At 41.2% G+C, this 288,358-nt stretch overlaps 17 protein-coding genes, 2 long non-coding RNA genes, 1 other non-coding gene and 3 pseudogenes across 25 annotated transcripts in view; 8 read left to right on the top strand and 15 right to left on the bottom strand.

Moving 5' to 3' along the window:
* LOC147862388 (pentatricopeptide repeat-containing protein At5g27110-like) overlaps positions 1 to 235 on the bottom strand; it is a 3,223-nt gene extending 2,988 nt beyond the window's left edge. Inside the window, exon 1 of the mRNA XM_087321206.1 lies at positions 1 to 235. This exon is cut by the window's left edge and continues 2,988 nt beyond it. Within this exon, the coding sequence (XP_087177332.1) occupies positions 1 to 10 (10 nt within the window). The 5' untranslated portion in view covers positions 11 to 235.
* A 481-nt stretch (positions 236 to 716) lies between these two features.
* On the top strand, positions 717 to 1,477 carry LOC147862389 (pentatricopeptide repeat-containing protein At2g34400-like). The gene is made up of 2 exons (XM_087321097.1): positions 717 to 807; positions 894 to 1,477. Exons 1-2 carry the CDS (start codon positions 717 to 719, stop codon positions 1,475 to 1,477), a joined length of 675 nt encoding a protein of 224 aa, XP_087177223.1.
* Positions 1,478 to 3,007: 1,530 nt separating this feature from the next.
* LOC147862390 (pentatricopeptide repeat-containing protein At4g13650-like) lies at positions 3,008 to 5,521 on the bottom strand. The gene has a single exon (XM_087321098.1). The coding sequence runs from the start codon at positions 5,519 to 5,521 to the stop codon at positions 3,008 to 3,010; it is 2,514 nt and encodes an 837-aa protein (XP_087177224.1).
* A 746-nt stretch (positions 5,522 to 6,267) lies between these two features.
* Positions 6,268 to 9,795, bottom strand: LOC147862391 (pentatricopeptide repeat-containing protein At4g13650-like). Its single transcript, XM_087321683.1, has one exon. It carries the CDS (start codon positions 9,560 to 9,562, stop codon positions 7,118 to 7,120), a length of 2,445 nt encoding a protein of 814 aa, XP_087177809.1. The 5' UTR covers positions 9,563 to 9,795; the 3' UTR covers positions 6,268 to 7,117.
* Positions 9,796 to 28,912: 19,117 nt separating this feature from the next.
* On the top strand, positions 28,913 to 30,450 carry LOC147862392 (glucan endo-1,3-beta-glucosidase 8 pseudogene; annotated as a pseudogene).
* A 1,909-nt stretch (positions 30,451 to 32,359) lies between these two features.
* LOC147862393 (protein DMP7-like) lies at positions 32,360 to 33,443 on the top strand. Its single transcript, XM_087320809.1, has one exon. The coding sequence runs from the start codon at positions 32,407 to 32,409 to the stop codon at positions 33,037 to 33,039; it is 633 nt and encodes a 210-aa protein (XP_087176935.1). The 5' UTR covers positions 32,360 to 32,406; the 3' UTR covers positions 33,040 to 33,443.
* A 2,435-nt stretch (positions 33,444 to 35,878) lies between these two features.
* LOC147862394 (glutaredoxin-C5-like) lies at positions 35,879 to 36,882 on the bottom strand. The gene has a single exon (XM_087320810.1). The coding sequence runs from the start codon at positions 36,694 to 36,696 to the stop codon at positions 36,091 to 36,093; it is 606 nt and encodes a 201-aa protein (XP_087176936.1). The 5' UTR covers positions 36,697 to 36,882; the 3' UTR covers positions 35,879 to 36,090.
* Positions 36,883 to 72,294: 35,412 nt separating this feature from the next.
* On the top strand, positions 72,295 to 91,159 carry LOC147862395 (isocitrate dehydrogenase [NADP]-like). The gene is made up of 15 exons (XM_087320849.1): positions 72,295 to 72,598; positions 73,355 to 73,398; positions 78,934 to 79,043; positions 83,057 to 83,094; positions 83,173 to 83,250; positions 83,343 to 83,396; positions 83,473 to 83,574; positions 83,902 to 83,993; positions 89,193 to 89,296; positions 89,373 to 89,441; positions 89,516 to 89,631; positions 89,805 to 89,839; positions 90,447 to 90,589; positions 90,664 to 90,786; positions 90,869 to 91,159. The coding sequence occupies exons 1-15, from the start codon at positions 72,382 to 72,384 to the stop codon at positions 90,960 to 90,962; spliced, it is 1,419 nt and encodes a 472-aa protein (XP_087176975.1). The 5' UTR covers positions 72,295 to 72,381; the 3' UTR covers positions 90,963 to 91,159.
* An 11,428-nt stretch (positions 91,160 to 102,587) lies between these two features.
* On the bottom strand, positions 102,588 to 109,770 carry LOC147862396 (vesicle-associated membrane protein 721-like). Its single transcript, XM_087320807.1, has 5 exons — positions 109,362 to 109,770; positions 106,494 to 106,635; positions 106,288 to 106,408; positions 102,987 to 103,049; positions 102,588 to 102,904 (listed from the first exon to the last, which is right to left on the bottom strand). Exons 1-5 carry the CDS (start codon positions 109,549 to 109,551, stop codon positions 102,758 to 102,760), a joined length of 663 nt encoding a protein of 220 aa, XP_087176933.1. The 5' UTR covers positions 109,552 to 109,770; the 3' UTR covers positions 102,588 to 102,757.
* LOC147862397 (uncharacterized) lies at positions 104,820 to 106,281 on the bottom strand. Its single transcript, XR_015529906.1, has 3 exons — positions 105,443 to 106,281; positions 105,293 to 105,318; positions 104,820 to 105,063 (listed from the first exon to the last, which is right to left on the bottom strand). It is a non-coding gene; the product is annotated as an uncharacterized LOC147862397 (long non-coding RNA).
* A 10,863-nt stretch (positions 109,771 to 120,633) lies between the features above and the next one.
* On the bottom strand, positions 120,634 to 120,714 carry TRNAS-CGA (transfer RNA serine (anticodon CGA)). The gene has a single exon. It is a non-coding gene; the product is annotated as a tRNA-Ser (tRNA).
* A 298-nt stretch (positions 120,715 to 121,012) lies between these two features.
* Positions 121,013 to 124,781, bottom strand: LOC147862399 (beta-fructofuranosidase, cell wall isozyme-like). Of its 2 annotated transcripts, none has more exons than XM_087320796.1 (6): positions 124,567 to 124,781; positions 122,934 to 123,820; positions 122,649 to 122,810; positions 122,131 to 122,372; positions 121,771 to 121,861; positions 121,013 to 121,413 (listed from the first exon to the last, which is right to left on the bottom strand). In XM_087320796.1, exons 1-6 carry the CDS (start codon positions 124,739 to 124,741, stop codon positions 121,225 to 121,227), a joined length of 1,746 nt encoding a protein of 581 aa, XP_087176922.1. In that variant the 5' UTR covers positions 124,742 to 124,781; the 3' UTR covers positions 121,013 to 121,224. The 2 variants fall into 2 exon arrangements, with proteins under 2 accessions (XP_087176922.1, XP_087176921.1); XM_087320795.1 differs by lacking the exon at positions 124,567 to 124,781 and adding an exon at positions 124,393 to 124,497.
* Positions 124,782 to 135,366: 10,585 nt separating this feature from the next.
* On the bottom strand, positions 135,367 to 137,303 carry LOC147862400 (zinc-finger homeodomain protein 2-like). The gene is made up of 4 exons (XM_087321452.1): positions 137,281 to 137,303; positions 136,982 to 137,059; positions 135,857 to 136,899; positions 135,367 to 135,690 (listed from the first exon to the last, which is right to left on the bottom strand). Exons 3-4 carry the CDS (start codon positions 136,768 to 136,770, stop codon positions 135,597 to 135,599), a joined length of 1,008 nt encoding a protein of 335 aa, XP_087177578.1. The 5' UTR covers positions 136,771 to 136,899; positions 136,982 to 137,059; positions 137,281 to 137,303; the 3' UTR covers positions 135,367 to 135,596.
* A 9,927-nt stretch (positions 137,304 to 147,230) lies between these two features.
* Positions 147,231 to 149,825, bottom strand: LOC147862401 (uncharacterized). Its single transcript, XR_015529893.1, has 2 exons — positions 149,547 to 149,825; positions 147,231 to 147,456 (listed from the first exon to the last, which is right to left on the bottom strand). It is a non-coding gene; the product is annotated as an uncharacterized LOC147862401 (long non-coding RNA).
* Positions 149,826 to 151,197: 1,372 nt separating this feature from the next.
* On the bottom strand, positions 151,198 to 153,681 carry LOC147862402 (U-box domain-containing protein 40-like). Its single transcript, XM_087321330.1, has one exon. It carries the CDS (start codon positions 153,508 to 153,510, stop codon positions 151,693 to 151,695), a length of 1,818 nt encoding a protein of 605 aa, XP_087177456.1. The 5' UTR covers positions 153,511 to 153,681; the 3' UTR covers positions 151,198 to 151,692.
* A 4,492-nt stretch (positions 153,682 to 158,173) lies between these two features.
* LOC147862403 (uncharacterized) lies at positions 158,174 to 161,274 on the bottom strand. The gene is made up of 3 exons (XM_087321732.1): positions 161,069 to 161,274; positions 160,320 to 160,988; positions 158,174 to 159,407 (listed from the first exon to the last, which is right to left on the bottom strand). The coding sequence occupies exons 2-3, from the start codon at positions 160,821 to 160,823 to the stop codon at positions 158,439 to 158,441; spliced, it is 1,473 nt and encodes a 490-aa protein (XP_087177858.1). The 5' UTR covers positions 160,824 to 160,988; positions 161,069 to 161,274; the 3' UTR covers positions 158,174 to 158,438.
* A 1,712-nt stretch (positions 161,275 to 162,986) lies between these two features.
* On the top strand, positions 162,987 to 174,254 carry LOC147862404 (uncharacterized). Of its 4 annotated transcripts, none has more exons than XM_087321337.1 (11): positions 162,987 to 163,207; positions 164,747 to 165,434; positions 165,789 to 165,864; positions 167,218 to 167,275; positions 167,382 to 167,551; positions 168,852 to 168,984; positions 171,140 to 171,279; positions 171,791 to 171,865; positions 171,952 to 172,038; positions 173,529 to 173,631; positions 173,993 to 174,254. In XM_087321337.1, the coding sequence occupies exons 1-10, from the start codon at positions 163,048 to 163,050 to the stop codon at positions 173,589 to 173,591; spliced, it is 1,650 nt and encodes a 549-aa protein (XP_087177463.1). In that variant the 5' UTR covers positions 162,987 to 163,047; the 3' UTR covers positions 173,592 to 173,631; positions 173,993 to 174,254. The 4 variants fall into 4 exon arrangements, 3 of the variants coding, with proteins under 3 accessions (XP_087177463.1, XP_087177462.1, XP_087177464.1); XM_087321336.1 differs by having other exon boundaries at positions 173,529 to 173,614; positions 173,969 to 174,254; XR_015529947.1 differs by lacking the exon at positions 173,993 to 174,254 and having other exon boundaries at positions 171,754 to 171,865; positions 173,529 to 173,577.
* Positions 174,255 to 175,366: 1,112 nt separating this feature from the next.
* On the bottom strand, positions 175,367 to 177,402 carry SEF (HIT-type Zinc finger family protein). Its single transcript, XM_087320641.1, has 4 exons — positions 177,264 to 177,402; positions 176,063 to 176,165; positions 175,800 to 175,921; positions 175,367 to 175,715 (listed from the first exon to the last, which is right to left on the bottom strand). The coding sequence occupies exons 1-4, from the start codon at positions 177,363 to 177,365 to the stop codon at positions 175,512 to 175,514; spliced, it is 531 nt and encodes a 176-aa protein (XP_087176767.1). The 5' UTR covers positions 177,366 to 177,402; the 3' UTR covers positions 175,367 to 175,511.
* A 4,055-nt stretch (positions 177,403 to 181,457) lies between these two features.
* On the top strand, positions 181,458 to 183,683 carry LOC147862406 (thioredoxin H-type-like). 2 transcript variants are annotated; one of them, XM_087321860.1, is made up of 4 exons: positions 181,458 to 181,583; positions 182,280 to 182,369; positions 183,033 to 183,155; positions 183,274 to 183,683. In XM_087321860.1, the coding sequence occupies exons 2-4, from the start codon at positions 182,286 to 182,288 to the stop codon at positions 183,424 to 183,426; spliced, it is 360 nt and encodes a 119-aa protein (XP_087177986.1). In that variant the 5' UTR covers positions 181,458 to 181,583; positions 182,280 to 182,285; the 3' UTR covers positions 183,427 to 183,683. The 2 variants fall into 2 exon arrangements, with proteins under 2 accessions (XP_087177986.1, XP_087177987.1); XM_087321861.1 differs by having other exon boundaries at positions 181,510 to 181,604.
* Positions 183,684 to 221,156: 37,473 nt separating this feature from the next.
* LOC147862407 (3-ketoacyl-CoA synthase 4 pseudogene) lies at positions 221,157 to 222,505 on the bottom strand (annotated as a pseudogene).
* Positions 222,506 to 249,882: 27,377 nt separating this feature from the next.
* Positions 249,883 to 255,933, top strand: LOC147862408 (methylsterol monooxygenase 1-1-like). Its single transcript, XM_087320637.1, has 5 exons — positions 249,883 to 250,350; positions 251,548 to 251,870; positions 254,728 to 254,875; positions 255,534 to 255,567; positions 255,649 to 255,933. Exons 1-5 carry the CDS (start codon positions 249,901 to 249,903, stop codon positions 255,666 to 255,668), a joined length of 975 nt encoding a protein of 324 aa, XP_087176763.1. The 5' UTR covers positions 249,883 to 249,900; the 3' UTR covers positions 255,669 to 255,933.
* A 659-nt stretch (positions 255,934 to 256,592) lies between these two features.
* LOC147862409 (putative polyamine transporter At3g19553 pseudogene) lies at positions 256,593 to 258,361 on the bottom strand (annotated as a pseudogene).
* A 7,635-nt stretch (positions 258,362 to 265,996) lies between these two features.
* LOC147862410 (uncharacterized protein At1g76660-like) lies at positions 265,997 to 268,384 on the top strand. The gene is made up of 2 exons (XM_087321370.1): positions 265,997 to 266,475; positions 267,263 to 268,384. The coding sequence occupies exons 1-2, from the start codon at positions 266,371 to 266,373 to the stop codon at positions 268,277 to 268,279; spliced, it is 1,122 nt and encodes a 373-aa protein (XP_087177496.1). The 5' UTR covers positions 265,997 to 266,370; the 3' UTR covers positions 268,280 to 268,384.
* The last annotated feature ends 19,974 nt before the right edge of the window (positions 268,385 to 288,358 follow it).

A 288,358-nucleotide genomic window follows, 5' to 3' on the forward strand; every position in this document is an offset into this window, starting at 1 on the left:
AGGCCAGCATCCCGGGGCAGAGAGGTTCAAAAAATTTAGTAATGCAAAAGTAACCTTGCGTTTATTTGGATCTCAAAAAAATTAATGTACGGCCACTATGTTTCGTAAATTTACAGGACTTGGCCTTGGAGCAGCCTCCTCTCTGCCTTCCTTCCCATTTAGACAGGGATATGCAGGCAGAGGCGTAGAAATAGACGGGGATAAAAGCGAGAAGTAGGCCATCTCTGCATAGATTATGGATATGCGTATGTAGCCTACCCAACTACTACTTTGTTATGTCTGAACTATACTTACCCATTCAGGGTGTGTTGATCATTAGTTGTAAACTTCAAAGCTGCGGGAGAGAGAGGGAGAGGGTCTAGGATTTGGTCGACATCAAAATCTTTGAATTCTTCTCCTGTCAAAAAAAAGAACCATGTGGTATCCCTTGGCGATGACAAGAGAACACCATAGTCGTCAAATATCCCAGATTTTCATCCAGGAGAGGAGGTGGGCGTACACAGGCCAAGAAATGGCATTCTTCATGAAGCGTTCTCCATGGGATCCTTGAACAAGCAGATTCATCTCTGTATCCATGACACTGTCAAGAAGAGGGGCACGATCCCCGACACTGAGATCTACCATGTTAAGGATTCTGTAACCGGAATTTTGAAGAGGATACCAATGTCGTGAGCATGCTGAAGTATTGTGCGAACGGTAAAGGTCTATGTAAAGGCATGACTATACATTTAGAAATTCTTAAAACAAGGCTTCTTGAAAGGAATGTCTTCATCAGTAGCAGTTTAGTGAACATGTATGCCAAATGTGGTGCATTAGTGAAAGCACAAGAAGTCTTCACCCAGTTGTCATTTAAGAATGTAGTTTCGTGGACTGTGGGACCACGTTAATTGCAGGATATGTCCAGCATGGGTATGCTCAAGAAGCTCTAAACAAATTCGAACGTATGCAACAGGAGGGGTTTTCCCTTAATTGGGTTACCTTGGCTTGCATCTTGAAAGCATGTGGTGCTACTGGAGCTATTGACAAGCGGAAATGTATGCATAATGAGATTGTTCAGAGGAACTTGTTGAAACATGATACTGTGCTTGGAAATGCACTGGTGGATATGTATGACAAATGTGCTTCCCTTGTCATGGCAGAACAAGTGTTTGAAGAGCTTTTGGTTCGAGATGTGGTTGGTTGGACTTCATTAATATCAGAATATGTTCAACACAGGCTTAGTGAGATGGCAATCAAGTGCTTTGATCAAATGCATTATGAGGGTCTATCTCCTAATGCAGTGACCTATGCTTGTATTTTGCAAGCTTGTGGGAGCACTGGATCACAGGAGAAAAGGAAGGAAATATATGTGGAGACGATCAAGGAGGGTTTGCTAGGAGGAACTGGTCTTCTTGATAATGCATCGGTAGACATATATGCAAAACGTGGTGCCCTTGTGAAAGCTCAAGAAGTCTTTGATGTATTTCTTGTTCTTTAATGTGAAATTCCAATTGATGTGGTCCAAGAGACTACATCTTTAATGTATGCCAAATGTGGTGCACTTGCAAAGGCTTAAGAAGTATTTGATGAACTTTACATTAAAGATGTAGTCTCTTGGACCACATTAATTACTGGGTATTCTCAAATTAGGAAGCATGACATTGCATTTCATTTATTCAACAAAATGAGAAGCATGGGTATAGCACCAAATCCAATCACATTCCTTGTCATTCTTAATGCGTGTAGTTGCTCAGGGTTGGTGAATCAGGGGGAAACGTAATATGGGAGTATGAGAGCAAGCTATGGTATAATACCAGCATTGCAGCATCAAAGTTGCATGGTGGATCTTTTTCCCCGATCAGGGCATCTTGACAAGGCCATAAAGGAAATTAAGCAAATGTCATCTTCTTGCTATCTCCCAGTATGGTTTGCTTTGTTGGGTGCTTGTGAAAAATGGGGAAATAAGGAACTTGGGAGAAGTGTGTTTGAACATCTTACGTGTTTTGATAATAAGCTTGAGACTGTCTCGTAGTTGTTCAGGCACTTGCCCTGTACACCACCAGTCATGTTGCCATCACAAATGGCACCCAACCCTATGTCTTATGGTGCCAAGACTAATAACTTTGCAACCGCTGGGTAGTGGGGTATCTAGATATGGACCAACTCAGTTGTTTCACTATTGGAAGTCTGTACATGTCTGGTTCCAACTTCCTATACTTGCAATTTAGCTCCAACGATTATAAACATATGGCAAAATCCTGTCCACGTGATTGATTATACATTCATTATTTCTTTCCAAGTAAATATGATAATGTTCACTTCTTTATAATATTCTAGATTTCATATCATGTGAGATGCTAGTGTAGAGGAAACTATTGGCCACTACGACAGAACAAACAATTTGTTTTTTTGTCATATCAACTAAACACAAGAGTGATTATTCACAGCTCAAGCCCTCCATGATATATCTTAGATGGTAGATATTCCATTGATTATTGGTATGCCGGTTGGAGAGCCTAATCCTTGTGTAAAGCTATCACATGGGCATCCCTATCCCTCAACAATCAAGATTATTTCGAACAGTAATGAGATCCCCAAGAAACGCCTCAGAAACAAGAAATATAGACAGTAATGACCATTCCAGTGAAACTCATCTTCCTTTGTACACCTTGAATATACACACAAATTCTGCAAAACATGCACAATCATTAGTATTCAGCTGAATCATAATGACTCGCCAAGAATCTGAGTTGCATCAAGATACATTTATGCCAGCTGTAATTCATATATGAGAGGCTGAGTAGCATATTATGCTAATTAAATCAATTCAACCCCCTGAATATTTACATAGTATGCAATACTAGCTAGCTGTCCATAGTGAGGAACCATGGATTGGATTTTCATGTTTATAAATCATGTCAAAGTAAATGACAATAATTACCACTGAAGAAACACCCTATGGTCACCGTGCTTTTCACTCAAATTTGATACATACACATACATAGAATATATAGCTCACGTGAAATTATCAGAAGGTGCATAATATATGATTCATATAGGTGTATGCCAAACCAGACCTATTGCCTGATTTGTCAAGTTGAACCACATGTTTGAAAACTAATCTTCCAAGCTGCACATTTCCCCATTTTTCAGAAGCACCCAGTAAAGCAAACCACATTGGAAGATGGTCACAACTTGGCATCCCTTGAATGGCTTTCATTGCACTCTCAAAGTACCCTATTCGTCCAAGAAGATCCACAATGCAAGAATGATGCTCTAACGTTGGACAAATACCATAGCTCATGCTCATGGTTTCAAAGTACATCCTGCATTTATCTAACAAGCCTAAGAAACTACAAGCATTAAGAATAACAATAAAGGTAACTAAATTTGGCTTTATACCTTCTCCTACCATTTTGTTAAACAACTTAAAAACTATTTCATGCTCTCCATTCTGGGCATATCCTGCAATTAGTGCAGTCCAAGAAACTACATCCTGAATAGGTAGCATGTTAAAGACTTGTTCCGCTTTCGAAAGGGCATTGCATCTAGCATACATATGTACCAATCCAACTCCAAGTACACTATCTTTCTCTAGAATGCCGTCTCTAACAATATTAGCATGAATTTCTTCACCTTTTTCAAGTGCTCCAATGCTACTACAAACCTTCAAGATTGAGGAAAATGCCACGGCATCCGGAGATAAACCTCCAAATTGCATCCGGTTGAAACAGTCTAGTGCTTCCATACTATGCCCATGTTGAGAATATGCTGAAATTACAGCAGTCCACAAAACTTTATCTGGAATTGGAAGTTCATTAAAGACTTGTTGTGCTATCTCAAGTAAGCCACATCTTATATACATATCAACCACAGCAGTACCAAGCACAATGTCTTTTTCCAGCCATCCCTCAATGACAACTAGGGAATGTATTTCTCGGCCCGTTTGAGATGCTCTTAAAATACCACAAGCTTTCAATACACAAGCGAAGGTAATCACATCCCAATAGAAACCTTCAACTACCATACGTCTGAAACAATCCAGAGCTTGTTCACCATATTCAAGGTCGCAGTATCCTACAATCAGTGCATTCCAACCTGCATCTCGAGCAATAAGCTCATCAAACACTGCTTTGGCACTCACGACTGTGCCACATTTCACATACATATTCATTAATGCAATCCCAAGGACACCAAGGAAACCCCCTCCAAGGATCTGTACATGTAACTCTTTACCCTTCATCCTCGCTCCAATGTCACTACAGACTTGCAAAACACAGCGAAATGTCACTTCATCAGGAAACTGACCTTCCATTTGCATCTGTCTATAAAAATCAAGTGCTTCTTTACAATGCCCATGTAGGCAATGGCCTGAGATTAATATATTCCACGAGACTACATTCTGAACTAAAAGTTCATTGAACAATTCATGTGCTATTGTAAGTGCATTACATTTCATATACATTTCTATGAGAGAATTGTCAAGCACACAATCAACCTCCCATAGCCCTCTCCTGGCAATCTCAGCATGTATTTCTCTACCCTTCCTAGTTTCTCTTATACTGCCACAGGCTTTCAAGATGGAAGCTAGAGTCACTGCATTTGGAAAGATGCCTTCTTCTTGCATCTTTTCAAAGCGATGAAGTGCTTCTTCACCATACCCATTCAGGCAATATCCTGTGATTAGCACAGAATATGAAACAATATTGTGGACTGGAAGGTTGTCAAAAACATCTTGTGCCTTCACAAGTTGACCACATTTTGCATACATATCTACCAATGCTGTACCAAGAACATTATCTTTTCCTAATAGGTTTTCTCTAAGGATTTCGAGATGTATTTCTTCACCTTTCTCATTCGCTCCTATACTTCCACAGGCTTGCAAGATGCAAGCAAAGGTCATAGCATTAGGGGAAATACCCTTCTGCTGCATCTGTTCGAAACATTTCAATGCTTCCTTGCTATGCCCATGCTGTACATACCCTGTCATAAGCGCTGTCCATGAGACAACATCCTTTTCGAGAAGCTCATCAAATACTTGTCGAGCATCCACAAGCTCACCACATTTTGCATACATATCAACTAATGCAGTGCCAAGTATAACGTTCCCAGTGAGTAACTTAACATGAGCAATCTCAGCATGTATTTCCTTGCCCTTATGAGAAGCTCTTATGATGCCACAAGCTTTTAGGATGCAACAAAAGGTCACTGCATTTGGGAACATTCCTTCACATTGCATCCTTTTGAAACAGTCCAGTGCTTCATTACCGCACCCATATTGAGCATATCCTCCAATCAGGGCAGTCCAGGAGACCACGTCCTGAACCAAGAGCTTATCGAACAATTCTTGGGCCATTGTGAGGGCAGCACACTTGGCATACATGTTCACTAATGCACTGCCTATGAAAATGTTCTTCTCAAGAAAACCCATTTCAACAACATGACCATGTATTTTGCATCCCTCAACCAGATTCTTTTTTCGAGCACAAGCCTTCAAGCTGGTAACTACATCAATTTCCTCTTTGTTTAATCCTTTATGCATTTCTATTGTATTAGCTATGTTCCACTCATACATTTTACCATGTCTTTCTTTCAATAGTGCCTGCCGCACTTGTTTTCTCCTTCTTCTTCTCATAAGTTAAGTACTTAATTAATATATGCAACCCACTTTAATCAGATTATTCGTGAGGCAGAAGAAGATACTCTGGGCAGTTCATTCGCTTTATGTTTCCAATTTCCATAGAGTAAGCTTTTATTGCACGTTATTCGTCTCTGTCAAAAAACTCATGGATAGAATTAAATTAGCCTCAGTCTTGTCATTATTGCTGAGTCTGCCCCATTTTTGCTGTCATCTCCTCTTCTTTTGATGGAGATCCTCCTACAAATTCTTCTAACGCTACATATTCTCTCTCTCTCTCTCTCTCTCTCTCTTACCGTTAAAGAACGAACTATAATCTGTTTTCTCTGACCTCACTATAATCAGGGCTTAGCGCTATCAGCTTCAACCCCTCATCCTCCACTTCAGGCAAAGGCCGCACTCACATCAATCAGCTTTCTGGCCAACTGTCATCTCAACTTTAACCATCAATAATTGCAAGTTGAAAGCTATAACGGAGGAGTTCCATGCCATGCTACGTGGACTAGTTATCAAAATTCATTTGACGTTTTTGAATGTTATATTACATCAGCTAATTTCAGGGATATTAGAGAGATTACGAAAATGTTTAATATATAAAGAAATAAAACTCTATTAATATTAGTGTTGAATCAAGTTCCCCACAGCAGCTCTAATTATAATAGCATTTTCTCGTACATGGATTATATATGTGAATTAATTAATAATGAAGATTGGCAGGAATACATTTGTGATTTCTTATTCCCACTTTCAAAAGCTCAAATTAAGAACATCATTACAGTAAGATTGAATTACCTTAAAAATACAGAATTTTATACATACAGTTTATTAGGCAAGATCCATACACTATAGCTTGGAAAGAAATCCTCCCATGCTAGCACAACATCATTCTAAATAGAACTCTGCATATGAAAGCAGTAATTGCTAAAAAATAGTTCCATTTGAGTGCATGCTTTCACCAACCATAAACCATGAGAATGTCTTGACATATTCACATGCAAATTCCAAGATTCATCCCAATGTTTCTTTCCTAAAATGTATTCAATTCAATTTTCATTGTCCAAATTTCTTGATTCACGTCCTTTTGCAAGTGGCTGCTCAATAATCTTTTGCTAATCATCCATCTTCCCAAAGTCCACCAACTCATATCAAACCAACCCTTCATTGCTAAGCCCAAGGTCTTCTCCCTGGGATTCTGGCAGCAGTTCCATTCTCCATTTCCACATTGAGTAGGTTTCCACAATGAAATTCTTAAGGCTCCAGTTGTTTACTTGATGTGTTGGCATTGTCTTTGTTGATGGAAGTTGAATAAGATAGTGACATAGAACCAAGTGACTTGTACCTTTAAGTTTTTTCAGAGAAATCCATCATTTGGTCTCGTTAGGAAGAAAAGAAGTTCCCTACTTCAGAAGAGACTTTGTCATTGATTAGATTTGCATACCCCTTCAGAAGTTCACTTAAAGTTCCTTGAGGAGTGTAAAAATTCGCTACTTTACATTCAACTCAGACACATATACAGCCATTTACATTGTTACCATCATTTTCCATTCTTATTTCTGCAATCCTGTGTACTTTCTCTCTCATGCCAGCAGTTGCATAAATGTTGCACATGCAGACATAAGCAATGGAAGACTTTTTGTCCAATTTCACAGCGTGATCAAAAGCTAACTTCCCTAGCCTCACATTCCCCCATCTTTGACAAGCAACTAGAAGTGCATGCCATATTCGTCCATGCTCTGAAGATGGTATCTCCTCAATCATTTTCAACGCTTTGTCCAAATGTCCTGCATGGGCAAAAAGATCCACTATACATGTATGATGGTCTATGTTTGGGTGTATTGCATAGCTTGCACTCATAGACTCCAAGTATGATCGGCCCTCAACAACTAAACACGAGTAAGTGCACGCATTAAGCACAAGAATGAATGTGACCAAGTCTGGCTGAATGCCTTCTCCTATCATTTTGCTAAAGAGATTGAAAACAATCTCATGTTTTCCCAGTTGGGAATATCCCATAATTAATACAGTCCATGATACTACATCACGTACAGCAAGTTTGTCGAAAATCTCTTTCACCTTACAAAGGTCACCACATTTTGTATACATGCTCAACAGTGCATTCCTGATTGTGATATCTTTTTCCAGAAAACCCTTGCTCATGATATCTTTGTGTATTTCTTCCCCCCTTACACCTGCTCCGATGTCACCACAGGCTTGTAAGATGCAAGCATATATTGCTGCATTAGCCGATTGACCCTTTTTATGCATCCTATCAAAGCAGTGGAGTGCTTCAATGGCATATCCAAGTCTAGCATACCCTGCTATTAGGACAGCCCATGACACTACATCAAGAACTGGAAGACAATCAAATACTTCTTGTGCCTTCGTAAGGCAACCACACTTGGCATACATATCGACCACAGCATTCCCTAGCACACTATCATTTTTTAGTAAGTCCTCCCTGACAATCTCAGCATGGATTTTCTCACCTGTTTCAGCAGCTCCAATGTTGCCACAAGCTTGCAACACTCGAGTCAACATCACTGCATCAGTAGAGAGGCCTTTGCAATTTAATTGCTCAAAAAAGTCGATTGCTTTCTCAGAACTCCCATGATAGACATAACCAGATAGCAATGCAGTTATGGACACCACATCTTGAACAGGAATCCTGTTGAATATTTCTTCTGCATTTGCAAGTTCACCACATTTGGCATACATGTCAACTAATCCATTTTCAAGCATGTTCGTTTTCCCCAAAAACAGTTCTTCCACAACTGCAGCATGGATTTCTTTACCTTCCTTACTGGTTCTTAATGACCCATGTATATTGAGAATGCAAGAAAAGGTAGATGAATCTGGGCAAATACCCTCAGACTGCATCTGTTTGAAACAATGCAATGCACCCTCAGAATTACCTTGTCCATAGTATCCTCTTATCAGTGCATTCCAGGATATTACATTACGACTAGGAAGCTCATCAAATATTTCTTGGGCATTTGCACATTCATCACATTTGGTATACATATCCATCAAAGTGGTTCCTATAACAAGGTCTGTTTTCAACAATCCTTCGGTAACAATCCCAGCATGCATCTGTTTCCCTTTTTGAACTGTTCTTAAGCTGCTGTAGGCCTTCAATATGCTCACGAATGTCAATTGATTGGGAAAGAGACCCTCCAATTGCATTTGATGGAAACAGTTCACCACTTCCTCAGCACGCCCATGTTGTGCATAGCCACTCATCAAAGAAGTCCAGCATATTACATTCCGCATAGGTAACTCATTGAATACCTTACGTGCATTCTCCAATTCACCACATTTTGCATACATATCTACCAATGCATTTCCGAGCACAGTATCATTTTCCAGCAAACCATTTTGAACAATTTCTACATGCACTTCTCTGCCCTTTTGCGTTGCTTCTACACTTTGGAAGGCTTTTAAAATGCATGACAGTGTCACCGCATTGGGAGAAACCCCCTCACAGTTCATCTGCTGGAAACATTGGAGAGCTTCTTCACCAAGACCATGTTGGGTATATCCTGCAACTAGTGCAGTCCAAGACACCACATCTCGAACTGGAAGCGCATCAAAAACTCGATGTGCCTTAGAAACCATGCCACATTTAGCGTACATATCCACCAATGCGGTTCCAAGTATATTGTTTTTCTCTAAAACAATCTCTTTAGCGATTCTTGCATGGAGTTCTTTACCTTTTGTGGCTCCTCCAATCATACCACAAGCTTTCAAGATGCCCACAAAGGTTACAACATTTGGTGCGACGCCCTCGAGCTGCATTCGGCCAAGATGGATGAGTGCCTCTTGCCCGTGTCCATGTTGAACATAGGCTGCAATGAGCGCTGTCCACGAGACTACGTCTCGAAGATACAGAGACTCGTCAAATACGTGTTGAGACATTGCCAGCGGACTAATACATCTGGCATACATGTGGATTAATGGTTGCAGAATAAATTCTGGTTGATCAAGTACCTTTGCCTGTGTATATTACAACGCAGTCTAACGACTCTGAAAAGAGACGCCATAACCCTTCCTTCCTCCGGTAATTTCTGATCCGCAGCATTCTGCCACGAATATCTAGTCTTAGACTCGAATTTCTTCATGCTGTTCTTCTACCACCAGCGCGCGAACTTTGTTTAGAGGTTGAGAGATTCCTTCATTCGCGAAGTGTGTGTACATACGTAAAATCGATCGTCTCTAACTCTTCTTCTTCCACAGGTTTTGAGACTTTGGGTCGTCCGTCCCCAATTTTTAACTTTCGGATGGATGCAACAACATATGATGTACATAATGCTTTGGAATCATCTAATCCAGCGGTGCCTTGCTTGGACTTGCTTGCTTGCTTCACTATGCATCATCAAATTCATTCCTTGCGATTAAGCTTGGTTATTTCTATTATTAATGAATGTATCATCATGATTTGAGAAAGATGTTATCTTCTTCGACACAAACACCAGTCGGGTGTTGTAGCACAAGCAAATAAGTCCATCAGATTATGCATGCACGCGTGCTTTGCTCCGAACAAGTTTGAGTGTTTGGGTATCACACTTTAATACAATGCTCTACATTCAATCTCATTTGAGTTTGCTTTCCGCACATTGTCAGTATGGTTCAATCCATACACACATTTGTCTCACAATCACAACATCCGCCCCTGAATTTAATGTCAATTAGTAAACATCTTGAGCATCAAGAGTCAAAATTTAATCTCTATTAGTAAACTTGTTGAACATACATTATTAGTAGTAATCCACCCAGAGAATTTAAATTTTGTCCATAGAAGAAATATCATGAAACAGAAGATAAATCATATAATGATTGCTTCTAAGAGTGTTGGACGAAACTAAAGTAATGAAAAATTGAGAGTCAAAATTTAATGTCTATTAGTAAACTTCTTGAACATACATTATTAGTGGTAATCCACCTAGAGAATTTAAATTTTGTCAATAGAAATATCATGAAACAGAAGATAAATCATATAATGATTGCTTCTGAGAGTGTTGGACAAAACTAAAGTAATGAAAAACGGAGAACCATAGACTCACTACTTAATTCTATACACACTACGTGAAAATGATTGCCTCATGCTATGCCTAAAGAAGTTGAATTCATGAAAAACGGGTCGTTGAAACCCTAAACCCCTACACCAAGTGTCACTACTTAATTCTACATGTATCATGTGAAAATGATTCATTTTTGTCCATATGTCATATTTGATGAGCAAGAACGATAATAAAATTGAGAGGACGCAAGTTCTATCCTCATCATTGGCTAGGCCCGTCCATAGATCGCAATGAATCTCTCATGGACATTAAATCTCTCTCTCTCTCTCTCTTTGAGAGGTGTTCGACCCAAAGAAATATCAGCACTCCAAAGAGTATATAGATACATTACAAGAGTCAAGAATATGTCGAATCATTGATTACTACATCTTGCTTGGAATGTTGGACGTAAGCTACAAAAGAATCATAAGAGTAAGATTCTCTCATCTGATTGGGTTGTTGACATAAGGAAATGGTTTAGAAGATGGGGTGTGGATGATCTTTTAGAGCTTTCGGGCGATGATATGCATTATGTAATGATTGAGGAAAGGTTGGTGGAATCATTAAGGATGAAGTGGGAAGATGCTAACAGGACAAAGCTATAATACTACTTTGCAAATGTCAACCTTGAATGTTGGTCTTAATATAAAGCAAGATTGCCTATTGATTGCATCCAACCTTCTGTCATTACCAATATGAGTAGTAATGCTTGTACAACCCTTACACTACTTCGCACTCGATTTCACAATCTAGCTATTGAAGTTGCATCATGGTATCAAAATGTAATGAATTTGAAGGCATGTAAAGTATGCAATGAAGGCATGGTAGAAGATGAATATCACTTGCTCTTCACATGCTCGACATGTATTTGTTCAAGATATGTTGACATACTAAGAGGGAGTGATAACTTAAGTGTCATACTTAAAGACACCACCTAGAAAGTTGTGCGCATATTATGTGTATGCTTTATTCACGCATAGAAGACTTCGTGGTTCAATGTATGAATACCCCTTCTTAGGGAGGAGACACATATCAAGAAGACATGTATACTCTAGTCCCCTAGGTCAAATTTGGTCTCTTTATGGACAATAAAAATTCTAATTCTCTCTCTCTCTCTCTCTTGGTGAAAACACACAATTATATTAATAAATGTGTGTAAAAAACACTACTTACAATGGGTGTGACAATGGAATATGGTCACCCACTAACTACACTACATGGGTAGTGGAACATGTTGAATTGCCAATAGGCAAGACGAACACTCCACGGAGGAAATAATTTCCACTTGCTCCAATAAAGAAAATTGTCACATCAGTACTCCCTTCAACTTTCATAGATATGCTGTCACTCCATGTCTACCGTCGAATACAAAAGCGTTGCGTATATTCCAGTTATGACGCAATCCCCAATATCTCAGAAATAGAAAAACGATCTCCATCTCTGATTTTGGGTCAACCTGTGTAAATTGTGCAAACACCCATGATCTAGGTGTCAAATAACATCGCGATAAAACTTGCCAAATTTGAGAAATGTAAAGTCTCCAAATCTGACAAGCAATTGGACATTGTATAAATCTAAGAGTACTATCTTCCATTTGAACAGTGCAAAAGAAACAATTACCCGTTGCTAATCCACGATGCTTTAGAGCTAATCCCAAAGGCAATCCTCCAATCAAAACTCTCCAAATAAAGACCTTTGCTACAAGTGGTAATTTAGAATGCCAACTACATTGTAATATTTGCCACCACCCATGATCAGATTTGTGTAATTTCCTAGTCCAAAACCCTAGTGGTTCCCACCCGACTCACACAACAATCCGGCGTCGAAAGGCATGATAACGCTAGGGATCGGCAACAGCTCCGCTCAAGCCTAAACCGTTTGGCTTAGTCGGCTTAGCAGCTTAATGGCTCGACTCGACTTGGTTTAGGCTTGAACTTGCCTTAACGGTTTGATCTCGGCTTGGCTTGGCTTGAGCCTCGCCAAACTAGCTCAAGCCGGTTAAGCCGGCTAAGACATTTAGAAACTTTAGAGCGAGAGGGAGAGAGAGAGAAAGAGAGGCAGGGAGGGAGGGAGGGAGAACTACACAGACGAGGAGAGAGAGAGAGAGAGAGACTACACGGGACCTGACAAAGGGGAGAGAGGGAGGGAGAGGGAGGGAGAGGGAGAGTCAAAGACCACACAGACGTGAGAGAGAGAGTGTCAGGAACAGTACTAAGACAGAGAAGGAATTAGTACTAAAAGAAGTATTAGTACTAAGAGAGGTGAAGAACTCTCGAGAGAAGGAAAGAGTGAGTGAGAGGGAGGGAGAGAGAGATCGAGAGATCGAGAGAGTGATGATAAGAAAAGATATATATTATGTGAAGAAAATGTACAGTAGCTAGGAGGCTTAAGACTGGCGTTGAACAGATTTGGTTCGAAATAATGCCTTGTGCCTCCTTTTATAGTGTTCTAAGGAATATTCCTGAAGTTTCTAGAATGTTCCAGAGAAATCTGGAATATACATCAATTTTCTATAATCAAACATAAATGAAAATAATATTCTATGTATTACAATGTATAGTCTAATGATCAAGAGCTCGACCCATGTAGCATAAGTCATGGGTTCGAGTCTTGCCATATCATGACACTATCCCCCCTTTAAAACGACGAGTGTAACGAGTCGTTTTGGATTGAGGACCCGGTTTGTCTGGATATTGACAATGGAAGTCTTCAAGAAGAGCACGAGCATTGGTGACATTCTCTATCGGTTCCCAAGTACGCTCGCTGGGACTATATCCTAGCCAATCGACTAGATAGTAGAGCTTGTTGCGAACAAGCTTGGAATCAAGGATGGCGGCAACCTCGTACTCAGGTCCATCTTCAAGCTCGATCGGGGGTGGAGGCTGTGTAATACGTCCTGGGATGGTGCTCTCTTGATAGGGTTCAAGGAGAGAACTATGAAACACCGGATGTATCCGAAGTTGTGGAGGTAGATCAAGACGAAAAGCGACATCATTAATCTTTCCTATAATATGGAAAGGACCTAATCGCCGATAATCCAACTTCTCACATGGGCGAGTGGTCTTGATGTGTTGTCGGAGTAGCCATACCCGATCTCCAATGTTAAAACTAGATGGGAGTCGATGATGATCCGCATAAACCTTGTGTGTTTGTTGAGCTTGTTGGAGGTGAGTAGATACATCCGCTTGTATCTTGCGTAACTTCTCCAAACGATCTTCTGCGCAAGGATTTGTGGACACCTCTGGGGTTTCAAGTACACACCACCGGGGGTGACATCCCGTATAAGCATAAAATGGGGTAACTTTAGTGGATGCATGGATAGAGTTGTTATAGGCAAATTCGGCGAAGTGGAGAATATCTGCCCAGTCATCCTGATGATAGCTGAGAAAGCACCGCAGATCCTGCTCCAGCGTTTGATTGGTTCGTTCGACTTGGCCATCGGTTTGGGGGTGGTCGCCGGAGGAGAGGTTACAAGTGACCTTGAGCATGTTAAAAAGGTGCTTCCAGAATTTTGACACGAAACTGGGGTCCACGATCGCTGATGATACTATCGGGAAGTCCATGATGCCGACATACTTCACGCATGACAATTTCGGCAGTGTCTTCACTGGAGATCTCCTTAGTACATGGCAAGAAATGAGCCATCTTCGTATATCGATCGACCACCGTTAGAATCGCATTGAACCCCTTAGAGACTGGAAGATCTGTGATGAAGTCTAGAGCAATGGATTGCCACGTCTTGCTTGGAATTGGTAATGGTTCTAATAAACCATATGGATGATGCCTTGGCATTTTCGCTCTGCAGCATGTATCACAAGTCCGAACAAAATCCTCGACAAATTGTCGCATACAGGGCCACCAGAATGATCGTTGTATTAAATGTAATGTTTTAGTACTACCAAAATGCCCAGATGTATATGTGTCATGACAGTTTTGTACTACTTGAAGGCGGCAAGAACCATTAGGAACATACAAAAGTTCTTTAAAGAAGAGTAATCCATCATGGTATTTGAATTGCCGATAGTCCGTACCTAGTGGTTGCGACTGTGAACACGACGCGCGAGAGGGATAAATTTGTGCTAGTATAGCTTGGGCGAACGCATCTGTCTTCAAGTCTTCGCGTATGGTATCGATAACGCGGGAATCCATGGGCATGTCAAAGATCTGTGTTGCTTGTAGTCGTGCCGGTCCCAAGATGACTTGTTCTTGGTTATCGAAAGCTGGCTCGTCGGGACGGGGTGCTAGATACGAACGTCGTGATAATGCATCTGCCTTCCCTTGGTGCTTCCCCGAACGATATGTAATTTTGAAGTCGAAACACGTGAGGAAGTGGGCCCACCGAGCTTGACGTCGATTCAACACACGAGCATCCTGAAAGTAGGCAAGGTTCTTGTGGTCACTAAATACAGTGACCGGATGAGAGGATCCCTCCAGAAAATGCCTCCATTGCATAAAAGAATCCACTATTGCCAATAGCTCCTTATCATGAATTTCGTAGTTGATTTCGGCGGCGTCAAACTTGCGTGAGTGAAAAGCCACAGGATGTAGCTTCTCATCATTCCCCTATTGTGACAGAATGCTCCCCAATGCAAAATCCGATGTGTCAACTTCGATAATGAATGGTTTTTCCGGATCGACATGAGCTAGAATTGGAGCCGATGTAAATGCCTTTTTAAGACTCTCGAAAGCCATGTCCGTTTCTTCAGACCAGATGAACGGTTGTCCCTTCCTGGTAAGTTGTGTGAGGTAGAACGATCTTTGAGTAATCTTGTATGAACTTCCGGTAAAAATTGGCAAAGCCTAGGAAGCATTGCACATCCCGCACCGAACGCGGAGTTTGCCATTCTACCACCGTTTTGTCCTGGTTCACCGCAGTAAAGACATAGTCGATTTGTACGGCGTCGTTGCTTTTCTTCTTCGGATAATGGCCCTCGACGACGTGTAGTGTCAATCTCCATCGGAGTCGGAGTATTCGCTGGAGGCGCATTATATGACTCCCTCGGAAAAGCTCTTGATACCACTGAGGCGTAGGTGGGCTCTGATCTTGCCCTCGGCATTTGTAGCTGTCGTTCCGAACGTCGCTCAAAGAGGCGGTTGTCACATCTCACTGCGCGACTGATTGCTTCTGTTAAGGACTTTGGCTCTTCGAGGAAGGTCAAGACTAAATCCTTGACGTCGTTGCGTAAACCATAACGGAATTGCTCCATCAACGCTTGATCATCCCAAGGGATATCGGCGGCGAGTAGGCGAAAATCTACAGCGTATGCGGAGGCTGGACTGTCACCTTGGCGTAATCGCCGAATTTTGTTGATTGCGGTCCTGATGCTGTCAGTATCTCCGAAACATGCTTTAAACTCACCTAGAAACTCTTCAAAATTGTTGAGTAACGAAGATTCCTTTTCTAATAGTGGAGCGAACCATGCCAACGTTGAGCCACTTAACAAAGTGCCTACTAAACCCACTCGTGATGCATCGGTGGGATATCGGGAAGGATGCATTTGAATAACTAATCGTACCTGGTTAAGGAACCCTCTAAACTGCGATCGCGTTCCATCGAACTTTGTGGGAAGGCCAATCTTGGGTGCTTTATGAATCCCTTGTGTTCCGGGCCCTTGTTGTTGCATCGCTACGATGGTGGTTTCGAGTTGTTGCACGCGTAACGCAAGTTCCCCATGCTGTTGTTGCGTTTGCTGCTTTTCTAAGGAGATTTGCTGAAGATCCCCCAGCAACCGTTGGTTTTGTTGTTCCAAAGCATGGAACTTCTCTTTCAAGCATTGAAATTCTGAAAAAACAGATTGATATTCTTCAGCGCTAACAGTGGCCATGGGATGAAAGAAAAGAGGAATAAGAGATTAGTAGGAAATGAGAGAGACAGAAGGTAGGAAAATCGGTTCAAACTGTCAGGAACAGTACTAAGACAGAGAAGGAATTAGTACTAAAAGAAGTATTAGTACTAAGAGAGGTGAAGAACTCTCGAGAGAAGGAAAGAGTGAGTGAGAGGGAGGGAGAGAGAGAGAGAGAGAGAGAGAGAGTGATGATAAGAAAAGATATATATTATGTGAAGAAAATGTACAGTAGCTAGGAGGCTTAAGACTGGCGTTGAACCGATTTGGTTCGAAATAATGCCTTGTGCCTCCTTTTATAGTGTTCTAAGGAATACTCCTGAAGTTTCTAGAATGTTCCAGAGAAATTTGGAATATACATCAATTTTCTATAATAAAATATAAATGAAAATAATATTCTACGTATTACAATGTATAGTCTAATGGTCAAGAGCTCGACCCATGTAGCATAAGGTCATGGGTTCGAGTCTTGCCATATCATGACAGAGAGTGGGAGGGAGAGCTTGTAGAATGTATACTATATAGTGGATCATCTAAAACAGAGAGTGAGGGAGGGAGAGAGAGAGAGAGGGAGGTTTCCAAACTAGTTTCCAAGCCTAAACCTGTGTCGTGAAAATTTCATCACTACGTGCGGATCGTGAGGCGGAACCGCCGGGGTTCTGGACCAGAAGGATTCGAAGTTTGCACTAGCTTTAGCGAGAAAGTATTTAAGATAGATTGAAAGAGAGAGATTGAGATAAGATAGAACGCTTGACTTTAGATGGAGATTAAGATAAGATCCCTTGACTTTAGATTTGAGGAACAAGATATATCATCAATTGGATAATGAATTTTCTTCTTATTAAATTCTTGATTAATACATCGCTCCCTTTTGATCTTTTTCATCAACTCTTTTATAGATGTCCCCATGCATATTATACATGTGAGGGTACAAGATATGCATACAATGCATGGAATGCATGTGATGCATGTTTGCCATTAGGCGCTCATGCATTACATGTGACGCATGATAACCATGTCACTCATTCAAGCTCTAATATGAGAATTTACATGAAACCACATTTGAAAACCAAGGTACAAAAAAAATTCAGCAATCTTTTAAAGTATGTATATAAAAAAAAAAACCTTGTTTTTGCCAGATTTGGTAGACTGTTACAAAGGTTGTTTCGTTCCAAATAGTCATGATTCGCATAGATAGAAATATACTTAAGATTGAGATTTTTTCTAGCTGTACGACTCAATCACCCCCACCAAAGCTGAGCCTTGTAAATCCTCTAAAAAAAAGGACAAATTTTTTGTTGGTAATTCCCCGAACTAATCCAAACTTTCCGTATATATATATATATAGAAAAAACATTTCTAGAGAAATGACTTGGCTTAGTGGTAAGTTTATTGCCTCCTATCTTGGAGGTGTAAGGTTCAAGCCTTGCTTGCATCCCTTTGTATACAAAATTTCACTAGGTTTTTTAGTCTAGATGATTTTGTTCGTTTCACACCGAAATTGTTGCAATCAACTTATCTGATCAATTCATCTATCCGGTATGGTTTCGGTTTCGGTTCTGGTTCAACGTTGTCGCGTTATTACGCGCGTGCGTGTAGAATGAGGCGGGACCACGGGGGTCTTGGACCGAGGAACAAGAGAGCAAGAGGGGAGCAAGAAAGACAACGACCGTGCTTCACGTACACACAAATACACAGAAACCGCAACCGATTGAAACAAGATGAATGTGTGTGTATATATATATATATATCAGATGAAAAGGGGTTACAACCGGCGGGCCGATGAGCAACAAGCTCTGACGCCTACACACACACACACACACACACAGATGCGAGATGGAGACTTTGCCGGAAGCACTCGGGCGTTCCACGGAGCAGAGTCAGCCTCCCGAAAACTTGCACAACGCAAATACAGAGAAAGACGGAGGAGAAGAGCTCGGTCCCAGTGAGACAGCATTTCGTCCTCGACAAAAGCGATCCCCTTTATGATTCCTCTCCCTCTCTTTTATAGCCCAAGGAGGGAGGCCGTTCCAACTTGTTACATCATCTTTATTCTCTGTCCTTTCGGACAAAGATATGCCTCGATTTCCTACCTATCAAATCCGTGCGACCTAGGATATTCACATAAGCCGACTTGTACCTAAATATGTACATTACAACAAAACTTGTGCCCGCGTGTAAGGGCCTATTCGCGCACATTATTCTCTGATTCCACCTAGGGACGGTTTTCTCCACGACAACGCCGTCTTCGTTCGTTCCGGTTACAGCTCCGTCGTGGTCCGGTCCTCCAAAACCATTACAAGTAGTTAAGCCACAGTTTAGCCCAAGAACATTATGTGCTCCACACATAGACAAAGAGTAATAAGTCTGGCTTTGCTTATATACTGTGGGATCCTGATTTGTCCTATCTATGTGGGATATCTCATAGTTTTGTTTTTCTCTTCTTCTTCACAAACTTCACATTCACATAACTTGACATTTAGTTGTTTGTTTCAAATGTAGTAAACTACATTCGGAAGCTCTTGAAGACATCCATCTTTTCATACCAAGTTATTAAACTAATCTAAAATAGTATATTTACTATTATTGTTTCATATCGTGTATGAAGAACCACACTTGATTTTGTATGTTCCTCGCAATTTTCACACCATTGCCGAAAATCTTCACGACACTGGTTCGGTTCAGGTTTGAGATCCCCAAAATGGTTTAGGCTTAGCCAGTTTGGCTTGGATCAGGCCAAACCGGCTAAGCCTAAACTGAACCGTTGTCAATCCCTAGAAAACGCTTTGATACCATGTAAAGAATCGAGAGAGATTTAGTGCAACGAAAGATGATTGTGTGTGTGTGTGTGCACGTAAGACTGGCATAGAGAGAGAGAGAGAGAGAGAGAGAGAGAGAGAGAGAGAGAGAGAGAGAGAGAGAGAGAGAGAGAGAGAGAGATCAAACAAGAAACTGTATATTACTTCCAACAACAACTAAGTTACAAAGGGTTGGTTTAAATACCAACTAGGCTAGCACAAGTGCCCTTTCAACTATTTACAAAACTAGCATGGCGTGTCCATGAGCTAGTGTGAACCCTATCTCTATGGGAAGTTGAGTTCAACTCTCAACAAAGGCGTTATAGTCAACACTCATAACTAGATTCTATCTAGGTAACTACGAAGTTACATGGTTGACTAAATCACTAAACTAAGTTTAGCTTGATCTCTCAACATGCCCCCTCAAGCTCAAGTGTGATGCGCCCGACATTCGCTTTGGCTTTCGTCAGCTTCATGTGCTTCCATCCAGCCTTCGGCTTTCTTCACCATGGCAATCTCAGTTCCTCCCCCTCAAGCCGACGACAAAGGCTTGTAGTGTGTAGGCGAAGGTCAACTACATCCACCCATCGTGGGTTATGAGCTCTCAAGCTCTTGGGCTCTTATTGGGTAGCACCTTCATCGTGAAGGCATAATGATGGGCCATGTACTCTTTGTAGCCGAGCTGAGTGACATGATTCTTCTCTCTAGAAGAGCATCAAAGTTTTTCGTTTGCCGATGTGAGCGCCTTCTTTACTCCAGGTGTCCATATGATGGGTACACCAAACTCACTGTCTAGTGAGGGCGCCGACAGATTCGAATCACTGTCGTCGGGATGATCGACTTCGTATTAGGGCATCTTACCTTTGCCTTTGTCCAAGGTCGTACTTGGTCGCGACGTGCTTGAAAGGCTTGAAGGCTCGTGTGGTTCACTTACCTCGGTAGAGCTTGGATGGTCCTTTGGTGAAGGGCTTGGCCGAATATCATCATCTGAGTTGATGTTCAACTCTTCCTCAATCGAGTCGGGTGGAGTCGAATCGGGCTTATACCATGAGGCCAATTAGTTGAAGACTACGTCTCGACTCACCCGAACCGCTTGGGTCGAAGGGTTATAGCACTTGTATGCCTTCTTCTCGGATGAGTATCCTATGAGGACGTTGAAACCAGCTTTATGGCTCGATAGCGCAAACGTTTGGACAAGTCAACTCCAACTCGGCCACATTTGTCTATAGTGATAGTCAGGGTGTTGCTCTATCAAAAAATTTGGTTCAACACAACGCCTCGAAACACATCGATGTTTGGTATCACTTAGTTCGGGACAATGTCATTTAGGAAAAATGAGCCTTGAGAATTGTTGGGAAATCAATCCCTTCAGATGGGATCCGATGTTGAATGAAGGAGACCCGGTGAGAACCGGAAGAGAAGACCTATTTGTGAATATGTTTTGAATAAGTCTATTGAGGCTATATTTGTAAATAGCCCTAAGTTCATATAAGTATAAATATGACTTAGGGCAAACACTTTGTGTATGTTGTTATATTGTTGTAACTGTTGTATAGAGAGCTACAGAGAGGGAGAGAGTGTGAGATACAGAGAAATACTCTATTGTAACCGCATGGTGGCAAAGAAACAGAGCTCGAGGTTGTCGCCTCCGAGCCTCTGATTGTACCCTTCTCATATAGTGATAGTTTGGAGTCTGTGGGCTCCCGTGGTTGTTTTCGCTATTAGGGTTTTCCACACAAACATCCTATGTACTCTCCATCGAATCGTGTGTGTACATGCGTTCACTCCCTATTTCCCATTTTTGTGTTTCATTCTCATCGAAGTGATTCATTTCTCGATTGTGGCCGAGCAATATTCCGCGCTTTTCTTGTCAATCTAGTATCAGAGCGAACAACACAGGAAATGGAAGAATCGTTCAGCGGCATGTTCAAGCTCACCGGCTCCAACTACTCTACTTAGTGTGGAAGTCAAAGATGAGAGATATGATGGTGGTTAAATATCTTTGGTTGCCGGTTCAGTTCGGGGACAAGAGACCGAATAAGATCGATGCCATAGTATGGGAGGTGATGCACATGAAGACTGCGGCTTACATATGGTGCTTCATTGACATAAGCCTATACAACAACGTCAATGAAGAGAGCAAGGCTCATGAACTCTAGGAGAAGATCAGCATCATGTTCCAGAACAAGAATGTTGTTAATCAGGTTTCGGTATTCTGGAAGCTAGTGAGGCTCTAGTACCAAGACGACTCCAATATGGCGGAGCACATGAATGCCTTCCAGGGATTGATCCACCAAGAAAACTTGTTGGAAGTACCTCTCCCTAATGAGGTACTCGCATTGCTCCTGCTCGGTTCCCTCCCTGATAGCTGGGAGACATTAGTTGTCACGTTGGGCAATGCCAAGCCAGAAGGAAAACAAGGGTAAAATCAAGCTTGCTAGATGAAGAAGCTCGCCGGAAGGACCGGGAGTCCGGAACTGATCCGAAGGCCTTGGTCACGGAAGATGACCACAATCGAGGAAGAGGCCGGTATCAGAGTCCCCAAAACCGGGACAAATTGGGGACGAGGTTGAAGTCAAGGGGGAGGCCTACTTGCTTCTACTATAGGAAGTCGGGGCACTTCCAGAAGAATTGTTGGCATTTCCAGAAAGAGAAAGAAACTGGCACCACTGATTCGAAGAAGAGTTTAGACCAAAACGGTTCGGACCAGAGAGGGCTGGATCGGAAAGGAACATAGCAATCGTGACAAGTGAAGAGGAACTGATGCTCATTACCGAAGAAAATGAGTTAAACCTTGTCGGCGACGAGACAACGTGGGTTGTTGATTCCGGAGCGTCGTTCCACCTGACACCGGATCGAAAATGCTTCTCATCCTACACAACCGGTGATCATGGTTGTGTCTAGATGGGGAATGAAGATACATGCCGAATTATCGGCATAGGAGATGTGTTGTTGACGACATCAATCGGATGCAAGTTGCTTCGGAAGGATGTCCGACACGTTCTGGAGGTTCGATTGAACCTGATATCAGCCGGTCGGCTAGATGATGAAGGCTACATGGGTAGCATCTAGAACGGAGTCATGAAGTTTTGCAAAGGGAGCCTAATAGTGGATCGAGCCCAGAAGGTCAACACATTGTACTTGATGAATGCCCGGATATGCCGGGAAGAAGTGAACGTAGCATCCGACATTGCCGGTGAGTTGTGGCACAAGAGGATGTGTCACATTAGGGAGAAGGGGATGAAGAGGCTTGCCGAAGACAACCTCATTCCGGTGAAGGAAGTGCAACTTGAGAAGTGCATTGATTGCTTGACCGGCAAGCAAAACCGAACGTCCTTTCGGTCAAGACCACCGGTGAGATGGAATGCACCACTAGAGCTGGTGCATACCAATGTGTGTCAAGTTTACACGAAATCACCTGTCGGATCACAGTACTTCGTGACGTTCATAGATGACCACAACTGGAAGCTGTGGGTCTCACCGTTGAAGACGAAGGATCAGGTGTTATCCGACTTCAAGGAACTCCACGCGAGAGTGGAAAGAGAAACCAGCCGGAAGCTAAAGGCGGTTCAAGTAGACAATGGAGGAGAATACCGGGGGTAGTTTGAGGAGTACTGCCGATCGAAGGGAATCCAACTCGAATTTACCGTGCCGAAGACGTCGGAACTAAACAAGTTGGCTGAATGGATGAAACGAACCATAATGGAGAGAGTCTGGAGCATGCTGGCACATGCAAAGTTACCCAACACATTCAGGGCTGAGGCGCTGATGACAACGACCTATGTGATAAACAGATCACCCTTAGCAGCCTTGGAAGGAGACTCACTGTAGAAAGTATGGACTGGTAAAGATGTATCTTATCGGCATTTGAAGGTGTTCGGGTGTCTCGCTTACGTGCATGTGGTGAAGGACAAGAGAGCAAAGCTGGATACGAAGTCCCGGCCATGCATAGGAGTTGGAGAAGAAGGTGATGAACTCCAGATCATCCAATGAAAACCGGCTCGAGGACACAAAGACCTACCCGGTTGAAAACCGGATGTTAGCCGGTAACCGGATGACACTCGATGAACCGGCTGGATATGGACAAGAAACCGAACCGACTGAAGAAGAAAAAGAAGAAGATACAAGAATCAGATTCGAACGAGGAACAAACGGAGGAACCGGTAATCAGAAACCAAGGACGGAGATATCCTCTCCGAGAGAGAAGAGCCCCCCGGAGATTTCCAGATGCAGATCATGTGTTGCTAACCGATGAGGGGGACACGGAAAGCTTCGAAGAAGCAAAGAGAGACACCCACATCCACAAGTGGTTGAGTGCCATGCAGGATGAGATGGATTCCCTACATGAGAACAACACATATGAACTGACAGAGTTGCCAAAAGGGAAGAGAGCACTCCAGAACAAGTGGGTGTAAAAGTTGAAACTAGGAGATGCCGGAAATCCACCAAGGTATAAGGCCCAAATCTTGGTGAATGGCTTCTAGTAGAAGAAAGGAGTGGACTTCGATGAGATCTTTGCCCTGGTAGTAAAGATGGCATCCATCCGAACGGTATTGGGCATAACGGCAAGCATGGACCTCGAGGTAGAGCAACTGGACGTGAAGACGACATTCCTCCTTGGTGACCTCGACGAAGAGATCTACACGCATCAACCGAAAGGATTTGAGAAGAAAGGGAAGGAGCACCTGGTGTGCCGGCTGAAGAAGAGCTTATATGGCCTGAAGCTCCCCGGCAATGGTACTGGAAGTTCGACTCCTTCATGACCGACCAAGGGTACCACAAGACGCAGGCCGATCACTACGTGTTTGTGAAGAAATTTGACGGAGGAGATTTCCTAATACTCCTATATGTGGATGATATGTTGATCGTCGGACGAGACCAAGGCGAGATCCGGATGTTGAAGAAGGCTCTGAACCGGACCTTCTCAATGAAAAACTTGGGTCCGACAAGACAGATATTGGGAATGCACATAATCCAGGACCAGTTGAAGAAGCTATTGTGGTTGTCACAAGAGAACTACATGATAAAGGTGCTTTAAAGGTTCAACATGTCAGAGGCGAAACCGGTCGGATCGACACTTCCGACAAACTGCAAGCTATCCGGAAAACAAAGTCTGAGGACATAGGCAGAGAAGATGGATATGGCGAAGATACCATATGCCTCTGCCATCGGAAGCTTGATGTTACATGCGATGATATGTACCCGGCCGGATATCGAATATGCGGTCAGAGTGGTAAGCCAGTTCATGAGCAATCCCGGAAGAGAGCACTGGAACGCGGTCAAGTGGATACTCTGGTATCTGAAAGGCACCTCAAGTATGTGCCTCTAGTTCGGCTCCAATAATCCCCAACTTGATGGATTCACGGATTCGGATATGTCGGCTGATGCGGATACTAGCGGATCTACATCCGGATATTTCATGACTTATGCAAGGGAAGTTGTTTCCTGGCAGTTGAGGTTGCAGAAGACGGTTGCGTTGTCAACCACGAAGGCGGAGTACATGGCAGTTGTAGAAACCGGCAAGGAGATAATCTGGATGAAGGACTTCATCGGAGATCTAGGAATCCAACAGGAGGAATAACGGCTCTACTGCGACAGTCAAAGTGTCATCCACCTTGCAAAGAACACGGCCTACCATTCCCGAACGAAACATATCCAGCGGAGGTACCACTGGATCCGAGAGAGAGTAGAAGATCAAGAGTTCATGCTGACGAAGATCCATACGGAGGAGAACGGGTCGAATATTCTAACCAAGGTGTTGACAACCGACAAGTTGGACGCGTGCCGAAAACGGATCGGGCTTGCGAGACATCCCATGCTAGAGTGAAGGGGGAGATTGTTGGGAAATCGCTCCCTCCAGATGGGATCCGGTGTTGAATGAAGGAGACCCGGTGAGAACCTGAAGAGAAGACATATTTTTGAATATGTTTTGAGTAAGCCTATTGAGGCAATATTTGTAAATAGCCCTAAGTTCATATAAGTATAAATATGACTTAGGGCAAACACGTTGTGTATGTTGTTATATTGTTGTAACTGCTGTATAGAGAGCTATAGAGAGGGAGAGAGTGTGAGATACAAAGAAATACTCTGTTGTAATTGCTTGGTGGCGAAGAAACGGAGCTTGAGGTCGTTGCCTCCGAGTCTCTAATTGTACCCTCCTCATATAGTGATAGTTCGGAGTCTGTGGGCTCTCATGGTTTTTTTCCCTGTTAGGGTTTTCCACGTAAACATCCTGTGTTCTCTCTATTGAATCGTGTGTATACGTGCGTTCACTCCCTATTTCCCATTTCTATGTTTCATTCTCATCGTGTGATTCATTACTTGGTTGTGGCCGAGCAATATTCCGCGCTTTTCATGTCAAGAAGATACCTATAGCCAATAATGTCACAAATGGATTGACCAAGAGTCTCTCGTCGGATCGATTTCGATCCCTTTGGCACCAAATTGGCATAATGAAGAATTAGTCAAATTGAGTCGAACACTCAGGATGTTTTTCGAGCAGTCATCATCGACAGTTCGAAGCTTGGTCTTAGCTCCCTCGATCTTGGCCAGTTCGGCCTTTTGTTTTTCGGAGCTCACTAACTCGAACAGAAATCCAATGTGTTCGAAAACTTTGTATCAATCTATATTGTACACTAATTTCGATTTACAGATTTTTTAATAATTAGGTAAGTAATTAAGCAAGGGTTAATTAGTACCTAATTATGTGATTAGTTGATAAGCGGAAGATTAAGTGATATGTGTGTATATGTGTGTGAGAGGAAGAGAGAGAGAGAGAGAGAGAGAGAGAGAGAGAGAGGAAGTTAACACTTATGAACAACACGAGATGGGGGATGATTAACTCTATACTAAATTAGCATTATCATCATCAAATACAAAAATACCCACAATGAGGTATATATAGATCTCATGTGCAAGGGTGCACATGTGCGAGGAGAATATAGGTACAAGGGTGTAAGTTCTATATTAAACGTACTTAGGAGTGGAGGATCTAGAATATCCCACTTAAGTACAACGTCCTATTTAAGGTGTTATAGTCAACACTTCTAAGTAGATTCTATCTAGGTAACTACGAAGTTACATGGTTGACTAACTAACTAAACTAAGTTGAGGTTGATCTCTCAACAAGATTTATGTTGAATGCGGGTCTCTAATGTACGTATTCACATTATCTCCTTTGTATACACTAGGTTTAAGCCATTTATGTAAATAGTGAGAAGGGTTGTTGCCCAAAGTTAGTGAGTATATAAACTGACTCCGTAACCTAGTTTGTGTGTGGTTCATTCTATACATTGTGCCATTGAGCTTGAGTCATAAAGTACATCTTGTGCCAAACCATTTTCCCCACTTGCGTTTCTCGTTGATCTTGTTTCCTCTTGAATCTGTTTCTAGTTGTCATTAATCTTCAATGCTGAATTTGGTAATAATCCTCTCTGAGAGTGTTGAGATTGCTCCGCACTAGACGACCGAGTTTCCAACACATGGAACCCTGTGTTCCACGTGCGGGCTAAGCATATCAAAGTGCACTATCACTTCATTCGAGAGCGCGTTCAAGCTTGAGATGTCGATTTACAACACGTCACAATGAATCTTCAAGTGGCCGACATCTTCACAAAAGTCCTCGGTATTGAAAAGTTGTGGTAGTTTGTGGTGAACCTTGGTCTCTTGATCACCGACCAGTCGGGCTTGAGGGGGAGCACTGAGAAACAACAAATCGAAAAACAACATTAGTCAAATAGCAGCCAATCAACCGATTGATGGCGACCAAAGGAGTCGAAGTACGATGATAATCGAGCTGAACAAGGAGCACGAAGCACACGAACAGTCAAAGCCGTGTCGACTAACCTTTCGAAAGACGATTTAGCAGAATCGAAGATTTTCAAGGATCGAACCAAACCAACTTTTTGACATCTAGAAGTTCTATTCGAAGGGGCGTGTTGAGAACCCAACTCAACTTCCCATAGAGATAGTGTTCACACTAGCCAGTGGACATCATACTAGGCTAGTTTTGTAGTTAGTATAAAAAAGGCAATTGCCATAGACCTAACTCTTTGTAACTTAGTTACTGTTGGATGAAATCATATTTTTTCTAATACAACTTCTTGTTCTAAGCTCTCAAGCTCTCTCTCTCTCTCTCTCTCTCTCTCTCTCTCTCTCTCTCTTTGCCTTACGCGCGCACACACACACACACACACACACACACAGAGCTCACTTCCGTTGCAGAGAACCACATCTGTCTCTCATTCCTTTCAATTCCAAATGGAATTCCTCTCTTGTACATACACTACATTGAACCTCATTATACAAGTGTACGCCATCATAGATTTGATGGTTGTCCATGTTTTAATGGTTGTCCATGATGAAATAACACTCCTAAAGGTTTTATTTCCTAGAAAATGTTTATCACACATCACCAAACAATTGATTGGTTATTGACTCAAAACTCAAATTGGTTACTTCATAATTGTTCCGAATTTCTTTGAAGGCCATTTTTTCTCACAACTATTTTAGGACTTCGAAGTTGCATAGTAAACTTGGGGACTTTTGAGTCTACCTTCATTAAATTCTTAGTTAGTATGTATGTATATGATTAGGATTAATAGAGAGAGAGAGAGAGAGACATAACGCGTGATCCAAATCGTCCATCTCACCATTTACCTTACAGAAGATTGATTGATACTTAGTTAGTTAGTATGTACTGTGTATGTACATATGTGCAGTTGGCCGTAGGGAAGTAAAAAAAGAGAGTCAGCAACGGCACTTTGATTGCAGAGTTGGGGATTATATTTAAGATAGAGAGGACATAGGCGGCGGGCGCGTAATTTTTGGAACCGCCCTGGCCCCTGCCCTGCGCTGCCCTCGCCTCTCATTTTTACTGCTGTATTCAAAGTCAACGTTTCCATAGGCATTTCATCGGGAGTGGTGACAGCGTGTATGTTCATATTTACGATTCAAAAACAAATTTCTAAGATCCCAAATTTCTCCTCCTCCTCCACCTCCTCCTCCTAAACACCGACACCAACACCAACACCGCCAACATGAACATTACGAATTAAAGACTCTCTCTCTCTCTCTCTCTCTCTCTCTCTCTCTCTCTCTCTCTCTCTCTCTCTCTACCTACATTAATGCACACCGCATTACATAGATATACATATATATTTAGGTAGGTAGGCGTGCTGCAGCGAAGGGAGGAGTTACATACTAGGTGTGCTGCAATCTCGATGATTCATTCCATCACCAACGTGGGCAGGAAAAGGATTCTTCTTATATGCACGGGCCTCTGGTAGGTAGTTGTATTATTCACTGGCCACATAATTATCTATCTATCTATAATAATAATAATAATAATAATATAATATATATGCGCAGCACGCATTGACGTGGAAACAACAACATCAGAGAGAGAGAGAGGGAGGGAGGAAGGGGGACACTTCTTAATCCATAGTCTGGGAACTCTTCTACATTCATCTGGCCCCTCAGCAAGTAACTTTGATATACGCACCATTCGATCTTCTGCCAGAGGTACTGGATCAAAAAAAGAGCAGCAACATCAGAAGGATGAGATCTAGGCTTGGCAATTATAATTATTTTTACGACAGCTGCGTGGATGGGATGAGGCTAATAACAGGTGGATCAGTAGAGTCGTGTAGAGGAGGAGGGGTGAACCTATTATTAGCAACTGTAACAAGTCTTCTTGTGCTGGTTAGCTTGAATGGTAGCATCCAGGCGTATGAGGTAGGCGTAAACTGGGGGACGCAGGCATCACACCCGCTGCCTCCGAAGACGGTGGTGCAGCTACTGCAGAAGAACAACGTGACGCGTGTGAAGCTCTTCGACTCTGACTCCACCACTCTGCAAGCGCTGGCCGGTAGCAACATCCAGGTCATGGTGGCCATCCCCAATAACAAGCTGCAGGCCATCAGCAGCAGCGCGGATTCTGCCACAACCTGGGTAACGCAGAACGTGGCACCCTACATCTTCAAGGGCGGCGTCAACATCTCGTATGTGGCGGTGGGCAACGAGCCTTTCTTGTCTGCCTACAATGGAAGCTTCGTAAATCTCACTTTCCCGGCCCTGCAGAACATCCAGAACGCCCTCAATAGTGCTGGCTTCGGCAACTCCATCAAGACTACGGTGCCCATGAATGCCGATGTGCTCACCGATGCACCAGTGCCATCAGAGGGTACCTTCAAGAACGTGACCGCACAGGCGATGGGGCAGATCTTAGACCTTCTGCACCGAAATGGGTGCCCTTTCACTGTCAACATTTACCCGTTCATCAGCCTCTATGCTAACCCTAACTTCCCGCAGAATTACCTCTACTTTGATAGCAATATAATTCAGATCCAGGACGGTACTTATGCCTACACCAATGCCTTTGATGGTACCTTTGATACACTGGTTGCTGCCCTCACTGCTGCAGGTTACCCGGACATGCCCATCATATTAGGGGAGATCGGGTGGCCTACAGACGGCCATGGCTCTGCCACACCCGCAAACGCCCAGCGTTTCGTGCAGGGATTTCTAAAGCACGTGCAGAGTGATGCTGGCACCCCACGCCGCCCTAAAGTCTCCATTTTTTTCTACCTCTTCGGCCTGCTGGATGAAGACCAGAAAAGCATTGACCCGGGTAACTTTGAGAGGCATTGGGGCGTGTTTGCCTATGATGGCAGCGCGAAATACCCTCTCAGCCTGCGGGAATCCAGTGGCACCTCTCAGTTGGCGTTGGTGAATGCGAGTGGAGTCCAGTATCTGCCCCGCCGATGGTGCGTTGTCGCAGACAGCGCCAACCTCAGCGCATTGGCCGAGTCCGTGTCATATGCATGCACCTATGCTGACTGCACCCAGCTCGCCGATGGCGCCTCCTGCAATGCTGTCCTTGACTCCAAAGGGATTGCTTCCTATGCCTTCAATCAGTATTTTCAGCTCAACAATCAGGCCTCTACAGCCTGCTCCTTCAACGGTGCTGCGTCCATCACCACCACCGACCCCTCCGTGGGGACATGTAAATTCATCGTGCAGCTCGCTGTCAACAGTGCAGGATCAACAGCTTCCGTATCTCCATCTCTCATCATCACGATGGTTGCTGTAGCAGTAGCCCTTCTCCTATCCTCGTCGGACTCTACAGCGTGAAAATAAATATATGTAATGTGAAAATCATTGAACTTTCTTTTTGCACTCAGGAGAGGGTTGCCCTACCGTTATTTTACGTACTTAGCTAATATCATCAGCATCGACTTTACTTTTCTTCTCATTTGAAAGAATGGAAGGATCTTCCTTTTGCAAATAAGCATTCTTTCTTCCATGCCCATTTGATTAAAGAAGGATCTTCATCTATCTTATCATCATGTATGTATGAACATTCTATGAAGTACACTTATTATATGTATATATATATATATATTATCTGTCTCCTGGTCTTTAATGCGCTTCTTCCGCCCTCTCTCTTTCTCTCTCTCTCTCTCTCTCTCTCTCCCCGATGTTGTACTGCTCAAGTCTTGGGATGAATTTTAATGAATTCTGGTAAATGCTTTTAGCTGGCCACATCACAATGCCTGAAGATCAAGAGGAGAGTTACTATTGTGTGTGGAGGTGATGTGGTGGATTCCAGGACAACTGAGTTTTGAGGATACTCACGCATCACACCGTCTGAGCTGTGCTGTGCGGCTGCATTAAGTGCCAAGGTACCACCACTCCACGAATGACCGTCTGGATGACAATGACCAAGACCCAAATGAAAACTACAATGACAATGCCACGGATGAAAGTAATAGCACAAATCATCATACATGACCCCCACATCAAAACCTTGGTTCCATATGCAGTCAATTTTGTTAAGGGCAACGGTTTATTAATCTCCCCCAGCTGAAGCCCCTGATCATCTATCTACCCAACCCCTGTTCCCCTGACAGAAACTAAAATCCATTGCCATTGCCGGATGCGAGACCCGGACCTCGCTCTAAGTGTCTGGGATTCTTTTGCATCGTATCAAGCACATCTCCCCCTAATGTGTCAACCGTCACAGGACGGGAAAAACTGCTCTTACTGTAGCCCGTAGAATCCCACCATACTAGATATACACCCCTGAGCTTCCTTGTCGATTTCCATTTCCATGTTCTTGCAGCCTTGACAAATGCATATCCATTCAACTACTATAACATCATAGACCTTCCTCATCCTATATTCGCGCCAGCATTCCACCATCAGCCATCAGCTGCATTGAAATTTGACACAACCTTTCTCTCCACGTTCCCCTACCCTAACAAGCCAGGCCATTACCCTCGGGCCCCAGCTTTGCTTCCACACGCGTGCACTACCCCAAAAGTCACCAACTTCAACTCACCCACACATGCTTTCAAATCATTAAGGGACATTTTTGTCAGTGTTTTTGGGCCACATACTTTTATATAATACAGTATGAAAAGGCACACACTTATATGTATTTCTTTCATATAGATACTCACGGTCCGGTACCAAACGTCAACGGTTCGGTTTTGGTTTAACCAGTTTGGGGGTTCCAAAGTTGAACCGAACTGGATCCTAATCCGGTTAAGGCTAAACCGCCAAGCCAATTAAGCCTTAACTGATTTGGCCCAAAACGGTTCGCTTCAGCTAGAGCCATCTCAAACCGGTTAAGGATGCTCAAGCCTAAACCGAAGCTCAAACCTGTTAAGAATGCAAATTGATTTCTATGACATGTAACTCATCTTGATCCACTTATTTGGGTATTACCCACAAATTGATGCTAGAAAAGTGAGTTAATTATTACGGAAGCCATCTTCCAATCGTTTGTCAGCTTTCAGGGAAGACGAAAAATTTAAACATCGGCAACAGATGGGTGGAGAAGCTTGGAGAGAGTAGAAGCAAGGTTAACGAATTAATATTAATATTACTATTGGTGGTCGGTAGTCTTGGCTTGCAATACAAGGACAGCTCTCCTTCTTCTGTTGTTGTTGTTGAGGACACACACACACACACACACAACGACCATTTTTATTTACAAGATAAAATGAGATGAATGAAGACGTAGATAGATAAAGATAGATAGAGGGACTTCACTTCTAATATATGACTCAAAATCATCGTGGACCATGAAGGTGGCTGATGATGGGCCTGGGCCTGGGCCAGAGCAGCCAACATCCAGATTAGCAGCGGCAATGCAGAGTGCCATGAGAGGCATGGGGCAGCTGAACAGCACTCTGCCCACCGGCACAGCCCTGGTCTTCCAGTTCTTACTTCCCATTATCACCACCAATGGCAAGTGCCCCGCTGGGGTCGCTGACAAGTGGGTAACTGGCGGGGTGTTGGTGCTGTGCGCGCTGGCCTGCTTCTTTATCTCCTTCACAGACACCTATTCTGATAGCAGCAGTGGCAAGAGCTACTACGGTTTGGTGACGAGCCGCGGGCTGTGGCTGCTGCCAGAGGGAGCGGCGCCAGCCGGAGTGGCCGCCACGGCTGCGTGTGCCTCTGAATACGCTCTTCGATTCTCCGACTGGATTCATGCGCTGCTGTCAATGTGGGTTTTTGCTGCATCTGCGCTCTTCCAGCAGGACGTCAAGGCCTGCCTATACCCATCCTTGCCTCCTGAGCTGCAGTCTGCACTGCCCATCTGTATCGGCTTTGCGTGCAGCTCCCTCCTCCTCATCTTCCCCTCCCGCCGCCGAGGCTTCGATGTACCACCACCACTACCTCCTCTCCGCTGCTCAAACTCTTCCTCCACGTAATTCTTTCCCTCCTTCGCTTATATCACACCGTTCGGATTTTAGAGAGACTTATTTAGTTGGACAGGAAACTCACAACATGATGATGATTTGATTGTACTATGCTGACACACTACTATTTTGTTTGTACCTATATGTACTATATATATATATATTATGTATGGTAAAATCAGCTTCGCAGCAATAAAACTTTATGCTTTCATTCATAGTGAAATTAGCCATGCCTTGGACTTAGCTATGGCTAGACAAGGTAGAAATTCTCATCACCCTATGCATATTGGAAAACACCGGGCTCATATTCATTGTTGTAAAGTTGTGTTGAAGAGAGGGTGAAACTAAATATTTGCTCAAAAGAACTAAGTATGTGTTGAAGGTCTCCTCAGAAGAACTATAGAAGTTTTTTTTTATTTGAATTTCTTCACTTCTAAGACAATTTATTTCAATAATTCCTCCTAGAGAATAATCAAAACTCCATTTCCTTAGGTTTTCATGAACTTGATGTTAAGTACATGCCATTTGGGCCAAGAACCAAGAAGACAACGACAATGTAATGCATAAGAAGCTCTAAAGGAGCACTCGAAAAAGGGGGATAGAGTAAAATCTCACCCAAAACTAAAAGGCAAATCGTCATTCTAATGTGAAAGAGGCCCAACTCATTGTAAAAAGCTCATCTCTTTGGTGACTTTGGTAGCTCTTCCTTAAATTTGGGTTTTTTCACAATATTATTTAGAGCATTAACTTTTTTCTTTTCCGACAATGGGTTATATGATGTCTAAAGCGATATACATGATACTACAGCATATATTTTTATCTTATTTAGAGCTCTAACTTTATCTCTTTAATCTTTCACTTGAGCTTAATAAGAGTAATTAAGATTAATTGTTGATTAGTGTAAACCTAATCACAAAGAAGACTTATCTTTAAATAAGGAATCAACAACATTTCAATTTAAACTGAATTGAACCACTTGGTTTGAGCTTGAACCATTTGGTTTTGCTTGACAGGTTTCAATTTCGATGCGTTTGGTTTAAAGATTTTCAAGATTTGGTTTGATGAAGATTAAGTTTCAACGTTTTAAAACATGCGGATTTGAAATGGTTTTGAGTTTGAGAGTCCCAAACTGTTGTTGATTAATACTACTTTCAATTGTGAATGTGGACAATTCATTTATCTTGCCACCGATGATTTCTTTCTTTTTAGAGAGTGTAGTATACATGTTGGGGAAACTTATATGTATCGATTTATTGAATTATGCGAAGAAACAAATTTAGTGATAATGACATACTTTGAGCTTTAGATGTTGTTTGTTTATTTGCCAAGAACCATCAATATACTACATTTCTAGAATCATTTAATCCACCCGACAAGAAAAACATCAAATTTTGATTGCATGATATACAACAAGACAAGCTAGCTAGATGTGAGGTCATAGGTATGGTATGAGGTCATCTAGTTGAATCTAATATCGATTTCAATGGAGATAAACTGTGAATAACTCAACATTGAACAACAAGATTTCAAAAATCTAGAACTTTATGCCATGTTGTTGTAGACTTCAACATCGAGAAATCCAAATACCTTGAAAACGAGGATTAATTGTGCCATATCTAGAGTGGACAAAGAACCTTAAAGGTAATATAGTTGGAATAACCAAAGAAAGAGCAATTTGACACGTGCCCATGTTATGGGTGAGGGGTCATAGATATGGCACAATCAAGTGTCATCAATGATATGATACCACATCTTAAAAAGGGAAAAGCTCAACATTGAGAGAGTGTATATGGAAAAGTTACGTCTTTATAACTTGTACTCAAAACCACATAGATTATAACTGAAATATATTGACAAAACATTGACAAGTGTTTATGTTAGAGATGAAGTCGTATTTATGAAATACTCGTGGGGATAATGATTTGTCGATATTGATGGTGAAATGGGAATAGAACATGCCGAAAGGTTAATATTAACTAAATATATTTCAGAATCAAGAGGTTTGATTTAATTAAGATCTCATATCTATGAATTCTATGACATTGAATGAAATGTTTTTTGGAAACCAATTAGAACCATCTATAATATAATAAATTAGATTTGGGCAAGTCTGAAATCCATGATATCTCCGAGAAAGGTAAAACATCGTAACACAACTAGCATGTCTTACGCTTGGCATTAGATTAGGGTACATATAGCTATGATGTAATCATAAAGGTAGACAAATATGCTTGTAGAAACCTAAAGGAATATTCATGGAAAGTAGAGTAGAGCATAGAAAATGAAGGCGCGGTTGAAGTGATACACTATTTTTGACACCTTGAAGGGACAAGGTCATGGATGACAACATGGTTTGCATTGTGCTATAACAATCCAAAAGTTGGGCCCAATTATATGATTTTGTTTCTTGCTTTGTCCCCAACCAAGTCACATCAATAATAAAATATCTAAGGCCTATCTACATGTCTTAAACCATGTTCATCTAAAAATGGAAAGGTGTGTGGATCTTTGGTAATAGAATTTGGATAGATTTAAGTCATGGTGTTTTTAGTTTCAATATGCAAATTTTGTTCACAACTTTGGCATGATTTTGTTTAGCTTGTCTAATGGAGAGGTCATCTACGCTAAGTCAAACATGATCACACATATAGCTGATTTTGTCCTTCACTGCTTCTGGATCAAATTTTCACTTAATATGAGTGAGAGGTACATAGAAACAGAGATTTTGTTTGTGTTGCTTTGATCACATTTTGACTCCTATGAGAGGGAGGGAGATATAAAGATCATATGCACGCGCGCGCAGAGACGCAGCACCCCATATACATATATACGCACCATAACTATATATCTATGTAAAATGTATACCTTCGTAGATTATTCAAGCATATACAAGAACAAGAAAGGAAAGGACTTATGGATTTATACTCGCGAGTGACGTTAACTAGTGGCGCCATACATACATAGTACGTCGTACGTGCAGTGGAATAATAGCATGTAATGGCGGGGGTGGGGGGGGGGGGGGGGGGGTTCCTCTTGTTCGGTTATATATACCGACTTTACTAATTAAAGCCAGAGTGCACCCGCAGCTTTAAGCTGAGGGATGAGGGCGCCGCTGATGTGGCAGGCCATGAGACGGTCGAGGCCACCGATGAGCTTGCCCCCCACGAATACCGCTGGGACAGCTGGGCGCTCGCCCATGATGTGTACAAGCACTCGGTCCACCTCAGCAGCACGAGCGCCCTCCAGCTCATCAATCTCCACCACCGTCGGGCTAACGCCCATCCCGCAGAAGAGCTTCTTGACCACGTGGCACAGGCAGCATGACGAGACGCTGAACACAACCACCGGGTTGTCAGCTACCGTGTTCTCCAAACTCACCGCTCCTCCTCCTCCTCCTCCTCCTTCTTCATCGTCTGTGGGCGGCGCACAACTCAGCGCCAGCTGGAGCTGCTGCTGCTGTTGTTGACTGGATGCCTTGCTTGCAGCATGCACCTTGGCGATTGGCATCATGTTTATAGCACCCCCACCCCCACTCCCTGTCACGTGGAGCGCGGAGAGGTGACGATATTGGGCCGGATGATCAGAGGCGCAGGAGGTGTGCCCGCTGTGGAAGAGCAGCCGTGCCGCCCGATTGTGTTGCATCATTTGGGCACCCCCGCCTCTCTGCATACTATATTAATTTTTATTTATTTAATATTATTACTTATACTTAATTGCTATTACTATGTATATGTTCTATGGACACACACTTCACTTTTGCTTCTTAATGTTATTTATTAGGTTAATAATTTAACCCCCCACCTGAGTTTGCTAGGAAACCTTAAAATAACCGAAACCTCAGTAAGTTACTGTTATAAACGTAAGCGCCTTATATGAAACCAAATTTATGCCTAATTACAATAACCCCGACCTTATAATTATATCCACTAGATCTCCATTCATTGTTTCTCTGATGTGTGTCCACTCACTACAGTGTGTGTGTGTGTGTGTGTGTGTATTGATATATGTAATACATATAGATCTGTAACTGTTGTAGTTGTTGTATGGGTTAGCTCGATCTTATATCCCTTTCTTTGCTTCTTGGAAGTCTCAAATCTTTATCTTTGCAGACGCATGCCTTACATCCATCCATATAGTCTGGTCGAACATCATGTATGTATGTGGTGGTGTACGCACCCCCATCATCATTATCATTATCATCATCATCATCATCATCATCATATCATCATCATCGTCGTCGTCGCCTTCGTCATCATCATAATCCAACTTTTGTTCTCCCTTCTCTGTTACTTCTTTTTTACTAATGCTTGCTCTCAATTATAATTATGCATCATCATATCCTCCCTTATACAGCTAGTGTCCAATAATTAATCCCCAGTGCAGTGCTGCCCTCCGTTTTGTGTGCACTTCATAATTCCACCCCACCCCACCCCTCTTCTTCTCGCGTTATGATTAAGTAATAATGGAGTAGGTGCACAAGCCACAACAAGAGTGAGTGAAATAAATTTGGTAGAATATCTAAGATTTCTTCTGAGCTCATGCCTGGAAGGAAGGACATACCATAAAGGAGAAGATCTAAAAGAGAGGGGGGTGGGGGACAATGTGCGTCCTTTATAGATTAGCAGTAGTAATAAAAGCCAATTAGGTAATTAATATTTTGTTATAAATAAGTTTTAGTTTTCCTTTTAGGAGGGGAGGGGAGGTGGGAATGATGATGGTCTGTCTGTCTGTCTCGCTCTTTCCATCATGTCAAAAAGAGACAAGAGCATGAAGAAAAAGGAAATAAAAGGAGGAAGTTATGTAATATGTGGAATATAAGAAAAGTGTGGCGGTAATAATAATAATATGAATGGTTTTGTGTATTATGTAACAGTACATGCATATATATGTATGTATGAATATGTATGACAGTATGTGTATGGCAGTCGGGAGTGGAGAGAGAGAGAGAGAGAGATCTGAAGGCGCGCGTGCAAATGCAAAAAGCATAAAAGACAGATAATATTGCGTCGCAGAGACAATGTGTGTTTTTTTTTTTCCTCCTCCTTTTCTTCCTGTGGAGGGAAGGAGAACAGAAGCGTGATGCTCGCTTTGATTGGTGCGCCACGTCATCACCACTTGAGGCAGCAGCAGCAGCAGCAGCAGTGTCATCATCATCATCATCAATGATCATCATCAGAGTAAAGTTTTAACCCTAAACACACCAACTTCAACTCCAACTCCTCCTCTAATGGAAATTATTAAATAACATGAGAAAAAGGCAGCCCCTGTTTTAAGACATATCGTTAGAAACGAAAATATACCTGAGAAAGTAGAAAAAGCGCGATGCATTCATCCACCATGGATGTCACGCAACAAAACTAATAAATATCAACGACCCAAAGTCTAAAGACAGATTATGAAGACAGCAATTATTGTGGTAAAGCTGCAGGTTGTACTTAACAAATAGGAGCTCAGTTATAACCTCAAATCCTTGCTTTGCTACATATAAATTCTTCTAAAGAAGATGCCGCCTTTCCAAAGTACTTCTCTACACACTTACATGTGATATGAGTGTTATGGTTCCATTGTCTCGCTGTTTTTTTCTATCGCTCGTTTTTTTTTTATTGTAATTTGCTTACCGTCTTGGACCTGGTTAGTTGTTACACTACTAGCATTATGTCTTGGGTTGGAAACGCAATTTTCTCACCTCTATATTACTCCATGGATATCTCGTTACAACTAGATATAAGAAATCTACTAGTGTACTATAAATTTGTCATATTCATGCTGTTATAAAAATATTTTTGCACGTCCTATCATGTCCCCTATATTTGTTAATATTAAACACCCTTGACTTATATTGATGAGGTTAACATCTTGTCTACAAGTGACGATTGGGAATTAATTAATGTAGATTAAGTTCCATTGATGTTGATATAATACCTTCTTTAGGACAATTTGTTTTTGGAAATTTGTCCTATAGCAAAGAGAGACAGAGACAGAGAGAGAGGCCCATATGGATGTAGCTCAGTTGGTAAGGTTGCCCAATGGAGACCAGGTGGTCATGGGTTCAACCCCTACATTCCACAGTGGCATCTAGTGAAATAGAGATATATATGAAGTATATAATAGAGAGGTGAGGAAATTGGTTTCGAACCCAAGACACAGTGCTTGTAGTGCTAATAGCTTACCACTAGGGTAAGGTAATTACGATAAATAAGAGAGAGAGGTTGCCCAATGGAGACCAGGTGGTCATGGGTTCAACCCCTACATTCCACAGTAGCATCTAGTGAATTAAGAGATATATAAGACGTATATAATAGAGAGGTGAGGAAGGTGGGTTTCAAACCCACAACGCGGTGCTTGTAGTGCTAATAGCTTACCACTAGGGTAAGGTAATTACGATAAATCAAAAAGAGAGAGGGGAAAACATTCTTAATCAATCTACGATTTGGAAACTTCCTATTACTTGCTAGAAAGAATTCACACATAGTCAATGAAACTTTGATTCTTGAAGTAAGGTTCTATAACATCCCGAGGTCATTTTTGCATAAGAACCCTTTCGCTATACTCTTGGTTCTCCTTTTATAGGGTCCATAAGGTTTGTCCTCTTGTTATACTCTTGTTAATTGATTCATATTCCTCCATGACTTGAATGTTAGACTCCTTGATTTGCATATACCACAACCCTTGATATGCTTGCATTCCTTCCATTTATAAGCACTAGCACCAAATCCCATGCTTTCTTTTCCTTTCCACTACCTATCATGAACATGAAAAAGATTAGATAAGAAAATGACAAGTATGGATCGTTGGAAGAATGGCCCCATGTATGAGAGAATGAGAAAATGGGCGAAAATGTGCATGGGTGGGAAATTAGAGAAGACCTTGTGTGGATGATAAGGGATGAGCAAATGGGTTGAAACGGAATGGATCAAGAGGAGCATAATCAAAAGAGTTGTGTGTTAAGTTGTATAGGGCTCACCTGATGAATTTATGATGGGAGATTCTTCTTTGGCTTGTTTTGTTGAGGCTCAGACATGGTAACACATTATTGTTCGTGGTGTAATAAAAAAATGTGCATAAGTGTGTGAAAGTATGAAAGAATCACATGGGGCTCTATACAAAGGTAGGTGTTTGATGTCAATATAATCCCTTCACCCATGACCACCTGGTGAACCTTACCAACTGAGCTACATCCATATGAGCTCCCTCTCTTTATTCCATAGATATTTCTTACTTCACTACATGCCATTGTGGAATGTAGGGATTGAACCCATGACCACCTGGTCTCCATTGGACAAACTTACCAATGTTGTGAAACAGGTCCCTTTAGATGGGAAGAGTACGAGCCGAATCGGATGGAACTAATGGGCAATTCTTCTAAGGCTGATAAGCTGAGGCCGAAATAAAAAATCAAAATTGAAAATCGATTATGTAACCAACTCGGGAGACTATATTTGTAAATAGTCTAAATAAGCCCCATGTGGGCTATATTTGTAAATATCCAGAAAGTTGTATAAGTATATATACAACTAGGGCAAACTTTATGTGAGGTGAGAGGATCATTAGGGTAGTTGAATATAGTTGTATAGTTACACTATGGTAGTTGCCTTGGTAATTGAGTGTGAGTGATAGTAGGAGAGTGAGAATAGAGTTGTAACTCTGTAGTCGTCTGTTGACGAAGAAGAACTCAAGGTCGTTGCCTTCGAGTGCCTTATTGTATATTCCTCCTACCGTATAGTGATTTGTTTGGAGTTTGTGGACTCCACATGGTTTTTCCCATTTCGGCTTATGTTTTATCGTGGAAAACCTAAATGGGAAAAACCACGTGGAGTCCACAAACTCCAAACAAATCACTATACGGTAGGAGGAATATACAATAAGGCACTCGAAGGCAATGACCTTGAGTTCTTCTTAATGGAGGAACTAACTCAATCGGATCGAACTGTGGCAGCAATCCAGAATTGAATAGTGGTAGCAATTGAGAGTACAATGGTGACAATGGAGGAGTGAACTCTGTCGGATCGAATAGTGGCAACAATGTAGAACTGAGTGTCGAATGGCAGCAATGGAGGAGTGAACTCAATAGGAGCGAACAGTGGCAGTAATCTAAGCCTAAATAGTCACAAACTGACGGCCAACGTGATGTGGCAATAGATCATGCATAATGGACCTAGGAATTTGGTATATAATTTATGGTGCATGTTTATGTTGCACATTTATGGTGCTCATTTATATATTTAAAACATTCTAATGTTTTCATTCAAGGTGCAAAAATGTAGCTTTTAGCATAGCTAATTAGCTTTTCCACTCCCATGCTTTCACCCTCTTGTGTTCTTGTGTTTTTTCTTGTTTTCTGTACTTTTGCTTTCTTGTCTATTTGAGCACTATCTTTCTTGATTCTTTGCACCCGAGTATACATACAAGAAACCGGTTGTGGCTGGTTCCGATCCTAACAACCAACTAAGCTACATCTATCTTATATCTCTCTCTCTCTCTTACTGTAATTAGTTTACCCTAGTGGTAAATCGTTCACCCTTACATCTTGGGTTTAAAACCTAAATTTCTCACCTTTCTATTATATACTTCATACAACACTTAATTCACTAGATGCCATTATGGAATGTAGGGGTTGAACCCATGACCACCTGGTCTCCATTGGGCAACCTTACCAACTAAGCTACATCCATCTACGCTCTCTCTCTCTCTCTCTCTCTCTCTCTCTCTCTCTCTCTCTACGCCATAGATATCTCTTACTTCACTAGATGCTCTTGTGGAATGTAGGGGTTGAACACGTCGTCGACCATTACTTCAAGTGGATGGTCAACTTGGTGATGATGCCGATGGGGGTGGGGCAAATGAGGTACCTGGTGTTGGCGAGAGAAGACCTGACGAAGCGGGTGCAGGGCCGGGCCTTAACGAACAAAACGATTGCCACGGTTTACAGGTTCCTGATTGAGGATGTCATCTTCTGATACGAGTGCGTGGAAAAATCGTGGTTGATCATGGGGAGCTAGACGCGCTGGAAGCGGAGGAGTTCTTCGATCGACTAGGGGTCAAGCTCTCCCTCACAACGACGTACAATCCGAAAGGAAACGGGAAGGTCGAGAGAGGGCACATGCCGATTGTGAAATGGCTAGTCCTAGCATTCGACAGATGGGATCAGGAACTGGTCAAGGCTTCTTCCTTACGCTTTATGGGTTGATCGAACCACGCACAGTTTAGTGACTGGGTACACGCCGTCCGAACTCATGTTTGGGCAAAAGTCGATCATGCCTGTGGAGTGAACAATCTCTTCGTAGATAGTGTTATTCCTTAGGGTTGGACAATGGCCTAACATAGGGTGTCTACGGAAGACACTTCACCGAAGGGGTGTTACGGCGAGATAACTTAAGACACAACGATTAAGCAGACTCAATTGGTTACTTAAGCAATACGGCATTAACTCAATACTTAAGATATAACAATTAATACAGAACGGTAATCAATACGTGAAGATAAAACAAGAAGCTTATATTAATTCTCCGTTAAAGTTTTACATTGTAACCGGGCCTTTATATAGGTCACCGGTACTACGTACAAAACGGTGCCAACCAGCACCTATTCGGAACCGGTCCGGATCCGGATCGGCATACCGATTCCAGTCCGTCCATTCACTACTTAATTATAATCTATTCTACTTAATTAAAATAGATTCTGAATAGCAATCCCCTTCACATTATGGTCTTTAACTCCTTTGCCGGCCGGGTAACACATGGCACGCCCGTGGGACAGTACCTTGTACGTCGAATCCCACTATCCAGCCCTTAGCCGTCATCCAAGATATCCAAAATACTCTGCTCCAGGGTGTCCAATGGTTCTTCGGAACTCTATTGTTGCTACTGTGGTTGTGGTTGTTGTTGATGTTGTTGTTGTTGTGGTTGTGGTTGTTGTTGCGTTTGATCGGCTCCCGATACTGGCGGTTGTGGCGGTACTTCCTCCGTCAGCTGCTCTGTCGGAATTGACTCCGATTGACTCGTCCCGGTCTCCGTCCGGTCCTTGCCCCGACGATGGCTCCTCATCGTTGAGGTTGACGGTCGCTGCCTGCTTTGCTTCTTCTCTCCATAGCCTGGTCCGCTCATAGCTTTCAAACTAGATTTGAGCATCCAGTCGATCATCGTCCAGTTGTGCTACCAGTTGCTAGACCACTGTTGCTTGTTCCTCCGCTAGAGTTACAAAATCTTCTGCTAACTCATCTCTTACGGCGGTGAAGTCCTCCTTTGTTAGCATGTCGGAGTCGTCGCCATCCTTCTGCCGGTTTTCCGCGTCCGCCCTTAGCAACTGGAGCTCGACTGTGTGCTTTGCCCATTTGTCCCACCATTGCGTGGAGCTTTCGTCAACCAAGCATTTGTTCTTGTTCCTCCATGCTTGGACAATGAACTGGATCCGCTCAAGTCCCATGTTTGATTTGTCCTCCGTGGCTTGCCGTTCGTCCTTCAATTGCTTGATCAACGCCACTGTATCTACCTCCTGCTCCCGGTAATGTGACAATTGGTTTTGATAGGTGTTCTGCAACCTCTGCAATACCATTGTCGCTCTTTCCTTCTCTTCATAATGCTGCTTATGGAGCTCCATACGTTCTTGCGCGGCATCCTCCAACATCGTGGTTCTTTCAGCCCGTTCCTCCGTTAGCGCCGTCTCAGCTCGATGCACTTCCTGCCAGAGCTTTGCCATCTTCTCCTGCTGTTTCTTGTGCTCCGTATCCAGGTGCTTGTAGTCCCAGTGCAGGTGCTCAAAATCCTCAGTCTTCTGCTTCAGCTTTTGGTTGAGTTGTCGGCGAGCGCGGTGTTCCCAATCCTTCTGTTGACGGAGTTCTTCTTTAAGTCTTTCGATCTCTATTTCCGCCATCCGTCGCAACTTCTCCTTTTCTTGCAGCACCTTCTCTTTCTCCTCCTTCAGCCGGTCATATGCATGATGTCCTTTCCGCAGGTTCTCTTCTGCCCGACGGAGGTTCTCAACAGTCTTTCTTTGTTCTTCTTCTGCCGCTTTCTTCAAGTCCCGCTCTCGAGTGCGTAATGCTTCTTGTGCGGCCAGTTCATCTCTTAATTCAGCAAGCTCTTTTGCTTGCGTTGCCACTATCTCCGAGACTGGTTCCGTCTTCGGGGTCTTATTGCTATGTACAGGTGTCGGTGTTTCTTTATTCTGTACATCTACCGGAGTCACCGGTGCTTGGAGTTGTGGTCCGGTTAAGGCGATTTTGGCCAATTCTTCTGTGGCCAGGTCCAAGTCTTGTTCTAAGCTCTGAATCCTTGACCGGGCCGTCTCTAGTTCTCCAATTGTGACGAGCAACCGATCCATCTGCGCTTTCTCTTCCACCTCTATGTAGTGTACCACTCCGACAATCTGTTCTCCAATCCACCGGAGCCATTGGCTGCCGGTGCCCTGTTGTTGCGTCTGCCCGGAGGGTTGGCTGTTGGTGTCGCTTGCCAGTGGTCGGTTTTGTCCGGTTGCGTCGAGCTGCAACTCTAGCTCTTGTTGGTGACCACTTTGTCGTTCATGTTCTGGTTGTGGCTCCGTTGGCCGTTCCGTCTTTGGATGTTCTTGGCCTATCGGTGGGGTAGGCAACTATACTTCCGGCGCTTGCATTTTAGGTCTTGCCATATCTTGACCCGCCGATAGAGGTCGTTGTGCAGGGAGCTCTGTGACCAGTTCTGTCCGAACCGGTTCCGATTCCATCCTTGGTGCGGGCTGCTCAGTGCGGGGTACAGGCGTTCCATCCTTCTTTGGGTCCGAACGCTCCCCGGCCTGTTCGGAGGTGCTTGCCTTTTGGCGCCGCTGGAGGTGCTCTAACAATTCCTCCTCCGCTTCCTCCTCTTGAGTCCCGATGTTGATTTTCGCTGCCAAGGGGTCCGGCGCTTGTTGAACCGGTCGGTGAAGTCTGATCTTGATTGGCCGTGCCGGTGGCTCCTCCTGCATTTTCGCCTGCCACTTCCTATTGGCGCACTCCTTTGCCGCTTGGTCCGTGTCGGCCGCCTTCCCTTTGGTTGCCTTAGAGGCCAACAACTATTGCCGTTTCGAGGCCGTTTTTGGGGTGCCTTCGGTTGTTCTTCCCCGCTTTGTGGTCTTGACGGGCTCGATAGGTGGCACCAATAGGGTGAGCCATTGCGCCACTGCCATCCATATCTTGTGACCCTCCTTGCCTCTGACAGAGTCGATGGCCGCACAGAGGCCATCCGCAATCAGTACCGGCCAGTCCACCTTCACGCCTTCATATGTTGCTATGATTAAGTCGGCCCGGTTCTGAGGCATGCACGGGGGTCGAGGGTATACATGTCCAAATTCATGGAGCACACGGGCAATCTCTCGAAATAGTGGATCTTCGTCGCCTTGTGTCCGGTAGGCCTTGCTGGCCAGAGAGTATTCCCCAAAATATTTTCGGAGCTGCTCTGGGGTAGGGTTGTCGATAGTGAAGATGCCCCCTTCCGGAAGGCCAATCAAAGCATGGATGGCCTCCTCCGTGATCAGCTCCATGTCAATTTCCTTGACTATCTTCTCCGCCTCCCGATGTGGTGGCGCCTCCATGATTGTGAGGAGACCTTCTAACCCGTGCTGCCTTAGCCACTTCTTGGCTGCTTCAGAGAGTGCTTGGCAGTCCATGGCTTCTTCGAGGTCGGTGAGCGCTGGTGAGGGGTGCATTTGAGGAGGCTCTGTGTGCGTGGGCTCACATTTGATGATCTTCAATCGCATGTGCTCGTTTGTGCTCCTCTGTTCGCGAAATGTGAAGGCTTCTAGGCGGTGGGAGTTTTCTTGCTGCATGTTGGCGCCTTTTTTCTGACTCGCGCGTGTGCACGTCGTGTACTAAAATAGAATGACGTGCCATGTGGCGGTGGTTTAATATCCTATTAATAGCCCACTACGTACCTTTTCAAAGTAAGTGCCTAATCATTCCTTGTTCTTGCATGTGTCCGTTCACCCCTCGCCCTTGCATGATTTACTTTGATTCGATTCGATTTATTTATTTTTGTTTGCACAAATGTTTTGGTTAATTCGCATCTGGTCCCACTGGACCCCTATCCGGATTGTGGGACTTGCCGGCCGCTGGACTGCTTGCCGTCACGTTGTTCTTGCCATTTGCCGGCTCGTGCTCCCTCTTATCGGCTTCGCCCTTACCGATTGCTAAACGTGTTGCCGTCTCTTCTGACATACCGGTGTCCGGTTCTATGTCAGCCTTTACTTGTTCAAATGGGTTTCTTGGCATGGGTCCATTGTATGGTTTGAGTCGGAACCCATTGACCCATTTACCCAAAACCTTGCCGGCGAGTGTCCCTAACTGGTAGGAACCGTTGAACTCATGCGTAATCCAATATGGTCCGGTCCACCGAAACCGTAGCTTCCCCGACATCTTACCCATCCGGGTCTGGAATACTAGTACCGGCTTACCGATTCCGAACATCTTTTCATTCCCTTTCCGGTGACGATCCACGAACGCTTTCCTTCGCCGTTGCTCTAGTTCTAGGTGCATGATGCTGGCTAGCCGGTGTTCTTCCAATTCGCATAACGCGGCTAACCGGATAGCTTCCGATTCCTTCTCATTTAGGCGTTCCCGAATCTGTATTCGTAAACTCGGTACCTGGACTCTACCGGCATCACTGCTTCCAATCCGAATGCTAGGCGAAACAGTGTTGTGCGGATACTTGTCTTATATGCCGTTCGGTAGGCCCAGAGTGCACTATGTAGCTTTGTATCCCAATCCGTTTGGTTCTCATTGACGATTTTTTGCAGGATGTTCTGTATTGTTTTATTTGTTAACTTAGCTAATCTGTTGGCTTGCGGATAATAGGGAGTGCTCCGTTTGTGCACCACCGCATAAAATGTCGTCAAACTTGCCACTACTTGCCTTACGAAGTGCCCACCTTGGTCACTTATTAGCTCTATCGGACATCGATACCGGCACCAGATGTTTTCATATAAAAATTTTGCCGTGGATGCCGCGGTGTTGTCGCGTAGTGCTTTGGCTTCCACCCATTTTGTACAATAATTCGTAGCAACAATTACGTACCAGTTGCCGGTTCTCATTGCTGGTGGTTTGAATGGACCGACAAAATCCAGCCCCCATTTCTGAAATGGTTCTAAAGGTAGCACAGGCTGGTGAGGCATTCAAGCTTGTTCGGTTGGTTGGCCCATTCGCTAACATAGGTCACATTCTTTAGCGTACCGAACTGCATCCTTCAATGTTGTCGGCCACCATAGTCCACTCTGCCATATTTTCTTTGCCGTAGCATCTCCGACATAATGTCCTCTAGCCACTCCGAGTGTGCTTCGCGCAATATTATTTCCTTTTCGTCGCTGCGCACTGCACGCTGCCATATGCCATCTACGCCTTTGTGGTACAGTGTGTCCTGTAATAGACAGAAGTGCCGGCTTTGAACCGCTAAGCGTTTCCTTTCGTCTTTGTTCATCTCCTCCGGAGGTAAACCGGTGCTCAGAAATTGGTGCATGTTGGTGAGCCACTTGTCTTCCTTTGCGACCGTACCATCCGTTGCCGTTTCTGCTGTAACTCTAAACAACTTTGCATCCGGAAAGTCGTCTAGGATGCCGTCACCGGTTTTGGTCCGGTTGGCTGCTTGGAGCGCCCTTTTCCGATTCCCGTGAATGACCCCCCTTTTTGTTGAAATGACATTTCTTATGGAAATTCTTTTTGTTGCGGTAACCTTGTCGGGGTTGGTCGTCATACTTGCCATAGTCGTCCCATCGTTGGTTGTAACCAGGGGAGTGATCCCGGTTGTATCTCTCATACTGTCCATTATAGTCTCGGCATCTATCATGTCTGTCATACCGGTCATAAGCGTCTCTTCGATCGCTATACCGGACATCTTGTGCCGGCCAGTAGCGCTCCTCTCGCCGCCAGCATTCTTCTTCTTCCTCCTGGTTGCTTCGTGGTTCAATTTGCCGGACCGGTGGTGCTTGCCGATTTAACAAGTTATACTCACACCGTTACATTGTGTGACTTCTGGAGTGGCAGAGCAAGCATTGGGAACGCATGGTGCATTCCAGCGCCGAATGTCCGGTATTCAGGCATGTCGTACATTGAATTGCTTGCCAGAAACGGAGGTCCTCCTCTGTCGGTAGTGCACGCTGAAGTGCACCCATGGTTAGCCATGAACTTGAGTTTTCCATTTCCCGAACTCTGTCGATCACTTGATCTATGCTACTGGTTCGGAAATCAATAACGGTGCACACCGTTCGTAAGGGTTCCCGGAGTGCTGCTAAGAATATGGCCTTTGTTTCTTCCTCTGGTGGTGTCCAGTTGAGCTGATTGTGGATCTGCTGGAACCGGATGACAAACTGTTGAATGTTCTCCATTGGTTCTTGCCGGATACTGTAAAATAAGCCTACCATTTCCTGTTGGTCCATCTCCTTGTGAAAGAAATGCAAGAATTTTGTTTTTAATGTTTCAAACGTGGGGATGGTGCTGGGATCTTGTGTTCGGTGCCATCTGGCGGCCAGTCCCTCCAAGGTCATGCCGAACTCTGCCCTTTTTGAGCATTCCTCTTCGGTTTCATTTAAGCATTGGGACACATGGTTTGCCTCCCAGGTCTGTTGAAACGCGTGGATGTGGGCTTCCGCGTCCGGATCATCCCGGTATCTGGGATATTGGAACGGCATATCGTCGTCTGGTGTCGGTACACGAGTTGGTGGTGTCGGTGGTCTGTCCCGCTCCTCTGTCGGTGTTGGAGGCCTCTCCTCCGCGACTTCCGGTGTCAGAGGCCTCTCGTCCTCGACTTCTGGTTCTGGTTCTGGAGTGTGCTCGACTTCTGGTGCTGGAGGTTCCAACGTTGTCAATTCTGGTTCCGGTGTCGGCAACGTATCCGACTCCTCATCCTCCGGTCCGTCTGGGGTGTCGTTACTACTGAGGTAGTTCGTCTGCGCGCTATATTCCCCATCCGAACCCGATTCAAATGCCAAAAATGCTTCGGATTCGCCTTCGCCCGCTGCCAATGCCTAGAGAAGGGATTCCGCTTCCCGAAGGCTACTTAGGCTGCTTCCTTCGTCCGGGTAGTCATTTTGTTGTAAACGAAGTGACTCCTTGGCCACTCTCCGGATCACTTTGGAAAATGAGCGATGAGCTCTGATTTCTTCTGCCGCTTGCTGGAAAGCCTCTTGCTTCCTCAGCCGTTCAGCAAGTCTCCTTGCTCGCTTCGTAACTGGGTCATTCGTTGGTCGCGTCATCCATTCCCACCGTTGTTCGTTGCGATTGTGCAGGAATCGTGGTCGCCAAAAACTGTGTTATTCCTTAGGGCCGGACAATGGCCTAACACAGGGTGTCTACGGAAGACACTTCACCAAAGGGGTGTTACGACGAGATAACTTAAGACACAACGATTAAGCAGACTCAATTGGTTACTTAAGCAATACGGCATTAACTCAATACACGTGTAAGATATAACAATTAATACAGAACGATAATCAATACGTGAAGATAAAACAAGAAGCTTATATTAATTCTCCGTTAAAGTTTTACATTGTAATCGGGCCTTTATATAGGTCACCGGTGCTGTGTACAAAACGGTGCCAACCGGCACCTATTCGGAACCGATCCGGATCCGGATCGGCATACCGATTCCGGTCTGTCCGTTCACTACTTAATTATAATCTATTCCACTTAATTAAAATAGATTCCAAATAGCAATCCCTTTCACATTCTGGTCTTTAACTCCTTTGTCGGCCGGGTAACAGATAGCGATCGACTGGACGGAGGAAATGAACCGAGAGGTGCTATTGGCGGTACAGATTCGACAACTCAAGTGAAGACCGGAAGATATTGGGCGAGCGATGGCGAGGCTAGAGGAGGCACGGAGGAAGAAATAGGGTCGATTCGATCGGACACACCAGCTCCAGCTGAAGAAGATTGAGGAAGGCAACTGGCTGCTGGTCTACGATAGCAGACTCGACAACCAACACCAATCAGCCCGAAAATTTGTGAGATGGGGGTTTGGGCCTTACATGGTGACAAGCGTGAAAGACAATGCAACGTATCACCTGGAGGAGCTCGACGAACAAGGATCGTGGTACCGGTTGCGAGGAAATAGATCAAGGCCTTCAAGAAAAAACACAAAGCGGAATTGGATCCGGAGATCGACGACAGAAGCGCCGATGAGGGCGAGGAGTCGGATGAGGACCGGACAAGCAACGGACTGGGAGAGAACGAGTGAAGACCTGGCCGGAATCACCACCGCTTCACTACTTGGCACATGTCGGAGGATGTGCGGTTTGGTGGAGGTGGATGTCGTGAAGAATTCCGGCCATATGAAGAAAGAGGCGTGGATAGGCATGTGAACGAGGGTGTGCAAGTAGGCACAGAACACAAGGACTGACATACAAGAAATGTAAATATGTGTTAAATATTTAAAGTGCTAGGTAGAGTAGTTAATGGGTACTTTATGACCCACACGTACAGAGAATAAGAGTAAGTTTAGATGGAAGGGCTACCATTTAATTGTGATGTAACGGCCTCCCCTTTGTGCTATAATAGGGGAGGTTTGAGACTGTTTTGGGGATCGATTGGAGAAGGAAGTGTTGTCGGTTTCAGTGTCGAGCTCTATTGTTCCCTCTGTTTGTATTCTATGTGGTTTTACAGAAGAAGGAAGAGGCCTCTGCTCACGTAGGAAGCCCGTGTGCTCTCGACCAAACGTCCCTCATTCTGCATGTGTGTGAGTAGAGCTCGAGGCTCTCTTGGCGGTTGTGTCTAGTTGTAATCTTTCCTACTTTTCCTCTGTTAATCATTATTTTGCCGATTTTATCCTTGTGTTCAAGCATTCCCTCATTGTCTCTGTTCGTCCCGGGTTCGTTGTGCCTGAGCCCGTGTGCTCGTTTGTTGAGCTCTTGCAGCTAATCCGGAGCGGTATACGTCTCTGAGCCTGTGCACTCACCATATTGCATCCGAAAACTGATCCAGACCAGAAACTTGTCCAGAGATGATCCGGCAAAGTTTTCCGAAACCTGACCCAAACATCCTTCCTTCTCCCTTTCTCATTCCTGCTTACCGGCTCCTTCGTCCAAGACCCCGGTGGCTACGGACAAGGGCGTAAATAGGACGGGTGATTCTACGCGTCTTCCCACACTTCCTCCTGAAATGATGGTAGTCGGGCCCGAGTGCCCACGTAAGTCCCAAGAGGAGGAAGGCGGCGGCGTGAGACCAAGAATCACCGGCGAGATGATACGGACAAGGAGCGGACGAAATCCCAAGAATCACCGGCGAGATGATACGGACAAGGAGCGGACGAAATCCCTTGGAACCGATTCCGGAGAACTCGGCATTCGGGCCCTTACGCCCACGTGAGACCGAGGAGATGGAAGATGGTATCGAGGAGTCCTGGTATGATGCCAGCGAAGAAGGATGCGAAATGGCTCGCGAGAAGGTCAATGAAGAGACCAGGAAATGACCCGACCGGGGACCGAACAACGCAACACTCCGATTCGGTTGGAGCGCGATCCGGTCGTGGATTTTCCGACCAGGGCTAGAATCGGCATCAGGGTGCCGATACGGGAGAGGGTGTGGAGTGAGCCACGCTCTCAACATGTGGAGAGAGATGACCCGGGATGAGGGTCTGAGATAGAAGAGCTCGAGGAGGATCCTTCACACCAGATCTAGAGAATTCGGCAGTCGGCATCGGATCCGACGTAAGACCAAGAGACTGACGATGGCGGCGAGGGGACGAGGGTGGAAGGCAGGGATAGTTCGTTCCTATGGGTCACCTCACACCGGATCTAGAGACTTCAGCGGTCGGCATCGGATCCGAGGAAACAAGACCTAGCTACGCGGAAGACACGAGGAGAGTCGAGATGGACTCAAACAAAAGACACCCCGAATTTCGGCAAGCAGAGAAACGAAGTTTGGTCCTATGGGATCCTCATGCTGATCCGAAAACTCCAGTTGTTCGGCCAACGTTGCAACGTGAGACCAAGAGAGAAGGTCGGTGGCGGTAGGGAACTGGACCAGGCAACACAAAGTAGCGGATCGGGAGTTGTCTAATTGCGAAACCCTTACCGACTAGTTACGGTTTCCGAGAGAGCTGGTAAGGGCAAGCACAGGCGGTGTCGGGCCGGGAAGGCACACCCAGGGCGGAACAAGAGTCGTGCAAGTGGCCATAGCGGGCCGAATCGGAGCACGACTAAGAGATGGCACACGGAGGTGCCGGGAACGCGGTAACAGGTGCACGACGGATTGCACGGATCAGAGACCGGAAATGATATACGGGCCGGAGAAGGATCCTCCACACCCGCTTCGGAGATCTCGGCGGCTCAGTCAGAGTGGCGAGGACTGGCGTGGCAAGCCAAGCCTGAGATGCCAAGCCGGTGGGGGCGAGGGGACAATGGCAAGCACAAGCCTCCGGACCGGTTGCAGCAGCGCAAGACGAAAGGAGGGCCAAGCAGGCCACTGTGGGTGTTCCTCGGATGCAGAGGACACCAATAAGCGGAGAAAGAAGAGCGGTGGTGCCGGTACCTTACATACACTGATTCTAGAGACTCCGGCATCCGGCCTGAGAGCCGGTGTGAGACCTAGAGTGACGAACGGTGGCGGCAGCAAGGATGAAAACCGGGATGACGCAGCGATGGACTGAGGCCAAGCGGGCCACTTTGGGTGCTCCTCAAGTAGAGGACACCGAACTTACAGCGGAGAGCGGAGAGCGGAGCGTGCATTTGGCCAAACGAAGGGCCGACAACAAAGCACGTGTATTCCGGGATCGCGGCGAGCGACCTATCAACGGGTCGAACGAGCCTACGAGGAGGCAAGTGCGAGGAAGAACCAGAGCCGACAGTTCAAACCCGGCAGCAATCGACGCGGCAAGCCGGGATGTGGACGTGCAGTTTGGTGGGGGCGGATGTCGTGAAGTTTCCGGCACATACTGAAAAACCGAGAGATATTGGAGGGATTGGCAAGGTGCAACGTGTGCACCCATCCTCATAAAAACGTGTGAATAGTAGGATTCAAGTCGAGACAGAGAATCCCATGTAAGTTGGGATTTATCCCACATTGTAACGCATCCCTCTCCTTGTTCTATGAAAGGAAGGGATGGTCCCTTGTAGAGGGGTTGCCCATTTTGAGTTAGGAAGGGTATACCACGTAGGTCTAGGGTTTGGTAGTTTTCTTGGTCTTCATCTCATTCTTATTCTTAGGGTTTCTACTTTGGTCTTCACCCTATTCTGTTTAGGGTTTCTTCTTAGTTTTCTTCTGCTTCTTCTTCCCCTTCATGTTTGTTTAGGGTTTGCTTCTGCTCGGTCTCCTGTGCAAGACCCCGCTTGGCGGGACAAACTCGTGAGCTCCCCGATCGACGGCTTGGCAGCAGGCTGCTGTTGTAACCAACCTCGGTCCGGCCCGAAGCAGGGGTTGTATCTTTTCCTGTAATATATATATATTCGTGTTTTTTTTGTGCATAATGGTGTCTCTGATGGTGTCGGGTGCATAGCTCCACTCCTTTGTTTCCTATACATAAGAGTCGGTGTTGCGCGCACGCTCTCCCTCTCCTTTGTCTCTCTCTCTCCCTCTCATGTTCGGTTGCTTCCGGGACGCGTCCGGAATCGTCTTCTCGGCATCCCTTCCTCTCTCGTCCGAGACCCCCGTGGTCCCACCCCTTCAATACACACGCGCGTAATAACGCGACAACGGGTTGAAGCAAGCACCTTGGCAATGGTACCAAAATTCGAATCCTCCATGGTGGATCACGGTTTCAACAAGACACAAGCTAATCATTGCGTCTTTATAAAGAATTATGATGGAGGAAACTTTCTCATCCTCTTGTTGTATGTTGATGACATGTTGATTGTAGGACAGGGCCCGAGGAAAATCAGAAGTTTGAAGAAGGCCTTGAGTAGGTTGTTCGCAATGAAGGATATGGGTTCGACTAAGCAAATCCTGGGGATGGACATTGTCCAGGACTGGACAAAGAAATTGTTGTGGCTGTTACAAGAGAAGTACGTGACAAAGCTACTCCAAAGATTCGGGATGGAAAACGTGAAACGTGTCGATTCGATACTCTCGATGAACAATAAGCTGAGCAAAAACCAATGTCCGAAGATGAAAGCGGAGAAAGTTGAGATGATAAAGATCCCCTATGCCTTAGTAGTCGAAAGCCTAATGTATGCAATGGTATGTACTGGGCCAAACATTGGATATGCACTCGGCGTCGTCAGCCGATTCATATGAGCAACCCTAACAAAGAACATTTGACGGCAGTCAAATGAAATCTTCAGTACCTGAGAGGCACCTCGAGCATGTGTCTTTGATTTGGCTCAAGTAACCCCACATTGGAAGGTTTTACCGATTCAGACATGTCGGCTGATGTGGATACTAGTCGATCCACGTCCGGATATGTAATGACTTATGCAGGGGGAGTTGTCTCGTGGCAGTCGAGGCTACAGAGGTCGTGGCGCTGCCAACCATGGAAGCCGAGTATATGGCCGCAGCGTAAGCCCGCAAAGAAATCATATGGGTGAAGGAGTTTATCAGAGAGTTGGGAATTTGGCAAGATGAATTCCGACTCTACTACAACAACTAGAGTGTTATCCACCTTGCGAAGAATATTGCCTAGCACTCAAGGACCAAGCATATCCAGAGGAGATACCATTGGCTCTGGGAGTGGGTAGAAGAGAAAGAGTTTTCTCTAGTGAAAGTGCACACAACTGAAAACGGATCAAACATGCTAATGAGGGTGATGTCGGCCGAGAAGTTGAATGCCTACCAACAAAGAGTTGGATTGACAAAGTAACCCATGCTAGAGTGATGGGGGAGTTTGTTGGGAAAATAGGTCCCTCTAGATGGGAGGAGCTGAATGGAATACAATCGATAGGTAAACTTGATCGAGGCCGAAAATCGACTTATCAATAATCAGTAATCGACTCGGCTAGTAGCCGAATTGGGAGACTATATTTGTAAATAGTGTTAATGGGCCATATTTGTAAATAGCCCTGAATGTTGTATTAGTATAAATATAGTTAGGGCAAGTAGTTAGATGTGTAGTTGATCATTGTTCATATAGTTAGAGAAGGGTGTTGCCCCTCTAACTGTGAAGAGAGAGAGTGTGAGTGTAACTCTGTAGCTATTAGTAGACGAAGAAGAGTTCAAGGTTGTTGCCTTAAATCCTCTTGTTGTACTCCTCCCCTTATACTAATTTGTTTTGGAGTTTGTGGACTCCACGTGGTTTTTCCCATTCGAGTTTTCCACGTTAAAAATACTCGTGTCTCTTTGAGTTTCCGTTTATTGTTGTCTGTCTATGTACCGTTTTCGATCTTTGCACCTTGCATACGAATACAATTAATAGGTTACTCGCGGTCACGATCCTAACAAATGAGTCAACTATACATAAGATGACCAAAAGGACTATTGAAGTCCGAAGGGTAACTTTTCCCGAAGTGTTGGCCCTTCATGACGGCCCAACTCATAACACGAGGTCAGCGTCACGGGTAGCCAAATCCTCTAGCATCGAATCAGCTCTGACTGATTTGGCACAGCCGAACGTTTTGGCTCTGAACCATTCGACCCAGACACCCAATCAGGCTAGCCCAATCATACGAAGGAGATCTGAGAGACTGTAGCAGCCTCCGGAGATGTACTCTCGTGGAATCTTCTTCATGGATGTTGGCAAGCTAATGTCATATGAAGAAGCATCGGCATCTTCCGAGTTTACCAGATGGCACCTAACGATGGAGTTAGAGATGAACTCCATTCCATAAAATCATACTTGGGACTTGGTCAAACTACCAAAAAATCAATGTGTTCTTCCATGCAAGTGTGTCTATAGACTAAAAGAGAAATCTGATTTGGCCACCCCAAAATTCAAGGCCAGACTAGTAGCAAAAGGGTTTCGACAAGAAAGTGATGTCGACATCAACAAAATCTTTTCAACAGTGCTAAAACTAATAACCTGACGGGAACCCAACGTTCCTTATGCACAACGCTCGGCCACAACCGAGCTTAGAATGATACACAGAAAAAACGGGAAATAAAACACGACACAAAGAGGAGGAAGATACACAGGAGGTTTACGTGGAAAACCCCAAACTAGGGGAAAAAACCATGGCAGCCCACAGGCTGCAAACTGTCACTATGTAAGAATGTACAACAGTGAGTTCACTAAGGCAACGACCTCGTGCTCACAGATCTTCGCCACAGGCGGCGGTTACAACAGAGGCAACGACCTCTTTCTCTCTCTCTCTCTCTCTGTACAGTTACGCACACTAATCTCGTGCAAAACAGAAAATGACAACAACTCTCTTTCTAAAAGTTTGCCCTAAGTCATATTTATACTAATAGGAGTTTTCGGCTATTTACAAATTTAGCCTCGATGGGCTCTCAGAAAACATATTTACGAATATGTCTCTTCATCCGGCTCATACCGGGCCTGCACCATCCGGCTCTCCGTTGCCGGGTCCTCCTCATCCGGTTTCGGCCTCGGCCTATCGGCCTCAGCCGAGTTTGTTCATCGGCACTGATCTTCTCCCTTCCCATCCGGAGGGACCTGTCTCCCAACACAACCCTACACTTTATGCTCGGCGTCGTGGCAGCCGAGAACATGGATTTGATTTAGCTATATTTAAAAATGGCATTCCTTCATGGTGACCTAGAGGAGGAAATTTATATGGAGCAGCCGAAAGGCTTCGTGGTATTAGGTTAGGAACATCTAGTCTCCCGACTCATGAATAGTCTATATAGCCTGAAGCAAGCACCACTGCAGTGGTACAAGAAGTTTGATGACTTCATCCAAACGGTTGGCTTCTTAAAGAACGATGAGGACCACTACCTGCCTCTTTACCAAAACAGCTCAAGCTGGATCACCCATCCTCCTCCTCATTTACGTGGACAACATAGTACTCTTCGGCTAGCCGGAGAGCTCGCTGAACTTGTTCAACAATTGCAGTTGAAGTTCGCCATGAAGAACCCTGGTCCGGCGAGACAGATTCTCGGGATGAAGATTTTTCAGCTTCGGAATCAGCGACAATTGTTCCTGTCACAAGCTAACTACGTGGCTTGTGTCCTTGAACGCTTCAACATGCAGTCGGCCAAATCTGCTTCAACCCAGCTCCAAATTAGTCTTCGGATGTCTCAATGAGACTGCCTGACATCTGGGCTTATGGCTCGGTCGGCTAGTGCACACGTTTCGACAAGTCAACTCCGACTCGACTCCAATTAGGTATAGCAACAGTCAGGGTGTTGTCGCTTAATCAAGAAATATGGTTCAACACGACGCATTGAAGCATATAGACATGAGATATCACTTCATTTAGGACTTTGTCATTTTAGGGAAAATCAACTTCAAAAAGATATCTACAATCGATAATGTTGCAAATGGGATGACCAAGTGTCTTCCAGTTGATCAATTCCAATCCCTTCAGCACTAAATGGGCGTAACGAAGAATCAATCTGATTGAGTTGAACATTTAGGATGGTTTCGGATTATCGGCAATCAACATAGCCAACTAGACTTTAGACTCTCCAATCGGGATTCCCTTTCGGACTAGTTCATTCGGCTTTAGCTCTTCCAGCCTCAGCTGACCCGGCCATGTCCTAGATGTTGTTGATTCGAACAAAAGCTTACTAGTCTTGTTCGACAACCTTTTGTATACATCTGTATTTTCTGTTTATTCTCTTGATTACAAATTTTTGTGTATACGCCCATTATGCGGGAGTGTCGAATATGGGAAATAATGGACGTATTCACACTGTCCTATTTGGACATACTAGGTTTTAGGCTATTTATGTAAATAGTGGAAAGGGCATTTGACCTAAGTCAGTTGGTATTTAAACTAACTCTTGTAACCTGGTTGCTATTGTTCATGTTGTAATGTGCCATTGTAACATTGGGCATAATAATACAGTTACATTGTCTTGTGCCTACTTTGGTGCCTCTCTATCTTTCTTGTTGATCTTGTCTTATGATTCATTTTTCTTGTGTTAACAATTTGCTCCTTTGTATCATCTCAAGATCTTCAACTCTAAGTGCGATGAGTTGGTTCCGCATCCTAACGGCCACCTACAACACCCATGACCACCTGGTCTCCATTGGAGAACTTTACCAACAAAGCTACATCCATCCATCTCTCTCTCTCTCTCTCTCTCTCTCTCTGGCAAAAGCACATAATCATATTAATTGTATGTAAAAAATCCACAGTTCCAACATTTCTTAGTCTCCTCTACCTATCTATCCTATGTAGGGAGAGGGACGTCCTGTAATGCCATTAGAAAACCTGAATATGCATTTGAGAAAATTTTCCCCACATGCTCTAACATCCAGAAATTCCACATAAGAATACCTTTCAACGTCTTCATATAGACTTTCACCCCATGTTTACTATCAAACATGAAAGCATTACTGTTAAGAATTAGGTAATTAACTACGGTTTAATTAGTACCTAATTATGTGATTAAGCATCGAAAGATTATGTGATGTGTGTGTATGTATGTGAGAGTGTGAGAAGAAGAGAGAAAGAACACTTATGAACAACGAGACAAGATTGGGGATGATTAACTATATTAAAAAGCATCATCTAATACAAAAATACCCACAATGAGGTATATATACATCTCATGTGCAAAGGTGTACATGTGTGAGTAGAATATAGGTACAAAGGTGCAAGTCCTATATTAAATGAACATGGGAGTGGAGGATCTACAATGTATCCCACTCAAGTACAAAATCCTACTTAAGGCTTTAAGGTCAACATACTAACTAGATTCTATCTAAGTAACTACTAAGTTACGTGCATTGACTCAACGAGTAAACTAAGTTGAGCTCGATATCTCAACACGCTCCCTCAAGCTCAAGTGTGAGACGTCTAACATCCGGTTTTGCTTTCACCATTGTCCAGCTTTCGATGTCGGCTTCTGTTCCGCTTTCGACATCGACAATTTCGTGGCAGTTTCAGTTCCTCCCCCTCCAGCCTCTAACGAAGGCTTGGGTTGATTGCTTTCACCCATCGTGGTTCACGAGGCAGTTCTATACAGCTCTTGGGCTCTTGTTCGGCGGCTACCTTTATCGCGAAGGTATAATGATGGGTCATGTACTCATTGTAACCGAGTCGAGTGACGGGGTTCTTCTCTCGAGATGAGTGTTGAAGTTTTTCGGTCGCCGATGTGAGCACCTTATGTACTCCAGGTGTCTGCATGATGGGTACACCAAACTCATTGTCCAGTGAGGGAGCCGACACATCCGAATCACTGTCATCGGGGTGATCGACTTCGTATTCAGGCATTTGACCTTTGCCTTTGTCCAAGTTCGTACTTGGCCGCGACGTGATTGGAATGCTTGAAGGCTCGGGTGGGCTCGGATTGTCCTTTGGTAGAGGACTTGTCTAAATATCGTCCTCCGAGTTGACGTTCAACTCTTCCTCAGTTGGGTTAGGTGGAACCGAATCGAGCTTATACCATGATGCCGATTCGTAGAAGACTGCGTCTCGACTCACCTGAACCGCTCGAGTTGAAGGGTTATAGCACGTGTATGCCTTCTTCTCAAATGAGTATCCTACGAGCATACATTTCTCAGATTTCGTGTCGGGCTTCTGTCGTTGTTCGTTCAAGCTGCGTACATTTGCAATGCTTCCGAACACTTTGAGGTGCGACAGGATCGGCTTTTGTTGAGCAGACAAGCTCAACCGGATCCGGATCGGCTGAATAAGCTGGACCCGGATCGGTATCCGGAACGAAGAACCAGATAGGTATCTGGATTTGTTTCCAGAACCAAGAGTCGGATCGGATTGTAACCAGTAGGTTGTTAGACGTCTACAATCTGAGCCTAGTATGTAAGCATATTCCTTGGAGTTAGTGTCAGTCGCTCGTATGAGCATTGAAGTACTTGTTAGTACTTCAGTCAGTCCTTTTAAGAACTTATATAAAAAGTGTTCTGTAGGACATTTGTATGTACATAGTGTTATTATTTTGAATAGATTTTATGTTGTTTTTCTCTCTCTGTCTCTCCCACTCTCTATTTGTGTAATTCAAGCTTCCATTAAACCTGTGTGTATTTTTTGTTGTTATCTGGGTAAACCGGTTTGTCAAAGCTTTTGCATATAAACTTTGACATGGTATTAGAGCGCGAGGGTTGAGAACCTCTGTTGTCGACAATTGCTCAAAACAGACAAACCCTAATCATCGGTAATGAATAGAAGAATGAAAGGAAGATATGGACAAAAGTATGGCGAGCTCGCTTCCTACAGAAAAGCTCGACCGGAGCAACTATGCATCCTATTTGTATAAAATGCATCAGTACATGTTGGGGCATGGATACTGGAGCTACGTGGAAGGAGCAAATGAAGCAACGCCGGATTCGTCACACAAGGACTTCCTGGCATGGGAGCAGGGAGCGAGTAGAGTGTTGTACTGCCTCGCGTCTTGTGTGCACTACCGGATGCTCGGCTACATAAGAGACACAAGGTCATCGAAGGAGGCCTGGGAAAATCTCCGGAAGATTTTCGCCGCAAGTATCACGACTTGGAAGTTGCGGCTCCTACAAGAGTTGAACAGTATCTAGCAACAGGACATGTCGGTTACCAACTACACCACCAAGTTCAAGGAGATTTGTGAATCGTTTGGTTCCATCAACATGACGGTGGACAAAGATGAGATGGTCCAGATCTGCCTCAGTGGTCTCGCACAAGGGTACGAGCCAATCCGGATGGCGATTTGCACCTGGGAGAAACCATTGTCCTTCTTCAACCTGCAATCGGTGTTGATGGTTGAAGAAAACCACACGACTGGGTCAAGGACCATTCAATCGGATAGCCGGATGCTATACATTGAGGTGAATCGGCCCCGTGGACGTGAAGGACGAGGTGGGTCGGCATGCAATAGCAGCGCCCAGCAAGACTAGAATCGGAGGCATGGAGATAATCCCAATAGAAGTTTCCGACCCTCCACAGCAACCGATTCTACTCTTGTCAGCATTCTGTGTCAGATAATACCAGCAGGGGGAGTCAAGGAGGGGCCGGAAACCGGAAATCGAAAGCCGACACATAATGCTAGTATTGTGGCAAGAAAGGCCACCGACAGAGCGAGTGCTGGAAGAAGCGCGCCGATCCGGATAAATCCGGATCCGGCAAGATCGGACAAGGGAGCCACAAACCTCACACTACGTTGAAGGATCAGAAGGATCCGGGATCGGAAAGACCGGAAAAGGGCCATCCTTTGTGATGAAGCACAAGGCAAACTCGATGAAGAAGACCACTTCCAGATCAGGGGAACTGTGGTACGTTGACTCCGAAGCATCTAACCACATGACGAGCCACGAAGAGTGGGTCTCGTTTCTGGAAAAGCCGGAGCAACCGGGAGTTGTCAAAACCGGAGACGACACTCCTCACCCGATAGTGCATGTCGGACAACAAGGGAAGCTTGTGAATGTGCTTCACGTCCCAACAATCACAAAGAACCTAGTGTCGGTCGGGCAGATCGTCGACTAGAGGATGCAGGTGCGATTTACGCATCTTGGGTGCTTCATTGAGGAAGAGAGTCAGATCATCGCGCAAGGGCGCAGGGACGAGAGGATGTTTATCCTCAACACCAATGACGTTGGCACCGCTTTGTTCGCAAAAGGACAGAAAGTCAACTCAGATATTGACTTGTGGCATAAGCAGATCAGCCACATCAATCGAAATAGGTTGTTTTCAAATTGCCTAAATTTAGTGGCTGGAAGGCCGAGATATGTAAAGCCTGCCAGCTCGGCAAGCAACACCGGCTTCCATCCGCACCAAAAGAAACTGGAGTTGTAACAAGCTCGACTTGATACATTCGGATGTATGGGGACCGACACAGAACGTTGTCGGGTCCTTTCGATCTGGATCGTTGCGTGAGTCGGGTGGGAACCGCTGAGGTTTTGGACTAGGAGAAAGAAGAATATGAGATAAGGTTTGTTACAAATAGATTGCAAGATGAAGATATGAAACTCATGAATCCCACGAGTATAGTGTATTAATTGATACTTAGATTGTAAGAGAGAAATAGATGGCAAATTCGTAAATCCCACGAATATTTTATATTAATCCACCCTTATAAAAAATCAACAACCCCTATACATCTTTCTCTCTTCCTTATATAGTGATGGAAGAGTCTAAGTTTATCGCATGCAAGCATCATGCTTTTCTAACTTTAGTTTTCATGCACACTACATGTGCATGATTAGCTTTCTATCACATCTTTTCTTTTAACTCGAGTGTGTATGCATGAATAACTTTTTCTATCATGCATATCTAGAATATTTACATGGGATAAAGTTTAGTATAACTTTAAAACTCATAATATGCTAGTATAGTGGTAAGGCTTAAAATCGTTAACATAGAGGTATAGGGTTCAAATCTTGCCCTATGCATGTAACATAATTATTGTACTATTTCTCCTATTTCTTTATACTTAGTCCATCGAGTACTCCACACATATTTTACGTAGTGTACAAAGTACACTACGACAACGTTAGTCTTGGCGGGACCCGATATTTCGTCTCCTTTATCGACGACTATAGCCAGCACATGTGAATCTATCTCATCGAGAAGAAAAATGAAGTTTTCGACTGTTTCCGGAACCTGCAAAGTCTTGTCGAACGGGAAATGGAGAGAAAGATCAAGTGCATGTGGTCAGATGGTGGAAGAGAATACTTTTCCGGCCAATTCAACAATTATTTGCAACATAAGGGAATTTGGCAAGAATTCAATTGCAGATACACACTAGAACAAAATGGCGTGGCTGAAAGGAAGAACCGATCTATTGTCGACGTGGCAAGGGCAATGCTAGAGGAGAAGAGCATGCCCAAGTCCTAATGGGCTGAAGCGGTCCAAACAGCCGTCTACATCCAAAACCGGATCGAGGAGAAGGTGTCTTCACACAAGTTGTATTTCAGGCAGAAGCCAAATTTTAGGCACCTTAGGATATTCGGTAGCATAACATATGTGCATCTGTCGGATGAGAAGCAAAGAAAGTTGGACCCGAAGTTAGAGAAGTGCATACTAATTGGCTACTCTCATGAGAAAAAGGGATGCAAGTGTTACAATCACCGAACAAAGGAAGTCTACGTAAGCCAAGATGTCGAATTTGATGAGTCGACATCCTGGTACTCTCTACCGACTCTGACCCGATTCTGAAAGATGATGCCAGTGAGCCTGAAACAATCGGGGTTGTAGAAGAAGAAGACTTCGGTACTCTGGTTGGAGTCCGATTTCATTTCGGCTGAGTGGGCCAAACGAGTGAGTGAGTCGGAATGACCAGTCTCATGACGAGCGAGCGAGTAGCAAAAACTAAGTCGTGCTTTCCCCGCACAAGGAACCGAAGAGACGGTTCACGCGCAAAGAGAAAGGGAAGAAGAAGATGTCGTAGTATGACACCAGCAAAGAAGTGTCGGATCACCGCAAGATCGACTCCAGAAGGAACGAAATCTGAGTCGGACAAGAGGGCCTTAAAATCGGTTGACGAGAAGTTATGTTGATCAACCCGCCAAAAGAACCCCTTCAAACGGTATGGGTATAGTGAGTACATGGTGCATCACTATGCGTACATGATGAAAGTGGCGGAGGTGCGTCAGCCGAAGAGCTACACAAAAGTGGCAAAGGACGCCATTGGCATACTGCTATGGAGGAAGAGATGCGGGCACTTGATGCCAATGACACATGGGACCTGGTTGACCCTCCCAGACATTGCAAACTGATTGGTTGCAAGTGGTTGTACAAGGTAAAGTATAATGATAATGGTTCGATCAACCGGTACAAGGCCCGGTTAGTGGCCAAAGGATACGCGCAGACCCACGGAATCGACTACGACGAGACCTTCTCTCCGGTAGCAAAGATGACGACGGTTCGTGTGGTGCTGGCGGTGGCAGCGACGAAGGGGTGGCATCTACATCAAATTATGTGAAGAATGTGTTCCTACAAGGTGATATTGAGGAACAAGTTTATATGGTCCAACCCCCTGTATTTTAGTCGGAGATGAACAAGTCGGCAGTGCGCCGACTCAAGAAGTTGCTTTATGGTCTAAAGCAAGCCCCTGGTGCTTGGAATTTGAAGATCATGTACCAGTTACGTAAGATGGGGATTGTGTCCTGGACGTCCAACTCGTTGTTGTTCATCCGGAAAGGTTGGGACGGTCTGGTATGTATCCTGCTATATGTAGATGATCTAGTCATCACTGGATCCGGCCTCACTGAAATCGGTCGAGTGAAGTCCCAACTGTCAGATGCATTCGAAATGAAGGACCTTGGGGACCTTCATTACTTCCTCGGAATCGAAGTGATCCATACACTCGATGGCATGTTGTTGTCCCAGAGACATTACGTGTTGAATATGTTGTTCAAGTTCAGCATGACTGATTGCCAACTAGTCTCCACACCCCTGGATCGGAACCTGAAGCTTCGTCCCGACTCCAGACCGGCCTGCGATGAGAAACGGTTTCAACAAATTGTCAAAAGCCTTATTAATTTAACGATCACCCGACCCGACTTAGCTATTTGATCGGAGCGATCAATCAATTCATGTAGAAACCAACCATGGAGCACCTTTAGTGCGTGCACCAAATACTGAGGTATGTTAGTGGCACCAAGGGCTGGGGACTGTTATACCGACACAGTATAATCGAGAAGCTAGTCGTATATACGGATGCCGACTGGGCCCGTGATGCGTTGGATTGTTGGTCCACTTTCGGTTTTTCGTTTTCTCTTGGTAGCATGGTTGTTGCATTGAGCAATAAAAAGCAGCCGATAGTGTCTCTATCGAGCACTGAGGCTGAATATCGGGGCGCTACCGTTGCCACCTGTGAAGCCATCTGGCTTCGATGGTTGCTGCAAGACCTTCGAATCAAAGTACCGACTCCGATCCCGATCTACTGTGACAACATGAGCTAAATGTAGCTGGCCAAGAACCTCGTGTTCCATGCTCGGACAAAGCACATAGAAGTGCACTACCACTTTGTGTGCAAGCAGGTCTTGAGCGGTGAAGTCGAACTCCGGTATGTTCGAACGGATTGGGAGATTGCAAACCTCTTCACCAAGGCCCTTGGAACTGACAAGTTGTAGCATTTTTCAGAGATGCGTGGTCTTTAGCATCTCGACATGTCACACTTGAGGGGCAGAACCGGTACTAATACGGGGAAGACCAGAACCGAAACCAAACCGGGAAAGGGGGAAATGACACCGGACAAGCAGCTGGAGAGAATGAAACAACCGAGACAGGGGGAGACAACAAGAAGAAGGAAGCCGAGTTGACTAAATAAGTCGGCTCATCCAAACAAGTTGGAACAAGCGGCGACGGTGGCAAAGTCAAGAATGAAAGAGCCGACCGGAACGAGAAGGCCAAGACCCGGACATGGTCTAACGTGGTGAAGGGCTTGAAGGTTGACGACGAATTGGAGACAACCAATTCGGACAAGAGTTGGAACAAATCGTAGGCACCCGATTCGGAAGAGGAGTTCGATTCGGAGAAGCCGAATCAACTAAAGGCCAAACGGACGAGAAGGCAGCTGAAGTCGACACCAACACAGAGGAACCGACGGGTCGAGAAGCGCCGAAGTCACAACAACGATAAAGCTGAGATGGACCTGATGAGCAAACAAGCTGAACGAGAAGGTCGAGAAGCGCAGAACCGGACGGGTCGAGGAGCGTGAGCAAGGCGGGAAGATGCTAGGAGGAGCCGAAGGGAAGGACTAACAGACACTGGCATACTGATCCGACCTCAAGTTGAGCTTGAGGGGGAGTGTTGAGCAGACAAGCTCAACCAGATTTGGATCGGTTGACTAAGCCAGATATGGATCGGTTGAATAAGCCGGACCCGAATCGGTATCCGGAACAGAGAACTGGATAGGTATACGGAACCAAGAGACGGATCAAATTGTAATCGGTAGGCCGTTAGAGGTCTATAATCTGAGCCTAGTACGTAGGCCTATTCCTTGAAGTTAGTGTCAGTCGCTCGTATGAGCATTGAAGTACTTTTGTCAATCCTTTTAAGGACTTTTATAAAAAATGTTCTGTAAGACATTTGTATGTACAAAGTGTTATTATTTTGAATAGAGTTTATGTTGTTTTGCTCTCTCCCACTCTCTGTCTATGTGATTCAAGCTTCCATTAAACATGTGTGTATTTTCTATTGGTATCCGGGTAAACCAGTTTGTCAAAGCTTCCACATATTAACTTTGACAACTTCCTTCCAACAAGGAGCTCGTATGGAGTTAGGTCATGTACTCCATTAGTTGTGCATCGATGCATGAGATAGACTACCGTGGATGCCGCTTCGGCCCAATAGAAGTTTGGCATGTGCTTCTCATGCATCATGGTGCGTGCTACCTCGAGTATGTGCCGATTCTTCCTTTCAGCGACTCCATTTTGTTGGGATGTGTGTCGACATAAGAATTCTCTTCGAATGCCTTCACCTTGGAGGTAAGAGATGAGTTCATTGGAGAAGTACTCCTTGCCTCCATCCGATCGTAGGCATCGAATGTGTCGACCGGTTTCTTTTTCGACTTGGGCCTTGAGCTTTTGGAAGTGGGAGAGCACTTCACTCGTCTTCTTCATCGAGAAGATCCAGTGGCGCGTGTAGCGGGAGTAGTTGTCGATGAAGGTGACATAGTATCGACATCCACCGATTGTCGGTGTTTGAGCCGGTCCCCATACATCCGAATGTATGACGTCGAGGAGGCCTTTGGCATACATGGCCGATTTCACCTTGTTCGAATCGAGAATGAACATTTGACCGTCTCTTTGTCCTTTAGCTATGAGTTGGTCATCTTTTTCGATGAATCATCCTTCGTTGTTGAAAAGAACTTTCATGCCTTGCTCCACGATTTGGCCTACCAAGACCAAATTCTTTGTTATGGTCGGAATGTGCAAGACATTCTTGATGGAATTGTTTTGGCCGTCATTGCCGAATGGAACGTTGTCGATGTGTCGAATGGGATGTGTGGTGGGTGTCATCTCTCGTCTCTATGAAGTCGGGTCGATCCGGCGTTCTTAAGTCATGAAACCACTCTTGGTGTGACGTCATATGATGTGAGGCACCGGAGTTGACGAACCACACGTCTTCCGAGTTGAAGGTGCTTGTGGAGTCAGAGGCCGACATAGAGTTCGCACTATGTCTCATCACGAATATCCCACCATAGTCGTCGTATTCGGAGTTGGCGGCATAATTTGTGAGTTGTCGACATGTGGAAGTCGACTCGCTTTTTCTTTTTTGGCACTCCTCGTGGTGGCCGATTTTTCCGCAATAGTTGCACATAGCAAGCCTCGTTTGCCAACCTTGTTCGGCATGGAATCTCCCCCTTCTTCTGAATATTCCTCGATGAATTCTGTCTTGTTGTCAAAGGTTTGAATTCCCTTCATGAGATGGGTCGAATCAACCTCTTCTACCACCTCTACCTCATCCTTGGCCACCTTGTGAATTCGAGAAGAACATTTTTCCTTCTAACGTCTTAGTCTTGGTTCAGACGTGGTTCGCCTCAACCAATAACATTGATTGAAGGTCAAAGAACGGAGGGTTTTCCCTTGCAAAGATTAGCGTCCTTAACGAGTTGAATCGGTGTGCAAGGCCACCCAAGCATACTTGAACCATCTCGTCTTCGTCGACGTTTATGTTGATGGAGCTAAGCGAGTCGCAAATGCTCTTGATCTTGGCGGTGTAGTCCGACATAGACATCTTTTTGCCGAATGTTGTTCAACTCTTGCCAGAGTTGATGTTTGTGGGCGGTCTTGTTGGCAGTGAACATTTTCTTCAAGTTCTCCCACGCCTCTTTAGGCGTCTTGGCATCTCGAATGTGGCTAAGAATGTGGTCATGGACACATGTTGTCAAGCAATACATTACCCGGCTCACTCCTTGCTCCCACATTGGGTAGTTGATGTTTGTGATCTCGGGTTTGTCTTCGAGTGCACCGGTGATGTAGCTCCAATACCGTTGGCCAACTAGGTATTGGTTCATCTTGTACTCCCAAGATGAATAATTGCTCTGGTCTAGATTTTCACTAGGGAGCAAGCTACCCATTTGTGTGTTCATGTTGATTAGTGTCTTCCCTTCTTTTGCTTTTCTTCCTTCGATCACGTACACGTGCTACGTAGCGGCACTACAGTAGCAGATAACCGAAATTTGTCCTCAGCATTTCGAACACACAATCACGAAGAGTCGAGTGGGCTTAGTGGATGTGCTAAACCACATGCTCTGATACCATGTTAAGAATTACGGAATTAATCACGAGTTAATTAGTACCTAATTATGTGATTAAGCAACGAAAGATTATGTGATGTGTGTGTGTGTATGTGAGAGTGTGAGAGGAAGAGAGAAAGAGAGAAAGAGAGAAAGAGAGAAAGAACACTTATGAACAACAAGACAAGATGGGGGAATCGGGATGATTAACTATATTAAAAAGCATCATCTAATACAAAAATACCCACAATGAGGTATATATACATCTTATGTGCAAAGGTGCACATGTGTGAGTAGAATATAGGTACAAAGGTGTAAGTCCTATATTAAATGAACATGGGAGTGGAGGATCTACAATGTATCCCACTCAAGTACAAAATCTTATTTAAGGCTTTAACATCAACACACTAACTAGATTCTATCTAGGTAACTACAAAGTTACGTGCGTTGACTAAATGACTAAACTAAGTTTAGCTTGATATATCAACAATTACACATATTCCAATTGTATTGTAGCTCCCATTAACGTAAAAATTGGAACAATATCTCCATCTCATCATTTGAACCATTTTAAACATACTTAGAAAAAACCCATTGTTAAGGTCTCAAATAACAACGAGTTAAAACTTGCGAAACGTCTAATAAATACTTCCAAATGGTATATACTATAGGACATTTAATGAACCGGTGTGTATTGTCCTCCAAGAATAGTGCAAAAGAAACAAGTGCCTAACCCTAGTCCTCGTCTCTTTAAGGTTGAACCTGACGGGAACGTGTACACAAACATATATACGTATTTCTACATATAATATTATACATGCCCATATACATACAAATACAAAAATATATGCATATATGCCCATATACTCAATCCTACTCGAGATACATACATATACAAGTTCATCCCAAACTCCTCTACACTACCATACATGTGCGCCTAAACTAAGTCACATATACATAGCCCTGCACATTAAAATATGTGTACAAAAGTTTGTGCTCATTCCCTTACACATTTAACATTCATAGTTACACACTTTCATAAATACATATACCTACATACTTATATTATATATATATACTTACACAGGCAAGTATACATAAACTCACATATATAGATTCACACAAAAGCCGATACACATCCACTACACATTAACATGCACATATCACTAACTCACGAGTCACACCTATACATGTGAGTGTATACATGCACATAGTCTATGCATTAGTATGTGCGCACTCAATCACATGTACACACATGTATAAATATACATACACGTAAATACACTCATAAACTAGCACATAGATATGTACGTAAATGAATAGACACATAGATAATTGTATACAAGCTCATATACTCGGATACAAGCTCATGTACTTGTATACACCAACTCCAATGGTGTTGATAAAACTATTGTCAGTACAAAGATGTTGAAGAGAGGAGTCAAACATTATTGGACATCCCAAGAGAGACGATATCCACAAACATTTAAGAGGAATATCATATTTGGTTTAGGTCCCTAGTGGTCCCACACATTTTACACGCACTCATGTAACTTCATAGCACCATGACCCTCTTAGACATCACATAATGTAACATGATTCCTTCTTATGAAGAAGTAGAACAAGATGGATAACTCTAACACACACGCACGCCAAGATTTGATGCACCTTTCCCTCACAATCAATAGCTTTTTCTATGTAGATTTAGTCTACAATATTTTTTATGGTTGTAAGATATCTTCCCTCTCTTTTTCTCCTTATTCCCATATATGAAACTTAGAAAAAAAACCTTGAGGCATGTGTGATTAAGTGTATGCACCTGAAGACTTGTTATCTTGGTTACATTTAAACTTGCATGCAACATAAACACCATTTTCTCCAACTTTTATAAGGTATCTACGCTCAGTTCTCTTGTGATGACATGATGGGAAACATACTCGTAACAATAATCAATTTACATAGCTTCATTTTAATCCTAAGACCATTCATTGGTGCGTGTATAGCCTCAACCAGATTCAATTGCTTTTCTCTAGAAGTGCATGCAAAAACGCCCATGTGCCCCTTCACCTTCCACGTGATTGTGTCTACACTTTGGCCCTTCAAACGTGTTCTCGTAGTTTTACATAATAAAATGCACAACAATAGCCCCCATGCATGAAACTTAGAAAAAAGCAAGGCATGGAGTAGATGGTTATAAGTTGAATGAATTGGGGGTAGAGTCATAAATTATCCAGTTTTTGTGTATTTTGGAACCACATGAATATGCATGGCTATCACATAGACACATAGGGACATTGTATAGAGCTAGGCCATATGCCCAAATCTTGAATATGCCTTTGTAATTTTATGGTCATATAGGGGGTCCTTGCTTTTTCTAACACATTTTAACGAGTGTATCTTCTTAGGCCTAACTCATATGAATCATTGCTCTCACACAAAAACTAATTTTGTCAAAAACAATTCTTATAACGAGCATCCTTAAAAAATTTGAAGCCAAACTATTTTAAGAGAACAAGATAACAAGCATTGAATCAATATTTTAGTTTGCGAATTGACCCACCTCGATAAGAATGACAACCAGGAATAAGATAGCATACTAGTCAAGGTGTGGATGAGTGCTCATGAGAAATGGTTCCCTAGTTTTCCAAAGGCCATTGAATTTAGACCTTACTAGTTCTAAATTTCTATAAAGAGAAGAATCATATGACAAGACATGAGATAATAGAAGAGATTGAATATGGCTCCTCATAATCTCGTGAACTCAGGTTGAAATGTGAATGTGATGGCGTGTTTCGAATTGCAAGGTTTTGGATTCTTGAAGAGTAGATTTGATGTTGCCTCTATTATTAAAACTCTTCATAGGTTTAGTTTGAGGTCATGCACAATAAGTCCTCTTTTGTGGGATAAACCTTTTGAGCATGGGTATGAGGCATATTTCGGAGGTGAAACCGAAAATTGTCTACAAGCTGTCTCCAGATCCCTAACTGGTAATTCCCCTATTATTTCACGAGAAGTAACTTTGTTGAACATTAAATTCGGAACATCACGATGATTGCACTAATACATCGGGGTCTCATCATGAGTGATAGTGAGTGATTGCGATAACACATTGGGAGAAGCTCATGTGAACCCAAGCCTAAAATATGGTTGCAACCATAGAACGTAATATTCGTGTTCGTGCAAGCATTCAAACGTTTGGAAACGAACACGTTTGAAATGGAAAAAATACATTTTATTTTATTTAATTACTTACTATTGATTTAGCTCAACCTAGTCGTAAGGAGTCGTGCTATTGTTGTCTATGTCTTGGGTTCAATTCCCAATTTTTTCATCTTTCTCTCTCTCTCTCACATTAGTACCATTTTTATAGCAAAATTTTATGTTAGTGTTATAATGTTTTTTTCTTTTCTTTTTTTATTATTAGAACTAATGTTATAATGTTAGTGTTACTTGTGTCTTGGGTTCAATTCCCAACTTTCTCATATTCTCTTGTGAGTGTCATGGCAAAATTTTATGTTAGTGTCATGTTCCTTTTTCTTCTTTTTCTTTCTTTCTTTGTTATTAGAAATTAGGTCGCCCTAGTGGTAAGTTGTTATGCTACTACTGCCTATGTCATGTTTTCTTCATATTCTCGAATATACGTTTTATGAGTTTTTGATCGTTTCTTTTTTCTTTTCTTTTTTTCTTTCTTTGTTATTAGAAATTAGGTCACCCTAGTGGTAAGTTGTTATGCTACTATTGCCTATGTCATGTTTTCTTCATATTCTCGAATATACGTTTTATGAGTTTTGAAAGTTTGATTATAATTTATAATGACATATTTTGATTCAATCTCTGTAGGTCATACTCATTTTTTTGTAAAGTTCTAAAGTGAGGATGATAGAGATGTCTTGATTCTTAAGAATCATCCCAAAAGTATGCATGTGATACAATGCAAATATTGCAACCATATTTATGTTGGTGGTTCACAATGGATTAGAGTCCACTTATTGGGATTGAGAGGGAATCAATATATAATATAAACCATATTCAATCCAATCCAACTTTGAGATGATTTACCATACACGTTTGATTTAATCATTCTCGAATGCGAATGCACGTATGATACGTATGGTTCATTCTATTGCCGAGCCTGCTATATAAAGATTTTTTTCGTTGCCGTCCTTCTACACAGAAAAGAAAAGCAACACAACGAAAGTCGCTGTCGCTGCTGTTTATAACTGCGCCTCGTCTTATTCGTCAAAACGATGCTTATTACTCGAGCTTCTCTATCGATTCTTCCCACTGTTTCTAGGGTTTCTGTATCTCACTTGCCCATACCAAGGCTTACTCTGAGGCCATCTGCATGCTCTGCTAAAGGAGCCAAGATTGCTTTCTCTTGCTGCCTTTCGTCTGCAATTCAATCGTCTAATTCCATGGGGTTGGAGAAGATCAGAGTAGAAAATCCTATCGTTGAAATGGATGGTTAGTTCCCCAAAAAATTCGAAACTTTTTTATGCACGCGCTGTATTTAGTTCATGAACTTGTTGTTAGAGACACCGCCATAAATGCGAATCATAGGATAAATGATGCTAGTTCATTTGATTTCCTTCATTTGACATTGTTCTTAGATTTCACCATGAATGATAATAGTTTGTCAAACGGTGATGATAGTTTAATTGACGTAAATTACTAGTTGAAATCCCTGATCTTGTTATTAGGGGTTCCCATGGATGCTAGTTGTATCTCAAATGATGCCAATTCATTTGATTGGGACAAATACTAGTAGTATGATAAGTGATCATATTATACAAATGCATGCTCTTATGTGTACGAGGAATGATTGTCCATAATTAACAAATGTTTAATGCATTCCCCTTTCATGTACTTTATTGTATTGTTAGGCACATTAAACATCACTCTATGATACACAACATGCTTGGATCAGGATGTACACAATCTTGTTTTTCATCTCATCAAACGTGCCATGTTAGCTGTGTGGACCCTGGTTTTTCTTTGATGGACCATTGGGAACTCCTTGATATAATGGTCATATGATCGTGTATCATTCGAGTGATGCATAATATAATACGCTTGACAAAATGGTCAGAGGAAGATGTCTTCCAGGCACTACTTTCTTGTTCATTTCATGTTAAAATTTAGAAATGAATTTTTCTTTGTTTGTTGCATCAGTAGGATTAACAAACTTGAGAATTGGTTTTGTTTATTAATTAAATCAAGGTGATGAAATGACACGGGTGATCTGGCGAATGATTAAAGACAAGGTATGATCCCATCTTTTGTTCTAGTTCTAGTTTATCCGTTTTTTGAAATTTCATTGTGTTATATTCAGTATTACGTTAGTCCATGAGATTGGTGAACATTAATTTGAGTCTTCTGGCTAAAAAGAAAGGAAGAGATGCATCAAGATCTTTAAATGGCCAGAGGAGGGTCAGTGTAGCCAATGAGAAACAAAGGAGGTACAACATGATTTTATGTAATATTTCATACGTGCAGTGAAACTAAAGCTATAGACTGAGCTAGTCACAATGAAAGCTATCTGGATACGATACAGTCTATCAAAGAGGCAGTGTAATGCAAGATACAACTGGTTTAAGTAATCACCTAGGAGCATCTAAGAGTGGCTTTGTAGGAATCATCCAAGAGTGGTTCTTATTCCCCTCTATGAATGGTACTAGGCATCTCGTTGTCAACCATGCCAGACCCTGGTTGTGTCAAATAAAGAATGGTAATAAGTATCTCCTTTTCATCCATATTGATTGACTAATGAGTTGGCAGTGAATATGACAGTGTATCTATTGTTTCCATTCTCTGGACCATTCGATATGAATACATTTCACAATTATGTGAATGGGAGCAGCCCATTTACGGAGTTCAACTGATCTATTGTACCACAGATCAGGAGTTCAATTCCCACTGCTGCCTTTGGTGGCTACAAGTGACAATCAACCCCAGGTTAATAGAACAAAAACATATCAGAAATATTTCTCCAGACTCTCGAAATCACTAGAGCTAGAAAGCCAAGATGCACAGGTCAAATTCAACCATCATAAATAATTCCGACAAAAAATGTTCTTGCACCTGCAATGTGCATCATGCAAAGTTCATGACTTTGTCTATATACCATAAATCTGCTCCATATCATGCATCTCTGCATGCTCCTCCCTAGGAAGTATTAATATAGATGTGATACCTTTCTGTCCCGTGCCATGAGATTGTGTTCCACTGGCTAGGTTAAGAGATATTCATATGCATGAAATAAATAATCCTTGGGATACCAGCAAGCCCTTGATTCCACAAAGTATGCTTAACCTATGAAAAACACTCTACCATGTCATATTTTAACTTGCATAAGCTAGATAAATATGATGGATTCCTTGATAATAATGAGATGACAATGCCAATACACTCATCTCCTAAGTTGTGTCATGGAGGAAAAATTCCTTTCTTAATGTGAAACTAAATGCTTCCGTTTTCTCAAGGTTCTTTGTAAACAATTTTCTTCTTAATGTGAAAGAGCAAGTGCTTCAGTTTCTCTTTTAAGAATATCGACAGAGTCAAGATAGAACGTGAAGAGCAAGACATTCTAATGTTGAAGTAGTAAAGAAAGAAAGAAGGATATTTAATGTATTTTAAGATGCCAAAATGGCCTATAAGACCAAAGAGGAGATTACATCTTAAAACCTTCTCTCACTGTTGAGAACAACAAACAAAAATAAATATAACTAAATAAATAAGTAAATAAAAATAAAAGTGACCAAAGAGTCTCGTTCTTGACACATGTAAGATTCTCAAGTCAGATAGAGTGTAGTTATTTTCTTCAGAACATATCTAGCATAAGCTAATCCGGAATTTGGAGATCTGCGAAGCAAGGGAAGCACTTGCAATGGCAAGAGATAATGGTCTTTAACTGTTGATGACAAGGGTGGCGAGATCATTGTCGACAAGGCTAAGGTCTACATACATGAGGAATCACTATTGCCCATTGGAGAATAGATAAATAGATGCTAACATGTCAACATTGGAATATTACACTACAAATGTAAAAAGGCCAGAATGTTGTTGTGACATACTTCACGAATAGAAATTCTAATTAAAAGAAGAAATGTTTGACTTGAAGATGGTTTAGTTCTTAGGGGCAAAGGTTTAATTTTCAATGGTATGATGCATCTACATTGAACTCTTGTAAAGTCTATTGAAAGACCAATAGACACAAAATTGGATAAGTTTACCATTGGTACTTTGCATGCATGCCATGTGGAAGCATGTGAACTATATGAAAGAGTCTTTTGAGAGGTACATATAGAGTCTCAAGGCAATTCTAAGGCATGGGGTGACAGGAAAATAAATCAATGGGGTTTAAGAAGAGATGTAGGCTCTACTATTATAATCTATATTTGAAGTTTTGAATATTCAGGGTTAGGGTTTCACGACCCTATATTGTACTTACGTATTTATTAATAATTTAAGCAATCCCTTTATTTTCTGAACCTACCTATCTATTTGTTTCTCGCATTTTATTTAGCTATTTGATCTCTCTATCGCTTATCCTCACTCCAATCCCTCTCAATCTATCTATTTCATTTTCCTTCTTGTTCTCTATGTCTCTCCTACTTCATGACTCCAGCAGTTCCAATGCACCAATCATGAACTTTACGACAAAGTGGTAAACTCAATGCGAATGCATCGGCGAGGAGAGATGTTGGGAGCAGCTTTAGCAAGTTAAAGGCAGTTCAACAGAAAAGGATCATTCAATGCTGACATGGTCAACTTCATGATGACCACGATGGGGTGGATGATGCAGGAGCAAAGTGCTGCAAACGTATTGGAAAACGAGGTGTCTCTCGCTGTCTAAGCAGTCCTCTAGAAGGATGGACACTTCGACAATGAGTATATCACCAAGTTTATAGAATCTTACGAATATGAGATGGTGAGCAAGGGGGCTACTGAGTTGCACATGGTAACCTAGTTCAATACAGTGATCACAATAGTGATGAGGGATAAGGTTCTGGACTTAGTAGAGTGGGTTCTGGCCAATGCTGCTGTATGAGTTTGCACTACATGATCGAACAAGAATGGGATAGAAGACTTTCTTTCATTGGATCGATAAAGGAGGATTGGGATTCTCGGTTACAAAATTGTTGAGAGAGTTTGACAAAAGATTTAACGAACTCTTAGTAAGGGATTGTGAGTTTCTTTATTCAGAGAAGGTGGAGCATCGGATTCTGGAAGGAACTTATGATTCTTCTTAAAGACCAGACAAGTGTCACCAAACTAGTATCTGGAAGCATGCTGAATATTCCCGAGAAAGGCGGCTCGGATGAAGGAAGATTCTGGGACTTCAAGGGCAAAGAGGCAGTTCTAAAAGATCGGGTGTCAGATGCAACTAACTGAGCAAAATGAGGACAAGATAGAAAATCTGAAGCATACTTGACAAATTATCGAAGGTATAAAAAAGTTTATAAAGTAAATTTGGTAGACTAGAAAATGGTAAGAATACAGGAAGACAAAAAGCTAGTGGATTGCAAGGTATGGTGTGGTAGCACCGAGAACCAGAAGAGGGCATGTCAAGGTCACAGAGAAGCCTTAGATAAGATGGCTGGAGTGCAAGGTTTCAATACTAGAAAACTGCAAAATCAATTCAGAGCGACCACACATTTATTCATTAGGCTTGCGCTACAGTGGAAACCCCGGGAAAGATTGGCGAGCAATTAGAGCCATCTGTGGTCCTAGTTGACCACAAGTCCGAGGTAAATATAATATCAACATAATTTTATGCTGTGACAGTGGCTGCTTGAAAACCATCATGGAAGGTCAAAGTGGCATCATATATAATTGAGGATCTCTATGGGGCAGGTCCAAAGGTCAAAGTAACGGTAGGGGATGTGTCTCTAGAACAAAACAATTTGTTCAGGAAAAATCTTCCTGCAAGGTGATTCGAGTCCAGCCATACATCACAACAGTCAGGATGGAGATGATAGCGATTGATGATGGCTTGACGTTTGCGACGATCAATAGTCAAGATGGGAAGCGGTCGGTGCAATTCCTCACAATATTCACACATCTAGACTTTATGTTTTGCTCCTTATCATGCGATCAATCATAGAGACTAAAGGTCTCTCCAAATCTTTCCAGTTAAGTCCCCAAGTTACTACTCTGTAGAGAAGTTTCAGTATGACAAGTGTATCAAATAGCCACAATTTAGTTCTTATCTCTATGAACTGTATATGTGTACATTGTCTTTCAAGAGCACCCAGGGCTGCATGTCCACGAGAAAATCGAGCACAGGCAGCCTACGATAAGGTGAACTGAGGCCCTATCGTTGTTATTCCTAGGTATGCATAGGATCATGTATATAGCACATTTTCTTCTCCCACGAAGAATTCTGGTTCTGATCTTGTTATTGACACTTGAGTAGTGTTGAACACCATCAGTTTAGTTTTGTCTAGGTTTATAATACATCTATATCAAGGAAAAATGATTTAAAGACATTTAGATTTTGTAGTGCGTCCAGAGAGTCTGAGATCAGCGCAATATCATATCAGCATATACTTAATAACTGTATGGCTATACTCGCTAGGTGTACTCCTGAACTGGAAAATCTATCTATGTAATGTGATACCTCATCTATATACAGACTGAAAAGAATGGGTGATGGTGGGCATCGTTGTTTTACTCCAATTGTACGAGCCACAGCCTCTGAGATCCCATTCGGATCACGGATCCATACAGTGCCTAGATTCCCTATTGCACATCTATTTTTTTCTTACTTAATTTGATCTTTTTTAAATCAAACTTTCTGGTGTTAATCTAGTCAAATTGAGAAATTCTTAGTCAATAGCAAAAATATTTAGTGAAAAGTGCTGCACGAACCGATCCAATGTCGAAGGCTTTTTGGAAATCCTCTTTTTATGGGCTCTGCCCTCCGCAATAAGGGCCCAGGTGTCAATATTTGATCCAAAAATGTGAACCCCTTTCAAAAGCCTGCATATCCAGCTGAACGGCAGCCATTGCTCTCTGTACATACTTTCCATTCTGACTCTAGGATTGAGCCATACAGTTTAGCCAAATAGTGGACAGCCGTGATTGTCCTATAATTGCTTGGAATCATGTGGTATGTTCTGTCCAGACATAGTGGAAAAACGTTCACACATAGCTCTATTAAAATGTGCAACAAGAGCAAGGTGTCACGGATATAGGTAAAGTGCTCATCCACCAATTCATCATGATCTTGGACCTTTCCAAATTGTAACCAATAATAGCATTTCTTACCTTTTTTGGAGTAAAAAAGGTGGATTCACGTGGGCATGAGCCCTATGGGTGGAGGAATGGGCATGCTTTGGGATATCATATAGTACCCTTTGTGAATGCTACAGTTTAGATGAGCTTGGTTGTGTGGTAAAGAGATGTGAATCTATAAATATAAGTTGATATGAAAACATTATAACAAGATCACTCATATTTTGAGTATATGTACAAATGAAGTGCAAAGATGTAGGCAAAGATGTGGGAGAAAGTTTTTAGATGATAAAGCATTCATTGGCTTGATAGATGCTCAAGGTCTCCTGCTTATTTATAAATTATTTGAAAGTGAATCATGTATCTTACTTTCTTTAAGATTTCAATCTCCCTTAGAAGCTTTTGATATACTCGAGCTAGAGGTTCAAACGGCTGATTAATGAAATTTTGTTGTCCCATAAGGTAGACATTACATCTATTATCCATTTTTTCAACTTTTTCTTTTGCTTGATCTAGATATCTTGATATTAACATTATCAACCCTTTTTATTGGTCCACAGCTGATACTTCCTTTCATTGATGTTGATCTGAAATATTTTGACCTTGGGATCCTTAATCGAGATGCAACAAATGATTCGGTAACTGTAGAAAGTGCAGAAGCCACATTAAAGTAAGTTTGGACGAGCCTTATCTCATGTTCTTCAATATTTGTGCTTGATCATATGTACAAATTGTCTTTTCTGTGATTATTCATGCCATATATGCTGCAACGATCCAGGTACTTGAGTCCGTCCATTGTACAGGGTAGAGTGTGACAAATTTGATTCTTTTCCTAACTCTTTACTGTGGGTTTGCACTATCATTATGCCCTGTCACCACCACGTAGTTCATGTATCTTTAGGAGTCTAGAGCTTTTATTTTTGTTTCAGTATACATAACTTGAATTGAGCCATATTTGTAATCATGATTAGTAATCAGCAACAGTATGGTTAAGTTCAGGAGACTCTAAACTCAAATTGTTTAAAAAATTTTAAACTTCAACCAAACCGAAAAACCTTCAGACCAAAACTGTTTAAACTGACACCATTTAAACCAAACTGTTGGGGGCATTTTCTAGCTCAAACCTAATGATTTAAGAATTCGCCAGTCATTAAGCCGTTAAGCTGCAATGTCACAGTTTTGAACTGAATTAATGGAAAATGTACACTCAAATTTTCAAGAAAGGTTTTTTTTTTAAAATTCAAAAAGAGAAATAAAACATCAAAGTATTGTTAGGGTTCCAAGTTAAAACGTCATCATACATATTACATCATTTATAAAGTTGGTTTAAAAATTTAATAAATATTTCTAAAATGTCCTTTCAAACTGTTAAGTTGTTAAAACGCAGTTTGAAGCTGAATAAAGGACAAAACCCTTAGCCAATAAAGGCTCAAACCGAACTCTTAAAACCCCAAGCCAAGCCAAACCCAACTATTTCACATGTTAAGCCGTTAAGCCACGTTTTCCCATTTTGTGTCAGCTCAAACCAAACCATTGCCCATTTCACAATGTTTTCCCATGCACACAATTCATGTTGTCCAAGGTCAATTTACTCTCTTTCCCCAAAGAAAAAGGGGCTTAGAGAAAAGGAACGAACTTTGGCTGCATTAAAAGAGAGCATTTGCACTTATATAGAGATTTATCTATATCTTGGAGGCACTTTTCCAATGTAGAAGATAGCTAGGGTTTTGGGTGGAGTTGTGCCGCTTCCTAATCATGATTTGTCTCATAGGCTGATTATTGCCTCTGGTAGACATTTAACTGTGCTTATTTGATACACTTGTCACTTCACATCTTTTCTATGGAGTAGAAACGTGGGAACCAAGTCTTAACAAGGCAAATAACTGGAAAGATTTAGAGAGACCTTTAGTCTCAATGATTGCCTTCATGATAAGTAGCAAAGCATTGGTGCCCCTATAATCATCGACGCATTATTCCGATCAGTGACCATCACTCTTATTCATGATACTAGTAAGTCATGGACTACACAAATGGGCTCCTAACCAAAACATAACGAAGGGGTTACACTAGATTGGGTAATAGCAATTTGCCTCGGCCTCATGGACCATGATCTCACCACTCTTATCATCGATAGATAAAGGCCATTATCTCCCAGGATTGCTGGTGCTTCCCTCACTTTGGAGACATTTATTTTTGTTTGTTGTTTCCAAAGACAAGACAACACTTACGATACAACTCTTATTTGGTCTTATAGGCCATTTTGGCCTCTCAAAAGACAGTAATCTATTTATCTATCTTTCTTTCTTGTGTATATATAGATAAAATTTAACTAAAATATTTCTGTGTCATCATGATTATATTTTTATATCAATGCCCATAATTGCATATTTTTTGCGATTTTTTGGACATGGATCATATCTTGTAGGCCGATTCTGCTTCTAGTAGATGTCAACCATCATTTTTTTGTTGGTACATTGCACATATTAAATTCCATTTTCTTTGCAATTTTATTTCTACTTGTTCTATTATTTGTTACTTAATGATATCTGTCTAGCTGTCTATAGTGTCTTATCATTGATTGTTATTTCAATTTCTTGGTATTTTGTTTCATTTATATTATTAGTATCTCCATCTCTTTATCTCTCTCTTGATCGGGCAATGGCAATTTGCCGTGCACGTAGGCCCCGGCCCCATGGACCACGACCCCGACACCCTTGTCATCGACAAATAAAAGCCATTATCTCCCGCCATCGTCGGTGCTTCCCTCGCTTCGGAGACATTTCCATTCTGGATTGACCTATGATAGAGATCTTTCGGAGACAAAAGCTACAATATACCTAACTTGAGACTCTCGCATGTGCCAAAAACCAGATTCTCTTGTCTCTTTTCTTTTCATCTTATTTACTTTTATATTTACTGTGTAATATTTACTTTATTTTGATTTGTTCTCAAAGACGAGAAAACATTTAAGATGTAATCTCTTATTCGGTCTTATAGGCCATTTTGGCCTCTTAAAAGACGTTAATATATCTTTCTTTCTTTCTTTCTCTCTCTCTGTGCCTGACTTTCTCATGCATATGCAGCCCTTGGTGCTCTCGAGAGACAATGTGCACATTTGCAGTTCCAAGAGCCACGGACTAAGCTATGGTTATTTGATACACTTGTCACACCAACTCTTCTCTATGGAGTAGAGACATGGGTATTAAGACCGAGTCTTAATAAGGCAAATCATTGGAAAGATTTAGAGAGACCTTTAGTGTCAATGATTGCTCGCATGATAAGGAGCAAAGCATCGGTGCCCCACGATATAATCCAGGTAGAGATGGGAGCAGCACCTATAATAACCGAGGCATTGTTCCGATCAGTGACATTTATCCAACATCTTTGGGAGCTCCCTAAATGAAGGTACCCAAGGTTGGCACTTATGTCATCAAAACAACTGGCCTGAAAATGGAGACACTCATTGTTGGTATGCTGAAATGCAGCAATGGTTCAAGTCACATGGCATGAGTATAAATACACTACCCCCGTTCCAATATAGCTTGGACTGTCCCCATCTAAATATGACCAAAGTGGAAAAGAATAGAGTGATCTGAACTGATATTATTAACTTGGAAAACAAGATAACATGGATCAACCCCAAAATACCACTCAGTACAAAGATGGCCCACTATAAGACACACTTCTTACATGCATCGGAGGATGGATTTGTCATCAGGCCACCTTATATGGACATACATCTATCCTATGCACTGCGTAGTGTGATAGGGCAGCTGCGAACTTCATCACATCAGCTACAGATTGAGGTAGGCAGATATACACGACTACCTCTAGAAGAGAGAATTTGCCAATTGTGTCATCAAGGAATGGAATCTGAAGAACACTATGGTTGTCATTGTAGTGTCTTTTATGAAATCAGAGGGAGATATCATTGCCTCTTTAAACAAGGCTTTGGCCTACTACGCAAGGTAATGGAATATGAGGACCAACGATGCCTAGGTACTTTTCTTGCTAGAGCTCAAGAGACATCAGGAAAAGTTGTTGAAGAATACAGCCACACAAGCTCATCCACAAAGAACAATCACAACTTTCTTTAGCCCCATCACTCCTAATGCTAGAAGTCAACCCCGGGATACACAAATGGGCTTCAGACCAAGACATAACAAAGGGGTTACAATTGATCGGGCAATTGCAATTTGCCGTGCACGTAGGCCTCGGCCCCATGGACCACGACCTCGACACCCTTGTCATCGACAGATAAAATCCATTATCTCCCGCCATTGTAGGTGCTTCCCTCGCTTCGGAGACATTTCCATTCTAGATCGACCTATGCTAGAGATCTTTTGAAGACAAAAGCTACAATATACCTAATTTGAGGATCTCACATGTGCCAAAAACCAGATTCCCTCATTAATTTTCTTTTCATGTTATTTACTTTTATATTTACTGTGTAATATTTATTTTATTTTGATTTGTTCTCAAAGACGAGACAACACTTAAGATGTAATCTCTTATTTGGTCTTATAGGCCATTTTGGCCTCTTAAAAGATGTTAATATATCTTTCTTTTTGTCTCTCTCTCTTTCACACACACTCCAATTTGTAAGCCCAAAGAATATATGGGAACTTCTGTTTGACTTATGGCCTCATTTATCAATACATTTGCTTTGGTATTGCATTACAGGTATAATGTAGCTGTAAAATGCGCAACAATCACACCTGGTGAGTTGGGGAACATAGGAATATTTTATTGCTATATTTGACCAGGATCATTTATCATATTGACTTCATTATCTATAGATGAAAGTCGTGTTAAAGAATTTGGCCTGAAAAAGATGTGGAAGAGTCCAAATGGAACCATTAGAAATATTTTGAATGGTACATTCTTTCTGTTCTTGTACTTTTCATGTTTAAGTAGAGCTAAAGATGATGTACGTGTTAGTGCCTAATATATTAACCTATTTTTTCAGGGACCGTCTTCCGTGAGCCTATTATCTGTAAAAACATTCCTAGGTTGATTCCAGGCAAGCATATTTTTTATATTTTATTTTTGGCAATACAGTTACCGAAATATGATTCAGTTGCCATTTATTTTTTCAGGATGGACAAAACCTATTTGTATTGGGAGGCATGCTTATGGAGACCAATATCGTGCTACTGATATGGTTATTGATGGCCCAGGGACACTAAAGCTTATTTTCGGTATGCCTTTCCAGTCTTACAAATTTAAATACATTGGTATCCCAGAATTCTTTTGTTCAAGCTCTGATGCTTTAACGTAAAACAAGTCTTTGATGAGTTTGAGTTTACTCATCGGTCAGCTTGTGTTTTGACTATCATCCTATTATTGACAGTTTAATGCTAGTTCTTTTGACTATATTAATTCTCTTATCTATCTAATGGTTTAATAAAGTTGATATCTTTGATGATTTTGAGTTTACTAATCTGCATTTGTTTTGACTATCATCATTGGCAGTTTGATGCTAGTTCTTTTGATTATATAACTCTTTTACCCATCTATTTGAACAGTGCCAGGAAACGGTGGTGAACCAGTAGAACAAGAGGTTTTCAAGTTTGAGGGTGCTGGGGGTGTTGGACTGGCAATGTATAATACGGAAGAGGTGCGGAGTTCTAGGCTTAAGAATACACTAGTGCTGCATTTTTGTTGAGAGAGAATCATGCATGCATCCCCTAGAGTTCAGTATTAATGGAAATGTTTCATGGTTTTACAAAATTTCTGGTTTTTAGGCACTCTTTTGGAGTTCCAAAACTAGTTTCATATAACAATTTGCATGCTGGTGCATGTAAAACTTTGTTAATTTATATGAAAGAAGAGTTTTGAAATTTAGATGAGTTTCAGATGGTTGGTACTTTTCATTTATGAATATGGTTGTAGGCGCATCAGGATCTCGTAAATTCTGTTACATAACTTTCCTTTTGTGTAGCCCATCCCATTCAGAGGAACCCTGTTTCATTCATGCATCTTCATCTTTTGAACAATGATCATACAATATTGAATCTAAAGAGTGCTATATGCTCTCAATCTCCACTACCTTTCCCAACTATATTCCATTCTCCTAGTTAGGTGACCCAAGCTGACAATGGTCAAAGACCATCACCTTTGTCTATACCAGAAAAAAAAAATAGGAGGCATTGAAATGGAGCTGGAATTCCTTTGTACAATGTCGTAAGTGAAAATGTAGGATACAGATCAATGTATCCTCCCCTTGTATTAATGTCATACGAGTAGCCTCTCGGTACTATCTCCTTTCCCATACTCCTTTGATGCACCGTCATCTTTCACAGTGACTCTGAGATTAGCAAAATTAACTTGGACATTGCATATCCATCTACCTCATGAATTGAGATGTACCACCGTTACACCTACCTCCCTTTCATCATATTAATTCAAGATATAGGTAGGTAAAGGCATGTATCTCCCTACCAGAGGATAGTTCAGTTATGCTATACAGAGCCAGAGTTTGAGTAGCATTACATATGCAGCTGTCCATTTTCCTTTGAGATCTGAGCACACTTCCGCCACTTCTTTATGGAGGGTTTAGATCATTCTCCCGGGTCATGGTTGTTAAGCAGTTTCTTCTGATGATGAGACAGCCTTGCAGTACCTGTAGGGAGGTAGATGTCGGACTACTACGAAAGGCCATTCCAAGAGACCACAGAGAAAGGAAAACTATCAGGTAATACAAGGATATTGCTGGGCCGAGCAGTTCATTTGGCTCGCTCCAGGCATTTGAGGATACATGATCCACTCATGTTCTACCTCTTTCAGACATGTACTTATTTTGTACTTCATAATCTCCACATTACTCATACCCATGGTTCTCATATCATTAAACTTTGATCACAGCCTAGTTATGTAGGCCAGTTACATTGTTTAGCTACACTTTAACCTTGTTTTATTTTACCAGACATTCTAGAAATAATAAAATTTGCATCAGTGCAACTCTGGTCTCTTAGGTCACTTTGGCCTTCTGAAGCAGTATAACATTTCATTTCATATCTCTTATTGTCAAGTATAACGGCAGCATCTATAGTCTCCATGTCCTGCAACTTTTGTACAAGTCTCAGTTGAGTCACATTGTTAGCAGGCAGCCAATACAGCATCCTCTAAGGATCCTTGTAGTTCCATCCAAGAGCAGGTATTATATCTATTCCAGGAATCTGATACTTGCTCTCTCCTTTTTCTGTACAATGCAGTAGTAGATAATGCATGCATTTTTGAGGTAAGACCATACAATTTTACTCTTATATGCACTTCTAAAGTGGAGATAGTAAATTTATAGACCCTGTTTGGGTTTTTCACCTGCCTGTAGTAGCACACTAATACTCACAGCTCATACATTGTACAAGCTGTACAGATAAGCATATGATATGCATTTTATGTTTTCCCCCATGTTGTTTACAATACTACTTTCATTTTTCTTTAGAAGAAAGAAAGATATATTATCATCTTTTAAGAGGAAAAAATGACCTATAAGACCAGACAAGAGATTATATCTTAAAATGTTGTCTCATCATTGAGAACAGCAAACCAAAATAAACGTAACTATGGAAAAAAGTAAATAGAAATAGAGCTAAGACATGAAGAAAGAATCTCGTCATCTATACATGTAAGATTCTCAAGTCAGATATTGTACATGTTTTCTTCAACAGATTTCTAGCATGGGTCAATCCAGAATGGAGAGGTCTCCGAAATGAGGGAAGCACCTGCAATGATGGAGATAATGGCCTTTAACTATCAACGATGAGGGTGGTGAGATCATGGGCCTACGTGCATGACCCATTGATATTGCCCGATCTATCGCAATGTCCTAGTTGGAACCCCATTTATGTAGCCTTGATTGACTTGTACCATCGTTAGTGTTTGGGCTAAAGAAAGTTGTGATTGTTCTTTGTTGATGAGCTTGTGTGGCTTTGTTGTTGTCCGTCAACAACTTCTTCCCGTGTCTCTTGAGTTCTAGCAAGAAAGCCCCAAGCACTGTTTGGTCCCCATTTTCCATGACCTTGCTCTTACTTCATAAAAAACTGTATAATGACGAACATAGTATTCTTCAAATTCCACTCCCTGATAGCACAATTGGCAAATTCTTTCTTCTAGAGGTATCCTTGCATATCTGCCTACATCAATCTCTAACTGATGGGAAGAAGTTCGTAGCTGCCCTATCACACTACACAGGGCATAGGATATATGTATGTCCATATAAGATGGCCTGATGATGACTCCATCCTCTGATGTGTGTAAAAAGTGTCTCATAGTAGGCCATCTTCCTACCAAGAGATGTCATTTATGAATATATCCATGTTGAGAAAGTTGTTTTGATGTCATAAGTGCCAACCTCGAGTACCTTTTTTTAGGGAGCTCCCAAAGCCATTGGATGTTGGTCAGTGATTGGAAAAATGCCTCGATGATTATTGGGGCCGCTCCAATCTCTGCCTGGATTATAGCATGGGGTGCAGATTCTTTGCTCCTTATCATGCGGGTAATCATTAAGACCAAAGGTCTCTGTAAATCTTTCTAGTTATTTTCCTTGTTAAGACTCAGTCCTCAGGTTTCTACTCCATAGAGAAGAGTTGGTGTGACAGTGTAACAAATAGCCACAATTGAGTTTGTGGTCCTTGGAGTTGCAAATGTGCACATTATCTTTCAAGAGCACCAATGGCTTCATTTCCACAAGAAACTCGAGCACAAACAGCCTCCCATAAGGAGAACTGAGATCCTTTGAATGTTATTCTGAGGTACATGTAGAATCATGTCCTTTACGTCTCAGAAGTGGAAAAGAATAGAGTGATTCGAACTGATATTATTAACTTGGAAAACAAGATAATATGGATCACCCCAAAATATCACAAAATCTGATATTATTACCTTGGAAAACAAGATAACATGGCTTCATATCCACAAGAAACTCCAGCACAAACAGCCGCCCATAAGGAGAACTGAGGTCCTTTGAATGTTACTCTAAGGTACATGTAGAATCGTGTGTATGCCACCTTTACGTCTCAGAAGTGGAAAAGAATAGAGTGATCCAAACTGATATTATTAACTTGGAAAACAAGGTAACATGGACCACCCCAAAATATCACTTGGTAGGAAGATGGCCACTATCAGACACGCTTTTTACACACATCGGAAGATGGATTTATCATCAGGCCATTTTATATGGACATACATCTATCCAATGCGCTGCACAATGTGATAGGGTAGCTGCAAACTTCATCACATCAGTTAGAGATTGAGTTAGGCAAATATGCACAAATACCTCTAGAAGAAAGAATTTGCCAATTGTGTCATCAGGGAGTTCAATCTGAGAACACTATGTTTGTCATTGTAGTGTTTTTTAAGAAATAAGAGAGATACCATTGCCTCTTTAAACAAAGTTTTGGCCCACCACACGAGGTAATGGAATATGAGGAGCAACAGTGCATGGGATTTTTCTTGCTGGAACTCAAGAGACACAGAGAAAAGTTGTTGAAAGGACATTAGAGTACATCCACACAAGCTCATCAAGAAAGAACAATCACAATTTTATTGAGCCCCTCACTCCTACTCATGCTACAAGTCTATCAAGGACTACACAAATGGACTCCTGACCAGGACATAACAAAGGGGTTACATTAGATCAAGCAATAGCAATCTGTTGTGCATGTAGGCCCTGGCCCCATGAACCACAATCTCACCACCCTTGTCATTGATAGATAAAGGCCATTATCGCCTACCATTGCAAGTGCTCCCCTCACTCTGGAGACCCCTCCATTCTGGATCAACCTATGCTAGAGATCTTTCGAAGACAAAAAGTACAATAGAGCTGACTGGAGAATCTTACATATACCGATAACAAGATTGTTTGGCCTCTTTTTATCTTATTTACTATTTTTACTCAACAATTGTTTTGTTTTATTTGTTCTCAAAAATGAGATGATGTAATCTCTTTTTTGGTCTTATAGGCCATTTTGGCCTCTTAAAAGATGTTAATATTTCTTTCTTGCCCAAGAAGAGTTCTGGTTCTGATATTGTTAGTAGTTACTCATGCTTGCATGCAGTTAAACACCATCACTGTCTGTACAAAATACTTTTGAGGCATTTAGATGTCTTTGTAGTCCTTCCTGAATATCGAATATCATTTGACATAAACATCTTCGAAACTGACAAGATCATGTGTTACATCCATGTGAATATTATAGAATGTGTTGCAATAAGAAACTAAACCAGGTAGCAGACTCATTTAATTATTATGTGATCATCGAAGTACAATGATATTGGGACTATGGGCACAAGTAATACAGTGGGTACAATGTAAATAATAAATAAATCTTATAGGGGTAAACTATGACTGGATCAGCTCATGAACACACTTATCTTCCGCTTACTTCATAAAAAAACTACAGTGACAAACATAGTGATCTTCAGATTCCACTCCCTGATGGCACAATTGGCAAATTCTTACTTGTAGAGGTATTCGTGTGTATTTGCATACCTAAATCTCTAAACTGATGTGATAAGGTTTGCAGCTGCCCTATTACACAGTGCAGCGCATAGGATAGATGTATGTCCATATAAGATGGTGTGACGATGAATCAATCATCCGATGTGTGTAAAAAGCATCTTGTTGGCCATTTTGCTACCAAGTGACATTTTGGGGCTGATTCATGTTATCTTGTTTTCTACGTTATATTATCAGTTCAGATCACTCTATTCTTTTCCACTTTTGTCATGTTTAGATGGGGCCAATCCAATCTATATAGGAATGAGTGAAAGAGAGGGATAGATTTTATAATGAATAATATCCTGAATGTTGCAGTCTATCCGTGCCTTTGCTGAATCGTCTATGAGCATGGCCCACCAAAAACTATGGCCACTCTACCTAAGCACAAAGAACACAATTTTGAAGAAATACGATGGCAGGTGTGTCATTCCGTTTTGTATAGTGGTTCCTGATTTTGGAACGCAGTATACTGATTGTTTAAAAAACTTGCTGCAGATTTAAAGAAATATTTCAAGAAGTCTATGAGAAGACTTGGAAGTCAAAATTTGAAGCAGCAGGAATATGGTTTGAGCCAAATCTGATAAGTGATTTCCCCCCTTTGTAATGGCACGCGTAACAAAGGACATTTAATGCTGCAGGTATGAACATAGGCTTATTGATGATATGGTGGCATATGCTCTCAAAAGTGACGGAGGTTATATCTGGGCTTGCAAGAATTATGATGGGGATGTACAAAGTGATTTTCTGGCACAAGGTATAATACTCCTTTCAGTAGAAAATTTCGAGAGTCAGGAGTCCTCAATTCAGAAAGATTATGCCTGTGCATGACATGTATGATAAAGTTAATGGGTTGGTTGATGAAACAAGAGGAAGAGTTTCTTGGAATAGCATTAACTTCTGAGTAATAGCTTCGTTTAATTGATGCAGGTTTTGGGTCTTTGGGCTTGATGAGATCAGTTCTTGTAAGTTACTTGAACTATAGTTTATTTTTAGTTGTGTGTAGGTCTTGCGACATTTTGTGTGATCATCATGGAATCTCTTATATTTTTCTGGTGCTGAATGTTAAGAAGTTTTATATAAACTTGTAGACACCTTTCACATCTGCCAAACATAACATTTTACGATTTGATCTCCTTTCATGCAAGCCTAATTATGCAATTGTGATTGATAGGATACAGTCATCATTTATTTTCTCACAACCTTACATTCTTTACTAGATAACCTACTTGTCATTGTGTAAATGATATGAATAACTATTTCTTTAATAAAATTGAGTGTCTTACAGGATGTAACTGCTTTTAAGGGAAAGATGGCATTTTTTAGGGTGTTCCACATTATGCAAACGAAACTCACCCACAAGTCGAATTTTTCTTGCCTTGAAATCTGATCTACTGCTGAAAATATCTTCCACTCCAAAACAAATTTCATGATACAGCTTACTATATATATATATATAAGACTTTGTTTATTGACACATTGTTATATAGAAATGCTCTAATGTATCTTTATCTTGAGTTGGATTGTGTGCATGACTGATCTGTGTTCTAAATATAATTTTATTGATGACAGATGTGCCCTGATGGCAAAACAATTGAAGCTGAAGCTGCTCATGGTACAGTGACACGTCACTTCCGTGTACATCAAAAAGGAGGAGAGACTAGTACAAATAGTATTGCATCCATTTTCGCATGGACATGTGGCCTTGGACATAGGTCTGGTTTTGGTGATACATATTCTAGATGTGGAATGCTAGGAGCATATTCTTAAAATCATATCCTGGATGCAGGGCAAAACTGGATGGTAACAATGAACTTCTCAATTTTGTGCTGAAGTTGGAGACTGCTTGTGTAGAGACAGTAGAAAGAGGAAAAATGACAAAGGATTTGGCCATACTTATTCATGGTCCCAAGTATGTATCTCTATAATTCCAGGGAATTTTCCAGTCTTTTATGTTACAATGGATTGAATCTTACAGTTGATCATTATTTCAGGGTAAGAAGGGACCAATACCTGAACACAGAAGAATTTATAGAGGCAGTTGCTGAAGCTCTCAAGGGGCAATTGGTCATCAGCTCTAGGCTTTGAGTTGCAGATACATTTAACCAAGTAGAATATACAAAGGGAAGATCCTGCAGAACTTACTTCAGCTTCACATTGAATATGGAGCATGTAAATGATAGATATAACATCTTCATCAAATTTTAGTAGGGTAAGTCATAAGTTATCACTATTAATGTATTGACGTTATAATAAATGGCAATATCTATATATCTTTGTAAGGTTGTGCATGAGTGTTAATAAGTTTAATCCAAAATGTTTTTCACAGGAAGCATGACTTGACAAAAAGATAATTGTTATTTTAGAATTACAGTGTAATCTTCGACCTTAAGAATTCCTATTCAAAATTTCCATGTGTTACAGTGTTATGTAAGACTGTTGTGGGTATTAGACTACTTTTCTTATGATAGCCCTTCGGAAAGTTTTATTTTAACCTTCACACATTGTCATGATCAGCTCATAGATAAAATTTTGCTAGTGAGGGTTCGCCTGTTCAGTTATTGCCATGAAATGTTTTGCCTCATCAGTAACTGATGCATAAGTTTAGTTCAAGAACTTTTTAGTCACTTGCATTGGCACCACCTTGCAACATCACCATCTTCATTTACTGGCAGCCCTACATGCTGGACTTTTTTTAGCATCACTAGCTTGCAATATCACCCTCTTCACTACGTATAGGTGCACATAATTTCAGCAGCATCAGTACTTCCTTACAACATCCTCTTGCAAAGTAACCAAATTGTTATCCTTAACAGCTTACTTACAACATCATTTTAATTGCTTTATCGAGGCACTTGTTTTTATATGTTTGGACTATAAGACAACTGATTTCCCTTCGTCTTTAAATTTAGAGAAGTAATTGCATCTAACAGCATTCAATAAATTACATTGTCTAACATCATGTTTGTGAATGACAAAGGAATGATATCATGGTCGGTAAGCAGGGATGTACCATTGTCTACCATTTTGTTTGGGAGACAATTGAGGGGGAATGGCAATTGATCTTGATTTACGTATGAGTAGATTAACGACTAAGAAAAATCCAGTCTTATTCTATAACTTAATCATGCGTGAACGGTAATACTTTTGTACTTACCCACATTCGAACTATACCACATTTCCATGCACTTGATAGAAGAACAAAGAGGCAAGAACCAACTTAGCTAGCTTCCATTAGTTAACGTGATGTAATTACAAGTCATTATGGGTACAAATATATGTCTTTGAACTTTAGATTAGGGAAATGATTGAGGACAATGAGAGCAGCCTAAGCTTTAGACTAAGCTCTAGACGTAGGGAGATTTTGTCTCTCTATAAAGAGTAGAACAAAACATCCCTCCTAACCTAATGTGTGCACTCCTAATGCACTTAAGAAAGGTGCCAAAAGGGGTGTTAATGAGGACAACTTGAGTTTGAAGATGTCAAAAGTAGGGGTGCTTGGGAGGAAGTGCAAGTCGGTTGGGCGGGATGTTGAGTATGAAGAGTTGCATAGAAACAAACAAAGTCTTTGGTCCAAATGGAGAAATGTAGTATGGCGACGGTGAGAGTGAGGAAGTTGAGTGGAGGGAGGACTTTCGGAAGCGTAATCATGACTAGGCGGAACCGTGTGTCACCACTAAGCCATATTAGCATCATCGGTGGGCAAAGAGCTAGTAGTACCTATACAATAGTGTATGACCAATTGAACAAATGTAAAACTCACTTCTATTGAGCATTATGGAAATCAAGGCTAAAGACAAGGTTGAAGGAGAGGGGAATTGAGCGAGTGTAAAATAGTAGTTGCATGTGACATAAATTGGGTATAGAACAACTCGTGTAGTGGGTTGAGTGAGGTTGTGGAATGGTGATGAAGGAAATGACCCTTATTGCAATGTGGGAGTAAAATGTTTAGACGGGGGTTGTTTCATTAGGAGACATTGTGAACGGGGGCATTGTGATCAAGGGATATGGAGGTGGGATAAAAGTAAAATAGTAAAAGTAGGAAGGTATGAGAGAGAGAGAGAAACAAAAAGGAGTGAGGGTTAAAAAAGGAAAATAGGTGTAAGGCACAAAAGTTTTAGTAAAAAGAACCCTATGACATGAAAACAAAATGCTATGGGTGCCACTTGATAATGACGTAAAATGTGAAATTGAAATAATTAAATCCACTATTGGAGTTTCATATGTACAACTATGGTAAGAGTGATTTAAAGAAAATGTTTATACAATGAGTTATTTGTCCTAAATAGGAAACAACAAAGAGCCACATTCTCGGGAGGATCGTTCCAAGGTGAGATATCGTTGAGACTAATGGTTTGAGGGAGTCTCCATCCGGATTTCTCATTCTATAGGACTTGTTGAGGGTTTGGTGAGGGTTGTTTTAGGCGCCACCACCAAGTAAAATGATGTGATCGTCATAAGCATAGTAACTAGTGTGATTGTCAAATGGGAGTAAGTGTAGGTCAATACTAAAAGGTAGGGCGTGGTGTGGTGTGAGAAGCATTTTGAGGCAACCCAATATCAACATGGGAACCAATTTTGGCGACATTTGAACAAAATTGATTTTTCGTGGCCTAGTAGGAGTCTTTTCATATGATATAAAACTTAGTTCCTTCATGTTTTGTGTGTATAGAACTTTATGTATAATCAAGGTAGTATGGTCATTTTGGCTTAACTCTAGTGGTTTTGGACTTGGGGTGAATTTGAGTGGTTTCCTTCACTCTCCATGTTTCCAAGGTTCCCATACATGGGCCTTTGACAATGATATCACGAGCATTTGCCCATGCTTGACTAAGATTCTTCTTAGTGAGTATGTGCCAAGTGCAAGATGATGACAAAGTAAAAGGATAACCAACTCGTCGAGGGTAATGTGTTGTCCAACATCTGATATTTAGACATCTTCCTAAAGTAAGTCAAATGTAAGGATACCAACAATGGAAGATGTAGGCTCAAACTCAGGTTGATTTACCTTAGGAGGTGTGTTGTCATGGTCGGGAATTATATCAATCGAGCACTCAATGTGATCATACACTTGCTAGGGTCATGCCAATCTTGTAACATGATTCCTCAGGGTTCCCATAAGCATTATTCAATCCTCAATAAGATCCTTACCAATGTAAGTGGTCATCATACAGAAGACCAAACCTAGACATTGGATAATGCTGACATCAATGCACAAGAGCAATCATTGCATTCTACTAATGGTAGTGAACTTAGAGTAACTAATGATCATACAAGAGGCTAGTGAAACTATCGAGTGTGACAATTAAGTTGTTATGCCCATGGACTAAGCAAGGCAGAGTCAATTTTCAGCTCAAACATGTGCTAGGTTGTTTTCTGTGAGTGGGCTTCCTAACATTGTTTGTAAGGTATTCGCTTCTAATATTTAGTTTAGAGATCAGATGTGTTTACTATGGAGCATTCCATATACAATAACGAGCATATACACCCAATTCATGAGTAAATTATAGCTCATCTTTAAGGATGGACTATCTTGATGTTTCCTCTATAAGCACGCATCCCTAATGTAATCGTTATTCATAGCTGCTTCACATGTTAATAGCATTTCCTCAATATCTATAGACAAATATTGGTCATCTATGAGTGTTATATTTATCACACCACACCCAAAGTTGTTGCATTGCACCATTGGCCATGTGGAGTTTGACCTCTGCTTCCTCCATCTTATGACTAACTCAGAATACTTACTCTCGCTCCTAAGTGATCAAAATTAGAGTAGTGACATTGTTTACCATCATGAGGAGTGTGAAATAAGTATCATTAACATAAAAAATGTGGCTACCAATGCATCCAAGATCATAATTTAGAACATGTTATGTGGGGAATTGCCATTGTAGCTTCCCCATGCCTCGCCTCGCCCCGCTTGTAAGTCCTTGTTTACTCATCAAAGTACATTGTGCCAAGTTTAAGGGTCTAATCCCAAGACTTCCTCAATGGTAAGCTCCACCGACCTCATAATGTGGTGTGTGAGAAGAGAGAAGAATGCTTGAAATCCAAGTTTTATAATAAGTAGACGTTACCGTTGAAGAGGTAACTAAGAGCAATTTAAATGATAAGGATCAAACCAACAAATGAAGATAACTCTTGTATAATATGTTTTGGGGTGCAAATCTCGTCAAGGGTAATAGGGGGGGGGGGGGGGGGGGGGAAGTGTATGAACAAGGTACGTGGTAAAAATGAGAAGGGAGATGCATTGTTTGCAACAATCGAGCAAGGGTAAGTGCTACAAAAAAATACCTTAATTTTGTCAGTGATGGCTTTCTGATTTGCACATTGAGGAGTTCAACTCGTCATCATCTTGTGATTTCTAAGAGGTTGGCATCAATATTTTCGATCATCATCTTGTGTTGCATCATATCGAGAAGTTTAACATGTCATCATCTTATGATTTGTGAGAGGTTCTCATCAAAACTTTAGGTTTGCCACTAAAAATTGTGCTATAGTTGATATTTGTGTTTATGTACTTGATGACCAAAGTAATTCAAAAATCATTTGTATACAATATTTAAGGACATGGTCAAATGCATGGAATTCAAGATGCCAAGATTATTTGATTCCTATGGTTTGATATCTTTATTATTTCGCTAAGTTATAACCAAAATACAATAAGGATCTTAGGAGCAAGAAAGGACCTCTTAAAAACACAAGCCCTTTCGTGTGTATTCTCTTGTTTACTTTTGTGACAACCTCAACACATATGCTCGTAACATCAAGAAGCTTTAAATAGTCTCTATTATTTTAGACTTTGGGTCAAATTGAGGGGACCATCAAAAGGACCTAATACTTTTACTTTAGTGAGGGCATGAGAAAATGAGATTCCTTTGGTTTGCTTTGTTCCCTACTACCATATCCCTATATTGATGTTTATGCATGTGCCAACGCAATGGATCATTTCAATTTGATCCCATCAATCATAAATCTTATTTTCTATATGAAAACCCTATATTGGCCCGCTTCAAAGTAATACATTTCTTACATAATTTGACACAAAGATCCCATATGTACACCTAGGACATATTTTAAGCTTCTAGAATGTGTGCCTTTACTGAACGTCAAAGCATGCCTAGATTGCATATGCCATTGATCATGAACTACAATCTCTAAATGAACGGCCAATGCATAGGACCTCCTTCAACATAATGGATGTATAGGGCAATTGCAAGGAGCTCTCAAATATGCACTTTGGGGTTCTCAACAACATAATCACTATGTTGCTTGTTCCATTGTTCATCTCCGTTGGCTAGATGTATAAGAATGTATAATTCCCATGAAGGTTCAAAGAATGGCCCCATTTTTAGCGCGAGATTTGCTTAGATTTTGTTTTCTTAGTGTATGAGACCCTGGCACATGGGATTTATGATCGATGCACTTCTCCTTTTGCTCAGTGCTCAATATTGGAAACTTTCGGTCATGAACAAATCTGTATTTTTTCTAAAACCATAGGTTCTTATCTACATATATTTGATATCATGTTTTTTGTTCTATGAAATTAACATTGCAATGAAATGCATTGTATTACATTTCTTTGTACTACTTAGCTTGCATGACTACATGAGTCTAAAAGCTTGAGATACATCAAGTGTAAATGTCACAAAATAAGAATGTGTTGGATATAGTGAATGACCACCAAACAACTTGCTCTCACTTATCACATAATGGTGGGTTGAACCCAATGGCACCAACAACCAAATGTTAGTAAAATCCCCCACTCTCCATATATCGAATTTCCCTTCCATCATCAATGAATAGTATCATATCTCTTTGTTCAACGAGAAATATTGGCACATCAAATTGTATGTGTAGAGTTTTGCTACAAAAACCTTGGCAATCATGGGATGAACATCATACCTGAACAAAAGGTGAGAATTTCAATATTAAGATGAAGAGCATTTTCTGTTTTCAAAGTTTGTCTTTAGAATATCAAGGATCCATCAAGGCATTTCTCAACGACTCTCCCTATCTTAATAGTTTGTTTTCTTGTTGATTTGACCTACTCTTAATTTTGTTGATCAGACACTCCCTTCCTTTCTCTCCTTGGTTGTTTACATTGTGTTTTAGACCCTAATACCAAGTATCTTCCCACACAATTGGCTTGTATACCATCTATGGTATAGATTGTGTTCTCTCTCTCTCTCTCTCTCTCTCTCTCTCTCTCTCTCTCTCTCTCTCTCTCTCTCTCTCTCGATATATATATATATATGTGTGTGTGTGTGTGTGTGTATGTATGTATATGTATGTATGTATGTATGTATAAAAATGGATAGAGGGGGAGAGAGAGAGAGAGAGATGTCAATTGAGAGTTCGGAATATTTCGAACTACAATAAGAACAAGCCTACACTACTATTGTAAGATGCAACAGATATATGGCTTGAGCGGACACTATAAGAGCTAAGACTCTAACGTGGGGACACCCTAGTAATCGCAATGGTTCGATTTGATTTGGTTTGGTTCAATTTGGGAGTCTCAATCTCAAACCATTTGGAATTAAACAGTTATAAAAATAAATTGAAACTTAAACCGGATTGCGCAATGCTCTGTTTCAATTTTTGAGTGGAAATGGAAATGCTCAATGCTCTGTTTTGAGTGAAAACCCCCTTAAATAAACTTATTTTGTAGAATGCTCTGTTTTGAGTTAAAACCCGCTTCTAATTAAAGCAAAATAATAATTCCAAAGTAAGTTTTGCATCACGATGATAGTCTATTCAAAATGGATACATTTGGTTTACTATTCTTTTTCGGTATTAATTCAGTATTAATCCATGAGCTTATTATGGAGATAAACACATGATGGGCTCTTTTATATATCATCCAAATTATGAAATGTTAAAAGAGAATGATGGGCACATATGATTACTACAAAAGGAAAATGATGGGCGAGTATGGTTGATGCTGATTCTGGCCGGATGCAGATAATCTTCTTCTATTAATGTCAGACCAGAATCTGATAGTGAAACTCGTGAATATTGGATAATTTAGCTAGGGAGGAGGGACACTAACAGAAATAAATGGTGCCAGCACAGACTCCTACCTAAAGATGGATGGTGGCTCCTGAAGTATGCATAATATTTGTATGAAATGGTCTGAAAAGACTGAATCATTTGTTTTCCTGCCAAGTCAAGACATGACAGATGCAAAAAAAAAAATTCCTCCTACTGTACAGTTAGTTGTGCAGCACAGCGAGTCCATTGAGAGATGGTGAAAGAAAAACGCTAATAATAACCATATATATTAAGTGGGATGTATTCAGCTATTCATTCCATTCAGTCATGATCTGGGAGGTTGTGAGCAAGCAACAGAATGGCAATTTGAAGGAAGGTATGTCCAATTTGCAAGCAGCATACACAGAGATTGGAGCCTTCCTTACCTTTCCTGACCATCACTCCTGCTGATATTAGTTGCTTGCAGGACTAGACTGTATGTATATTAAGAAAATCTGTAGAGCCAAGGAAGAAAATTAAGAGGTGAGGAGGCCATGTTAACCTCCTAAGCTTGCAACGGTCATCATTCTGAAAGTCATGGGGGAAATGGTCGGAATTTCTGTTAAAAGACAACACGCTCCATTTCCATTTCAAAACCTCTGATTCTATAATATTTCTTATGGCACTTGTAATACATACATACATAAACCAAACTTCAAAGCTGCAAAAATGTACTTTTACTCACAAAAGAAAAAGAAAAAGTTTAGGATCATTTTGGGTGCACCAATTCTGACTGACATTTTCAGAGAATTGGCGGCCTTCGTGAGACTGCAAAAAGTGACATACATGTTTTAAGTTTTGGGTACACCTGTGACTTTTAAAGAATACAATTTATTTTGAGATGCTATATGTACATATTTATTGTCTCATGGCTCACAATACATAGTAAGAATGGTTGTCTCGTGACAATTGTTACCATTGACGTTATGGAGCTCATGGCTTAGCCAAATGGGAATCAATTGATTTGGGGTCTTTGTTGAAGAATTGTTACTAGTAGTTAAACATGCAAGGGGGTGTAAAATGAACACCCATTCATTCCACTTAGAAGTACTTATAAGGGCTTACCAAACTATTTAATAGACACATATCGATGAAAATTTGTAGGTTCATCGATGTTAGCTCCAAATTAATGTTTCAAAGCATATACATATTTTGATTGAATTGTGGCTACCAAAGCATGTAACACACAATTATGCCACTCCAAATTTACTTCTGATCATTCTTGTTTATTTAGCAATTAGTTATACCATCCTTTTATTTTATTGGTGGCATCATGACTTGAAAAGATGATTGAAAACCTTGGATTGTTTACTTGCTGCTATGGAAAGGTTTAATCCTTTTTTTTAAATGAAATGTTTACTAGTTCCATATATGTATTATGAAACACACACACACACACACACACATGTAAAACTTTGTAAAGTTTAGGCCTACAATGCTAGCTATCCTACTCCTATGCAATGTTTACTTTGTTAACAAGTATTGGAAGTTGAATTGTGTTTGTTTATCCCACTATTGGTAAGTGTCATTTCAAACTTTATGTGAGTGTTTGTTGGATCTATACACATAACAATTAAGGGAGAGAGTAAACCCATTCACCTTGATGATGCTATAAAATTAGCTTAATGTTTGATGGTAAGCTTCTCTAAAAATGATTTTGATGCACCTTCGGGGTAAATGTCTAACTTCTTTGTAGAAGTGAGAGAATTTAAAAGCATGTTCCCTCTAATCAGATATAATACTAAACCATACATTCAATGCCGTATAAAGAATATGGGTTCACTTACAATGGATTTGAATTTATTCTAAACACTTGACGAATGTACAATTAGGGACATGCATTTGTTTAGAAATGCTATCTTTTGCACATGTAACATATAAAGTTTTGAAAAACGGTATTCAATAGGCATGATAACTATGAAGGATTCATGTTATCAAACATCTAGAATAATTTATTTTGATATACATGTTCGTGCACATACTACAGGAACCCACTTATAGACTTTTAACTACATAACAAATATGAATGGACAAACACATCAAGTTATAGAATGCCACATTATTTAGCATTTTGTTTTAATTGGGATTTGTCTTTGGAATTATGTATAACATTCAATAGAGACTAGCAATCATGTAGATATGTTGTATGTGTCAAAAAATGGGATAGAAAGTTACATTTGGCCCCCTTTAAAAAATCAGGAAACAAGACCAACACGTGTTAATTAGAAAACGGAGGTCGTTTCTAGGCACAAACAATTGTATAATATACTTCGTGATGGTTGGGGAAAAAAGAACAAAAATGGATATATGTATGTGGGAAAGGTTCAAAAGCACAAAGAATACATGCATCTGTGGCTTATTTCTTTAAATAACAAATCAATCATGATGATTGCATGATTATAAAGCTCCTCAAGATCATGAAGAAGACCATTAGTTTGATGTTATCCATGACATTAAAACATTGTCACCACAATTTTATGTCCGTAAATATTTATTACACTGATGACCAGTTAGCTTTGATAGTACAAACAAACAATATAAATTTGACGTACAACAGAACCATGTTGATGGCCATACATGTCATTTTCACATGTTTCAGTAATCTAAACATAAGGTCACCTCAACTTATTTTATTACATGATTAGTTCTCAACTATGTTCTTAAACCTTACTAGCCATAGATGTCATGTGTTTTCTAATCAAATGTTCATGTGGATTATACACATTTTCAACAAACTATGGATTCTTTATGAGATTATTACAATATAAAAATGTTGAAGACATTAGGTATTGATTGTCTAATAAATAGAATAAGCTTTAGAAGCTCTTCTACAACACTAAATCATTATAATTTTACAATGATATTTCAGACCACAAATTGATATTAAATCATTAAAGTTTTACAATGATATTTAAGACAATAATTTGCAATGGGATGATACCAATTTAGATGCTCACAAATATGTAGTCTTAAAGTCAATATTCTTATTAATTTGCAATCTGAGCTAGGTAGTCATTACCAAAACAACGTTGTCCTAAGATCTTGGGCCATATTTGACTCTTTCCCAAACTTTGAAATCTAAAACCCTGTCAAGATCCCCTTCGTGGACATGTGTTTGAATCCAACATAAGATGATTTTATTTCATGAGGAAGGTTGTTTTCACAATAATGGAGAAGTACTCAACAAATAACTTTATTTACCATCGCCTTTGGGATTCAAATTTTTATTAGTATTACAGCCATCTAGTGAGAATTATTATTATTTTCAATTCTTGTATTTTAGAGTGTGGACTATGCTATCCTAGAGAAGGGACTATCTTGGATTGTAGAGTGTGGGCTATACTATCCTAGAGATGGGACTCTCTATAACATTATTACAATAAAATTGTTGAAATCATCAAGTGATATTAAACAAGGTTTGAGGAACTAAAAAAGATCACCAATATCTTCCCAGTCATTCAGCTACAACGTTACATGAATATACATTAGTAGCATATTCTTTGGAACAATAGTATATTCTTTGGACAATAGTCTGACAACGTTACATGAATATACATTAGTAGCATATTCTTTGGAACAATAGTATATTCTTTGGACAATAGTCTATGGTGCGAGTCAACAACAACTTATGTGCATGCAAATCCACATTATTTGTAATTTTAAAAGTAAAATATTCTTATTTATGCAAATGATAATTGTCATTTGCTCTCCAAGCTTGAAAACTAGAACTCTATTGCCACACTAGTGGTCCTTTTGTTAAGAAGATGCATTAATTCAAATGAAGGAGGGTGATGCCACAGGGAACATAAGTGAGTGAGTTGCCTAGGGCTGCGTATTGAAACCATTGATGTAAAATCATAACAAGAATTCAGTATGTTTCAAGGTAAAGCCCATTTGTCAGCATTTGACTACAAAAACTCAATATATTCATGACATTTCATTTCCTAGAAACTCAATATATTCAAAACAAGGTTTTTTATCAGCATTCTCTTAGGGCAGACAATGCTAACGTGTTCCAATGTAAATCCAACTGATTTTGTTTCAAAATCTAAGAAATTATTATTCCATTGAAAATTATTTGCAATATGCATAATAAGCAACACGATGAACATAAACGCAAAATTTTTGTAAAGTATAAATACAAAGCATTCAAAATTACAAATAATGTGACGTTGTCAGTTGGAAGATGTTGCTATTGTTAATATGATTTTGTAATGCTGATGATAACAATAATAACAAAGGAAACCACTAAGTGGGAAATGCTTCCCAGAGACAAAACAAAGCCTTCCTCAGTTGAGATATTAATTCAATAACTTAATATATAAACTTCAGTAGCCTTAAACTCTTCCTATGTGAAAAATCTGTCGTATAAAGTTATTATGTTAATATAACCTAGGGGGGCATTTGAAGAGAGAAAAGAACTGAGATGTGGATATGATAGGAACCACAAAATTACATCACTCAACAAAAAGCTATACCCTTTACATTTCATCAGAACCATTCAAAAGATCCAGTAACATATGGTTATAAATAATTTGGACCTTGCTATGAAAATTCAGTAAAGGTCGCATAACCAACAAATTGTTTCACAATGTTCAACTTATTACCTTATTCCAATGCATATAGTTATCTGATAAGCATAACCTACATCAAACGACTATACAATAACACATATACAATAACGCAAAAATGGTAATTTCAAACTTCAGTATCAGTATATAGAGCTGAGATTTTAGCATAAAGTGCTTATGAAACTATATTGGACAGGCAAGAAGTTTAAGAAAGCCAATTATGAAACCCCCCAGTATACAGACTATGAAACATCCAGAGCATACAGTAACAGCTTAATTGCATTTGAATCCATGACAGATAGAGAGCCAGATGATGAGACCGAGAATGATCAAAATGGCAACCACAACTAATTTTACTTTCATATTTTGGAGCCACATCTTTTTCCTGAGCTGCTTACCTTGCTTCTGAAAATTGTCAGCCTAGAAAAAAAAATCACAACAGAATTTAAATCATGTATTTCAATGGTTCTTTAATATGTTGGAGCTGTTTAAAGAGATTTACTTGGAAACGAAGATTTTCAGTCTTGTCAACCAATAGCTCTATTTTCTCTCCTCTATCAAGAACCTGCATCAATTAAAGAGCATGCATAAGTGGAAGAGAAGATGAATATCTCGTCATTGAATGAACATTTTAAATAAGAATCAGTTTACAACACCTCTTATTACCAAAAGGATCAAATATTACACTAATCCACTCTTTAGGACAAAGGGGCAAATGCAATGCGTACCAAATGTTCCAGGAAAAATGGATATCCCAAATAGATGCCCAAAAAATGGCATTCATGCACATTTAAAATTTGAGAATTGTGGATCAAGCCAACCAGAATGCATGTGAATGCACCATGGTAATAGTTTTAATAAGGTACACGATAGTATGTAATATTATGTCGGCAGACGCCAACCTTCAGGTGGAATCTTCTTGCTCCTCATTTAAGTCTGTCTGTTTCACTGCTTCTTGGGCACTACTAGTTGGTGGCCACTACAGTTCCCCTGCTTTTGGGCATGAAGATATCTATGCTCTTTTGATTGAACAGTCCAATTACAAGCATATTCCCCATTAAGAAATAATTAAATATCCACAGGCAGGTCACAATTTTTAATTTGCAGGGGGAATTAGAGGAGTGTATTTGACTAGCATTTGTCATGCTTAACTAGGCTTACACACATTTGGTTACGCTGTCCCCTTAAGCTCACCCCAGCCCATTTTGAAGGACACTTCCTCTACGTTTAACACCAAAAATCTTTGCAGCACCATTTATCAATGGAACCTCCCCGTATTGCTATAGAGAAGCTCATGTCACAATCTATGCAAAAGTATGTAATACAATATATGTATCAACCAGCTTTCAAGTGGTATCTTTTGGCCTCTGATCAGTAAGAGGGTTCAAGTTTTCAGACATGTTTGAAATAGGTATACTGGAAGTTTCTTGCAGTGAGTACATTTTTTCGCATTTGAAGTACCAATAAGTCCCCCAAGATCCACCAAAAAAATTCTGAATCCATGGTTAATGGGTCAGATTATAAAGCCGTAGTAGAAGATGATCATAAAAAATATCATTTCCACAACTGTTGTGAAGGAGCTAACCATGTCATTTTTCTGTCTTGTTGAAAGAGTTTACTTGATAAAATACAGATCTGAGTGTTTCACAATAACTGAGAGCCTGAGTGTGCACATAAAAATACTAAAAAATTTGCATGATGTGGCATGAACTTGTGGAGCAAGTGCATTATCTATGCCTCCTATCCTGTAGTCATATTGTCGGAGGTAGGAAATTTGTTAAATCTGTAGGAATTTGCTTGATGTATAGACGTTTATTGCTTCCTATCAGAATCATGTCTTTAATAGCCATCGTTTTTCTAATCATAATTTCCATGAAGAAATCAATGGTTGCCATTGTGTGGGTTGGATATTAGGTTGCAGGGCAACGCAATAATATCCTGGTGCCATTTTGAATCTGTCCTCATCAGCCAGATGAAATTATATATTTCTATGGTTTCCCATCTTTCCAAAATTAGCTTCTAAAAGAAAATTAGGGCAATACTGTTTGGACTATGGTAGATTCTGTTGAGTCATATGCTCAACTTCATCCCATGAGCATACATGGAAGGTGATTCTGAAATTACATTCTTAAAAGAAAATCAAGGAAAGACTATTTAGATGATATTAGACTTAATATTGTGTTTAATCATATGCCCAACTTCATTTGAATATGCATGGATGGTGATGGTGATATAACCATAAGTTAACAAATATGTTATCACAACTTTTAAGGATTTATATGTGCGGTTTTTCATCATGAAAATGCTGAGATTGTGAGGATCTAATGCATGTATTTTAAATGGATTTCCTTCTGTTTTATCAGTTCAAATTTGTCCAATCATGATAAGATTTCAGAGAGCTTTAGTCAAAAAGCAAATACCTCAAAATTAGGACGTAGATAAGTGGAGGCAAGGTACAGAGAGAAGACAAGTGGAACTCTAAGTGAATGTTACAAAATAATGGGACCGTGATCGTGAATGGAACTCTAAGTCATTTCTGATAGAGCAATGGCGACCCCTCAATGCAGGGGAATCATCACCTTGCGACACGTCCAGCAAGACACTGCTCTGCACAAAGATAACTTGGGATAGCAAAAGCACATCTCAGCTCTCCCTAAATTTCAGGTGCCTGTGGTTGCAGTTCCAAAGTAATGGAGCTGTGAATTTCAAAATATTAGAACACAGAGTAGGTTTGAGTGTGATCCAAAAGAAGCTTAAAAGTCATTTCTGATAGACCAATGGCAATCTCTCAATGCCGGGCATCCTCACCCAGTGACATCCATCATGATGCTTCTCTGCAAAAAGACATCTTGCGATACGTTTAGGTGCCTATGGTTGAGGTTCCATGGTAACACATTGGCATCAAGTGATGATTCTTTCTTCTTTTAAAGCATTATTTTTGGCGCTTAACATGACTACCTGCATTCTCTGCAGGTCACATTCCCTAGATTTCCCTGCACCGGCATCCAAGAGGCCTGCGCTATCAATCTCCTCAACAGATGTTTACTATACATTGCAACCATTCTTAAGACTCCTCTATCCATTTCAGTCTCCTCTATTGATACATCTCTGTACTGTATATCTCATCCCCATTGCGTCAAGCAATGGAGAGGATATATGCATTCCCGTAGATATTTAAGAAGATCAGTTTGATATTGATGGTAAAAGCAACATGTATGGTACGATGAAGAGAGATCTATGGGCCTAATTGACTAGAATTTAATATTAAAGGCTTCTCAACAAATATTAGAAATACAGAATCCATTGAATTTCAGTGGTCTTATTTTCAGGCTTTAATTGGGGATTGGAGTTTATCTGTCAAATTTCAATCATCAGAAATGTTTAATAGTCAAATTAATACTAAATTACTTTGGTTCTAAATAGAACTAAGAAATCTGCCTTTAATATCCAAAGTTTTATATCAAGAAATCAATGTAATCTGTTTATGATATGTTTTATCTTGTCAAATATTTTGAATGTTGTATATTTCAAAACTTAACCAAAGATTTTCTTAGCATTCAATACCAAGCCAAATTTATGTTTAATAACAATTTCCCCATAGTGACAACTCTCTTCTATCTGTAAGAATTTTAAGTTCTAACAGGATTATATCTGTTCATTTTTTATTTTTCATTCACTTCAGGAGTCTTGATGGTTATCTCATGATCTCAGAATTAATCACGCACATACATGGACATCCTTAAGTATATATACTTACATACACATATACATGTAAGAAGAAACAATAAAAAATTTGAACTCACTTTCTCAATATTCTCCATCATAATGCCTTTAACTTCGGAGACTTGAGCCTTTACTTTGGCCATTTTATCCATCTCCTCTGGGTGATCAATACAGTACTGCATATGGTCCTTCAATTTAGGCCTGGCAAAGTGTACAGAGGAACTATTGAGAAAGAGATTCTAATGGAGAAACAACTGGTAAAATGCAAATTAAAAGATTTCCATACCCAAACTCCCTGTCAAGGCTATGTGCAACTGCAGTGTCTGCTTTTCCACCCCCAAATCTTCGTTTAAAATCATCCTTGACACGTTCTAAGAAGGCAAAGGGTATCTGTCTGCCTACTGCTTCATCAGCAACCACTAGGTAGGCTGCAAGTAGAAACATCCCAATTATTTACTTGAAAATAAAATCTGCATCAGCTAAAAAGTCTCTCCAATATACAAACACAGCAGTACACTACTAGTGTGGAAACTCCTGCAGCTGCTAAATAATGTGCTTCCACTACAATTTACAGGTAAGAGTGTTTATTATATATAATATAGGTGTGCAAATATACACATATTAGGATACATAATTTAGAATAAATTGGAGGTCTCAGAAGCATCCATGACATAGAAAAGAAATACTCAAAATGTCAACCAAACCTGCACTTTTCAAGTCAACGAGGAACTCAGATTATTGCATCTAGCTATCAATTATTTTTCATCCTGGACATCGAATCTTTTGCCATATCAGTTCATGCAATATGACTTCAGAAATCTGATTCACACTCCTTGGCATTGTTTACCATCTCATACAAATGCAGACTGCAGAAACAAAAAGTAGCCTCACGGATCTAGTTTTCTATGGAGCATGATCTGTTAGAGTTTCCTCCTCTATTCACAGAATTGCACCTACATTTTGAATTACTGAAAACTAGAAAGTTGAGATCGTATAAGAATGGGAAAATGAACAAAGAATCACAAATGTGAATAATATAAATCTATTTAGTCAAGTGGAAATGAGGTACTTGAAAATCTAGTTGTGCAGACAGAAAACTAAAAATGAAGTACTTGTAGGTCTACTGTGTGACCAGAAAGCTAGATGTAAGGAGTTCCTATACACTAATACGTTCCAACAATGAGAGGTTTGGTTCATTAACAAATTTCTCCCAACATATTGTAGCATCAAGAGCGTTGACCTCATTGTAAATATATTTTGCATAGAGGGATATTATTATTAAGTGTGGGCAACTCATCTGGAACACAAACCCTAAAACTTGAAAAATGATTATGCAGTTTACTAATAACATATAGACCACATCCTATGGCATTCCTACTCATGTCATAATCCATTAGGGGAATCTTTTATATCATAATCCATATACATTATGAAGTTTTATCCCCTTAGCATAGCTACATATTAAAATATGTACAGACAGATAAAATCAAATTGAAAATGGCCAATCTAGATCATTTTTCTATAGATGGCAGGGTGCCAAAAATTTATAAATTCCATCATCCGAACTTGGCAAAGCTATTATTACAATTTTCAGTCAATAACTGGACTCTGCTTGGTAAAAACAATAGAGCTATTACAGGAAATATCATGATTCATAAGCAGCTCTATCATTACATTTTCTCGTAAACATTACAGCCAGCACAGAGAAGATACATTTTCTGGGAAAAATGTAAGTTCCACCATAGATAAGATCAATTATACACTATGTGAATGTCTTCTGTTTCCATTCCAATATATTTAGTCCTTAGAAGTCCCTACATTTTACATGATTCTATATTAATATAGATGAGAAGTCTCAAATGTGAGACAACTGGAGTGCCCAATCTCCAATCTTGATGGTTTCCAATTTGAGTTTGTATACATTGCAGTAGATAGGTGGAAAACAATTATTAACTAATCTCATTTCATTTCTATATATTTAGTTGCAATATCGAGATTTTGCATGGTCCTCCGCAATACCTGGAGTGAATCTACGCTTGAGATAATCAGAAGGTCTAATCCAGATAGATTCAAATATGCATTTCTCTATTATTCGAGAATGACAAATATTAATTCTAAGCTTTATCTCCACATGGTGAATACCAAACTCCTTTACGAAAGAAACCTAAAGAAAGCCATAGACCCTTATTATAGCAAGTTCCCTCTTATATTTCTGATATTTAATTAGAATTTTGATTAATTTGGTAGCTTTACATTATTCTGTACAACAATGATACCAACACAACCAAGCAGAAAACGGTATTTCAGTTTACAAACTACCTGAGAACATTTTTCATCCCAATTACCATATACCTTAGCCATCAAAGTCTCTACACATTGACTCTATATTGATAAAGACAAAAAAAAAATTAAAAATGAGCCAGCCAGAATGCCCAGTCTAGATTTTCAATATTAACGATGATAAAAGATGAATATATTCATAGTCTACGCAAAAAACAACATTACAGAATTATGGCGTAGCAGTTTCCAACTTGGCTTTATCTACATCAAAATAGGCATGATTCATCGAAGTCTTCATCTTTACAAACTAGAGCTACAATTCTTGGTAAATATTGATCTTTTTTAAGAGAAGAAACATTATGTGAATCACAGATAAGGAACAGAAGAAAGAGATGGAGGTACTTAAAGCCACCTTCAACAAGATAGTAGAACAGAATTAAGGGAGATTTCAATGATACACAACCTGAATGTCTTTAATCTCAACCATATATTTAGCCATTAAATGCCTTCGTTTTCGACAATTACATGCAAATTCGTATAACAATTTTCATCTAGAGACAGCCAAAATTGTCCAAACTGCATGTTCTTCTATATATTCAAGAGATAAAAATTCTAAACAGACTATTGTCATACAAACCGAGATAGTTTCTGTATTCACGATTATAAAAACAAATCAATATCCCTCTCATCAAAAAAATTATATTCACAAAAAAGCCATTGCAGATTCTGTTCGTAACGAACTCTTTTTTTGACAAAGAAAAGTTATGCCGACATCACAGACAAATGTCCAGATCGGACTACAATAAAGACAATGAGAGCGATATTGATAGAAAGAGAGATCAGAATAAAGAAAAGAACTAGATAGAGCACTTACTGAAACCATCTTCAACCAGATAATTAAAAGTGTGCTGATCGCAGGTGTACGTGAACTTGTTGTTGTTGGGGGGGAGCTTCTGGAGGCACTGTGCAGCGATGGTGCTGAAGTTCCCTGTGAAATGAGAGAACTCGGCGAGCACGACACTGCCACGGGCCACGAAACTGTAGATCAACGACTGCTGGCCCATTGTTATGTATACTTTCTTCCGTCTTCCTGGAAGCTCCTCTGTCGCAAGATCTGCTTCTTCCGCTTATTCGATCGCACGAGATCTGAGACTTTTTCGGTCACAAGACCTGATGCTTCTTCTTCTTCGTCGTCGTCGTCGTCGTCGTCGTCGTCGTGTATTTATTTCTGTTTCCTCTGATTAACCCTAAACCAGAGTGCCGGTCCTCCTCGCGTGTTCCCCTCCTCCGTTTTCGTAATTCGAACACAGAGAAGTTAAAGAAAAGGCAACAAGTCCTCCTTAATAATAATAATAATAAATTATAATGATGTTGATCATACCTCCCTTTCCTTTCCTTTCCTTCATTGATTGTATGCACACACGGAGCGATTATGTTGGCTTCACTTTTGCCCGTCCACCCCTATTCTTTCATTCTTTTCTTTCATTTTTACGTGCATCTTCAATCGATGAACAAGTAAGGAAGGAAGCGGCCACACACATCTCCTCGACGACACTCACTCACCTCACCGCCTTCTCCTCCTATTTCTCTGATTTCCTCTTCTAGGCAAGTTCCTCATGAATATCACGGAGTAAAAGAGCGCCCTCAACATCTCGGGCTTCGGCATTGATATCCTATGGTTACTTAGTATTGCCTTCATCTTCTTGCAAAAACAAATTGCATGGGAGAGTTCATATCCTTCTTCTCATCCTATTCGAGGAATTAGGGTCAACCCCAACAACACTTTTTGTTGTGAACACACTCATCTAAGAAGGTGTGTGAAGGTCAAGCCTTGTCATGGGTGTAATGGAATATGTACATCCTTTGTATGGAATGGAGTGTTTACAAGCCTCATATCCCACTCATGCTACCATCGTCGTGATCACTGATAATTTGGTTTATATAACTCCATGAGAATGCATTATATAAACCAATCCTCCCTTCCCCATAACAGTCAACAACGGTTCGGTTTGAACCACAAACCGAACCGCGAAATTGCGGCCTAACAATTTAAATAGTTCAGTTCGGTTTAAGTTCAAGTTTTTTTTAACGGTTCGGTTCAGTTTCAACAGTTAGAAACTTCGGTTTAAACTATTTAATGGTTTTAAATTTTTATTTTTAAATTTTTTAAAAAATATGCTCCATTGGTATTAAAATTAACAATGCCAAAGGCAATATACAAATAGTACATAATAGTTTCCACTCCACAAGTACATATACATCATCAAAGAAAGGACCAACTATAAGTGATGGCATTTGGCAAGATAAGGTTAATTATAATCCATGAAAACAACTCTCAGCCTTTGCCAATAACACCTTTGATACGACAAGCTAGGATACCACCCAAAAAAGGGGGATAGAATCGGGGACCCTACTATCAATCTCCAACATGTGAAAACAATTAATGATACATCGAAATATCCATGTTCTATAAGCCTTATCAACATCACATTCCATGAGACCACATTCCTAGTCTCTAAAAAACTTCATGTTGCTAGGACCACATTCCTCAAGAGTTTTGAATCTTGCTACTCAAAGTCAATAAGCTTGTGCCTCTCTACCTTTGCTGAAACCTCTTATTATTTTTTCCCTCCTCAAAAACAGAGAATGCATGCCTAGTAGGAAATTACCTTCCACCAAATCCTACCCTGGGGAAGAGCCATATTCATCTAGGGAGAATGGTTGCATGATTGACGTTGTTTCTATTTGAATTATGATGACAAGCAACTAGGACAAAGTAGGGATTTGAAAGAATTCCAAAGAGAATGGGAAAGATGGTAATTGATCACCTTTACACACGTTGCCTCATAGACTTGATAGTGTATGTATTATTTAAATTTCCACTTATTTTCTTAGTTGTCATTAACAAAGGGAATTTTGAATTCTCAAAATTATAAAATTGTTGACTTATCACAATCTCATTCCATTTCAAAATCTTAACATTTCTAAGATTCTATTCAAATTCTAGAAAATGTTGATGTGATAAGATTTAATTGGCAATCGAAATTTTGAAACAAAATGTTTATTTGTACTAAAATTCGGTAATTGTTGATGGAAAAGGTTTTGAAACACAAACCCAAATGTATGCGCATTAGGGAATTCCAAGAGGGAAGCCCATTTCTGATTGTGATAGGCAATTAGATATGTTTCAATTGTCAATTTTTTATTGAAATGTCTAAACTTAAAATTGATAGGCTCTTAACACAAACATTTTAGGCATTAAAGTTGGAAATGCCACTTCACAACTATTTCAATTCACAATGGTTGCCAAAGTTGGGCCTTATGTACCCTAAAATGTGAGTCAATTGACTATATAACCTCTTATGCTTGCGAGAAATTGATTATTCCATGATAGTCGTTGCCAAAGTTGGAACCCTATGTAAGCTAAATTTTTGTCTCAAGATGCAGTCACTTATGTAGTTAACAACCATTTTGTTATAAGTTTAGAGTTAGGGTTAATGATTTGATGATGAATGGTAATGGTTAGCGATGATGGATTGACGAGGAATGTAGATGGTGATGGAGATGATGAGTATTGCGGGGTAATAGCATGATTGCAATGCGCATTGAGAAGCACTGCGAGGTGTGTTAGGATGATGTTGAGAATCATTGCGGGGTGGGGGGTGGTGCCTAGAATGGCTCCACCCCCCCCCCCTCTCAAGGGGGTTCAACGTGAGAGAGAGAGATTAGAGAGATAAATCTTTTCCTTATTCATTCATTCATGCCCCATAAGGGGGTTAAATAGTACAAGAGAGGGTAGACACATAGGGGTGCAAGCCCCCTTGGCCATCCACACTAATCACTCACTCACACCTCTTCTTATCTGTCCACTCACACTGACACTTACATTTACACTCATAATCATATACATTACACATACATACAACAAGCAATGCCTTGTTTGCATCCTTTTTCTTTCATGCAATTTCGGCAAAAAAACTATTTCCTCATGTTGCCATCATATGGCAACATGATAGAGGCTAGTATTCACTACCTTGCCACAAATAATTAAGCTCGATTAGTCATTCTAATTCTATAAGACAACCCAATCTCATGTTTCCATTCAAAAAGATGTATTATTTAACGCACATACAAAAATATCTAAACACCATGGAAATATAAGTTTTCATGTATACAGTAATACACAATGTCTTACAACCATAGAGCAAAAAAAGGCGTTTAATGTTCAAAGCTCATCGAAAAAATGTTCCCATAATTTTTATTGCACACAGTCTAATCATGTTGCCTTAATCTTGTACAATTACAATTTAATGTAAGAGCCAACTTCCATCGTGGTTCTCTTTCTATCAAACGACTTTAAATATGCTCTTGTGAAAAGCCTTGATATTGTCTAGAACAATGTACTTGTATAGTGGATGTTGAAGACATCTATAACTTTGCAAGAATATTACATTTTGTATATTTTATGTGGACCTTGACAATGATAATAGAAACATCTAAAAGTTTAATAGCATAGAGAGGAAATTATATATAAAGTTTTTAATTGGTATGTCAAATTTGTATTAAAAGGAAGGTGACAATAAAAAATGATGAGAATAGGATTGTTAGTGGGTAATAAGGCAAAATTAGCACTCAGAAATGAGCATGTAAAAAAGTTTGAACCGTTGCCCCTTGCTAATGGTTCACTTGAACAATTTTTTGCGAATCCTAAACTAATCTCCTATGATTAGATGCATAGGTTATCAAATATATATCAAACTTTGGGTTTTTCTTTACAAAGAGAGAAGGTTCATGATAAGTGACCATTGATAAGGAATATTGTACACGTGGAGGGAGTGGGGTTAGATGCACAAACTACCATATAGGAACAAACTCTTTCCATGTATGTATATTTACAATTAATCAATGCAAGAAACTTATAAGGAATTCTTTCTATATCAAGTTTACAATTATAGGTTTACCTTTCAAATAAAATTAAAAATGTTTTAGTTTTTAAATTTTGGTAAAACGATACTTAAGTTTGTAGTTAAAAGTATACAAATAATCGAAATTTTACATGTGATCTATCTTCCATCAAATGAAAGGAGCAACATCATGGTGTGACTATTAATGTTCAAACTTCATACACCTCATGCACAACACTAATGGAGGTCTTTTAAAATGGGGAAAATATCAATCAAATAATGTACTATTCTTGTGACATAATGGATGCAATTGCTTGAAGAACATCTTTTTAGGTATTCATTGTTGTAATAACAAATTGCATGATACTATGGCAAGTAAATTTATTTTCCCTAATCATATTCTTTCACCTTTAAAGATGTTAGCACACAACTTTCTTGTTTTGTGTTTCAATTTAGATATCATAAAATTTAGGTAACCTCATCATGGCATTTGGTTTAAGATGTATGGTTTGTTCTAACTTCTTATGTAAGTTGAACAAGATTTCATGAAACAATACATATAGCATGAGATAACAAATAACATATAGAGAAGGCATTGTAGTTCTAGGTTCATGTTATAGTGTTCACTTAAACATGGCACTTTCTAGTTGTAAGACACATAATCATTTTTCAAAATTCTGATGGCAAAAAGAAAACCAATCTTCTTGGCATACCATTTGGGTGGATTAACATACAAAAAACATGTTTAGGAATGATAATTCAACCCATTGATCAAAGAAACCTTGTGCAATACGTGAAGAATAAGCCATGTCCACCATAGGTTACATTTTTTATTACTTTTGGCACAAGAAGAGATTAAAGATGTTATTTGCAAAGTTCCATGTGTGAAGGGAAATGAAGTTGTTGCCACTCTAAAGAGCCAATACAATGGCATCACGGGCGGATCCAATGGACTCGAAAGACAACAATTGCCCTTTATCCGACAATGGTCGTCCTCTCCCTTTGTTGAGTCAGTGAGCCTCCACATAATATGGAACTATCAAGTCCCTTACTCTTATTTGTATATAACATTCTCATTTGTAAAATTTTATAACTAATGGAAGGAGTGTTTTTTTGGAAAAAAAGAAGGGGAGAAAATTGTTGAGAATCAAGCTCAACATAGCACAACGTGTGAACACACCTTTTGAGAATCTATGATTACTCAAAGGTCAAGAGTCATACCACTACTCTCTACACATTAACTATGTATTCTATGACACATAACTAATGAGTTACATATTCTCCATGACTATGAGTCTTCACATTCCCCAAGAGAGAGAGTGGTTGTTGTAAAGTTAATGAAGAGAGAGGGTGACTCTATATAAAGCACCCTCCTCATACTTCATACTAAGTTGATTGTGACTCCTTATTATGCTACATTTTGTAATTTTTATTCTACTTGTGAAATATACACCTTCGTGAGTATTTTATTTCTCTTTTCTACCTATCTTGTGTTCTTTCATCTCTCCTCTAATTCCTCTCACACATACACATAACACACATCTCTTCCGCTACACAAGAATCATACACGATTCTTTACAAAAACATAATGGCAATTTGGAGAATATGTACATTATTTGTGTGTATTACAGTCTTGGGGTCTATAGACAAAATCTCAAATATAGAACACTAAGCACTTAATGCTTATGCCCTAATCATTGAAAACAATCCATAACAAACACAATCATTGAGTCAGTTCTCCTTACCTATCATGGGATGATATGTTCCATGGTGATGGTACAAGTATTTTTGCTCGAGAAAAATAAATGCATGCTAGCCATAATGAATGCTTTTTTTTTTCCAAAAAAATAATGAATGGTTATATGTATGACAAATATAAATTATTGATGAGGATTTGACCGGCCACAACCGGTTATCATGTGCATCTTCTATTACTAATATGTCCCTTTCTGGATGCCTCTCTAGATCCAATCCGAATGTCGGTTCCAAATCCGGTCACTCTCTTCTTCCTCGGATCCAACTGATACGACTCGCTCTCCTCCATCCAAAACTGGTTCCTCAGATTCCAATCCGGCTCGTGCTCTCCTTCCCACATGGAAGGACCTGTTTCCTAACAATTACTTTACTTTTCCTACTTTTAAAATGAAAAAACAATGTCAACACATCCTATGGAACCTATGTATGAGAGATGAATCTGGTCAACTAATTGGATCAAGTAAGGGGTTTTCATGGGGATGCATTGCAGAAGGTCTAGGAAAGAGTATAGAGTGTTGGAGATGGTTAATGTCATTGCCAATACAAGATCAAGCCAACATACTCCATGGAAGCAGGGACGGATGGACTATGAGGTTTGAAATTATGAACGCTTTGTTGCTTAGGGAAGCTGCTAATGGAGAAGTGGATAGGCTACAAGGAGGAGAGCTCTTTGATCCCAAGAGGTAGGGAAACATCAAACATCATCAAAGGCCATGAATTATGAGACAATGAGACACCAACATTGAATATGGCAGTTCAAGTACTCACATATACTGGTCATAAATGGATTGTAGATCTTGATTCGATCAAAGTACAACCAAAATGGCACATATGTACTCATGAAAACAAATGGTTACACAAGGTTAGTTGGGACCCTTTGCAATGGATGTGGGACAATCTTTATCTTGGTCAAGGAAGCAAAGCCATCCCTATCTTCCATTCATGAGTAGATTGGGCCGTCACATTCTAATTGCTCAAACCGCCTGAGAGCCGACTACTGCAAAGATATGACACACATATCATGTTCCTCATACAATTATCACTAAATTGTTGTCATGATATTGCATGGTATGGCTCCAAAAGGATTTGAACCCATGACCTTGTGTTACATGGGTTGAACATTAACCATTAAACTATTCATTTACTATTTTACTATAGGAAATTCATGTATATTCCAGATTACTTGGGAACATTCTAGAAACTTCAGGAGTACTCCTAACAGTACTATAAATAGGGGCATATGGCATTATTTAGAACCAATTCAGTTCAACGCTAGTCTTAAGCCTCCTAGTTGTTCTTGTATCCTTCTTCATATAACATACTTCTTGTTGTCAGTTGTCATCACTCTCTCTCTCTCTCTCCCTCTCTCTCTCTCTCGTCTCCGCTCACGATTCTCACACACTCTTTCCCTTCTTAGTACTAATCCTCATTCTTCCCCTCTATCTTTAGTACTAATTCTCCTCGCTCTAGTACTATCCTTGACAATTGCGGCAAAAAATCTGGAAACAACACCACCCTAGGCGAATTACCATGTTCTAATGATTATTAATACATAGGTCACTACAAGTTGGAGTGTGGGAACCTTAGCTCTCCTAATTGTGTAGTGTGCCCAAACGCAACATTATTAATCAATCTGACACGTTCTATGAGACTACCCAAAAACTCATTGAATATGGTGAGGGTTGGACATTTATTGCAATTATGCCAGGTGCAAGGCACAATCAAGTGGGAAAATGTATGTTGGTTATCTATCATGGCAGGCCCCATTTGACAAGTACGAACATAAGGAGGAGGGGATGACTTTGGTGATAAAAGCACAATTGGTTTTTTTTCCACCATCGACAATATTCACTCAACTCTAGTTGTGTTGGAGTTGGTTAGCCCAATAACTCTTTGGATTCTATGGAAACTGTGGTGTACACGGGTCTTCTCCAAACAAACCGTGCATCAAGTAATGTTAATGCAAGAGATATGGAATGAAGTTGTAACCACTCTAAAGAGCCAATATGTTGGCCTCACGGACGGATTCGATAGAGTTGAAAGACAACGATTAGCCTTCATCCAACAATGGTCATCCTCTCCCTTTCTAGAGTTAGTGGGCATCCACATAAGATGGAACTATTGCGTCTCTACAGGGATTTGTATATAACAGTCTCATATGTAAAATTATAACTAATGGAAGGAGTTTTTTTTTGGAAAAAAAGCAATGCCATTTTGTAATTTCCAAATGGCTTCGAAACATATTCTATCCAACACGTGCACCTTCCAACACATGCACCTTCCAACACGTGATTGTCAACAAGACACTCAATCCATTAGAAAATTGCAATCATATATTTAGGCCCGAAGAATTCCTGTCATTGTAAGATAGGTTTCCTTCAAGGCTTCTCACCCAACGTTGAAGGGTGGTCATTATGAAAGACATGTAGCAAGTTTATTTGACTTGAGGTTTAGGGACCTTAGGTCAAAGACCATACTAGAGTGGTGATTGTTCATAGCAAAACATAATACGACATGCTCACTATATGCTTTCATTTTCCTTGGCTACTCACTATCATGATATGTTTGTTCCCAAAGTTTCCTCATTAACCAAATATAGTGATGACCATCAAGATTTAATATGCGAGAAATGTTAAGTTGTTGAAACCTCTATACATGGTTTATAGGTGGACTGTGGATCATTCAATTGCACATAGCTTTCTTTGAAGGGGAACTTTACACGACATCCTACTATACTCAAGGCTGTTGTCCAATGTGCCTTATTTGTACTCAATAACTACTTGTTCACATGAGAAAAGAGTTTTTCGCATGGGAGATAAAAAAGAGAGTTAATGGTATAAAAATGACATTGTGACAAAACCTTATTCACCACTTATATATTGAGGTGAGTGTCATAACTATTTATTTTATACTTAGCAATAAAATTTGGTCTAAGTGGTTGATCCATTTTCTATAATAAATAATGTTTTGTTTGAAATTACATGCGTTGAAGTCCATAATTGCCCATAGTTCAAAGGATTAGCAAGGTTCTTTTTAAGACTATGAATGGAATTCTAGAATCCAAGAATCAATCACATAGATGTTGGCCAGAAATTATAATTGATAAGTTTTGAGCTTTTGTTCTACATATTTCACATTTTGAAGTAAATCCCCTAATAAGATATATTATTAGATAGATAATTAGCATTCAAGGAGATAGATAGATACATATATTTATCGCATGGAGGATCAAGTAAGTGTAAAAACTTAGTTAAATGTAAGCAAAGGCAAGAGATTGTATCAAATTCTGATACTAAGACACCCGAACTTAATTATCACAATATGTGCATAGTTGATTAGTCTTATCACCTATGCCCCAACATATTGTCTCACATTAAAGTAAGCATGAACTACGTCATATGGAAGCAATGGTTTGGATGGCAAAAAACAAGATGGGTTGTAACATGTATTTATGTGTGTGGCTTCCTTGTTTGGTGACAATTTGGTTTTGTAGTTGGGTGGAACATATGTTATATAATGTGTGACGCATGAGCCTCTACATTTTCCTATATCATAATTCATTGGCATTGCAGAGGAATCTAATGATGCATCATAAAGCAAGCGTGTTGCATCATATCTTTCAAACCATTATTCAATATATTGCATTCAATTGAAACAAAAAACTTAAATTTATTATGTGTTTTGGAGCTTATTCATTTGTGTCCCATGTGATTCCACGAAATCGACATGAGGAACTTTTTTAAATCTCAAGGATAAATTAAACAACTCTTTCCATGGCCATGATCTCAATGGGTAATTCCGATGTCAACAAGTAGGAAGGCGTGTTACGTTTGTTTCTTGACTTGGAGAAATTTTGTAGGAAAATGCTTTTGGACATTTTCAAACTCTTTACACCTGGACTTAGGAATGTCATTGATGTGTTAAAAAGGTACTTCTTGAATACCCAACATTTAATTTCTCCACCATTACATGTGTTTTCAAATGCATGATATGTTCTTGAAGTGCCAAGTAGCACATTTAGTCCAATTATAACTAGAGAGAATATGAAGCCAAGGTATTTAAAGCCTTCCTATGGTTTCAAGAGTTCATTATTGACACGCTTCATGAGCATTATCTTTGTTTTTGTACTATTGACACTCAAATTAGTATGCTAACAAAACTCTTTCAAAACTTCTATACAACTTTTTAAGTATTTGTAAAAATCACCACATAATCTATGTATAACAAAAGCATGATGACCACATTCTCGATGACAACTTTTTCAATGACTTCTCTAATCCATAAATGCTTAAACCAAATAGAGTTGGTGAGAGTGGATGCCATTTCTTAAAATTAATAATACTATTGAAAAAATCTAAAAAATTGTCGCTTATACACACATGACACAACATATAACCTTTTGATAGATTTAGGAAATTGTAACCAAGCCAACAACCAACAACTAGGGGGGGAGGGGAGGAGAGAGAGAGAGAGAGAGAGAGAGAGAGAGAGAGAGAGAGAGAGAGAGAGAGAGAGAATGTCCATGAGTGATTAACATAACATATGGGATGTGGTTGAGCAAATGGTAAGATTTTAACTTTCGAACTCTTGATTTTATGACTTTGATGCTACAATGTAAATTACCAAACCACAAAAACAATATGAGCTAGAAACATACATACATTTGTAGAATCAAACCAAGTTTGTTTTCTTTCCTTCTCCCCATCCATCTTAAGTTGGAGGGAATGCACCTTTGCAATGACATCATTGATTTAATGTGTAGGATATGTGGGAGGTGATGGCATATAGTATCACCAACAATCTTGAAACACCAATCTCTTGTCAATGACTCAATAGGATTACCTAAGATATAATCTTAGATTCTCCTGATCTCAGTGATTTGACAAACTACTCCAACCATTGGAAACAAATTTCTATTGAATGTAGAGGCATCAAATTTGCATTCTCATGTATAACTCACCAATCTTTCACTACATTGCCCCAACATCAAATTTTGATTTCTTTGACATTTAATTCTCAACCTCACGTTAGCTTAAGATATCAAAGCACTTGTTTGCAAAGATCAATTATAATTGGTCAGTCTAATTCATCATTGATTAGTATTATTGCTTGCTTATTGTATGCCATGTAGAAACACTAGAAAACTAGGGCATCTAGACCTTGAACTTAAAAGGCCAAGATCAATTTAATAGGGTTTTCTTCTCCATTAACTAGTACACTTACTTGATTATTGTCTACCATGACGAAACACTAGAAAACTAGTGCATGTAGACCCTTGAAATTATAGGGGAAGCATTACTTATTTTGCACATATTGTAAAAGTTAATCTAAGCCAAAAATACCCTTGTATAATGCAGTCATAAACCATGCAACCTTCCATAAAGTACTCACACATAGAACTTTGTTTCGGAAACACCAATACGTTACGTTTACGTTTAACATTAGAGGACATCTGCCTTTAAAGAAAGATTTTTAAGTGGTGGAAAACGACAGCTGCAGGATTCGAACCTGCGAGGGCGAACCCATTTGATTTCGAGTCAAACGCCTTAACCACTCGGCCAAACTGTCTGTAACGATATAATTTATGACATTTTATATTTTATCTATAATATTTCGCATACATGTCCACTTACCCATCCTCACTATTGGTTCGAGAATTGGGGACACAAAAATAATCTGTCGACATTGTTGCAGATTTATTGGCAAGCAGATCCAGTTACCAATTGTGATTGATTGTAGTGAAACCAAAATAAGTACAAATAAGAACTTTGTTACCAAACTTTGCAAAGGAAATACATTAGCCGGAATGATGCTCACATGTTGAGAACAGCATTAGAAACATAAGAGTATTTTGTTGCAAACGTCATAAGTTAATTCATTATCATTATTATTAGGCAAATCAATTCACTGATGTTGATTTGGCTATAACAACATTGGAACACAAAGAAGAAGACGAAAAAGAATTTTGTCGCAGCTTATGTTGGGCAAATCAAATCAATTTCATCAAGGTCGATTGGTTGCTCGTCTAGCACTAAAAGAGGTAAACTCAAATAGATCTTTCGTCTACTGGGATTTCAGTCAAGTGATTGTGTTTATTTGGATGGTTTCCATCTCCCACGCCTCTAGATCTTTAATGTGAACATGGGCATTGCCAGCATTGAATACAAAAAGATGCGCATCTTGGTCAATGGCCTTCGTTGGGTAAACCCTGGATGTGATGCAAACCTTGCCTCCTTGAGCAAAGCTCTCCACAATTGAATGATCCACCTAACGCACGAACTTAACTTGTTAGATAAGCAGATATACTTATGTACGCATCAGAATCATGCATATGTCTATATGAGCGTGTGTACCATACAATTCATTCATCACCAGTCATTGCACTGGTAAATTAGATCCTGAAATCAATTGATGTTATGAACATATGCATATACAAGCATACATCAAAGGAGTCAATTAGTGTATTTAGTAGGCCAGAGGCCACATAAATAAATCACATAGACAATTCTCAAATTAATGTATTGGTTATGTGTGTGCTCCTAAGAAAGAATCAATGCATATCTACACGGTTGACATGAACAATAATGCTATGGCAACCTTATCATTGATGTAAAATTTACATACCAATACACGCAACGAAAGCACACTGTTCTCCTCTGAAATTGAAATGAAGCTCCCATAGCTTGTCTTGTCGAGGTCCGTAGCCAGGGATGATCTATAAAACAAAACATGGGCATGAAATGTGAGTAATTCAAACAAACACAAAGGAAGAGATTCATGCTGGTAATAAAGTAGACTTGGTGACATGGTGATGCCATAACTAACTATGTATGCGGAGGAAATGTGTGTGAGTAGCGTGATCTAGTCAAAGAAGATTATATAAGCATCTATCTATCTATCTACATGATGCTTCTTGGTAACCACCGACCACTTTTTTTCCCTGAAGTGTTGTTGTTGGGGGATTAGAGCGAGAAGAAGAGGAACCTGCTTTGATCACTGCATACAAGGGCATTCCATCGGCCACCCACTGAGACGATGTAGAAGAAAACTGCTGTTTGCTCAGTTAGATCATCCGATGCCAACACAAGGAGCCCAAACGGCCCAACGCCACCATTCCTTGAGACGCCCCTCTCACTGCATATTACTTGGGCATTGCTGTCGTTTACATTCAACATATCATCTGCTGGGCTTAACTCAGGTACTCGAAACTTAACACTTACATCCAACTGCAAAAAATCACATACATCAAACAGGCATAATATGTAAGTATGAGAGTACATCCAATTGTTCGTATGTTGGTTGCTCCCTTCTAAGAGAAGGAGTATACGTATATGTATATGTACCACTATTCCTTCCTCTTATTTAAATGTTTCTAGCCTTAAGAAAGATAACGTAACATGCTGGCCACTTCTCTGTATAATCAGTTTCCTGCGGGTTTTCACCTCACATTAGGGTTTCCTATTAAAATGTCTAATTACGCACAAAGAGCACCACTATTATACCTGAGCCCCTTTGATGCCCTGGACCTTAAAAGTTGAGCCCTTCTCCAACTTGAACTCTTTCAGCGAAGCTTTCTTCTTATGCAGGCTCTCAATTTCTTCTATAGGCCATTGTAGAAGCCTATGCTTTTCTTCCCCATCCAACCACACTGTCCTGGGGATTGCCTAACAAAAAAATAAAGAAAATGAAGCAAAGTAAAAAGATTTATTTTATTTTATTTTTTCTGTGGCCAGAATAAAAAGCAAACGGAAATTATTTGTATCCATCATTCAGTCAGTCAATACTACCTGAAGCGAGGACCATCCCTTTTGAATATCGGTAGTATTAGAGCTGGATTCATTCACCCAGCCAAAGAGAATACGCCGACCTTTGTTACTATCATAGAATGTCTTCGATGCATAATACTTTCCATAGTCGTACCTCAACCCGATGCCGGCATCGAGATTGGCATTTGCGGGGACGAAGGAATCATTGGTAGAGTCAAAACTCCCCACAGCATAGTAATCATGCTTAGTATCATCCAAGCTCACTTTAAGCACAAGCTTAGCAATGCCGGCATTGTTGATCGAGTTCATATCTAGACCCCTTCTGTCAGCGCTAGTGGGAACAGGGTAGAAATCCGGGCATTCCCACATGCCAGTCATCGGCACACTATGTAAAGGGTGCTTAGCCTGCTCCCAATGAATAAAATCAGAGCTCTTATAGAGCAAAGCAAGGCCTCGGCGATTCCTCTTGGAACCAATGAGGATGCGCCATTTGGCATCAGGCCCCATCCAGGCGGTGGTGGGGTCGCGGAACTTGGTGCTATTGATCCCAGGTGGTGCCTGGATAAGGGGATTCTGGGGGATTTTGACCCATTTCCGGAGCAAAGGATCAGATGGGTCGGCTGGGATTGCCATGGATTGCATCTGCACTTGGTTATCCCTTGAAAAAGAGACATTGCTCCACCCAGTGTAGAGTAAAGCAGGGCGATCTTTCGAGAGGAGAGTGGCCGAGCCGGACCAACACCCATATTGGTCATACCATTGGTCAGGCACAAGGGCCAGCTCGTCCAGAATTTGCCACCGGATCATGTCTTTTGATACTGCATGACCCCATGTGATGTTCCCCCACACCGCAGCATAAGGATTCCATTGATAGAATAGGTGATAGTAGCCCTTGTAGAACAGAGGACCTGCAGCATATATTTTTATTATTTGTATATTCTTCATCACCCATATGTATTAAGACCGTAGAAGGTTCTTTTCAAGTTGTTTATCAAGTCATATTAAGATTGAAGCAGATGGTAATGGCTCCTGTAGAACAGATGTCCTGTAAGAGATCTATCCATCCAAACATTCATTACTAGCTTCTAAGATTGGCCTTATAGGAATCCATTCACTCAACTTATGATTACAATAAATTTTTGAAGTCATCAAAAGATGAAAATTTGGATTGCCCCTTGGTTGGTTGAAACACTGAATGACCAACGAATCTATAAACTTTGTGGCCCTGTAACGTTTCATATTAAGACGAAGATTTGCTATTTTTTTCTAAAGTATATTGTTTTAGATCATCCCTTAGGCCTTCAAATTCATAGCAAAAGCCTTAAATCATCACTCACAGCAACAGTATTAAGTCATTGCAGATTAAGATCGGGCAGGGTTAATAACATACATATAAATTCTTCTCAGAGATCGAGTTTTAGGTTTCCTAGGGTTTACATTTTATATTAAATGAAAAGAGACTATGACAAAAACCACTTACCATTAGGGTCTGCATATCAGAGTGGAGCACAACAGAGCATGATCGCGTTGTAGCAGAACATGCAAAGACACAGTGGTTTTAGTGACTTATTAAAGAAAGGGAATCCCCATAAAAGATTAAACAAAACAAAGTGGATTCAATAACAAGGGAAAAGGAAATCCTGTTATCTCGTACCATTCATCCAGTTCTTAGCAGGCTGGAAGTGGAAAGCAGTGCGATAAGGCTGAACTTCTGAGGAATAAGAAGAAGGAACATAATAAGAAGAGTAAAAATGGTGAGAAGCAGAGCAGCTTTGAAGTAGAAGGAACAGAGGAAACAGAATTGGTCTTAATAGAAGAAGAAGCGCCATTTCATCAAAATATTTGGTGTTCAGAAAATCTTGCCCGGTCGATCAGAAGAGCACAATGAATGGTGCGTACAGAGATATATGTATCAGTATGTATGTATGTAAAAGGGATAGTATGTATGTATGTATATATGTATGTAAAACGAACGTGAGTGGTGTGGAAAGCAGCACAATGCGTTTCCGAGGGCGAAAGCAGTTCCTTCCTTCCTTCCTTCCTTCCTTCCTTCCTTCCTTCTTCTGTTGCCCTCCCTCACTTTCGCGTTCGCTTTCTCAATCCACATATGTATATCATCTATATATGTATATATATAAAATAGGGTCTGGAAAAAGCAGAAGCTGCCTGCATATGGGCGGCAAAAAAAAGCTCTCTCTCTCTCTCTCTCTCTCTGTCGCTCGCCTTTTCTTTTCTTTGTGTGTGTGTAGTAGTAGTGTGTGAGCTCTCTCTGTCTCTCTTTCTGTGTGTGCGTGTCTCTCTCTTCCTTTTCTCTTTTTTGGTCTTTTATTTGTTTTTCCAAAAAAAAGTGTTTTGGTCTTTTAGATTTCTTTCCCTCCAATTCTGTCTATCTCTATCTCTATTATGTATGTATGTAGTATGTACATGCATATACATATAGTGTACATACATACGTGCATACATATTGATATGATATACATACATACCTACATACATACATACATACATACATACATACATACATACATACATCATGCCTACATGCATATATGTACCTACTACATACGTATACATACATATTATAGATGACACGCGTGCACGCCCATTAAATTTTGACACGGAGTCCCAAGTCAGTCCCTGTCCCCTCTTCTCTTTTCCTTTGTTCTTTGCGACTTCTTTGCGTTTGAAATACATACATACATACCCTTGGAAGGAAAATACATACATACATACATACACACCCTTGGAAAGAAGAACGGGAAAAATACCAAATCCAAACCAACTCTCTAACCTTCTTCTACTCATTGTCACCCCCCCAATTGTTCCCTCCGTTTTGGATATCTTCTCGAAATGGCCCTTGTCAACCCACGAAAAAAAGCATGGTAGTATAAGCATATATGTGCAAAAAGTAAAGGAGGCCAAGGCCATGCTATCCACTTATAACAAAGGAGAGTAAAGTTATCTTCTCTTACTAGGTGCACACACACACACACGTAATCATTCAAGATGGAATGTGGATATCCAATTCACAAGACCTTATGGAGAACATATGCTTAACACAACCATATGTAGAGAAGATATGTCAATATACATATGTAGAGAAGATATGTGGCATGGCAATTCCATGCTCACATAAACCCCACAACAAGGAAACGTCAAAACGTGCACAATGCCACTTTGTAATCCTTGCACAATCCAACACAAAACAAGCATTCAACGTTGAATATGAACAAATACCATGTAGTTAAGAAAGATATGAAAAATCTATTGGATTGTTGGCCATTAAAAGTCAAGCATTTTCATACTTTGGAAGCTAGTAAAGGTGTCTTGAATACTAAAAGATTCAAGAGATATTGTGAATCACAAGTTCACTTTGCGAACATAGCTCCTTACATGGTATAACCAATGACGTTTTTTATATGAACAAAATCTCATTACTTCACATATGAGCAAGCCCATCTATATGGATTTTCAAACATTAATATTTTATTCTTATTTAGCACCATTGAATGTCTAGATCTTTATCCCTTTTAACTCAAGTGTGGAGAGCTTCAATTTCCTTGAAGAGACATGTACATCACCTTTTAGATGTTGTAAATCTCCTAGATTTCTAATTTGTATTGGAATTGCAATGACCATGGAGTTAATAGATTGGAATTTGACCTCATTGTTTGTAAACATTAATCACATGATTGGATACAACCTTGATGTAGTCATATTTTAGGGTTTCATGATTATAGACAAGTTTGCATATGATAATTTTGTCATTTTTTTCTCATCTCCACCATGGTATGAGAAGTACAACTCATGTGAGATTCACAACCATGTCCAAGGTATGTGTATGGATTCTTTCTTTGTAATTTCGCATTCATGGGTCATAAGTCACAGATAATTGTTCGGGTGGCTTGGTCTAATTTCTTCTCTCTCGTCAAAAAACTTAAATTGTTGTCAAATTCTTGGATCTTAGCATATTCAATCTTAAGAGGTAGGATGGCAAACAACCCTAGGGAAACAATTGGCCAACCCTAAAGTTATATTCATGCTCATTTGGCTAATGCAAGAAAACTATTTTATTGATTTTAAAATAGATTCCATTGAAATTTAGTTATTGTAATTTATTTTTGGTTTTTTGTCAAGTTTTGAATACCATTGACATTTTTATTCATCGATCTACTTTCAAAACATAGCATATTCATGTGGTTAAATTAGTTTTCCAAATTAAATGTGGCACAAATTATGTATATATAAGGAAGTAGATATTAATGGACTAGTTTTTTAGGGAGGGACTCATCAAGTGTAACTTTAGTCTCAACAAAAGTTTGATCCTCCATATATAGTATATACAATGATTGATAAACAAATTATGTTCTCCATAAGTTAGGGTGGAAGTTGGAACAATGGATGATGAGACTCATTGAGGATCACATTTGCAGTCACTATTGTATTGATGAAAAGTCTAAATGTTCACATTGGCCTAAAGCACAAAGACATTGATAAGGAGGAAGATGAATCATGGATGATGGATGCAAGAGAAGAAGTTAATGAGCGATCAAGTGAGTGTGTGTGTGTACTAGAGAGAGAGAGAGAGAGAGAAGGAAAAAAAAGCAAGAGTGGAGAGGGAAAGAAGAAGAAGAAGAAATGAATTTGTTTTTGTTGTTGTGCTCTCTATCGGCAACGGAATAGGGCACAATGATAAACGTTAGAAAGCCCTCGATTAGAGCTTCGTAACGAGATATAGCAAGTTAAATTTGGTGGTCTGTACGAGAATCAACTATAGAAATAAGGAATCTTGTGTTGTCGGCATCCACATACTAAACACACATTGCAGGTCTTCTATTGTCTTCATCATCTTCGACCTCTTCAATCGGGTGAGTTCCAGTTGTCTCTCTTGTTCATGGAAAATTGTTTTTATCCCGGATCGAAATCACATCAAGAATAATGGATATAAACATGAATTTCTCACAAATTGTGGGGGACATCGATATGGAAACAATTGATCCAAAAAAGAGTAATGTGATGGTTGAATGTAATCGTGAAAGGGAAGACATTGGAAGCTCTAAGAGGTTTAAGGGTATTGAGGAAATTAATGAGAAAAAATTGACATATGCCGAAGTAATACATGTAGATGAGGTTGACAAGGATCATTGTAATTGGGATAATTTATGGGGAATTGTCAATACCTTGTTGTCTGGTATTGTGGAAGAAAATGAAAATGAAATGAAAGAATGTGTTAATGAGGATGTGCATCATGTGGAAGTTGATGCTAAGGCAGTGTTGCAATCTTTTGATGTATTCTATGATCGTGCAGTTATATTATTTTTTACCAGGAAACTCCCATACATAAATTGGATTAAACAATGGTTGAACACAATTGTGTTGAAAATATATATGCAAGACCACAAGGGTTTTATGATGTAGTATTTTGGTCACCGGAACATCGAAGTGCATTGTTGGCTAAAGTTCCTGTGTTTTTTGATAAATGATTGACTATCATGCTTTGTTAAAAAAAGAATGCCTTGTTTGGGTAACAGTGGATTGTAAACATGTTTTTTTATGGCCACTTTTACCAGAGTTGATGAGTTAAATGGGTAAGGTGTTGATATCTCCACATGCAAATGCTACAATAAGTGTAGGTTTTGTGTGTTATGTGATACAAGTCGTAAGAGGCCAGGATGGGTGCATATGAACACACCTTGTATGAAAAGACTTTGTTTTAAATTGAAGTGGGAGACATTTGCAGGTCATTGTTTCGGATGGGGTCACTTGATGGCGGAATGACATTGTCATTGTCCTTAAACTATAGAGGTTCCTAACGGTAAGGAAGGAGTTGGGAGAGATGTTGGTGTGTCAAATATTGTGGTTGTTATGGATGAAGGAACATCATCTAGAGCAGGTTATAAAGAGGTCTCACTTCAAGGTTTGGGCCCTAAGAATAAGGGAACTCAATCTATGGATATGGAAAAACAAAGTGAAAAAACAAAACCGTTGGATAGAGCTAGTAGTGATGTTGTTGTTGACAAAGATTGACATCAAGTTAAGGGCAAGTCGAAGGGGAAATCAATGAATATGCAACCTAATAGTTTCCCCACTACTCGTGAGACTACTTGGCAAGGTAATTCAGGAACTAGGGAGGGTCCTACAAAAGTTCCTTAACAACGAGAATTTAGGGATAAGGGATTACCCCTTCACCTTCAATTTGATTCATTGGGACGGGTTGTAAATTCATCGAATTCTCGAGGTTTTCGTCAAGCGGGAGGACCTAAACAAAAGATTTCGATTTCAATAGACAACCCTAAGGATGTGGTGCATGAAAATCCATATGCAACGTTGGAACATGCTTTGACTAGTTTCATGACATTAATTGCTCTAAAGGAGCAAGTGCACCCATAACATTGTTAATTGAATGAAAATGGTAACATGGAATGTGAGAGGGGCATGTTCTCCTCATAAGAAGTATATATTATGGGCAACTTTGTTAAGTAAACAATGGGATGTATTATGTGCAGTTGAGCATAAGTGTCATGAGTTAGTAGGATCCACAATTCATTTTCATGGATATTCATCATTCTATGTAGGACATCTTAATAATCATTTTTCAAGTGTGGTATTGTGGGATAAATATTCTCCTCAAGTGGTGCATAATGATCCTTATGGTCGGTTTTTGGTTCTAGAAATCACGTTTTTTTTGCAAGGTTGTGTGGGTGGTTGTGATTTATGCCCATAACCAAGCCGCTCAACGTATTGTATTATGGGGCTCACTCCTTCAAACCCTATGTGTGGGCCGTCCCGGATTACTTATGAGTGATTTTAACATGTGTGTTGATGCATTTCAATCTACGTTTGAACATTCAATCATGGATGATCCTGACTCCTGAGCAACTTGCTTGGGATTCATTGGCTATAGAGGTTTTGAAGTTGGATGTTTGGACATGGTTGCATGAGAATGATCTAGGTTTTACTTTCCAATCTACTCAACATGGAGTTGGTTAGATATAATGTATGTGATGTATGATAGTTCTACAAGATATAGGAAATTCAAATCACTTTCCTATTTGTTTGGAGGTTTGTAGTCATGCAATTGACATGTATAAATCTTTACTTGGAAAGCCTCCATTACGCTTTAACTCTTCTCTTTTGCTTCAACCTCACTTTGATTTTCTCATGGAACAAATTTTGGTAAATTTTTCACAAGAAATGAATCTTAAAGGAGTTAAAGCATGGGATATCACATTACGAAACATTAAGATCATTCATCGCATGTATGGAGTAACTAATCCTCAACGAAGAAGAGGTCTCCTTCGACAATTCTCAGAAGTTCTCTCTAGGTGTAATGCATTATTGATACATGCACCATTTAAAGATGACGAGCTTTTGGATATCCAAAGTCAATTGCAGGTTATTATTTCTCAGTTGCAATGCCAAAGTTATCATTATGCGAAGATGTGTCAACTAAGGGATGGGCTCATAGATAATCAATGTCAATCTCATTTGTTTTTCCAAGCATTACATCCTACTTATGCTCGATCTAATGTGGTGCATGTGACGCAAGGGGATGAATTGATAGTGGATCCTACTACCATAATTGACATATGTGTTCATAACTTTAAGGAGTTGATTGGCCCACAATTGTTAATGACAAATGAGGTGAGTAGAGCACGTCATGAGTTTTATGATGTGGTTGGATGTATTGTGCATGAACTCATTAGTCACGAATTGGATACAGATTTCACAGAGGATGAGGTGGACACGGTTTTAAGGCATCTTCCTAGTGGTAAGAGCCCTGGTTGGGATGGCTTCACAAATGAAGTTTTTAAGCGATATTCGAACATTTTAAAGGGGTTCTTAACTTTGATGTTTCAAAATTCTTGGGATTCTAGTTGTATGCCTCAAGCTTGGAAGGTTGGTCTAATTAAATTAGTTCGAAAGGAGGCATCTCCCAAGTCATTTAATCAATGGAGACCTATTTCTTTGATTGGGGGGTTATATAAGATATTTACAAAGGTCTTGGCAAATAGATTACAAAAGTATTTACCAAAGTTGATACATCCTGCCCAATATGGTTTTATTGCAGGTAGGAATATATTGCATAATGTGTTGAATGTTCAAATGGCCATGGATTATGCTCAAAACACTCATCAAGAATTGATTATGGTGCAATTAGATTTGGAGAAAGCTTATGATCCTGTTAATTGGTCCTTTGTTTCTGGGTTAATGCATACAATGGGCTTGGACCTCGCATGACTCGTCTCATATTTTTATTAGGACAATGCGGTGTCTCGAGTAATGCTTAATGGAGGAGTTATATCAGATATTGTCCTTACAAGATTCGTTCGTCTAGGATGCCCACTTAGCCCATTGTTGTTTCCTATTGTTACTCATCCCTTGTTAGTGATGCTATCAAGGCTTGCAACAAATGGTGACATTGTGGGTCTACACCTTCCATTTGGAGGGCAACTAGTAGCACAAGCTTTGGATGATGATTCTTTCATGTTTCTACAAGCCTCATGAGAGAATCTTGAGAAGGGGATGCTTGTATGGAACCAATTTGCATTGGCTTCCGGATTACATATTAATTGGAGGAAGTCTAGTCTCATATCATGTACTGAAAGAGATTTGAAATATTTAGGATGGCAAGGATCCATAGTGAAGAAAGACTCTATTTTTCGACACTTGGGCTATCCATTAGGAATGAATGTTACAAATGGTCAATTGATTGAATGGATGTCTAGTAAGTTGAAGGATAAGTTCATGTATTGGAGGTCACAATCTTGGCCATTTCATGTACGCTTGAAGGTTGCACAATGTACGCTTGAAGGTTGCCCATGATATTATATTACTTGCCATTGTTGTCGTGGACAAAGAAGGCTTCACATCTATTTTGCAACCTCTTTGATATTAGTTGTGGAAGAAGAGGGATAAGATGGGAATCACTTGGGTTGCGTGGAATCATCTAGCAACCCCTAAGCGCTTGGGGGGAGCTAGAATATTAAACTTATCTATGCATATGATGGCTCGTAGATTTTCATTATTACAAGACATGTGTTCAAACTCGCAACCATGGATATCTATTGTTCAATATTTCATTGAGAACAAGGGTTTAACACATGGGAGGACAACAATTAAGGCTTCATGGTGGCAATTACTGAATGGATGTATTTGGCTTAGGATCTCGGCCTCTTCATGTGTTCAACTGTTGGTTAACTCATGGCAAGAAGCACTCTTGTTATGTGTATGGAAACCATCATCTAGTCTCAATTTAATCATTTATTTTGTTTAGGGGTCAAAGAGGTGGGAGATGTAGTTGAGGCTCCATCTCAAAGAATTTTGGAGTTTGTTGAAGCGCAACAATTATTACACATCCCGCCTAATTATGGGTTTATTTGGCATCAACTACAAAATATTGCATTGATGCAAGGTCCCGTACCTCTACAAATAGGAGAACAACCGTTGATTGATTGGTGTTTACGAGGTCAAACATCGTTGTTACAAGTGACCACTAATATTTTGTATCATTGCTCTATTGAGTCTCTTAGATGGTTATCATCTAAGGCCGAAGAAGAATGGAAAATACACAAATCTGATCATGGGTGGTGGCAAATCTTACAACGTAGTTGGCATTCTAAAATTGCCACTTGTAGTAAAGGTCTTCATTTGGAGAGTTTTAATTGGAGGATTGCCTTTGGGATTAGCTCTAAAGTGTCGTGGACTAGCAACGAGCAATTGCTTCTTTTGCGATGTTCAAATGGAAGATAGTACTCATCGATTTATACAATGTCTGATTGCTTGTTAGCTTTGGACTTACATTTCTCAAATTTGGCAAGTTTTATCACGGTGTTATTTGACACCTAAACAATGGGCGTTTGCACAATTTACACAGGTTGACCCAAATTTAGAGATGGAGATCGTTTTTCTATTTCTGAGATATTGGGGATTGCATCATAATTGGAACATGTGCAATGCTTTTGTATTCAATGGTAGACATGGAATGAAAGCATATCTACGAAAGTTGAAGGGAATACTAATGTGACAATTTTCTTTATTGGAGCAAGTGGAGATTCTTTCCTTATTGGAGTGTTTGTCTTGCCTATTGGCAATTCAACATGTTCCAGTACCCATGTAATGTAGTTAGTGGGTAACCATACTCCATTGTCACACTCATTGTAAGTAGTGTTTTTTACACTCGTTTATTAATATAATTGTGTGTTTTCACCAGAGAGAGAGAGAGAGAGAGAGAGAGAGAGAGAGAGAGAGAGAGTAAATATGACCTATAAGACCAAAAATAACATTTCAAGTTATACATGTGAAAGTAAGTAGTGACTCTCAATGTTCAAGAACTTTACCAATGAATGTTGCAATCGAGAAAGCACATTGTGGTTGTGAGATCAATTCGTGCAAGGTTTAGGCTTGGTCGAAGATGTGTTGCAAGCATGATCAAAGGGAGAGCATTATATCAAATGTGATACTTAGATCCTCGAACTTGTTTAGGGAAAATTGTGCATAGTCGACCACTCTCATCACTTGTGCCCCAACGTCCCGTCTCACATTGCAATGAATGTGAGCTAAGTCGCATGGAAGCAATGGTTCGAATGGCAAACAATGGAATGGGCTCTAAACATGTATTCATGTGTATTGTTTCCCCGTTCGGCATAGAAAAAGGCTCTAATCTTGGAATATAGGAAAAAAACAAGACCTTCACTAGACAATTTGTCGTAGCATTTTATTTCACTAGACATTATTGAAGATGTATAACCTCTTAACTCTTCAAGTACTCGTGTAGCTCGTTAATGATACCATCACGTTGAAGGTTGTAGAATATTTATTAAATAATTTTGGCTTTCAAATTAGGAAAGAAAGACAAATGGATTTTATCTCATATTTGTACAATTGTCCAATAAATTCATAATGCAGCCATAAATAGTGAAGGTAGAAGAAAACATGCAACTTTCTTAAGTCTTAGATAATTACAATATTCAGCCTAGGGTTGGCAAGCTTTCCATTAGTTGAACAGCACAAAACACATTGGAATATTTATTTCTCTGTGATAAATGGCATCGAAAATTAAGGTAGTTAAAATTTTACAATTAACATTTTGCTATACCTAGTCTAATTCTCAGTTTGTTTGCCGGGATACACAAAATCAATCCCTGGCCCTCCTAATATTGAAGAGATGAATGCTAAAGATTTTTTGGAATCTCCAATCATTGAGGTTAGAATTGTCATATCTCTCAACAAACAAGTCTCTTAAAATATAGAAACTTTGACACGTTGAATACCTGATTAATCACATTAAATATCAATATTTTTCTAGATATTTTGAGAAGAAAAAAATATAGATATCATGATACATCAAATATTCTTTGCTCGTAAAACTACAGAAAATAAATAAAATTTGTGAAATCTAATGTCTTAGAAATTACTTGAACGCCCCACATGAACAAGTAAAACAGTTGAAAGTCAAATATGAACACATTAGTAATTGAAAGCTTCTCTATAGATTAAGGAAACATTTCACATGGTTATCGGCCAAAGCCAATATGATTCATCAAGATCAGTAACTTTGGGTCACAACAAATACATATTGACAGAATGCAAAATGCTTAAACTATGCCCAAGATGCTAGCAGTCACAAGTTGGTGTATGAATGGACTGAATCTAGCATTAACGCTACATTATGCAACAGGTTATCGGCCAAAGCCAATATGGGCCATAACAAATACACATTGAGTCACACCAACACAGAATGCAAAATGCTTAAACTTTGCTCGAGATGCTAGCAGTCACAAATTGGTGTATGAATGGACTGAATCTAGCACTAAGGCTACATTATGCAACAGGTTTATCACAGCATTAAGAAATTGATGATGGCACAACGATTCGACCTGCCAACCAGAAAGAGTATGCAACTCTTCCTAATAGGAGCATTCAGTTGAGCATCCACACGTTTCTCTTTCAAGAAGGCATTGTGCCCAATACAGATTTGATCAAAAGTAGCAACAAAAGTAATCTTATCATGGTCCCCCTTCCCTTGCATGTATATCTTCATTACTTTCAAGATCACTGTTCATAATCCAAATTGAGGAGAAGATACAAATTCCCGTTCTATTCTATACATAAGTAAATAAAAGCCATTTTATGATGCAACGATGATTGTTGAGGTATTTGCAATTCGTATCTTGTGTTACTATGACACAGATTGTCCAACGCTAAGTTGAATGCACAGCACTTGAGATCATGTAGCTTTGGGCCTGCTCTGCCACTCTGATCTTTGCATAAACTAAATAATCCCTTTCTATATAGATAGATACACATACATGCACGTATCTATGTTATAAATTTACACATATACATGCGTGTATGCATACACGCACACACAACAAAGATCATATTTACAGATGAAGCTGATGAAAATTGTCGTGACAACCAAAGAAAAGAAAGCCACATCTTCAATCCCATCTTCATGTAAACACACAATTTCCATTGCACCAAATCCTGAGGTTAGAAAGTTAATATTCGGCACAACCCACAGAAGGTTTTCCCTGACTGCCAGCAATTTTGCCGCACATGTTATCATTAAATCAGCTCGAAAAAGAAAAACTAAAGCAAGAAAATACATATTTCCGGACAGGATCCCAATTCCCCACCACGCTTCATCCAGCCAAGGAATAAATGCCCGGTAAATTGGTATCAGTAGTTAGAAGGGCTATCACAGTTCTTTCCAACGAGATCATACTCTGGACTGTCATAATTCCTTCCAGAAAGCTCTGACCCACCACCACCTCTGCATGGTGTAAAGGAAAAGATGACATTGATGAGATTTCAACAATCCACACCCATAACACACATCAAAGAAAATGTAGGTACGCTCAATGGCTATCAATCTAACCTAGAAATAATCGACAAATTATGAATCAAGAAAGACAGGAATAAGAAACAAATGAACTTACATCTTTTTGCTTGACATATGTTTATTGTTGTGCATCCACACCTTGAAAACATTCCTTTGCACACCCACATCATCACAAAAACCTTGCACAGCATCCTCATCAGGTTTTGAGATCCTCCATCCAATAGTGTCTGCAAATCGCTGCATCCTCTCCTTTTGGTCGGCCGTGAACTTTGTGCGAAACCGCTTCTTCTTGGATGAAGCTGATGAACTGGGACGAGCATTATGCATGGGTGGCTCATCATAATCATCATCTTCTTCTTCCTCTTCTTCTTGTTCTTCCTCTTCAAATTGGGCAAGTGGCATGATCAATTGTGCATGTGGGGAGATATCTGCTGAAGAGGGGAGTTGATGGTGGGATTTGGTCTTCTCACGAACAACTGGGCTTAAAGGCCGAAGCAGAGGTTGGGGAAGAGCATAGGACCCGGATCTTAAGGTGGTGGCCCCGCAGCGGCAAGTTATTTCACCAGTGGGTCCAACGAATTCCCGCCGATGGAAGTTGCGATGACAGGAACATGCGGCACACTTTAGTGCTTCTGGAGTGCCTTCCTTTCCACTGGGTAGAAACTCCCCACAACCATCCACGGCATGGCCGCCCAAGCATGCAGCATGATTCTTCTGGCATTCACGGAAACGGATTTGTGGCGGTGCCAGCTGCCGCCGGATCTTGGTTTCCTCACCCAAATGTTGACCACGGATTGACTGACTATGATTGTGATTATGGCTATGGTTGTGATGATTATGTTTATGATGTTGATGCCACATGGAAGTCTTGAATGTGGTTTCGGGACTTCCATCCCGGGATGAGATGGCTGACCCGGTCCCCCCACCCCCACCGTTTGAAACTTGCAAAGATCCATACTGACCATTTGAAAACCGGTGAAGCCCATCTCTTTCCATGGATGAAATGCTCATATCGTACGGGTAGTTTAGTTCATCAAAACAAGAGCTCAGTCCCTAATTTGCTGTCCGAAAATTCTCTGCTTCCTTTTCCCTCTGATTCTATGTTCTCCTACAGCTCTCCCTGGATATGTTAATAAATCCCTGCAGGAGAAGGACACAGATATAAAGACCCGTATAGGTAGCTTGGTCTATCCAGTGATACCCTCACAAGAGGAAAAGATACCTTCGCAGTTTGGTCTATCCAGTGATTTCCCTCATTTTCATTGCAAAATCTTAAATTATGAAGAGCAGAGGAAATGCCCTAAACAAAAGGTAGAGACCATAAAAAGACGCTTCAGAAAAAAAAAAAGCCCATATCGACAAATTCAGCGAGGCAGATAAGGCAAAAAATGTTTTTAAAACGGAACAAAGAGAAACCTAGCCCTAAAACCCCTGCTCCTGCACAGAAACAGAGGAAGGAGACGGAAAGAAAACAGAGCAGCTTTAGAGATTTGAATGCGGCGAAACAGAGAAGGAACTTACCCGAAACGAAGACAGCGCAGCGCGAACGAGAGACAAAGAGAGAAAGGGGGCGGGTGGGAAGAGATAGATCTGGCTCCTTCTGCTTCCTGCGGGAGGAATGAGAGGTGATTAGGGCAGAGATTAGAGTTAGCCGGAGCGATGATTAGAGTTAACCCTGGGGGGGTGGGACATGTGCTGCTTGCTGCTTAACCACACCTGTAATTAGCGCGCAGTAAGAAGTATGTATGTATGTATGTAGTAATCGTGTAGTAGTCACTCACATGTCTCCTCTCTTCATCATTTCGGGGGTGGGGATGGGGGTGGGGGTGGGGGTTCCTTTATTTTTAATTAACTCTGTGTGTGTGTTGCTTGCTTGCTTGCTTGCTATACGCATAGGCTACACATACTTAATCATATATTGGATGTGATTAATCATACTTCTCAGCTGTAATTAATCATGCTTAATCTGCTATGACTATGTGTAATTAGCTTAGAGCCTAAGGTCCTTCGAACATACCTAAGGATCATTGTTGTAGGCTTTCTTGTCTATCTCGCACATGAATCATACATATCATGAGATTCGATTCGCTAGAAAACCTTCATTCTCATTTTTGAAGAAGAAATTGTTGGGTTCCTTTTCGCTTCATATCCTCTCCCAATAGCCCTCCTACCTACATAGGCCATTTCGACACGAAGTGTAGCTTTTTTAGCACGCTCTTTTGGATTCACATTCATCCATCATCAATCGTCTAGAACGTGGAGACGAAAATGAAACTAAATTTTCTTCGTGAAACCCACCTGCGCTACCCACACTGACTAGGATTTGACAATGGTAATCTCACAAAATGCCTCCATGTGCCAACCATAAATAAACAAAACAATTTCATCAATAAGGCAAATGAGTACTAGGGACATTTTATTGTCGATGTTGAACATGCAAAGCAACCTCTACACAAACTGCATATGGTTAAACCTTAAAAGTCATTCAACCAAACAAAGCCTTAACCTTGTCGTGATAACATAAATGACGGGGTTTATCTCTCATTCATAGACTTACATACATGACCTAAATAACTCATCATAATTATAACTTTATGTAAATACTTATTGTATGCTTGCTTTTATGCCTCTTAAATCTATTGGTTAACATGTATAATTTGATCAGAAGAAGGCTAGAGTTGTATATATCATATGTAAACATAAGGGTGGGAACTCTATATTCCCAAGTGTAGTAACCTCATGCCTTAATAATGTTATCCAAACAAATTGGTACAAATGTTGAAGCACTTTCATCATGTTTTATCCATAAGATCACACACAAATATTTGACATGTTTATACATGATGAATTCATGAAGACAAACTATCTCGCATTGCCATTGAAAAACGTTATTCATCGATTCTTAAAAGGGTGAAAGGATGTTATCCAAAAGAAATATTCGAATGAAGAATCTATTGTGGTCATAGATGTAATAGGCTTCAAGAGAACTATTTTCAAGTTGTTATGTGAAAATCTCGCTAAATGTGGAGCAGAGCCTAAAAATACTCATTGAAATTGTGCAAATCATGGGACCGGGATACAATTAGAGCTTGTGCAGAGATATGACTCCCAAATGCTAGTAAGTAGAAGAAGAATACTTTGCTCAAAGAATATGCAAAATGAAGGATATAACAAATGTTAAATGTTGAATAATAGTCAAACAATAGTACGGCCAACAATGTTCCCTCAAGCTTTTATCATAAAGACAAGTTTTTACATGCATGTACCCATAAAGCTAGTCATACAGTAGGATGACACCCCCTTTTCATGTTATTTCAAGTTTCAACATCAACAATTTTCATACCTATGCAATTTAGTGTAGATTTCTGCATCCTTCAATAATAATGTGGTAAAGTTTGTCAAAGTTCAAGAAAATAGTGGTTTGAAATATGTTTAACAGAAGTCAATACAAATGCAATTTATAATTGCAACTTGCCACTAGTGAGTAGGAGAATCATAAGAATCACATTGTTCTAGTTTATACTTGAATGGTAGTTTATTGATTGACAAAATAGTTGTAAGTAATTCACTAAAAGTATATGTAAACATTGACACTCATGGTAAATTCTAAAGCAATGATATATTAATATTTGTAATTCAAACCACAAATTTATCCATATAGCTCATTTACTGGAATTTCATTTGCTTAATTTTTTACAATCATATTTAAACTTTTACTCCAACCACTTGACGATTACTTGTATGTTATGATCTAGATTAGACTAAAAAGATGGTTTCGTATCACAACCTCCATTATTGGACAAGATTGAAAGTAGTTATGCAACATTTGAGACCCATTGTGACATTAAAACACATTGATACCATATGTTTTCCAAATTATTAAGAATTATAAAATGGACTTCATAATTGCCCACATTCTCTAAATTTCGCAAATAGTTTGGCTTAGTGGTTAAGGCATTTGACTCGAAATCAAATGGGTTCGCCCTAGCAGGTTCAAATCTTGCAGCTATCGTTTTGTATTTTATTTGATCTTTGATGATTGGGTAAACACCCTATTTTGTGGTAAACCAATTGTCTCATGGGCCAATTTGGACCTTAAAAGACGTTAATATATCTAGGGACATACCCTTCATAATTCCTTCATTTTTGTTGTTGTTCTTCTTCCAATAAGTATTAGGCATGTCACTCCAATATATTACCTCTACAACTTAGAGGATCTATTGTAATTCGTGAAAAACACTTCACCCAATACGTTGGAATAAAACATAAAAGTTCTCAAAAAAAGCTCATAAAATTTTCCTTTCGATAAGACACCTATTAATTCTCTACACATTTGATGTAAATTGATGTATACATACAATATCTACGTAATATGTATTTGTATCCAAAGCAACCACAAGTTGACTTGTGTATAAGCTTGCATAGAAGTCGAATTTCAAATTGCCTCGAGTTTATAGTATATTGGAAAATGTGTTACATCATCGATGCCAAAAGAAAAGTGGAATTCATGATGGATTATAATATACTTTACATCTATGGAAAGTAGTAGCCTCTTCTCAGTAGTTTTGGTTGTCAATGGTCTTCCATATTTTAGAGGACATTTATGTTGTAGAGAACAAGAGTACAATTGAGGTGAGATGTCACACGGGGTTTTGGGATTGGTCAACATGACCAATCTTACCTTCTTGTTGTTTATCTCTAGTTAAATGTCCATTAATTTTCATTTCTTGAACAAGCAAACAAGATACAGAATATACATAGTTGTGGTCTAATAGACCACTTTGGTGGTGTTTTTGGAGACCGTAAAAACCCTTCGTCTTCTTGTTCTTGTTCTTCTTATACATACGGTACTAGTGAGAAACATAAAACCTCTTTTTTTATTTTTAAACTATCAAATATGTCACTTTTGAGAAAAATAAGAACATGTTCAATTTTGTGTATACATAAAAGAGCTAGTCCAAAGGCCTACGACACATTGCAACAAAACATATGTTATGCACACGTACATGTAACTAGTGCCATGCTAAGGAACATCATCTTGAAACAAATAGCCAAAAGTGCATTAAGACAAGTTACAATGAAGTGATATCGCAATATTGTTGGGAAATAACAAATTGACGATGGCAACGTAAAATTAAAAAGTTGGTATAAATAATATTATCTTCATATGAAGCATGGTTATCAGTACTAAATATTTTACAAGTACACGTTTAAACTTTAATCCGTATTATTACTAGTTCAATCATATTATGTTGATCTCATCCAAGACATCTAAATACTATGTATTGATATTGAAACCATGGTTGTGTTAATGAGTATGATCTTTTCGTAGTTTGGTGCTTTCTTTAATATCGTATGGAAGTCAAGATGATGGGATATATTTACCAATATTATTTCTTTTGTATCGAATTTACTTGTTGCAATATGATGGTGAGAGGTGTCGTGTACGTATCTTCTATTGTTTTGCCAAGTGATGACATAGTTGTCAGGGGTGTAATTATCAACATTGGTCAATATACTCCATATTTTGTTACATACTCTTTAGCAAGGGTTTAAGAACCTTTCCCCCATGGACGAGATTGTGCAGGCCACCATAAACATATTTGTTTGAAATGCCAAAATGTAAGATATACTGTGTTTGTGAAACCTATAGTTGAGCTAAAACATGTGATGGTCAAGCCACAAACATGAATTATTCCCTAATCTAGAAAGAGACACTTGACAATTGACTTGTATGATTGCAAGTGATGCATGCACTAGTAAATACATATTGGGTAGCTAATGAAGTAAAGATCATGCATCAAGAGCAAAGTTGATAACCTTACACATGTGTCCAAGTTTGATGTACAATGAAAAAAATACAACTAGATTTTTGGACCACTTTTGAGAAATATTTGATCGTAGTACATTACTTGTGCCATCTTCAGCATTGCTTGTGAAAGAAAGACAAAAATACTAGTATTGATCTCGATATTGAGCTGCTTCTCCAAGAGGAGCAAACTATTAACTTTTCTATATTTCCAATTACAAGTGGGACAACCACATGTAGTGGAAAACATGTGTAAAGCCAACAAGCCTATACTTGCAAATAGGATAAATCATAAAATGTCATGTCACATACTAGATAAGAAGAATTTCAATGTGAATAAAGTGGATGATAATTGTAAGTTTTATGGAAACGTAAACATTTTGCAAAAGGATTGTGGGAAGAAACTTGTGGAATGAGATCTTGTATTATCGTCTAAAGTAAAGGTGAAGTGAACATACATGTTAAAACTTAAGATGTAAGTGTTGTAGATGATAATGATGATGAAAGATGTTCCACATTTTCCTTACAAATGTGACAAGGCACAAATTATGGTGGTTGTGCACAAATTACTAATGCTCAAATATTGTAGCAAAGGGATGACATCTATAAATTGCGACATACGTCATAGCCATGTGGGGGATAGATAATTATTGTATCATTGAAGCAAACCCCCATGTAGGGTTTTCTTCAAGTGGTACCTTAGGTCTTGAACACATATCAATCTTGAAAGTTGATTTCCTAGAGCCTCTTGCTTGATTGATGATTGAGATGCCTTCCGTTTGTATGTTGGGTGGGTATCAAACTAAGAATTTGAGACATGTCTTGCCTAGAGGAGTAACAACAAAAGGAAGATAAGCACCATTGCCTTGGATATACTTATTACAAATAAGTTGTTGGTAATAATGCTAGAAACACTACATTAGGGCATTATTAGTCCTTTTGGAATTTAGGGGGCGTAAGACATAGCTCACTTTATCATTCAAGTTAGAGCACAAAGATTTATTGGAATTTTAGCATTGTGTAAAGAGTGTCGTGGATGTCAAATGTGTCAATTTTGAGAAAACATAATGCACACTTCATTGTAAAATATTTTAAAGTTTTATTAGATGCATTGCTACAATGCTATCGTCTTTTCTCTTTGTATTAAAGAGTATTGTTGAAAGTGTGTAAATTCAAATGTTATTGAGCCATTTTTTAGGAGCATATCCTTAATGTGTGTGATCTCAACTAAATTGGAAAACTATTATGCAGAAGCAAACACAAGTTATGAACGATTCTCAACTCAATTTAGAAATCATTTGTATAATGAGCGATGCTACCGATTTGAACCCATGCTTTTTTATCTTGCAAAAGATAAATTTCACCATGATATTTCTATGTCTCCATTTCCACCACAAATGATTGGGTATAACTCAAGGATTTTGTTGGTACCATGGTTTATGAGCGAAGAGGTGTTGTATTAAGGTGGAGTCAAGGATCTTTCAAGAAACTATAAGAGAATATATGCTTTTAGTAGTTGCGCACTAAAATTCAGCTCGAAGTGGCTCTAATCAAATTGATATACCATTGGAAGACATTTGAAAGACATTGTTTGATTTCCTCCAAGTTTATTAGTGACTTCTAAACTAGGATGCCAAATTCCACGGTCTGTTTTTAGAGGCACCTTAATCAACCAATGTAATAAGACAAACTCCTCAAGAGAAGATTATTCTAGTGTCTTTCAATTTGTAGAATTTGTAATAAAGAGACTATTACCAAATTCTTTTGAATCTAAACCCAAATTTCAGCACTACAAGCTCTACTAGGAGGTTGCTTTGTATGGGACACAATATGAAATAGGTATACAACGGTTTAACACTACCATAAGAAACTTAAGTCATAATGCATGAGAACTTTGAACAAAAAACCATCTCCATTAGCTTTATCGAGTCATAGTAGGCCGTTGAGGATCATTTTGAATTTCCGATTCATCCTCATGCATGAAAACATTAAAGCCACCTTGATCTCAACAATTTTTCAACCCTCTTCAAACGTCCATCCTAGAATTGATCTCCTAACAAAAACATCTTGAACCAACAAGCTCTTGTTCTTCCAATTCACCCCTATCATGCTAAATGTATATTGTATGGCTAGTTACGCAAATACCAAAGCTTATATATTTTGTGTACCTTGTGTGTTCTCTTAACATGTCATTCGTACTTCTAAGTGTCATGAAGATAACATTAGGTTAGATCATACATAATATTCATTTATCCTTTCGTAGACCTATGGTTAACACCTATGAACAAATGTAAAACATTATAAAATATGATAAATAATTTAGTGCTTGAGTGAATTTGTAACATTCTAAAGTTGGCAAATAAAGAAAACAAATCAAAGTTAGGGTTCAAATGGCATCATATACATCCTTAGAAAAAGTTTATGAAATAATTAAATAAATTTCTTGCTACCTTCAATTGTACACAAACCAATTTAAGAAGAGATTTAAAACTAGAAAGTAACATGTTCTTTGTTGTGAATACTTAATAACAATTTCTTTGTTGTGACATGTAATGTTTTGGCTTATTTTGTAAAAGAACCAAAGAAATACATACCAACATAACACTAAAACATATAAATTCTTTCAATCATGGAAAAAGTATGTAACTATATTTTCGTAATAGGAGGAAACAATCTAAATCGATCTAGACAACATGTTTTTCTCATTAGTATATTTGCTAAAGACGTCAACTATGTTAAAAATCTCTACACATCTAAGCTAGCTAGAAAGATATTAAACCTTAGTGCATTCGCCCACAATTGTCATCTAAGTGTGTTTGATCTTGTGTAACACTTCTTACTTGATACATCTTCGGGCCTTGAATGAACGTAAAAGTCGATGGATTCAATATTGTCATTATGAACGTAAAAGTTGATGGATTCAACTTCCAACTACGTATGCATTATAATACTTGGGCTCTGATTCAATAACTCGGAATTTTTTGAAGAGATATGGATGATGGTGGTTTGTTTATCGGTCAAGCACATTTGGACCAGGTGTTGTAAGTTTGTTTTTCAACAGCAAAAGATCCCTAACGGTGAGGTGTTGTTAAATATCTTGTTCAAGCTGGTATCTTGGTTACGGGGATTCTGATGCAACTGAAAGAGCTCGGTCAAAGTTCCTATTGAAATGGGGTAGTTCTCCTATGGTGGGCAGATCATCATCAGGGCCTAAATGGAACTACCAAGCACCCTGATGGTTGTTTCCCCCAATGGCTTCCATCAGTGCCCATGTGTTGTAACTATGTATAGAGATGGTACAAATTACTAGGTTATAGGACTTGTGGATACTTTTGTTGTAAATGAGGTGGGGACTATGTCCACTTTGGTGAGAAGGCCTGAGTGAGGGTTGTTGAATTTTTGGTGGTCTATGATGTAATTATTTGCTAACTAATGCGAAGTAGTGTTTTTTTTGGGAAAAAAAAAAGTCGCTATGAACGTAAAAGTTGATGGATTCAACTTCCAACTACATATGCATTATAATACTTGGTCTACAAACATCACTAATGACATATAAAGTGCACGTGCAAAACCCTCGAGTAGTTCTAGAAATATACATTCTTGAAGGAAAAACATCATGTTTAGTCATAATATTGAAGTATGTGAGTATTGTATGTTCTAAGATTTATTACAACCACCATAATTTCTAGCACATGTTCTTGCCGTGATTCAACAAGCGTAAAACACAGAGAAGTGATATGTCTTCCAAATATGCATGCATGCATGTATCTCTCTATACACAACAATAATCACTATACAAAGATACAAATCCTTAGAAGAGTATGTGTTATTAACATGCCATTTATGGTGTTTTTTTTATCTCCTTGATTGATTGTGGCAATTTCCTAGACCCCCAAGTGGAAGTAAAATATCTTCTTCTTCTTTTGTATCATGATGCATGCCCATTTGTGATTATTTTGTATACATGTGTAAGTATCCGCCACCGGGGTGAATGAAGGTTGTTGAAGCAAAGTTATGATGGAGAAGATGATATGATGAGACGAGAGGAAAAAGGGCAATTCCCCAAAGCTCCACTACAAATAAATAGATTGCACTTCAATACATACACTAATAGTGTCACCTAATGTGTGTGTGTGTGTTGCTATTGCGTGAACTTCATTCAAGAATTCCTTGGGTATGGTTTACTCTAAACTAGCCCTCCCCAAGCTCCATTCTCAATTTTGAGATCATGCTATGAGTAGTGAGGAAGATGATTGCCCTTCTCATTTGCAAACAGTAATTGTTGCCAGACTCCATCTCTTAAATAATTTGTCGTTTCTTCCTTACTCCTTGCATCCATTGAATTGGTAGGGATTATGTCCTTTACTTTAGCCACATACTTAAGGATCCTCATCAGATCCTCAATTTCAATGGGTATCACCACCATCTTAAGGAGCATCACAAAGTGTGGTGTAGTTTCCTTCACAACAATGTGGCATCATATGAATATCTTTTATACCTTCCCTAGGTCATTCCATCTAGGGAGGTTGTGCTTCCTCCCCAAACTTCCAGTCTATGTAAAAAGACTCAAAATTATTGATGTGTTGAAACATTTATCTAAAGGACACACATGGAGTAACACCTAATATCTTAATGAAATAAATGTTTAGCAACTACTAATGTTCGAACTTTGAAGCATTGCGATTTGTTCCTTAATAATAAGAATGTCAAAGATGTGAAAAAAATGGAATACCAAGGGGGATAACCTACATAAAATAATGGAAACAACCATAGTAACTCATTTTCCTTATGTAAGGTGAACATTGACGAGACATGATAGGGATTGAGATATTGAGTTAAGATTCCAATGACGTAGTAACCTCTTGCATTTCAAGGGACATTCTAGGAAGACACACTTCGACACTTAAGTAAGATCACCAAATACACTTGCAACTCTATCATCTCGATTCCCAATTGAATAGAACCCAACTCTATTGTCCCAATCGAATAGCCTCTTGCCACTTGGATTGTAATGGAGAAATAGAAGTTGGGTAAAAAACACTTTTTGGGACTCCAAATCATCAAAACCACTTGCTAATACCGTCTTGTTGAGGAATTGCTTCAACAAAACCAAAGCAACTCATTCTCATAAATAAGAACCTCAAATATGCACAAAATATGGGGTTTATGAGGATGAGAAAGAAATGTTCACAAAGACACATGTTGAGATAGAGATAATCAGAAACACTTGCCGGTCACACAACCTTATAGATTCAGTTTCCTGCATTAGCAACTGTTTAAGTACATGCAAAATAAAAGGTGTGCTTGGAGAGGCTCAATCAAGGTCCCAATGGAGGTAGTACCTACCTTCTTACCACTTACCAACATCCAAAGTGCATGGAGGGCTTCATACAGCCTTCAGCCTGGCTATGTGGAGAATCTAAGCTTTTTATGGGAGTGTACCTTTTGTATGAATAATCAACCAAATTTAAAAGAAAAGTGAATCACGCTAACAAAATCAAGCATCAAAATTTAAAAAATTCTGCTTAACATTAAAATTTGGTTTAGCTGATTGTCTAAAGCTATTGCGTGCAATACACATATATATATCTAGACATGCTTCGCCAGACCTGCGCTCCGCAGGGTTCCGGCTATATGTTACATAAAACCACTCACACTTGGAAAAGTAAATAATTATTGAGTGACATTACCAACACTTCAAATTCAGAAAAGTTACAACCAGATTTCCTGTTCCACAATAGTGTCAAAAGAGTAATACAGAAAACGAATATAAGAATGGAGATCCAAAAATATCCAAAACTAGATTAAGAAATCCCAAATTGGATTCATAGGACTTGCAAAAACAGCCAATCCTAGTACACATTTGCAATTTTGCGATAGATAAATACCTGCATCAAACATTTTGTTATCAGTTTCACCTCACTAATGAAAGTAAACTAAGCAGACAATTTAGTAGGTACACATTTAGTAGTTAAAGTAATTACTGTCAATAGTCTCATTGTTACATACCTAGACATATGGATGGATGCTAGTCAGGCCCTTAATTGGCAAGGTTTCACATGAAACTTTGCAATCAATCATGAAGTTTCAAAATTCAAAACAGAACTGCAGTTCATTCTAATTACTCTACATTATCTGTAGATAATCAGTATTTTATGTATATTTTGTTAAGTTCCAAATCCACAGATTTTATTCACTATTTTTTACAGTATTAACTGCTGCATTAACTGGTACATTCAGATTACCTTGTTTCATTGTAGACAATGTGCAAGCAAATATTGTACAGTTCAGAGTTTTGCCTATCTACTAGTATTATGATGCACATCAAAATATGCCGATGTACCAGCCGTGCAATATCAACTAAGGCAAAATCTGTCTCAAAGTATCTAAGATAATCTCTGAAGAGAAAATTAAAAAGACAAGAAGGTCCCAGCCTTTTGGTACACATTAAAAGAAAAATCTTACACAAAGTCCTATTAGGGGTACATATTTTTATAGCTACTAGGTAGTATGTGTTGATAGATTTCACCATGGAATAATAGAACCCTAAGCAGTATGTGGGATGGAAACATGCCTTCAATGGCCATGATATATTAGCACAGTTCTGATCCACGTTTAATATACATTTTGAAGGAGCGTCCTTATGCATGCATATTTAAGTTAACCTCATAACACTAATAAAAAGAGGGGGAAAGGTGGAGGTGTTAAAAGGTAAAATGGAATATAGTTGGAGTGGATCAGATATTACACATTTTGTTAGACCATGAAGTTTCAAAAGAAATATGGTACCTCAAATTTTCCTAATTATTCTAGAGTACCTACAGAAAAGTATAATATTTGCAGCATAGATCCAGATATTGAGTATCAAAGTATATTTGTAATTAGAATTTAGGAGTTTGGATATTAAAATATATGCAGCACAGAGGTCCCAGAAGTCTGCAATTCTGTCAATTCACTCGTGCTAACAGCATCTCAATCCCTCCCATAATTGATCGTGAGATTAGAAATAAAGAGGGATGTTGTTAACTCCCTCTATAGTTCAGGTATGGTTTGAGTTTTAAGAACCCATTGCGCAGTGTACAAAAGAAAAATGCAAGGGTCTCTCTTTCAATTCACCGAATCTAAAAACATAGTCATAACTCTTTACTTCTTGGAGTTCATTCACTGAAGTTGTCTGAGATGAGATCTTTTAGGACAACCAGTTGTGCATAAAGCTAGCCATAAATCCAGCTCACAGAAAAAGTACCACTCTACATCTAAATTATCAGGTCAACTAAAGTTCACATCAATATGGGTGTGGAATCTAAACAATGTAAGTGTCCTTTGTGATTGGATTCCTTTCTTCTAATGTAAAGATTCTGGAACATTAAGTTAACCAAAGTTTACATTAAGGGGGTGCTGGAGTCAACACAATGTAAACATACACTGTTATAACTAGATTCCCTATTTTTTTTTATCAACATAAATTCAGCATTTAAATTGAGGAGGAAGTATGGAAATCAACATAAGGCAAATTAATGTCGTTATTTCTCATTTTCAAATAAGTGCTCCTCAAATAAACTCTTTTATGACCTTTAAAATCAACTAATTATCACATCTATGTCTTCTCAAATAAATATGTTTCACATCTATGCCTTATTAAATCAGCTCATTTTCACACCTCTGTCTTCCCAAATCAACTTCTTTTCACGTCTATTTACTCTCAGATAGACTAAGCTAAATCTTATCTCCATCTCAGGACCATGATCTCAACTACAATCATATTCGTTTCTCGAGTTTCTTCTTCAACTATGACCAATATTTTATCTAAACCATGGCAGACGATTGTCTTCATAAATTCTGACACACATTTTTCTTCTTCTTCAAGTATAGGGTTCAGCATCTCATTCATCCAATAAGTTTTTCCCGATTCATAACGTCTATGAAACAGAGAAAAGAATGGAATAAGAAAAAAACCAGGAAAAGAGAGGAGAAGTACCGTGAAACAGAAGAAAGAAACGTTTACTTTCTTCTTTAGATCAAAATCTTGGAGACGAAGAAGGCCATGAAACATAAAAACACGAGGATGAAGAGGTAGTCGAGCAACTGAAAGACAAAGGGAGACATTGCGTTCTTCTCGATCTGTCCCGCCATAGCCCTTTCCGAAGCAGACACGGAGAGCTTTCTTCGTAGGTCGTTTTGAGAAGAAAATACATACATAATATATAATACAGTTGCCAAACCGCCCTCGGTGGGAAATCTGTCTTCTCGCAATACCACAAATTTTGTGGTTCCAACTTCCGGGAGAAAGCTTTTGCGTTTGCTTTCGCTCCGGAGAACATCCAATTATCATTTGGCCTCACAAACAAAAAGGTATGGGATGGTGTTTACAAGGGCCGCGATACAACCTCAATACAATGCGTTTGTTTATAGCGGCGAGGCCGTATATGAATAATGAATGAATGGGCTACAAGCCCTCTCTCATGGGTTGTACGATTTGTTATTATGCAATCCATCGGAATTACCAACGGATGAAGCCCGTCCCCCCCCCCCCCTTCCCCCAAAACCAAATTGTACAGTTGGTTGCATAGATTGTACAGTCGATTGCACAAAGAATGTTAGATGGGTCATGGATGACTCACGTAGGGAGTAAGAAAACAACATTCTCAAAGCTTTCCTGTCTTCATCAAGAGCTTACCCATCATGTTGATGGTTGGTTGGTCCATGTTCAAGTAATTGAGGAATAAAAACACACGCACTAAAAATGTAGATTGCATAGGACCCCTTTTTTAGAGTGTATGGGGGCATTCATCTCGTCTTAATCTTGACCATTCTCCATTAATTAGACAAGTGTTTTCTTGTTTATACCATTCAAAGATTGCTCAGTACTGTTCTTAGAAATAAAAAGAAGGTTATTCTTGTCTTCCCTTTCTCCATGATGCTTAGTAGCAAAGAGCACATAATATTAGGTTAACAAACTTCAAAGTTAACACACCCCATGGAATTCATGGATCCATGCCTAAATCCTACTCTAGCTTAGAACCTTAGGGCATGGGAAAGCTATTAGTGCATCTATGGAGATTACCAATGTGAAACATTCTTTAAAATTCAAAGACAATGGCCAAATGTACTTGCTTAGAAACATCATCTCCATGATACAATGAAATTGCAGTATCTTTTTCCTTGGCTTGGGCTTGTAGAACCGTCACTTCCCTAATGCCTACATCTCTATTCATATATGGCATTGGTATTCAAATATGGGCATTAAACGTACTTGCTTAGAAACATCATCCCCATGATGCAATGAAATTGCATTATCTTTTTCCTTGGCTTGGGCTTGTAGAACTGTCACTTCCCTAATGCCAACATCTCTATTCATATATGTCATTGGTGTTCAAATATGGGCATTAAACTTCTCAAATTTAAACTAGTTAGACAGCTAATGTATTGTAGGAAACAGTAAAGGTTGAGTCACCATTAGGGCATGTTTGGTTGAAAACTTTTGGAACACCTTTGAAGGCACGATGACATATATACATATATCAATTAATTATTCTGTGCTCTAATATTTGGTATACACAATATTGTCAAATAATTATGGTGGACTCCATATAATTCATCTAATGCTGAGAGAGATGGAATAGAAATGGCACAATTACAATGGATACAAATATTAATGAACAAAAGAAATCACAAGAAGCATGTCTAAGCTATCGATACAGCTATCCAGAATAGATGGGTACATTCTCTATCATTGCATCAGCTTCAATGGATACTAATTCAATGAGCGCATGGTTTGCCAAGTTACCAATGCCTGAATTCCAATCAGTAGAGTGTACAATGTACAAGGTGGACATCTCTTCTTTCTAAGTGTACAAATTTTCATCTCCAACTTGACATGGAGCTTCAAGCTCAGCCAGGCCTTATTGGAAGTTTCTTTATTTGTTTTATCTTTTTTGCTAGTTGTCACTAAAGAAAACCCGATAGAAATAGAGTCAAAGAATTAGCACACAGTATGTTTGTGAGCACCTGTAGCCAGTTATTATACTTTATAGACATTCAATCCCACGGCCTTCCAGGAATGACATCTGAGGAAATGGCACCAGACTCAGCAATAACACATGCTCACACTTGGACCGCACAAATCAGAAGGCCGATGAATTCATGCCATCAGACCTCCCCGCGTTCGTTCTAAAATAATGACTTGGTAGCATTGAGTCTTCTCCACCTTGGCCAGCTGAGTTCTCCTTGAGAATAGCCAACAATGCACGTGCTTTCTCTTGGGCTCGGGATGCCCCGTCATCAGCCAATGACATTAATAACTCTTGAGCACCTGCCTTTAGAGCTATGGATTTGAACCTCATGTTCCCTTGAGACAAAAGCAAGAGAACAGCTGCTGCTTGTTCTGGAATATCAGCTGCCTCTCTACTAGCTCGTATAGCTAGAAGCCTAACTAATCTCACGATTCCATTGACCTCAAGAATACTTGCTCTGCCTTCAGGAACTGCCGCAATGTTGATGAGGATGAGGAGGGATCGTGACGCAAGGTCAGGCTTGTCTTGAGACTCTGCCAAATCAAGGAGTATAGGAACAGCCCCCAACTTAACAAGCTTAGATTTGTTGGATTGGTAAAGAGACAGATGGTAAAGAGCCATAGCTGCATCCTGGCATGCTCTAGGGGTTCCCGAGAGGAGAAGCTGGATGAGAGGCGGGATGGCATTAAGGACTCCAAATGGATTCTTGTTCTCATCGGCAAGGGCGAGGCTGAAGACAGCACCGGCAGCATGCTCTTGTGCCTCATGCGAACCCGTGCTAAGGAGCGACACAATGAAGGGTATTGCCCCAGCTCGCACAATGCTCACCTTGTTTTGCTTCTCTATGGATAAGTTCACGAGGGCGGCCACCCCATTGACCTGAACCTCAGGTATGGGTGAGCGGAGGAGGGGTAAGATAGCTTGGATGATTGCCGGGGAGCAAAGAGAGATACGACTCTCAGCGGAAGTTCGGCTGAGCTGCCGGAGCTCGGCCACCGCTTCTCCTTGCTGCTCTGGGTCTCTGAGCTTCTGGATGAGCCAATTTTCAGGTTCTGCCGAGTCAGGTATTCTGTGGTGATCATTGTCGGGATTGTCGGCCCTGTACGAAGCAGGCCGTGTGGCGAGATCAGGTGGCAACTCACGATTGGCAGGGGTTTCACTGGCTGTGGATGGAGAGTTTCGCATTGCCTGGTTTCCCTCGAATGTGTGGTATTTTCCAAAATTATGAAATGAGTTTCCTTTCAGATGAAGCCCATGAGGTCGGGATGAGGGTCCACTAGACCATGTGACTGGACCTCCATAGGGTCTAGGCCTCGGCTTATTTTCTTCCTCAACGTTAGCATTATTCACAGAAGGATTAGACTTCTCATCTTGCACTTCATGCACCATCAGTTTCTCATCTACGGCATGAGCCAGAGGAGCATTTATATATGCCTCTGATACTCTTTCACCTTTGGAAACCGAAATTTGTTCTTTATGCACTGATACCCCGGTGTGAGGCATCACACCATCATCATCACCGTTATCATCATCATTACCATTGGGAGCATGCTGATTTGCCAAAGTTGACTCATTAGATGGGCCACTCGGGCTCAACCCAGTCATTCGTCTTGATGCTTCCATCTCTGAGATCAATCGTTGAGCCAATGCATGTGCCAGTTCATGAGAAGGAGAAATAGGAAATACCTGAATCCCCCTTGACTTGGCCAAGTTCGCGATGGCATTCTTCACTGCCATGTTCGGGATCATGAATGCACTAGTCAAACTAGTGTTCTGTTTCAAACAAGTATTCTGACCAAGCTCGAGCCAAGCTTCTATGCATCTGCGCTCATAGGTCTCGCCTGAAGTAACGATGACAGGGTCCGCCATGACCGATCTCGAGATAGGGCAGACCAGTTCAGGAGGCCAATATGAAGGGTGAAGATCCATGGCTACCGCAGAGAAAGCCCTTCTTCTTCTTCTTCTTCTTCTTCTTCTTCTTCTGCTCCTCCTTAGAGATCTGCTGAAGAAACCATTATGATGAATCGATGTAGAGCCTCGTTGTGTAGGAACTCTTCTGATCTAGGGTTTCTCGAAGATTCCCCTGTTTAGAGATGGTTGCTTCTCTGCCCTTGGCTATTACCGACGGAGAAAGTCTCCATTGACCAGGCCTACTCCATCCCTGTTTGTGGCTTAAAAAGTAAGCATTGACATTCGATGTCGATGTCTTACACCACACACAGCTCACCTCCTCCTGGTGCTCCCCATTTTCAATGAAAATCGTGGCATTCGAGAGGAGGAAGTCATCGACGTTCCTAGTTTGTTGGTTCTATGGGAGGATAAAGAACCACTTCGATTCTTGTGAATAATCGAAGACATGCCACGAAAATAACCCATCACTTTTGCTCTGATTTCCACTACATATGCTCTTTCTTGGGTCAAAGCCCTAAATAGTGAAGGCAACTCGACCTTAGGAAATAAAAGAGAGGTGGCCTTAGTGAGTGAAGGTAAGTTGGCCTTCAAGTGCTAGGGGTGAAGGTCAATCGACCTTAGGGAGTGAAGTTAGCTAATTGCCCCTAACCATAACAACAAGTACTTGATGGTTGACTTGCCCCAATGTGATGTTGAGTGTATTATGTCTACAAAGTTGGACTGTCTAAATTTAGGCTTACCTTCGGCCACTTGTGGTATTTGGTGTGACTTCCATGGTAATGCCAATAACCTTATGATCTCTTTGGCCTTCATGGGCAGTTGTACCAGGTCAAACTAGTAAAATCTGAATATGGTTGTAGTTGTCCACCTTGCATTTGGTTTCGTTAGCGATGTAAATAGCACTCTCTAGCCTTGGTGGGCAGTCGTACAAGGATGCCCTAGTAAGGTGTGGGTATGGTTATGGTTGCCTCCAAATTGTGTTCATTTTGATGACCTAGTCGTGCTTGGTGTTATTGTGGTTGGAGATATGTCTAGATAATCCTTTGTTGGTTGCTCACATTTGATGGGAAATTTGATTGTTTGGGTATGGATCTTTGTGTGATAATTACGTATCTACTTAGGGCCTTGTATTTATTTATTTATTGAGTTTTCATTTTGTGTGTGCAAAGCTCCAAACATGGCACCACCTCTACCATATGATACAACATGCACATGTACAACTGCTTCAATATGTGATACTCAACACCGCACCAAGGTTAGACATGATGGGTAGGTTTTTAACAACGGAGGTATTCACAATGGATACTACGAATCTTGGCATATCGCTAAAGAAGAAGGTACTCAAAGAGATGGAAATAGAAGACATGTGCCAACAACACCCCCAAAAGGACCGACAAGCTTGAGATGCAACATGCCAATGTATTCTCAAAAGAAGAAGCACGCGTTAGTGAAGTGCCACTCCAAATGAGTATGAATAAAATTTTGATGATAAAAAATGAATACTTGGATAACAAAAATAATGGTTTAAGGATGCTTAACCACACCAATAACTTGTGAGCAAAGGACAAGAGACAAATATAAAGTATCATTGGTGTCCCATACTATTAAATATTGCCTTATGTTATACCTTGGATATCGAGATGAATGAATCTTAATGAAGGGAGCTTTGCCTCCCACTAGAGTTTCAGTCCCCTTTACATAGCCCAAACCTTGGGTTCCCAAATCACCACATGTTCTGATGTATCATAAGTCCTTATGGGTTTGTCCCAAGTCCTAGGATATTTGTTTCACACATATCCTACCCTTAAAGCACTAGATTGGCTTTAGAATTAGTTCTTAAGGTTATCCATGTAATGCAAATAAATCCATAACAATTATTACGAGGGTGCACCCTTCTATCAAGGAAACCCCAACCCGAGAAGATAATCTATGTATCCATTCGAGCAAGCAAATGGAAGAATTCAGAATGGCAATCATGGTTACCCAAGATGAACTCGGACTCAACATGACGGGGTAGAGGACATACATGATAAAGAAACTCATCACCAACTTGAAGTCACAAGTGAGCAACAAGAACCAAATGAGGATGAAATAATTGAAATTCCACAGAGCATGGAAGACCATAAACCTTTTAAGACGAAATGACAATCAAGCTCCCTCCTTTTGAAGGTTTGAGTATGTAAATGTAAGAAGTCAAATGGCACTAGCGGCTACCTAAGACAAATTTTTTGGTTTATCATGAAGAAGGTCGTCAGTGTCACAACTCGAACTCATTGGTGATTTGCAAGGGCCAAATGAGGCAGATGAGGTCATTGGAATTCGACAAACCCCCAATGTTAAATGGACATAACCTTGGAAGTCAAAATGGAATTGAGGATACATAACTTGAAATTTTGGCTCAACATGATGAAGAAGCTCACCATCAATACAAAATCATGGGTGAGTTGTAGGAGTAAATCGAGGAGAATAAGGTCATGGATACCGTCAAACATGGATGCGGCATCTACATGATTGTAACATTGTCTATTTTCATTATGGTTGTAAAGTTTGTTCTTTGTTGGGCATTCACTAATTATTGTGGGCCTTGACAATTGAAACATCTCATGTGTAATCTACGGGTTCTCGTTGGCTTAGCCTGATTTCTCTACATTCACTTCACAATACAAATATAGGTTATCATGGCCCATTATTTTATAAGTAGAATAAAGTAGAAAAAGCAAATTACTTTATCACCAAAATGGTTTTAAAGCACATTTCTCAACACAATTTGTGAACTACTTGAAACTATTCTAACAATTGTCAATTTCTTGTTGACATGGTCGATTACGTCTTAATTTCAAATTGATTCTAAACAAGCATGATCTTCAACATGCAAAACCATTGTTGGTAGCTCCTATTAGAAGATGAGTCATGTTTCCAACAAGTGATCTAGTGCACCAATAGCCGTAACTCCAACTACCCTATGATAGATTGCCCATCGTATAGTATACCATGACCATTCATACACTACATAATGTTGTCATTATAATGATCTTACTCAATCGACTCCCAACATACATAGCATCAAATACACATAGGATTGTGTGCTTCGGCCGAAATTCCCGACAAACACTACGCGTATGCCATTATAAATAATGACCTTTGCCACAATAATTGATGCCCATTCCTTAACAATGCGATAATCGTGAAACCTACCATGGTGATGAACATCCACCTTACTATGCAACATATGAATACAACCTACCACACAAGGAGCGCCAATCTCAATCCCAAGTTTACAAGTATGCGCTCAATTTGTGCAATAACCTTCACTAAGATGACAACCGCTTCTACCAAAACCAATAGCCAATATATGTGTACGTCACAATCAACCCTCTCATTCCTACCCATCCAACAACTAGGGATCTCTCACACAATTTTCTCGATCCAACCGCACCAACATTAGCCCGTTCCTCCCTAACCAACCTTTACAAACTCTAATCCTGAAGCTTTTCCATTGTCATCCCACCAACATACATTTCTACTATTGTAAAAAAGAAGAGTACCTAACCAACCATTACCTCAAGCGCCCCCCAACTATAAGGACAAAGGGTCAAAGTCAATTTACTAAAGACTTGCACAACTAATCACCTCAAAGTCATGACCCTTGACCATGCCACACCACCATTGAGGCCTCTTCCAAACAAGATTGTATACAATTTCAAACAAAAACGTGGGTAGTGGATAGGAGCCACAAAAGGGCACATTATATGGTTGAACACAATGCCGAACAAGCTACTTACATTGCTCTTAACCAGCCAATCCCTAGGACCACTCTGTGCTCGTGTAGGGTCCGAACCCCATGTAGTATGGAGAGCATTGATGGACTGCCAAGTCTCCATCCCCATTAAACTACTCCATACAATTCCCTCCTTGACCTCAGAGTTTCACACATCTTGCGCCCCACCCCCGCCCCTGCCCCCTTAAAAGTCAACAAAACCCCCTCTTTTCACCATCGTAAGGCAAGCTTCTTCACCCTTACAAGAACAGCCCACCAATAATCATGTGCACTCACTTTTCCTTCATCTGCAAATCAACGGCTTTGAAGTACACATAGTTGTCGTGGATGGCTACTCGCACATTAAGGTCATGAACAAGCCTACGGCTTTAAGAGCCTATATGCTTTCAGATGGCTGGGCTAACACTAGCTCGTCCCATTCCATGGGTTCCTCAAGAAATAATAATGCCATCCACCACCCACATTGGCAATTACCCGATTCCTATCTCTATTAAAATTTTCCCATTTAGCATACGGATATGCATGCTCATTTCTCCTCAATAATAACACGACAAAAATGAAAAGATGTCTACTAAACAAGGACTGTTAACTTACACAATCACATCATGTCCCCAATTAGTGTTTCTGAGTGGGTGTCTTTCTTGCCATGGTATTAATGTTTGGCTTAAAGACTATTCCCTACCTTCACGCATGTCTTCCGAAACAATTTTTTGAGTCATGATGTTTTCTTTATTTCTGCAAATGACATGAACATGCCATTACATTAACTACATTTACTATTCAAGTTATTGATGCAATCAACTCACTGCTAGCACATTACTGAATCAATTCATTCTTTTCAAGCATTATCTAATTAGTCATTTTGCTTGAGGCTCGTTACTTGCTGAATCAATTCTGCATAACTGAATTAAAACGCACATTTTATTCATAAATGTTTTTAAGGAAAAATGTGGTTTATTGTAATTATAAATAGAATAACTTGAAATGGTTGGCAGGCATGTCTTCTCAATGAAGGAATGCAAGAATAAAGTATGTCGTAATTGAGGCACGATGAATCTCCTTATGTATACATTTCATTTCAACTATCAAGGTTGAGGCCATGTGGAAGAAAGGATTTCTTTTCTTATTTCATTGTTGATTGCAAAACACATAACATGTCAAGAAGGTACTACTTGCCTCGACAAAAATGTTTATGGACTTCAATTCCTGCACAGAGAACCGATGATACAAGAAAGAGTTTGTCACACCTTTGTACCAACTCGGACAATCTACTCACATTGTATAGAACGCATCTAAAGAAACCCTTGCCATTCTTTCTCTTTTTTACTTCAAAAGTGTTGGGTGATGCCTCTTTCAACCTTCTTGTAAAAATGACACAAGCTACTCTACTCTTGAAAGCCATTATTGCCCTTTTATTTTGTGGTTGGTTTTTGTTGGGTAAAGATGCTTTCCTCTGAAGCCGATTTTTCTCTGTTGATCGTGCTCGCATGAGCATTGATGTCCGCCTCAACTCCACCAGTTTTGATTGCTCCCTATGATGATGATTGAGACTTATTGTAGCTTTGGCATGCATTTCCATGATTTTTGCGGCTTGAACTGCAAAGATGTGTTCTACATAGCTTAGAAGATTATGCTCTTTCATCATATCAAAAGACATACCTCTAAGATGGAAGCTCAAATGTGAATTAACCGTCCACCGGTCAATATTTGCAAGCTCGTATGCACATCTCTCAGGATCTAATATCATCATTTGTCCCGCAAAAGAATATCCATAATCCAAGTAGAAAGAGATTGCAAAGACCAATAATTTGTTCAAGAGCAAACGAGAGAATGCCGGTAGCCATTGTAATGCTTGTGATGCCATCGCCAATAGGGGTACCTCTTGGGTAATTCTCAACTTCATCTTCAGCATCTTTAGAACCAATATAAGCACCCTTGTGCAATGGAACACGTCCTCTAATGGACCAACTTGGAGGCCTGCCCACAAGGTATAAAGTGTGTAGGCCACAGGCATTACTTTGGGAACAAAATCGCTCCGTGATACCAAGTGTGTGAAGTGGTGTTTGTAGCGCGTGTTTATGTACCTAGCAAGCCTATAATCCGCAAAGAAAGGGGAGCCAAATGTGTAGCATTGGAGCTGTTAAAAACCAAGAAAACAAGTTAACACTACATGTCATGAGCTAGGACATAACTACATGAATAGGGGCATTAAGTGGCTCCATTAGTTATAGGTCAACTTTTGGTCAGCTTAAATTTGAATGACTATAGTATGGCAATAAACCTAGAGTTTGAGATATATCAAATGCTAGCTACACTTGTGCACTATTTTTACTATCTATTTTCTATCCTATAATAAAATCTATCTACCAATCTAGTTAACTCCTCCATATGAGTGGCAATCTATGGCTTGATCATGCATTATGATCACATGCTAGCTAGTTTATTTAATCAATCATGTTTATCAGGTAAATTAATGTAATTAAGAAAGTGTAATCCTAATACAAGAAAAACAAACCAAAACCAAGAGAATAGTGCAAAATCTTTCGATAGATATAGACATTTCATATTAGCATATACTTTCTCATAGGTGTGTTCAAAAGAAAAGAAAGGAAAGAAGAAAGACCATCAGTTAATATACATATCCCGGTTACCTTTAAAGAATCAAAAGAAGGAAGGAAAGGGCATCAACTAATTGAAAACACTATTTACTTGAAGAATAGAAAGAGCATCAAATGACATAAATTTTTGTTTCCTTTAAAAAGGAAGGTCCCTAATTTGTCAGATTATAGCCCAAATAACCCCCAGGATTTCAGAATTTACCAGAATATTCCACAATATTACCTAACTAGTGAGGAGTATTTGGTGCCCCCCCCCCCATTTTCCAAAACTGAACACCACCAGCACCACAAAAAAGGAGGAAAGACAATCAACATCTCATGTGAAGAGTTAGTTATCCATGGTGTTAAGTAAGAAGAGAAGGATGATCAGGGTCTTCCTAAGTATGATTAGATTAGCCACCACCCTTTAGAAAGAAGAAGTTATAATGCACCTGTTGATGGCACCATGTCCCAGTGGCTTCTAGGAGCCGAAGCGTCAGAAGAGAAGCTACAGCACCACCCAGTGAATGCCCCGTGAGAACTAACATCTCATTCCGAACCAACAACCTTCTAAGGTAGCCCATTGGTATACTTTTCGCGCGGTCGAGGAACCCTGCGTGCGCAGCACCATCCCCTACGCTCAGAGTCCTATGCACAATGTTGAGATCCACAAGGGCATCACTAACATCGGTAGTGCCTCGGCATGCCACAATGTAATGCCCTTCCAATATGTTCCTAACAATGATCAGGGTTTGTTTGCATTCAGAAAACCCGGCTTCATCGAGCTCTTCATTGGAGAGAAACTCGTACTTTGACATCACTTGGGGACCATAATTTTCTTCCATCATAACTAGCTGTGCTTGTGGATTGTTTCCGTAGACTGCTGCGGAGAGGATGAGGGCATCCAGAAGCCATATTGGGTGCTTCTCATCCTTCATATTTTGCAAAGGTGCCATCGTGAAGGGCCGGCCCTCTATGTATGTTTGTTCTGTGTACCGGATTTGAATGTGATGTGCAACAATCAACCATTCCTAAACATGACCACTTCTTGTGAGGGCGGTGACAATTTCATCATCTGTGATGGGTAAAAGAATCACTCCAATTCGAAACATGGGGCATATCTGAAAGTAGGGTTTCTCAATTACATATCTGGCATTCATTCTAACCATGTTATATAAGTGTGGACATTAAATTATATTACCTTTTCTTCCAACGCGCAATTCTGATACACTGATGACAGAGCAATGCCCTGGGGAGAAACAGTCTCTGGTTCTGTCTCATGGGCCAAATTTGGCCTTAGAAGACGTTAATATATCTTTCTTTCTTCTTTCTTTCTTCATCTTCATATCGTTTTAATCTTCTGCAAGAGGCACAGATTAGAAGATATATAGACTCAGACTTCGGTGTCCACTTCCACCTGGCCATTCAGAGCCCGATTTGCGTCCATAACAAAAACACATATGTATGTATGTATTTGCTACTACCTTTTAGCATTTGACATTCATTGCCTGAGCCTGAGGCATTGTTGAGTGAGTTGCTGACACGTAAGAAAGAAGCGTTACCCACCCACCACTCAGCGTTTCTCCACTCTAACACGCAAATCATTGCAAACCCACCCATACATAATTAATTTGCACACATTGAGCTTCCTTCAAGACAAGGACAATGACATTATGTATGTACATAGATGACTCTTCACGTGACCACCACCGCTTCTACAAAACTTCGAGAGATGATCACATAACACTTATTGGGAGGATACACCTAACCTCCTTAACAAAATGACTAGTAAAGTACATATATCTTGGGCTATTACTAACCATTGATGTTCTCTCTACTTAATACAACGTGTTAAGATTCGTAGGTGTTGCTTATACAACGTGATGTCGTGGGGGCAATATGCAATGATAATCGACTTTTACCCTGGTGACAATGACTCACTGCATATTGTTAGCCTTGGCTCTATGTCTAGGAGGCGATGATGAGTCCATTGTTTTTTTGGATTGGAGAAGAGATCAAGGCCAAGGTTAGAAAGAAGGGACTATTGCTAGAAAAGTGTGATGAGGTTAGAAAGGAAGGGGTATCACTCGAAAGTTGTGAAGAGCTAGAATATGTCAGAATAAGAGGGTTATTGCACAAAAATGTTGCACTGAGTAGAACATTAGTGGGTGTGTATTCCGTCTATTCCCCCAAACCTTATTTGTTTGTTTACTTCTCGTTTTATCGACTATTTGATGTTTCCACTTTATTGGCTTGAACGATTTGATATTCAATACAATTGAAATTACTCAGGCCTCAACAAGAATTTGAACCATCATAATCAATTAGATTTCTCAAGGCTTACAAACAATCATGTGTATGTATATCTCCTCTAATATCTCCTCTAAAGCTATAGAAAATGATCTTCTTTTGGACCATCTTTCCAAATAAATAATCACCGCTAGCATTTCCAATTATGATCCCCCAACTACATACTAATATTATTATTTCATAACTTGGGAGTCAATAATGTTGGCAAACAAGTATATTCACAAAAATGGTTTAAACATAGACGTAAGTGGCAAACACTTAGATGCTCTAATATTACGTGTGCATGGTTGTCACAATATTGCCGAATCATCTAACATGATAAATCAACGTGCCATGCTAAAGATGTAAATGGAGTAGGTGAAGATAATCCACAAGTCCTCTAACATGGGTGGAACTTCCGTTCGAGGAAGGAATGGGATGACAACATCACAACCAAGGGGGTCGATGGATGGCTGACCATACACACATATGCTTGCTCCTTGCTCTTTGCTCCTTGGAGAGAGAGGGGGAGGGAGGGAGAATATGCATGCATGGTATGGAGTAATCGTGAGACGAGAAAGTAGGGTTTCGAAACCTAGACCTACGATTAGCTTACCACTAGGATACATATACATATGTACATAAGCAAATAATTAGGAGAAAGCACTATGTATGTAGTATGTATGCTTTTTACCATGAAACACCACCCAGGTCCCAAACAAACAAGACTTTATTTGCTCGCAGTGCATTGTGCATGCACTGCTTACTTACTAAGCTCATCCCCTTCCTCCGGAGACTTCCCTCTGTGTATGTGTGTGTGTGCCTGCCTGCCTGCCTGCCTGCCTGCCTGCCCCCAGGGTTATCAGAAAGTAGCAACTTCTCTCTGAAGACATGACGGAGGAGGAGCGTAACGTTAATAATAACAACAACAGAGATAATAACTCACCATCAGTGTCACCATCATGGTCCATGGTCGTGCATCCTCTGGCAGATTTTTCTTCTTCTTACCCTTCCCTATTCGTCTTCCATCTCAAGCACAACTTCATCCACAGTAAGATTTTCTCTACATTTTTCTTTCTCACGTCTTTCTTGTATATAATATATATATTCATGTTCATTGGAGCGTATTTCTACACACTATCTTGCTTATTTCTGCAATTCCTCTGTAGAAATGCATTTCCATCAGATGATGATCTTTATTAATCATCACCGGTGGAATTCTCTGATTTATAATGCATAGGTTTGGTTCATTTTCTGTGTATGTACATACCAGTCCACATAAATCAAGACTCTGGACGTTGTTGGAAGAGAGAAATCTTTTGCAGGTTAAGTTTTTGTTTGTTTCAAAAGAAACATTCTTTAAATTAGCGGAGAATTCGAATTGCCTTGGATGATTCTAAGGATTCTTAGTTGATATCTGCTTGTTATTCCTAATAAAATCCTGCAACGTTCGAAATCTCTGCTGTGGAGGATATGTATGTGTTTTGACGAGTCAAATTAACAGTTTTGGCATTCGACTGAGTCTCTGATATTGGGCCATTATGTTTTTTAGAGATTTTAATGTTTCTTTCTTTCTCTCTGTGAACAATACACATCTTCTTCTCGGATAGTGTGGTATTCCATGTATACAGGCATATGTCGTATATAATTTCTCCTGCTTTTCTTCAGACACAACAGTGTATGATAGGTAGATAGACGAAATTGCTATAATTGGGGAAGTGCAATAGGTAAAAAAATGCATTTATTTATAACCAAGGTTTCTTCTTGGAGCTTATAAAAATAATTCTGTGCGGACTTAAGAATGTACAAAAAAGAAATGCATTTATTTGGTTTCATCTGGGAGCTTATAAAAACCCAAAATCCTAAGGAATCTAGTTTCAGAATCCGGTTGTATGAAAAAATGTATTAGTTTCCAACGGAAGTTTTTCTAATTGGGAAGATATTTTTCTAGGTTTTGTCTGAAGTTTGATTATTATTATTTTTTGTTTGGAAGAAACAGAGATGTAAGATCTTTTTATGAAATGGGTGGGTTTAGTTGAATAGGACGTTATTCACCCACGTCCATCTGGACTGTGGCTCAACTTGCTGTATCTTTCATTAGGTGGGAACTAGTATTATCACACGACATTGAATATGCCTTCCTTGTTTAAATGGCCTTTCCATATTGGACCACCTGGTGCTAGAGGGCCATCCAGTGAAAGAGGGTCATTCAGATGGCCGAAATTCTGGTTCCACCAATCAACTAGCACCACTCATGATTAGTTTCTGGTTATGCATTTGCCAATATTAAGAAAGCCTTTACTTCATATTGGAGGAAGTTAGATAAGCACATAACTTTTTTCTTTGTTTCTCTCTTTGATGTATTTGGTTAAGTCTGATAGGACATTGGAATTGGCGTTACAGGAGTCTTTTAGGAAGTTCAAATTGCCTTATCTTTTCGTCTGTTGTATCTTCCTTTATATATTTGATTAAGTCTTATCAGCTATTATGGGGGTTGTAATATCTCACCTTTGTTTCTTTCTTGATTGCTGTCTAGTTGTCATCATCACTAATTTGGTTTCATTAACCAGTACTCTCTGTATTTCTACAGGTCAAGGAAAGTCGACAGCCAAGTTTCATGCCATTCGTAAGCAAGTCATACAAACTCTGCCGACTTCACCATCCCCTGGGCCAATGACATTTGCAATTCGTTGCTTAGATGCCTTGACACTTGTGGGTCCCCCATATAATGAAGGCCTTGGACACCTTCTCACATCAGCTATAAACAATGTAATTAGGCAAAAAAAGTCAACTGAAGAAGATTCTTCTCTAGCTAAAAAGATTGCAGCATCACTCATTTGTAATGCTTTCACGAGAAGCATGAATGATATGGATGAAAGAATCATGGTTAAAATCATTGAGGTCTTTGATGTTCAAGCCACAGACATACTGAAGGCTTTAATGAATATTGAGACAGATGATAAAACCTTATGTTCTGAGGTGCTCGTTGAGTCACTTGTCTTGGACTTGATCAAGAAGCATTCATATAGTTGTGCATCATCTTTGATAAAAACTTTCAAGTTGAACCAATATGTATCTCCTGATTTTATCGCAAGTATGGTCAGTGATGGTAACCCACAATTGGCAGGGAAATGGGCAGCATATCTTGGAAGAGATGCACTCTGTCATTTAGTGCAACATTTCACAAATGTTGGTATGTTTGAAGAGGCATACATATATGTAAAGAATTATCAGCTTGCTGATAGGTTTCCTGATGCACGCCGCCTTTATAAAAGCAGGTTAGCTTTCATATACTGCTCTGGTTTCAGTATCACTAATATGTCGACAGCCTCTTGACCTATAATGCAGTTTTAGATAATTTGGGAATCCTCCCTGGTCTTGGAATGGATTGATGATTTTGTTGCAAAGCTATCTTGGGAATTGATGACAGTATTTCTTAGATTTTTATTTTAAAACAAAATCTTGCCTGACAGGGGATATCTTGTATCTACTAGTCAATATCGTTCTAAGATATGCCATGGTTGATCATTTGAAACTATTTTTAATGCATTTTATATTAGTCATTTCCCAAATATGGAACTAGAAAATATGCTAAATATCTGAGGTACTTTTTGTAAACTTTTTCACTACAGCTGTTTACCCGAAGTCTTAGTAAAAGGCCTTTCGGATCAATTAGGTGATGTGGAAATTTACTTACAGGAAGACAAGGTACAACACTTACAAGGCACTGTGGTGAACTCTCATTTTCATCTGATCTGCATGGATGAAATAATCATATGTTTTTCCATGTAGCGTAAGGTATTCTATTTGAATGTGCGTTCTAAGCTGTAAATTCTGAATATTCTATTGACCGTGTAACTTTTATGAACTTTTTGTTTTGAAGCTATGGAGCCCATGGACTTGTTTTTTAAATGAGATCAAAATGCAACAATTATTTCTGTAGTTTGTGATGAATTGCTAAGACAAATCATGTCAAATGTCTCCTATAAAAATTACAAGCAAAAAATCATGTCCAATGTCTCCCATAAAAATTGCAAATAAACAATTATATATGTATGTATGGTGTCCGACAAATTTTAGTTTTGCAGTGTCTCCAAATGTTTCTAAACCCTGTTTCCGTACTAAACTGGTTTTAAAACAGGAATCATACTCAAGCTCAATGATTGACTCGTGAGAGCCACCAAAAGCTTTAGGGCACACCACCGACATCCTAGAAGAAGGCTGAAATTAGATGCTAGAGGCAGATAAGCATTATGAACTCCTAGGATCACCATATATATAGAGCTTTACTGAGGAAGCAGTTTTTGTCATCCTATGAAGACTGATACAATCCATTTTGAGATGATGCCTAACAATCAGAATGAAAACTCCTCTGCCTATAGTTGAAGTTGATGGCTATTGTTTCAGTGTCTGAATTTCTATCCAACTTCCCTTTCATTGTTAGTTTCATCTAATCATAATATGGATCCCTGTAATGTATCCCATGTGGTGATTCTTGCATTGTTTTTGGACCATAACAATAATCATGGTGCCAGGGATATAGCTTTTCTGTTTGCCTCTAGGATACACTACAGTGTCTGTCTCTTATTTTCGTTCATGTTATTTCAGCTTTTTTCTATTTTGTAGTTCACACAGAGTTGTACACCTATGTATCACCATGTATTCTATACCGGATGGGATGGTGTTCGTTTATGCTATTCAAATGCTACTATGCATAAAAAAATCTCTTTCATAACCATGCTGTTCTTGAAATGGTTTTTCATAGCAAGTTTCATGTACTAGAGATTTTCCTTTTTTTGTAGGTAAGCTATCAAATGAAATGAAGGTATAATGTTTTTGGGCTCATACGCCACCTTGGTCTCCACCTACTGACTAATGCAGTATTTTGTATTTTTCTGAATTCTTTTCTAATGTCAAAACTCTATGCAATGATACTTTGCCGTTTATCTGATGTTGACATGTCAGCTTTTAGGACATCAATGAGACACATTAAAATAAATAAGAAATTGAACTTACATCAATTTAATTAAATATTTTTTCTCTAACCCGTGTAATTTGTAGGAAAAAGATTTCCAACAAAAGGAGGTAATTGGAGATTCTGTGGAAAGTTGTAATCCAGGTATGAGGCATGGCCATCATCTGCATATACTGTTTATTAATTCTCTTATACTGCTATTCCTTCTTGTTGGCTGTCCATCTAAAATTCATGCTTATTTAATCACAAGAAATCAGAAACTACCTGAAGCTGATTGATATCATGCCGCTCAAAAATGTTGTGTGGGTTGAGACCAAAAAGGATCTAGATTTTGCCATGACACTTCTCAATGGGGCGTCTGTTGTGGGCATTGATTGTGAATGGAAGACAAAACGAATAAAGGATACCCACATTGACAAGGTTATTCTATCTTCCTTAATTTCTTTTGTAAATAAACATTTGTATTGCAGAAAAAGGACTGTGTAGCATCCATAGAACGAAATATACGTGTTCGTGCAAGCATTCAAACATTTAAAAATGTTTGAAAATGAACACTTTTGAAAAGGGAAAAATGTGTGCTCCTTTTTTCTTTTTTTAAATTTCATTTATTGTCATTACAAATCGACTCACCCTAGTAGTATGTTGTCATGCTACTGCTGTTTATGTCTTGGGTTTGATTTCCAATTTTCTCATCTCTCTCATTAGTGTTATGTCATAGCAAAATTTTATGTTAGTGTCATATTAGTTTTCTTTTTCCTTATTATTAGAAATTAACTCAACCTAATGGTCAGTTGTCATGCTACTATTGCCTATGTCTTGGGTTCAATTCCCAATTTTCTCATATCCTCTCTTTAGTGTCATGTCATGGCCAAAATTTTATGTTACTGTCATGTTCTTTTTTTTCTTTCTTTGTTATTAGAAATTAGCTCACCCTAGTCGTAAGTTGTTATGCTACTACTGCCTATTCATGTTTTCTTCATATTCTCTGAGTTTTTGAACGTTTGATTATAACTTAGAATGACATATTTTGATTCAATCTCTATAGTTCATACTCGTTTATTTGTAAAGTTCTAAAGTGAGGAGGATAGAGATGTCTTGATTCGTAAGAGGCATCCCAAAGGCATGCATGTGATACAATGCAAATATTGCAACCATACTTATGTTGGTGGTTCACAAGGGAGAGTGAATCAATATATAATATAGACCATAGTCAATCCAATCCAACTTTGAGATGATTTACCATACATGTTTGATTGAATCATTCTCGAATGCGAATGCATGTATGTTACGTATGGTTCATTCTATGGTAGCATCTATAGCAACTATAGTACCAAGTACTTAAAGCAAATATAAAATTTTAATCTGATTGTCTAGTGGTATTATCATCTCTCAATGGCATGTGTGCTAGCTGCAAGTGTTAAGTTTGAATCTAATTTCATTATAATTTCTGTTACTCAGGGGAAAATGCATTTCGCCCCCCATTTCAGAAATTTCTGGAACAATCATTTTCTTTTTATGCCGTTAATGAAACCCAGAATACAAATGTCTCATACTTCTGTTACAACCTATTGATATAGACATTATGATTGCATATGTTTTCTGATTACATACTTGCAGGTAACAATTTTACAATATAGCTACACAATATTCTCATACTTCTGTTACAATCTATTGATATAGACATTATGATTGCATACGTTTTCTGATTATATTCTTGCAGGTAACAATTTTACAAATAGCTACACGAGAACATGTCTTTGTATTTGATTTAATCACCCTTTCCCTAGTCAATACCTGTGGATTGAATGCTTGCATTGAATCTGTTTTCTCGTCACCCACCATTTTAAAAATAGGTAACAAATCCTTACTCATTCTTTTGAAGTTATTTTTGGTAAAGTGGCATAGACTTTTGTAAAACTAATTCAAGGCCATTGGTAATTATTTGTACAATAGAAATGATGTGTCATATCACAATATCGGAGTGATTTCCCTGTAGTTATAATATCCTTGAATATTTACATGGAATCTATTCATACATCTTTGTATGCTATCTTTTATTACATGAAGGATTTGTTTGCATTAACTGTTGATTGATTATATGAGCCTGGAAATAGTTGATAACCGAAATCAGCTTGTTGACTGACGTAGAATATCTTTGATAGTTGCATAGATATATGTCACAAGTTTCTAGATCCCGAAAGGTTATGATCGGCTAGGCAAATAGATTATCACATTAATGCAAGATCATCAGGCTGCTGATTTTTCTGAACCAACAATACAATATGGCATGGCCAACATACAATCCAAAATTCTATTAAACAATGTTGATTAATTGGATGTCCAGCAATGTCGAAACATATATAGAGTATGTACACCAGGAGGAAGTTAAAATAGTTGAAAATGTCTAGCTTCTCTTCCTTGGTATCAAATAAGTTGAAGGAACAGGCTCAAACTGTAATAGCTCCAAAAAGTCTCTGGATAGAAGAAATGAAATAAAGCCTACCAGTCCTGCCATTTGTATCAAATCTTTGTCTTGAACTCCTTGTTCATTGAGCACAAATTATTATTATTTTAACTAAGACAGACACCGATCTTTTGTAGGAGTTATTGCAAATTTTTTTGCATGATATCATATTATACTCACAGTTATTAGATTATGGATGTTCATTGCCCATGAGGTACCTTTCATTAATGCATGTGCTTTTGTCAAGTTGAATTCGTTGAGGACACATCACTGCAACGGTCACAATCCTGCTTATCCTGCTTGTAACTCCCACTGAACTCAAGTAATTGCTGAGCTCCATGACGTTTTGTGTGGGGTTCCATGCCTACTTGCAGCAGCTGTGACTTGGGGATGGGAGTTTATCTGATACATTTTCTGGATCCTGCAATGTTGCTCCTGGAATTGGCTGAGCACATGCAGTCAGTTTTAACCTTAGTGACCTGTCAGTCTCCTGTGCCCATTAATCGATCAAGAAGTACATGTCTCAATTTTTGTAATATCCTGGTTTGTGCATTTCTCTCATGCTACAAGTCAACCAAGGTCTACACAAATGGGGCCTCAACTAGAACAGTTAAAAAGGGTTACATAAGATTGAGCATTAGCAATCTTGTCATGCATGTCAGCCATGGGGCCATCTGAACTACAGATGTAACCAACAAATAAACTCCATCATCATCCAACACTGAAGGTAATTCCATTGCTTTGGAGATCTCTCCATCTTCGAGTGCTTCATCTTGGAGAACCTCAGAAAGCAGAAGTTTCAGACTATCTAATTTCAGAATATTATGTGATTAGATAATTAGAATCATTAGTATCCTATATTTAGGTTTATCTTTTCTGGTTTGTTATTCTTAAATAGGAGGCAACGTTAAGATGTTATCTCTTATTCAGTCGACATGCTGTGAAACCCAACCACTTTATGTTATGACCTATGAATGTGTTCCATCATTATCATTCCCAAGCATAAGTGGATTCTCAAGATTTGATTCATGAGTGCCAAACTGATTTCATCCATGCAGTGCATTTAGCAACTACCATCACCTTCTGTGATGCAGTAGAACGGATCATGGCTTACCAGAAATCTTTTCCATTACATTTGGATTCTGAAAAGAAACCTTGGAGCATGTGGTTTTAATTATTAGAACCAGGGATTATAAGTGTAGCAAGCTGTAGTAGGAGCATAGTTCTCATCAACAGCTCAGCATAGCTGTAACTGCCCCAATTGGTTGATTTATCCTTTTTTTGCTTTCCCTCTCATGCTTCAGATTCTCATGTTTCACTTAGTGCTGAAACAAGGCGTTTGGCTATCTTTTTGTCAAGGTTTCAAATGGGAAACAACCTGCTGCTGTAAAACAATTGACGCTGAGGTTTTCCTAATGCATCAAATTTATTGCTTTCTTAAATTTAGCGGCGTTTTTAAAATTTACAACTAGCCCATACATTTTTAATGTTTGTATAATCAAAAGACTCTAATATAGTGTACCATTTACCCCCTGATTCTATAGGCTATGCTGTGTACAATGATTTGAAGCAAATGTTCAACTCGTACACTGAACTGAGCTGTTTTCATGGATGTGAACCTGTTTTGGACTTGCAACATGTTTCTCCAGAAGGAATTAAAGGAGGTCTTTCACGCCTAGCTCAAGTATGTAATCAACTAAATTGTATCAGCATACTGTTATTTAGCTTAGGAATCTTGAATGTTGGAAATTGTAATTCATAGTTTTATCATTAATTTCTTCATAGTTTTATCATTAATAAATGCAAAAGATATTACCTCCCTTGTCTCTATCATAATAATCTTGCTGGCGGTTCCAACTGCATCAAATGGCTAATCAATGAGCCATTTTTTAAGAACATTGTATCATCATCAAGATGTCAAATGCGCTTATATTATCAATTCGTGTAATGTTTGGCAATGGGGCTTTATTCTTAGATGAATCCAATTTGCGGAGTTGTATAGGAATACTGTATCCAGGTGTTTTCCTGGGTCTTCTAGGTTTTTATAATTGCTAGATATGTGTCATCATCAACGTAGCTCCTTTATGTCAAGCATATTTTCTTGCAGCCATGTGGTTTTTTTGCATGTTTTGACGTAATATAACCCCATATATGGCAGCATTGCTCTAAAATAAACTGTGACAAACAAATAACAGATGGTTCTAGGAAGATCCATGGACAAACAAATGAGAATGTCTGATTGGGAGAAACGTCCACTCAGCATAAATCAGGTTTTATTTATGACTTAACTAGAATAATGCTAAATTCTCATGTTTTAATTTACTTCCGCTGATTTTATTGGAACACTTAATGTCAGCTGCATTATGCTGCTCTGGATGCAGCTGTTCTCCTATCGATATTTGACCACCTAGATTTCTCCAAGATTGATTGGAAACATCATGTGGTATGTTTGGTTTGCTCTTGGAGAATATATATTCAATGTACAATTCTATTTCAAGGGATGTGTTGTTTTTATAAATGAAAGTAGTAGAGATGTCTATTATGAATAGAGAGGGAGAGTGTGTGTGTGAGAGAGAGAGTGCGTGTGTGTGTGTGTGTGTGTAGAGAGAGAGAGAGAGAGAGAGAGAGAGAGAGAGAGAGAGTGAGTTGGTAAGGTTGCCCAATGGAGACCAGGTGGTCATGGGTTCAACCCTTAGATTCCACAGTGGCATCTAGTGAAAGAAGAGATATCTATGGAGTAGTAGAGAGCTGAGAAATTTGGGGTTTCGAACCCAAGATGTAATGCTAGTGGTGTAAACAACTTACCACTAGGGTAAGCTAATTACGAAAAGAGAGAGAGTGTGTGTGTGTGTGTGTGTGAGTGAGAGAGAGAGAGAGAGAGAGAGAGAGAGAGAGAGAGAGAGAGAGAGAGAGAGTGAGAGTGAGAGTGAGCTAAATCTTGTGAGGAGATGGTTTTCACAATTATATATCTCAATGTTCTAGTCATGGAATATGTATAAAGAGACTTGATGGTGTTTGTGATCTGGTTTGTCCTACCATAATCATAATGTAGAAAACCTAGCATCTGATGCCCATCTGTATACAATGCAAGATTCCAGTATATTATCATCATTGTTATTATGTTACGCTGCACGGAAGCCATATCTATGCTCTTTATAATATATTGTTGGAGATCAGATGAAGGCCACAAGGCAGCTGTCAAAGACTGCAAATATGATCAGGAAGTGATATTAATGATTGTTTTATGCAACACTGTCAGCAGGGTGCTTACCACGATAGTAAATCTCAAGTCAGGTGAGCAATACTGGGATACAGTTTGCAGGTTAGAAGTGAAAGAAAATCTAGCTGTGCATATGAACAAAGGAGATAGAATATGCCGTAATTTTTCAGTCACACGAATGATATTCCGCTCTAAATGTCAAATAGCCATACATTGAGCTGCATTGCACCGACATAATGTGGGGGAGAATTGTTGATTATGGCTGAACTGCCCATTAGACTGCTCATGAGCATCAGACTATCATTTTGATGGGTGTAAATAGAGATTAAGTTGGCTATAGATTGTCTTTGTGACGTGAGTATTTCAAAAGTGGGGGAGCATGTAGCTTTGGTATGTCGCATCTGTTGAGACCAAGCTATCTATTGTAAAATGTGTCCATCATCTACAAGTATGGGCATGTAATTCGCTTTTTATAAAATTAACTGCACTTGGGGGAGAATGTAGCTTTGGCATGTCCTATCCGATGAGACCAAGATATCTCACATAAAAAAAAAGTGCCATCATCTACGAGTATGGGCATATGTACTTCACTTTTTTTAAAATTAACAGTACTGTTCTAACTAAGGCTTGGATATTTGGCTGTGACATTCCCTTTTCTATCCCAATTATTACGTCTGTGTTTTATAGCGCAAAAACCTGTTGCATTTTTTCAGAATTGTTTCAAAGCCAAGGAAACATGTTCCAGCTCTAGCAAACCCGAACACAATATCAACTAGTATTAGCATCGGGAAAGCTGGCAGTGAGTGAAAAGTATCAGTTTGTATTTATTTTTGTTATTGTGAAAGTTATACTGCATGCAACTGTGAAAGTTATCTGCATGTATCAAAAGAAGCATGAAGTCCTAATCTCTAGAGGTTAGCAACCTGCTATGATGAGCATTTTGGGTTGATGGAAAAATAATTTTTTATTATTGGCTGGATTTAGAATGATTGATGGCTCTTTCTTTAGTTTATGAATTTTATTATTGGCTGGATGTAGGATTATTAATCTTGGAATCAACAGCTCTTTCTTTATGTTTATACTTAAAACCAATATTTCTATAGCTTGCAAAAATTAAAAATATGTTATGTTGATTAATAAATTATTTTGGCAGGTTGTAGTCCTTTACTTATGGTAGTCTGTAGAGGTGAATTCTTGGTAGCAACCACTGGAAAACTAGGAAAGCTGGCATTATGAATGTTCATATCATCACATAATTGAGTTCTTTTTGTTCATTGGCTTGCTCTTGCAAACCACTAACAATTTATATGGATATGTATCTTTTGAATTCAAACTTTCTACACCAAGCTTTTGGGAATCGTTACAATGCATAACTATTGGTTGTATCTCTTCTTTACTCTCAATTGTGAATACAAACCTGTTTAATATATGTATGTGAATGAAGCTATTTTAATTTTCCCTTATTTTAACAGTATTATGATATAGAATAATAGTGCATCGATCTCTGGTGTATCAGTAGTCTACAGAAATGAAGACAATAGACATGTCTATATAGCTTAAGCAGTAGGGTAAATTAAGGTACGATTTTATTAGGATTTAGGTATTGAATCTTGACATGTTTCATCTGCCTGTAACACTGGATGCTGATGGAAAATTAGTTGCACTTTAATCGTACTTTAGCAGTTTAAATCTGTCACTGTAATCTCTCTATGAGCATTTTGCAATTTTAGTTCTGGTCATATCACATGGTTGTGTAATGTTTCCTGCAAAAATATCTGTTTGCAAAAACCTTTGTGATCCTCGATCTTTTTGAGAAAAGTGAAGGAACAAATCATGACAGAGGGATAGATCACAGAATCCATTTAGGGTGTTAAAAGTCACGACATGACATAAACACTGGACATGATGGTAAAAAAAATGGATGCCTTTGAGTTTGAAATGGCAGGAGCTGCGGTGCAAAATATAATACAACATTTTGTATTCCAAGCTGAATCTGAAGACAATATTGATAGAGTAATATTAGAAATTTGACTGAATAAGATATGATTTTTTCAGATAATAAAGATGATTGTTGAAGAAAAATGTAAATTTTAATTGTTCTATATTTGCAGTAACTATAAACTTGATATAACATGACAGATTGAAGAATATGATTTATGTTTCAAATTTGTTTTAAGCATACAGGGTCAAGTATGAATCAGACAAGGAGCCAGCCAAAACATCCTTACGAGTAATAGATTTGACACCCAATGAGGGCAATGACTTCTTCAATGAATCCTTGTTAAGCATTAAATTCATGTTCTGATCTCAAATTGGCAGAGATGATAGCTAAAAATGTTTCTCAAGTGACCATTTTCCAAGAGATTTGCTTTGTTATGTCTCATCAATAAAAAAAGAGATTTGGATCCCATTTAACTGATCCTTAAAGCAGGCTGAAAAAGGTAAAATACCACGTGCTTCAAGAAGATAGTAGTAGTTCAGGTCATTAACCACAAATACATAGCTACAAACCCTGGAACGGCATCTATGGTATATTTTCATGAAAAATTACAACGAAATAAAACTTTCAATTTCCATTATCTTGAGTGCATGCATACATGACCTTGAAAAGTTACAGCGAAATAGAACTTTCAATTTCCATCATGTCGACACATACATGACCTTCAAGACTTACAATGAAAAAATAGAACTTAGATCTATGCAACAAACTTTTGGCATCGAGTATCAAGATGAACTTTCTGGCATCGGATACAACAGAATCGAGCTCCGCAAACAACGCATGTATAATTAGCAAAGTACCCACACACACTGCAGAAGTAACGCCGTGCAGTCGAACTCGGAGGGCCAACTGCAGCTCTCAAATAAGAAGGTACATGGCTTGGTAAAGATTCTAAGTTGGCCTGCAAGTATAAAAAAAGGAAAATAGGCAACGATAACATTTCTAATCAAGATATTGATAATCAGGTATACAATTTACTGCAAACCTCAAGCAAAAGATCATGAAAACTCTGAGTCTTCTTGGCAGTGGCAAGCTTCTCTATGGCTCTTGCTTGTCTTGTCTCTCTCTTGGAATTTTTTACATGCCTTCGCTGATACACTAGATTTTCTGTTATAGATATCTTCGGTTAGCAGTTTCATTGCACATAATTGACAGCTACCAAAAAAGTGTGAATAATGTGAACTAATCTGAATATCAAAACCTTCTCATAAAAAACTTAAGTTCACGAAATAATGCTGATGTCCTTACCATTTTCTTCATCATCAAGAGACGCTTCTTCATCGTCATCACCATCTACCAACTCCATGGCAACATTGTCACTTTCCAAAGCATCAAGCCGAGCAAGGGCTGTCTGTTCAAAAAAGAAAAACAAATTAGTAGAAATATAGAGATCACGTAGGCTTCTCCAACAATCCATGGTGTATCCAAGAACTTTCAAGCCCTTAAACGTTCTCTTGGAAAATTGAGTGGGCCTCAATAAAGGGTGCATTATTAATAGATTGCATGCATCCTATGTGGAAACATGCATGCACTAGTTGAAGGGGATAAATAAACCCTATGATCATTGTGATATCTTGGAAAAGGATCATTCATTACATTCTTCGATGTCAAGGTCTTTTCCAATCTATGGATGAATTTTTCTTCATGTCTATATATTATGTTCCTTTTTAAATCGAATCGGACAGTACTATGGTGGTGGAACAGAGGCCTAGTTCCTGTTCCCATCCCACGGATAAGGAAATGAACAGCAAATTGCTTGATTACAAGAGGCCTGCTAACAATGCAATGGAAAGGTAGATTGGATGGATTTACAATCACATCACAAATAGAATACCATAGCTTATTGGTTGCCCTCTCAAATATCATTGAAAGCAAATAAAAATAACCATGAAAAATAAACAAATATGAAAATCCTCAAATGTGCATTACTTTACAGGGGTTATGGAAACTTGATCAAATAGCCAGCTGTTGAGAATATAGTAAAGAATAACAACTGCGTTTATCCACAATAAAAAAACGAGTTTATAATCTACAAGGACTTGGTGAAAGTGTTAGAGCTAGTCCCCGTATCTTTTCTGCTGAAAAGAAAACAATTTGGCCAATACTTTCCTCAGATCTTGGTGTTTGCTTATATTGGGCACAATAAACAAATTACATCGTGTTCTTTGTTTCTATGATGGAAAGAGGTGAGTGACAAAGTTTAGGCTTTGTGCAGAAGATGGATAGCTTGCAACCAACAGGGGAACCTGGTTCTGAGACATAACAAACTTTACATTCTTGTGGTGCCTCAAATATGCCTTCATTTTTTAATGTTTCTAGTATAAAGACAGGTAGAATTACCTCGAGGCGAATTCAATGCAATCCCATTTTGTGGGTTTTCCCCTTACATTGAGGTTTCCCACCACTAATGTAGCATATGATAAAAAAGAAGGTTCAGAAACAAAATGACCTGTGAACGGTTGTTAATGTCAGCTAATGCAGCTCCCATCTTGGCAGCTACCTTGCGGGTCCGTGTAGAAGGACGCCGTGGAGCAAAGATATCGTCTTCCATAGTGCACTCTGTTTTACCTTTCACCTCGTACAAGAACCTTAATACAGGGTCTTTCCTTTAGATATAGTTATTTTTGCTAATTACTATTGATTTTTAAGGAGTCAGTATACAAGACTAGGCATGGAGAATCTATGTCACCATTTTTCCACCTTCATCAAGTTTCTAAGCAATGAGTCTCTCATTAATTTCATCTTGGATGGCCCTATCATGTACATTAAGACTTTGGGATACATCAATTTCAAATTTTTCAATGACCAGATATTTTGTTTTCAATAGACTATTGTAAAAATCCAAGACTTAAGCACATCATGCCCTCTGATTTACCTTTTGCCTCGTACAAGAACCCTAATACGGGGGCTTTCATTTAGCTATATTCTATTCTCTTGTGAGGAAATTTTTTACAATCATTAATTAATTTTCTTAACTGGAACACTAACGTGTTCGCATTAATCTAATCCATAATAAATCATTAATAAATGCATTTCGATACCCTGGATTTCTCGTTAGTAAACAAAGAGATACATATATAGAGGGATTGTATCACTCATACCTTGGGGTAGAAGAAGAAGACAACGCGCGTCCGAAAATCAAGAGAACAACACAGACAGAGGATTAGGGTTTTAAAAAAACAGCAATAAACTCGTAAATTCTGTATATGGAACAGGCAGGGAGGGGAGGGAGGGGAGGGGGGCGTAAATGGCCCCCGTGGCTTGGAGCCAATTTGCTTATACTTTGGACGTTTTGAAATTGAAATGGACAGCCCACATTCATTACTCAATCCAATGGAATTGATTCTTCCTCCCGATGCACCAATGTTAGTAGTAGGACCCAATTATATTGTAAGATCAAATTATATAGTGCTAAGGTTGATACAAACTACTTGAACTTTGTCATCGATATGAAATTTGAAATTTTCAAGATCCACTTAAGCCATACGACTTCATAAGCAACAATGGTTGTGCCTATGCATTCCGCATCTATGCTTCATAGATGCATTGTAGGTTTTTCTTTTTGCTACTCAAGATATGGCAAAGCTTGATGTCGATCAATGATCTGTTGAACTATTGTCCCTATCAACATTTGTGTAGCCTTCTACTTTGTCAAATATGTCACAATTGATGATGTTGCTACTAACATATCACATCACTTGCTCAACACAATCAAGGCGTTCTTTGCACAGTGCTTGTATCAATAGGCTGAGGAGCCTAATCATACAATAAATATCAAGTCAAGGTGGCTTCCTTCACTAATAGTTCAAGCAAAGGACAAAGGTTGTTGTGGAGTATTATTTCCAAGACAAGTGGGGTATCCTCAAGCCCTTGCTCTAAAGAAGAAGAAGCACACACCCTTTCTTGAGGAAGAGTTAGACGTGCTTACCATTAGGACATCGGGTGTGACAAATGACCTTTGAAAAGCAAAAGAACGCACAAGGTGCTCTACTTGTGAGAGGATGCAATGTAACTGCAACGAGTACATGTTACAATATTACACTTTTATTGTAAAGGTGTTTGGAAAGTCTCGCCAAAATGGCAATGATCCTCTTTGAACAAAAGCAATGGATAAAGAGATGTAAGATCTCTAAGAAAAATGGGACGTGGTAACTCACCCTGAGTCCAAAACACAATAAGGTCACACATTGTTCATTTATTTACAAAGTAATACACATCTCTAACTACTCTACCATATGATAGATATAAGGCTCAACTTGTGGTGAAAGAGTATGCCCCAAACGCACAATGAGACCTTCACACATGTTGCAAAGATGATGACCATGTCGATCTTACTAGTAGTCCTAGTGACGAAGGGGTCTAACATGTATCCATCTAAGGACATAAAGAATGTCGTTTTCCAAAGAGTGCTAAGGAAGAGGTCTATATGAAACAACCATCATATCCAACTCAAGATCCCACCCATGCATGTTATGTTAACTTAAGAAGCCATGTTATGGTCTCAAGTTAGCATTGCGGGCATGCCGCTTGAAGATCACACAATACCTACATGACACTGGCTTTCACATATCTAAGTTGGATAACTCCCTCTATGTGCAGGTTGACTTGTACATTACTACATTCACCCTCTTGTATTGATCATTTTTGGAGGTCAAATATGACCCATGAAACCAAAAATATTACATTTCATTGGGGTTGTGAGAGAAATTCATGTAAGGATTGGGCTTGGGTCAAGATGTGTGGAAAGCATGATCAAATATGATCAAAGCCAGATCATTGTATCAAAGTGTGATACTTAATACTCTCGAACTTGTTAATGGCAATATGGGAAATATGGCAAGTATGTACATTAGAAAATAATAATACTACAATATGGGTGAAGGTTGTCTTATATATCATTACCTTCTCGCTATTTTATAAATTATAATTACACGTTCATTGTTGTAATGGATTTAGGTAGGATATAGAATATTCTTCACATTAACTATACATATCACATATCACAGGCTAGTTACAAGGGAGTGTGCAATTGTATTTCAATGCATGCACCTTCACCCACTACTTGTATGATCACATACACATCAGACTATGGAGCCACACACGTTCACCCACTACTTGTGGGATGATGCACACGTTGAACAATCGTGAGGACATAATCATTATTATTTATTTGTTTGTTTATTTGAAGAATGCATTTTAAAACAATGCATTATTCATGATATGAAACCATCCACTTGAACAATTTATGACCTATAAACTCCAAAGGCATCAACCAACTTACTAATAATTTTTAATAAATTTATAATTTCCTCAATTGAGTGGGGACACATTTGAACCTATACATAGTAGGTCCTAAAGATCGAGATAAGATTATTGCAAGAATATGAGCAACCCTTGAAAGAGGTGAACACTTCATTATGATAACAAATTGTTTGGGTTTATTGCAAGAATATGTGCAACCTTTGAAGGAGATGAACACCATTATGTAAGAAATTGTTTGGCTTTATTTGACTATGATGAAGATGCCCTTACACAAGGCATATTTGGAAACAAGCGCATAAGTATACTCGTCCCACATTCATACACATCAATCAAGCACTCATCTAGACACAATTACATACATTTTGGCATATACCTTCTTTATACTAGTTCAACATAGGAGGTACTTTGACTATGCTCAATCGATGTTACTTTGGGCATATGAACTTATTTCCAATGGCTTATATGCCACACAATCATAGAGGCCTTAGAAAATGGAGAATAAACATTTATTTCAACATCTAACATAAAATAAAGTCTCGATGTGCAAAGAACCTATGATTATTATTCCTAAATTCTAATATTCTGTGGTCAGGTAGAGCCCCGTGTCATGCACACATGTCATCTTAGTTGCATCAATGTCGTGCGTAATGATAGATGATGCTCTTCGTGTGCGGTCACATAAAAAAGAAGGGATCAAGACTTTTGTAGAATGGAGTGTGTTCAAACAAGCTGAAAACAAATTTCTTCGAACACGTGAAGAATGCACACCAAGGAAGGTGTGAACGCAGTAAGAATGGAAGATTGGATAGCCGTAGGCCAATCTATGGACGGAGGGGTGCGTCGAGATACAGATACAACAAGCACGGACCAGATTGGACCGGACCCACGAGGAGATAGAGCACGCTCTGACCAATGAACCCATTCATTCCCCCAATGAGGTCCCAAGGTGCCATCTCTCTCTCTCTCTCTCTCTTTTTATTCGTAATTAGCTTACCCTAGTGGTAAGTTGATAACACTACAAGCACTGTGTCTTGGGTTCGAAACCCAATTTCCTCACCTCTCTATTATATACTTCTTATATATCTCTTAATTCACTAGATGCCACTATGGAATGTAGGGGTTGAACCCATGACCACCTGGTCTCCATTGGGCAACCTTACCAATTGAGCTACATCCATTTGGGCATCTCTCTCTCTCTCTCTCTCTCTCTCTCTAAAAGAGGTATACGTGCGTAGGAAGACAAGAATAAAATCTCTCTTTCTCTCTCTAAAAAGAGGTATACTTGCCTCGGAAGACAACAATAAAATCTCTGTCTCTCTCTCTCTCTCCATAAAAAAAAAAAAATAAAAAAAAAAATAAAAAAAAAAATATACAGAGAGATTCATATACATATGTGTGTATATATATAGGAACATACAGATCGAAGCTTCCATCGATCGGTCAATCCTTCGACGATATTGGACACACGTTTTTTTCATCATCGTTGTCGTCTTCGTCCAACGCCCAGGTTTCCTGCTCTCCTAATCTGGCCTGTTTCTACCGTTTCTGCTTCTCTGTTCTTGTTCCGGGTTTGGCTTTGTATGTCCTCTGCAATCAAGACAGTTTTTGCTTTTGTTTTCTGATCCTTTGTGTGTTGTCCGCCTTAAGGAGGTGTTGCTTTTGCCTCTTATGCTTTCTAATGTTTCCTTTTGGTTCGTATGTCTGGTTTCTTTTTTGGGGGTTTGGTGTTTTGCTGCTTTGTTTTACAATTTTCGTTTTCGTCATCTATAGTTTCGTTTCCCCCTTCTGGATCTGCTATTTTCCATTTTCTTTTTTAACATGTAGTTAAGCTTCTTGTTCGTAAAAACGAAATACAAGGTGGGGTTTCTATTGCATTAAATACGAATTCGTTGTGCTCTTCTTTTAACATAATACATAGCGCAGCTATGTTAGCCTTCCTTCTTTTTTTCGTATGTGCGGCAGTTTTGTTTTGTCATGTGTGTCCGGTTTATACTAGGTAGTTTTGCTATTGATTTTCTCTATGACTGCTACTTTTGACTATTGTGGCTTATTATGTCAGGTAGTTTCAGGTTTAAAGTAGTTCTGATGTAATTTTGCTATTTTTTCTCAACACTTTTTTTAGAGCTAAAAGAAAGATTCAGTATTATCTTAGAATTAAACACATATTGATTTATGTATTTTATGTGTTTTTTGTTTGAAACAGAGAAACATGGCACACGGTAATGTTAACATCATCAAAAGCATTGACGAGTGGGAAATAAAGCTTGTCGAGGCAAAGACCTCCAATCGAGTGGTAAATTAAATCCTCGGCCTTAACCAACTACAATTTAGGAATGAACGAGCTCAGAAATTATGTGGGAAAACACCATACAGTAGGAAATTAGTGACGAATCTATATATCTTTCATACCCATATCCCTCCTCATACATATACAGTTATTTACGTTACTTGTTTAGTGACAGTGCATTATGCTTTTGAAGATATGTAGTTTGTTTTGTACAAAAAATTTAAAATCTATTTTGAGTGTCAACAAGAACATATTTTTCGCCCACAAGATTTTTTTTGAAAACGTTCCTTTATGATTTCAAGTGGGGTTGACCAGGGGCATTTGTGGGATATCAGGAACTTAGGAACAGTTTAGGAAATAAAGAAAAGCGAAGGGGTATTTTAGACATGTTATCTAATTTGTGATGTATCATACCCACATTTGACCAGAAAGTACATGGAAACCATTTTTCTTAACTGTAATATAACATCAATGATGATTTATTCATGTTAAGGTTTGACATGAATGGTACTATGGCAATTGATTATGCTTCATAACATTCAACTTGGCCTTGATCTATATATTCCTCTGACTGTGCAGTTGGTGGTTGACTTCATGGCAATTGCGTAGCATTATGTTTCATAACATTGACAACTTGACCTTTATCTATATATTCATCTGACTGTGCAGTTGGTGGTTGACTTCACGGCTTCTTGGTGTGGACCTTGCCAGTTCATTGCTCCCATCTTTGCTGAGTTGTCTCAGAAGTACCACAATGTGGTGTTTGTGAAAGTGGACGTGGATGAATTGACAGTAAGAGTTTGTGTTCTTCATGATTATAGTAAAATGTTTTCAACCCTAGCCAGGGAGATTTGGAAGGCATTTACCCTAGTAGGGCTTGATGGTGTAACTGTCTATTTTGTTTTGTTAGGATATAAGCTCTCAATTCGAAGTTCGGGCAATGCCGACATTTGTGTTCATTGAGAATGGAGCTGCTATTGATAGGATCGTAGGAGCCAATGCAGTTGAGCTTGAGAACAAGGTCAAGCACTTTGATGCAAAGTATGCTCCACAAACTGAATGATTGCTTTAAGGATATTATAGCCTGTGAAATAAGGTTGCAAAAACTAAACCTTATGAAGATTGTTCTATTACAGTGCAAACCTTTACTCTATGGATAATAATACCTCTATGAACAATGGATCATAACATTTTGTATATTTTTTCTAGCTTCTATTTTGCATTTCTATAAAATAGAATCATACGATTCTGTACTCATGCAGTGTAGTGTAAGTTGTTTAATTGGTTACTGTTAATGTTGAAAATGTCGTCTTTATTGTACAGACTAACATACCTTGCTCTATTCATTCATCAGCTGAAAAAATGTGGAAAGTTGTTCATATAATAGGATTACATATAGCAAGTAGGATAGAATTGTTCTGGTGTAACTTATCATTGAGTTAGTAATGTAGTGATGGTAGTTATGCGGAATGTAGTTTTTGTACCATTCATTATCGTTTAAATATAGGTTTTGCTTATGCATATAGGTGCCATTTCTCATGCTATTCTTGCTACGTACATGTCCAGGTTATCAATCCATGGCTTTCTGGACTATATTGCATTGATAATTTTTTGCATGTTTCTAAACTGATGTTGATCAAACTAGTAGCTGAATTTGGCCTTAGGTTGCAAGAGGCTTCAACCGTCACCATCAGAAAGAGATCAACCACTAAAGAGATCAATATATAAACTTTAACCTCTAATTAAAGATACAAAGAGATCAACCACTAAAGAGATCAATCTATAAACTTTAACCTCTAATTAAAGATATGGCATCCATAAGAATCACAAATTTGTACACCAATCCCTAGCCCAAAAAGTGTCTTTAGACTAGAGAAATTTTTTGGCACAATTTGTAGAGGTATTTCAGTGAAGTAATATATCTTATCTTATCTAAATCTTAAATGAAATCTTATTGTAGGGATCACTTCAAATATTAATAAGGAAGAAAACAATGAGAGGTGAAAGTTGTCATTAAAGGTTGGGAAACTCTTCCGCAAACACTATGATACAATAAAAGGACATTGCAAGGTTTTTTATCTCATTGATTTAAGGAACCCATTCTCTATGAAAAGGAAACATGACACAATTAATATACAAACTATGAAATAAAAACTTCAGGATCCAAATTTGTTCATGGGTACTACACATTGGATAACGTATCAATTCACACCCTTATAAGTGAGGAATAAAAGTCCTTGCATTTCCTTGCAAGTGGGAAATTTTGCTGTATATTATAAGATAAGTATGAAATAGAAGTTGGTTTAAGCCTAAGCCTTTGTTAAGCATAATTTAATACTTTGAGGATGATTGTTTTACGTTCCAGTACTATGGTTTGAAAATTAAATAATAGATGGAGGAACAAGGGTTTTATAAAGAGTCGTCACTTCATCAATATCCACTTCAAAACTATATTCTAGTGCTTGTGATATTAGTTCAGGTTTTCTGTAATGTTTACGTGTCTAAATGCAGCTCCATGATTTGGATAATATTGAAATTTCAAATGGTGTATACACTTTGCTAACCCACACCTTCGAGGGATTTTGCTTAGTTTGCAATTATATATTGTGGTAAATTGTCCTCAATCCTTTGTCAATCCTTTGTCCTCTTGAAATATGTCGAAGACTCGAAACAAAGATAATCAAAATTTGATTTGTAAAGCCCCTTCTCTACATTGCGTTTTTAGGGTTTCCTTGTCTTGCATTTTTAGGAATTTTTTCTGTCGGAGTTCATGGGTTTGTGTTGCAATTCAATTGTATTTTAGTGTTTGCTTTTTCTTAGAGTTTATGATCCAATTGCATGTCGGGGTTTCTTTTCTCTTCTTCCCTAATGCACACGAAGCCGCATGAAGTCCATCAAACAAGACCTGCGAAGTTGTTGTGTTACCCCATGAAGTCCATCAAACAAGACCCCTTTTCTCATGGTCCAATTAAACCACATCTCCCAATATCTGAGGTAGTCAAACACAACCTTATGTGATGGTGCAGGCATAGCTTTATCCTTATCAATAAAAACCCAGTTATAAGGCGACAAAATATTTCGAGTTATTGGTGCCCAAATTTGTGATATAATCACCCAAATGGCTTTAGCAACCGGACATGTAATGAACCTATGTCTGGCATCTTCTTCAAACATTGTATAGAAAAAACATGTCCCATATGAAATATGTCTTCGTTTTAAGGCCATTGATAAAGACAATGCACCAACTAAAGCACGCCAAAGAAACACCTTTGCACGAAATGGAAGATGAGACTACCACCCCCCATCTGAAACTCTACGCCACCACTTTACATGTCGAGTAATATACCATGTATCCAAAATCTTATTCGCTAACCAAGATCTATCTTCAACCAACTTATGGTACACATCATTAGTGTGCACCATTAAAATCGATTTCCCAATACCAAATGACCAATCTTTCCATGGGTCCTCGACCACCAACTCTGGAATCGAGAAATCTAATCGAGGCAATCCCAATATTGATGGCCAAATATGCCATATCCACGTGGCACATGAAACTTATGTCTGATTGTCTGAAAGGCCACCATTTTCATACGTGACTCTAATATACCATCTTCCACAGTTACCAAGCCTAGCCTTGCCATTTGATTGAACTATGAATTTAGGCTTTCCTTTCGATCCTCGTGTAATATCCTTGAAGTTGCCAACACCTTTGTTGCCAAGGAATTTATATCTTTTCTACACTCAGGAGGCCTCCAATCAAACAAACTCAAACATTGTTGCCAAGAAAGCACCAATTGTTGAACCATAATAGATTCTGAACATTTAAATGCTCGGGTACAATTAACAATATGCCACCAGGAAGTTGTAATTCTCATTTTCCCATGATATATACCAACCTTTTCCAAAAAATAACTAATTATTTCTGCCCAAGGTTGGGTACCTATGCACATACCTTTCAAAAGATAGAATCTTCGCGCCACCATATGGTCTTCTAAATTTAGTAACGCAACTACCCCTAATTGTTTTGGGGTACAAATATTGTTCCATGATATCCAACTCATACCAAGTTTTGTTTCTTTCTTCTAGTGTACATATTAATGAGCTAAATGATCAAGTGATTTCTTTGTCCATGGTAATAATGACAAAAAATAAAAAATCATTGGAATAATTATAGCTTGTGTTGAGAATCAAGCTCAACCTAGTCTAGTGTGTGAACACCCTTTTGAGAATCTATTAGCACTCAAAGGTCAAAAGTCACCACTACTTTCTACACATTAACTACGTGTAACAGAATCATACTCTATGACACATTACTAACGAGTTGCATATTCCCCAAGGTTCTAGAGAGAGAGTGGGCGTTTTAGTGGGAGAATGTAGAGAGAGGGTGACCTTATATAAAGCGCCCTCCTCCTACTTTGTGATGTGTCGATTAATCTCCTTTGTAATATTCATATTGTTGTAGTTGTTCTCCACTTCCTAATATGTATACATCTTCTTGAATATTTCTTTTTTCCTATCTATCGATCTATCTATCTTGTGTTTCTCTCCTCTCCTCTCCTTTGTCCACATACACACACACATAACACAAATCCTTAATCTATTCCACTGCATAGAATCACACTCAATTCTTTACATGGTATCAACGCGATTTGGTATCTCGAACTAGCCTATCCTCATGTGTTGTGTCTACGCGGATGATTCAAGGAAATCCGGCTCATCGCAATCGTAATGTCACTACATAGCTGACGGGAACCGAACGTTCCTTATGCGCAAGGCTCGGCCACAACCGAGCTTCTTTACATACGCAGAAAACGGGAAACAAATGCACGACACGAAGTGAGAGGAGATACACACACACTACACAGGAGGTTTACGTGGAAAACCCCAAACTAGGGGAAAAAACCACGGCAGTCCACAGGCTACAAACTGTCACTATGTAAGAATGTACAAAACAGTGAGTCCACGGAGGCAACGACCTCGTGCTCACAATCTTCGCCACTGACGGCGGTTACAACAGAGGCAACGACCTCGATCTCTCTCTCTCTCTCTCTGTGTATAGTTACGCACTCTAATTTCGTGCAAAACAGAAAATGACCACCACTAAAAGTTTGCCCTAAGTCATATTTATACTAATATGACTTTTCGGCTATTTACAAATATAGCCAAGATGGGCTCTCAGAAACATATTTACGAATATGTCTCTCACACCGGGCTTGCACCATCCGGCTCTCCGTAGCCGGGCACTACTCATCCGGTTCACACCGTGCCTGCACCATCCGGCTCTCCGTAGCCGGGTACTACTCATCCGGTTCACACCGGGCCTGCACCATCCGGCTCTCCGTAGCCGGGTACTACTCATCCGGTTCACACTGGGCCTGTATCATCCGGCTCTCCGTAGCCAGGTACTCCTCATCCGGTTCACACCGGGCCTGTATCATCCGGCTCTTCGTAGCCGGGTACTCCTCATACCATCTTCGGCACTGTTCTTCTCCCTTCCCATCCGGAGGGACCTGTCTCCCAACAATAGCTTGTGTCCAAGAGAGAAGAAAAAGGAAGAAATCTACATCGACCACCATGAATACTCAAATGGGCAACACTCTTCCCTTTAAGAAGTTGGATCGAAAAAACTTTGCACCTTGGGAGTACAAGATGCACCAATACCTTGTCGGTCAAGGTTATTGGAGCTACATCAAAGGAGCACAAGAAAATAAACTTGACCCAAAGGATGCCAACTCAACATGGGAGCAAGCGGCAAGCCCAATAATGTATTGCTTGGCAACATGTGTCCATGACCACATGCTTGGCTACATTCGGGAAGCCAAGACATTGAAAGAAGCTTTGGAGAATCTCAAGAGAATATTCGCCGCCAATACGACGGCATGAAAGCTTCAACCCCGCCAAGAGTTGACCAATATCAAACAAAGGGATATGTCCATCACAAGCTGCACCTTGAAGATCAAGGAGCTTTATGACTCACTTGGCTCAATAAGCACCAATGTGGAGGATGATGAGATGGTGCAAATATGCCTAGGCGGCTTCGCACCACGGTTCAGCGTGATGAGAACCACCGTTCTAGCAAGGGTGAATCCTCCCTCTTTCTTCGATCTTCAATCAATGTTATTGGTTGAAGACCCGTTGAAGAAAACCATGTTCGAACTAAGACCAACATCTCAGAAGGTCAAATGCTCTACACACACTTGAATGGAGGAAGAGAATGCGGTCGACCAAGAAGAGGCCGATTCGGCCAAGGACGGGGCGGGCGAGGTCCGACCTATGAAAACAAATCCTAATTTCGGCAAGAAAACGAAAACAACCGAGGAACATTCGGAAGAAGGGGGAGCTTCCAGGTACCAACTATCACGAAGAATTTGGTCTTAGTTAGCCAAATTGTGGAGCAGGGGATGCAAGTCCGTTTCAACCATGCAGGTTGCTTCATTGAGAAAGAGGGCCGACTCCTCGTTGGAGGATGAAGAGAGGGCCGAATGTTCATTCTCGATTCGCATGAGATGAAATAGGCCATGTTTGCAAAAGGCACCAAAGCCAATGCGGACATAGAGCTATGGCACAAAGAATCGATCTCCAAAAACTCAAGGCGATGCAATCGAAAGGCGTCGTCATCGGGCTCCCGACCTTCAAAGAGAAAGAGATTGAAGACGTGTGTGCAGCCTATAAATTTGGCAAACAACATTGGTAACCATTTCCAAAGAGAGGAACATAAGCAAAGGGCTTCTGCATGTAATTCATTTTGACGTATGGGGACCGGCTCATACGGTTACATTCGGCGAATGCTGATATTATGTGACCTTTATCGACAACTTCTCTAGGCACACGTAGATCTTCCCCATGAGACAGAAGAGTGAAGTGTCTGCACACTTCCAAAAATTCAAAAGTGGAGTCGAAAAGGAAACATATCAGCATGTTAGATGCCTTTGATCGGACGAAGGTAAGGAATACTTCTCCGATGTATTCACAACATACCTTCAACAAGAAGGAATCCGGTGAGAATTTTCATGTCGACATACACCACAACAGAACAAAGTATTACGTGACCTTTATCGACAACTTCTCTAGGCACACGTAGATCTTCCCCATGAGACAGAAGAGTGAAGTGTCTGCACACTTCCAAAAATTCAAAAGTGGAGTTGAAAAGGAAACATGTCAGCATGTTAGATGCCTTTGATCGGACGAAGGTAAGTAATACTTCTCCGATGTATTCACAACATACCTTCAACAAGAAGGAATCCGGCGAGAATTTTCATGTCGACATACACCACAACAGAACAAAGTAGCAGAACGAAAGAATCGACACATCCTCGAAGTAGCACGGGCTATGCTTAATGAAACATACATGCCGAAGTCTTATTAGGCCGAAACAACATGCACAACCATCTATCTAATGAACCGATGCACGACATCCAACGTGCATGAACTTACCCCTCACAAGAAGTAATATGGATAGAAATCGGATCTATCCCATGTAAGGATATTCGGTTCTATTGCATATATACACATTCCCGACGAAAAGTGGCAAAAGCTAGATCCCAAGTCGGAGAAATGTATCCTCGTAGGATACTCATTAGAGCAAAAGCAGTACAAATGCTTCAACTCCTCTACTTGGAAGGTTCATGTAAGTCGGGACGTCGTCTTTGACGAATTGGCATCATGGTGTAAAGAATAGGATATGATTCTTGTACAGTGGCGGAAGAGATGTGTGTTATGTGTGAGAGAAGAGAAACACAAGATAGATAAGCTAGAAAAATGAAATACTCAAGAAGAAGAAGATGTATATTCACAAGTAAAATAGCAAATACAAAATGCTGCATTACAAGGAGTCACAACTGACTTTGTATGAATTAGGAGAAGGGTGCTTTATATAAGGTCACCCTCTCTCTCTCTTCGTTAACTCACTACAACAACTACTCTCTCTTGGGGAATGTGAAGACTCATAGTCATGGGGAATATGGAACTAATTAGTTGTGTCATAGAATATGATTCTATGCCACATAGTTAATGTGTAGAGAGTAGTGGTGTGACTCTTGACCTTTGAGTGATCATAGATTCTCAAAGGGTGTGTTGACACACTAGAGTAGGTTGAGCTTGATTCTCAACACATGGTACAAACCTGAGCCGACTCCTACCAAACCATTTCCAACCAACCTTGACGACATAGAGGACAATGATCAGCTAAGGTCAATACCCGAGGAGAGTCTGATCTCAACCAAATTGAGCGGACCACAAGAGCCTCCAAGCAAGCAAAACATGTCACAACCAAGTTAGAAATTGGACAAAGGAAAGGCAAAAATGCCAGAATATGAAGACTATCAATCTGATGACAACGAATCAACTCACTCACTCGACAATGAGCTTAGTGGCTTTGATGTGCCTATTACGAGGACACCTAGTAGAAAGCCACTGCCATAACAAATGAAAAACTCCAACGCTCCACCCGTGAGAAGAATCCAGTTAGTTGATTTGGCTATAACCACCACATGGCATACCACTATGCCTTTATGATGAAGGTGGTAGTCGTTCGTGAACTGTAAAGGTTTACCGAAGCCACTAAAGATCTGCTATTGGTCGAAGCAATCCATGAGGAGATGCAAGCTCTTAGTAAGAACGAGACATGGGATTTCGTTCCTTACTCACCTCACAAAGTCAATCGGTTGTAGATGGATATTCGGGGTGAAGTATAATGCCGACGGCCTTGTCAATCGCTATAAAGCCCAACTTGTAGCGAAAGGATATGCAGAGAGACATGGAGTCGACTATGAAGAGACCTTTGCCCTAGTGGCCAAGATGATGATTGTTTGAACCATGATTGCTCTTACAACAACAAAAGGGTGGCACCTCCACCATATGGACATAAAGAATGCCTTCGTCCAACACGAATTAGAAGAGGTGTACATGGTTCAACCACCTAGCTTCGAATCCAGGAACCATCGGAAAGTAGTTTGTCAACTCAAGAAGCCACTCTACGGCCTTAAGCAAGCGCCACATGCTTGACATTCGAAGATAACACAATATCTTATCAAATTAGCTTTAGAATGTCAAAATCCAACAACTCCATCTGGAAGTTTGATTGTCATCATCCTATACGTGGATAATCTAGTCATTAGAGTTGAGCATCTAGTCAACATCAACAAGATCAAGACCCTCCTCTCTGGAAAATTCGAGACGACGGACATGAAAGAGCTCCATTACTTCCTAGGCATCAAGGTAATTCGGTCTCCATGCAGCATTATGATCTCCCAATAACATTACATCCTCAACTTATTATATAAGTTCGAGATGACTGAGTGTAAGTCTGCGAAAATCCCTCTCGATCAAAACCTAAAGCTAGTTGCCGACTCTGGCACAAAAGAGTGTGAGCCAACTATCAACAACTTATTGGAAGCCTCATTTACCTCATGGTCACTCGACCTTACCTCAACTATCCAAACAGCCTCCTTAGCCAATTCATGCAAACTCCACGAGATATTCATTTAGATTGTGCTAAGCGAGTGTTACGATACATGAGTGGAACAATGGACTATTGAATTCTCTATAAGTTGGCCAGGACAATTCGACTCGAAGGATATACAGATGTCGATTGGGCAGGCCATGGAGCTGATCGATGATTGACCTCAGGATTTGTCTTCTCTCTCGGAAGTGGAGCCATCTCCTGGAGTAGCAAGAAGTAGCCGATTGTAGCACTTTCAAGCACAGAGGCCGAATATAGGGGCACGACTATGGTTGCATGTGAAGTCGTTTGGCAGAAGAGAATATTGAAACATGTAGGCATTCCCATCAAGGATCCAATTCCCCTTTAATGCGACAATATGAGTAGTATTCATTTGGCTTTCAACCCGGTGGTCCACATGTGCATGAAGCATATTGAAATACACCATCATTTCATCTGAGAGCCCGCTCAAGCTGGAGATGTCGACCTTCAACATATCAACACGAAACTTTAGACAACTGACATCTTCACCAAAGCCCTAGGAGCCGACGAGCTTCGACAATTCATGTGAAACCTTGGACTGATGATCCTTGACTTGCCAAGCTTGCGGGGGAGTTCAAGAGAGAATCAGATACCAATCGAAGCGGACATCAGCTAAGATGGACACCATAGGAAGGCCGAAAGCCAAAAGCCTACCAAAGTTGAACTTGAGGGGGCGTGTTGAGAATCAAGCTCAACCTAGTCTAGTGTGTGAACACATCTTTTGAGAATCTATGAGCACTCAGGCCGAAAGCCGGAAGCTGACCAAAGTTGAGCTTGAGGGGTTGTGTTGCGAATCAAGCTCAACCTAGTCTAGTGTGTGAACACACCTTTTGAGAATCTATGAGCACTCAAAGGTCAAAAGTCACCACTACTTTCTACACATTAACTATGTGTCATAGAATCATATTCTATGACACATAACTAATGAGTTCCATATTCCCCCATAACTACCCAAGGTTCTAGAGAGACAATGAGCATTTTAGTGAGAGAATATATATATATATATATATATATATATATATATATATATAGAGAGAGAGAGAGAGAGAGAGAGAGAGAGAGAGAGAGAGAGAGAGAGAGAGAGAGAGAGAGAGAGCAAGTTATATAAAGCACCCTCCTCCTACTTTGTAATGTGCCGGTTAATGTCCTTTGTGATATTCATATTGTTGTAGTTGTTCTCCACTTCCTAATACATACATCTTCTTGAGTATTTCATTTTTCCTATCTATCTTGTGTTTCTCTCCTCTCCTCTCCTCTTTCCACACACACACACACACACACACACACACACACACACACACACACACACACACACACACACACACACACACACACACACACACACACATACACACACACAAATCCTTAATCTAGTCCGTTGCATATAATCACACTCGATTCTTTACAGGTTGTACCACTTTGAGACAAGTACTAAATGGCCATGCTTGAGACTTCCAATACATAAATTTGTCCAAAATGGTCCTCGATATCCAGTTCAAACTTTGCGATGACGAGATATCAACACCAATCGGATAACCTAAGTGGCGACAATCATTTCCTTGATCTAATATTTGGCCACCCCATCCAAGATCAACCAGATCATTGTTAGTGCATCTAATAAGCATCAACTTCCGCATATTTATATGTAATCCTAACGTCAATGCGGAAGAATGGCTAAGGACACCAACCAACAACCGTAGGAGGCTAAAACACTAATCAAATAGTTGGAAGAGCAGTTGCGGCCATCCAAAGTGGCTATCGATCCGAAGGGCCCCTCAACCGCTGAAGTACAAGTAATGCGGGAGGAGATCGAGGCACAACAAGCGATAACAAAGAAAGCGAAAAAGGTGGTAGCTAATGCTGAAACAGAAATCGATCGGCTCTAGTTTGAACTCTGACAATTGTTGGATAGAGATACAAGTGTGCCGGCCTCTGTTATTAAAGAAGGTGGAAATTAAAAATGATGAATAGTTATTATTATTATTAGCGGTTCACCCTCTGTTTGTAACCGCCCATGAGCCCTATAAAAAGGGACATGGAAAGCTTGTAAAAAATCTAATCGAATAGTCTTGTATCAACTTGTTTTTTATAATAGAAATATGTTTGTTGATACTTTGTCTCTGTGTTCTCTGTCGAAGTTTATCTATGTTGAGTTTTTCCTACACGTTCTGTATAGCGTATAAGTAACTGGTCGGTTGTAGCCGGCTCGGGTTCAATCTCCACAATCTCCACAATCTCCACAATCATAGTGTCACGTTTTTCCGTGCATGCGTGTAGAATAAGACGAGACCATGGGAGTCTTGGACTAGGGAGTAGATGGGAAGACGGGTATGAGGAAAGTGGAAGAGATTGACACGGTAGAGAAAGTAGAAAGAGACAAGATTTATGAAGTTATGTATATTATGGGCATGAAAGCCGCAATGTGATTACAACCGCGGCCGCGTGGGTCGGGCTCAAAACATATGTAGAATGTAAACCCTAATCGGATAAATAAAGAAAGAGATGAAGAAACCTTGGAAGAAACCCTAAACCGAATAGAAACCCTTGACCTAAGTGGTATACCTTTTCTCACTCAAAATAGGCAACCCCTTCAATGGTGCCCCTTCCTCTCCTTTTATAGCATAAGGAGAGAAAACCGTTACAAAAAGGAGGGACTAAATATCCCCTTCATTCAATGGGGGGATATTTGCTTAGATTCTTGGAGGAGGGATCGATGGGGCCTTAACTCCCACTCCTCACACATACTACTGTGCCCATTACTCACCTCGTACTCTTATGTACCCCTCTCTTTCTCATGTGGATGTGCACATAAGTGCACATCACATTTACATTTTAGGAATCTTGTGGTGCATTTCTTACAATTTACCTTTGTTCTTATTAATATTTTACAAATACATTATGTGTGTGTGCAACGTTGCACACCCCGGTTTTGCTCACTCCGCTCGGTTTTCCCCCTATGGACGAAAATCTTCACAACATCCGCCCCCACCAAACCGCACATCCACCGGTATGTGCCAAGAAGGGGAAAGAGGTGAGATTTTCGGTCATGGTCATCAACTGAGTCCTTAGTGTCCTTCTCAACTTTGCTCGACTTCATCTTCCACTTCGAGCATGCCCGTCCTTTCCACATGGACCACCGTAGCCTCTCGGTCCGCTGTACCCGCCGTATGCTCTCGAACCGTCGGCTCCATCTGATCCACCATACTCGACGGAGTTCGCCGAACCACTGTCTTCGCACAATCCACTAGACCCGGTCTTCGCACACCTCTCGAAGTGGTGCTCCCCACTCTGTAGTCACTGGCCTCATCCATGGCCGTCCATTCACCGCAAGACGAGAGGGTCGCTTGCTCCGCACCCTCTCCCTCGTTCTCCTCGTCCTCGTCTTGGTTGCCCGTTTTGCCGTCGCCACCTTTCGTCTCTCCGGTGTCACGTGGGCTCTCGGGGCCGACCACTGAAGTCTCTAGAATAGGTGTGGGAAAAGTCCCGGTACCATCCCTCACGGATGTCATGTTCGTAGCCTCCTTCGTTCGGACGCTGTGGTCCGTGGCTATCTCTTCCTCAATTCCGCAAGCCTCGATTATGCTTGCTACCTCCTCGTAGAATGTTTCGGGCAATCGCGTCTCGAAATTTACGCCCACTCTCGAAGTGGTGTTCATTGCTTCGTAGTTCCCGGCCTTATCCGTGGCCGTCCTTTTCCCGCAAGATAAGAGGGTGGCTCGCTCCGCACCCTCTCCCATGTCACTGTTGTACGCTCTTTCGGCCTCCGCATAGGCCCCGTCCTTCGTGTGTAGGGAGGCGTCTTCCTCTGCATCCTCCGATCCTCTCGGGCCCGTCTCCATAGTAGACCCTTCTTCGGCTTCAATTTGTGCCTTCACGATCTTGTATGCTTCCCATACCAAGGCTTCGATGTCGAGCTCCACCAAACCATTCCGCAGGGAGCTTTCCTCTGTCGGCGGTGACGCGTAGTCACTCACCATCCTCCTTTCGTTGCCGCTTGCGGGCCGTGTTGCGGACGACCGCATCTTCTCATGTTGTTGGCATACCCTCTCTACCTTGTTCCAATCCTCGATGAGGCCATATGCCCCTTCATCGTCTTCGAGTTCGGATAAAATGGCCATTCTCCCCTTTTCATTGACAACCTTTAAAAATAGTAGGACCTTGTCCGCCCCCACCAATCTTCGATCCCGGTCTGAGAGTTGAGCAAAACGATGCTCGAACTCTTGGAATGCTTTCATTGCGCTTCGAGGAGCCTTCGCCGATGCTACCCATAGACCGAACTCGCGTCGATCATACTCGTATGCCTCGTCCCATCTTTCTCTTTGCCTTGCAAAATCCCTCACCATCCTCATCATTACTTCCGTGATGTCTTCTTCTTCCATCCTCTTTCTCCCTTGCCACCTATTCATGTCGGGTTCACCAAAGATGTCGCATTTTTCCGCGCGTTGTCGAGGTATTCCTCGCGGATTCGTGGAATGAAGCGGGACCTCGGGGGTCCTGTACCGAAGAGCAAGAGAGAAAAGAGAAGAGACCCACTAGGTGCGAGCGTAGATTCACAGGGACACGGCCCTTCGACACAAAGACGCGAGTGGGACAGCGACACAGAGAGACACGAAGGTATGTATGTATTAACAAAGACAACAACAAGAACACGAAAGAAACAAAAACACGAAGTCGGTTACAACCGAACAGGCCGGCGAACAGATGCCGATGCCTGTTCGTAAACGTACAGAAAGAAAGGAGCAGGTTGGAGGTGCTATCGGAAGCACTCGGGCATTCCTCAGAGCAGCGCGAGCCTCCCGAAACCTGCACAGAACGAAGCTATGGAGTTTGCGTGCCCGAGAGAGAGAGAAGCCTTCCCTTCGCCAACTGACAGCCCTTCCCCCTCCCCTAGGCAAAAAGGGAGCCGTTTCCTATTAACTCCCTACCTACCGAATCCGCCTGCCTAGGATCTCCTATGTACAACATAAGGCGCACGTGCATGAAGAGCCGGTTCCTACGCTCCGGTGCACCGATTCCGCTTGTGGACGGTTTTCTTCACGACATCCGCCCCCACCTAACCGCGCATCCACTGGCATGCGCCAAATTGTGTTGGGACGGAGAAAACCGGTCCAGGCTTCATTCCCCGCCCATCGGTTCTTCCTCAGTTTCGGATCATTCGTCGTCCCGGTCCAGGTTAACCGGATCCGGCTCGTCGTCGTGACGCTTCTTGAACGCTTTGATCCGTTTCCCAGCTACCGGTATCGCCACTCTCGTGCCGTCGAGTTCCGCCAGATGGTGCGTCCCGTTGTCGTTGGCGCTTTGTACCATGTAAGGCCCGAACCACCTTCTTGCGAACTTCCGTGTCGCTCAGTGCTGGTTGTCGAGGCTGCTGTCGTAGACTAGCACCCAGTCGCCTTCCTCGATCTTCTTCGGTCGGAGCCGGTGTGTTCGGTCGAACCGGGCTTTGTTCCTCATCCTTGCTTCCCGAAGCTTTTCCGCAGCCTGCTCCACGTCCTCCGGTCTTCGCTCGAGCTGTCGTATACGCGCCGCCAGCAGTTCCTCCTGGCTCATCTCGTCTCTCCAGTCCACGGTTGCCCACGAGGAGATCGTACGTTCCATCGGCATGACCGGCTTCTGCCCAAACATGAGCTCTGCCGGCATGAACCCGGTTACCGAACTGTGCGTAGTTCGGTTAGCCCACAACGCGTAAGGCAGCAGCCGCGGCTAGTTCCCGACTTGACCTCCGCATGCCCGAACTAACGCCTTGACGATCGGTCTGTGTTCGCGCGCCACCTTTCCATTCGCCTCCGGATTGTACGCAGTGGTAAGCGAGAGCTTGACTCCTAGCCGGTCGAACAACTCCTCGGCCTCTTCGGCGTCCAACTCCCCGCGGTCAGCCACGATCTTCCCGACGCACCCGTACCGGCATATCACGTCCTCAATCAGGAACCGACATACGGCCGCGGTCGTTTTGTTCTGAAGGGCTCGGCCTTCTACCTGGTTCGTCAGATCTTCCCGAGCCAGGACCAGATACCGCATCTGTCCTACTCCCATCGGCATCGTCACCAGGTCTACCATCCATTTGAAGTGGATGGTCGGAGGGTACGTAGGGTGAAGCTCGTCCCAATGTCGGACTACGGAGTGCATCTGACAGCTCTCGCAAGTTGTCACGAACTGATGCACGTCCCGGTACAGTCCCGGCCACCAGTACTTCCCCTTTATCTTCTCGAACGTGGCCCACGTTCCACGGTGTCCAGCCCAAGGGCTGTCGTGGTAGGCCGTCAGCAGCTCCTCTTGTTCTTCCTTCATTGCCACCACCTGGAGTGGGACGCCGTTCCTCTTCTTCGGGTGCTTCCATAAGTATCCGTCCCGGAGAAAGAATCGGTATGCTTTCGTCTGGATCCGGTTGGACTCGTCCCTCGTCCATGACGCATCCGGCGTCATTGTCCTAAAAAACCCACCGATCTGTAGCCACTCGCCGTCGTACTTGCTCTCGTCAAAGCCGTTAAGTGCCGGAGTGCTCGCCCCATCGGTCGTCACGTACGCCGCCTCGAAGAAGTCCACGCCGACTTCTTCGTCCTCCGAAACCATGCCGCCCTCGTCATCAAACCTCGCCCTCGAAAGCATGTCGGCCATGGCATTGTCCTTTCCGGAAATGTGCCGTATTTCCGGGCCCAGGGACTTGATGTACGCTATCCACCTGAGCATCGCCAGGTCCGGTGTCGCGCATCCGGAAACCATGCCGAGAATTGGCAGGAAATCCGTCTCGATAATCACTTCTGTCTCGATCAGGTAGTCTTTGTCGGTCTTTACTGCCGAAACGATACCCCAAAGTTCGCGTTTAACCTGGGCGTACCCTCGCTGTCGCTCACTGAGGACCTTTGCGCCGAATCGGATCGGGAACCGAATGCCGCCCTCGTCTTCTTGGTTGACGACCCATCCGATCCCGGTCGGACTCGTATCCACCGTTATGTATACCGGGGTACCCTTCCCGTAGACAGCCTTCCGGAGCGCCGGTGCTGCCGCAAGAGCTTCCTTCAGCTTCCGGACCGACTCCGTGTGCTCGTCTCGCCACTCGAATTTTCGCCCTTTCTTCAGCAACCCGTATAGCGGCTCCGCAACGTGGGCGTAATGTGGGATCCATATGTGGTAGAACGTGCATGCCCCCAGGAACCTCCGAACTTCCGTAACCGAGCTACAGTCGGTCTTCATCGCGGAGATGGCTTCTACCTTTGCCGGAGACGGCTTCCGCCCATATGGTCCACATAGGTGTCCGACCACCAGGATTTCTGATTGCCCGAAGGCCGATTTCTCCCCGGAGAAGGTGAGCCTCACATCCTCTAGCCTTTGTAGCACCTTCTCGCAGTCGTCGATGTGTGCTGCCACGAATCGCCGGCATCCGTCCGGCCCGAGTGTCTCGTCCTTCTCTTCCACCGGGCACCCCTTGATCGGGATGTCATCTAGAAACAGCATGGTGATGTCCGGGATGCAATCCCTCAGTACCTTGTTCATTGCATTCACCATGTGGGCCACCGAGTTGGTTCCTCCTTGCGGTAGGGTACACATTCGCACTAGGCCGAGGGGAGTTTGCATCGTCGTAATGTCTCTGCTCTCCACGGCTAGCTGGAACTGGTCGTACCCCGAGTACAGATCACCAACCGAGTAAATCGACCTTCCGGCGAAGGCCTCCGCGAACTCGTCTATGGTCGGTCCGATTCCTGCGTTCTGAATGGTCACTCTGTTGACCGGCTGCAGGTCTTGAATGAAGCGCAACGTTCCGTTTTTCTTTGGTACGGTAAACCATCGGTTCGAGTATGGGGCACTCGACGGTTCGAGAATGCCCATATCGACTTTCTGCCTCAGTAGCTCCATCAACTCCGGGATGTGAGCTCTTGGTACCGGAATCGGCTCGAGATTCCACGGCACATGCGGTACCGTGAATATCACCATCGGCTCCACGATTGTCGGGTCTACGCACCCGATTTCTTCCGGTGAGAATGCGAAGGCTTTCCCGTGCCTTCTGAGCATTCTCCGAAACTGGTCTTCCTCCGCCGGCAGTAGGAACCCGACCCCACCGATCTTGAGCTCCCGGAGCGTCCCGTCGGTGAAGGTGTGTCCTATGTAGGCCGGATCTCGTAAACTGGGGTCCGACGCAACCCCTCTGATTCGAGACTCGCTGCCCTCCGGTAAGGGTGCCGTGACTGGCCTTACCTTCCGGTCCACAGTCTTGTACTTCGTGCTAACTCGGGTCTTCCTCCGCCGGCAGTAGGAACCCGCCCCCACCGATCTTGAGCTCCCGGAGCGTCCCGTCGGTGAAGGTGTGTCCTATGTAGGCCGGATCTCGTAAACTGGGGTCCGACGCAACCCCTCTAATTCGGGACTCGCTGCCCTCCGGTAAGGGTGCCGCGACTGGCCTTACCTTCCGGTCCACAGTCTTGTACTTCGTGCTAACTCGGGCCGTCCGATCCGACCCGAGCCCCCGACTGAAGTTCGCGATGACTTCGTACATCTCTTCGGAACATACCGGTATCATCCGGTCTTCGTTAAGGTCTTCTCCGACTACCTTCCTCAGCATTCCTAAGGTGTCGTCGAAGGAGACCGCCTCCATGGCTCCGCTGATTTCCTCGTTCGGGCCGAGAACTCCGCACGCTCGAAGTCGCACTTCCGCCCTTGCTTTTTCTCGGCCAACGATGCCGACTAACATACACCCTCCGTCGCCGGAGAAGTAAAATCCCTTTCTTATCGTACAGGGTTTCTTCGGTTACGGTTCTATCGTACAACTGTGGGGTCTTTCTCGAGTGTCCGGACTGTCTCGGCCCCACGCCTTGGCAGCCCTTTCTAAAAATCCTCTCGGTTCTCGCCACTGAGGGATTCGCGGTTTCGCTCGTGGTTCGGCCGCACCGTCAGAAATTGGACCGAATGGCGCCCGTCCTGGCTTTTGACCCTCGCGTAGGCCGAACCGTTGTCCAGCACCTTGGTCTCCATTCGTGCCGCCGTGATGTATGGTTCCCCTAATATGACCGGGTGTGAGGACGTCTCCTGTACGAAGAAGTGCTGGTCAATCTCGACGTCGCCGATCTTGACTCGCACGTTCGGGCAGGCCCCATGCAGTTCCTCAATGGCGCGCGTCGCCGCCCGTATCTTCCACCCGTGCTTGGTGTTGATCGGCCACTTCCCCTTCTTATAGAAGTCCATGGACATCAGGTTTATTTCCGAACCGTGGTCCACCAGTGCCACCACCGGATCCTGAACCTCTCCGATCTTTACCGGGGTCTCCGTGGTCGCTCGGGCCCAGTGCGGCCTCGAATAGTGGCTCTCCGCCACTCGTCTTCCATCGCCATGTCGTCGATGTGCGTCGTCCGCACCTCCACCGACCTTTCTGGTTCCGTCTCCGTCGACAGCCTCTTCCGTTTCACCAAGTCTACAATGGAGTCGTGGAACTCCTTCTTGGCGATCCTTAGCACCTCTCGCAATGACAGCTCCACTTTGCTGTCGAGGATCCGTTCCTCTAGGACCTTCCGTAGGTCCGTAGTCCTTTCTATTTCCGTCCCCAGTCGGTATCCGCCCTTCCTGGGATTATCTTGCGAGTTGGACCTGCCGGCATCGTTCCGTCGTTGCCCGAATCGGGTCTCGTACCGTTGTGTAGGCCCGGCCGCTCCGGCTTTCCCCACTCGTTTGTCTTCTACCAGAGCCTCGTAGTTCTGGCAGGCGGCTTCTACGAAGCCCGTCTTCTCCTCGACCGGATTGCTCCACCCGGTTATTTCCCGGACACGTCTCTCAGCGCGGTCCGTTTCATCTTTCCTCAGCCGTGCGCCGGCAAGACCTTCCAGCATTGCCGACCAGAATCCGTCTTTGCCCTCCTTTCGGGCCTCGCTGCCCCCGACCCGAATGCTGGCCGACGCCGAGTAGTGGATGGCCTCCACGTGTCGGGCCACTGCCTCTTCCATCAGTCTCTTCATACCTCCTCGCCCGTCGTTTCGGTTTAGGGCCCTTCTGGTATCGCCGGCATGCACCCGACCTTCCCACAGGTACACCACCCGGTTCCTCAACGCCTCCGCGAAATCGCTGCAGTCCTTCCGAATGTGGCCGACCTCGTCGCACCACATGCACCTGTTCCCCGCTGCCGGCCGTCGGTCACGAGCCGGTTCGCCGCCTTCCCTTCGAGTCTGGGCGATCTGGAGATCCTTTATCGCCCGCGTCAACTCCTCCAGCGCTGCTCCTCCGGACGAGCCATTAACCATGCCGGTCGAAGCCAGACCTGTTTCGAGCCATTCCCGGGTTTCTTCCCTTCGCACTTGCGGTGCCGGTTCAAGCCTCCTTGCTGTAACAGAGCCCACACCGGCCGCCCCGTTGTCAACCCATTCTCGCTGTCAACCCATTCTCGCCGTTTGTCGAAACGGCCACAAACTCTCTTAACCGCAGCCCAGTCGGTTGTCAGCCCGTCTTCGGTTTCCAGCAAGGAGCCGACTTGATCCCGGTCCCGCTCGTCCACCGACTTGACGAACAGTAGGACCCGACTCGTATCTAGAATGGTTCGGTCAAGCGCCGAAAGGCGCGCAAAGCATTCTTCGAACTCCCAGAGGAGTGCCGACGCGTTTCTTCCTTTGACGGGGGACTCCACCCATGCCATGAAGTCCCGTTTCGAAAGCCGGAGCGCGTCGTCCAGCCCATATTTCTCTAGGAGTCGGCCTTCGAACTCCTCCCAGGTACGGCTCTCCGCCCGTACCTCGAGCACCTCCGCATGGATGCTCGGCATCGCCACTCGAGGGAACCCGGCAAGACGCCTCTCTTCCGGAATGTCCCGCATCAGCATTTCCGCCCTGTAGGACGCCAAATACTTCGTAGCATCCTTTCCGCTAAACCGGCCGATCGTACCAATAACCGCCTCAATGGCTCTGTCGAGGGCGCCGGTGCCCTCGCGTGTGCTCAATATCCGATCCATGGCCGAAGCCATGGCCTCTGCAAGATCCGACCCCCTCATCTTCTGCTCTTTTGCCGCCTCCTTCACGTCGGGTTCACCAAGATGTCGAGGTATTCCTCGCGGATGCGTGGAATGAGGCGGGACCTCGGGGGTCCTGTACCGAAGAGCAAGAGAGAAAAGAGAAGAGACCCACTACGTGCGAGCGTAGATTCACAGGGACACGGCCCTTCGACACAAAGACGCGAGTGGGACAGTGACACAGAGAGACACGAAGGTATGTATGTATTAACAAAGACAACAACAAGAACACGAAAGAAACAAAAACATGAAGTCGGTTACAACCGAACAGGCCGGCGAACAGATGCCGATGCCTGTTCGTAAACGTATAGAAAGAAAGGAGCAGGTTGGAGGTGCTGCCGGAAGCACTCGGGCATTCCTCAGAGCAACGCGAGCCTCCCGAAACCTGCACAGAACGAAGCTATGGAGTTTGCGCGCCCGAGAGAGAGAGAAGCCTTCCCTTCGCCAACCGACAGCCCTTCCCCCTCCCCTAGGCAAAAAGGGAGCTGTTTCCTATTAACACCCTACCTACCGAATCCGCCTGCCTAGGATCTCCTATGTACAACATAAGGCGCACGTGCATGAAGAGCCGGTTCCTACGCTCCGGTGCACCGATTCCGCTTGTGGACGGTTTTCTTCACGACAGCGTGTGTAGAATAAGGCGGGACCACGGGAGTCTTGGACTAGGGAGTAGATGGGAAGATGGGTATGAGGAAAGTGGAAGAGATTGACACGGTAGAGATAGTAGAAAGAGACAATATTTATGAAGTTATGTATATTATGGGCATGAAAGCTGCAATGCGATTACAACCACGGCCGCGTGGGCTGGGCTCAAAACATAAGTAGAATGTAAACCCTAATCGGATAAATAAAGAAAGAGATGAAGAAACCCTGGAAGAAACCTTAAACCCGAATAGAAACCCTTGACCTAAGTAGTATACCTTTTCTCACTCAAAATAGGCAACCCCTTCAATGGTGCCCCTTCCTCTCCTTTTATAGCATAAGGAGAGAAAGCCGTTACAAAAAGGAGGGACTAAATATCCCCTTCATTCAATGGGGTGATATTTGCTTAGATTCTTGGAGGAGGGATCGATGGGGCCTTAACTCCCACTCCTCACACATACTATTGTGCCCATTACTCACCTCGTACTCTTATGTACCCCTCTCTTTCTCATGTGGATGTGCACATAAGTGCACATCACATTTACATTTTAGGAATCTTGTGGTGCATTTCTTACAATTTACATTTGTTCTTATTAATATTTTACAAATACATCATGTGCGTGTGCAATGTTGCACACCCCGGTTTTGCTCACTCCGCTCGGTTTTCCCCCTATGGACGAAAATCTTCACGACAACGGTAGTTCGATTCATATGTGTGTTGTTTCGATTGGATCTCACCGAGCGACGTGACACAACTATAGTCCCCAACCACAAGACCTTGAGTCGAATACCAAAGGTACGAGTATCCGACACCGTGTTACCTTAAGCCGGTAACAAATATCCAACAACACATCATCAAATGGAGTTTTTACCAACAATGCATTACATCTATCTAGAAAGTGTTGTATCAAACTCCTCTTTTGTTTACGGATGGATGCTTGATAAATTCCATAATATCATGTTGGAAAGACAAATATCCCATGACGAAATACCGTGGACATTGACTTGTCTTGCAAACTCCCCCACCAATTGTCCCATAGCAAGTTTAAACTTATCATGTCCAAGAAAAGATGAATTAAATCTCAATGGTTGTCTTCCCAATAAAATTCTAAAACTGTCCACATTTTGATGTGTGCATTCCAAAACAACTAGGAAGTGATCTGATGATCCAATTCCCCTATACACTTGCATAGTTGAAAACTTTGTCAAGAATGTGTCATCATGCATAATATAAATACGATCTATATTGTGCCGATTGAAACGTATAACCAACATCATTTTCATTGATCCAAGTCCATGCATCATACCTTAAGACCTCCATCATAAACAAATCCCATACCTCTCGTTCGGAGCATCCATTTGGCCATCCATCGAAGTAGATTGCCCCACCTCAGAACACATATTAAAATCCCCTAACAAAAAAACCAGATCTTCCATGAAGTAAAACTTGATTTAAACATCCCGAAAGATCCACATGTTGCCTTGCAACATTTGATCCATAAATACAAACCACCCAATATATGTTTCCCTTCACAATTAACTTCAAGCACCAAGAGCTGAGTACTTACATCTCTTTGAACCACTATTGGTTGCAAACTATCCCTTACAATAACCATTACACCGGAATAAGTTCCTCCATTGACTCCAACATAAAAAAAACTTATATTGCTTATGATGAAAAAAAGACCCAGACTTAGCATGCTCCTTATCTTCTAATGCACATAATATATCTCATTCACCACTAAAAATATTTTTCGACATACCATATTGTTTAGATGGAGAACAAATTCCCCTTACATTCCATGTGACTATCGTCATCACTCACTACTTATGTTTCATCTTGGCCTGTTCCCGTTCCCATTGTGCCAATATCTTTGGTATATCACCAAAATAATCACTTAAAACTGCATATGCATTTTGCACAGTGGTCATTGATTATTGGCTAAAACCATTGTCCCCAATGAATTTATTTTTTTCCAATTTTGTTTCTGTAATGGTAGATGATTTTACAGTTCTTATCTGTCACAACACAATGACATCAATTACATGGTTGGTGAGGATTGAACCTGCAACCTCATATCAACAAAATGTCATGCTCAACCATTTTGACATGAGCATACATTTATATATAATGATATAGTATTCTATAGTCTAGCATATAATACATTTCAGAACCAGAATATTCTAGTCGTTAGTATATTCTAGAGATATTGTACGATATATTCTACATGAGTATATTCTAGAGATATTTGTTGAGCGGCAAGCTCAACCGGATCCAGATCGGCTGAATAAGCCTGAGCCGGATCGACATCTGGAAGGATGAGCCGGATCGGTGAGCCGGTTAGTCGAATCCAACAGAAAGAGAAGTAATGGACAGAGGAATGGCTAGCTCGCTCCCGGTGGAGAAGCTCGACAGATCCAACTACGCATCTTGGTCTTACAAGATGCACCAGTACCTACTTGGGCATGGTTACTGTAGCTATGTCGACGGAGCCAACGACACAACACCTGATGCGGCACACAAGGACTTCCTAGTGTGGGAACAAGCGGCAAGCAGAGTAATGTACTGCTTTGCGTCCAGTGTCGGAGACCAATTGCTGAGCCATGTCCGAGATGCCAAGATGCCAAAAGAAGCTTGGGGAAACCTGAAGAAGGTTTTTGCGGCAAACACTACAGCCTAGAAGCTACAACTCCGACAGGAGTTGAGCAATGTCCGATAGAAGGACATGTCGGTAGCTGATTACATGGCCCGAATCAAAGAGATCTATGACTCACTTGCCTCTATCAACGTCACTGTAGAGGAAGATGAGATGGTGCAGATCTGTCTTGGGGGCCTAGCGTCTAAGTTCAGAGCGTTCCGAACGGCGGTATGTACAAGGGAGAATATGTCGTCATTTTTTGACTTACAGTCGATGCTCCTTGTAGAGGAGAACCACGCCGGTGCGTCAACAAGTGCACCCACCGACAACCAGATGTTATACACGGAAGCGGATCGGCCCCATGGGCGTGGTGGATGAGGTAGGTTGGCTCGCAATGGTAGCGGCCGGCAAGAATAGGACTGAAGGCATAAAGAACGTGCAGACAACAGTTCCGGACCCTCCACAAGTAGAGGGGAGTCAAGGCGGCGCCGGAGGCTGGCAAGCAAAGGCCGACACAGAATGCTGGTACTGTGGTAAAAAGGGACACAAAGAAAGTGAATGTTGGAAGAAGCGCGCCGATTTGGACAGATACAGATCCGGCATGGCTGATAGAGAGAACTGGCAATACTTGCAGTATGCAGAAGGATCGGGAGTATCCAAAACCGGAGAAGCCAGTAAAGGGCTAGCCTTGGTGATGAAACACAAGGCTAACTCGATGAAGAAGACCACTTCCAAATCAGAGGAAGTGTGGTACGTTGATTCCGGTGCGTCAAATCACATGACAAGCCACAAAGAGTGGTTCTTCTTCTTGGAGAAACTGGAACAACCGGGAGTCGTCGAAACCAGAGACGACACTCCTCACCCAATCGTGCATGTCGGAGAAGTCCCTTTAAGCCATGTCGGACAGAGGGGAAAGCTGATAAACGTATTACATGTTCCGACTATCACGAAGAACCTGGTGTCAGTCGGTCAGATCGTTGACTAGGGGATGCAGGTGTGGTTTACGCACCTTGGGTGCTTCATCGAGGAAGAGGGCCAGATTATTGCGCAAGGGCGCAGAGATGGGAGGATGTTCATCCTCGACACCAATGACGTCAGCACCGCTTAGTTCGCCAAAGGACAGAAGATTGAATTGGATATTGATCTCTGGCACAAGCGAATCGACCACATCAATTACCGGAGGCTTCAAGACTTGCAAACGAAACAAGTTGTTTTCGGTTTGCCAAAGTTTAGTGGCTGGAAGGCCCAAGTATGTGAGGCCTACCAACTCGGGAAGCAACACCAGCTTCCATTCCCCACCGAACGAAACCGGAGTCGTAACAAGCTTGACCTTATTCATTCGGATGTATGGGGACCGGTACAGAATGTTAGTCTTGGCGAGAGTCGATACTTCGTATCCTTCATTGACTATTATAGCCGACACACATGGATCTACCTCATCGAGCAGAAGAGCGAAGTCTTCGAGTGTTTCTGGAACCTGTAAAAACTGGTTGAACGGGAAACGGAGAGGAAGATCAAGTGCCTGCAGTCGGATGGTGGAAAAGAATATTTTTCCAGTCAATTCAACAGTTATCTACAACAAAAAGGAATTCAGAGAGAGTTTAGCTGCAGATACACACCGGAGCAAAACGGTGTGGCCGAGAGGAGGAATCGGTCGCTTATTGACGCGGTAGGGGCGATGCTGGAGGAGAAGAGCATGCCCAAATTCCTACTGGGCTGAGGCGGTCCAGACAACCGTCTACATCCAAAACCGGATCGGTGACAAGGTGTCTGCGCATGAGCTGTATTTTGGGCGCAAGCCGAATTTGAGACACCTTTGGATATTTGGTAGGATTGCATATGTGCATGTGCCGGATGAAAAGCGTAGGAAGTTGGATGTAAAGTCGGAGAAGTGCATCTTGGTCGGTTACTCGCATGAGCAAGAGGGGTATAAGTGTTATAACCCCCGGAGGAAGCAGGTCCGAGTTAGCCGGGATGTTGAGTTTGATGAGATGGCATCATGGTATGCCTTACCAGCTCCGACTTCCAACCCCGACCCATTACCGGAGGATGAGGCTAGTGAGCCTTAACCGGTCCAGTTAGAAGACGAAGGGTTCGAGACTCTAGATATGAGTCCGGAATCGTTTCGATTGAGCGGACCGAACGAGCGACTGAGTCAGACAGACCAGTAGGAAGATGAACCGGTGAGTAGTGGAGACTTTGCCGTGTTCCCCCCGTGCAAGGAACCGAGGAGACGGTTCACACGCAAAGAGAAGGGGAAGAAGAAGATGTCGAAATACAAAACCGGCAATGTTGAGTTGGATCGGAGCGAATCAGACTCAGAAAAAGAAAAAGGCGGATCTTCGGCAATGAAGACTGAACCGGCCAAGAAGGGCCTCAAACCGGGTAATGATAAGTTACACCGGTCTTCCCGCCAGAAGAACCCCGTGAAGCGGTACGAGTACAATGAATACATGGCGCATCACTATGCCTATAGGACCAAGGTGGTGGAAGTGCGTGAGCCGGAGAGCTACGCATAAGCGGCAAAGGACGCAAATTGGCATGCCTCTATGGAGGAAGAAATGCGGGCACTTGATGCCAACGACACATGGGACCTAGTTGACCCTCCCCGACACTGTAAACCGATCGGATGTACAAGGTAAAGTACAATGCTTACGGTTCGGTTAACCGGTACAAGGCCTGGTTAGTGGCGAAGGGATACGCGCAAACCCATGGAATCGACTACAACGAGAGCTTCGCTCCGGTAGTGAAGATGACGATTGTTCGTGTGGTGTTGGCGGTTGCTATGGCAAGGGGGTGGCATCTTCACCAAATGGACGTGAAGAATGCATTTCTTCAAGGTGATCTTGAAGAAGAGGTCTTTATGACCCAACCCCCCGGTTTCCAGTCGGAGATGAACAAGTCAGCGGTATGCCGGCTGAAGAAGTCACTTTATGGCCTGAAGCAAGCCCCCCGAGCTTGGAATGCGAAGATGGTGACATGAACTACACGGAATAATATCTGGCAACAACCGAAAGAAAATCACTAAGGACTACACGCTCCGTTAAACAACGCTCGACCACAACCGAGTCTAGGATCAAACACAGAAAAAAAAAGCGGGAATGAAACGCACGACACAAAGAAGAGAAGAGTACACAGGATGTTAACATGGAAAACCCTGAGAGGGAAAAACCACGGGAGTCCACTGACTCCAAACTATCACTATATCACAAAGATTACAACAGTGAGCTCATGGAGGCAATGACCTCGTGCTCATGATCTTCGCCACAGGCGGCGGTTACAACAGAGGCAACGACCTCTTCGTTTCTCTCTCTCTCTCACTCTCTATACACTGTTGCGCTCTAATCTTGCGCCTACAAGAATGACAACAACAAAAATCATCTTCTAAGTTTGCCCTAAGTCATATTTATACTAATATGACTTTTCGGCTATTTACAAATATAGCCCCGATGGACTCTCAGAAAACATATTTACGAATATGTCCCTTCATCCGGTGAGCACTTCTCACCGGGCCTTCATCATCCGGCTCTTGCCGGGTACTCCTCATCCGGTTCTCATCGGGTCTTCCGTAGCCGGGTACTTGTCATCCGGTTCTAACTGGGTCTTCCGTAGTTGGGTACTTGTCATCCGGTTCTCACCGGGTCATCCCATCCGGAGGGACCTGTTTCCTAACAAACTCCCCCTTCACTCCGGCATGGGATGTCTTACTAGTCCGATCCGCTTCCGGCATGCTTCCAGCTTGTCAGGTATCAGTACTTTGGTTAGCATATCTGACCCGTTCTCGGCCGTGTGGATCTTCGTCAGTGCGAACTCCTGGTCATCTACTCTTTCCCAGATCCAGTGATACCTTCATTGGATATGCTTCGTCCGGGAATGGTAGGCCGCATTCTTAGCAAGGTGGATGGCACTTTGACTATCGCAATAGAGCCGGTATTCATCTTGCCGGATACCGAGCTCTCCGATGAAGTCCTTCATCCATAATATTTCCTTGCCGGCTTCCACAGCCGCCATGTACTCCACCTCCGTGGTTGACAACGCAACCGTCTTCTGCAGCCTCGACTGCCACGAAACAGCTCCCCCTGCATATGTCATTACATACCCGGATGTAGACCGGTTGGTGTCCACATTAGCTGACATGTCCGAATCGGTAAAACCGTCAAGTTGAGGTTTTCCGAAGCTGAATCGGAGACACATATTCGAATCATTGCCGGGGGGCTTGCTTCAACCCGTAGAGGCTCTTCTTCAATTGGCAAACCAGGTGCTCCTTCCCTTTCTCCACGAATCCTTCCGGTTGCTGCATGTATATCTCCTCTTCGAGGTCACCGTGAAGGAATGTTGTCTTCACGTCCAGCTACTCTACCTCGAGGTCCATGCTTGCCGCTATACTCAACACCGTCCAGATGGAGGTCATCTTTACTACCAGGACAAATATCTTGTCGAAGTCCACGCCCTTCTTCTGCTAGAACCCTTCACCACGATCCTGGCTTTGTATCTCGGGGGGTTGCCGGCATCTCCCGGTTTCAACTTGTACACCCACTTAATTCGGAGTGCCCGCTTTCCTTTCGGTAACTCCACCAATTCGTACGTATGGTTCTCATGCAGGGAATCCATCTCATCCTACATGGCACTTAACCATTTGCGGCTATGGGTGTCATCCTTCGCTTCTTCGAAGCTTTCTGGCTCCCCCTCATCGGTTAGCAGAACAAGCTCTGCATTCGGAAATATCCGGGAGGCCCTTCTCTCTCTAAGAGGATATCTCCGTCTTTGGGGTTCGGTAACCGGCTCCTCCATTTGGTCTTCATCCGAATCCGATTCGGGGTCTTGGCCGGTTCCGGTTTCAGCTTCCTCTACTTCTTCTTCTGCCGGTTCGGTATCCTCATCGTAACTGGCTGGTTCCTCGAGTGCTAACCGGTCTCTTGCCGGTTGGGTCTGCTCATCGTGGAATCGATCCTTACCGGTCGACTGGGAGTTCATTATCTTCTTCTCCGACTCCTAGTCGGCGAGCGTCTTGTCCTCCATGAAGATAATATCTCGACTCCGGAATACCTTCTTGTCGACCAGGTCCCACACTCGGTAGCCGAACTCATCGTCGCCGTAACCGAGGAATATACATGGTCGGGTCTTCGGATCTAGTTTTCCTCTCCGGTCCTTAGCTACATGCACGTACGCAAGACACCCGAATACCTTCAGATGCCGGTAGGACACTTCCTTACCGGTCCAGACTCTTTGTGGTGTGTCTCCGTCCAAGGGTACTGAGGATGATCTGTTTATCACATATGTCGCCGTCGATAGTGCCTCAGCCCAAAACTTCTTGGGTAGTTTTGCATGCACCAACATACTCCGAACCCTCTCCATTATGGTCCGGTTCATCCTCTCGGCCAGCCCGTTTAGTTCCGGCGTCTTCGGCACGGTAAATTCGAGCCGGATTCCCTTCGAGCGACAGTACTCCTCGAACTGCCCCCGGTATTCACCTCCATTATCTGCTCGAACCACCTTCAGCTTCCGGCCGGTTTCTCTTTCCACTCTCGCGTGGAGGTCTTTGAAGACGGATAACACCTGATCCTTCGTCTTCAATGGTGTGGCCCATAGCTTCCGGCTGTGGTCATCTATGAACGTCACGAAGTACTGCGATCCTGCATGTAACTTCGTGTCCACTTGACACACATCAGTATGCACCAACTCCAGTGGTGCATTACGTCTCATCGGTGGCCTTGGTCGGAAGGAGGTCCGGTTTTGCTTATCGGCCAGACAATCAGTGCACTTCTCCAAGTGCACATTCTTCACTGGAATGAGGTTGTCTTCTGCAAGCCTCTTCATCCCCTTCTCGCTCATGTGACACAGTCTCTTGTGCCACAACTCACCGGCAGTGTCGAATGCCACGTTCACTTCTTCCGGGCATAACCGGGCATTCATCAGGTACAACGTGTTGACCTTCCGGGCCCGAGCCACAATCAAGCTCCCTTTGCTGAACTTCATAACACTGTTCCGGATGTTACCCGTGTAGCCTTCATCATCTAGCCAACCGACTGATATCAGGTTCAGACGAACCTCTGGAACGTGTCAGACATCCTTCAGCAGTAGCTTGCATCCGGTTAGCTTTCATTCCCCATCTGGACACAGCCGTGATCACCGGCTGAGTAGGATGAGAAGCATTTCTGGTCCGGGGTAAGGTGGAACGACGCTCCGGAGTCGACCACCCAGGTCATCTCATCGCCGGCAAGGTTTAGCTCACTCTCCTCGGTGATGAGCATCAACTCTTCTTCACTTGCCGCGATTGTCGTCGTTCCCTTCCGGTCTGGCCCCCTCTGGTCTTTACCGTTCCGGTCCGGTGTCCGCTTTGAATCGGTACCGTCGGTTTCCTTGTCTTTTCGGAAATGCCGACAGTTCTTTTGGAAGTGTCCCGGCTTGCCGCAATAGAAGCAAGTAGGCCTCGCCCTTGACTTTGACCATGTCCCCGACTTCTCCCGGTTCTAGGGACTATGGTTCCTTTGTCTTCCGCGTTTCGATTCGGTAAGGAGCGCTTTGGAGTCGGAGCTCGTATCCTTATCTTTCCGACGCGCCTCCTCATCTAGCAAGCTCGACTTTACTCTTGCTAGGGATAACTGTTTCCCTTCCGGCCTGGCGTTGCCCAAAGTGACAACCAACGTCTCCCAACTATCCGGGAGGGAACCGAGCAGGAGTAGCGCTAGTACCTCGTCGGCGAGAGATACTTCCAATGATGTTGCCTGGTGTATCAGCCCCTGGAAGGCATTCATGTGCTCCGCCATGCTGGAGCCATCTTGGTACCGGAGTCTTACTAGCTTCCGGAATACCAAAACCTGGTTAACAACATTTTTGTTCTGAAACATAATGTCGATATTCTCCTAGAGCTCATGAGCCTTGCTCTCTTCATTGAAGTCCACAGACTCCAAACTATCACTATATCACAAAGATTACAACAGTGAGCTCATGGAGGCAACAACCTCGTGCTAATGATCTTCGCCACAGGCGGCGGTTACAACAGAGGCAATGACCTCTTTGTTTCTTTCTCTCTCTCACTCTCTGTACACTGTTGCGCTCTAATCTTGCACCTACAAGAATGACAACAACAAAAACCATCTTCTAAGTTTGCCCTAAGTCATATTTATACTAATATGACTTTTCGGCTATTTACAAATATAGCCCCAATGGACTCTCAGAAAACATATTTACGAATATGTCCCTTCATCCGGTGAGCACTTCTCACTGGGCCTTCATCATCCGGCTCTTGCCGGGTACTCCTCATCCAGTTCTCACCGGGTCTTCCGTAGCCGGGTACTTGTCATCCGGTTCTCACCGGGTCATCCCATCCGGAGGGACCTGTTTCCTAACAAATGGGGTTTGTGGCCTCCAAGTCCGACTCTTCGTTATTCATCATGCAAGGTCCAGATGGTCCGGTTTTCATCTTGTTGTATGTTGATGATTTAGTCATCACCGGACCCGGACTCGATGAAATCAGTCGAGTCAAGTCCTAGTTGTCAGACGCATTTGAGTGAAGGACCTGGGGGACCTTCACTATTTCCTTGGGATCGACGTGATCCGAACCCCCGACGACATATTGCTCTCACAAAGACACTATGTGTTGAATATGTTGTACAAGTTCGGCATGACGGAATGCTGACCGATCTCCACACCCTTGGATCAGAACCAAAAGCCCCGTCCCGACTCCGAACCGGCCTGCGATGAGAAGCGGTTCTAACAAATCGTCGAAAGCCTTATATATTTGACAATCACCCGACCCGACATCAGTTATCCGGTCAGCGTGATCAGCCAATATATGCAGAAGCCAACCGTGGAGCACCTTCTATGCGCGCATCGAATTTTGCGATATGTGAGCGGCACGAAGGAACAGGGATTGTTATACTAGCATGGTATAACCGAAGAGCTAGTCGGCAACATTGATGCCGATTGGGCCGACGATGCATCGGATCGCCAATCCACCTCCGGCTATATGTTTTCCCCTGGTAGCGCGACTATTGCGTGGAGCAGCAAAAAGCAGCCAATAGTGGCCCTTTCGAGCACTGGGGTTGAATAGGGGGGCGCTAACGTTGCCACCTGTGAAGCCATTTGGCTCTGGAGACTACTGCAAGACTTGCGGATGGAGGTGCCGACCCCGATCCTGATATACTACGACAACATAAGTAGCATGCAGCTCACCAAGAACCCCGTATTCCATGCTCGCACAAAACACATAGAAGTGCACTACCACTTCGTGCGTGAGGGTGTCCTGAGCGGTGAAGTCGAACTTCGGTATGTTCATACGGATCGGCAAGTTGCCGACATCTTCACCAAACCGCTCGGATCGGACAAGTTGCAACACTTCATCGAACTGCTTGGTGTTTAGCATCTCGACGTGCCACACTTGAGGGGGAGAACGGGCAAAGACACCGAAACAGGCAAAGGCAAAGAAACTGCCGACCGGAAGAAGAAGGGCAAGACCCGGACATGGTCCGATGTGGTGAAGGGCCTGGAACCGGAAGACGAATCGGGAGCAACCGATTCGGACAAGAGCTGGAACGAATCGGAGACAGCCGATTCGGAAGAACCGGATCAATTCAAGGCCAAGAGAACGAGAAGGCAGCAAAAGTTGACGCCAAAACGAAGGAATCGGCGAATCGGCAAGCGCCGAAGTCACAGTAGCGAGGGAGCTGAATTGGGCCTATTGAGCAAACAAGCAGACCAAGGAGATCGAGGTGCGCAGAATCAGAAGGGTCGTGGCAAACGGGACCGGACCGGACGAGGAGCGCGAGCGAGGCGGAGTGACGCCAGAAGGAGCCGGGTGGAAGGACTGGTTGCCATGGAGACTAACACTACGATCCGATCTCAAGTTGAGCTTGAGGGGGAGTGTTGAGCAGCAAGCTCAACCGGATCCGGATTGGTTGAATAAGCCTGAGCCGGATCGGCATCCGGAAGGATGAGCCGGATCGGTGAGCCGGTGAGCAAGTGAACCGGTGAGCTGGGGAGCCAGTTAGCCGGATCCAGCAGTAACCGGAAGCCTAGTAGCAGCCTAGACTACTAAGTAGTTAATGACTCGTAGTTAGCGTTGGACGCTCATGTGAGCATTGAAGTACACCGTACTTCTGTCAGTCCTCTTAGGACTTCTATAAATAGTGTTGTTGAGCATGTTGTATATGCAAAGAATTTTTACAAAGTTGTTGATAATAGATTTATGTTGTTCTTCTCTTTCTCTGTCTCTCCCGCATACTGTGTACATTCAAGCTCTCCATTAAACTTGCATTTCTGTGTTTGGTTTTCTATTGCTTCCGCACGCTATTCCGTTTTCAATATTCAATCTCGGAACTTGTATAAATACTTGTAACATCGGTCCCTTTCAAGGGATTCAACACCAATCATTGACACATCAATCTAGTATTCTCATTTCACCTCATCTTTGTCTCCTTAATCTTTATTTCTTTCTTCATGCCCTCATGTCGCTCACAACATCTAGAGTTCCTAGTCTTGTCACATCTAGCTCCAAGTTCATCCATCGCTCGTAGCCCCATCATCTGTTTTCCACGTCCTAGTTCGCGCTTGGTGTGTCTGTGACATTATCAAACCTAATATTGAAAGGTTTTGTCCCTTGATTCAGATTGTTTATATTGTGACCCTCGCTACGGTTTTCCCTTTCCTTTCAAGTGTTCATAATTATGTGCATGTGATAACCCTATAGGATCCCTAGAGGAACTACCCCTCTCTTGCCCATGATGTTCATACACTTTGACTTTTTGGTACCTTGGATGATTGACCTTAGAGGCCACCTTAATTCAAGATCAATCCTCATCCCTTAAATCTTGTCGTGTTTCTTCAATATCTTTTTCTTTGTGTTCCAAAATAACGACACTCTTACCTTTTTCCACATTTCCCCCCTTACTTTTCAGCATCTCATTATCTTTCAGTACATACTCTAGCATTAACACATCACCATGGAATTATTAATCACCTCCACTGCCTGTTTTTGTTGACATTCTGCCATGATGTGGCCCAAACCACCACATCGGAAGCAATGACCGACGAATGATCCCCAATGTAATTGGCAATGGAATGACCTCATCTCTTTAGTTTTTATGTTAAGCCACAAAGGTCTCTTTTTAGCGGTATTCCATAACATACATGTAACTTATATCTATTATATGCTTTGGTGTTTGGGGCTACTATCACCTTTCCCAATCGTTACATTGCACCCTGAACTATATGTCGTAAGAAAGAAACTTTACACTCTACTTCCACCCATATTGGACACTCTTGTTTCAAAATTTCCTAAAACTTGGCTAGTGGTCTCCAAGGGACAACATAGACTAAATTATTATCGTAAAAGACCGGCATACGTGATAACAATTTATCCCATTGTTCTTCAGTGCGAAAAATGACCTCAAAAAAAACCCTTGGACCTTTATACACATCTTCCACACTATTTCTACCTACCATTGCATTTCGCCATTGCGCCACCCAATGTACCTTGAAAGGATTTTTCCCTATAAAGAAGCAAATAATGCCTCTCTCATGAAACATGGAAAACGCCTTTAAAATTTCCCTACCTAGCATCTCCACCTCCACTATCTCATCCTATTCTACGTCGTCCATCATATCTATATTGTCCAATAAAATGTCATTGAGTGCTTCATTAGCAACTACATGCATTACATCCCAATATTGAGCATTCCTCTCCTCCTCACCTTCTCCCATCACATGTACATATAATTGTTTTGGCATCATATCCATATCCACCATATGTGTATTATTACAACCGGAAGCCTATTTAGCCATGAGAACATGGATGTATGTTTAACAAACTTTGAGATAAACATTGAGATTTTATTAACTCAAACAAGAGAAACATAGATACAACTATTAATGTCCTACAGTGCAAAACTCTACTTTCCACAAAGATGATAAATATCTTGGAGCTGAATATCAAGCAACGAAGATGAAAATTGCCAACAATAAATATCTTAAGCACTAATCTGTGAAAATGAAAGCCGAGTTGAAAAAAGAATGGGCAAAAGTTGTTAAAGTGTACGGGAGAGTAGAACTTGCCCAAAGAAGTATACTAAAACTTCATAATGAAGTAGGAAGATTTCCCTTCTTCAAAAAGCGAGTCATACTATATATAGTGGTTGAATGGACCCCAATCTTCCTTGGCAATGTAAATGGCCTACCAAAACAAAGTATGCCACGAATCACGAGTCTTATGCATTGGATTATGTTACTTATCTCCTAAGAGATCAAGATATGGAAAAGCAAACAATCATAATCTAGGAATTGAGAGACACCAATAAACGGGACAGAATCAACTTACAATATTTAAGCTTAATGCATTATGTGGTACCCAAATCTCGTCAAAGAGTTCCTCTTGGGAGACCTCAACACACCAAGTCTCAAAATAGAGACCATGATAATTATGACATGGGAGACCTAGAAATGATACACTCAATATCCTTAGGAGGCTCTTAAACATTTAGGAGTTCAATTTACTAAGACCTAAATTACACAATATAAAATCAATGTTACGCACATGTTGTATACTTCATTTCTAGAAATTTCACGGGGATAGGGGGACAAAGACATTGGCAACCAAATGGAAAGTTTGATTTAAGAAAAAGGGCACAAAAGATATGGCATGTAGGTGGAAAAAGGCCTATTGGCAATGTAATGACAATATAATTCAATTTAAATCCTTTTGAAACTTCTTCTTCATCATCATCTCTTCAGTTTAGAGCTAGAGCTCTCATTCCTTAAAGATTACTCATATTCTTGGCTACTAAATGGTCAAGCCTTACGCATTTCATCTTAAGAACATCCTTGGTTAACTTGTTAATACAAAGGCAACAAGCATGTCAACCCCCATCTAGAATGGGGAGACATGATAAGTATGCTTAGATCATCAAGGTCATACCAAATTTTAGGAGGGAAGGGGATGTTGAGATATAGACACGTAAGAGTATACTACAAGCGTTGGGTTTATGCTCAATTATTATGAGGTAACGATCGAATAAAAGACCACAAAACACACACGATGATACAATAAAGATGACACAAGATTTAACATGGAAAAACCCTCAATGAGGGAAACAACCACGGGACAAAGTCCAAAATAATCCACTATCAACAAAGAGGATACAACACAAATACAAGCTCTACCTCTAGATACACTAGAGAAAAGTAGAGATATGTTACATGTAGCAAAATACTATGAGCAAAGATGGGTACAATAATCCAAAGAAATGATAACTAACTCACAAACATGTGAGTGAAAGACAAGAGAGAATAAAAAACTAGATGATAAAGCCCATAAGTCGAAGTAGTAAGAGTGTAGATCTCACATTGAATAGTGAATGGAAGGTAGAAGAGTTGAACACCAAACTTGTTGTTTTTCGTTCTCTTTTCTTCACTACCTCTCTCTCTTTTCCACTCTCTCTCCTTCTCACTTTCTGTCTCGTTTTCTACTTCTTATACGTCTCAAAGAAAACGGTCGTTTTGTTTTGTTTTCCCTCTTTTTTTCTTTACAGACTCACACACCCAAAAAAACTTTACATTGTCCATTTTCAAAAATAATAAACGGGTAACAGTTACTAAAGAAAGAAACGTTCGTTTTGTTTCTTACTACTACTACTAATAATAACTATTATTAAAAGAAAAAACCCAAATGGTCACATTAACAATCTCCCCCTCCAGTCACACAAGGAGAAGATTCCTTGTGTCTCAATTCATCTCCATTCCGGCAAGCTTGGCACATAGCTCAAGCTTCTCCCTTGGAACCACCTTTGTTAGCATATCAACAACATTGTCATCTGTATGAACTTTCTCTAACTGCAACATTTGTTCCTCGATTGCCAATCGTAACCAATGATACCTTAAATCGATGTGTTTTGTCTGTGAATGATACATTGTGTTCTTGCTTAGGTCCATTGCACTTTGATTGTCACAAAAAACCACATAAATTAACCTTTTCATCCAAAGCATTTCTTTGCCAGCCTCAGTTGCCACTATGTATTTAGCCTCCGTAGTGGACAAGGCAACACACTTTTGAAATTTGGATTGCCAGGATATGCTTTAAACAAGTTCTCATAGCTTTAATGGGAGCATGAACTATCTTAACCATGCGCAGTTGTTCTATTTAGTTTTACTGGGCTAGTGTTTTTTATGGGTTTTGCTCAAAAGTTTGCACATCTAGCAATTTAAAATCTCGTTGGCGAATAGAGTTCCAAATGGGTAATAGATGTGGTCGTAGCATGCCTTCTTATCTTGCCATGGCATTGCTTGTTATTACTTTTCTATTACCTTTGGAATTTTGGATATTTGAACATCATTGGTTCAATATTGCCATGACATAGTACATAATAGGTATTTCTCATTGGTAGGTGTTGAACAAATAGATGAGAGGATGTGAGTGGATTGGATTGGATGAGAGGCTAAAGAACGAGTGGTCATATTAGTGGAAGATGAGTGGATTGGGTCGGGTAAGAGAGGATAAGGATGATGAGAGAGGATGCAGATTAGTTTAGGTGAGAATGGACTCTTTGAATGAGTGGGAATGGAGGAGACAAGGAAACACGAGGAAAGATGAGAGGGGATGAGACTCGAGAGAGTAAAAAAACAAGCAAAAGTATAATACCAAGGCTTATCATAATTTGGTGTTGATCAAATATGGGGGACACCCTTTTATCCATTTTGACCTCTAAAGCCTTTTGAACACTTCACATCCTCGCAATTTACACAAAATAACCTTCAATCATGTGCGTGGTGGGAGTCTATGACACCACCATCTTGTCTATCATACATTCAATGATGATGGTATAGGTCAACAATGTTAGTTGAATGACTTATTCATGTATGCGAGGTTCCTGACTTATCTATTTATTACCATTTTAACGGAATTGTTAACATTTCCAAATATTTCAGAGGGGTTTATCTCTGTGTACGAGGGCAGCTTTTGTCAACATATGGACAATGCATGGATTGATCATTGTTTCTTGGGTGTACCTTTTCCGCGGCCCATGAATCCAATTTCCCACAAGCAACCAAGCTAGAACATGGAACTTAACTAACTCCTTGTATAAAAGGGTAGATATATTTGGTCAATGTTGTTTTTTTTCTTTGGGGTGGGGGGGGGGGGGGGGGGGAGGGGGACGTGGGCTATTATAATATTGGAATGGAGGGCACTATGTACATATAGAGGGCGTTATGTGGTTGGCTTTCTCACCTATAGATGGCTGGACGGTGTCCATTCCATTTTTGGGATCAATTTATTCCCGATTAGTACAGTAGCTTTCTCGAACCAAGTTCACAATCAACAGATAGATACGTATAAAGAATACGAACATGACTCAGAAGAGGCACGCCTCCTAATTTGGTTTGGTCTGGTAATGAAAGTACATACATATGTATGTATGGACTAGTTGGGGAAAATAATGTAAATGTAGGGCGACAGGGAAGGGAGGCATTTCCAGGGACCAGAATGTCTACAAAAATGACGAGGGCTACCCACACGCTTATCGGTAATACAAAAAATAAAATAAAAATGGAAACAAGAATACACACACACATACACACTCACTCACTCACAACTCCTGAGTCCACCTCTCTCATGTTAAACAGTGACACACATACACTGCAAAAAAGTCGTAGCTTCTTTTTCAGATTAAAAATTGAATGTGTATTTATTATGTAGCATTATATATATATATATATATATACACACACATAGAAGAATTACATACTAAGAAGCACAGAGACAGAGTTCAGGAAACTGATTATGAATACTGCACAGAGAGCTTCTCCTAAAAACATGGACTTCACGTTACAAAACCAGATAGAGCGTTAATAATAATAATAAAAGAAAAGTACGCGTGGGCGTGATATTGTGGGATGGGATGGGATGGGAAAAACAGAGAGGGTAGGGTGTACATGAAGAAGCTGATAATGAATGATGATGGAAGGAATAGATTGGTGAGTGAGTATGTAATTAGGAGGTATTAGGTGGTGGTGGTGGTGGATCGATCATTGCATGAAAGGGTGGGTCGTGGCCTTATAATTTATTGCTGGTCATCCTCCTCCTGGTCAAGGTCGGCAAGGGAGACGGGCATGTGGGCAATAGAGTCATCCCAGCAGGTGGAGATGCTGCTGGGGATGGTGTAGAGCGCCCTCAAGACGGCGCTGTTGCATTTGAAGCCGCTGCCCAGCCCGATCTGCCACACCCGGTTCCCCTTCTTTATCCTGCCCTTGGCTTCCTCGTACGACAGCTCGTACCAGACGGAGGAGGAGGAGATGTTGCCGTAGCGGTACAGCGTCATGTGAGACGGCTCGCTCATGGCCAAAGGGAGGTCCAACGCCGCCTCCATGGCTCGGATGACCGCCTTCCCACCCGCGTGGATGCACACGTTGTCGAAGGCGTCCTTGAACTTGGGTACGTACGATGCCTCCTGCTGCTGCTGCTGCTGCTGTACGGCGCCGCCCTTTCCCTTGCCCTTCGTTTTCTTCATCTTCTGCTGCTGCTTCAGAAGGCTGAGCCTCCGAGACAGGAGGTTGGCATAGTACAAGGCGATCTCCCTCAGCGGAAGCACCTTGGGGCCCAGCAACCTCATGTTGTGCTCCAGCGCCAGGGCGGCGCAGCGCATGAGGTCTTTGGACAGCCCCACGCCGACGACGCCCTGCTTGTCCTCCTCCTGGAAGACGCAGTGGTAGGCGTTGTCGTCGGCGCCCATGTGGGAGCGGGCGGTGTGCACGATCTCGTACTTGGAGCGGCGGCGGTGGGAGCGGCGGTTGGAGAGGAGGACGGCGGAGCCCCCGACGCGGAAGATGCAGTTGGTGACGAGCATGGAGCGGTCGTTGCCGTGGTACCAGGAGCGGGTGAGGTTCTCGGTGCTGAGGACGAGGGCGTAGGCGCAGGAGCGCGGGTTGGCGAGGAGGACGCTGCGGGCGAGGTCCAGGGCGAGGATGCCGGCGGAGCAGCCCATGCCGGAGAGGTTGAAGGACTTGACGTGGGGGCCAAGCCCATAGCGGTTGACGACCATGGACGTGATGGAGGGGGAAGGGGAGAAGACGGAGCAGTTGGAGACGAGGACGTCGATTTGGGAAGGGTGGAAGGGGGAGGGGGAAGGGCGGAGGCGGAGGCGGGAGAGGAGCTCGTCGATGGCGCCGAAGAGGACGTCGTGGCACTCGTGGCGTTCGTGGGAGATGGAGATGCGGGGGGGCAGGAAGTGCAGGGATTGGGGGAGGGCCGTCAGCTGGCTCACGCCGGAGCGGGACAGGATCTTGCGCTGGAAGTCCAGGCTCTTGGCGTCGAAGGAGCCAGAGAGGCGGGAGTACTCCATGAAGCAGGAGAAGGGCGTCCGGTTCATTGGGGGCGGCCGGTAGCAGCCGTAGTCCACAATGTACACACGCCTCCTCCCTATCATCAACCAGACCACGGCTGTGGCTGTCGTTATCACCGTCACCATCATCATCGCTGCCGTGGTGGGTACAACGTCGTCCTTCATCATCAGTTGCCCAACCCTCGCCGCCGCCGCCGCCGCCATGAGAAGTGGTAGAAATGCCATCATGTACATACACACGTACTTACGGAGTGTCTATTATTACCACCGTGCGCACTTCCTCCAGTCTAGTCGACTCGCTTAGTACACACAGCAGAGAGTGACAAGCACGGCAATAAATATCACATCAGTTACTTATTATATTATATGTACATACTTGGTTGACTTAGGTCCTACTCTTTCTCCTGTTAACATACATACATACATACTACCGCTGCTAGTTTGGGTACATATTCCTCTGTTACATACATATGATGATGATATACATATGTGTTGTATCAGCATGTATGTCTCTCCCTACCTGCCTACGACATTGTGTAGTGGTTGGTGTTTACTCGTATCGTTGTAGCGTTGCTACTGATTTATATGTTGGTTTTGTTGATCGATTCAATTTGTATGTATTTCTGACACTGACTGCATTCAATGTGCTTGCTGTTCTGCTCCTTTCTCTTTCTCATTCATACGACGACGACTACCACCTACTCCTCTTTGCGTGTATATATATTATATAATATGTATATACATACATATACCATGTGTGTGTGTGTGTGTGAATCGTAATGTACGCGCGCGCGTCTGTGCATGTGCATGTGTGTTTGTGTGTGTTTTTGGTCCTCTAGGGTTAGAAATAATATATATACATACACAATTAACACCACCACCATATTTATTGTTAGGCTTCTTATCGTAAGTAAGTAAGTGTTGCCGTTATTGCTCGTAAATCGTTGGTTTTTTTGTAGAATCGCAAGTGTGAATGGAACTAACTTCCAAGGTAAAATGAATGATCCCCCCCCCCCTCCCCCCAAACACCAAAAGAAAAAAATACAAATACAAAATAATAAACCCCAACCGCGAAGGTTCATATGTACCTAAGGGTATGTTCACTTGCCAACCTCATAACTCTTTCTCCCAAGTTCTCAACCAAGATTGTTGAAATGTATGAAGCATAGTACGTAAAATTCGTGTTCGCCTAGCATAACATTCGTTTTCCTACGTTGGAAAACGAATGCAAACGTTATTCAAACATTCTTTCTTTCTTTTTCCATTTTTTAGGCTTATTTACCTCATAAAAAATAGTTAATCCAAAAGTATGGTACGTATGGTTCATACTATGGTATGAAGTAGTAGACTTGAATCTTGATTCTGTGCACACATCATTGATGGGCCTTAAATGAACACATAAGTTATACATGCACATCATTTATATATATAATATACATAGTTTCTCATGGATAATAAGCAAAAGGCCAAATGGCTTCCTTTGGAATTTCATCACATATAACATAATGGATGATGAAAATCCGAAATTAAGCCAAACGGGTTTTCATCAAGTTGACCTCTCTCAGGCTTTTCTGGGGCTTTTCTCCTAGAGATATATCCCTTTATTACCTTTCAGTTTTCTTGGCAATTGATTGTGCCCCAATATCTTTGTCATCCTTTACAGTCTTCTAAATTGATGCATTATATCTCATCAATTTGTTTGCTTATAGATTTATGAATGAGTTTCTTTCTTTGTTTCAGTTGTGTTGTAAATTGATCCCCTTTGACATTTCAATCACAATTGTCTACAAAGTGTTAATATCGTCTACTATAAATAAATTGCGGTACACTGAGTTTTTTTCTTGTCTACTTATCTTATTCGATGTTTCAACATATGTTACCAAATATGTCGCACACCTACACATAGCAAAAGTTGAAAGCTAGGTAAGATGCCATGATGTGTGATGGAGGAGCTTTCTTAGCCATTTCATCGATAACATTTACATGTCAAGGTTCACAATTAAAATAAAATATCTCATATATAAATTAAAGGGGAAATATAAAACATATCTTGTTCATATTGAAAATATTATAGTTTATTTATAATCACCTATAATTAATCAAAAATTTCTCTTTACTCTTCACTTTCAAATCACATGTTACTATCTTACCTCCGTTTCTCTTCTCTCCCTCCCTTGTTTTTTTGTGAAAACACACAATTAATAGATATGAAAAAAACACTACAATGGTGCCACGGCCCACAACCAAGTGGTGTCTCTACTACACATTTAGTGGGACATGTTGAGTTGCCAACAAGCAATGACAAACACAGAGGAAAGAATTTGACTTGATTCAATAAACAAAACTGCCACATTTATTTCTCTCTCTATATCTCTCTCTCTCTACAGGGACTGCCTTAGAGAAGTTAATATACCTCTTCTTCTTCTTCTTCTTCTCTCTTTCTCTATCATATTAAGCGTGTGCATACCCTCTCAAATGAAACCTATGATTTGTTATTTTAGAAAGAGAGAAAAGGGCTAATCATGTAAACTTATGACCGTGACAAGGTGACGTAAAGAGAGTCTGTGCTTTTATAAAAGGAGGGGAAAAGTATGAGAGTGACAAGGTTAATCTTCAAGAAATATGAGTATAACTTCACATCCATTGAGTGTTGGATGGGGAAGGATGACTTCATTTGGCCTTAAACAAGAACCTCATAGAGAAACCATGTACAAAATGTTTATAAAAATATAGTGTTTGATCTATTTTTGGATTTAGAGTATTTGTAATACTAGTTACTTAAGTTAATTATGTTCACCTTCGGAGGAATAGTGTGATGGATCATTGTTTCAAATAGAATAAACTTTTGTATTGATGGTCTAAATATGATCTAATGACTCTAAAAAAAGTGATGACTCATATACCTCATAAAAGTGTATTCTACATCACTGTGAACTAACAAAGGGTCATAATTTAAGATTGAACATAGAAAATCTCAATGCAATAGCGTAGTGCTCACAAAGGAATATACTTCTATTAACTTTTCTTATCTTAGAAAGAAAGGTCGTAAACACAATGAAACTAGTCACGATTCACACTGCTTTGTAGGATTGTCAATGGCATGTAGACATTTATGACAATATCGTGATAGAGGAATAGAGGTAGGGGTTTGTTTGCACATGTGTTGTTTTAAGTTAAGGAAGTAAGAAAGGATGGCCAACAACAATATCTCAATTTTAATGAGAAGGGGAATAGATAAGCATAAGAATGAATATGAAATGCACACAACGCACCTCATGAGCCGGGAGTTATGACTCACACGTCACGAGTCATGAGTGTCACCAAAATGGACGTTTTGACACTCTAGCCAATATATATTGGGCATTAATGATTCATGAGCATTAGAGAATTGTGAAAGTGTGGAAATTGGTATTAAGATGAACCCAAAATTATGATGGAATAAAAAATCAAGATCCAAATTGAGGAATCTGAATTGAATAAAAATGACATAGATTCGTTTGAGATTCTAAAGATTCACTTAACTTTTTTCACATGCTCCTTTTTTCGAAAATTTACCGTTTCTCACCTACCAAATATTTGAATAAAACCGCATGTCCAAGCTTTTTACTCTTTCTTTGCCTTCTCTTAAAAACCCACATGACCATATTCAAACTATGAGACTCTCTCTCTCTCTCTCACACACACACACACACTCCTCCCAATGTTTCCATTGAGAGGAAAACAAATCTTGTTCTATTTATTCATTTTTCTTTTCATCTATAAAACCTATTTTTTGCCAGAATATCAAAAATTGTTGTTTCATTTCTGTTATTTGAATTCATGGCTCAATGTTGTTGTGTGGCGAAATATCAAAACTTCTCTCCTAGTTCTGTCCTTTGAGCTCACAAGTCGGGGTGTTTTTCAATATTCAAACATGGTGAATCTTAATAAACATGAGCTTTTTGCCAAACCCCGCAAGCTTGCATATTTGATATTCTCATCGATAAGTTCCTCTTAAATACCTTCAACAAGATATTATGTACATATTGACCATAGAAAAATCGTTTTTTTAGCTAAATTATTTATAAGAATTACAAGTTACAACACCTCTACAAAGTATTAAATCCACATATTGTCGCATGAGATTGATTTTTGAGATAAGGTTAAAACATCAAAGCTCTTTGATGCAAAAATGAAAAGTGATTATACATTTAAAATTAATTTAGTTACATTTAGGATTTCCAAAATACAATATTTTGAATGGAAGTTTGGAGAAAACACCCTATGAACATACAATGGTATCTTTGTGTTCGACTTGAATTTATCATTGTATCATAAAAAAGAATGTAGCCTTGACTTATCATACTGACTATTATGATCAAGGACTTAGTTCGGTGGTGGTATTTATGTATATGTTTTGTTTAATGAAAATATGTGTTACAATTGTTAACATCTGGTAACCCTATTGCTTATTATTGGCCCTTTAAACAAGATTTGGTGACCACCTTAGGTGGTTGTGGAAATGCGACCAAATATGGGAGTTTTGTTATTCAATGTTTGAAACTTGGCATTTTGTATCATTCACCTAGTGAGAGAGTCTCTTTCTTTGTCTTTCTCCATCCATTCATACTTTTGTGGCAATTACATTATTGGCAATGGCTTCTAGGTTTTATGTGCATTCTTGTGTTTCTAATTCCAAAGATGGTACCAATGGCTCATTAATTATTTATCTTTGTATCCAAATCATTGTGAAACAAGCTTCTTCAATATTGGAGTGTTATACTATATCAATGCACGAGTAAGAAGTTTTAATGTTTCCAAAGAAGATCATTGTGACCTATGATGCCACATTGGATGTTTAGAGTATCCTACAAATCAATTTAACTCCATCAAACTTTTGTTTTTAACGTGAAGATGATTAGCATATCCTACTAATTTGTCAAAATTCATGATCACCTATTGTTTTTAATATCTAAATACCTTTAAACAATGCTTTTTCATTCGTAAATATAGTCATTCTAGGCATTAAATGCGGTCTTTTGGAACAATGCATAATTTCATGGCATTTACTAGGTCTTATTAAAGACTTAATGGGGCAAAATTGTCAAGAATCAATAGGGTTTATGTTGATGACTTTTTTGTTGAGTGATGTAGGAATGTTAACAATTCATCTACGAACGACATTTTTTTATAATCTCCTAGTTGTGTTGCAAGTTAATGATTGAAAAAAAAACAACAATAGGGGAGGATGAGGATTCACAATGTTGTGAACCAAACATTTTGGAAGATAATGTGGTTATGGTTGTATTCCCAAAAATGGTGGGGATTCAAAACCAAGTATTCCATGGAATTTTGTGGAAAACAACCAAAATGCTATTTCTACCGAAGGGGAAGATAGAATTCCTTCATATGTCGTTCATGGAAGGAAATTGTTGTGACATGACGGGTACAATGATAGAATAAAGTGGAAAAGCCATCAAATATATAATTAACGAAAAATGAATAGTCAAATGGTTAAGGTTAATGACTGTGGGGGGAAAGGTGAAAGCTTCAAATATTAGTTCGTGTGTGAATGGGAGGAATCCACTGGGAACCCTTCAAGGGTTTAATCATTTTTTTAGGGATTCACGGTTTTAAGAGGAACATAGGAGGGCCCTTATTGTAAATGGACCACGTCAAGGGTTTGATCATTTTTTGGGGGGTTTGACACTTTCGGGAGGAGTATAGGTGGGCATTTATTGTAAGTGGGTCATTTCAAGCCTTCAAGGGTTCAATCATTTTTTCAAGGTTTCACGTTTTTAGGAGGAACGTTATTCATGGGCTTCTTCTTAGGAGTTTTAGAAAGAGGAGCTTCATCTTCCACACCATTACTTTTAAGGGTTTCTTCATGTTGAGAGGGAGGGGAGAGTGTATATTGACCCACTTCTTTCCCAACTTCCTTCTTGGGTTGTAGGGTTTTGAGGGATTTTACTTCTTATTCTGCTTCTTCTACAACTGATCTATTCTCTTAGGATTGTGAGGAAGGGTTATCATGGTTCTTCTTGCTTGGGAGAGGGGCACAAGAGGCGGAGAAATAAGGTACTCGAAGTGGAGGAGTTCAAATATGAGAATTGTCGAAAGCTACATCGAAAAAAGGCCCACGACTGTCAATCATTAGCTAGGGCTATCAAATTCGAAGAACTTCCTCCTTGATTAATTTCTCCTTTTCCTTGTATTCTTGCATTGTTTATACCCTATGTAAAAGGCGATTCCTCATTGTAATCAAAATGTGTGTTTTGTTCTCAATTCATTGTTCGTTGTTTTGAAACTTGTTACTTTCAACCTTCATTGATCTCATCATATTATTGTGTCAAATGACCGAGAGGAGGATATTGACTCACAATCTCGTGGACATGGATCACTCAAAAATCCATGGACACCCAATAATTCCACAATCATCCACTGAATCCACAAGTACCCATTAATTCCAAGAGTGCTTGCTTGTTCATTGCATGAGTGCCCCTTTGATTCTATGAGGGCTCATACATTGCACGAGAGCCCCTTCATTACACAAAGGGAATCCATGAGGGGGGTGGGTTCACAAAGGAATTTTAAGAAGAGAGTAATTTCTTGTATAGCCTCATGATGATTTCTTAATACTATGTAGTATCTTTTTTGTGCAAAAAAAAACTATGACCATTCCAAATCCAAAAATTGAGATCTATAAAGAAAGGTTAAGTCACTCAACCCTTCCCACTACATATATCATTGTTCATCTAGATTCTAATGCGCTCATTTAGATTACATGATGATAGAAAATGCTCATATCTAGTACCTTGAAGCGCATGCATGTGCGTGTGTTGTGCGTGATAATATGCATGAGGCTAGTAGGACCACAACTCTAAGGTTCATTTAACGAGTGATGGACCTTTACAACTTGGCAACTTCGTAGCATGAAGAAGACCTCAACACCTAAAAATATGACTTGAATGTTGGTTGATTGGAAATCTTTAATGGCTTGGAGGCGTTCAATATTAATAAAAGCTACTTGCATACAAGTTCTTGCATCTTTGAGATATTCGTTGCATAATGTTAAAATATTATTGTTCTTCCAAGATATTTAAGAAATTGCCCAACATTAAGGGTGAAGGTCAATACATATTCTTTGAAATCACATAGGTTAGAGCTTGTAAATTCCACACTTTGAGAGTGGGGGTAAACTTAAGTGCAACTATAGATTGTTAAGACTTGTCACCTCTTAATAACATCATATATAGTATGGAGATCTCAAAACTACTTTGTAGGTTATAAAAATCTCCGTGGTTTCCCAAGGTTGGCATAAAGATAGTTACAAATCTTGGTGATTTAAGGCTAGCTCAATTGGTCATAACATTCTATATGAAGATAGTAACATGAGGTCATATGTTTAAATCCCATATATGACCAAAGTGTTCATTAGAGAGATTTGCAAAATAAGAGAAACAAGGGTGGTGATTGACCTTTTGAGGTAAAAGATGACCAGATTTAAGCAAGAGGAGTATATAAAGGAGTAGAATATGCTTAATCAATAAAGGGGAAAGGCAAAATGTCTAGTTAGTTATAGAGAGAGGAACAAGATCAAATTGGGGAGTTTTGTCAAGTTGATAAAAAGATAATACAGATTGAATCCTAAGGGATTGGTGGGAAATCATGCAAGGCCAATAGAGTTTATGACAACCATGCACTAGTAGCTCCATCTCTCTCTCTCTCTCTCTCTCTCTCTCTCTCTCTCAATAGCATTGCAAAGATACGTAAACTCAGCAAGGGTGAAAAATGGGTTAGAGAAGAAGAAAAGAATTATAAGGATGGAAAACCGCTAGATTTGTGTGTGATATGAGTGTGTCTCAATACTTGGAATGAGCTGTAATTAATTTGCACAGAGAGAGAGAGAGAGAGAGAGAGAGAGAGAGAGAGAGAGAGAGAGAGAGAGAGAGAGAGAGAGAGAGAGAGAGAGAGAGAGAGAGAGAGAGAGAGACTAGATGGATGTAGCTCAGTTGGTAAGGTTGCCCGAGGGAGACCAGGTGGTCATGGGTTCAACCCCTACATTCCACAGTGGCATCTAATGAAATAGAGATATATATGAAGTATATAATGGACATTCCACAGTAGCATCTAATGAAATAGAGATATATATGAAGTATATAATAGAGAGGTGAAAAAAATTGGGTTTCAAACCCAAGACATAGTGCTTGTAGTGCTATGAACTTACGATAAGCTGAGAGAGACAGAGAGAGAACACTCTACCTCTACATGGAGAGAGAAGAATATTCACTTAATATAATTTAATAAGAGATACATGTGGTTAATATATAGCCGCGTTCTTACTTACCACGACGATAAGCTAATTACGATAAAAGAGAGAGAGAGAGAGAGAACTCTACCTCTACATGGAGAGAGAAGAATATTCACTTAATATAATTTAATAAGAGATACATGTGGTTAATATATAGCCACGTTCCTTCAAAATGAAAGAAAGAGAGAGGCTTATTGTGAAATGCTTTTTTATTTGCTTCACAAATTGGGGTGTAGACTCTAGAGTAAGGTTCAAAGGATTCTTTTTGTGGCAGAGTGACAATGATGTAAGGTGACAATTCTTCATGTTTCTCATATGAGTTGGTTTTGTGGCTTGGAAGTGAATTTTTAGTAATGGACCCCAAACAAATCCAATATTCATTTGAAAATAGTTTGAGTGGTGTGGATCCAAATTCCATTGTAAGTTAATCATGGTGGTGGTGTTTTTCCATTTGTAATGGTGATCGAGGGAGTGCCACTCACACGCACAAACAAGCACACATAGTGCAAGTGACATATAAAGAAAGAAATATGAGAGGGACAATGTTTTTCTAATTCACACTTAATAGGAACCAACCCGCAAAAGATGTATGAAGAACCAATGTGACCACTTAACATCCTTGAATATCCTCATCCAATAAATGGTATTTTGTGCGAGTGAGTGTGAAATGAGCAAGGCCATTGAGATTTTGGATCAAGAGAAACGGTCAAGTCACTGCTACTTTTATAGTTTACTTGAAACGATGGTGCTATTGAATTGTTTGTGTGCATGTGCATATGGGTAGATGTAAATGTATTTTATTTACATATATAAACATTCCTTTAGTCATGAATGATTGTGTATGTGCACGTGTTTATGTGTTCAAATGTATGTGTTGTTTGTGTATAAGATTCAAGCTAAGGATATTGAGGCTTCAAGTTTCCTTTTTGGATCGAAGGTTCCGGGTGGTTGTTTAAGGGATGTGAAGGGCTTAAGATTTTCTAAGGGTTTAAAAGTCAAAGGAGTTAAGATTTCTAAGCCAAGGTTTAAGATTCTAGATAAGGGGATTTAGAAGTCATTATTATTTGCACTTTGTGGCAAGTGACAAGTCATCGATAGTAATGAATCACCACTAACACTCTGTCCCAAACGACAAATCTTTACTTGCATATGATGCTACCTTATGGTGCTAGAAAATAGATTCTTCAAGGAAGTTCTTCGACTACACAATGTGGTTCAGGGTAGGCAAAGAAGAGTGTTGAGGCCCTTGTGAGGTTAGAAGGTTTTCGACATATAGGCTAGCATGGGACCATTTGGTTGCCAATGCAACATGCTTGATAGGGAGAGTAAAATACTAAACCAACCATGACTTAAAACAACTAGAATCACTCAAGTAACGACAAAAAATTTCTCAAGTAACTCTCTAGAAGGTTATATAAACCCATGGTTAGCCTGTCCGCTAGCGTTAGTTCCTCGTTCAACAACATACCCAAGGAGTTTCCAATAGTAGGAAGTAACATGTTGTATTCTAAGGATAATCCCAAAAACAACATTGTTACCTTTTTCATGGAATCATCCTGTTGTGCAGCTTTCTCTAGGTTAAAACCATGTGTCCATTTACGCATGAACAACCATGTGTTTCGGACCTGGCAGGGAGATATTGCTATGAGGTTCGCTGTAGAATCCTTGTCCTCTAGTATGATTCGATAGAAGCCTTTACCAAGCGATTGGACTTCTTTTATACCACGTAGTTGTGAATGAAATTTAGCTTGCAGCATATCTCGCAACAATCCTTTGTTTGGTTGTGAACCCATCACGCGGCATATGACATCAACAAACTTCCTTCCAAGATCCTCATTCTGGGGAAAAATGGAATACATATTGAACAACGCATAAAAGTGATCGGCACATCGGGACAATATTTTGCATGCAAAAAGCTTGGTCATTTAAAAAAGAACTGCCCCACGAGACGCATTAAGGATCCCACCATGGAGACCTTGGAAGGTCGGGACACCATAGGAAATCAGAAACCTCCCCCATCACGCCCTGATAAGGTTGTGATGGAATGGCGAGTGGTAGGGAAATCCCATGTCCTACGTCAAACTCCATAGTCACAAAATCCTCCATCGCCAATGAGACTCAATCGTTTTGATCTACTACAAGAGCTCCCCCCCACAGATGAGCACTCCCCTAGTGCTTTCTTAAGCCCCAAGGAAAGACCCAAGGTGACTCCAAACACACAAGAGAAAATCCTCGTTAATGCTTACAAAACAGGGAAGCGGCGAAGGATAAGTCATGTTAAGACCCTAATGCGGAGCTTTAACGGAACTGCACCCAAGGGAGAAACAACAAACCAAGGCAGTATTTTGAATATCACACCTTAGATCATAGCCTTCCCACCCATAAGTGAGTGTGATACATCTAGCCAGGACCTTGAACCACACCCACAAAATGCCCTGAAGTGGCTAGGTATAGGGCATATGATAGTGGACAAAAAAAGGGTACATGTATCGGCGGTACACAAGAATGGAGTACCGACGACCTCAATTTCTTTTCCACTCTTGCTTCTGGTCCAAGTCCAAGATCAAAGATACCCTATGCAGTCAAGCAGCCTGTTTTGTCACAAAAATAAGAGATGAAGCCCTCATGAACAAACTAAAGAAGCATTGGAATAACACAAAATTCTGGTGCACCATGGATGAAGAGGAACCTAATCTCTGCCACATCCACCTGCGGATTATCATAGACACCCAGCTAACTCCAGGCTTCTTCTATTTCTATGAGAAGTAGGAAGGGACTATTGAAGCTCACCGGATAGCCCACAAACTCCACTCTTGGATTTGGACCAACATTCCATCCTTGGAAATGACCGGATGTCTAAATGGTGAGTGCTCCCCACTCACGACTTGTTGTGCCAAGCACCAGGAACAACTGGCAATTTCTCACCCCATTCCATGAGTATGAAGATTGTAACATGGAACGTGCAAGGGCTTAGAAGTCAACTAGACCAAAAAAATAGATGGAAACTGAGAAGGGATCTCGAAGAATATTTATTAGGGAATGTTGCTGACATCATCATGTTGCAGGAACACCACCTCGATAGGACACAGTTAAAGGAAGTCATAGACCTTCTACTAGGATCATGGCGAACAATTTGGGAGCCAGCAATAGGGGAGGATGGAAATCATGGTGGTATTTGCACTTTGATCCGAGAACATCTAGCCCAAGGCTTAATACACCAGGAATCACTTATAGCTGGTAGGGCACATTTTTGCACGTTGGCCATCCAAGGGCAACGCTGGAATTTCATGAATGGTTATGCTCCAAATAGCAGAACAAAAAGGGCAACATGTTGGGACCGCATCCACCTACAAGTAGCGGGTGTGAAAGAGTGGTGCATTGGAGGGGATTTAATATGATCGAATCCATTCACGATAGCTCCAACAACAACCCCATAGTTCTACAAGGAAGGGAACGTAAACAATGGGAGAAGCTATGTGTACACCTTAACCTGCGAGACATCTGGCATTCTGACAACTTCCAACGAAAAAGGGATTCTCTCTTATTCTCCCGATCAGACAGGCGGAATAGTGGACCCACCCTATCTCGCATTGACCGCATTTATGTGGGAGAGGCTCTAGAAGCGAAGGGAGGGTGGTGTCGCATAACTCTAGGCACGACTTTCTTTGACCATTACCCAGTAGTTGGTCATTTTCAATTGCACCGAAAATGGGGCCCATTCCATACTCGCATCCCACACACTATTTACACATTTATAGAGGTGAAGGAACAACTCCCAACCAATGGTCATTGCCTGTCAATGACTCATCAACATCTAACAAACTTCTAGCTAAATTAACAAGAGCTTCAACTCTCCTACATGAGATTGTCAAGACCAAAAGCAAGGATGCTAAGGAGAAGCGATAGAGGACAAAACGGGGACTAATAGCCTTACAATGACTCCAACAGAGATACCCGTCATGTATTTGGATCGCAGGACAAGTCGCCATGGTCAAACATGAACTCAGCATGGCGGAAAAGGAAATATATGACATGGAGTTTCATGGAAGCATGGAGCGATGGATTCGAGTTGGGGACAAAACCACGAAGGAATTCTTCCGCTCCAAAGGCCCGAGGCACACTAGAACAGTGATGCGTAGCCTGAACCGAGAGGATGGAACGACCACTGAGGATGGCGACGAAATGAGGAATATTGCCACAAGTTACTATAACCGCCTACTTATCGAAGATACTATGGCTACAAGGGAAGACATAAGAGAAGATATTATCCTCCAAAGCATACCTGAGAAAGTCAGGACGGAAATGAATACATGGCTCGTGCGTCCCCTATCAATCATTGAGATATGGGAGGCCCTCTCTGATTTGGATGCCGATAGTTGCCCTAGAATCAACAGCCTCACCCCGCACTTTTTCACATGCCTTTGGGACACTATTAAAGAAGAACACCTCCAGGCATATGAGGAGATCATCACCTCTAGAAGCATGCCAGAGGTATTTGGACAGGGGATGATACATCTCATTCCTAAAAGTGGTGGTAGTGCCAACGACATTAGCAAGTGGCGGCCCATAACTCTTCTCTATATTGTCTATAAGTTGCTCGCAAAAATCATGCCACACCATTTAACACCACTTCTCCCTGAACTCATTCATCCGTCCCATACAGGTTTCATTAGAAATCAGAGCATCCTAGACAACCTCTTCTCATTCTGGGAAGCAGTAGCCCTTGCCAAGCGTATAACAAGGCATGCTGGAACTTTCTAGAAAGTGTGATGGGGAAACTCAGCTTTCAAGAGACATGGATCAAAGGCATTGCAGGACTTTATAGGAACGACAACAATTGCGTTTCATTGGCAGGTGAAAGGGGCCTCTTTTTTCGAATATCCCGATCTGTATGATGGGGATGCCCACTAGCTCCATCCTTATTTCTATTATACGCCGAAGCACTCTCTTGCTTCTCAACTTGCGACATCTCAACCTACGTGGTCTTCCCGTACCTCATTCTCACCACAACATCCTGGATATAGAATTTGCAGATGACACATCGATCTACCTACAAGGGGACTTGGAAAACCTCCAAAAGCTAGAAAGTGGGTTAGCCGTATTTTGCAAGAGATCCAATGCCATGATCAATTGGCACAAATCCTGCGCAATATGGCTTTCTCATGAAACACATCCGGCATGGCACCCACATCCCGCTTTCAAATGGATTAATCAAGGAGCGAGCACCAAATATTTGGGTTTCCAAATTGGTTTCAACATACCGCTGGAGACTATGATTGCACCCGTTATCCATTCCATTTGACAAAAGTTGATACATCGGAGTTCAAAAAAACTGTTGCTAGCAGGTCGCATCATAGTGGCAAACCAGGTACTACTCGCAACAACATGGTACAATCTATCATGCTGGACAATCTCCAAGGAAAGTATACATCAAATTCAACGACTGGTCTGCAACTACATTTGGTTTGGTAAGGAAGACCATGTAACTTGCGCCAAGGTGGCGTAGCCTATACTCACAACGCCTAAGTTGAGAGGGGGATTGGGTCTTATTAATCCCCTTTCACAATCAAAAGCCTTGCCAAATTTGGGGTGCGAGGACTCCAACTAGGAAATGACTATTGGAAAATGCTACTACGGTTATGTTTCACTTACTTTAGGCCACGAAAAGGGGTCAATTGGGCCCCCCAAACGGGATGGATCCTAAAAATGGATCTAAAACCTAGTTTCTCCCGCCAATTAGAGGATAGATTCAGTGCATCCATGTGGAAGGCATGGTGTGACATTAGGCGAGGGCTCAAGTGTGATCAACCGAGTTCCTAACTTGCCTGGCTCAGTCAACGATGTCGCGAAGATGCGCGTGCATGCGTGCTTCACTTGAACGAGACCACCGGGGAGGAGATTTGCGAAATTGTCGAAAAGATGACGATGTGTATGTAGGAATCGAGGAAACTAATGTCACACTTGAGAAGATCAAAGATTTTACACTTGAGAAGAAGATAGATTTCAAGAAGAATATTAAGAAGAAGATTATATTGATGGTGATGATAATGATATCACATATTGAGCCCCCCCCCCCCCCCCCCCTTACACAAACCCAACTAGAGGCTTTTATAGGTCTCTACATGCTTGTGACATGCACAAAACCATGGGCTAAAACTATGGTTTTATGCACACAGTTTTGCTTATGACATGCATAAAACCATGGTTTTGTGCACACGGTTTTGTACGTTTGTTTCCTATGGAATACTGAATATGGGAAGGAAATATACACAATATAAAGCACTTAGTAGTAGCTTTAGTGGTAAGCTAATTGCCTCCTATCTTGGAGGTGCAAGGTTCAAATCTTATTTGCATCCCTTTGTACGCACTCAATGCTATTAGGCCCTACGATTATTTATTATTGATTTATTTTCATTTTTACAAGTATTTGTGTAATGTGCGTGGAACCACACTTTTTCACTTTTTCTCCCACTAGACGTGCAACATCACGACAACGTATCCTATGGAACCCATGTATCAAGGATGAATCTAATCAACTACTGGGATCACGTAAGGGGTTGTCATGGGGATACATTGCAGAAGGTCCAAGAAAAAGTATAGAATGTTGGCGACGGTTTATGTCATTGCCACTACAAGATCAAGCCAACATACTTCATGGAATCTGGGGCGGATGGACTATGAGATCGGAAATCATTAACGCTCTACTGATTAGGGAAACTGCTACTCAAAGGATGACAATGGAGAAATGGATAGGCCATGAGGAGGAGGGATCTCTGATCCCGAGAGGTAGGGGAACACCAAACAGGATCGAAGGCTCTTAATTGTGAGACACTGAGTCACCAACACAGAATAATGCAATTTGAGTACTTGCGTATACTGGTCATAAATGGATTGTAGATCTTGATTTGATCAAAGTACAACCCGATTGGCATATATGTATTCATGAAAATACATGGTTGCGTAAGGTTAGTTGGGACCCTTTTCAATGGACATGGCATGATCCTTACACGGGGCAAGGAAGCAAACCCATCCCTTTCTTGCAATTCACAACTAGATTGGGTTGCCACATTCTAGCTGCTCAAACCGCCCGAGAGCCGGCTGCTGCGAAGGTCTAGCACATATTTCAAGTTCCTCCCACAATTATCACCAAGTTTTGGTAGAAAATTTGGAAACAATAACACGCGAGGCGAATTACCATGTTCCAATGGCTATTAATACGTAAGTCCCTACCGGTGGGAGCATGGCAACGTGGGAACCTTAGGTCTCCTAATTATGTAGAGTGCCCAAATGTAGTAGAATCAATACAACACGCTTTGTGGGACTGCCCAACGTCCCATTGAATATGGCGGGGGGTTTGCCGCTTGTTGCAATTATGCCAGGTGCAAGGCTCAATCAAGTGGGGAAATATATGTTGACTATCATGGCAGACCCCAGTTGGCAGATACGAGCATCAAGAGGAGGGGATGACTTTGGTGATAAAAGTACAAGAGGTTTTTTTCTCCACCAACGGCAATGTCCACTCAACTCCTCTTAATGACAAATCTCAAGTTGTGTTGGAATTGGTCAGCCCAATAACTCTTTGGATTCTATGGTAACAATGGTGTAGACGGGTCTTCACCAACCAAACCGCGCATCCAACAAGGTTACTGCAAGAGATATGGAGTGATTGTAGCCACTCTAAAGAGCCAATATGATGGCCTCAAGGGCGGATCTGATGGAGTTGAAAGACAACGAATAGCCATCATCCAACAATGTTCGTCCTCTCCCTTTCTTGAGTCAGTGGGCATCCACATAAGATGGAACTATCGCGTCCCTACAGGGATTTGTACATAATCGTCTCATTTGTAAAAATTTATAACTAATGGAAGGAGTTTTTTTGGATATATATATATATGTATGTATGTATGTATGTATGTATGTATATCCATGGTTAGAAGTGGACTTAAATGAAATTGAACTTAGAAAAGCAAAGGTTGATTTTGATTACATAGGAAAAAGAAACAAAAAAGAAGGAAATGGGGAAAAATCCTTGAATGAGTGTCGCAAGTCTTCGAGCAAAGACTTTAGTGCCTTGGTGGGCACAAGCCTCCCACATGTTCTCGTGATGCTCTTCATAGTTTACTTTCTTCTCAAAGTTAAACCTTCGATGTTTGATCTCAAAAATGTTAGGGCCAAACAATAAAGTTGTTATTTGAGATCTCTTTTAGACTAAAACGGGCTTTCCCTCTTCTCTTTCAATGAGCACTACTTTTTCTTTTGCATGTGTGTGTATTGTTGCCAAAAGTGCACATAGACGGTAGCAAATTTTTCCTTAACAACATGTCCTACTACAATCATCGTAGCTTCATTTTCTTCTTCCAAGAGTCTAGATTGATTAATACCAATCCCTAAACCTTTCCTTTAATAGTAGTAAGCGCTTACCATTTAACTTAACTTTCATTGTTTTTGTCATTCTTCCCTTCTTGATCAATTCTTCCCTTTGATTTCCGAGCCATGTGAAACCTAAGTTTGCCACTTTGTTCCCTTCCCCCACACCCATGACTCATGTGTGCATAAAAGATCACCTCTCTATTCATAGTTTTGGTGGGCACTAGGAACAATCCTTGTATTACTCATAGAATCATACGTCTCACCCACTCCCATCATGATAAATAATTAGAAGGTAATATGGCTTTTGGTTAGGAACATTGTTATTGTTGTAATATCTCCCCATTTATCAATATAAGTTATTATGTTTGGTATAGTACCTCTCTCTCTCTCTCTCTCTCTCTCTCACACACACACACACACACACACACACACAACATATAACAAATAATGCATAACATTTAACACATATATCCATCTATCCACTTATGTTTTGCATGAGGATCAACTATCTTGTTTTCAATATCTTCAACATGGTATTAGAGCATATCATGACGAGTGTGAACGTGTGAAAGGCCATAAAGTATTCACTAGGTAGAAGGATATATTACGGAATAGGAAATAAAGTTCCCTTAAAAAGGAAGTGATTGTTATATGTAATTTACCATGTTTATTTCTTCCATCTTTTCTACCCCTTCCTTCGCATATTTCACACAATTTTAACCATATGTGTATAAGAAAAGATGACTTGTGAGTTGTGTAATTGTTTAAGTGCATGTTAAATGTTAGTGTGAGTGGATTGGGGTGAAGTTGAATAGTGGGTGTCATGATAATTTAAAGGAAACAATGGATGGTCTGGATCCCAACCTAATCCAATAGAGAGTAAGGTATAACAAATTGTAGTAGTGAACTCATTGAGCTTGGGATGTTCAATAAGAGGTAAATGCAAGAGATCTGAGATGATAAAACATTATTAAGGCTAGACTTGTGTCCTCTTGGTCAATTATATTCATTTGGATAATTTAATAGTCATATTGCTCTATAACGGTTGTGTAGGTAGTAGCAATAGGAAGAATAACAACACTTAGTTGGAATGCACCCACCAAAAACCATAATAATTGCAGGTTATTCATCAACATAACCCCTCCATTACTTGTGTCCGTGAATCCATTCGCTAATTAGGGAATTGGCTAGTATGCATCAATGTGGTCAACCATTATTATGAGAGTGTGGCTACACAGTTGGTGTGTCAAAGAGATCCATCAAATCTTCTGTCGTGAAAATTGAAGGAAGACAAAGAGAAGAAGAAATCAAGACCAACAAGATGAATGTGAAAATGTGACGCGCACTCCCTTCTGAAAAGCTTGATGAAAGAAACTTTGCATATGGAAATGTGAGATGTACTAATATCTTGCACAATATCATAATTATTCATGATAGATTGCTGGATGTGTGGGTCAAATCACTAAAGTTCTTAACCAAGAGAGTAGAATGATAAGAAATAACGAAGAATTGATAGTATTGAAACTAATAGACAATTATGCTATAAGTTTTAGTCGTCATGTTTGTATCATAGTAGTGTAGAAAACCCTTCCAAAAATTTCATTATCTCCCCCATCTTTTTATGAAGAACTGGATGTCAACTCCAGCAACACATGTAACAAATAGTCGCGAAAAATTACGACAATTTGCTGGGCCCAACATAAATGGTTGGCAAAGAGATGAAGCATTAAGGTGAGATGGACATCACAGTGGTGATGTTTGAAATTTGGGAGCTTCAAGAGGCAACTCGAATCATGTGAGCTATGAGCATGCCATGCTTCATGCATTCAACATCAATGACATTAATAAGTCTATGTGGTGTGGGTTCGTCTATTGGGTTGAACGAGCCCATAAAAACACGCCAGTCATAATGTCCTCACTTAGTTTGATAATCAAATTTACCAACTTTCAGTGAGGGACCAAGTATTTCTTCAACAAGCTAAGGTGGTTATATTCCTTTAGTTATCAACTTGATGACCAAAAGGATTTGGTGTTACTTTTGGAAGACACGAGAAATGGAAATGAGCTTATCGATTCGTGGAAAGAGGAAATGATTAATCTACCATGAGGCAATTAGACCCACTTGACTAAGACTCATCTACCCCTTAAGGTAAACTTAAGAAAAGGGAGATTTTCTATTCAATGTTTGCTATCTATCATACAAATAAGTTTTGTAAATCAAGTTGTTGGACATCCGCAACAATAGAAGTATTATTGCCAATATCTGGTGTCTACTTGTTTCATATCAAAACTATTTTAATTTGTAAATCTCGCTATTTTATGGTAACCCAATTCATATATTATATCATCATTTCCTTCATCCCTTGGTGAAGAACCTTGGCATTCCACCCATGCAAGTAACGATCCATTTTGAAGAATCATGACAATCACCCACCAAATGGTTGTGATAATTTGATGGATTTGTGTGTGTGTGTGTGTAACTATTAGGGTTTTTGACCAAGAGATTGATTAAAGACAATATAAGCAAGTAGTGTAATGAAACTTATTGGAAGTAATAGAAAAGTTGTTATGCATGCTTTTTTGTAGTAATCTTTGTATTATAGTTGAAAAAGCTTGCTGCAAAAATATGGTGATATATCCCCACATATAGCCTTGAATACTATATATAATCTAAGGCTCTCTCCAACTTTATAATAGGAAAATGCTCCTCTAATTTAAATTTAAAGGAGGCTCTCTCCAAACCTTACAACACAAGAAAATACTCATCTAATTTAAATACTCTCTTATAGTAGCTATAATTAGAATTGTCTATCATGCATGGATGCCCAATCATTGATTGTATTGGACCACCTTTGATAAGGTTTGATCATGCAACCTTTGTCAATCATACACTTTACCCAATTCAACTAATACTAAATTCTTGTTTCTTTATAAGACAAGTTATTGAACATTAAGGTTTACTATACTTCATAATCTGTTAAATGGACATGTGCTTTTCTATACAAACACATAAAACCTATTATAATGTTAAATGGAAATGTGCTTGTTTTAGAGGTGGTTCACATGTGTTCCAAAGGCAACATGACAACACAAAGGGTATTAGGTTTACATCGAAGGCACCCTTGTATCATGCTTGACATGACACACACAAACTGTGTGGGATAAAAACAAGGTGCAAGACACATTGTGTATTGTCTTGCAATGCAAGATGCTAAGATGACAAAGGAAGCAAGGATAGATTCCAAGAAGAACTTCACTGCCAATACAACTATGCACAATCTTCAAATTGAGAGGCATTGACAAGGCGCAAGCCACATTGTGTATTGTATTGCAACTTGTATAAATGATTACGTGCTCAACTACATGCAAGATGCTAAGATGACAAAGCGAAGGTAGATTTCAAGAGAACTTCATTGCCAACACAATGACACACAACCTTTAAATTTGAGATGAATTGAATTACATACAACAAAGGGATATGTCTATCAATGACTACATGATTGATATCAAGTTGTTGTGTGATATCAACTTTTTGTATCGATGAGGAAGAGATGGTAACGATATGCCTTATCAACCCTTTAGAACAGTTCAATCTAATGAGCGGTATTGTCTCTAAAGAAACAATGCTATCATTTTTCGGCCTCCAATCCATCGTTTTTGTCAATGAAAACCATGTTGACAAATTCAAGTACTCCACTTATATTGGAAAAATCATCATGACCACGGGAGGAAGAAGATCAGAAGATGGGGAATGACACCCACAAACGTGGACTCTTAACCTCAACATAAATTTGGAAGTGAGATTAAGAACTGGGGTTTCACTAGCATGCCATGTTGCCAACACATATTAAAATGTTAATATTCCACAGGCTCAGCAATGCAATGGAGAATGTCATAAGGAAAAGTATGATTCTACCAACGACTCGCCAGCTCTTATGATGAGGTCTACAATAGAATATTTATGATGAATCACACGAAAAAATCTATGTCACAAGCACTCGTCATAAGCAAACTCCCAAATTTCAAAAGAAATGGGATGAGTGGTATGTCCGAAGTATGCAAATTTGGAAAGCAAAATCATTGCCATAGCCATCGAAAAAAGCATGACACACTCATATTGAGTAGCGATTATTGAGATTACATGTTCAACCATATGCCTTGTGTGTGAACACGCTCCTTCGAGCATGTGTGTAATATTAGAGCCAACCATTGACTTTGGAAATAGGAGACGCCTTATGCACTAAATGAAGTAGATACATTAGTTATCCCACTCACTCTCCCATTTGTTATGATATTCCTCCTAACTTCCATGTATATTTCCCGAGAAACTCTATCTAAACCAACCCCCAACTTTTATGTAAGTTGTTGATTACATGTTTTCAACTTAATTGATTTACTTAGCACACACATTTTAGAGATACTCACTTGAACCAAGCTACCTCAAAAGTTTATGTTAAGCCGTGATATCATGTTTGACGAATCAACATTGTTGTACACTTGAAAGTCATCTACACCTTTGGTGACTGAGAAAAGCACCAATATCAATGTTGAAAAATGATGTCAAGTCAATTAAACTTCTCATGACCATTCCAAAAAGCTCACTGCATGCGTGATAACCGACGTAAATTACACCTTGAACCTTTATAGCTACAATACTTCACAATGTGATGCGATTATACCCCAACATCACAAAGCCATGGCTAATCTACCGAAGTATGAAGAAAAATCTCATAGATACGACAAATAGAAGTCTGCTCTATCACCTATATTTCTATTTCAGAAGCCAAACGTGAAAATATCTATTCTCTGACTCCTGTATGCAAAATTAAGAGAGATGTCAGAGCATATATGGTGTAGAATTTGTTGTTGTTATTGGAAGCTTGATTCCTTCGATTGGTGACAAGTAGTGTATGCCTATTAAAGTTTTGTGTGAAGAAAGATGTATCAAAGGCACTAAAGAAACTATGTGTGCCACTCATGAGAAGAATTTGGTTATGTTGTCAAGCTACAATGACATGGTATACCACAATGCTTTCATGATGAAACTAGGTAGTTGTCTTAGGTTGGAAAGCCAATGAGAGGGATGGAGAGATGCTAGCCCTCTATGATATTGAGAGGTGGAATGTTGTCCCTCATTGCTACACAAGAAGGTCATTGATTGTTGTTGTCCACCGGAATAGTAACCGATGGACAAAAGCGTAGTAATAGGAAATAGTATAAGATTGTAACGCATGTAACGGTTCACACGGGAAGCGTGAACGGCTAAAAGACCATGTGTATATAAAGGGCAGAAAACCTCTGATAGAGGTAGCGTGTAATTTTGGAATGTAAAGAAGCGTATCGTAATAGAATTCTATCTTCTCTGATATCTATGTATAGCTACGGCGAATCTACATTGTGTCTGTAATACCTAAGAGTGTAGAAGTAAGCGACGTGAGTGTGTAGCCACTGTTAAGGAGTTCGGTTGTAGCCGTCTCCCTTATACGCTGCTAGGTTACGGGGAACATTCCCCTACGTAATTACGCACAAACGCCACCGTTCATTGTCTCATAGTCACTTGGAGGTCTAGGTCGAAGGACTGACTGTAGACCGTGTTCCTAATCGGTAACAATTGCCGATAGGTTTGTAATGTAGAGTACAAATTTGATGACTTCGTCAATCAATAAAAAAATGTTGAGAAACAAGCTCAACATGGGCCGAATCAATTTAAGAAGCCGAGAACCGAGGGCGGAGAGTCGGGAGCCAAATCGAATAAAGTTTGATTTGGGTGAGCTGAGTTGGAAGGATTCTGAAAGGCCATTGAGGGTCTATATTCCTATTATAATAAATAGGAATATTGTAGGTAGAATTAGTGTCAGGCTCATTTATGAGCATTCAAGTACTAATGGTACTTGTGTCAACCCACTTGTTAGGGGCTTGTATAAAAAGTGCTCACTGAGCACAATGTATGTACAGAGTGTTCATTATTCGTAATAGAAGTTGTTGTCTGCTCTCTCTGTCTTTGTCTCTCTCTCACCATTCTCTGTGTATACCTAACAGATGAGTTTCCGAAACCAAATGAGTACTTGGTGTCTATTGCACATGCTTCCGCACACATATTCTTTTGCATGGTATTAGAGCGCGAGGGTTGAGACTCCTCTACAACCAACAGAAAAGCAAGCAAACAAGATAGAGACACGGTTCTCGTTTTTCGGAAAAGAAATGACAGGAACATGGACAAAGGAATGGGAAGCTCGCTTCCGATTGAAAAACTCAATAGGTGCAACTACACATCTTCTTCGTACAAGATGCACCAGTACCTGCTCGGGCACGGTTATTGGAGTTATGTCGAAGGAGCTAATGATGCAGCACCCGAGTCGACACACAGAGATTTCCCGGCCTGAGAACATGCGGCAAGCAGAGTTCTCTACTGCTTTGCATCCTGTGTGAGTGACCATCTCTTGAGCTACACTTGGGATGCCAGGACGCCAAAGGATGCTTGGAGAAATTTGAAGAAGATTTTCGCCACAAGCACCATAGCCAAAAAGCTTCAACTCCGACAGGAGTTGAGCAACGTCCGACAAAGAGACATGTCGGTGACTAACTACACCTCCAAGATCAAGGAGATCTATGACTTCCTCACCTCCGTCAACATGAACATCGAGGAGGACGAAATGGTGTAGGTTTGCCTCGGAGGGTTGGTGTCGAAGTTCGGAGCATTTCGAACAACAGTGTGCACGAGGGAGAATACGCCTTCGTTTTTCGACCTACAATCAATGTTGTTCGTAGAAGAAAACCACTCAGGTGCGTTGACGAGTACACACACCGGCAATAGATGTTGTACACGGAGGCAGATCGGCCTCGTGGTCATGGTGGATGAGGTGGGTCGGCGCACAATGGAAGCGGTTGATAGGAGCAGAACTAGAGGCATAATCGTAATGCTGACAACAGTTCCATACCTTCCACGGGTAGGGAGAATCAAGGCGGCGTCGGAGGTCGACAAGGAAAGGCCGCGACATACTGTTGGCACTGTGGCCGGAAGGGTCACTAAGAGAGCGAGTGCTGGAAAAACTGAGTTGATTCAAACAAGGAGGATCGAACCAAGGAGACGTGGATAGGCATCAAAGATCACACTATGCCAAGGGCTCAGAGGAGCCGAAAATGGATCGAGGCCAGCCTTCGTGATGAAGCACAAAGCCAACTCAATGGCGGTGAACACCTCAAGGTCGAACGAGGTGTGGTATGTGGATTCGGGCGCATTGAACCACATGAAGAATCACAAGGAGCGGTTCTTGACTCTGGAAAGGCTGGAGTAGCCGGGGGTCGTCGAAACTGGCGATGACACCCCTCACCCCATCGAACACATCGGAGATGTCCCTCTAAGTGTCACGGATAGATCATAAGCTCAAGAGACAAGAAAGAAGATAACCAAATGGATGAGTAGTATTAATTGAAAGACTCCATAACTAGTGTTGTTCACCTTGAATTCCTTCAAGGTGAACTCAACTATTTATACTACACAACATGCATACTTGTTGCACGCATGTGACTCTACAATAGAGAATGTAGGTACACATGCATGTGCCAAGTGGAAATACTACAAGGGGGCATTTATGCACATGATGCTAGTCAAAACTACAAGGACCAATTATATATATAAATGTATACTAGATATGTTGGTTAACCCATAATACTTGATTATAATATGGTCATGTCAAGAGTTATAATCTTGACACTGAGTCATGTCGCTAGAAGGGAATCATAAGAAATGTCTTGCATGTGCCGACAATCACCATGAACTTGGTATTGGTCAAACAAATTGTTGACCATGGCATGCAATTTTGATTTACTCATCTCGGGTGTTTCATCGAAGAAGAAGGCAAGATTATCGCGCAAGGGCCCGAGAAACGAATGACGTCACACCGCTATGTTCGCCAAGGGGCAAAAAGTCGAATCGAACATCGACTTGTGATACAAGCGGTTCAGCCATGTCAACTTCCCATGGCTTCCGGAGATGTAGACGAAAAACATCGTTTTTGGCTTGCCGAAAGGACCAAGTCTACGAAGCCTGCCAGTTAGGGAAGCATCACTAACTTCCGTTCCGAAATGAAGGAGAGGCTAGAATGAGGAACCAGCTAGGGCTGACATGGCGGGACCTCAAGCTGAGTTTGAGGGGGAGTGTTGAGAGACAAGCTCAACATGGGCCAAATCGGTTGAAGAAGCTGAGAACCAAGGGCTAAGAGCCGGGAGCCGAATCGAACTTTTTCGATTCGGGTGAGCCGAGTCGGAAGGATTCCGAAAGGCTGTTGAGGGTCTATATTCCTATTATAGTAAATAGGAATATTGTAGGTAGAATGAAGCTCATTTATGAGCATTCAAGTACTTATGGTACTTGTGTCAGCCCACTCGTCAAGGGCTTGTATAAAAAGTGCTCACTGAGCACAATGTATGTACAGAATGTTCATTATTCGTAATAGAAGTTGTTCATTATTCGTAATAGAAGTTGTTCATTATTTGTAATAGAAGTTGTTCATTATTCGTAATAGAAGTTGTTCATTATTCGTAATAGAAGTTGTTCATTATTCGTAATAGAAGTTGTTCATTATTCGTAATAGAAGTTGTTGTCTACTGTCTCTCTCTCTCTCTCTCTCTCACCATTCTCTGTGTATACCTAACTGTCAAGTTTTCGAAACCGAATGTGTACTCGGTGTCTATTACACATGTATTCTTTTGCAAAAAATCATGCAACTCATTGCCAAGGATTATGTGCAAATATGTGGCATACACTACGATGAGACCTTTGCTGTAATGACATTAATGGCAAATGTGTTGACTGTATTAGCGGTCACCGCAATGTAGGGGTGGCACATTTGTCAAATAGATGTGAAGAATATCTTCCTTTAAGAAGAGTTTGAGGAAGAGGCTTACATGCAATTGCCACTTGGATTTAAGACAAAATGTCACCCATACACAATATATCAACTCAATGAGCCATTATATTGCATTTGGTGGCTACCAAGGGCATGTCACCCGAAGATCACAAAATACTTACATAGCATACACTTTCTCATTTCCATGTAAGGTGAATCCAATACATGTGAGGCAAGTCTCATGGTAGCATGTTCATCTTCATGTTTGTTGACAAACAAATAACTAGACTCAGAGAAGTACTCTTAGTCACCATCAAGAATATGAAATCTCTATTAGCCACCAAGTTTAAAGTGAAGGATATGGATGAGCTTCACTAGTTTCTTAGCATCGAGATCATCTACACATATTCCAGTCTTGCTTTCCCAACACTACTAAATCTTGAATTTCTTGTTTGAATTCAATATGAAGGATTGCAAGTTGATCACAACGGTTACCTCTCTCAACCACATTTAAGATGCAAGCCATCTCCAACTTTTTTCATGACAATTCAACAACCTATTTGCTTAACAATAGCTTAGCCTACCCTAATTAGCTACAATATCAACCTTCTTCTCTAGGTCATGCAAGAGAGAAGCATTTGGATTGTGCGAAGTATGTGACGTTGGCCATGATATATTCTAAGAATCAGGGAATTTCAGTCTAAGTCAATGGCTACACAAAAGTCGCATAAGATAGTAGTTCAATGAATCAATTATCAATGTCAGGATTTCTCTTCTCATTGGGAGGCAACATGTGTCTCCTAATGCAACAAAAAGCAATTGATTATTGCTCTACCGAGCACAAATCCAAAGTATAGGGGCATAATGGTTGTCGCTAATGATGTCTTGTGGCTCAAGTGAACCTTTAAAGATTGCAACACCAATGAGTACAACTCTATTGCAATAACCCTAGCACCATACAATTTGAGACATGAAACTTGGTGTTTCATGTTTCCACAAAACATTGATATGGCTGATCCGGTTTGTAGATTGAGACAAGGATGTTCGTGTATTTAGAAAATTGCTTGAAGTACAAGAACTTGATAAATTGTTTTGATGGTGCTCAACCCATGTTTGTTTGATGCATTGACGTAGAGGAGGTGTGGAAAAGTGAACAAGGCAATCCACATTCATCATAGCGAACCTTGAAGAGGATAAGTTGTGATAATGAGGTCAACCACTTAAAATTTGTGTGGTGAGGCACGCATGTACATTAAAAAGACCACTTCCCTTAGCCCTAGTCAGTGAATGTGTGTAAGTAGCTATCCTTGTCATACTTTTGTCATAAGCGTATTATAAGTGTCCTTGTCCTCATATATGCAAGAGAATAAGAGTGGTACGAAATGTGAAGAATGAATTGAATGATTGGCACATATCCCACACACTCTGCAAGCTCGACGAATATAAAGACAATCTAGTGAGCGTGACGTAACGGGTATAGCTTGATACGGGAGTAGTCTAGGCGTATGTATGTCTCGTCCCCGTATTCTTGTCTTGTCTTGTGTTTGCTTTGCTACACGGGGGTGCTCTTTTCCGCATCATACACATACATCCATGGGGTATGTGTGTGTGTGTGTGTGTGTCTATTTTTGCTGCTACGTCACGAGTCACGACGGTATGGGTATGGGTATGGGTATGGGTATGGGTATGGCACACACATTATTATTATGTTTCATACAGACTGGAGTCTGGACTTCCTCTTCCGAATCTTTCCTATTTCCTGTTGGAGAGGAGGGAGATAGACGGACAGTGCAGGCACGACACACATACCATATACATACATACATATAACCAACAACATTTAACAACAGAGACAGAGACAGAGACAGAGACAGAGACAGAGCCACCAGAGAGACAGAAGGAGAGACAGAGAAACAGAGAGAGAGAGAAGGAGAGAGAGAGAGAGAGAGAAACAGAGATGGTGGTGGGTGTGGGCAGCGTGGCGGAGGCGGAGTCGTGGATGGGGCGTCCCTTGACGGCAGCGGAATTGACGTGGTTCCGCCTTACGGCGAGCGTCTCCGACGCCCACCTCTACTACCTCAACATCGTCTTCCTCTTCCTCATCTTCAACTTGGCCCCCCTCCCTACCCTCCTCCTCGATCTCTTCTTCCACTCCCACTCCCACTCCCATTCTCTCACCCCTACCAAATCTCATGCTCCTCTTCTTGATCTTGATCACGATCATGATCATGCTCCTGATGATCCTCATGATCATGTTTCCATGGTCATAGCTTATTTTCGCCGATTCAAGATCCAGCCCTCTGTCCGTGTCCCTCCTTCCTCTATCTTTAACTGCTACAAAACAGTCATGCTCACCTTCTTCTGTGTTGTCCTCCCTCTGCAGATCTTCTCCTACCCTCTCGTCAAGGTAAGAAGAAGAATTCACCGAATTCCTAAGTATCCCCCCCCCCACCCTTTGCTCGTGTGTCTCTCGGTGGTTTCTCTCTGTTAGCTCCTTGGCAAGAAATAATACACAAAGAGTTTCTCACTATTCCACCCTTTCTTTCTCTTTGAATTCATTGGCCTATTTCTACTGTTTGGCGTGTTTGTTGTCTCTGCCGAGTGAACCAATATCACCCGTTCATCAGTTTGTGCGGCGTGTGTCTATGAATTTCTTCTTGCTCAATATTTCTTTGTATTACTCTGCTATGAAGGTAAGGACATTTCTCAAGCCTACCATCTGTCTATGTGCTTGTTATCTTTCTGTTGGGGGTTTCAGGATGAGTCCATGGCAATCTCAATACTCTACTTTGTGTTGCAAATCTTTTATCAGGGCCTGTTAACAATCTGCAGTCACCTCAATTGTTTGATCTTCTTATTTGTTTTAAAAATGTTCCTTGTATTTGCAATATTTGCATTTGAGCAATTTGCCAAATTCTGCTAGATTTTGATCAATTGCATTTTAGACACTCTCTAATCTACGTGATTATGGGTTTTGCTAAATGTCATGTGATAAATCCTTTGATTCGTGTGCCATGTTCCATTTGCATGTGAGAGATCCTCCCATTGATGTTGTTCTCTTGTTAGGTTATGCATCATTATTGATGTTAGGATTCTGTTGTTATGTTTGCCCCCAATAAATTTAATACATTCCATGTAAAACATCCATTTTCCTACATTCCATGTGAAAAATCCTTTCTTTCTGTTTGGATTTTTCTACGTTGCTTGGGAGGAATCCATTCTTCTCGTTAGGTTTTGCATCTGATGAGACATTCATTTGTTTGTCAGTTTGATGCAGTTGTATATGAATCTTGGTTTTTTTTCTACATTGCATCTCAGACTGGTGGAAAATCCATTCTTTCTATTTGTTTATTTCCTATATTGCCCTGGTGAGGAATCCTTTTTTTCCATTTATTGTTTTCCTACATTGCACCTGATGAGAAATCCATTCTTTCTATTCATTGTTTTCCTACATTGCACCTAGTGAGGACTACGGTCTTTCTATTAGTTGTCTGCCACATTGCCTCTGTTAAATAATCCAATATTTATATGCTAGATTTTTGCTACTTCAGGTTTGTGAGAAATAGCATTCTGATCAGAAATATTGACCATGGTCTTTTTCCAGCTCATTGGCATCCGGACTAGCCTTCCGCTTCCCTCGTTATGGGAGATAGTTGCTCAGATTACAGTCTACTTTCTGTTGGAGGATTATGGTAACTATTGGATTCATAGATGGCTTCATTCCGAATGGGGATACAATAACATCCACTACATGCATCATGAGTATACTGCACCCATCAGCCTTGCTGCTCCTTACGCACATTGGGCGGAGATTTTGCTGTTAGGGTTGCCTTCCTTTGTTGGCCCTGCTTTGGTTCCTGGTCACATGGTCACTCTGTGGTTATGGATCTCCCTTCGGCAGCTTGAAGCCATTGATACACACAGTGGGTAAGTTTGTTGCTTATTGTATCTTTTTTATGAGTTCCTTAGAGAGAGAGACCACAATCAAAGCAATGTTTGTGATGTTTGAAAGTGATCCTTGTCAATTTGAATCTTAGATTCAATAATGCAATACTGTTTAAGGAAAAACAAAGAGAAGCAGGTAGGCAGATAGATATATTTAATTTCATCATCAGGGGTCAAATATGTCGTGAGTGACCAAAGTAAGGCAATTTCTCGTAGTTCAATGTTCAAGATTTTTTACTAATGAACGTTGCAGTTGAGAGTCCACATTGTGATTGAGAAAGAAATGTTTTTAGGGATGGGGTTGAACATGTGACAAAAGGAAACTCAATTTGTTATCAAGGTGGAGCTCAGACTTGTGAATATGCTCGGGGAAAATATGCATAGTCAACAAGTCTCCTTGCCTCTGGCCCAATGCCCTGCCTCACATCGAAGAAAATGTGAGCAATGGTGGACAAGGTGATGGGCTCTAGCATGTATGGTGAGTGCAGTTCGCCAATTGGGAGAGGATGTTTTCTAGTTAGGTGCAACACGTGTGATAGTGTTTGTGCTTTCTTTGAGATTAATAATAAGTTCATCTAACAGATTTAGGGATTTGAATCTTTGCAAAAATAGAGATTTTGGTTATTATTGATTTTTTAGGGTTTTGAAGCATAGTTTTTTGAGAGACAGGCTAAGAATATTTGTATTTCCTAGGGGTTTGCATGCATCAAATCCAGGTTGTGTATGTTGAGGAGCTTATCAAATTTGTTATAATTGTAAATTTTAGTTTATCAAATAAGAAATGTCTATGGGAACACCACGCTTTGGAGCCAAAGAAGTTTGCTTGTTGATCTTTTGTTATTTTTAAGGACGAAAGCTACATTTGAGAACTGCTGTTTAGTTGTTTTGACAACCAATTTCACGAGACATATGATATGGTATACTCCATTGTTACACAACTTCAATGCTCCGAGATTAGGTATGAATTTTCATGAAGTCATATCATGTACCCAAGCTCACATAATAGGTAGTGTCCAGACTCTTATATGTTCAGATAAAAGCTTTCCAAAATATGTTGATTTGCTGTAGTATTGCTGCTGCATTTGAATTTTATATTCTCGGAGACGTTGCACTTACATTGTCCATAAGCTGTTCCTGTATATGACTACACTTCGTCTTCCAGACTCTGTTTCCAGATTTCATACTAAACTCTGCTCAGTTTTTGCAACATACTATATTTCATCTATTTGGCATGAAATAAAGATGTTATCATGGGAGCTCTGGATGTCACACTAAATTAGGTATTTTATGTTGACAATTATTCATGATTCTTGTGCATATATACATTGGGAGTGGCCCACTCCCCTAAACACCATGTTAATGAAAGTTGGGTATACCCTTTCATGATGCTGTAGAACAAAGTAGATATAACACATCTGTACCACTCTTACCAAAGTCACATTTATAGCATAAACTCCTATCCTTTTTATGTGCAGAACTTAGAATAGTCATATTATATACATAAACTCCTCTTCATCATCATGTACTTCAATCTATAGTCCATATAGAATTCTAGCAGACCGGCAGTGAACAATTGTCTACCCACAGATATATTTTACCGTCCTTGTTAACAAGGTTGCTCCGAAGTTTATTTATGCATTTGGGAAGGTCTTTAATGGGCTGGATCAGAGGGACCACATCTTTTTCTGTGTTTGGATCACGCTTCTTTTCTCTTTCCTATTTTTGGGAGCTTTTATGAAATGGTACTGTACATCTTCTTCAATGGATATAGGCTCTATTCTTTTATCCCTGAAGAGATCTTAGATGGATTTTTCTTCATTTCATATAAATCCAGCCATACACACTTTTTATGACATGGATTTCTAATGTCTTTTAAAAGGCTATGGCCTATGAAACAAAGCAGATGCACAGAGGCTTGTGGCTCTCTTCTATAAGAAACATGAATGATGACAATATATATATATATATAGGAGGCCAATTTTGTGTGTGTAGATTAGAATAGAAAAGAATATATTTTTATTGTTCACTAGGAGGCCAATTTTGACCTGTTACCCAAATCAGCAAATCATCTTGTATATGATTCCTTCCTGAGAGGTTGTAGAAAACTCTTTGTAAAAGCTCTATGTGAAAATAATGCACACAAATATGTGCTCACCCTTCTTGGTAGAGATTTGGGTATGACACTCACATTATCATGTCTGTGTAACAAGTTATCATATATGCTGAGCATGCAAGAAGTGATATTTATCCTCCATTCATTGCATGCCATGCATATCTTCCTACTTAGCTGAGTGAGCTCAAAGAAATGTTGTTAAGATGTATTTGGATGCGTTCTGGCATTTTTACCATGTATTGGTCCCAACATTGAGGTTGCAATGTAATATTCCAATTTTGAGATTTTAGCATCTTGGCACTTCATCCTTAGTGCATCTAGTAATCCATTCTCAATGATCACATCTTCATAACACCACCTGATAGCTCCAATAGTTGTTTCACTTCCCCTCTTTTAAACGGTTTTACTTCCCCACTTTTAAACCATTTCATAATGTGAAGCATCCCCCACTGAGATACAAGGATTTCACGCTTATTAATTTTTATATTTTTGTACCTTGCATCTTATGTTCCAAGAACATTTTAGCAATCTGTGATCAGTCATATCTTGACTTTTGTACACTTTCATACTCTTTGCATTGCTATCACGTCTCTCAATTGTCTACATAAGAACTTCCTAATAGAGACAGAGAGAGACAGAGAGAGAGAGTAAGATTGTGTTTCCTATTTTATTGATGACGATTTATTAGTTTAGAGAATGAGAGTAAATGTTGTGGTTCCTTTTTAGCTATGAATTTCCGTGGTCACCAACAAAGTTTATTCCATTTTATGGAGGATCTGAATACCATGACTACCATCATTTTGTGGGTGGAAAGAGCCAAAACAACTTTGCATCCGTATTTACTTACTGTGACTACATTTATGGAACAAACAAGGTCTGTTTTCTTATCTTCTTTCTTTATTCTGTATAGAGAATAATTAGTTATTCATGAAAATAGCAATAGGATAGTTATCTGTGCCATAATCATTTGAGATTTTGTTTACGTCTAGAATTCCTGTGGGTTGCTATTTGTAAATGACTGGAAATTTCATGAATGAGACCTATCTTCTGAATAATATTTGCTCGTATATATGAAGATTATTGCATTTGTTTATAGTTTGAGTTTTCCTTGGCCAGAATTTGATCTTGAAATTATTCTCAAGTTTGAGATCGTTTCAATTCCATTTTATCTCTTCTTATTTGTTGGTGTGCAGAAAATGCCTTTGATCGTTGGTTCCAGTATATGAACACATTCTTTACTAGTAACCTTGCTCTATTTGGTGATTCTTTAGTTCATCACTTTCTGTTGCTAGTGTTTAGGGTTCAGAAGTCATTTGTGCTGTATTGGTCCCATCATATATATCTCCTAAATAGGATCTGTGGCATTGTTTTAGATCATCCAATTTCTTGCTATGTTCTTTTTCTCCTTGCAAGTACTACTCTCTAGCTTCAAATGTCTTATGTATTATATATGTCATTTGTCTTTATAATAATAGAGAGTTTATGCTTTAGAGAGAGATCAAGAGACTGACACACTTTTAACCATATTGCAGGGGTATCGTTACAAAAAGAAGTGCAGCACAATAGGTAAGAAACTAAGATAAACTTGAGATGTAATTTGAGGAAAGTCTGTTCTGCTCAGTCAGGTTGATACTCTCTCTTTTACAGGTGTTAATAAAGATGATTAGATTTGCAAAATGGATTTCCAAGTTTATATTTCATTTGGCTATATACATGCTGATAAGTAAATCTTATTGCATGGCCTGGTCTGGTACATCTGTCACAAGATTGCTCGTCCACCCTGAATAGGAAGTTTGTGATTCTTTCAAATATGTAGACGAATTTCAAAAGCTGACACGAATTTTATTCTTATTACAACAATATAATACCGATTATTAGAAAGCTAAAATATGGGTTTTATTCCAAATTTAATGGTGTGTTGGGTTACATGCAGTCTTGAAGCTTCTTCTTTTTTTTTGTTTGCTCAGTGTTCTTAGAAATTTAGTTTTGTGACACTATGGGAGAGAAGAGTATGACTTATAAAGATTAAGAAGATTAAGATTTCGTATAGAAGAATAGATCATACTGAGATCTTGCACACAGTACAACCTCATTCATAGACTAAAATTCTTGACACATTAACAAACCATTTAAATATTCCATATCCATCCAAAATTCTATTATGTTACAGAAACTTGGTGAGGATGCTGGATAAAAACATTTAAGGTAAAACAAAGTATTTCACGATGCTGCTTACATCTGGTTCTTAGCTCCATGATACACATTAGTCTTTGATTGTTTAGAAGCCTCTAGTAGATAGTAAGATGGAAGGTAATAATCACATTCAATAATTGGTACTTTGTGAATGTGGCTTCAATATAAGACTGCATTCCATTCAACAACAATAGTTTTCAAAATATCTGCTTAGCACATGCCAGAACTAAGAGTTGATCTTCATTGAGACAGTTGCCTTATTCAACTTAAATAAATACTTCTTTCATTGGCACTATTGGAGTGTCTGGCATCCATACATTGGACATTCAAATTTGATGAAGTAATCAATTGCATTGTAGAACAGCCCATTACAAGTTTGTCATTCATGGGAGACAAAATTAACAAGAAAGTTTTTCAACTTCAAGATTTCTCTTTTAAGACTCATCATCGAGAATAAACAAATTATAATGTACCAACTGATATTGATACAGTTCAATAAATGAATGATGTGGGTTTTGTACGGTATGCAACATCTCTGTTTGAAGAGCATTTTCAAATATCTTCAAGCCCGAAATAATAATGCATCCTCTTCTTTTGATCCATCATTCGTTTGAATTTCAGAATGGGGTGTGGTATGTGTCTCTGTCAAAATTACAAACTTCATCCAACTCCTCTTGTTGGTATAATGAAGACAGATATACAAGAGAATACCCATGATTGTCACCAAGCCTGCAATCATAGCCACTTTAAGAGAGGACAAGAGCAATACAAATATAAGCAAGGCACAGGGCGGAAAACACATAAGCATACATCCAACTAGACCCATGGGGACTCGAAAAGGGCGATATATGTCAGGTGCTTTGAATCTTAACCATAGGAAAGCAGCAAATTCCAAGAGCATACCAAAGCTATAGAGAGCATTGGCAGACTGAATTATATCAGTGAACGACATGAAGGAAAGCAGCAATGCTCCGGAAAAGCTGAGCAAGATACCAATAGTCGGGGTTCCATAAGAAGACCTAGTGCTAAGGACAGCTGGTAAAATGCCCATATCAGCCATACCAAGCACTTGAAAAGAGCTACTACTCATTTGGGCGGCAAACAAACCAAAACAAGACAGTGTGGCTCCTAACTCCATCCACCATTGAAGCCATTTTCCACCCAGACGTAGCGCGAGAATGGCGAAGAAGCCATCTTCCCACTCACTTCTTACCACATCGATGGCACCAGTTCCAGCCAAAAGCGGAAGAAGGTAGCAACACGCTACCAAAAACCCAGCCATAAGAATAGCACGCGGAAATGTCCGACCAGGATCATCCACTTCACCAGCCAATGTACTCGCATTATCCCAGAAATTGAGATTCCAGAAGAGGACATTAAGATAGTCTCTCCAGACAACACTCTCACCATTGCCACCGACCCCGAGCCATCGAGAGGGGACCAATCTGGGCAATGACAACCCAACCAGGATGAAGAATGGCAGGAGGGAAGCAACCCCAAGCATGACAGCAGACCATCCAACGACCGTCAGACCTCGGTAGTTGAGGTAAGTGAGTGCAAATGTGAAACCAAAGATGCCAGAAACTCGGCCGACCCCGGCTGCCACACCGGGCACGATTGATTGAAGGTAGTCTAAGCAAAGGATGGGATACGTGGCGGTGTTGATGACGCCACTAGTCCATTTCCACCATCCTTGCAAGAATCCCCAAAAAGGGCCAAATGCAGAAGATGTCCAGAGGACATATCCACCATTTTCTGGAAAAGCGGTGGACATTTCTGCAGTGACGAGCGCCTCTGGAACACTCCAGATGAAAGGGAAGAAAATGAAGCCCAAAAGTGCGAGGAGAGGGCCTCCTGCTTTAACAGACGCTTCAGTGCCGATGGGGCCACCGGAGACCTCATAAAATATAAGGAAGATCAATGGTATGAGGGTGAGCTTTTTAGATCCAGAAGCATGATGATCCAACGCCGCTGGGGGGATATCATCTCCTTCTTCTTCTACTACTTGTTCTTCATTGCTGAGGAAGGTCTTTTTCTCTGCCATGGCTTATGACAGAATTAGGGTTTCCATGCGGAGATGCAGCTGTTTCTTTTCATTATGTGCGGTTGGAGGATAAGGTTGACTTCATGGATAGCTCGGATCAGAGAGAAAACTCTTGTTGTTGAGTAAGTAGGCTGTAAAGGATGGATGGGATGAATATACATACGTATATATATGATATATATATATGTACATAATACAGAGTCAGACAGAAGGAAAAGAGAGTGTTGGTTGCGTGAGTAGTGAGTTGGGGGGTTCGAACCCACGACCTCATATGAACCCTGCCTTATATTTGTAGTGGTATCGTATTGTATTCATATTCTATCCTTTTGTATTTGTATTTGTATTTGTATTCATATCGTATAAATTTCAAGTATATGTAGGTAGGACAAGCATCCAGCCCCCGCCCTGATCACGTGTACATTATTGGTTCCTCGTGCATTTGGTAGTTGCCTTCGGTCCTACTTTTGAATCTGCAATAATATCACGGCAATTGTGTTGTATGTCTAAGGTTGCTTTTTCTCAATTTCTATGAGATTGCCAACACTATGTATCGATCAATCTTTGTTTCTCTTTGTGACCTTACCTTTCTTATTTTGTTAACATGGAGATTCGGTATTAAAGCTTTCCCCTTCTTTAGCATACTCGGTTTATCACAAAAAATGCAGTTTTGTATTGTGTGAAGGTATACGCGTGTTCTCTATGAGAACTAATAAACAAACATTCATTCATTGTCACAATTACGATCATATAATACCAAAGGAAGATTGGGGCAACTTAATCTTCTAATTCTTTCATATTACTTCTGAAATTAATTTCACCTATTTAATGTCTTGGAAAATAGTGAGCAAAATACACGCCATCAAAATCATTTTATAATATGTATTATTGTTTGTACTTGTGCACATGATAAAGCTTTCAAAGTGCCATTTTCATTATAGTGATAAAAGACTGTATTAAGTAACATTTTTATTATAGTGATAAAGACTTTGTTAAGTTGCATGTACAATCAAAAGTAGACACACATGTCAATTCATATTCACATATACTTAAAGATAGATACAACTTGGGAGCAAAAAAACAAACCTTAGCCTTGGATCACATAATGGGAGAGTAATGAATGGACAGTGGGCAAGTTGATTTTACCGAATTTATCCATTACCGAAAAATATCAGCCACCTTTGTTTTCTAACGTTGGTCATCATTCTAACTCCAACTAATATATGAGCTCTTCATTTAATAGACAAATGTAGATTTTCTCCCTTTATTAAGGGAAAGCGAAAAACAAATGATAATCTTTAAAGAAGTGTACGGCCTCTGCAAATAGTTATTGAGTACGTGATACGTGGGTTCATGGGCATGGTCTCACATGCACTCCTAGAAACATAGGTGGTGTAAATCGTTATGGATAGGAATGTATGGTCACATTACACCTCACAATAGGTTTCATGCAAGAGTCTCCATCATTTTTATTTTTTGAGTAAAGATTCACCGTGGTATTAATGGAAAGATGCCCAATGGCTACAATAAAATATAACCCTCATACCCACCTCAACCAACATGTCGAGTAGCAAAAGCCGTCATGCATGGTCCTTCCAAGACGGGGCACAAAAAAAACCATCTTGGTGGAGCATATCTCCATTTTGTTCTTTCCCCAAAAGAGGTGAAGACCTCTGCCTTTTTCCAAATTTCTCAAAAAGTGTTGTTGCTTAAGAAACACAACCTCAGTCTCACCGGTTATTGCCTCATATTGACCTCTTAGAGTATGTATGAGCACCAACCATATGTCCTTGACTAACTCAACAACATTTTGTTTGACTTTCTGAAATACACATTTACATATTGCCTAAATATCAGCAACAATTCGGTTTCAACCGAACCGAACCGCAAAACCATGGCTAAACGGTTTGTACAGTTCGATTCGATTATTGTTCAAATTTGTTTAAACAATTCGATTCGGTTTTGGGGGTGAATGGTTCGGTTCAGTTCGGTTTTAAAGGGTTTGAAACTGTGGTTTAAATGGTTTAACAATTTTTATATTTTTTAAACTTTTTTAAAATTTTCTTTTAACAAACTTTTCATTTTAGGAAAAATCTTAAAATTTTGAAATAATGAAAATTTTTAAAATTTTGAATTTTGACCTAAGTTGAAAACCAAAACTGAACCGTAGTTTTGGCGTTTTAATGGTTTAACGGTTTGGTTTTTTACCTAACGGTTCAATTTCACGATTTCGTTGTTCGGTTCCATTTAGGTTTCAAAATATTTAGACAAGTTGGTTTGGACACTCTCGAACCGAACCGAACCGTTGTCAATTGTTAATCTTGCCTTCCACAATACCCAAACTACTCAAGAAGATATCATAGTGTTCTCTTCCAAGCAACATATTGCTGAAGGATAAGAGACCTCCAATACATGTCTTCCATCGGAGAGGAACAGAAAATCAACGTACTCCTTTTCATAATTTTGTATTTCTTCGGCCAACCTTCCCCATCTCACAAAACCCCATATGTACACCTATTTACCATAAATAGGATACAAAATTCTCAACATCCTTTTCCAAATTGCTCTAGCAATAGGACATACCCAAAAAACATGGTGAACCAATTTAATGGGAAAACCACAATGATCACATTTTAAATCATGGTAATGCCCCTGCATCTACGACTTCACATGAATGCCATAATGTACCAACCATCTAGATTCTAAACAATACAACTTTTTTAGGAATTTGCATGGCCCATAGTCATTTCCAGTAAGCCTTCAACCAAGAGTCTTGTACATTACCAAATCTCCAAATTTTACAAGTACTGGCATAACAACCACGTCCCTCCTTAGCAATTCTCTACTTGGGTTGATATGATTTGCCATTTCCACTTGTTGGGATCCCACATAAGTGATCCATGGGCTTATTCCCATAGACCCACAATTCAAATAAATTGTTTATATCATTTGGATGTGGATTCAACATCCAATTTTTATTGTTCTTCCACAATATGCGAATAGGCAATATACTCCCTCGAGTTATAACTTCGTCTTCCATAAAGAGATAATGAAGTCATCCAGAAGGCAAAACCTCGAAAAGAGTTTGCATGATTGTTGTATATGAAAAAAAAAAATTGGGCAAAATATAATGGCCAACAATGTTATGCACAATATAATATGTTGTTTGAGTGTTTAAACAATGGTATATCTTACTTAGCACCTCCCCATTCATCCTTTTCACACGCTTCCATGAGCATATCAAGTCATTTATGCTATATATATATATTTATATGGATAGATACAAATGCACATTTGTATCTTAAACATGGAAGACTATACACACTTAAAAGTGGAATGCGCTTATCGAACATAAAAAGGTTTTGTCAATTTATGCTTTACGCTAGATCTTGTGACAATGAGATTTTTCATTATGGAAGCACATTAAAATTTTCGCGGATATTGAGTGGATCGTGTGGGGATTCTAGAACTCCATGTGGACTTATTGAGACAAACCAAATAATTATGTTATCTTATAAAGCCAAACTACCTTTGACACTGGCAATTATCTTCCTTGCCAAGCAATCTTGCACAATTTTCCATATTAAATAGTCGCGACAAGTCGAACTCTTTTAACACCATTTTAAAAATATAAGTGAACTTTAAATAGTCCATATTATAAGAATAGCAAAGTTAGTGGCCACAAGTAAATTGCAACAATGCATCACCCAAAACTCTCTCAATTCTTTGATTTGTCTCATGGGATTCATTGTTTAATTCTCATACATGCCATGCATGTTTTCTACATGTTCATAAACTCTCTTATGTGTGTACATACCATTTTCATGAATAATGCAACATTGTTCTCAATTTACTCTACGAATAACCCTTTCATATAGGCCCCTTTAGAATGTAAGAAAAAAGGAACCCACACTAAATATACAATTGTTAAATCCCTTTGAAGACATTGATCACATGGGTTAAACATACATATTAAATGGGTGAACCACCTTATTTTAATGCACATATGGAGCAGAGAAATGTAATTTGAAATGTAGGTAGTTATATAAAATTTAAATCAGCATTGATGTGCCCTTAACATAACTCGCATTCCAATTGTAACCTTCTAGTTATGAGGCAAGAAAACATATCCATGTTGTACTCTACAACTGGATATGCTTGACATGATATAGTGCCATTATGTTCATAGGGAATTGTGTTAATATCAATTGATGTTTCAAAATTCATTCTTGCATAGACCCACCATTTTTTTGCTTAAGCGTGTTATGTATATTTGCTTGTCTAGGGATGAAGTAAAAGTGCATAAGTTGAATTGCATATTTCTACTCATAACATCATTGAGAAAGTTCAATTATAGCCTTCCCGTTATGAAGCAAGAATACATATTCATATTGTTGCTCTATTTTGATATGTTCGTCTTGATGTATTGTCAGTATGGTCATGGGGGAATGTGTTTGCGTCAAATGATGCTTCTAGCATCATTTTTGGATTTACCCGCTAATAAGTTTAGTTGAGGGTATGAAGTATGTTTGCTCATCAATGAGATGGATTGTAAGCACATCGTGAAAGCATTGCCTTTATACATTGCGTAAGAGATTCTAAATCTATTAGACATTTTTATTATTATTCTTTAATAAAATTTTGATAAACAAAAATGATGATGTAGTTGGCAATGCCCATGCTTTGTGATGTAAACATTGTGGGTTCATATTTTCACTAAATGGGCTTGCTACAATTTTCATGATGATACTATGTGCTAATAATTTCCTTCTTAAACCATGTGTTTACAATGTTGACATTGATCATTTTCCCATGATTCTGTCAACATTTCCATTGATCGTTTTCCCATAATTCTAAGAGTGAATGATTTTTTTTCTCTTTTACAAGGCAATGTTGATAGAAAATGCTTTACAACTATTTGTGACAATCCTATTATATACAGGTTGATAATCACTAGTCAGAGAGAAAGGGGAAGGCATGGCCAAACAATGCAAACAATTGTACAATAGGTCACAAACTAGGAGAGTTTGCACCAACACCAAAATTTATGTTGACATTGACAAAAGATCATATCCTGATGATTAGGAAAATACTTTCTATGATGGATGTATGTGCATGTTGTATGATGTATCACATTTATAACATTCTCATCTAAATCAAATGGAAAGTTATTCACATTTGGATTGTTTAAACGTACACATAATGATACTTGAATGATGTTATATAATAAGTCTTATGCGCCAATTCAATTCTTTAATATCCAAACTTGTCATCATCGTGTGATGAGGTAATGACATCCCTCGTAAATTAGGACAACAATTGACTCAAAGGAGACATGATCTACTCTAGCTAGTGTGATGTATAGATGTAATCATTATGTCACCCTTTTCTACCCAAATGGGATAGAGACAACATGGCCATAAATCAAAGTCCCTAGTATTTGTTACTCTCAAACTATGGTACAATTACTTCGGTTCTAGGGGAGACCGTGTGGATGAGCAATACTATTGGAATTAATAGCCAATAAGGTTGTAATGTTAAAGTTTTTGACATGTGTTGTGCTATCAAGCACAATGGTTGGAAGAGGTAAAATTTTGATTACCTTTTGTGTGATCTAAAACAATGATAATAGTAATTGTGAAATACCTAATGTAACCATAAATAGCAATCACAAATCCTTTCATATGTTTGTTTGTGTCTACTCGATGTTTGGAGATTGTCAATGAACAATTAGATCGAGTAAATCAAATCATAGAGAAGCAACAGGTATTGTAAATACTAAATAATCAATATGCAAAAAAGAACATGTCCGGTACATGTAGGAACATTTTTTATAATCTCATACATGGAAAGCCAATTTATTTTTAATGGACATTTGATAATATATCCAAGATATGAATAGAGATATCATTAGGTTTGGCACCAAACATTTAGAAAACCAATTTAGTGTCATTAGTCATGGATGATGAGATTGGCAATCACTTGATGGATATGTGGATTATGGAAAATATATGTAGATATAAAACTTTAGAATCATGTGTATTAGAAATATATGAACATTTAACAAGAAAAAAGAACATGAATGGATAGCATGCATGGAGGTTTAGATCGATGACATGATATCAATTGTACACCATGATGATAGCACTTTTCGAGAATGGAGGGTTTTCATGGGTTACACAAGCAGCAAACTTTTTAAGGCCCATAAATACACCATGAACTCATTTCAATCATGGAATTGAGGGTCGAGAAAAGTGAACCCTTCGCTTAAATTAGAGATTATATTCTAATTTTTGAGAGTGACCATTGAGAATATTAAGTGACAATGACATAACAAGGATGAGATAATATAACATAGAAAATGATTTTACCTCCAACTTTATGTGGATACCATATTTCAATCGTTGTGGTCAAGCACAAAAGATAAAACGACGGATATAGACGAACGGACCGTTGCGACGTGATATAACACATACAAAGATGGATAAAGTTCAATTGATTTCTCATGATTGGGCACCGAGGATCTCATATATAGAGTGAGAAAACAACTTTGACATATCCAATATGGATTCATATCAAACTATATAACACTCACATGTATAGATGATGCTTTCATGTTGTGTCCATTAGTACGCAATGCATTTTGTTTTCAACCTAATTAATGAGCAAATTTTGATTATTGTAGACATGATATCTCAAAGGGACAACGAAATAACAAGAACAATAATTTGATGGACCAATGTTAGGAGATATAAATAACATATAGAAAGGCAAGGCAATGTTTTGCATATTGTGCATTAGCACATAATGTCTATGTTCCACTTGCATTAAGACGTGGATTCAGAACATTAATATGAAGATGGAGGGACAAAAGGAGGAGGAGGAGGAGGAGGAAAAGAGTAATGACGATAACACTTGATGAGTGGTTGTGACACACATGATAAGGGAAGCAATGGTGTGAGAATCATGCATCATGTCTTGTTTCCTGCCTTTGTTAAGGGAAACTTGGGACAAGGTATTGGCAATCACAGGTCCCATGTTTCACGCTCAAGTTACGATCAACACCGATGTCTACTGCGACAACAATGAAGACAAAGAGATAAAAAATGGATATAATAGTACCACATGGTTCGAAAAGGCAAGGCTTTTGTCCGGTTCATGGTGTCAATATAAGCATGGATGATGGATGACCTATGAGTAGGTCTTGGTTTCGGGTGGAGGGATGGGGATTGAAAGTGTGGTGGTTGGGTTCGCTAGAGCCATATGAACCGACATGACCCGAGCCAAAGCGGAGGGGTAGGCGCAACGGCAAGGGCAAAGGCAAGGCAAGGCAAGAGATGTATGTATGTGTGTATGGGGGTATGTATATATGTATCGTATCTCTGGGACCAAACTGACCAAGTGGCGACAATGGCACACGACCAACAAGACAATGACAATGACAAATGCAACGATGGCGACAACGTGTGTGTGTGAGAGAGAGAGCCTAGATGGATGTAGCTCAATTGGTAAGGTTGCCCAATGGAGACCAGGTGGTCATGGGTTCAACCCCTACATTCCACAGTGGCATCTAGTGAATTAAGAGATATATAAGAAGTATATAAGAAGTTGGTTTCGAACCCACAACTAACAACTTACCACTAGGGTAAGGTAATTACAATAAAAGAGAGAGAGAGAGAGCGCTTTGCACTTTGCACAGGAACCGTCGCTTAATTAATCAAGCGTTCATTCATTTGTTCTTTAAAGACAGAGAGAGAGAGAGAGAGAGAGAGAGAGAAGAAAGAAACAGGAAAGGAGTTGTTCATTTCCTCTCTTTCTCTCTGTTTATTGTGTTTTGTTTTGTTCTGCTTGCTTCCTGCTGCTTTCCTGGATATGGCGATTCGTCTGCTTCCTCAGAAACCCTAGAAATCAGTACAGCTTCCTTCTCCATACGATTTCCTCTCCTCCTATCACGGCCATTACTTCTCCTCCTCATCGGAGCTTCTTTACAGCTCTCGATTTCTGACATTTGCTATTCTCGAAGTTAAGATCGCAGTCGTCTCTCTTACCATCCCCCGTATTTACATTCTTCTTTCTTCCTCTGGCATTAAAAATCTCTGAGAGAAGAAAGGAAGCTCCGTTTCTTCTCCTTTTGGATGCAGGGATGCTCCGCCATGGCCACCAGTGAGGCCAGGGACACGGCTGCAGCGATCAACGCAGCCATATCTTCTGCAGGACCTCGTTATCAATCTCATCAAGAGGTATTTATTTCTCTTCCCACAATTGTTTTTCGCTTCAATTTACATTTCATCTCGGTTCCACACGTTTGGGATGGGATCTGTAAGATTTTCTTGCCCCCGCTATTATGCTATTGGAGATGCTCTACGGAACAGTGAATGATGGGTATGTGAAATCAGGGGATTCATGTTGAAAGGGAAAACTGGACCCTGTCTTTAGCTCAGATTTTAGTTTCTGAGTGTCCGAGAAAAGAGAAAGAGAGAAAAGACGTGAAAGAAATGGTTTCTAATTTTGAGCTCAGAATCCTGTATCTGAGAGAGAGAGAGAGAGAGAGAGAGAGAGAGAGAGAGAGAGAGAGTTGATGACAAGGTAATGGTTGCTCATCTTCATCTCAGGTTTCTGTGTCTTGAGAGCTAGAAACAGAAAGAACAAGAAGAAAATGGTGGAGCATATTAGGATCAGATTTCTGTAATTGAGATATGAGAATCAGAATGAGAGATGTTTTTTTTAGAGGTTCAGATTTCTGTATTTGAGATCTGAGAATAACAAGGAAAAATATTTCTGTGTCCTTTTCGATGTATAGTTGCATATGAGTTGGACTAGGTATTGGTGTTTTCTGTGTCAGAAGTGATGAGAATGGAGCAATGGAGTTTCTCCCTTGGTAATTTGAGAGCATTATGGAGATTTCGTGGTCTAATTTTCACAGGAGTTTGAAAGGGTGTAAAGCCAGGGATGTGTGTTTTTAAACTCCTGTGAAGAGATGGGAAAGGAAATGGCTTCTCATTAGACAGTTTTTTGTCTTTCTTTCAGCGAAGTTGGAAAGGGTATTGGACGAGATACTGGTGTTTCAAATCTCAGAAGAGGGAGAAGAGGATAGCCCCTGCAGCAAGGTCAGAGGGGGCTAGTGGACCAGTTCAGGGATGGCCTTCTACGCAAGGTGGCCTGGCATTAGCTCCACCATCTTCACCAGCATCCTTCATCAATTCATCTGCACAATCTCCTGCAAGCTTTTCTCTTTCACTATCTGCAGTATCAGGAAGCATGTGTTCGCCTGGACCTCCAAATACAATGTTCACTATAGGACCCTACGCACACGAAACACAACTTGTTTCACCCCCTGTCTTCTCGACATTTACTACTGAGCCTTCGACAGCCCCTTTCACACCCCCTCCTGAGCTAGCTCACCTTACCACACCTTCCTCTCCTGATGTGCCTTTTGCTCAGTATATTGCTTCTTCTCTGGAGGCCAAGACAGTGTCGAGAAGAGACACCTCCACCATCTTCTCTCCGCTTTCAACATCAACATTTGCGTCTCCTTGCGACACCCCTGCTTGCTACACGCCTCCATCGGGCCATTTCTACTTAGGAAGCCCTGTCGGGAGGCTCATATCTCCAAGCTTTGCTTACTCGAGCCGTGATTTCCCATCCTATGAGAAAGATGACAGAGATGAAAGTTACATGAAGGATGTGGCTTGTTCGAACACATACTTTGGCTCTTCATCGTTCCCTTGCTTTGACCCGTTCACTGCCTCGAACCTTGACAAAGTTCCTTTTGCAGCTCTTATTCTACCTTGTGATACTACAACGATCATGAAGAGTGACACGACCTTGAAAACCATCAGCCATGACAATTGTCCATCAGAGGCAAGTCTGATGCACACTGGTCTAAATTGTGGACAAGATGGTCCTTTGTTGCTTAGTGAAGCTGATGATCAGACCCTGAAATCTGAAGGGGAACTTTCTGCTCTCCATCTTCAGATGGGGTATGCTACTAGAAGCATGGTATCAGAGCTGTGTGGGAGCTACAATATCAGCACTGATGATTAAGTGTGTTTGTTATTGAACTTTCTTTGATCTTGTGTATTATGGCGTGTAAAGTGTGGGAAGACAACGTTGCTTGGCATGAATGCGTAAAAATGTTTTAATTGTGCATATATTTAGTAGGTGCTTCCTCAGACATGTCAAAAGGTTGTTCTTTCATTTATACCATAGTAATCCTGATTGGATAAGGAAGTATGTGTTTCAGAGAATATCTTTATTGATATCCTTCTTCCTCATCTATCTGGAACCCAAAGAGATCAAGTTATTTATGTTTACTTAATGTTGTTTTTGTAATGTGGCTGGAGGGTAGCTCCTGCACACTTGCCGTTGATGGTGTGTTTTTTTAAACACACACACACACACACACACACACACACACACACAGCATTGTTATGGTGTATTGCTCTTTAGTAAGTAGCATGTCAATAACCTGCTGTGTTGCTGGTTTGGGTTCTTTTGCATCTCATATTTTGGTTGTCTTAGATTTGTGATGGTATACTGTACAAACAAAACTGTAAGTCAACAGATGAAGTTTGATCCATAGTCGTAAATTGAGTTGGGTTAAGATCAAGGTGAAGAAGGCTAAGATATCAAGGATTTTGTTGAGCCAATGAAACATGATATGATGAACAATTTTGTTTGGAGTCCCTCATGTACAATGATGACCAATACTAAATTTACAAGGATCAATAATTAAACCCAAGTATCTCAACCCCAATCGCTCTTTGATACCTTGTAAGGAGTTCAGATTCCATTGGCAACCTTTTATGCTAATGTATAATCTCTTCTTGATTCATCTATATAAATGAGCATTCATGTGCATGAAGTGATTCAATTAAATTTAGGAAAAATATAAGGATTAGCTCTTGTGGCAACAGCAGGGTCGATATCTCTAAACTACCCTTGCTAATACGAAAACATCAAATTTGTATTCTTTTCATATAAATACTCGTGAATGAATATGACCTTTAAGTAGTAAATGATCTTAGGAAAATGACGTCAATATTTATAATGACTTCTATGTTAGATTTTTGAGTAGTATAAAAAGTCATGGCTGATTACAATGGTTAAGACAATCATAGATTTCTTCTAACTTGGACCAACAATTCATATTGAAAAAAGTTCAGAGAAATAAGGGTCACAATACTCACAAATTACGAGTGTTTTACGTTTGAGCCTTACTCATTTTGTGTTAGTAGCAAGGAAATTTGGCAAAGTGCTTTACATTTCTTGTAATGTAAATGTATTTAATGCCAACTTTCCTAAAGACATTCATAATTTAAAAGAAATACAATAGTCCAAGGTGTACTAATGGATTTTGACATTGTTTATGAGTGACATAAGAACACGACCCCCTTTAGATGGTAGGACCCAATTGTTATCTTATCTCTTATGTGTTGTAAGCTAAGTGAGTTTTTACACTATGCCTTCGATATTTCTTTCTATGCTATTAATGTAAAGAGAAACTCCAATAGTGATGCCCAAGTGGAGCATGGGAAACCTTTGACGTTTCAAGTCCCATTTGGGCAATAATATCACATGACATCGTGCACATATTAATAGTGTTATAACCAAGGATTACATGTTACCTAACACTCATGAAATGATGCATGAACACAATATACTCAAATACATTAAAACCAAAAGAGCTTGAGCAATGCTAAATTTGTATGATAGTCATTAGGGGTCAAATAAACGTTGTTGCTCATATGAGTAGTAACGGCTTAAATTACACTCAGAAAAGAAGTATCAGTAAGATAATCATTTTTTTACTTAAAAATTTGATCGATGTGATCCCCAACCCCCTCAAAAAAGCTCATGTCCATTATTTTCTATTTTATTAAATTTTCCATTTCCATATTTAGTAGTATGTAGGAAGAGTAATTGGATCATGGAAAGTGAACAACATAATTATGAAAATTAAAGGGTAAAAATAGTGGACATCATGTTGTTTAGCCTTGGGCGTGCTTTTTAGCCTTCATGGAAAGTTGGCCTCAAATATATGAAAATATTAAGTAAATGAATAACTCAGACAAAAACGGAGTTTAGGATGGCCCTTAGGACCAATAAACTACACATACAAGTGCCGGTGGAGGGAGGGGTTTTACGTGATAGAATAAATAATACTAATGTGACTCTTCTAGGTGTGATGCTTAAATTGCACATATTTCTTTGAGAAGGTTTCTATCTCCATACTGAGAACACGTCATGCACTGAGGGTGTTGTCTACCCTATTGTTGACGAGATGAATAAAAGTAGTGACCAATCACTCTCAAGCCACACGTGATTGTATTAAATCCAAGCTCATCTCACTAGAATCTAACTTAATTAAGAAACACATACGCTTTGTGTCCACTTAACGGAACTCTCAAACACATGAAAAGAGAAGGAAATCTAATTAAAATGTAGCATGTTTTAATAAATCAAACACTACATTTATATACAAGGTTAGTTAGCTCATGTCACTAGTAAAAGTGTGTGTGTGTGTGTGTGTGTGTGTGTGTGGTGTGTGAGAGAGAGAGTTCAAGGTTGTTGAGGTGGGAAGGTAAACAAATTCTTAACCTTCAATTTAATCGGATGGCTAGATTGGGTTTGGTAACAATTAAGGATGCTATGTTGGTGTCACAAAGAAGATTAATGGCCTTTCGAACAATAAGATCACCATTTCGTATTCCAAAAGGTTATACCTTTATTTGGGATAAGCTGCAAGAAATACTATCATAGTCATGGGGAATATGAAACTCATTAGTTATATGTCATAGAATATGATTCTATGACATATAGTTAATGTGTAGAGAGTAGTGGTGCGACTCTTAACCTTTGAGTGATCATAGATTCTCAAAGGGTGTGTTCACACGTTGCACTAGTTTGAGCTTGATTCTCAACACGCCCCCTCAAGCTCAACTCGGGTCGATTCCTTTCGGTTGATGTCTGCTTCGCCTTGTATCCGATTCATGTTGGGATTTCGGTCCCTCCAGATGGGATGTCCGGAGATGAATGACGGCAAGCCCGGTTGCGGTTACGGAGCCGGATGACGAAGACCCCGGCTACGGAGCCGGATGATGAATACCCCGGCTACGGAGCCGGATGACGAAGACCCTGGCTACGGAGCCGGATGATGAATACCCCGGCTACGGAGCCGGATGATGAAGACCCCGGTTACGGAGCCGGATGACGAATGTACCCGGAGAAAGATCCGGATGCGGGGACATATTTGTGAATATGTTTGCCAAGAGCCCTTGAGGCTATATTTGTAAATAGCCCGAAAGTCATATGTGTATAAATATGACTTAGGGCAAACAGTTTGTTGTTGTTGCTCATTTTCTGTTTTCCACTGAGAGGAAGCGAAGTGAGAGCAGCCGAGAGAGAGTGAGAGAGTGAGAGAGAAAGAGGAAGGAAGAGGTCGACGCCTCTGTGTAATACCGCCGCCTGTGGCGAGGACAGCGAGCTCAAGGTCGTCGCTTTGCAGCTCGCCATTGTACATTCCCCGCGTATAGTGATAGTTGGAGTCTTGCACTCCCGTGGTTTTTTTCCCATTTAGGGTTTTCCACGTAAAACATCCAGTGTACCCTTCTCTCTCCATTGTTTTCGTGCATTCTTGTATTTCCCGCTTTCTGTGAATCGAACCTGTTCCTCGGTTGTGGCCGAGCACTGTTTTTCAACAAAGTGGTATCAGAGCGACGGTAACACAGAAAATGGAAGGCGGCGGTAGTGGGCCTCCGGGCATGATGGTGTTGAACTCACAGAACTATGCTGACTGGAAGATAAAGATGGAAGACCTTCTCATCGTCCGAGACCTGTATGAACCGATCGACAATGCCGAGATACCCAAGGGGGTAATAGAGTCGGAATGGAGGCTTCTGAACCGGAAAGCCGTTGCAACCATTCGGCAATACGTCGACGTGAGCGTTCTACAACATGTGGCGAACGACACCAACGCATATGAGATGTGGCGGAAGCTGTCGGGCCTCTACGAGAGAAAAAATGCGTTGAACCGGACCTCCCTGATGAGGAAGATAGTGAACCTCAAGTACCGAGACGGCGAGAGTATGGTGGAACACGTAAGCACGTTCATGGGATTCGTGAATCAGCTTGCGGCGATCAAGTTCCCGTTGGAGGATGCAATGCAAGCCATCATCCTGATGTGTACATTGCCGGAGAGCTGGGAGAACTTGGTGGTGACTCTCAGCACCTCCTGCACCGAAGATAACTTGTCTCTACAAACGGTAAAGACAAGTATTTTGAACGAAGAAGCGCGTCGAAGAGATAAAGAACCGGCCTCCGACTCGAAGGCGCTGCTTACCGAATCGGAACGGGGAAGACAATGGAACCGGAGTCCGCAAAGACGGGAGAAGTCGGGGACCCGGTCGCAGTCAAGAGGAAGACCCACATGCTTCCACTGTGGGAAGCCGGGGCACTTCCGGAAGAATTGTCGGCATTACCGAAAGGACAATGGAGCCGACGACACCGATTCGAAGAAGTCACCGGAGAGAAACGGTGCATACCGGGGAGCCACGGACCGGAGAGGGCAGGACCGGAAAGGAACGACGGCACTCGCGGCAAGTGAGGAAGAAATCATGCTCATCACCGAAGAAGGTGAACTAAACATTGCCGGCGATGAGACGACCTGGGTGGTCGATTCCGGAGCATCGTTCCACCTGACCCCGGAGAGAAGATACTTCTCATCCTACACAGCCGGTGAACATGGCTGTGTTCGGATGGGAAATGAAGGTACGTGCCGGATTGCCGGCATAGGAGACGTGTGGCTGATGACATCAACCGGATGCAAGATGCTGCTGAAGGATGTCCGTCACGTTCCGGAGGTTCGATTGAACCTGATTTCGGCCGGAAGGCTAGACGACGAAGGCTACACAGGTAGCATCCGGAACGGCGTAATGAAGTTCAGCAAGGGGAGCCTGATAGTGGCTCGGGCCCGGAAAGTCAACACACTGTACCTGATGAATGCCCGGTTATGTCCGGAAGAGCTGAATGTGGCAGCCGACACTGCCGGTGAGCTGTGGCACAAAAGACTGTGCCACATGAGTGAGAAGGGGATGAAGAGGCTTGCAGAAGACAACCTTATTCCGGTGAAGCATGTGCACCTGGAGAAGTGCACCGATTGCCTGGCCGGTAAGCAAAACCGGACCTCCTTCCACTCAAGGCCACCGACGAGACGTAGCGCACCATTGGAGTTGGTGCACACCGACGTGTGTCAGGTAGAAACGAAGTCACATGGCGGAGCCCAGTACTTCGTAACATTCATAGATGATCACAGCCGAAGACTGTGGACGGCATCGTTGAAGACAAAGGACCAAGTATTGTCTGTCTTCAAAGAACTCCACGCGAGAGTGGAAAGGGAATCCGGCAAGAAGCTGAAAGCGATACGAGCGGATAACGGAGGGGAATACCGGGGGCAGTTCCAGGAGTACTGTCGCTCGAAGGGAATCCGGCTCGAGTTTACTGTGCCGAAGACGCCGGAACTGAACGGGCTGGCGGAGAGGATGAACCGGACCATAATGGAGAGGGTCCGGAGTATGCTTGCACATGCGAAATTACCCAAGGGATTTTGGGCTGAGGCAATGTCGACGACGACGTATGTGATAAACCGATCACCCTCAGTACCTTTGGACGGAGACACGCCGCAGAAAGTGTGGACCGGTAAGGAAGTGTCCTACCGGCATCTGAAGGTGTTCGGGTGTCTCGCATACGTGCATGTGGCAAAGGACCGGAGAGGAAAGCTAGATCCAAAGACCCGGCCATGCATATTCCTCGGTTACGGCGACGACGAGTTCGGCTACCGAGTATGGGACCCGGTCGACAAGAAGATATTCAGGAGTCGAGATATCATCTTCATGGAGGACAAGACACTCGCCGACTGGGAGTCGGAGAAGAAGATGAAGAACTCCAAGTCGACCAGTGAGGATCAACTCTACGAGGAGCAGTCCCGACCGGCAAGGGACCGGTTAGCACTCGAGGATCCGGCCGAAGACGGTGAAGAAACAGAACCGGCCGAAGAAGATGAAAATGATACCGGAACCGGCCCCGATCCCGAAATGGATTCGGATGAAGAAGAATCGGAAGAACCGGTTACCGAAGCTCCGGAACGGAGATATCCTCTAAGAGAGAGAAGGGCCCCCCGGAGATTTCCGGAACCAGAGCACGTGCTGCTAACCGACGAGGGGGAGCCGGAGAGCTTTGAAGAAGCAAAACATGACACCCAGAGCCGCAGGTGGTTGAGTGCCATGCAGGATGAGATGGATTCCCTGCATGAGAACCACACATATGAACTTGTGGAGTTGCCGAAAGGAAAGCGGGCACTTCGAAACAAGTGGGTGTTCAAGCTGAAACCGGGAGATGCCGGAAACCCCCCGAGATACAAAGCCAGGATCGTGGTGAAGGGGTTCCAGCAGAAGAAGGGCGTCGACTTCGACGAGATATTTGCCCCGGTAGTGAAGATGACCTCCATCCGGACGGTGCTGAGCATAGCGGCAAGTATGGACCTCGAGGTAGAACAGATGGACGTGAAGACGGCATTCCTTCACGGTGACCTCGAAGAAGAGATCTACATGCAGCAACCGGAAGGATTCGAGAAGAAAGGGAAGGAGCACCTGGTATGCCGGTTGAAGAAGAGCCTTTACGGACTGAAGCAAGCTCCCCGGCAATGGTACCGGAAGTTCGACTCCTTCATGACCGACGAAGGGTACCACAAAACGCAGTCCGATCACTGCGTGTTTGTGAAGAAATTCGAAGGAGGAGACTCTCTAATACTCCTCCTGTACGTGGACGACATGTTGATCGTCGGACGGGACCAGGTCAAGATACGGATGCTGAAGAAGGCTCTTCACCGAACCTTCTCAATGAAGGACTTGGGTCCGGCGAGACAAATACTAGGGATGCACATCATCCAGGACCGGAAGAAGAAGCAGTTGTGGCTGTCACAGGAGAAGTACGTGACGAAGGTGCTTCACCGGTTCAACATGTCGGAAGCAAGACCGGTCGGATCGACCCTCCCGGCAAACTGCAAGCTGTCCAGCAAGCAAAGTCCCAAGACGAAGGCTGAAAAGGAGGATATGATGAAAGTACCATATGCCTCTGCCGTCGGAAGCTTGATGTACGCAATGGTGTGTACAAGACCGGACATAGGATACGCAGTCGGAGTGGTGAGCCGGTACATGAGCAATCCCGGCAAAGAGCACTGGAACGCGATCAAGTGGATACTCCGATACCTGAAGGGCACGACAAACGTGTGCCTCCGATTCGGCTCCTGTAAGCCCGGACTCGACGGCTTTACCGATTCGGATATGTCGGCTGATGCAGATACCAGCCGGTCCACATCAGGGTATGTGATGACGTATGCAGGGGGAGCTGTTTCGTGGCAGTCGAGGCTGCAGAAGACGGTTGCGTTGTCAACCACGGAGGCGGAGTACATGGCGGCTGTTGAAGCCGGCAAGGAAATAATATGGATGAAGGACTTCATTAGAGAGCTCGGTATCCGGCAGGAGGAGTACCGACTCTACTGCGACAGTCAGAGTGCCATCCACCTTGCGAAGAACGCGGCCTACCATTCCCGGACGAAACACATCCAGCGTAGATACCACTGGATCCGGGAGAGGATAGAAGACGAGGAGTTCGTGCTGACGAAGATCCACACGGACGAGAACGGGTCGGATATGCTGACCAAGGTGCTCACACCCGACAAGCTGGAAGCATGCCGGAAGAGGATCGGGTTGGAGAGACATCCCATGCCGAAGTGAAGGGGGAGTTTGTTGGGATTTCGGTCCCTCCGGATGGGATGTCCGGAGATGAATGACGGCAAGCCCGGTTGCGGTTACGGAGCCGGATGACGAAGACCCCGGCTACGGAGCCGGATGATGAATACCCCGGCTACGGAGCCGGATGACGAAGACCCTGGCTACGGAGCCGGATGATGAATACCCCGGCTACGGAGCCGGATGATGAAGACCCCGGTTACGGAGCCGGATGACGAATGTACCCGGAGAAAGATCCGGATGCGGGGACATATTTGTGAATATGTTTGCCAAGAGCCCTTGAGGCTATATTTGTAAATAGCCCGAAAGTCATATGTGTATAAATATGACTTAGGGCAAACAGTTTGTTGTTGTTGCTCATTTTCTGTTTTCCACTGAGAGGAAGCGAAGTGAGAGCAGCCGAGAGAGAGTGAGAGAGTGAGAGAGAAAGAGGAAGGAAGAGGTCGACGCCTCTGTGTAATACCGCCGCCTGTGGCGAGGACAGCGAGCTCAAGGTCGTCGCTTTGCAGCTCGCCATTGTACATTCCCCGCGTATAGTGATAGTTGGAGTCTTGCACTCCCGTGGTTTTTTTCCCATTTAGGGTTTTCCACGTAAAACATCCAGTGTACCCTTCTCTCTCCATTGTTTTCGTGCATTCTTGTATTTCCCGCTTTCTGTGAATCGAACCTGTTCCTCGGTTGTGGCCGAGCACTGTTTTTCAACAGTTCAAATGATCTCCGATGTCCGCTTCAGCTCGTACCTGGTTCAGACGGTATCCAGTTCTCTCTTGTACTCCACCTCAAGCTTGGCAAGTCAGGGATAATTAATCTGAGGTCTAACATGAATTACCGAAGCTTGTCGGCTCCTAGGGCCTTGGTGAAGATGTCGGTTGTCTGAAGATTCGTGTTGATGTGTTGAAGGTCGACATCTCCGGCTCGAACCGCTCTCGAATGAAGTGATAGTGCACTTCGATATGCTTTGTGTGTGCGTGGAACACCGGGTTCCGAGCTCGATAGATAGTGCTCATGTTGTCATAGTAAAGGGGAGTCAGATCCTTGATGGGAACGCCCAGATCCTTCAAAATCCTCTTGAGCCATACGACTTCACATGCAGCCACAACTACATCCCTGTATTTGGCCTCTGTGCTCGAAAGTGCGACGGTAGGCTACTTCTTACTACTCCAAGATATTGCTCCGTTGCCGAGCGAGAAGACAAATCCGGAGGTCGAACGTCAATTGGCTCTATAGCCAACCCAATCGGCATCCATGTACCCTTCGAGTCGAATTGGTGTGGCCAATTCGTAGAGAATACCACAACCCATTGTACTGCTCACGTATCCTAATACTCGCTTAACACAATCCAAATGGATATCTCGTGGAGTTTGCATGAGTTGGCTAAGGAGGTCGACCACATAGCTGAGGTAAGATCGAGTATCGTGAGATAGATGAGGCTCCCAATCAGTTGTTGATACTGAGTCGGCTTGCACTTATCTGTGCCAGAGTCAGCGTCTAGTTTGAGGTTTCGATCGAGAGGGGTTGCCACAGATTTGCACTCAGTCATCCTAAACTTGTATAACAAGTTGAGGATGTAGTGCCTATGAGAGATCATAATGCCAACTGGAGTCCGAATTACCTCGATGCCAAGGAAGTAATGGAGGTCCTTCATGTCCATCATCTCGAATTTGTTGGAGAGGAGGAACTTCACGTTGTTGATGTCGACTCAATGCTCACCTCCAATAACCAGATCATCCACGTATAGGATGGTGACAATCGGGTTTCTAGAGTCGTTTCGTACGTAGAGGGAGTTGTCGAATTTCGACATTTGAAAGCCAATTGATGAAGATATAACGTTATCTTCGAATGCCAAGCATGCAATGCTTGCTTAAGGCCGTAGAGAGGCTTCTTGAGTTGGTAGACGACTTTCGGATGAATGTTGGATTCAAAGCCGGGTGGTTGTACCATGTACACCTCCTCTTCTAATTTGCCTTGAAGAAAGACGTTCTTGACGTCCATCTGGTGGAGGTGCCACCCTTTCATCGTTGCAATTGCAATTACGCTACGCATAATCGTCATCTTTACCACCGGGGCAAAGGTCTCTTCGTAGTCGACTTCATGTGTATGTGCGTTTCCTTTCTCTACGAGTCGAGCTTTGTAGCGGTTGACGGAGCCATCGACATGATACGTCACCTTGTAAATTCATCTACAACCGATTGCCTTTTTGTGCAGTGAGTGGGGAACGAGATCCAAGTCTCATTAGACTTGCATAGTGCTCACATCTCCTCGTTCATTGCTTTGACCCATCGTGGATCCTTGGCTACTTCCGAAAAACTTTCTGGTTCTCGAATTGTCACCACCTTCATCATAAAGGGATAGTGGTATGCCATATAATCGATGTAGCCGAATCGGTTAACAAGATTCTTCTCATGGGTGGAGCGGCGAAGTTTTTCGTTTGCCATGACAATGGCTTTCTTTACGCTAGATGTCCTCATGATAGGTACATCGAAGCCACCGAACTTATTATGGAGTGAGTGAGTCGATTCATTGCCGTCAAATTGATCGTCTTCATGCTCCGGCATTTTCGCCTTGCCTTTCTCCATCTTCGGACTAGGCCAAGATGTGCTTTGGTCACTCGGGGGGTCTTGTGGCCCACTAAGCCTTGTTGTAATCGGACTTTCTTCGAACATGTGTTCGAGTTGATCTCCATCTTCTATCTCTTGTTCGGCGGATTCCGGGTTGACTGGAAATGATTCAGGAGGAGTCGGCTCAGGTTCTGTTAGGAAACGGGTCCCTCCGGATGGGAAGCCAGAACCGGATGAGCAGTACCCGGCAAGAGCTGGATGGTGAAGACCCGGTGAGAACCGGATGAGAAGTACCCGACAAGAGCCGGATGGTGAAGACCCGGTGAGAATCGGATGAAGAGTACCTGGCAAGAGCCGGATGGTGAAGACCCAGTGAAAACCGGATGAAGAGTACCCGACTAGAGCCAGATGGTGAAGGGCCGGTGAGAACCGGATGACAAGTGCCCGGCAAGAGCCGAATGATGTAGGCCCGGTGAGAACTGCTCACCGGATGAAGGGACATATTTGTAAATATGTTTTTGAGAGTCCATTGGGGCCATATTTGTAAATAGCAGAAAAGTCATATTAGTATAAATATGACTTAGGGAAAACTCTTTTGTGTGCTGCTGTCATTCTTGTTGGTGTGAGACTAGAGACCGCGTAATAGTGTACCGAGAGAGAGAGAGGGAGACAGAGGTCACTGCCTCTGTTGTAACCGCCGCCTGTGGTGAAGATCGTGAGCATGAGGTCGTCGCCTCCGTGAACTCACTGTTGTAACCATTGTCATATAATAATAGTTTGGAGTCTGTGGACTCCCGTGGTTTTTTTTTCCTCTCAGGGTTTTCCACGTTAAACATCCTGTGTTCTCTTCTCTCCTTTGTGTCGTGTGTATTCATTCCCGTTTTCTGTGTTTGATCTTAGACTTGGTTGTGGCCGAGCAGTGTTCATCGGAGCGTGCAGTTCCTGTCAAACTGGTATTAGACCGAAACGACACAAAAAATGGACGATTCGTTGGGAGGTATGTTCAAGCTCACCGGCTCCAACTATTCGGTGTGGAAATCGAAGATGAGGGACATGCTCGTGGTTAAAGATCTTTGGTTGCCGGTTCAGTTCGGGGACAACAGACTGGACAAAATCGATGCCACGATATGGGAGGTGATGCACATGAAGACAACGGCGTACATACGGTGCTTCATCGACATGAGCCTATACAACAACTTCAATGAAGAGAGCAAGGCTCATGAGCTCTAGGAGAAGATCGACATTATGTTTCAAAACAAAAATGCTGTTAATCAGGTTTTGATATTCTAGAAGCTAGTAAGACTCCGGTACCAAGATGGCTCCAGCATGGCGGAGCACATGAATGCCTTCCAGGAGCTGATACACCAGGCAACATCATTGGAAGTACCTCTGGCCGAGGAGGTACTAGCACTACTCCTGCTCGGTTCCCTCCCAGATAGCTGGGAGACGTTGGTTGTCACCTTGGGCAATGCCGGGCCGGAAGGGAAACGGTTATCCCTAGCAAGAGTGAAGTCGAGCTTGCTAGATGAGGAGGCGCGTCGGAAAGATAAGGATACGAGCTCTGACTCCAAAGCGCTCCTTACCGAATCGGAACGCGGAAGACAAAGGAACCGGAGTCCCTAGAACCGGGAGAAGTTGGGGACACGGTCAAAGTCAAGGGGGAGTCCTACCTGCTTCTATTGCGGCAAGCTGGGACACTTCCAGAAGAACTGTCGGCATTTTCGGAAAGACAAGGAAACCGATGGTACCGATTCGAAGCGGACACCGGACCGGAACGATAAAGACCGCAGGGGAACGGACCGGAAGGGAATGATGGCAATCGCGGCAAGTGAAGAAGAGTTGATGCTCATCACCGAGGAGAGTGAGCTAAACCTTGCCGGCGACGAGATGACCTGGGTGGTCGACTCCGGAACGTCGTTCCACCTTACCTAGGACCGGAAATGCTTCTCATCCTACTCAGCCGGTGATCACGACTGTGTCTGGATGGGGAATGAAGGTACATGCCGAATTGTCGGCATAGGAGACATGTGGTTAACAACGCAAACCGGATGCAAATTGCTGCTGAAGGATGTCTGACACGTTCCGGAGGTTTGTCTGAACATGATATCAGCCGGTCGGCTAGATGATGAAGGCTACACGGGTAGCATCCGGAACGGTGTTATGAAGTTCAACAAAGGGAGCCTGATTGTGGCTCGGGCCCGGAAGGTAAACACGTTGTACCTGATGAATGCCCGGTTATGTTCGGAGGAAGTGAGTGTGGCATCCGACACTACTGGTGAGTTGTGGCACAAAAGGCTGTGTCAGATGAGTGAGAAGGGGATGAAGAGGCTTGCAGATGACAACCTCATTCCAGTGAAGAATGTGCACTTGGAGAAGTGCACTGATTGTTTGGCTGGTAAGCAAAACCAGACCTCCTTCCGAACAAGGCCACCGATGAGACGTAATGCACCACTGGAGTTGGTGCATACTGATGTGTGTCAAGTGGACACAAAGTCACATGCAGGATCACAGTACTTCATGACGTTCATAGATGACCACAACCGAAAGCTGTGGGCCACACCGTTGAAGACGAAGGATCAGGTGCTATCCGTCTTCAAAGAGCTCCACGTGAGGGTGGAAAGAGAAACCAGCTGGAATGCAAAGGCGGTTCGAGCAGATAACGGAGGTGAATACCGGGGGCAGTTCGAGGAGTACTATCGCTCGAAGGGAATCCGGCTCGAATTTACCGTGCCGAAGACGCCGGAACTAAACGGGTTGGCCGAGAGGATGAACCAGACCATAATGGAGAGGGTCCGGAGTATGCTAGCGCATGCAAAACTACCCAAGAAGTTTTGGGCTGAGGCATTGTCGACGGCGACATATGTGACAGACAGATCACCCTCAATACCCTTGGACGGAGACACGCCACAGAGAGTCTGGACCGGTAAGGAAGTGTCCTACCGGCATCTAAAGGTATTCGGGTGTCTCGTGTACATGCATGTAGCTAAGGACTGGAGAGGAAAGTTAGATCCAAAGACGATGCCATGCATATTCCTCGGTTACGGCGACGATGAGTTCGGCTACCGAGTGTGGGACTTGGTCGACAAGAAGGTATTCCGGAGTCGAGATATTATCTTCATGGAGGAAAAGACGCTCGCCGACTGGGAGTTGGAGAAGAAGAAAATGAACTCCGAGTCGACCGGTAAGGATCAATTCTACGATGAGCAAACCCAACCGGCAAGAGACTGGTTAGCACTCGAGGAACCAGCCGGTTACAGTGAGGATACCGAACCGGCAAAAGAAGAAGTAGAGGAAGCTGAAACCGGAACCGGCCAAGACCCCGAATCGGATTCGGATGAAGACTAAATGGAGGAGCCGGTTACCGAAGCCCAAAGACGGAGATATCCTCTTAGAGAGAGAAGGCCCCCCTGGAGATTTCCGGATGCAGAGCATGTGCTGCTGACCGATGAGGGGGAGCCAGAAAGCTTCGAGGAAGCTAAAAGTGACGCCCATAGCCGCATATGGTTAAGTGCCATGCATGATGAGATGGATTCCCTGCATGAGAACCATACGTACGAATTGGTGGAGTTGCCGAAAGGAAAGAGGGTACTCCGAAACAAGTGGGTGTACAAGTTGAAACCGGGAGATGCCGGCAACCCCCTGAGATACAAAGCCAGGATCGTGGTGAAGGGGTTCCAACAGAAGAAGGGCGTGGACTTCGACGAGATATTTGCCCCGGTAGTAAAGATGACCTCCATCCGGACGGTGCTAAGTATAGCGGCAAGCATGGACCTCAAGGTAGAGCAGCTGGACGTGAAAACGACATTCCTTCACGGTGACCTCGAAGAGGAGATCTACATGCAGCAACCGGAAGGATTCATGGAGAAGGGGAAGGACCACCTAGTATGCCGGTTGAAGAAGAGCCTGTACGGACTGAAGCAGGCTCCCCGACAATGGTACCGGAAGTTCGACTCCTTCATGACCGATCAAGGGTACCACAAGACGCAGGCCGATCACTGTGTTTTTGTGAAGAAGTTCGAAGGAGGTGACTTCCTGATACTCCTTCTGTACGTGGACGACATGTTGATCGTCGGACGGGACCAAGCCAAAATACGGATGCTGAAGAAGGCTCTCAACCGGACCTTCTCAATGAAAGACTTGGGTCTGGGAAGACAAATGCTGGGGATGCATATCATCCGGAACCGGCCAACGAAGCAACTGTGGTTGTCACAGGAGAAATACGTGACAAAGGTGCTTCAACGGTTCAACATGTCAAATGCGAAACCGGTCGGATCGACACTTCCGGCAAACTACAGCTTATCCGATAAGCAAAGCCTGAAGACGAAAGTAGAGAAGGCGGATATGATGAAGGTTCCATATGCCTCTATCGTCGGGAGCTTGATGTATGCAATGGTGTGTACCCAACCGGATATAGGATACGCAGTCGGAGTGGTGAGCTGGTTTATGAGCAATCCCGGCAAGGAGCACTGGAACGCGGTCAAACGGATACTTCGGTACTTGAAGGGCACTTCAGATATGTGTCTCCGATTCGGCTCCGGTAAACCTCAACTTGACGGTTTTACCAATTCGGACATGTCGGCTGATGTGGATACCAGCCGGTCTACATTCGGGTATGTAATGACATATGCAGGGGGAGCTGTTTCGTGGCAGTCGAGGCTGCAGAAGACGGTTGCGTTGTCAACCACAGAGGCGGAGTACATGGCGGATGTGGAAGCTGGCAAGGAAATATTATGGATGAAGGACTTCATCGGAGAGCTCGGTATCCGACAAGATGAATACCAGCTCTATTGCGACAGTCAAAGTGCCATCCACCTTGATAAGAATGCGGCCTACCATTCCCAGACGAAGCATATCCAGCGAAGGTATCACTGGATCTGGGAAAGAGTAGATGACCAGGAGTTCGAGCTGACGAAGATTCACACGGCCGAGAACGGGTCAGATATGCTGACCAAAGTACTGATACCTGATAAGCTGGATGCATGTCGGAAGTGGGTTGGACTCGTAAGACATCCCATGCCGGAGTGAAGGGGGAGTTTGTTAGGAAATAGGTCCCTCCGGATGGGAAGCCAGAACCGGATGAGTAGTACCCGGAAAGAGCCGAATGGTGAAGACCCGGTGAGAACCGGATGAGAAGTACCCGGCAAGAGCCGGATGAGCAGTACCCGGCAAGAGCCGGATGGTGAATACCCGGTGAGAACCGGATAAAGAGTACCCGTCTAGAGCTGGATGGTGAAGGTCCGGTGAGAACCAGATGACAAGTGCCCGACAAGAGCCGGATGATGCAGGCCCGGTGAGAAGTGCTCACTGGATGAAGGGACATATTTGTAAATATATTTGTGAGAGGCCATCGGGGTTATATTTGTAAATAGCTGAAAAGTCATATTAGTATAAATATCACTTAGGGCAAACTCTTTTGTGTGCTGCTGTCATTGTTGTTGGTGTAAGATTAGAGAGCGCGTAACAGTGTACAGAGAGAGGGAGAGGGAGACAAAGGTCACTGCCTCTGTTGTAACCGCTGCCTGTGGCGAAGATCATGAGCACGAGGTCGTTGCCTCCGTGAACTCACTATTGTAACCATTGTGATATAGTGATAGTTTGGAGTCTGTGGACTCTCGTGGTTTTTTTTTCCTCTCAGGGTTTTCCACGTTAAACATCCTGTGTTCTCTTCTCTCCTTTGTGTCGTACGTATTCATTCCCGTTTTCTGTGTTTGATCTTAGACCCGGTTGTGGCCGAGCAGTGTTAATCGGAGCGTGTAGTTCCTGTCAGGTTCGTATCATGATGCTAATTCGTCGAAGACTAGATCTTGACGCACACGAACTTTCCGAGTGGAGGGGTTATAACACTTGTAGCCCTTTTGCTCCAATGAGTATCCTACGAGGATACATTTCTCCGACTTGGGGTTGAGCTTTTGTCGCTTCTTGTAAGGGATGTGCACGTATGGAATGGAGCCAAATATCTGAACATGTGATAGATCCGTCTTCTTTCCAAAAAACTCTCGCACGGGGTAACCTCATCTACACCGGATGTTGTACACCGGTTCCTTAGGTAGATGGCTATGTTGGCGGCTTCTGCCTAGTACGACTTCGGCATGTGCTTCTCGTTAAGCATGCCCATGCTACTTCAAGGATGTGTCGATTCTTTCGTTTGGCTACTCCTTTCTGTTGTGGTGTATGTCGACACGAAAACTCTTGCCGAATTCCTTCTTTCTAGAGAAAAGCCGAAAATTCGTCGGAGAAGTACTCTTTTCCTCTATCCGATTGAAGACATCATACATGTCGACCTGTTTCCTTTTCAACTCTACTCTTGAATTTTTGGATGTGTCCGGACTCCGAACAGTTCACTCTTTTGTCGCATGGCGTAGATCTAGGTGTGCCTGGAGAAGTCCTTGATGAAGGCCACTTAGTATCGACACCTGCCGAATGTAGCCGTCTGAGCCGGTCCCCATACATCGGAATGAATTATGTCGAGTACGCCTTTGCTCACGTTCCTCTCCGTCGGAAACGGGTGCCAAATTGGTATGCTACACATACACCTTCAATCTCTTTCTTTTTGAAGGTCGGGAGTCCGATGACGACTCCTTTCGATTGCATTGCCTTGGGGTTTTGTAGGTTGATGTGGCCAATCCGCTTGTGCCACAACTCTATGTCGGTGTCGACTTTGGTGCCTTTTGGAAACATGGTCAATTTCATCTCGTGCGAGTCGAGAATGAACATTCGGCCCTCTCTTCGTCCATGAGTGATGGGTCGACCCTCTTTCTCGATGAAGCAATCGCCTTGATTAAATTGAACTTGCATCCCTTGCTCAACAATTTGGCCGACGGAGACTAAATTCTTCGTAATGGTAGGTACATGCAAGATATTCTTAATGTAAGTTTGGTTACCTTCTTTTCCAAATGGAACATTGCCGATGTGCCGAATCGGATGAGTAGTGTCGTCTTCGGTTTTGACATAGCCGGGTCGGTCCGGCTCTCGATGTTCTTGGAACCATTCTTGATGAGACGTCATATGGTTCGAAGCACCGGAGTCGACGAACCATACATCTTCCGGACTGGAGGCACTAGTTGAAGTAGAAGCTGACATAGAATTTGCTCTATGTCTTATCACGAACATTCCGCCATGGTCGTCATAGTTGGAATTTGTGGCATAGTTGGTTAGTTGTCCGCAAGTTGAAGCCGACTCACGCATCTTCTTTCTGCACTCTTCTTCATGATGGACGATTTTGTCGCAATATCCGCATTCAATCGAGGTTTGTTAGCTTGGGCCGGAATGGAAGCTCCCCCTTCTTCCGAAGGTTCCTCAATGGCTTACGTCTTGTTGCCGAAATTGGGAGTTGTTTTCGTGAGTCGGACCTCGTCCGCCTTGTCCTTGGCCGAATCGGCCTCTTGCTTGACCGCGTCCTCTTCCTCCGTTCGAATGCCTGTAGAGCATGTGGCCTTCCAAGGCATTGCTCCTTGTTTGAACATGGTTTTCTTTAACCAACAACAAGGATTGAAGATCGAAGAAAGAGGGAGGATTCTCCCGTGCTAGTATGATGGTGCTCATTGCGCCGAACCGTGGTGCAAGGCCGCCGAGGCATATTTGCACCATCTGATCATCGTCCACATTGACGCTTATTGAGCCAAGAGAGCCACAAAGCTCCTTGATTTTCAAGGTGTAGCTTGTGATGGACATATACCTTTGTTGGATGTTGTTCAACTCTTAATGGAATTGAAGCTTTCGTGTCATCGTTGTCGCGTTGTTACGCGCGTGCGTGGAGAAGGGCGGAACCACGGGGGTCTTGGACTAAGGAGAAGGGGAGAAGGAATAGGACTTCGGAATGGAGCTTAGCACAAGAAGAGAAAGAATGAACAAGAGGAAGATGGAGGCCAAATGCTCAACAAGATATATTAGAACCGAAAACTGATTACAAAATGGCGGCCGCGTAGGCCGCACCAAACGACTATGATAAACCCGAAACCCTAATCCGACGAAGAAGAAAAGAAACCCTAAACCTAACGCTCGTCCTATGTGGTATACCTTTCGCACTCAAAATAGGCAACCCCCACAATGGTGCTCTTCCTCTCCTTTTATAGCACAAGGAGAGAAGACCGTTTTCAAAAAGGGCGCTACAAAATATCCCCTTTCAATCAATGGGGATATTTCCCTTGATTTTAGGGGAGGTGGGAAGGATGGGTCTTAACTCCCACCTCTACACGAACTACTATGTACCTATCTCTCTCTCTCACGTGGATGTGCGCGCAAAAGCACATCACCTTTACACTTTACAAATCCTAAGGTGCATTTCTAGCACCATACTTATCACTATCGATAAATAGAAATACAACATGTTGATGTGCAACGTTGCACATCGCGGGTTCGCTTGCTTCGCTCGGGTTTCCGCCTACGGACGAAAATCTTCACGACATCGTGTTGGCATCGAAAATCTTCTTGAGATTCCCCTATGCTTCCTTCAACATTTCAGTTTCTCAAATGTAGTTGAACATGTGGTCATGAACACATGTTACCAAGCAATACATCACTCGGCTTGCCGCTTGCTCCATGTTGAGTACTCGACATCTTTCGGGCCGGGTCGATTTTCTTGTGCTTCTTTGATGTAGCTCCAATATCCTTGACTGACAAGGTATTGGTGCATCTTGTACTCCCAAGATGCAAAGTTGTTTTGATCCAACTTCTCGCTAGGGAGAATGCTCCCCATTTGAGTATTCATTGTCGATGAAGCTTTCTTTCTTCTTTTCTTTCTCTCTCGAACATGATCTATGTAGTTGCACTACGATAGCGATGAGTCGGTTCTTCTTGAACGTTGGCGTAGAACACACCACACGTGGATGTGCTAGATCGGGCTATCAAACCACTCTGATACCATGTAAAGAATAGAATATGATTCTTGTGAATTGGAAGAGATGTGTGTTATATTGCGCTCATGACCCGCCACAACCGGTTACTGTTCGTATATTCGTGTGCAAGAAGTAACGCTCAGACAGAAAACCGAAGAACAGAATAACTAAAAACAGAGAACACACAGATTTTACCATGGAAACCTGAACTGGGAAAAACCACGTGGAGTCCACTTGCTCCAAAATACATCACTATGATGATGAGGGGGGTACAACAAGAAACTTAGAGGAACCAACCTCAAGTTCTTCTTCATCAACAAATGGCTATGGAGTATCACACTTTGATACAATGCTCTACCTTTGTGTTGGGATTTCGGTCCCTCCGGATGGGATCTTGAGAACCGGATGACTAGGACCCGGTGAGAACCGGATGTAGAAGACTCGATGAGAACCGGATGTAGAAGACATAATTGTAAATATGTTTTTTAGTAAGCCCATGGAGGCTATATTTGTAAATAGTCCTAAAGGCATATTAGTATAAATATGACCTAAGGCATACACTTATTAGTGATGTTGTCATATTGTTGTATAGAGTGCGATAGAGAGAGAGAGAGAGTGTGTGTGTAAGATATAGAGAATTACTCTGTTGTAACCGCCGGTTGGCGTAGATATAGAGCTCGAGGTCGTTGCCTTTGAGGCTTTGAGTGTACCTTTCTCATATAGTGATAGTTGGATTCTGTGGGCTCCCGTGGTTTTTCCCATTCAGGGTTTTCTACTAAACATCCTGTGTATTTCCTTGTGTACTTTCTATTTACCATTTCTGTGTTTCGTTTCAAGTGAAGTGTTCAAGACTCGGTTGTGGCCGAGCAATATTCCGTGCTATTCTCATCACTTTGATCATATTCGACCATGCTTTCCACATCT

The sequence above is a fragment of the Azolla caroliniana genome, unplaced genomic scaffold, assembly GCF_043228905.1.
Source record: "Azolla caroliniana isolate FFs.n. ecotype wild unplaced genomic scaffold, voAzoCaro1.0.p SCAF_6, whole genome shotgun sequence".
NCBI lineage: Eukaryota > Viridiplantae > Streptophyta > Polypodiopsida > Salviniales > Salviniaceae > Azolla > Azolla caroliniana.

What these genes read in the sequence shown, in the direction of transcription:
- LOC147862399 (XM_087320796.1), bottom strand. Translation starts at nt 124,741, where the DNA reads ATGGCGCTTCTTCTTCTATTAAGACCAATTCTGTTTCCTCTGTTCCTT. An exon ending in AGGGCATCAAAGGGGCTCAG is followed by an intron (nt 122,373 to 122,648) that starts GTATAATAGTGG and finishes GATTTTTTGCAG; the next exon opens with TTGGATGTAAGTGTTAAGTT. An exon ending in GTATGCAGTGATCAAAGCAG is followed by an intron (nt 121,862 to 122,130) that starts GTTCCTCTTCTT and finishes TTTGTTTTATAG; the next exon opens with ATCATCCCTGGCTACGGACC.
- LOC147862395 (XM_087320849.1), top strand. Translation starts at nt 72,382, where the DNA reads ATGCTTATTACTCGAGCTTCTCTATCGATTCTTCCCACTGTTTCTAGG. An exon ending in GACACTAAAGCTTATTTTCG is followed by an intron (nt 83,575 to 83,901) that starts GTATGCCTTTCC and finishes CTATTTGAACAG; the next exon opens with TGCCAGGAAACGGTGGTGAA. An exon ending in CAATGTATAATACGGAAGAG is followed by an intron (nt 83,994 to 89,192) that starts GTGCGGAGTTCT and finishes TGAATGTTGCAG; the next exon opens with TCTATCCGTGCCTTTGCTGA.
- LOC147862402 (XM_087321330.1), bottom strand. Translation starts at nt 153,510, where the DNA reads ATGGATCTTCACCCTTCATATTGGCCTCCTGAACTGGTCTGCCCTATC.
- LOC147862406 (XM_087321860.1), top strand. Translation starts at nt 182,286, where the DNA reads ATGGCACACGGTAATGTTAACATCATCAAAAGCATTGACGAGTGGGAA. An exon ending in CAAAGACCTCCAATCGAGTG is followed by an intron (nt 182,370 to 183,032) that starts GTAAATTAAATC and finishes CTGACTGTGCAG; the next exon opens with TTGGTGGTTGACTTCACGGC. An exon ending in TGGACGTGGATGAATTGACA is followed by an intron (nt 183,156 to 183,273) that starts GTAAGAGTTTGT and finishes TTGTTTTGTTAG; the next exon opens with GATATAAGCTCTCAATTCGA.
- LOC147862394 (XM_087320810.1), bottom strand. Translation starts at nt 36,696, where the DNA reads ATGCAGAGAGGCGGGGGTGCCCAAATGATGCAACACAATCGGGCGGCA.
- LOC147862393 (XM_087320809.1), top strand. Translation starts at nt 32,407, where the DNA reads ATGAAGGTGGCTGATGATGGGCCTGGGCCTGGGCCAGAGCAGCCAACA.
- LOC147862389 (XM_087321097.1), top strand. Translation starts at nt 717, where the DNA reads ATGACTATACATTTAGAAATTCTTAAAACAAGGCTTCTTGAAAGGAAT. An exon ending in GAACATGTATGCCAAATGTG is followed by an intron (nt 808 to 893) that starts GTGCATTAGTGA and finishes CGTTAATTGCAG; the next exon opens with GATATGTCCAGCATGGGTAT.
- SEF (XM_087320641.1), bottom strand. Translation starts at nt 177,365, where the DNA reads ATGGAAGACGATATCTTTGCTCCACGGCGTCCTTCTACACGGACCCGC. An exon ending in ACATTAACAACCGTTCACAG is followed by an intron (nt 176,166 to 177,263) that starts GTCATTTTGTTT and finishes TTTTTTGAACAG; the next exon opens with ACAGCCCTTGCTCGGCTTGA. An exon ending in TCTTGATGATGAAGAAAATG is followed by an intron (nt 175,922 to 176,062) that starts GTAAGGACATCA and finishes TATCTATAACAG; the next exon opens with AAAATCTAGTGTATCAGCGA.
- LOC147862403 (XM_087321732.1), bottom strand. Translation starts at nt 160,823, where the DNA reads ATGGCACCTTTGCAAAATATGAAGGATGAGAAGCACCCAATATGGCTT. An exon ending in GGACATGGTGCCATCAACAG is followed by an intron (nt 159,408 to 160,319) that starts GTGCATTATAAC and finishes GGTTTTTAACAG; the next exon opens with CTCCAATGCTACACATTTGG.
- LOC147862391 (XM_087321683.1), bottom strand. Translation starts at nt 9,562, where the DNA reads ATGTATGCCAGATGTATTAGTCCGCTGGCAATGTCTCAACACGTATTT.
- LOC147862400 (XM_087321452.1), bottom strand. Translation starts at nt 136,770, where the DNA reads ATGAGCATTTCATCCATGGAAAGAGATGGGCTTCACCGGTTTTCAAAT. An exon ending in CATATGTCAAGCAAAAAGAT is followed by an intron (nt 135,691 to 135,856) that starts GTAAGTTCATTT and finishes TACACCATGCAG; the next exon opens with AGGTGGTGGTGGGTCAGAGC.
- LOC147862390 (XM_087321098.1), bottom strand. Translation starts at nt 5,521, where the DNA reads ATGCATAAAGGATTAAACAAAGAGGAAATTGATGTAGTTACCAGCTTG.
- LOC147862408 (XM_087320637.1), top strand. Translation starts at nt 249,901, where the DNA reads ATGGTGGTGGGTGTGGGCAGCGTGGCGGAGGCGGAGTCGTGGATGGGG. An exon ending in GCCATTGATACACACAGTGG is followed by an intron (nt 251,871 to 254,727) that starts GTAAGTTTGTTG and finishes GTTCCTTTTTAG; the next exon opens with CTATGAATTTCCGTGGTCAC. An exon ending in AAAGAAGTGCAGCACAATAG is followed by an intron (nt 255,568 to 255,648) that starts GTAAGAAACTAA and finishes TCTCTTTTACAG; the next exon opens with GTGTTAATAAAGATGATTAG.
- LOC147862410 (XM_087321370.1), top strand. Translation starts at nt 266,371, where the DNA reads ATGCAGGGATGCTCCGCCATGGCCACCAGTGAGGCCAGGGACACGGCT. An exon ending in GTTATCAATCTCATCAAGAG is followed by an intron (nt 266,476 to 267,262) that starts GTATTTATTTCT and finishes TCTTTCTTTCAG; the next exon opens with CGAAGTTGGAAAGGGTATTG.
- LOC147862404 (XM_087321337.1), top strand. Translation starts at nt 163,048, where the DNA reads ATGACGGAGGAGGAGCGTAACGTTAATAATAACAACAACAGAGATAAT. An exon ending in CAAGCACAACTTCATCCACA is followed by an intron (nt 163,208 to 164,746) that starts GTAAGATTTTCT and finishes GTATTTCTACAG; the next exon opens with GTCAAGGAAAGTCGACAGCC. An exon ending in AGGATACCCACATTGACAAG is followed by an intron (nt 167,552 to 168,851) that starts GTTATTCTATCT and finishes ATATTCTTGCAG; the next exon opens with GTAACAATTTTACAAATAGC.
- LOC147862396 (XM_087320807.1), bottom strand. Translation starts at nt 109,551, where the DNA reads ATGGGCCAGCAGTCGTTGATCTACAGTTTCGTGGCCCGTGGCAGTGTC. An exon ending in TCTGGTTGAAGATGGTTTCA is followed by an intron (nt 106,636 to 109,361) that starts GTAAGTGCTCTA and finishes TTCTACTTGCAG; the next exon opens with CCTACCTAGTGGTTGCTGAT. An exon ending in AGCCTTGACAGGGAGTTTGG is followed by an intron (nt 106,409 to 106,493) that starts GTATGGAAATCT and finishes ACACTTTGCCAG; the next exon opens with GCCTAAATTGAAGGACCATA.